General features: G+C 39.7%; 3 protein-coding genes and 1 long non-coding RNA gene across 5 annotated transcripts; 1 reads left to right on the top strand and 3 right to left on the bottom strand.

Moving 5' to 3' along the window:
• Positions 1–2,458: 2,458 nt before the first annotated feature.
• Positions 2,459–18,733, bottom strand: si:dkey-118j18.2 (uncharacterized). The gene is made up of 6 exons (XM_067378000.1): positions 18,687–18,733; positions 18,511–18,607; positions 18,037–18,106; positions 17,667–17,826; positions 13,118–13,247; positions 2,459–4,227 (listed from the first exon to the last, which is right to left on the bottom strand). Exons 3-6 carry the CDS (start codon positions 18,054–18,056, stop codon positions 4,025–4,027), a joined length of 513 nt encoding a protein of 170 aa, XP_067234101.1. The 5' UTR covers positions 18,057–18,106; positions 18,511–18,607; positions 18,687–18,733; the 3' UTR covers positions 2,459–4,024.
• A 3,137-nt stretch (positions 18,734–21,870) lies between these two features.
• Positions 21,871–25,525, bottom strand: timm21 (translocase of inner mitochondrial membrane 21). Its single transcript, XM_067378306.1, has 6 exons — positions 25,129–25,525; positions 22,993–23,055; positions 22,703–22,800; positions 22,534–22,607; positions 22,354–22,459; positions 21,871–22,259 (listed from the first exon to the last, which is right to left on the bottom strand). Exons 1-6 carry the CDS (start codon positions 25,394–25,396, stop codon positions 22,167–22,169), a joined length of 702 nt encoding a protein of 233 aa, XP_067234407.1. The 5' UTR covers positions 25,397–25,525; the 3' UTR covers positions 21,871–22,166.
• Positions 25,526–30,319: 4,794 nt separating this feature from the next.
• Positions 30,320–159,163, bottom strand: neto1l (neuropilin (NRP) and tolloid (TLL)-like 1, like). 2 transcript variants are annotated; one of them, XM_067377801.1, is made up of 10 exons: positions 159,121–159,163; positions 158,018–158,071; positions 157,797–157,931; positions 154,971–155,219; positions 59,214–59,255; positions 58,990–59,117; positions 49,421–49,649; positions 41,492–41,605; positions 39,563–40,139; positions 30,320–30,407 (listed from the first exon to the last, which is right to left on the bottom strand). In XM_067377801.1, the coding sequence occupies exons 1-10, from the start codon at positions 159,146–159,148 to the stop codon at positions 30,320–30,322; spliced, it is 1,644 nt and encodes a 547-aa protein (XP_067233902.1). In that variant the 5' UTR covers positions 159,149–159,163. The 2 variants fall into 2 exon arrangements, with proteins under 2 accessions (XP_067233902.1, XP_067233901.1); XM_067377800.1 differs by lacking the exon at positions 30,320–30,407 and adding an exon at positions 35,759–35,819 and having other exon boundaries at positions 159,121–159,148.
• A 20,140-nt stretch (positions 159,164–179,303) lies between these two features.
• Positions 179,304–180,546, top strand: LOC137014363 (uncharacterized). The gene is made up of 4 exons (XR_010893842.1): positions 179,304–179,387; positions 179,640–179,727; positions 180,227–180,291; positions 180,402–180,546. It is a non-coding gene; the product is annotated as an uncharacterized lncRNA (long non-coding RNA).
• The last annotated feature ends 92,244 nt before the right edge of the window (positions 180,547–272,790 follow it).

Below are 272,790 nucleotides of genomic sequence, written 5' to 3'. Positions count from 1 at the left end.
CAAAATGGATCTTTACAAGATGTTCATCATGCATGCTGCATGCATACATCGGATCATGTGAGTATAGTATTTATTTGGATGTTTACATTTGATTCTGAATGAGTTTGAGGCTATGCTCCGTGGCTAAAGCTAACATTACACACTGTTGGAGAGATTTATAAAGAATGAAGTTGTGTTTATGAATTATACAGACTGCAAGTGTTTAAAAATGAAAATAGCGATGGCTCGTCTCCGTGAATACAGTAATAAACAATGGTAACTTTAACCACATTTAACAGTACATTAGCAACATGCTAACGAAACATTTAGAAAGACAATTTACAAATATCACTAAAAATATCATGTAATCATGGATCATGTCAGTTATTATTGCTCCATCTGCCATTTTTCGCTGTTGTCCTTGCTTGCTTACCTAGTCTGATGATTCAGCTCTGCACAGATCCAGACGTTCTGCCCTTGTGTGATGGCTTGAACATGGGCTGGCATATGCAAATATTGGGGGCGTACATATTAATGATCCCGACTGTTATGTAACAGTCGGTGTTATGTTGAGATTCGCCTGTTCTTCGGAGGTCTTTTAAACAAATGAGATTTATATAAGGAGGAGGAAACAATGGAGTTTGAGACTCACTGTATGTCTTTTCCATGTACTGAACTCTTGTTATTCAACTATGCCAAGGTAAATTCAATATTTAATTCTAGGGCACCTTTAAATCTAATACTCAGCGTTTTGAAAAACCCGTTCTAACTTTTAAATTTTAATTTTTTGCAGTAACTTTTAGTATATGTATCCTCCTACAGTTAATGTCAAAGTAGCAATTAAACACAAGCTGCTACAGACGCTGCACTTTGGGAAAGAGTTTAAATCTGGTTCATACCCTCATAAAAACTGTGCGGATAAGAATAATTCTGACACGACATTTTCTGCTCATCCGATAATCCTAATGAATACTTGATAAGCACACACTAGCGACCAAGATGAGGAAAAGAGAGAGAATAGGTCAGCTTTCGTGCCTCTAGATAGAGAGAGAGGAAAAAAAAAATGGAGATTTGACAGAATCAGAGGAAGCACAGATGAGTCAGAGAAATGAAGAAGCTTCCTCAGCTCTAGTCTCCCTTCGCTGACTCATTTCTGATGTCTGATATGTGCGTTTCATTTGTTTTTCACACCAGATCAACATGAGGAGCACTGATGAGGGCCGCAGGTGCAACAGTTTTTCTGCAGGGTGGCCAAAAGCAAAGTCACTTATTTCCCCTTGAGCGTGACCGCCTGCGGTGCAGCTTATATGTTCCTAGTATGAGCTGTGGAAGAGAACACTGTTCATTAAACAGTGAAGCCATAGTTCAGCTTGTGTGTCAAAACATATTGCAGCGGTGAATTAAAGCAACCTGTTCGGTTTAAATGAAGTCAAGCACACTAACTACATTAACATTAGCAACAACATGAATAATTAATAACAAGGCTTACCCTGTGTTTGAAAGTGTTGATTCCATGTGATGTGGTGAGAGATCTGTTGTAGTACAATTCATTTAAAGCATTATGCAAAGCTGTATTCTTGTCATAAGTTAAAGTTGTACAACATGCCAGGAGCCGCCCACCTCACCGATTTGACTGAGATTACCACGCAAGAGAGTAGGAAGCAAAGCACAGAGGGCACTGGCTCTGCAGAATTATGAATATGGAAATACAGAATACAGAGCCAGCTGTTAAAAATAAAAACCTGAAACGGCAAGTTATCATAAAGATGGAGAGAACTTAAAAGAAAGCACACTGTGAGCAAACAGATGAGAATGAAGAATAATGTACTACTGCCCCCTTGTGGTGTAAGAAAGTATGGCTTTATACAGAATAGTTATAAAACCACACAAGTATTACTATTACTGACATATAAAGCAAGTCAAATGTGAATAACATGCAAACTTTCTGTATGCACAAAAATACCCAGGTGACATACTACATTTCCATAATGCTCAGTAGTTATTTCCTGTACTTTAAAAAAACATGGTATGCAGTGAATATTATACAGTATATAGTATTCTACTGTTATTTAAAGAAATTAATACTTTTCAGCAAGGATGCATTAAATTGATCAAAAATTACAATAAAAAGACATTTATAAATAAAAAATATTTGTATTTCAATTAAATGCTTTTCTTTTGAACTTTATATTCATAAAAAATAAAAAAAAATAATAAAAAAAATCAGTATATTAGAATGATTTCGGAAGGATCATGTGACACTGAAGACTAGAGTAATGATGCTGAAAACTCAGTTTTGCATGACAGGAATGACTTACATTTTAAAATATATTGACATAGAAAACAGTTATTTTAAATATGCAATAATATTTCACAAGATTAATGATTTTACTGTGTTTTTGAACAAATAAATGCAGCTTTGAGATCAATGCCACATATCACTGATAAAAAAAAAAGAAAAAAGTATGAAACATGTCCATTGAGTTTGTTGGAGAAATGAGCTGTTTTCAAACATGACATTTCACCGATCTTTATTTTTGAAAGAGATTCAAAGGGTTTTTCCATAAATACAAAAATAGCATATACAGTACTTCAGTTTAAATGAGATAATACATGTTGCAGGATTAGCATTTTAAATCAAATTATGATTAAATGAAATTACATAGTGAAGGACCGGGCGTTTGGGGGACGGAACTACACACACATATTCTGAAAGCACACTTAGATCACATCCTTTCATGTGGACTTTTTTTTTTTTTTTTTTTTTAAATACAAAAAAATATTGATCCCATTATGTGAACCTGATATATTGACAATTGCACAGAGATGACTTCATGCGCTCACTAAAGCACAAACTTTTCACAAGGAAGTTCTGTTTGAATTCATCACACAGTTAACATATGCCTTAACACATACACACACACACACACACACACACGCGCACACACACGCGCACACACGCGCACACACGCGCACACACACACGCGCACACACACACGCGCACACACGTGGAAGGTCTATTTCGGTTAGCAGAAATTGTTAATAAGGGCACCGTGATCTCAAATGCATCAGTGTGTTACGTTTAACCTGATAAGCGATACAACAGAGTAGGACTGCACACATTTACACGAGTCATGACCATTAGCCACATTATCCACACTGGCTCCGGTTGATTCAGGAATATTGGACACTTACTAACAGACGGAATTAAGGCAATTACAACACATTAAAAGTGCTTCAGAGGGCTTTCTTTCTTTCTTTCTTTCTTTTTTTTTTTTTGAAATTGTCATCACATATAAACTGAGGTTATAAATAAACCTGAGGCTAGACCTCTATACTTTAAAGAGATAGTTCAGGCAAAAATTTAAATTCTGTCATCATTTCACCTCATGTCATGACTTACTTTCTCCTGTGGAACATAAGATATTTTGAATTTTGTTTACCATTGACATACAGTCATACTGGTGAGCATGAGGGTGAGCAAATGACAGAATATTCATTTTTGCATGAACTACATCTTTAACCTCTCCCTTTGGGATTTAAAAAAAATAATAAAGAAATGTGTCAATGACATTGTCTAAGCAGAACGTGCTTGGCACCAATCAACCCACTAGCCTATTTACAGTTCCTCAATCAGCCACACATGATTATGGAATTAGTCTTCTACACGCCAAATAAATGATGGTGAAAGTAATTGTTTAAAATATCAAAATGGCGGTGTTTGCCGTATGGCTATGTGCGGTGGTTTTGCTGAAGGAAATGAACATAAGGCATGGGTGAACTGAAAGCACCGGTACATCAGCGTAGGCAGAGCAGTGCTCGACTCTGCCAGAAGATGGCATCAGGCCAGTCTCATTCTTTATACTGCATATTGTGCACTATTCAAATTCTCTCACAAGAGAACAAGCCAGATCCACCGCCAATGTGAAATCTTTTTTCTTTGTATAATTTGCTTGAGAAGAAAATAAGTTCTGATGGAAAAACAAGACCTAGAGGGGCTTAAGCAGTTGCTTAGGCCTTGTTGTGTTTCTATATTGAGAGAAGTTTAACTTGACCTTCCCTCCGGTTGTGATTGGATGTGGCTGTCTTCTTGCTGATTGGCTGGAGAAGTGATGCTGGGTGTGTAAGGGGGTGGAGCATCACTAATTGCACTGGAATCATTGCCATCCGGGATGGCGATGCTCAGGGATGCATCGGTATCGTCGTTTTGAGCGTACTCGCTGTACGGTGGAGGCTTCAGGTCATTTGCTGCACAAAAAAAAGACGAGAGAGTGCAATGATTTAGGTTTAAAATGGAAAAGTAAACAAAAAAACATTAATTGACAACATAAAAATGTCTTCCCATTGTAAAATATATCCTGTTAAAGCTGCAGTCCGCAACTTTTTTTGTGTTAAAAATGTACAAAAATTATATAATGAGAATATACAACATGAATCCATTTTCCAAACCGTGTTTTTGTCTTATCCTGACTCATTATGGTACACTTATAAAAAGTGTTTATATTTCAGACCGGACTGGTAGGACTCGCCGCAGAGTATCACAGTAACTGCGTGACTCGCCATAGACATACACAGAGAAAAGTAGCTCCGGCTAGAAAGTTCCTCCGCAAGACACGTGCAGTTCTGATTATTAACCGCTAGAGGGCCAAAAACGGTGTGATAATGAATAATTTCTTTCTAGCATTTGTTCCAACTGTAACAAAGGGAAATAGAAAATAACTAGCAGTACAACAGAATTATGACAAACATCAAAGCGTGAGATAGATATAGCACGTAAAGGAAATTAATTTAAAATTTCGTATTTTTTTATTTAGACTTTTATTATTTCATTATTTTAAAATTTATTTTGTTTAAACTGTATTTTTAAAATAGTTATGTTCAAAGCATTGTGTCCCACAATTTTAATGCTGCTTCAGAGAAGCATTAAACAGTCTGTGCAAATGCACATTATTGTGATTTTATGCCACTTCAGAGTTGGTTTCTGTACCGCTTTTTTCTGTGTAAAGATGCCTATAATACACGCTGAACTGCTCCGAGAGCATTTGAAAGGGTAAAATGAACTAGGTGTGAAAACACCGCAAAAGAGCTCATGTGACTACAGTGGTTCAACCTTAATGTTATGAAGCGATGACAATATTTTTGTCCGACTTTTCAACAATATCTAGTGATGGGTGATTTCAAGCTTCATGAAGCAGTGTTTTGAAATTGGCCATCACTAAATATTGTTAAAAAGTCGTTATTTTGTTATGTAATTAAGAAGAAACAAAACTACTGAAATAAATAATATTTGATGCGTCACGTAAGAACTTCTGGGAATGTCATTTTACTGTTTTTCAACCATAAAATTATTTGCCAATTATATTTTTTTCCCCCGTTAAAAAAACAAACAAACAAACAAACAAAAAAATCAGTTCAAAATTACATATAACATAGGATATTAAATCAACTTTGGTTGATTCATTAAAAATACAAATAGATTATTTAAAAAAACAGAATAATAATAGTAATAAGACTAGACAACTAAACCTTCCAATGACTCAAAGTAATATGCATGCAAAATAGCAAGGTCATGCTTTTTTTTTTTTTTAAATTACATAATTTCCTGTTTTATTCTGAACGGCAGGCCACTGCAAGCAATCAATGCCATATTTGGTCTTTAAACGGCAAACAAAAGCAAATATTGCCAAATATTCCAAGGGAACAGGTGGTACAAACTATACACAGAGCATTTGGAGAAAAGGGGGGTTTCCATCACCACTTCATTAGAATATCAAGAAACGGTGGAAATGTTGAATGATGTGGCATTGAAGGCTGATAAAAACCACATCCTGCTCTGAAGATCTTTCACTCTTCTGGGTCAAAGGAAACACAGTATACGCATGTGTCACATCTTCAACCTCGTGTCTTGTTCTTGGAGTTCGTTTAGACACTTACAGATGTACTTGCTGAAATCCACCGTTTGAGATAATGAGAGCACAAATAGAAAGGGAACAGGGGGAAATGCAATGGAATGATACAGAAGAATGGAGCTGTGAGCCAGAATCTTCTGTTTGCTGCCAATCCACACAAGCACCAAAAGATTTCCTTCTCTGCTGCTGAATGAACAATCGGTCTCAGCACAGAAACTGAACTGAAGTAAACCCAACATGCAAAGCTATGATTGCCAAATTCATTTCAACCTTTTCCATGTCTTAATGTCAATATCTGGCAGCTGGTGTTCATAAACGTCCTTCTCAGCATGTCAGTTACAAAACCTGCCAATTAAGAAGCATTGGTCTAATTTAGGATGGCTGATGTCCGCAGGCCCACTCTCCAACTGTTGTTGCCTCTTGTCATAAAATTGTCCCTGTTAACCATTTACAGAGCATACAGCAGAGTGGGTGAAAGCACGAGACTTTCCCTGGAGAGATGTAATGTGACTGAAAGTCTGTTTCTCATATTAGTGTGAAGAGACATGTTAAGTATTTAGCGTTGGTTTAACCCTTGAGACTTGACAGTCTCCTCACCATACCATATATGTATTCTTGGTGGTTTTCTTGTAAACATATCCACCATTACTGTATGAAATTTCTCACCGAGAGATGTTTTTAGGGATGAACTTAAACTGTGACACAATATAGAAAGTCAGTGCAAAAGCTCATAGTTCAACAAACATTTAATCATTTACATTCCAGCTGTGCTGTGAGTGATCGCTTGGAAAAGCATCAGAGATGATTTTAAGTGCAGCATAGTCTACATGTATGCTGCAACAATATCGGGATTTGGCATATACACAGAGAGTTAAAAATAAAGCAAAATCAATCCTCCAAACACAAATCATGTGCAACTAGAAAATGATTAGCAGACAAGTCCCTTTATGGATAACATTTTGTAACACTCCATTGACCACAAAAATTCATGATTGTATAACAGAGGAACAAAAATGCCTTCTTAATGGCACACAAACTGGTTTCATTATAGTGCCCTTATTATGCTATTTCGAATATTTCCTTTCATGCAGTGTATAATATAGACCCTGTATAGATGGAACAATAGAACAAATTTGCATAATGCCAGCCTATGATCTTCATTAGCTGCCCGCGAACGACATCTACTTTGACCCGCCCTCAAACACTGTAGTTGTAGCTGAGCCTGGAAGGCTTGCGGTTCACACTGTCAACATGTTGAGAAGACGCTGTTTTCATCGCTGCAAACCCACTTTGCATGCACTTTAAAATGATGAAGACTCGCGCTGGAATTGATACGGGGGGAAAAATATGACCAATCGGAGCAGCGTAGGCTCATGGAAAGGAGGGGTTTGGAGAGACTGAATCTTTGAACTAACTGTTTTCAGACACTTTGAGAAATGAGGTTATATGCAATGTACATTATTGGCACTTTTCCACTGTGTGGAATAACTCTGCTTGCTTTTCCACTGCAGTTTAGTACCGCTTCAAAGTTGGACGTATTATAGACCGATATAGTTGCGCCACCTTTACTGCCGTGGAACTGCTCCACTCCATGGCTGTCATTAAAAAAAAAATTACGCGAACTAATGATACTGCGGTGGCTGTTACTGACTATTTAAATCTAGCAGGTTTGGTGTCTCATGTTTCAAATCCAATGACACTGGTAGTGACTATTCTCTCTGACCAATCAGTGATCTGCAGTGTTTACACGTCACATTTATTATCGGTACGGCACGCTTGGAACCTCATCCGAGGTGGTGCCATTTAAGCAAGCCGTAACATACCGAGCCATCCCATGCAGTGGAAAAGCACTTGTTCATAAACACATTAATGACACAAGTGCCATTACACTGTATTCAACACAAACTAGGCTACCATAATATGTGAGGAACATGTATGTACATGTTTGTGTTTTCGAAGGAATAACGTTTATGCGTGGTTATTGAAAAAACAAAAAACTTAAGTCACTGAAATAAGGCCAAAAAAAGTATATTAAATCTGTGATCATAAGACTTCTGGGTATTGGAGGTTGTAGACTAGAGTTTTTACTTCAGAATTATGTAAAAATTATGCTGCCTACTCCTTCATATAAAACAATATATTGATTTAGTTTTTGTAAGTCACTTTTTGTCAAGAAACACAGTATGCATGGAGGCGTGAATGATCATGAATAATGGGCCATTTACACCTGAGAAGACAAAAGAAATCAAATAATAATTACCTGAAACGACTTGCATATTAATGAGGCTTTTGAGTCAGGTAGGATGTGAAAAAATCCTCTGTAATCATGTCTATATGATTACATATTCTATATATTCTTTAAAATATATATTCTATTATATTCTATTATATTCTTTCAAATATAATGTATTTCTGTGATGCAAAGTGTCTGAACAATTATGTTACCTCTATGGCATTTCATACAGGCTTTTAGCTTAAAGCATGCACATTTGGAGAAAAATTGATGGATTCTTATATGTTTATGTCAAATTCCTATACAGAGGAGTAATATTTATTCTATATTTTTTCTATATATCATCACTATGAGTGCTGGATACAATTCATACTTGCAGCGGGAGGGCGCTCTGTACACCTTTAGGCCACAAATCCATATAAAGAAGAAGAAGAACCAGGAACTAACTGCATGTCTTCTAGAGTTCACTAACCATTGCTTTAACATCCAGATAAATACTTTTCAAGACAATAAATACACGATTGAGACGATGTATGCATGGATTGCTTCTGAATTTGCGTTTGAATAGCGCTGGCTCCATGGGCGTGGCAGTATTAGCGGATAATGAGCTGAATCTCGGACTTCTGACATGGCTCTCTTTTCATACAGATTACATAAACACAGAATGTTTGTTTTCGATTTGACTTGCACGATTTAAAACCTGACATTTCAACGTTTCTTTAGACATAAGTTTAATTTTTTTGTCATTTGTATTCACTAAGTTACAATTCATTTTCTGAGAACTATCAGATTGGACTTCCTTCAGAGGGAGACGAGAGATCATGCATCATGTTAGTTTTCTTTATTTTACAAAAAGCACAGCATTTTGTTTTTACTCAGTGTACACAAATGAAAGAAGATATTCAACAGATTAAAATGGTGTATAACTCTTAATTGTATGTACAACATTGACGGAGTATTTTGGGTCTCTTTCACACTGGTATGAAAAAAAAACGCGGTGGTATCGCCGGCGATACCCTCAGACCTCAGAGTGTTAAAGGGTTAGTTCACCCAAAAATGAAAATTCTGTCATTCATTACTCATATTGTTCCACACCCATAACACATCTTCGAAACACAAATTAAAATATTTTTTGATGAAATCCATAAGCTTTCTAGCCTCCAATAGACTGCAATGTTATTACCACTTTTAAGGCCCAGAAAGGTAGTAAAGATATCATTAAAATAGTTAATGTGACTACAGTGGTTCAACCTTAATGTTATGAAGCGATGAGAATATTTTTTGTAAAATAATGACTTTATTCAACAATTTCTTCTCTTCCAGTGCTTCCAGGTTCTACATCAGAATGCCTGCTCAGTATTGGCCGATGCTTTACACATGAGCGCCACAATGCATGCGTGTGATGCTGATGCAGGAGCTGGCCAATAATGAGCTGGCATTCTGATGAAGTTTACTATGCGTTTACTACGTGAACAGCATAGGAGACAGACAGAAAAACAAGAAATTGTTGAATAAAGTTGTTATTTTTGTTTGCTTTTTGTGCGCAAAAAGTATTCTCGTCACTTTATAACATTAATGTTGAACCACTGCAGTCACATTGACTATTTTAACGATGTCTTTAACGATGTTCTGCGTCAGAACGTTTGTGTCTAATGTGTTTATTTTATTTATTTATTTAGTTTAGTTCAATTCTGTTTTTTTAGCGTGAACGATCCCTGATGACATGACTATTGTTTCACTTAACAATCGCACCTTTGCTTGCCTTTTGTGGTTGTGGACATTGATTGTTTGGAATACCGCACAAACACTCCAGGTGATGAGAGCCGGGCTTGCCAGCCATTAGGTACAGCCGGAATGAGCATCTTTGGCTACGGGTTTCTGCACCAAGTTTATTGGATCCTGACGCCGATAATTAGAAATCAAGCCAAAGGAAGGAAGAGAGGCAGCAGAGGTGGTGTTCGGGTCAGAAATCGGCGGCGGTGGTGTATAATTAATATAACGTGCTGGTTATCTTAAACAGGGACTGCTCTCTCTCCACCACTTTTAAACAAATGGTGACGTGTCCTATGAGGGGTGACAAAACTATTGACTTGTTTTATACTAACGTTAAGGATGGCTTTGTTGCAAAATTGCTTCCTCTGCTAGGTAAATCCGACCATAACCTAATATCCTTGATCTCCAAATATACACCGATGATACGGAAACAGTCCACTACGTCCAAGACTGCGCATCTGGTCAGAGGATGCCTGTGAATCATTAAGGGGGTGCTTTGAACGCACAGATTGGAATGCGTTTTTGATGGAGACAGTGATCTGGACAGAATCGCTGACAAAGTGACTTGTTATATTAATTAGTGTCGAGTCTTTAATTCCTAGTAAACAAATCAAAATCTTTCCCAATAACAAACCATGAGTTACCAGAGAAGTTAAAGCTGCTATTAATAAGAAGAAAGCTGCTTTTTATAGTGGTGATAAAGAAAGGATTAAAGATGCTCAAAGAGAGCTGAAAGTCATTATCAGACAGGGCAAACAAAAATATAAGGAAAGGGTTGAAGGAAATATGTCCTGTACCAACACAAGAGGGCTATGGAATGGTAAGAAGTCTATTACTGGATATGGGACCAGTAATCCCAGTTTATGTCAATTGGGTATAAAGGCTAATGATGCCAATGGTTTTTTTGCCAGGTTTGATGAATTTGATTTTTCTGCTCTACATGAGAATGTTCTTTCTAATCTTAGGCAGAGCAGCTTTGAGGATTGTAGCCCAGCTATTAATCTTAACATTGAAGAGGTTCGTCAGCAGTTAAGGCTTATTAAACCTAATAAGGCAGCAGGCCCCGATGGCGTTTATCCGCTCACCCTTAAAGTGTGTGCTGACCAGCTATGCTCCGTCCTTCATTCATTGTTTTCTTTGTCTCTGTCCTCTGCTAAGATCCCAGTTATGTAGAAAACATCTTGCCTTGTCCCTATTCCCCAAAAAGCTAAGGTGTCCAACAACCTTGCTAATCTGAGGCCTACTGCTTTAACTTCACACATTATAAAGTGTTTTGAGAGGGTTGTATTGAATCACCTGACTAGGCAGGTGTATTTTTCAGGACCCTTGCAATTTACATATAGGAAGGGTGTTGGGGTAGATGATGCTCTACTTTTTATGGTCCATAACATTTACAGTCATCTTGAAATTGCTGTCAGCTGTGATAGGATCATGTTTTTTGATTTTGAGTGCTTTTAACACTATACAGCCACATATTTTAGCCAACAAATTAATTGATTTTAAATTGCACAATACAGTCTTTTTTCAGCTGGTCTGAGTCTAACTTTTTAAAACTGAATGTAGAGAAGACTAAAGAACTTGTGATCGATTTTAGAAAGAAAAAAGAGAAGGTCCTTCCAGTCACAATTAATGGTCAGTTGATTGAAATTGTGTAATCATATAAATTCTAAGGCATCCACTTGGATGAAAAATTGAATTGGAAAGAGAATACTAATGTCCTAATGAAGAAAGTCCAGTCGAGACTTTTCTTTTTGAGGAAACTTAGATCATTCAACATCAGCACAAAGTTTAGATGTTTTTTATCAAGGGATTTTAGCTAGTGTTCTTTTTTATGCTGTACTTTGGAGGACAAAAATAGGATAAATAAGCTGATCAAGAGGGCTGGTTCGATTATTAGTCTTACTCCAGACTTGAGGTCATTGTGGAGAAAAAAAAAAAATTGTTTTGCTTTTTGAAGGCCATGTTTATCAATCAATCAATCAATCAATCAATCAATCAATCAATCAATCAATCAATCAATCAATCAATCAATCAATCAATCAATCAATCAATCAATCAATCAATCAATCAATCAATCAATCAATCAATCAATCAATCAATCAATCAGGTTAGAATTCTGTTAATGACAGAATTATCATTTTTGGGTGACCTAACCCTTTAAAACTGGCCACGTTCACACAGCAGCAGACTATGGTTGTCAGTCCTGTATTTGAGTCCTTAATACGGTTATGTTCACATGCAGTACAGTCATTTACGGGCATGACAACCACATTCTATAACAGAACTCACAAATTTTCAGGACTCGCAACCGCATTATCAGAAATTCCGAGCAGGGTGAACGGAACAGGACTGGACAACGGTCTGAAACATCATTCAGTGTGAGAGACGCTCTTATAAAAGGTGTTTTGTGTGTGGCTTCGCTTTTGGTAACTTACAGCGAGAGATGTGAGCTGTGCGTCATCTTAAGGTGTTATCCAGTCACTCACTGTTCTCCAACGGAGCGGCTCCCGTCAGTTTTGTTTTTCTTTTCGAAATTCAAATGCCGTGTCAAGGACGTGACACACGAGTGCAACGGTTAAAGGCTCTGGCTAGTGCGCGTTTACACTGATGCTGCTGTTGGTTAATGAACTATGAATGGATGAACTCGTAGTTCAATTGGTCTCGTCATGTCAAAAGTGATGAGACTTTTCAGTTTTATGGACGTTGCCATCTTTAATATTACGTTGGTCATTGTTGTTATGGTTACTAGTAAGATAATACGGGCTTGACTCTCGTTGCACATTCATACTGACAGTGTTCAAGACGCTACTGTATGTTGCTGTGTAAACGGGACATTTCGAGACTCACACCTGTAAGTAAATGCGGTTGTCAATCTTAAAAACTGAAAGTGTGAATGTGGCCTCAGTAATTGTCCTGAGATGTTAATTTAAAAGAAATGAATTTACAAGAAATAAATAATCCAGTCAAATCAAATCCAACCGATAACTGCAAAATAAATTGCCTCATTGGATACAGGTTTTGGAATTGATGTTAGCCCCTAAAACTGTAGCATGTACAGTCTCAAAGAAATTCACAACATAAAAAATAAAATAGAAAATAATTGTTGGGCCCCACTGGTCTTTAAAGTGGTCCAGTAAAAGCTTGTACATTTTCTTAACCTTAAAATGTATTATTTCTGTCCCAGTGCAGACTGGGGTGTAGTTGTAGAATGAGTCAGTCTTACCTCCAGAAACTGCCTCATACGGAGGAGGCATGTCCAGTTGAGACAACGAGGATGATGGTGGAAGAGAGGCGGAGGGTTCGCCCACCGAGCCGTCGTCCTGAACTCCGTACCAACTGGGCCAGATTGATGTCTGTGAAGCAGAGCAGCAGTGGGAGTTAAACACCCACAATCAGACGAGAATCAGACATTTTACACACAAGAAGCATCTAAAAGATGATTTTAAATACATGTGGCAGTGAAACAAAATCTAGTCGATGCTTGCTGTTAAGTGGTGGAATTGTGCAATCCCTTGTGTTTATATATGTGTTTATAACCCACAAGACCTTGGGGTCTCAGTTTGGCTGGTAAACACAGTGTTATCTCAGTTTCAGTAAGGATGTGAGACGCTTCTGTATTTTTTTAAGTCATATGCAGCTTCATAGTTCAGATGAAAATTTGCTTAAAGAGAAGGTCATCTTTTAGATTGGATCTTAATGGTCTGGTATTTCCTTTTGTGAATACACTACTACTCAACAAAGCAGTTCGTTTGGCATTAAACAAGTTACTATACAACCATTATGTCATATATCAGCATGCCGTGACATACTTCTTTATAAAACTACTGTAAGAACAACAAAGCAACTACTGGCATGTGAACGTGTAAGCAGGCCAAAAGTTTCACATATATTTAAACCGCCTGTTGTCAAATTAAGGGCATTTCCTGTGTGGAGAGCTACAGGCAGCTTTGGTTTCTAAAAATAGGTTTATATATATCATTCTCTCCACATCTGAAGAAAGAGAAAACGACTGCTGTGAAATACTGAGATAATCTAGAACATGTTTTATAGGCATATAACCTATAAAAATTCAGCTTGCAATGGTATGATGGGCTAATAAATGTCCATTTTATCCAAAATATTCAGTGAAATATTAAAGTAGCAACCTTATTTGAATGGCAAAGCTCTTTGGCTTGAAACAGTCTTCAATACTTGTGCTACAAATTGCTTCCAGATGCTTTTCTCAACATAAGACGCTTTCATTTAGAAACAAAGGGCTTGTTCTGAATTTAAAATGCAGCGTTACAGCTTCAAAACAGTTTAGAGCTACTCGATAACACATTCTACACTTCAGACACTTTTAAAGAAATCTCATTTATAATACAGTCACAGATAGCATAACTTGGACTGTACGAGTGAATACGCTTTAGTCAAACTGCCAAAAAAAACAATAACATTCCTAAAAGGTTTGTCAGCACTGTCAGGGCCCTTAGCTCTGGGTCCTGCTCTTGTTCCATCAAGTCTGCTTCTTCTGGCTTTTTCACAGGCACTGGTTAGTTTTGACAAGTGCTGAGCACCAACAAGAGAAACTATTCTTCTGAACAGAAAAGCTCACACATTTAGTGGCCTGTGTGAATAACACAGACTCGAGACCTGACACTCCTGCCCTCGGTTTGGTTTAACGGATCCTTGTTGTAGCTTTGAGTTTAGAGAGTGAAACTTTTTACATCACGAGTCAAAAAAAATAAAAATGCAGCACCAAGGTCAAAAATGGTGTCAGGCAGGAAACGGTAAAAGTGGAAGTTAATCAAAACCTTCCCTGTATAAATGACAAAGACAGAACATGCCCTCGCACTGAAAATGTGAAAATTTCCACTGAAAGCACACTCCAATTCAGTCTGAAAACCAATAAAAACTGAAACCTGTGAGCGGATTCAAATTTCCTGTATTCAGACATTTTGAAGATTCCCCTATAGATTAAGATGCCGGTTAAGATTCATTTTGGGTGATACAATTACAAGTGTACAATTACACATGTCAAAAAAGTCCAAATTATTCAACCCACATGTGAAGATGTAAGACAACATTCATAATGTAAAAGCTGATATGTCCCAGACAACAGTGAAGGGCCGCCTATTCACCTGTCAATCTCAACTAAAACAGGGGTTTTTAAACTTTGCTACTTGTGGCTGCTTTAAAAAAAAATTGAAAATTTGGAAACCCACATATATACACTACCGTTCAAATTTTAAATCTTTTTTAAATGATTGTGAAAAACATCTCTCATGCTCCCCAAGGCTGCATTTATTTGATCAAAAATCTAGTGAAAAAAGCAATATTGTGAAATATTATAACAAATAACTTTTCTATTTTAACATTTTAAAATGTAATTTATTTCTGTGATGTCATTCTAATATTTCTTATTATCAATGTTGAAAACAGTTGCTGCTTAATATTTAATGGAAACGGTTGATTTTTTTTTTCAGTTTAATGCATCTTTGTTAAAAGTATTAATTTCCTTAAAAAAAAATAAATAAATAAATATACACAGTATGTATTAGAGCTGCATGATTCTGGATAAACTGAAAATTGAAATTTTGTTTAAAACAGAGATTGTGATTCTCCCACGATTCCGAACAGACAACTAAACAAAATAACATGTAATTTACTAAAGGTTCAGATAAAATGTTAAAGGTCCCGTTCTTCGTGATCCCATGTTTCAAACTTTAGTTAGTGTGTAATGTTGTTGTTAGAGTATAAATAAAATCTGTAAAATTTTAAAGCTTGGAGTTCAATGCCAAGTGAGATATTTTATTTAACAGAAATCGCCTACATTGAACAGCCAGTTTGGACTACATCCCTCTACTTCCTCCTTTAATGATGTCACTAAAACAGTTTGACTAACCTCCGCCCACAGGAATACACAAAAAAGGGGGCGCGGTCTTGTTGCGCTCCCACAGAGAAGAGCAAGAGTTGCGTTTATAGAGTGTGGTTGTCGCCATGTCGTCGAAACGCTGTTATTTTCATCACCTTTGTTTGGCCTTCCCAGGGACGCTGTACTTAGAGATCAATGGTTACAATTTATGTTCAACTCGGTTCCAGAAAATTATAATCCACATGTAAAACTATGTGCAGCACATTTTGCTGAGGACAGCTTCCTCAATCTCAATCAGTTTAATGACGGATTCGCACAAAGATTATTCTTGAAAGATGGAGCAGTTCCCTCTTTGTCTGGAGAAGGCGTTGTTTATGGACCACAACCGGTAAGCTAAGCTGCTGTCGAATCACAACACAGGAACCGCTGGCACAATCAGAACTCGTTACGTATTTCTGAAGGAGGGACTTCATAGAACAAGGAAGTCATCAGCCCGTTTTTATGACAGATAAGTTAATTATGTGAAAAATACTGTTTTTTTACACGCGAAACATGAACACGTTATATTGCACACTATAAACACAATCAAAGCTTCAAAAAACCATGAAAAACGTGACCTTTAATTGATGCAGCGTATTTAAAAAAATATGTAATCAATATGAATTAATTATATCTTTTTTAAAAGTCGGTTAGAATGAATGATTCAATGACTCACTCATAGACTTCAATTGTTTACTGGATTCAATTACTGGACTACTCAGTGTTTTTGCATGAATCTCTTGAATGAATGATTCAATGAAAAATACATTTTTTAAACACTTGTTGCCACCTACTGTTGTAATTATGTAATTGATAAAATCTTTATCTGAAGCTTCGAAGTTACTTACAAAAGGTGATTTACTGTATTTTGATCACTATTGTAGACATCAGTGTTTATATCCAAACTATAACTTTTATCCAAACTATTAGCCGTTATATAATTGTTTAATACTTCTGTGATAATCTGAAAGATTGTAAGACAAAAATAATGATACTGTGTGGTTGAAATGAGTGTTTCAGACCTATACATGACAACTGCTCTCTCTGGGTCAGTGGCAGCGCCAATGCAGATTTGAAGGTTTATTATGGTCACACTTGTCAAAGGTTTAACAGACAGGGTAATCACTATTATTTAGGAATAAGATAACATTGGTGTTTTAATCAATATCACAATCTTTTAACTATAAATCATGCGGCTCAAATATATAAACATAGAAATATTTTCTTTTTTTCAAAACCAATCCCCTTCAACTCTGATCAAAAGGGGTCGCAGAAGAAGCATCTGAGATGCATGTTAATACCAGGTGTAAACGGCAGTGTGTCTGACCCTTTAACTTTAAACAGGAAGATTATCCATCCTGACATGATGAATACACAGCCTACCTTTATTTGATGACAGATTAATGGTTTCAAATGAAAAAGTAAATAATAAAAGGAAAATAAGACAAACTAATATTCATTTTGGTGTAATCTATGCGTGTCTACACTGACTGAATAGTGATAAAGGTTATGAAAAGAGGATTTAAATAGATTTCAGTGCTTAATCACAACATTCCTCTTCCAGCTACAAGTACTTAACCAAAGGGGAAAAGATTTGTCTGCTTATCAGTGTCTCGATCAGTGTCTCTGTCATTTACCTAGCCAAATCTTCTGTGAAATGCCATTTGAATTCAACAGAAGTAACCATAATATATTGCACTTTATCTTATTGTTTTGCTGAATGTACACTGAATGTAGACCCACACTGTACTACACAGGAAGCTGAACTATGTCATTCTTCCAAAAAGCGATTATATCAACAGTGGCTGACGCACAGCCAACTCGGCCACACCTTGAAAAAAAAAAAAAAAGGATCCAATTGAACTGAGGTTTTACTCACATTTTGTCTCTCACAGATCTGGTGCAGGTACGCACGTCCTCCCACAATGACGATCTGAGCGTTTCGGGGATTACTGAGGTACGCAGCAAGCTGTCTTTGCCTTGAGCGATACCAGCAGATGTAGAAGAAGATCTTAATCATAATAAATATTATGACAACTCTAAAACAAGATAAAGAACATGATTAAAGTCTCAAAGACATGCACATAACTGATAATTACTATTATTACAACACGTTGCATACATGCCATAAACAGAAACAAACTTGAATAAACAAAATCAAATGTGATACAATCATGTAAAAAAAAAAAAGAAAAAAAAAAAGAAGACAATACAACTGTAATCACATCAAAAGTCTCACAAAAACTTACATGTACCAATACAGCTCCATGCTTCTCACCAGTTGGTATCAATTACATAATCAGCTTCCAAGCTGTCAAACTAAAATAAGAACCAATAAGAGTTATTGGCAGGGTCAGCATAAGAAAATGTCATTTCGACATCATGGCATTGTTTACTCATGATTTTAAAAATCAAATCCAAACCACATATGAAATATCACTCAGACTGTCACCTGATCTCATGTTCAAAGCAGCTCAGATTTTTAAAGTCACGCTAAAAACAGTTAAAAGTGACTTTATTTTCAATATATTGTGTAACACACGGGGTTAGGTTACTGATATACAAACAGAAAATAAACTACCACAATTACAAGCTTAATTCGAGTATATAAACAAACAAACAAACATTGCAGAGCACATTACAGTGCATTCGTTGGGATTTATTACGGCCAATTTTAGTTATATGACTTTAATACAACTTTTCATCAAAAAAAATGAGCTCACCTTGTAAACGCCTTATAAGTAGCGTTATAATCCAGCTTTAGACAGCTAGCGAAGCATCTGCTCCTCATAGACAAGAGGAAGTCGCTTTGCTAACGGGCTAAAAAAATAAATGTACCTTTACAAAAGAGAAACAAGGACACCTAGGTAATTTTTTCAAAAAGCTCGAGTTCACTTGCCGCATGTAGGCCGAGAGTGGCTACTCTCTCTGTTAGTAAATGCTAATACTTGAGAGACTCAAAGGACTTCCGAGAAATGAGTGCCGTGTGTTTTTTCCATGAGCAAACGAAGGGGGTTTTGTTGTAGTTCTTCTGTTGTCTCGCAAGGCGTCCTTACTTCCGTGGATTAGTGGGAGAAGAACGTCAAATTAAAAGTCCGTTATCGATTATTTTATGTTTACGTTTTCGTGTTGTAATTTAATCATGTTATAATAATAATAATAATAATGTTTATTAAAAAAATTATATATATATATATATATATATATATATATATATATATATATATATATATATATATATATATATATATATATATATATACACACACACACACACATACATACAGTACATACATACAGTGCAGAGCATAAATGAGTACACCCCCTCTGAAACTTCTGAATGTCAGCGATTACTCAATTACTTAGAAGACATGTTAGGATTCTTTAGAGATATAATGTTCCAGCAAGTCTGCTTAATCAATTACCAAAGAAGCATGTCAAAATTATTCAGAAAAATTTTCTTGTCAAGGCGATAAAATGTTGTGTAGCAAAAATGAGTACACCCTCCTAAAAGTTACTAAATAAAATGAAATAAAAACACTTCTGGTGTAAGTTTAAGGCAATGTTTGATCAACAGGCAAGTATGTTGAACCAAAACATTTAAAGAGAAGTAATTTCTTGACAATTAAAAGTGTTATATAAGCTCACTGAATCATTCTCAGACTTAATGCTGACAACAATGGAAGCACTTGAGAGAGAACTGTCAGGAGACTTATTTCTTAGCACAAAAGAGGACCGTGGTACATGAAGATTAGCAAATCATTGTTTTAAGTGAGAAAATATAGCAAAAGTAACACAAAAACAATGGACTTGTGACAAGGCCCCTGAAATAATCAGGCCTTCATTTTAAGCTTTCATTTAGTGATGAGGGATTTTTTTGCTAGACAAAGAGCAGGAGAAATACCAAGCGAGTGTCTCAGAGCCAGTAAAAGCTATGAAAAGAGTGACTTTTTATCTCACAGAGCCTGCAGAAATTACATGTATGGTTGTTGTTCTCACTGGATCTACCTGCTGTAGCCAAATAAAACACAATAAAGTCAGTTAGCCATTTCCAAAGCACATATTTACAAAATATAGATTCTGGGAATCAATACTTTGGGCTCATGAGACCAAATCAATCATTTTGGTTCTAACAGCATCCAAAACGTTCTGGTGTTGCTAGAGGAGGAGTACGGTGAGAAGTGCCTGGTTCCCACAGTAAAGTTCAGTGGTAGTAAAGCTCTTATGTAGGGATGTATGAGTGCTGACGGTGTGAGGGAGTTGTGCTTTATCAATGCTGTCATGGATTCCCTCACCACTGTGTAATTTAATAACCAAACTTGAAACAGAAGGTGCTACCTTTTCCTCATTCCCTGCATTGTTGGGCATTTTTTCAACATAACAATGAGGATATGCATTCTCCCAAGGTGAAAAACCTTCTGTGGACAATGACATGTATTGCACTCAATCTTAACACTCTTGAGCACCTGTGGGGGATTCTGTAGACGAGTTGAGTAACACTCCCCATTAAAGATCAGGGCATTTAAGGAGCTCATCATCCAGGACTTAAACAGGACAGATGTGACAATTTGTCATGAACTTAAACACTCCGTGCCAAGAACAGTCAGAGCAGTATATTCAAAATTATGGAGGGCATACTAAGTGCTATATATTATACATTTGTTGAATTAAATCTAGGGTGTACTCATTTCTGCAATCCTTCATTTAAACAAAATTGCCTAATTTATTTATTTTATGGCTATTAATGACATATATTTCTCAGTTTTTATTATGTATATGTTTAATACATTGTAGTTTTGCCATCTTTCCATGAATTGTATTAGTGATCATAAAGAAAATACATCTTTTGTATTTGTTCAGAGGGGTGTACTCATTTATGCTGTGCACTACACACACACACACACATATATATATATATGTATATGTATATAACATCAAATATTTTTCTTAGTACTAAAGCGCCATCTACTGAGCACAAGAAGTTACTGAATGGCTTTCAGAAATGCACAGTTAAACTTAAAAGACTTATTTAACAGTCTCAGATCAATAAGCTGTTGTCATTGGTCCATCAGAGATCTACTGTACTATAAAAACTGGGCATACATTGCATGTAAAAAAAAAAAATGGACATAAAAAAAGAACACACATTTGAACTAACATAGTTAGTTTGTGTTATATATACTTTTGTCGCTATGTATACCTCTGTTCTGTAAAACAATCACTATAAAGGACCTTAAAGGATTAGTTCACTTTCAAATGAAAATTACTCCAAGCTTTACTCACCCTCAAGCCATCCTAGGTGTATATGACTTTCTTCTTTCTGATGAACACAATCGGAGAAATATTAAATATCCTGAGCTTTATAATGGCAGTGAATGGGACCAACATGTATGAGCTGAAGAAAGTGCATCCATCCACTTTTTTACACAAAACTATGTGTTATGAAGTCAAATCTCTAGCTTCCGCCAGACCACCTTCCGTATTCTAGTTACGAAGTGTAAACTGGTGTCGCGTCAGTTACACTTTTCCCGTAAGTTGAACAAAGAAGGTGTGGGACATAACGTAAGCTTTTTGAACTGTAAGACTTTTACACTTTCTTCTTATGCCTAATACGGAAGATGGTCCGGCAAGATATTTTGCTTCATAACTTGTTAAATATGGATTTTTTTTTATACAAAGGCATCGCTTCAGAAGGCCTTTATTACCCCCCTGAGCCGCGTGAAGTATGTTTATGACGAATGGATGGAGGCACTTTCTTCAGCTCATACTCGCTTGTATCGTTCACTGCCATTATAAAGCTCGGATGCATCAGGATATTTATTAATATAACTCTGATTGTGTTCATCAGAAAGAAGAAAGTCATATACACCTAGGATGGCTTGAGGGTGAGTAAAGCTTATTAGAAGTGAACTAATCCATTAATACATTTCACAAAAGAAAAAAGAAATCTAAACATTGAAACAGGATGAATTAATTTCTATTTTAAATGCTTCAGGCAAAGAAATAATAACAGACCATTTGCAATAAACAAATCAAATTGCTTTATTAACATGTATTCAAGTTACATTAATTAAAAACTGCTTTTCTATGTGAATTTTGTAGTTGATCTTTATTTCAAACCACATATTGTATAAAACAATCATGCAAATCATTGTACAAAATACAAGATGTTTCAGTACAAGCATATCCAAATATCTAGATCTTCCACTTCCATTAGTCTAAACCTTGTGATGATCAACACAACAAAATTCAAGCATCACAAATCCCAGTAGTGACATAAATTCAGGTTCTTCAGTTTCAATTCAGAGCTTTTTAATGAATCTTTCCAATGTCTGCCATAGAAATTCCAAATATGTGCTTAACACTGTTAAATCTCATTTTATCTGTTGTCTTCAATGACGACTGTCCTCCTGGGATACGCGTCAATGTCTACAAAAATATACCGGAATTCATACTTTCCAGTCTCAGGATTCTGTCAGACAAAAGAAGCAGTTTGTAATATATTTGTCAACACTACTTTTGCATGATACTAACACAATTGTTTTTTCCACTGAGATGTAATGTACCTCCTTTGATTCTGAATGAACAGTTCCCCGTAATCCTGGTTCAGATCCCTCAATGTAAAATTTCAGCCGCATGTACTTGATTCCATCCTTCATGTACTCTACATGACTAAAGAAAAAACCTTGAAAAGCATATGTGAGGTGTAACAAAAGGGTTTATTTATTGATATTAAAAAATTGTACCTGACTTGCTGCCTTCTGCCACGCCGACTGGTCTCCCCAAAGCCTTTGATGGGCTCTCCGAAAGCTCCGATTACCTTCACATAAAGCAAGTACCCGATTTATTCATGCATTTAACATATTTGTGTTGTTTATCTTGTAGTTCATAACAAATCAATCACCATTTGCTGACCTCAGGGTGAGATCTGCACTTCTCAAAAGCTTTTCCATAAATTTTGCTTGGACTTGAAGAGGAAAACAGCTCTTGAAAGACCACATACAGCAGTCCACCTAATAACGATGACAATCAGATCATTTATTATACTTTCGAACATATACACCTGCGTGGAAATGTCAGAGCAGGGGACCTTTAATTGATTATAATGGCATCATCAACTAGAGGCTCTGCGGCATGACGGTCCACAATCCAGCCCTGGTTTGTATCAAATCAATGTGTTATCAAATCATGTGTTGTCTCATCACCTGTTACACCGAGTCCAATGAGCACCACAATCAAATAAGTGAAATCTTTGCCAGCTTGTTTGACTGTTGAGGAAAGACAGATAGAATCAAACATGCGCTTACTAACTAGTTATAATATCCATTAAATTCCTTATAAAAATCATCATCGTTGCATATACTCTAAAAACTGCTGGGTTAAATATGGACAAAACCAGGGATTGGGTTGTTTTCACCCAGCCATTTTTTTTCAACCAATTTTGGATTTATTTTTTTAGCCAGCAATATACAGGGAGTGCAGAATTATTAGGCAAGTTGATTTTCTGATCATATTTTTTTTCCAAGCACATTTTACCAATTCCAATCCACATCAATCTTAATAACTACTATTAATATTGTTTTTAATCATTTATAAGTGATATATAATTGTTCATGAAGGCTGGAAATGAAGAATGACCTATATTCAGGTGTGCAGAATTATTAGGCAGGTTTTCTTTTACAGATAAAATGAGCCAAAAAAGAGATTTAACTCAGACTGAAAAGTCAAAAATTATTAAATACTCATGAGAAGGACGCAATACTAATGTAATACTAGAAATTGCAAAGTTAAAGCATGACCATTGGACAGTGAAATGCTCATTGGGTCAGCGGGGTCATACAAAAACAGCTGGAGAAGAAAAGACACGTTAACTGCAAAATAATTAAGAATTAAGGTGAAGAATTAAGTGTGAAACCATCAGGAACCCTTTAGTCTCCAGCGCCACCATTTCCCAGTACTGAAACCTACCTGGAGTCTTCAGAAGTGTGAGGTGTCAGGATCTCAGACACTTAGGTTAGGTGAAGAATCCTAAAAAGCGACCTGCTCTTAATAAGAATCACAAGCTGAAGTGTTATAAAATACATGAAGACTGGGTTTTTATAGGCCTTATAGACAGACAGCTTGAGAGTGACTCCTGAAGGACCAGCACCACATCCTCTTGTACCACTGTTTGAAGAATTTATCTTCCAGAATCTGGCAGTAAGTTTTGGAAGATCATTTAGTCCATCTCTGCAAGATGGACATTTCAGGATAAGAGATGGACTAAAAGTGAACTCCCACACCTTACTGCCAGATTCTGGAAGATAAATTCTTCAAACAGTGGAGGATGTGGTGCTGGTCCTTCAGGAGTCACTCTCAAGCTGCCTGTCTATAAGGCCTATAAAAACCCAGTCTTCATGTATTTTATAACACTTCAGCTTGTGATTCTTATTAAGAGCAGGTCGCTTTTTAGGATTCTTCACCTAACCTAAGTGTCTGAGATCCTGACACCTCACACTTCTGAAGACTCCAGGTAGGTTTCAGTACTGGGAAATGGTGGCGCTGGAGACTAAAGGGTTCCTGATGGTTTCACACTTAATTCTTCACCTTAATTCTTAATTATTTTGCAGTTAACGTGTCTTTTCTTCTCCAGCTGTTTATGTATGACCCTGCTGATCCAATGAGCATTTCACTGTCCAATGGTCATGCTTTAACTTTGCAATTTCTAGTATTACATTAGTATTGCGTCCTTCTCATGAGTATTTAATAATTTTTGACTTTTCAGTCTGAGTTAAATCTCTTTTTTGGCTCATTTTATCTGTAAAAGAAAACCTGCCTAATAATTCTGCACACCTGAATATAGGGCATTCTTCATTTCCAGCCTTCATGAACAATTATATATCACTTATAAATGATTAAAAACAATATTAATAGTAGTTATTAAGGTTGATGTGGATTGGAATTGGTAAAATGTGCTTGGAAAAAAAATATGATCAGAAAATCATCTTGCCTAATAATTCAGCACTCCCTGTAGTATAAGACGTGTTTTTGCTCACCCTCAAATGGGGCAAAATTGTGGGGTATTTTAAGCTGAGACTTGACCAGACCAGAGACTTATATTTTATCATGTGAAAGAGGGCATAATAAGTGCCTTTTAACCCAACCTGCTGGGTTTGTCCATATTTTACCCAGCTTGGGTTTTTTTAACCCAGCATTTTTAGTCTAACTACCATTGAAAATCTTTGCTTCATTATATCCTACTTTTTCTAGTGACAGTGGTTGGCAGTAGCAATTCATAACCATAACTATAGTATTTTGACGGAAACGATGGTTACTATAGTAACTTTCTGTAATACACGTACCTTTCTGTGCAGCAGATGGACTTGGAGGTGTGTATGAACTTCTGGAAACTGACACCTGGTCAGTGTCCTTCCGTCCATCGTTTTTACTACAGAAACGAACTCCTGTATAAAGCGAGCGAGTGTGATAAAATGTCCAGTTTGACCCAGAACATAGATTCGTGTGTGACTGTAAAGCTGGTATCTGTTGTGGCAGTCTGATATGCAGAGATTTTAATATGTACTGCACACAGTTTGTCGACTTTCCGATTCTAAAGAAAGAATACATCATGATTCCGTCAAGTATAAATGACCTGTCTAGTTAGTTAATCTAAAGGATATACCGTGTATCACTTTAACATGTTTTAATACTGACTTTCACACGTCTCCTTATCCTATATTCAAGTTGAACTGGATGCATTAGTCCTTGGCTTCACGCTTTCTGTCTTAATTTTTCAAAATAAAAGTACCAATTCGCGTGAAAAAGCGTCTCAGAATTTCATCACTGGACAATCTCATGGTAGTATAAAACACTAACAAAGCCACACCCAAAATTACAATAATTTAACCAAAATTAAACATTTTAGAAACGTTTTAAGATATCAGAATATTTTTTTAAAATACAAAAACAAGATTTATTTATGCTTTATAACGTAATCTGAACATTTGAAAGTTGCTAAAGTATATTGGAAATACTGAAATGTAGGCTACTATATCACAAACAGTTAACCACATGCCTCAAACCTCATTTTCTAGTGTTACTAAGATATAAATTCAGCTATAAATGGACCAATTCAGCCATTCATAATAAAGTTCCAAAGTTTGTCAAAAAGATCAAGTTTGTTGCACTTTATTTAAACAATCTGTCCAGCATCAATCAAATATATTAACTAAATACGTTGTCAAATTAATAGGTTTCTGTTTCTCAAATCGTAAGTAGAAGGGAAATATTCTGACATTGATTATCAGTAAGCAACTTGATACCAATTCTCTAAAAATCTTGCTTATATTTTACTGTATGCATAGACATGACCATAATTGACCTTAATGTTGATTGACATTAAGAGAACTCTTGTGTGAGTCTTGTGTTTAAACATCTGAGATGCTAGTCAGATAGGCAATAGTCACAGTAAAATCACCCCTGACCAGGAGGATTACAAACTACACCTGTTTATCAGTTGGTTCAAGTATGGTACCGTATGGTTTGACAATATTTTAAAGGTCTTGATCTATGCTTCTTGCAAAGTAAAAAGGTTATGCACCTACTCAGGACATTACAGTTTGTATTAAAAAATAATCTGAGCATTACAATCATCAAATCAGAGGAAACAAAAACATGTCTGATTCATATTCCACTGAATGAAAAATGTACATCAGTTTTTATATTCAGTTTCAGTCCAGTGTCTGAAAAACTGTTTAGTCCCCAAGAGCTTCACAGTATCGGCTACTTTTAGAACACAAGTTGGTGTCAAGATGTCTCCCATCAAATTCTTCAAATTTACAAAAAAGCAAACTTGTCACTGCACCCCTTCAAGTTCTTTGAGGCTGCTTCCACAAGATGTCAGTAAAGAGAGGTCTAGGAAATGATGTGACAGCCTGTAAAGAAATTAACATACTGTTAACCTTCAGATCATTCACATACCAGTATTTTTGAAAAATGTATCTCATGCTCACCAAGGCTGCATTTATTTGATAGGAAATACAGTAAAAACAGTAATTACAATTTAAAAGAACTCTTTTTAATATTATTTAAAGGTGCAGTGTGTACATTTTAGCGGCATCTAGCGGTGAGGTTGCGAACTGCAACCAACTGCAGCTCATCCCTTCCTTTCGAAGCAAAACAGAGAAGCTATCTGGCCGAAGTCAAAGATGTCGTCGATTTAGAAGAAGACCAACATAGTGACGAAACGCGCTCTGTAGAGTGTTTGTCCCTTTAGGGCTGCTGTAGAAACATAGCGGCAGTGCGGCACAAAATGGCGACTTTACATGGAGGGGGGACCCGCGGTGTGGAGATATAAATGGCTCATTCTAAGGTAATAAAAACAAAACGGTTCATTATGTACCACTTAAAATATAGTTATTTACATTATATTGTATTTCTGTCAATAGATCCTCCCAAATGTTACACATTGCACCCTTAAAATGTAGTTTATTCCTGTGATGGCAAGCTGAATTTCAGTCTTTAGTGTCACATGATCCCTCAGAAATCGTTCTAATATGTTGATTTCTTATTAGTGTTGCTTCTTATTTTTGTGGATTTTGTTTTGATGAATATTAAGTTCAAACAGCATTTATTTTAAGTAGAAATATTTTTTTTTAACATGAATGTCTTTACTGTCAATTTTGATTGTCAATGTATCCTTGATGAATATAAGTATTAATTTATTTTTTAAAAATACTCCAAACCTTTGAAAAAGTTAAAATAACACTATATAAATGTGAATATTAATATTTCATAAGTGTACTGCATTTATAGCGCACTGTAGTGAAGCTGCAGGCCTTTAAATTTACACAATGTACACAAATTTTTATGCCACACATAAAATGCCATTTCAAACAAATGTGACCTTGGACCACAAAACCAGTCATAAGGGTCATTTTTTTGAAATTGAGATTTATACATCATCTGAAAGCTTTGTTAGGACAATATTTGGCCGAGATACAACTATTTGAACATCTGGAATCTGAGGATGCAAAAAAATCTAAATATTGAGAAAATCACCCTTAAAGTTGTCAAAATGAAGTCCTTAGCAATGCATATCCACTCACAAAAATACATTTTTGATATATTTTTATGGTAGGAAATTTACAAAATATCTCCATGGAACATGATCTTTACCAAAGTCCCTTTAAGAAAATTTTGACCCATACAATATATTGTTGGCTATTGCTACAAATATACCTGTGTGACTTATGAATGGTTTTGTGGTCCAGGGTCACAAATAATAAACATGAAAGTATATACTGCAGCATCAAAATGTATAGAAGTAAAAAGATGAAACAAACCTTTGTGCCTTCCACTTCAGATGACATTTTGTCTACATAATAAGAAAGTGGAAATTCACTCATAATGTAAATTAATTAATTCCTCAACAGCATTTATTTCCCTTTGTTCATATAGTTTAAATTCTAAAACAAAAAAATGTAATGACAATGTGCAGACAGACAGAAACACTGACAATTTGTTTAGTGTGGTGACTATCTAGCTTGGAAAACCAGGGGCACTTTCCATACTCTCTCTCTCTCTGGATTAATAAACATACTAAATTATGTTTTTTTTTTTGTTTTTTTTTTTTTTGAAAATGTAAAAATGCCAAAGGTTTTCTGTGATGGGTAGGTTTAGGGGTAGGGTTAGGATTAGGGGATAGAACATACAGTTTGTACAGTATAACAACCATTACGTCTATGGAGAGTCCCTATACAAAGATACAAGGTGTTTGTGTGTGTAAAGATGGTATTACCAGTCATTTTTGACCTTGTGGGGACCAGTGTTGGGGAAGTTACTCTATAAAAGTAACTAATTACTAGCTACTAATTACATCTTGAACTGTGTAATTACTCTCTCTAAAAAGTGTTGGATTACTTATCACTAGTTACTTTATAAATCCCATATCAACCTCGACCAGTTGAATAATAAAAAGATATAGACATGAAACTGCACTTTTAATTCTTTAAATAAATTAATAAACAATATACAATTGCATAAATTATTCTTGAACTGAAGTGAGTAAAGGGAAAAGGTTACATTAAAAACATATATTAACATTACATTTTATTGCAATTACATCAGAAGTAACTGTAATTAAATTCCAGAAAAATTATGAGTAATCCCTTACTTTACTTTTTCAAGGGAAAAGTAATGCAATTATTGTAATTAATTACTTAGTAATTAATTACACCCAACACATGGTGGGTACATTATTTTGGTTCCCATAAGGAAAACAGCTTATAAATAAAACTATATGATGTTTTTTCAATGTAAAAATGCACATAGTTTTCTGTGATGGGTAGGTTTAGGATTAAGGGATATTATAGACAGTCTGTACTGTATAAAAATCATTATGTCTATGAAAAGTCTCCATAAAAAATGAAAACTCAACACGTGTGTGTTTGTGTCTGTGTGAAAGAGAGAAAGAAAGAAAGAGAGAAAGAAAAAAAAGAAAGAAAGAAAGAAAGAATAAAATGTTTTGATGTTTTGCATTTAGGCTTTATAATGCTCTTTTGATATCATATTCACTGCAGTTTAATGGATCACACAAACAAAAGCATGAAACATAAACTTAAGATTTATAATTACTAATGTCATTATTTATAATAATAGTTTATTGTTCTTTGACAGAGCTTGTATTGGTGATTCGGCGTCTACAAAAGTTTGAACACAGTTAACATACAAAGTTTGTGTGCTACTAAAATGTAGCAAATGTTAACTTACTGTCATCCTTCATTTGTCCTAAACATCAGCAACTGAGAGAGTTTACAGTATTTCAAAAGTGATTTATGTAAAGGAAAGATTCCATAGTTTAATGTAATCATAGATGGTATCTTATAAATTTAATGGGTTTAGCATGCAGTTAGTAAGTATAGAAGTAAACTATAGGGGAGGGGAAGGGCTTAGTGTCATTCCATTTTGTTATATATATATATATATATATATATATATATATATATATATATATATATATATATATATATATATATATATATATATATATATATATATATGTTTTTTTGTTTTTTTTGGAGTTAAACCTATCAACAATAAATTAGTCTTGGGTTTAATGCTGCACCTAAATGCACAGTCACTTACTTTCAAATGATAAATAAAATATGCATGCAAATCTTAACATTAAAGTGTCTGTGAAGATTCAGACAAATATGTGGATAAAATGTGTTTGCTGAAAGTCACAAATATCCAATGTCTTAAAAGCATTTTAACAAATATAAATACGTTTGGTGGCAAAACATGACAATAAAATGCATGCACTACAACAGTCCTGAAAGCACTGATTCACATTTATTCATGTAAATGAACAAACTTTCATGTTCTGCAATCCTAAATAAGTAACCTTGAAAAAGAAAAGGTAATGCGACTAAATTAGGAGCTACATGTTTAAGCGATTTCATCACAGTCACTTCCTTCGTTACTGAATCCACATCCTCCTTTACATCTGCAGGTTGTTTTGATAAATTTGTCTTTAAAACGTCCATGTTATTATCATGCTGGTGTATATCTCCGGTCCACATTTTCATATTTCATTGAAGCCCGTTCGTACTGATCCAGGATTGCACTATTTTCAAGAAGTCTACACGATGGAGACAATGCATGATGGAAGATGAGAAAAAACACAGCATTGCACATTACACAATATGACACACACAAAATCATTTGCAAAGCACAAACATAGCAAAATCACCATGTAGATTATCAAGACTTCATGACATGTTCAAAAGTATAAAACATCAAAGTAGATCACAGTATAGTAAAATGCATTTTTAGGCAAACTTGAAAGAGTTTTTTGAAAGAGTACACAAATTTGTGTTTCTTTCATTTAAAGCTATCATAAATTAAAAACATTTTTAAATGGATATTTCACCAACTCACCTTCATGCTGTTTCAAACTTCCTTTTTTTTCTGTGTAATACAAAAAGGTGATTTTTTTTTTTTTTTAACTTTTAAAAATTTAATTGGAATATAGCTGAAATAAAAATTAACAGTACAGTCCAAAAGTTTGGAACCACTAAGATTTTTAATGTTTTTAAAAGAAATTTCGTCTGCTCACCAAGGCTACATTTATTTAATTAAAAACACAGTAAAAAAACAGTAATATTGAGAAATATTATTACAATTTAAAATGTGTACTATTTATTTACTATTTATATTTGACAAAGTAATTTATTCCTGTGATGCAAAGCTGAATTTTCAGCATCGTTACTCCAGTCTTCAGTGTCACATGATCCTTCAGAAATCATTCTAATATGCTGATTTGCTGCTCAATAAACATTTATGATTATTTTCAATGTTGAAAACAGTTGTCCTTTTTTCAGGATTCCTTGATGAATAGAAATAACAGCATTTATCTGAAATACAAAGCTTCTGTAGCATTATACACTACCGTTCAAAAGTTTGGGGTCAGTAAGAATTTTTATTTTTATTTTTTTTTAAATGAAATTAAAGAAATTAATACTTTTATTCAGCAAGGATGCATTAAATCAAAGACATTTATAATGTTACAAAAGATTAGATTTCAGATAAACACTGTTCTTTTGAACTTTCTATTCATCAAATAATCCTGAAAAAAAAATATTGTACACAAATATTTTGTACAATTGTACACATTAAATGTTTCTTGAGCACCAAATCAGCATATTAGAATAATTTCTGAAGGATCATGTGACACTGAAGACTGGAGTAATGATGCTAAAAATTCAGCTTTGCAATCACAGGAATAAATTACTTTGTGAAATATATTCAAATAAAAAAGTTATTTTAAATTGTAGTAATATTTCTCAATATTACTGTTTTTACTGTATTTTTAATTAAATAAATGTAGCCTTGGTGAGCAGACGAAACTTCTTTTAAAAACATTAAAAATCTTAGTGGTTCCAAACTTTTGGACTGTACTGTATTTTTCTGTTGGGTAGATTTAGCGATATAGCGGGTGTACGATGTATATAATCATGTTATGATGCCTCCAGACATGCCTTTCTCCACTGACGCTCTAAGATGTTCAAAGCGTTTCTAAGGATACTGATTTTTAGAAGACAGCAGTCTGACTCGTGAACGGGAACATTGTTTAACGTTAAACATTAGCAACACATTATTAGCAGCTGTTTGATAATGTAGTCAAGCAAAACGCTAATCATATTAATTACTGTCGTACGCCTGACGTTGTAAAAAGTGATACAATTGTGCAGCATTTACCTCATTAAGTTGACAGAGTGGATCACTAAGCTTTTGCGGGTGAGTGGAGGCGGGGCTAATTAGCATATTCATAAATCCACGTATAATAAATGAAGCAAGGGTGTAGAGTTACATTCAAGCTATTTTAAGAATTTTTTTCACAGGAAAAAAAAATGTGTAAATAAGGGATAAAATTATTGACTACAGGGGGACTTTAAATTAAAAACTTGCCAACTTCTGTTTCTGGGTTTGAGTTTGATTGTTTTCTTATTTGATTTGCACTGTTCCCTGTTCAGTTTGATGGGTTAGTTCATGTTCCCTTTGTCCCTTTTTCATTAGTTACTATGGTTTTTGATTTGCCCTCATGTGTCACATCTGCGTCATATTAATCATCTTGTTTAGTCCCTTGTGTTTCACTGTGTATCTGTCAGATCTTGTCTCTAATAGGCGATTGTTCTGTTTCTCGCATTTTTGTTTCCTGATTTTCTGAAGTAATTTTGAGTGTTTTTTGATTGAAGAACTGCTTGCAGAGTGATTAAGCTTTTATTTCCATCTTTTCCTCAAACCCTGCAAGACAGAAGATCTGACTAAACTTATGGGTCTAGTAGCAGTTCAGATCCTCCTCCTCTCCCAGGGGGATCAGTCCCTCGATGTGCACATACACAGAGGTTTCTGTATAGTCCCCTTCATGCACTACGACAACATCAGCCTCTGCATGTTTTTCTAAGCAGGTCTAAATTAACAGATCATGCCCCCAATCAACAGCCACACCCCCAACGGACAACCTGACAGAGCCCACTCTTGACTCAATGCCTGAGCCCACCATGAACAAAGAGCCATAGCCCCGTGAGGAGGTGAAGCCAGAACCCACAGCAGACCCAGAGCTATGGACAGCCTAGTCTGACCAGGTGTGTGAGCCAGTCCCTGTGCCCGTTCCTGTTGATATTCTCATAGAGAATGAAGGCATGGAATAGAGCCCGACCCAAAGTACCAAGGCTGATATGAGTGAACTCTTTGTCTGTCCTGTATCGGCCAAGGAGGTTGTTTTTGAACTCTCTGCCTGCCCTGTCATGGCCAAGGAGGCCGTCTCATGACCCTCTGCCCATTCTTTCTAGTTCTTTGACCCTGTCTCCGCTGGCTCCCTTCAGCCCTTTGACTCCCCCTTCACTTGCTCCTCTTAACAGCTTGGATCTGCCTTGGACTTCCTTTTTGCCGGCTCCACCCTGGTGTGTCGACCCTCTGGCTCCACCTCAAACCTCCAAGCCAGTCACTCCATCTCGGCCCTGTCAACCAGTCGACTCTACCTTGGCTCCTCACTCCCTTTGCTCCGCCTGGGATCATCATCCTTCTGGCTCCAATGGGCTTCCTCGTTCCTCCGGCTACGCTTTGGTCAGTCTTTGCTCTGCCTTTGCCATGGACTTTTGTGCCTCTGTCTGCGGCTCACCCCTCCACCCCTTCAACCATTCAGCCCTGTCTGGCTCTGCCTCAGTCTCACTCCACATCGGCTGCTCGTCATCATGGCTCCCTTGATTTTCAAGACCTTTGGTGTTATCCAGTCTGTTTGTTTTTCCCTGGTCTACATCTCCACTGGCTCTGCCTCTGTCAGTGGTCTCACAGGTTCCATCTGGCCTCTCCACTCAGGCTCCACCATGGCTCCTCTCTCCATCCACTCCACTGTGGGCCTTCAGCCTGCTAATATTGTTTGGGGTCACTTGCTGGCTCCTCCTGCCACCATCTCCTCCATGGCTCCTCCCACCGTCATCTCCTCCTTGGCTCCCCCTTTGTCCTGGGTTGTCCCATCTTCCATCTACATCTACATCCTCCTCCAAAGCCCCCACCCGCCCTTCCTCTCTCCTCTTTTGGACTTTTGTTTTTGTTTTAAGGCACATGGACAAGCCTTTTTGATGGGGTGGTGGTGATGTTACATCTGTTTCTGTGTTTGAGTTTGGGTTGTGATCTTGTTCGATTTGCACTATTCCTTTTTCCAGGGACACAAACAGCTAAGGGGGAAAAGGGGCATGCTCCAAAACTGTATGTCCAAAACTGTAATTTTTCATGAAAAAAAATTAACATGTTGCAACATTTTATCAATGTTTATCAATGACTAAAATCAACATTATCAACATAACTAGACGGCAATGCTTAGCTAAACTGCAAACTGTTTGCCCTTTCTCTTCACCGTTCCCACATCTCAGACCTCAAATACATAAAATATTACCCTTTATAGACATAGTTTTTAAAGAGTAAAGGAAACACTGTATAGCACTTACTTCAGTTTCAGTTTTCATGTTTACTTTGTTGCTGTTCATTAGTTAACATGGTTTTTGATTTGCCCTCATGTTACACCTGTATCATGTTAATTATTTCTTCAGTCCCTAGTGTTTCCCTGTATATTTATAGCCCTGTGTTTGTTACTTTTGTCAGATTTTGTCTCTAATAGGTGGTTGTTCCGTTTCTCACGTTTTTGTTTCCTGATATCCCGAAGAAGTGTAATTTTGAGTTTGATTTGATTAAAGATCTGCTTGCAAATACAGCCTTTATTTTCTGTCTATTCAACCGCACACTGACAACAACTAACTGAATTAAATGTTTAAGTACTAAAATTAATCAAATTAAAACTGAAATAATTAAAGCTATATATAAATATTTTTAAAAAATAATAAAATAATAATAAAAATGACAAAACAACAAAATTATTAGAACTTAAACTAAAATAAAAAATAAAAAAGCTAATTCAAAATGATAAATATTATAATAGGTAACACTTTATAATAAGGTCTCATTTGTTAACACTAGTTGATGGAATAAACTAACAATGAGCAATTTATTTCTTACAGCATTAACCTTTGTCAATGTTAGTTAAAATCATATTCATGATAGTTCATAGTGCATTAACTGTTAACATACAACTTTTGATCTTAAAAATATAGTAGCACAAATTGAGATTATGATTAACGAAGATTAATAAAAGCTGTAAAGGTATTTTTCATTGTTACAGAAAAACCACATGAATTACCCAAGTTTTCCACATGTGATCACTCTTACCATGTTTCACATGTTCACATGGATTACACATAAGAACTGTTCCAAAACCAAGTTTCCCATGTGCAAAGTGTGTTTCACATGTGTTCTAACACTTATGAAATTCGTTTTTTTTTTAAGTTCAAATTAACAAATATAGTTAACTACTATAAAGTGTTACCCTATAATTTTATATAAATAATGCTAAATACTGGTAAATTATAATTTCATGGTGCTTTATTTGTTAAGGTAGCCAGGATATCCTTTAAAAAACTCACCTTTATGTGTTTCACTTGAAAAAATCAGGGTGAGTGAATAATGACAGATTTTTTTGTGTTTGTTTTTAATTTTAAGTTATTTTGTTTTCTTATGTTTGTTCACAAACCACGATTTTCTCTCAGTAGGATTGAATAATGACCCAAAGTGTATGCAAGGTGTGACCCATACTTTTTGACATCTTGTCAGGAGTACTTAAATTTGGAAAAACAAACAAACAAACAAACAAACAAACAAACAAAAAACATGACAAGCAACATAAAAAATTATCTCAAGCAAGATGGTAACGTCATAATGATTACCATCTCAATGGCAATAATGAAGGGTTTTGACACAAAACAAAATAAATAGTACAAGAAAAAAAAAAAAAACGACACTGACTCACGGACACTGACTAGACAAACATTTAAATACATGAAATTGAGTGTTTAAAGAGTCTTACCTTCAGATTGTCTGTTACACCCTAGTTGTGTTGTACTCAGATTCATGTTTGTTTAGAGACCCAATGAGGCAGAACCTGTAATATCATTGCTTGTATGTTTAATATCACGGTATTTTTTGCATAAGGAATTAAAATGCACATTTCATTTGTTTGGGGCCTAGTTTTGAAATTACTTCATAAACCATGTCATTTTCAAATTACTCATGAATACACACTACTGTTCAAAAGTTTGGGGTTGGAAATATTTTTTTGTTTTTGAAAGAAGTCTCTTATGCTCACCAAGGCTGCATTTATTTGATCAAAATACAGTAAAAACAGTAATATTGTGAAATATTATTACAATTTTAAATAGCTGTTTTCTATTTTAATATATTTTAAAATGTAATTCATTCCTGGGATGGCAAAACTGAATTTTCAACATTATAAGTAATCTTCAGTGTCACATGATCCTTCAAAAATCATTCTAATATGCTGATTTGCTGCTCAAGAAACATCTCTTTATTATTATCAATGTTGAAAACAGTTGTGCTGCTCAATAGTTTTGTGAAAACTGTGATACATTTTATTTTGATAAATATAAAGATTAAAAGAATAGAATTTATTTGAAATAAAAATAACATTATAAATATTTACGGTTGATCAATTGAATCCTTGCTGAATAAAAATATTAATTTATTTTTTCTTCCTTTTTTTTTTTTTAAAATTCTTACTGACCCCAAGCTTCTGAACAATAGTGTACATAATGGTTACAGGTTACGACTATAACCATTGTTCCCTGAAAAGTGGAACAAGACACTGGGTCATGGAGTTGACGCTATGGGAACACGGCAATTTTTACTGGCTGTCAGGTGACACCTAGCAAGAACATCATCAGCTTCGTTTGTCTGAAAGAACACTTGCAGGCATGCTGAAAGTATGGCAACACAATGCAGCATCTCATTCCCCTTCTCATGGAACCATGGTTACATTCGTAAACTGAGACATTCCTTTGCAAACTCTACACTGCATCATCGAGTTCACACTATGAGAATGAAATACCCACTAAACCATACTGCTTAATTGCCTGCTCACTATGCTGTGAAATCACCAGAGAACTAAGCTTTAGCCAAAGATTGCCATACAGTGCACATAGTGACCCAGAACTTACAGCCTGAGGCGATGTCGAACATGAGTTCTCCAGGATTATTTCACAGAGATAGACCTGAGGGATGCATACTTCCATGTCTCGATTTTGCCTCGACACCAACTGTTTCTTCGGTTTCACTTTTGAGGGTCAGGCATACCATTATAAGGTCCTCCCTTTCGGGCTGTCCCTGTCACTTTGCGTCTTCACGTTGGTCACAGAGGCTGCTCTTGCCCTGTTAAGGGAAGTGGCCATTTGCATTCTCAACTATCTTGGCGAATGGGTGATCCTAGTTCACTCTCGAGATTTGTTGTGTGCACACCGGGACCTGGTGTCCATGTGCAACATCTGGCACATCAACTGTCTTGAGTTGGTAGTGATATTGCTGGCCCTGTGTCACTGTGGGCCACTCACATCCCAGGTGAACTCAATCGCGCAACAGACATGCTCTTGTGATGAGTTATGCTTCAAGGGGAGTGGAAGCTCCATCCAGGTCCAGCTGATTAGGAGTTGATTCTGTGAAGTTTCCCAGGAATTCCCCCATTGACCATTGGTATCCCTCTGCATGGACACGCTGGCAAACAGCTGTACTGGCCCACACGGACTTGGTTCTTGGAGCTCATGCTCCTTGAGACAGCTTCTTCTTGGCACAATCTGGGACCTTCGCCCAGACCTATGGAACCTCCATGTCTGGCCCCTAGATTGGACACAGAAGACTTGTGTGGGCTATAACCAGTGGTGACATTCGGGGCCTTATTCCTTCATGGGATCTCTCTGTAGTCTTGCTAGGCCTATAGAGAGCTCCTTTTGAGCCCTTGGGGTCGGAGCTAAGTGCCCTCTCTTTGACGGGCCTTCTGACTGCACCCACTTCCATCAAGAGGGTTGGGGACCTGCAGGTGTTCTTTGCAAGCGAAACATGCCTTGAGTTTGGTCCGGCATACTCTCACGTGATCCTGAGACCCCGGGTGGGCTACGTGCCAAAAGTTCCAATTAACCTTTTTAGGGAACAAGTGGTGAGCTGGAAAGCCTCATGATGAGGTAGACCCAGCCTTGTTGTTACTGTGTCCAGTACGTGCTTTGCGTGTTTACTTGAACCGCACGCAAAGCTTCAGAAGCTCTGAGCAGCTTTTTGCCTGTTTTGGGGGACAGCAGAAGAGGAAGGCTGTCTTCAAAACAGAGGATTACCTATTGGATTGTGGATGCCATTGCCTTGGCATACCAGGCCAAAGCCGTGCTTTGCCCCTTAGGAGTGCGTGCAGTTCCCTGGACTGGCGAACCCTGGATATGAGTTTTCCCTCAGCACCCTTGGCAGTCAAATTCAGCGGAGTGTTTGTAGTATTCCTCAATTTTCAAGTAAGACTTACCAATTGGTAAGTACATGTTATGTGTTCTCCACATACTAACCTGCCTTGGGGCAGGATATGGTTTATGTAGTGTTCTTTACCTATACCAATGGTAAGTACTGTCCTCTCTGTCCCTGCATGGAACGAAGGACTACATGGCTTGCATGGGATGTTGGGTAGGTTGTGATGGTGCAATGCTTTTGTTATCCAGCATGCGGGGCTTGCCAACATCTGAACCACCAAAACCTTGCAACGGTTCCCTGGGGGATCCCTTGTGTCAGTCATCGACACCACATCAAAGTGACTGACAGATAGGGAACGTCTCGAAATGAGAGAACGAGACATGGTGTCCACAGCGTTCTCCTGCCAAAAAGTTGAGCTGCCTGCTAAAATGGTTGGGACACTGTCTCGACTCCTCAGCACAAACCTGAATGAGTGATGCATGCCGTCTCCCTTTTATACCTGTATGTCCTGGGCAGTAACATGTAAATTCCACTCGCCAAATCTCATTGGCCTTTTCTCAGAGTATAAGAGGTGTTTGGGGCTCCCAAGTGCAGCCCCTAGCATCTGTCATTAACACCACGTCTTGTTCCCTCCATCAGGGAACGGAGGTTGTAGTAGTAACCAAGAAGTTCTACACCTGCTATGCCCAATACGCCAGAGAGCATGTCCATATCATCTCCATACCGCAAGCTTTCTGAAGACGACAAGGGAGGTTAAGCCATACATGCCTCTACGTGGCAACCATGGCAGCAAGCGAGCGGCCGATGGAACAGCGCCTGCACGCCTGTGATGTCACTTGACTGCAGTAGCAAATCTTCCAAAATTGGCATGTAGCACATGTGCTTCAGACACCGGCTCACGGGGAGTGTTCCCATAGCGTCAACTTCACAACGCAGTGTAGAGTTCCACTTTGAAAAGAAACCTTGTTAAAACAAGCCCTTTTGCTAATTTAACATATATTCTCACTGAAAACGGACCTGAAAAAAAGTCTTGTTTATTTCTCAGTTCCATCTTCATGCAGCATGTCTTTAGCTAAACATTAACACTTAGAAGTGTTAGCCTTTGCTAATAGAGCTGTAACATACTGCAGGCATATTCTTAATGCATCTTCTTTATTTCTACAGTTTTTACAAACTCAACTCTGACTGTGATGGCTGTCTCAGTAACAAAAAGAGAATATCAAAGCAAAACAAAACAAACAAAAAAAAAAACAAAGAAGAAAAGATAGCTAAAAAAATCAATGAGAAGCTGAGTAGAGGAGTTAAAGAGGAATAAAAAAAGTGGGAGTAAATCCTTCCAAAGTATGCATTATGATGAATTTTTATCATCAAAAATCAATGGATACTGACCGCTGCACTGCTTTCTCGTGTCTGGACAGCCTGTGGCTAGTGGTGGGCACTTCTTCCAGGTCATCATCCAGGTCACAGGCATCTGCGGCATCTTGTGAGTAGGTGTGTCTCATTACCAGAATGTTCCTGCGGTTGGTTTGGGGAGGAAGCGGCCGCATGGGTTGTGGTGGAAGGTCCGTCAGGATGGCCGCCGCTGCCTCACGGGCACTCAGGTTAGTGCGGCTGCCCTTGTTGCTGGACAGCTGTGAGGAACCGCAGTGATGCTCGTGGACACAACGCGAGGATGCGCGCCGCAGCTTGTGGTAGCTCTCAAAGTCCTCAGCCAGCTCAGCCAGGTCCGCAGATGTGGCCGCCGCACTGCGGAGAGTGCAGAGTTCATAATGCGGCGGCTCCTGGAACACCTCTTGGAACATGGTGGGGTCAAAGTCTTCTCGCCTCAGGATGTACTTTTTCCGTGGCTGCTTGATTTGAACGATCACCGATACAACCAGTAGGATCAGTACAATGCAGCACGTTACGCCAATGATGGTGCCGTTGGTGTTATTCAGGTTGTCCAGGATGTTGGCTTTCCGCTTTTCTGCAAAACACAACAAGAAGCATAATAAATTATTACTGCAGGCATGCAATGTCATCGCGGGTTACCTTCTGTTGAAACTGTTGTATCAAAGAGATTACAAACAGCACACAGAAGTAGTAAATCATTCTAATGGGAGAGCTTTGACATTTATGTAGCACACTGAACGTATAACATCTGCGCTGGCTTTGGTTCAGAGGAGAGAAGCATTTGCATTCAGATGTGCAGACCAACCCCAAACTAAGGCTTTATGATATTTTTTTTTTTTTTTTTTTTTCAAAATTGAATAATTTGGCTTTTATAATGTCATTGTACCAATACAAATAAATAAAAAAATAAAAATCAAATATTATATGCAATTTCTCTGTATACTGTATGCTATTTTTAATTAATATTTATTGTAGTATTTTTATTTACATTTGTACTGTTCTTCTTGGTCTGAGGAAAATAATAAGTATTGTATTATAAAGTTGATTATATAATATATATATATATATATATATATATATATATATATATATATATATAATATATATATATATACATATATAAATAAATAAAATAAATAAATAGCATGTTTCAATTATATAATTAAATGAATTTGGCTTTTATAATGTCACTGTACTAGAACAAAATAAATGATTCAAATATCAGCATATTTCATTTGTATATATTAATTTTAATATTAATTAATTTAGTAATATTTACTTTATTGCTTGTTTTTAATTTTTATGTATTATTTCTTACTGTTCATTTAGGTTTGAGGAAATTATAAAGCATTGTATATGACGTATGATATGAAATTATTCAAATATTATCTATATACATTGTATTGCATGTTAAAATGCATGTTTTTTTTTTTTAAACAAATTGCTCTTTCCTAGTATTCTGGGGAAAAAAACGCCACTCCTGTATCTTCTATATTGAGGCTCCCAGCAATATTTATAACATTCAATTTAAGTTAATTCAGCTTGAACAGCTTATGTGAAACATAAGCACAGATATAGCTGAACTGCACTTATGAATGTTATGTTATTATTCAAATCCAGCCTGAGTCATTCATATATACAAATGAATTTCTAATGGCCTGCTCATTTTTCCAAAAGGCATTACAATGCAAAGTCAGTCAATGAACCCCAGCGCCGAGGTTTGAGGGCTTTATAACAAGGTCTTTTTTAACAGCTGTGGGTCTGTGAAGCCAGCAAGATATATTTTGTCGACTAGCTATAAAACATTTAAACTTTAAGATAATTCTTTTCCCAAAGTATCAGTCATCATTAGAGAAAAACGAGGGTGAGATATGCACTCACAAACCACTAAAGACTTGAGAGGATATTAAAAAAAGTACAATTTACCTTTGCAATGGTTCTCGTCCCAAGGGTAGACACAATTCTGGACTCCGTTGCACACCAGTGTGTTGTTGATACACATGTTACTGTGGCAAAAGAAAGTATCTGCCTCACAGGGAGCTGATGAGAGGGAAAAATGGATAATGCTAATGTCATATTACACTTCATTTCTTCCTGTTAATAAGATGCTGTCTATAATCTTATCCTCTGAACACAATTAATCTCACAAAGCACACTGCATGTCTATCTGACTGTGTCTGTGCATCAATATAGTTCAAATTTAGAAACCCATTACTCAAACCAACCAAATCAAATTCTGTTGCCTTCTGCTATGCATGAATTTTAATACAGCTCTTCAAATATGCATGGAAACAAGTCCATATCTGTAGAAGCTGCACAGATATTTTGTAATATATTTCTATTAATATTATTCTGGTTTTACCTCAAGAAAAGAGTCGATATATGCATATACAGTGAATAAAATTCAATTAAATTACTGAATAGATTAAAATTTATTCAATCATTTCACAAGTTTCTCCTAATTGCTAAGATGTGGTGATGTTAATTAATGCAGACACAAACTGCAAGTACTTTAATATTTCCAAAAGCACTAAAATCATTCAAGATCAAAGAAGATTAATCTAATATTTGTGTCATATGTGAAAAATATATTAGAGAGAGTGTTCAAACAGTCTTTTGAGCTGAAAAATGAATGGATGTCTCAGCTGAAATCATAAAATGATAAATGAGAAAGAACGCATTAAGACAACCTCTCATAACATTTACAACATCACTATCTGAAGGCTCAGTTAAAGCCAAGGTGACTTTCAGAAGGGGCGGAGCTTCGGTCTCAATCACCTCGCATGCATAAGTAGGCTGCCTAACACGCCCATCAATGTGTGGCCAGTTCCCACATACCTCACTTGACATTTTGCAGTCTGCAGAGGACATAATCACCTAATTTGTACAAAAATCCCTAAAATAACACAGCTTCAAGGTTGACTAAATGTACCTTGCGGATTTATTAATGACCGTATCCCCGAGCTGTTCCCAGGTGAGAAATAACAACGTAAATTAGGATGACTCATCATTCCAGAAGTGCTGTCCTCACGACTCTCGCCTTCACATTCTGATACAGTTCCACTTCCCACCACAAGGTGGCGCTGCAGCCCTGTACTTCTCCTAAATAAGGCACTGAAAGAAACTGGACTTTCTTCAACCTCCATAGAAATTATTTTATAGAGACCTTACACTAAAAGCAGTAACACTTTACAATAAGGTCTCATTTGTTAAGGTTAGTTAATGACCTAGGCTATCAATTAGCAATATATATGTTTACAGCATTTATTAATGTGTTAATGTAAGATAAAAAAAAAAAAAAACTTAATTGTTTGTTCATGTTAGTTCACAGTGCATTAACAGATACAGCTTTTGATGTTCTAAATAAAACAAAGATTAGTGAAGTTATACAAGAAAATAGTATATCAAAATCAGTCTTTCAACTTCAAAATTTCAAGTTCAATTCAATGTTACTGGCCATTTTTTAATCATCTGTGAAATTTAGCAATTTCTGACTGAAAATTGTTTCAAAGTTAATACTACATCATTTTCCATTCATGCAGTGTGATATGAGATTGAAAGGATCTCAAATTTGTTGAATTAGTCATATATGTTAGAATCTGGTTGTAAAAAAAAGAAGTTGAAACCATTTAGTCACTCATCTAAAAACATAATTTGCTTCTAGAGCAAACACACAGTTTCACTTATTTAAAGGTATGTTGGGCAAGACTCTTTTCAGTGGATGGTGGTTTCCCCCGTTCAGCTGCTGATGCTAGCAAACCAGAGGGAGAAAGCGAGTGAGATAGGGGGTGCATAAGTAAGTGTCTGAACAAGTTATGCAGGGGTGTTACCCGGGCAACGGCACATCCTGTGTTCATTCACTGGATAGGGCTGCACAAAGGACACTGGGCTCCTACACAAATCCACCTATCGCCATTCACGAAGACTGACACAGGCGCGCAGCTGCCTCTTTCTATCTCAGAAAGAGCATAATTTTTTTCTGCACCCTCAAGGGCCTAAGAACCAAAACCACGGACTCATTCCCTCAACCATTCTTTTCCTGCATGCTTCAAGATATCCACCTCTCTCTTTAAACTCACACTAATGTCCATTAAAGCCACGCAATCAATCAGAAGAAGTGGAAGCTGGGCTGCTATGCTGCAGTCTGGTACTGTGCACAAAATTGCTCGTTTACTATTCTTAGTGCCAGGGGTTTTCAAATTTTTTGATGCCAAGGGCAAGGAGCCTAATATATGATGATCCCCTTGCAAAGAACCACTTTCCTAAAATGTAAAGAAAGCTATACATTTCACATGTATTAAAAAAAGAAGTTTTATATTGTGTGAGCATATATGCATAGGTATGGGTTAATAAAGGCCTTCTGAAGCGAAGCGATGCGTTTTTGGAAGAAAAATATCCATATTTAAAACTTTATAAATGTGCAAGTCAACTTGCGCCAAATGAGCAATCCTCTGACGCGATGTATGACGCAGGATGCAGGAGTATTGTAAGCGTAGACGCCTCTTGTGGTTCAAACAAATAGTGCTGTGCAAAAAAATTAAGCTTCTCTTTTCTTATATTGAAATCCTCTGAAATTTCTCTTGAAAAATTATCGTTTTAGACTTATAATCCGTGACCGATGATTTGTTTCGCTCTATCCTCCACGTTCGTCATTACGTTGTACGTCAGGATACTCTTCCGCTGCAAATCGTCTTGCGCATTCTGCGTACGGTTTAGTTATTTGAATTTATAAAGTTTTAACTATGGATATTTTTCTTACAAAAATGCATCGCTTCACTTCAGAAGGTCTTTGTGAACCCACTGGAGTCGCAAGGATTACTTTTTTATGTATGCATGCGTTATTTTTGTCTTCAAAGCGAGGCCCCACATTCACAACCATTATAAACATTGGAGGACTAAGGATATTTTTAAATATATCTCTGATTGTGTTCATCTGAAAGAAGATAGCCATATACTTATAGGATGGCGAGTATGAGTAAATCATGGGATCATTTTCATTTTTGGGTGAACTATCCCTTTAATTCAATAGCAGTGATGTAGAACCAATCATGGTGTACTGTTGATTCAATGGCATTACCATTGATTTTTGTTGAAATCTTACCATAGTTTCAACATTAATTGTCGGAGTGATATTAAACCAACATCATTGTGAAATGTTAAAGGTGCCATAGAACGTCTTTCACAAGATGTAATATAAGTCTAAGGTGTCCCCTGAATGTGTCTGTGAAGTTTCAGCTCAAAACACCCCATAAATTTTTTTTTTTTATAAAATTTTTTTAACTGCCTATTTTGGGGCATCATTAAATATGGGCCGATTTAGGCTGCGGCCCCTTTAAATGTTCACGCTCCCCACCCACAGAGCTTGCGCTTGCCTTTAACAGCATAAACAAAGTTCACACAGCTAATATAACCCTCAAAATTGTTCTTTACAAAGTGTTCGTCATGCAGCATGTCTAATCGCGTAAGTATGGTATTTATTTGGATGTTTACATTTGATTCTGAATGAGTTTGATAGTGCTCCACGGCTAAAGCTAACATTACACACTGTTGGAGAGCTTTATAAAGAATGAAGTTGTGTTTATGAATTATACAGACTGCAAGTGTTTAATAATGAAAATAACGACGGCTCTTGTCTCTGTGAATACAGTAATAAACAATGGTAACTTTAACCACATTTAACAGTACATTAGCAACATGCTAACGAAACATTTAGAAAAACATTTACAAATATCACTAAAAATATCATGATATCATGGATCATGTCCATTATTATTGCTCCATCTGCCATTTTTTCGCTGTTGTCCTTGCTTGCTTACCTAGTCTGATGATTCAGCTGTGCACATCCAGACGTCCTGCCCTTGTCTAATGCCTTGAACATGAGCTGGCATATGCAAATATTGGAGGCGTACATATTAATGATCCCGACTGTTATGTAACAGTCGGTGTTATGTTGAGATTTGCTTGTTCATCGGAGGTCTTTTAAACAAATGAGATTTATATAAGAAGGAGGAAACAACGGTGTTTGAGACTCACTGTATATCATTTCCATGTACTGAACTCTTGTTATTTAACTATGTCAAGATAAATTCAATTTTTAATTCTAGGGCACCTTTAATTCAATGCAATTAGATTAGGATATAACACATATGTGCTATAGTACAGTATATATACACTGATTTTGCTCTGCACAATGAGGATGGTACCATTATTTCTTTTTAATCTTTTACCCATCAGCATCGGCACAGCGTGATTAGGCTGGGGTCAATATTAGGGGCCACTGGGACAAGACGAATGGCAATGGTGCGTCACAGGAACGGCGGTGAGACCATTACAAAGAAAACCGTTTGATGCCGGCAGTGTGCATTAATGATGAGTGTGCTACCAGCCAAACATTAAACCCCCATTTTATCACCCTATATCCACTTTCTCTCTCTCAGCACTTCCTCTCATAGCCAGATACTCAATCTTTATCGTTCCTCTCCTGGCCCTCTTTTCCCACAATACTTCATCTTCTTTTAGAGCACCCATCCTTCTTTTTTCTCTCTCTCCTCCCCCATTATGCTTTATAGTCTCTGATGCTGCTAGCGCTGCCACCCGGAGAGATTCGACTCCCAACTGCGCATGACCAACGAATCAAAGACGCCCGGGTGGCAGGGTACCACCGCAAAACTCATGTTTCCTAGAAAATGCTCCGTCCCTGCAGAAACAGCTTATCCCTTAAATGAATAATCCTGTAATTCTGTGCATCTGTGGTCTCCCCGGTAGCCCGTATTTGTATGAGGGCTACTTAGCAGAGGAAACAGGGGAAGTGATCTTTATATTCAGCATGGGAAGGTATGCAAGCAATTTTGCAGGGCTACAGAGTAATGTTCCTATACTAATTAAATAACAAATAGTTCATGTGCCTCATTTCAAAAGAGAATGTATTACACCGTGTGTCCTTGCTTCATTAGAAAAGACCGTCTGTGCAAGTTAAAGGGATAGTTTGCACAAAAATAAAAATTCTGTCATCATTTACTCACCATAATGTCATTCCAAAATCTGTATTACTTTCTTTCTTCTGTAGAACATAAAAGAAGATCATTTGAGAAGTATTTTTTGTGCTTACAATAGAAGTCAATGGTAATCAAAATGGCTTGGATACCAACATTCTTCTTCTGTGTTCTCCTGAAGAAAGATTTGGTTTGACATGATGGTAAGTAAATAATGGCACAGTTTTTATTTTTGGGTGAAATATCTCTTTAAACTACAATTTTTATTGATAAACAACACGGCTGTGCGTGTCCACCATGTTCTAATCTGCAAAAAGTATACCAGCATCAGTATAAACCAGTTTGCTAGTCTGTTCAGCAGGGTTAGGCAAGATTTATAGTGTGTTTGTGGCTCAAATCATTGGCAGGACAGGATCAGCTAAATAAATGTGCCCATGTTTCTTTAATGGACACATTGATGAGCTGTTTTCATTTCCCAAGTCCTGCTCGATTTAGCGTTCTGTCAGGTATGAATGTGCTGGTGAAAATGTGAGCGGGAGAGCATTTTTGCTAAGTGTGTAGCTCATAAAACAGGCAATGAGTACAGAAGTGTTAGATGTCAGTGCTTGTCAAATTTTTGTAGAAACATGTACACAAGGGTGTAAATACATCTTTGCTGTGAGATGAGTTTCATGAAAATTGTCAAGAAATGTCAAGGTCTTATTTTAACCCAAAACCAAGGGGATATATACAGCTATGGAAAAAATTAAGAGACCACTCCAAGTTCAGAAATCAATGTTAAGTTTTTTCCATAGCTATATATATATATATATATATATATATATATATATATATATATATATATATATATATATATATATATAGCTATGGAACCTGGACCTCAAAACCAGTCATATTTATATTTTATTATATTTTCATATAAAACTAATTAAATTGATATTGAGATTTATAAGCTTTCCACTGATGTATGGTTTGTTAGGATAGGACAATATTTGGCCGAGATACGACTGTTTGAAAATCTGGAATCTAAGGGTGCAAAAAAATTGCCTTCAAAGTTGTCCAAATTATGTCCTTAGCAATGCATATCCACTCACAAAAATATTTACGGTAGAAAATGTACAAAATATCTTCATGGATCATGATCTTTACTTAATTTCCTAATGATTTTTGGCATAAAAGAAAAATATTATACAATAATTTTGACCCATATAATATATTGTTGGCTATTGCTACAAATATACCGACTTATGACTGGTTTTGTGGTCCAGGGTCACATATATATATATATATATATATACATATACATATACATATATATAACAGAGGCCAGCTATAGTCGCTGTGTGAATAAACCTCACCCCCGCAGCAACCTCACTCCCATCCGGGTCACGGCACCAATGTAACCCCTCACCCAGGTCCTACTCGCCCCGCTTTACCCCTGAAACCTGGGTGGGCATGGGAGTCGGACACTCTAACAAGGAGGCTAAAGGCTGCAACCTCCAGCGTCAGTCGCTAGAACATCTCTTGAGATCAGAGGAGTGAGGTTTACTCGCACAGCGACTACTAGCTGGCCTCCGTTACATACATGATATATTGTATTGCCTTTTATATGTTCAACTGGATGATTTTCATTATGACAATTAGATTAATGCTGCATTACAGTATGGGGAAATTCTGTTACAATGCATAAAATACAAAACATAGGGTCTCATTCATGAAACACGAGCATAACGAATTTTTGTGTAAATCATGTGTAAAGTTGTTCTGGCGTAAATTTTCGGATTCATTAAAATATTAGTATTTTCCAAATGTTAGTTGGAACGAAAGAAATCTACACCTGCTCCCAGCCACGCGTAAATAGTGCGTTTAACATCCGAATGTTTTGCTCATTAATAAGGCTGCATTTTAATTCACCTGCATAAGGTACATATTTACACAGGATTTTGAAAAAATATTATATATAGTAATTAAATACGTTTTTTATTTTTACTTTTATTGTGAGAGCCAGTAATAGCGTCTGCAAACGGAGCACTTTAATCAAATAATTAAGTGATTTCAATAGGGCTGGGCAAACTAATGGCCCCTTAATTGTTATGGAAATTGTTTCCTATAAAATGGCCAAAATCCTTCGTTTGGTGTCATAATATGGCGCAAATCACTCACATATTTACTCGTATATTTACCAATGTTTCATGAATGAGACCCATACTGTTTAAAAGTTTGGGGTCAGTAAGATGTTTTTTAAAATTAATTTTATTTAGAAAAGGTGGATTAATTGGATCATTAGTGACAGTAAAGGCATTTATAAAGTTACAAAATATTTCTATTTGAAATTAACCTTCTATTCATAAAAGAATGCTGAAAACAAAAATGTTTCATGGTTTCCAAAAATATTAAGCAGCACAACTGTTATCAGCACTGACAGTGATAAGAAATGTTTCTTGAGCAGCAAATCAGCATAATAGAATGATTTCTGAAGGATCATGTGACACTGAAGACTGGAGTAATAGCTGCTAAAATTCAACTTTGCCATCACAGGAATAAAATACATTTTTAAAATATATTAAAATAGAAAAAAGTTATTTTAAGTTGTAATAATATTTAACAATCTATCAGTTTTTAATGTATTTTTGATCAAAATAAAGATTTTAAAAATCTTACAGACTCCAAACTTTTGAACAGCAGTGTCATTTCTAAATGTTTCTTGTCATTTTGATGTTAAATATGACCTATAAATTTCTTCATAAAATGAATTCAGTGTAAATAATAAAATAATAAATACAGTAAACACAAACATGACAGTTGAACAGGAAAGCTATAAGTGCATTGTGTGTGTGTTTGTATGTGTGTGTGTAAGGCTTACGCTCTTGGAAGGTTGTGAAGAGTATACGGAAGCGGCTCTTTCGGCTACCCTCGTCGGCCCACATGCGAACCACGCCCAGCGCGGTCACCAGCATGACGTCGTTGGCCACCGTGCTGCAGAACTTACTCCTCAAGTCTTCCACCGAGCTGCTGCCGTCATACACCGCCACAAAATTACGTTTACACTCATTGGAGTTCTGCATCTCGTAGTCTAGGAAACGCAAGTAGATCTAAAAGAGAGGGAAAGAGAGCGAAAACACAGACTCTTACACCCATTGGAAATCTATTACTTCTAACACACTGGGAACTCGATTTCCACTCAGGAAATGGGCACTTCTGTCAAAAGAATCTTTTTTCTTTCACCGGTTTCAATGCACCTGTTCCAGCTGTCATATCAATGACATCTAAACTGTGTTTGCTCTAATAACAGATATTTGTAGTCAGAAAAGCCTCAGATTGATAATAATTGCACAGATAGATCAATAACGAGAACACAGAGGGTTACGTTTGAATTTCAACCCAAATACAAAACTAAGAGCTTTCAAAAAGTTGCAATGATGAGCCCTCAAAGAAGGGCAATAAACTCCACATCCACTCATGCCAGCTCCTTTGGGCTCTCTAAAAACCAGCGAGGTGTTAGAACGAACCATCTGTTCTCCTCTCACCCAATCTAACCCTAATCAAGCTTACTTCACACCTCTCTTCCTATTTTCACCATTTGAAATATTAGACAATTCTGTCATCTTTTACTCACCCTCATGTCTTTCCAAAACTGCATGACTTTCCTTCTTCAGTGGAACATAAAAGGTGAGTTTTTGAAGAATATCCAATAATAATAATAATAAAAGTTTCATATGATTTATGTGTCATTTTCCAATGCTATTACTACTAAGTCAGCATGAAATAGAAATTGTTCATTTATGTTTTCTAAATGCACTAAATGTATCTTATTGTGAATGATTTACTCATAAAAAGCTTGTAATTTTTAATCAATATATCATCCAATCATCTAGTCCACTTAAACCTACATTCAGATCTGCCTTCATCCAGTCAACAGCCGATGGATACACTCCTAGATATTTTTTCTTTTTAAAAATAATCTGTTACACTTGAATCTGCATCACAGTATGGAAGAAAAAACCAGTCGCTACTTCATTGTAACATTAAGGTATGCAACGAAGGAGTGAATAACCTGCTAAATTTCGGTCTCTCAGCTATCGTATGTCTTCAAAAGATGCGAACGGATAACTTTTATGACACTTTTATGATGGTTTTGCATCCTTTTTGTAGATTTAAATCTCCAGTTTCCATTCATTGTAATTGCGTCGAAAAAAGAGAGCAACACATTCTTCGAAATGTATCTTTGTGCTCCACAAAAAGTCAGTCAAACAGTTTTGGAACAACATGAGGGAGTTAATGACAGAGCCTTTTAATTTTAGGTGTACTATTCTTATAAATACACAGCTAGAATGACCCTCACTATGATAAACACTAGTCTATTTGACAGATTCATATCTTCCAAATATTACCACAGACTGCAAGTTTGCAGTCTAAAGTGAGGTGATTTTACATTTAATGTGCACTCGGTGTTCCATTATGACAAGTAAATGAAGCAACTCAGTTCAACCAGTGGGTAAAGGCTCATGTGTTACTCGGCAGCTCACTAAATCTTCTTACTGTTATAGTATTTCATTCAACATATTTCCACTACTATAGTCGGTGTGTCATGCCAGCGACATTGGTCGGTTTGTCCTTGCCACTCACAATATACTCACACCTACGATATAAGTAATGAACTAGTGACGCCATAGTCTTTCTGGAATGCTGCGGTGTGTGCAATCTCTCACATCATCAGCAAAACATCATGGGGGCATCATTTATAGCCATACTGTACATAAGCCTCACTCACTCACATCTGAACGAATGAAACATACAGTATACGCGTTTCCAATCTCCTCAGAGAATCACATGAAGATGAAAAAAGACTCACTACCATATGTGCCAGCTTGTTAGCACTTTTTAGACATTTCTTTAGGTGGAATATGAGGAATGTTAGAGACGGTAATTATACTGAATTGATTTCAAAAGGTTGTCCAGATCAGTAAATAAAGCATAAGGGAACCTGACCGGTCATTAAGATAGACTCGTCTAATAATCTAACAACCTTAGGGGAGCTGAAAGCAAAATCCAGAAACTGATGCTGAAAGTGCATCCACTGACAACTGAATAGCCAATTACTAACAGTGCATTATAAACCCAATGGTAGAGGAATGTACAATGTGATGAAACCAAATATTTAATCTAAAGATCTGGGTTGTCCGCAGACCAGTCAGAGTAGTCTTATCACCCTAATTAGTGGTGCTTGCTCTTAATTTTTATATTTTCAACCCCAAAAGTTTGACACAAAACTCATCCAACGAATTCTGTGCTACTAACTGAATAACACTTGTATTTGTGCTCAACGAAGAAAAGTGTGCTATTACATATATATACACCGATCAGGCATAACATTATGACCACAGACAGGTGAAATAAATAACACTGATTATCTCTTCCTCACGGCACCTGTTAGTGGGTGGGATATATTGAGCAGCAAGTGAACATTTTGTTCTCCAATTTGATGTGTTAGAAGCAGGAAAATTGAGCAAGCGTAAGGATTTGAGCGAGTTTGACAAGGGCCAAATTGTGATGGCTAGACGACGGTCAGAGCATCTCCAAAACTGCAGCTCTTGTGGGGTGTTCCCGGTCTGCAGTGGACAGTATCTATCAAAAGTGGTCCAAGGAAGGAACAGTGGTGAACCGGCGACAGGATCATGGGCTGCCAAGGCTCAGTGATGCACATGGGGAGTGAAGGCTGGCCCGTGTGGTCCGATCCAATAGGCGAGCTACTGTAGCTCAAATTGCTCAAGAAGTTAATGCTGGTTCTGATAGAAAGGTGTCAGAATAGACAGTGCATCACAGTTTGTTGTGTATGAGGCTGCACAACCGCAGACCAGTCAGGGTGTCCATGCTGACCACTGTCCACCATCAAAAGCGTCAACAGTGGCCACGTGAGCATCAGAACTGGACCACAGAGCAATGGAAGAAGGTGGCCAGGCTGATGAATCACAATTTCTTTTACATCACATGGATGGCCGGGTGCTTGTGCGTCGCTTACCTTGGGAACACATGGCACCAGGATGCACTATTGGATCCTGCCATCCATGTGGATGTTACTTTGACACGTACCACCTACCTAAGCATTGCTGCAGACCATGTACACCCTTTCATGTAAACAGTTTTCCCTGGTGGCTCTGGCCTCTTTCAACAGGATAATGCATCCTGCCACAAAGCAAAAATGGTTCAGGAATGGTTTGAAGAGCACAACAACATGTTTGAGGTGTTGACTTGGCCTCCAAATTCCCCAGATTTCAATCCAATCAAGCATCTGTGGGATGTGCTGAACAAAAAAGTCTGATCCATGGAGGCTCCACCTCGCAACTTACAGTACTTAAAGGATCTGCTGCTAACATCTTGGTGCAAGATACCAAAGCACACCCTCAGGGGTCTAGAGGAGTCCATGCCTTGACGGGTCAGGGCTGTTTTGGCAGCAAAAGGGGGACCAACACAATATTAGGAAGGTGGTCATAATGTTATGCCTGGAAACACCACTGACATTTCATCAGAAAATGTAAAAATGTAGCCTGTAAAAAGTGTAATAAATCTATCTTGTCCTGCTGGAAGCAAATTCAGAACAATCCTGATTCCTTACCTTAATTATTATATGTGAATCATTCAAAAAAAGACTATATGAATATAAAACTCCTGCACCCCCTCCATCTGAAACAAGCCCCCTCTAGACTCAGAAGCAGACTTGAATGCTTGAGTACAGTCTAATTACCCAGTAGAATTATTGTATCTCAATAACTCAGCTTTGTTCTCCTACCGCTCCTCTGGAATAAATTAGCCAGGGCTGCCTGACATCGAGACATCAACCTCTGGCCAGTTGGGGACTGCTGTCTCTTCAGGGCATGTGGATGTGTTTGAGGTGCTGTTCACATTCCCCTCTGTGCTGACTTATTTGTAGCCTGCATCTGCTGACGTTCCCACCGGAGCAGAGAGAAAATCGGGACCGGTTGCAGCACAGAAATGCATGTGTGGATGAATTGCTGCAAACACATGATGATGTAATACACCCCGCCCCCTTTTCTTTTCCTATCAGTCAGTAAATCAAATAAGAAACCGAAAGATGAGATGTACATGTCTGGGGGTTATACGCTTGTGGACTTAATTGGATGAGATATATGAAAGCCTGCGAGAGAGATGTGGCGAGGACAGGCATTTGAGCAACAGTAGCTGGTGTCTAGAGGAAGACACGACGCTTTCCCCGCCATCTGTGCTCCAAACAATCATTCCTGTGAGATTTCAGGGCCAGACAAACATGACACTGATTCAGAGCTGCTACAGAAAATTATTCCAGTGAAATGGACAATATTACACTTGTATGGAGACCACATGAAGTTATATGGACATTAAGAGAGATGTTAGGAACAGGAGGACAAAAGTCCTTTTAAGGCAAATCATAGGTAAAAGGCATGCAATAGGCAGTTTTGCTGAAATATTGAATTTGACTTGCATTTTTAAACATTAAAAATGCATGTCCCATAACAGGATGTTTGCAATCACGTGGTTCTGGTGACGCGCGAAATTCCGGTGGAGGGCAAGCAGTGAAAATTAGAATGGAAGAGATGGAGAAAAGTCCTTTCTTTGCTGGTTTAGAAAGGTATAAACAGAAAATCACAACATATGTTGGACGCGATCCTTATGTTATGAAGATGAGTGACTTTTCCGCTGAATTAAAAGACTTTCCTGCCATCGAGGAGGCAGATATAGAGGATGTGAAGCTGCCGTCCCGCCGTGTTCAGTTCTAGTCTGGGTTTGTTTATATCGTGCTGCCTTTCTACTAGTGAAGTTAGAGCAGTATTTTGATTTTCTGTCGTGATTGTGAAAAATGTCGCCACTGTAGGTTATTTATGCTGAATCGAGAATTGTAATAGGAACTCACGATATCGTTTGTGGGGAAAAAATGGACGATAATACAATTTTCGCCTTAAAAAGTGAGGGAAGACGACTAGCAAATGTAATAATGTCACTAAATAAACCGACTGCCTTTCACTCAAAATAATCACATAGGCTACTTTGCTGAGTTTTGTATTTTGGTTTTGGTGTAATAATTAACATTATGTTTTAGAGTATGATCACTCGGCTTGTGAATGATTATAACTTGCACACAGCCACTTCAAAACTGTTCACGAGCTTCTATGGGTTTGATTTTGGTTGTCATTGGTTGAAATAAATACAAAAATACAGCGTGTCTGTGTCCTGAACATGACCCTCCGATTCTCCTCCGTGAATATTTACAAAACATTAAAACTAGTTACATTTACACGCTTCCAACAAATAAATGGATCGACTAAAGTCAGCTTGTTGAACACATTTATTTTATTTGGACATTTTCTACCATACGATGGCTGAAGCAGCAGCGCGTGACACTGTTCTCATGGTAACCAGATCAACATTGTGAACAGAATACTACAAAACTCAAGTGAAAATACAAAATTATAATTAAATAGGATAAAATCTTCTCCTCCCTGCAAATGATAGCATGAAGAATGTGAATATTTAACCAAGTCAAAAAGGTAAGCAAGTATCCATATTCATTTACGTATCAGCAGACGCAAAATATAAGGCGACAACTTTTAAAGTTAAAAAATGAAATAAGTTATAAAAAACGGTATGTTATGTAAACTATATAAACACCTTCTGGGTTCTTGATTTTATCGATCTGAGCAACCATAAACGATGTTTTTTATAGGATTCCTATTTAGAAATATCACTCCCTGCCCTCCAGACTCATTCGCGCTGCTGCTGTGACATCATGTGCAAACAAAAAATATCAGTATGACAAGGCCAGGTTAGGTTAGGTCAGGTTGCAAAATGTCATGTGGTGCAACCGTAATAATATAATTTATTAAATATCTTAAAACACATTTTACCTTAAAAATATTTAAAAACAAGTTTTGTAAAAATATATAAAATATTTATATATTATTAAAAGTTGGGGTTTGTCAGTTGGTTGGTAAGTTTGTGGTTGATAAGATTTTTACACTCACCAAGACTGCATTTATTTGATCAAAAAATAATTTAAAATAACTGTTTACTATTTTAATATATTACAAAATGTAATCTTTTACTGTGATGGAAAGTTGTATTTTTAGCATCATTACTCTAGTCTTCAGGGTCACATGATCCTTCAGAAATCATTCTAATATGCTGATCTGCTGCTCAAGAAACATTTATTATTCATTATTATTAATATTAACAGTTGTGCTGCTTAATATTTTTGTGGAAACTGTGATACTTTTTTCCCAACGAGTTTTTGATGAACAGAAAGTTAATAAGAACAGAATTTATTTGAAAAAAAAAAGAGAGAATGTTTTGTAACATTATTAATGTTTTTACTGTCACTTTTGATAAATGCATCCTTTTATAATTATTGATTTCATAAACAAAAGTACTGAAACCAAACTTTTGAAAGATAGTGTACATTCAAAATGTGCATCTTAAAACAAATTCAGTTTTAAATAATAAAAAAAGTTGATTGTTTTTTTTTTGTTTTTTTTTTTAACTAATAGCTGGGACTTAAATTACATTCCTTGAGCATTACAAATACTTCCAATAATTTTTCTTTGAGTGGTTCATGTCCTCCCACTTTTACTACTTCTGCTCACAGTCTGCCTTATAAATACTGGTTTATCAACACTCTCTGAAGTAACTAGAGGACAAAAGGCAAAGTCTTCATAATAAGCATTGTGTACAGATTCATACAAATGCAATCATAACGCTAGAATTTTCAGTCTCCTTTGAGCAGTGCTGGTGGATGATAAAAATGCTTGAATAGCTCTGTGAAACTAATCGCTGTGAAACGAACAAGGGCATATGCTTTTGATTTGTGCCTCTGGAAGGACATCAGATAGAACAAAAATCAATTTCTGAAGCAATAAATCACATTAAACACAAATATTATCACAGAGCCATGGCAAAATACAGATTTTTGCTCTCCAGTCAACACTATCGCTATCTAAAGATATACAGGAAATGGAGGCAATTTATTGTGTTTAGTCATATGCCCCGCATGAAAGGAGAAATTATATATATATATATATATATATATATATATATATATATATATATATATATATATATATATATATATATATATAGATATATATATATATATATATATATAGTACAGTCCAAAAGTTTGGAACCACTAAGATTTTTAATGTTTTTAAAAGAAGTTTCGTCTGCTCACCAAGGCTACATTTATTTAATTAAAAATACAGTAAAAAACAGTAATATTGTGAAATATTATTACAATTTAAAATAACTGTTTTCTATTTGAATATATTTCACATAGTAATTTATTCCTGTGATGCAAAGCTGAATTTTCAGCATCATTACTCCAGTCTTCAGTGTCACATGATCCTTCAGAAATCATTCTAATATGCTGATTTGCTGCTCAAGAAACATTTATGATTATTTTCAATGTTGAAAACAGTTGTGTACTTTTTTTTCAGGATTTCTTGATGAATAGAAAGTTCAAAAGAACAGCATTTATCTGAAATACAAAGCTTCTGTAGCATTATACACTACCGTTCAAAAATTTGGGGTCAGTAAGAATTTTTATTTTAAATTATTTGAAAAGAAATTAAAGAAATGAATACTTTTATTCAGCAAGGATGCATTAAATCAATCAAAAGTAAAGACATTTATAATGTTACAAAAGATTAGATTTCAGATAAACACTGTTCTTTTGAACTTTCTATTCATCAAATAATCCTGAAAAAAAATATTGTACACAAATATTTTGTACAATTGTACACATTAAATGTTTCTTGAGCAGCAGATCAGCATATGAATGATTTCTGAAGGATCATGTGACACTGAAGACTGGACTAATGATGCTGAAAATTCAGCTTTGCATCACAGGAATATATTACTTTTTCAAATATATTTAAATAGTACACAGTTATTTTAAATTGTAATAATATTTCACAATATTACTGTTTTTTACTGTATTTTTAATTAAATAAATGTAGCCTTGGTGAGCAGACGAAACTTCTTTTAAAAACATAAAAAAATCTTAGTGGTTCCAAACATTTGGACTGTACTGTATTATATATATATATATATATATATATATATATATATATATATATATATATATATATATATATATATATATATATATATATATAACAATTATTCAGCAAGGACACGTTAAATTGATCAAAAGTGTGACAAAAATATTAAGCAGATTAAGCAATTGTTAATAAGAAAAAAATTAGAAATACTCATTGAGCACTAAATTATTTGTGATTATTGTAATTATTGATTTTTGAAGGATCAAGTGACACTGAAGAGTGGAGTAATGATGCTGAAAATGTTTCAAATATTAAAAATTAGAATATTAAATAACAAATATTAAAAAGTATATTACAATAGAAAAGTTATTTTTAAATTGTAATAACAATCACAATATCACTGCTTTTACTGTATTTTTGATCAAATAAATTTAAAGATTTTTCAATTTAAAAAAATTGAAAACTAGGTTGCCAAGGACAATGTAATGGTCAACTGTACAGTTTAGAATATTATACAAGAATATGTGACTGCAGAATTATGCATTAACTCACCAAACAGAATTCAATGACAGCCATCTAACAAATGATCCTAATGAGGATGCATTTCTTTTTTCTCAGTTGGATCAGAAAACATAGAACATAATAAAAGGGGGAAAATGGCACTCCAATCTTTTCTTACTGTTACTGTACCATAAAAAAGGAAAAAACAAAGGCTAAACGAAAGCATTAATGCTCTCTTAAAAATAAAGGTTGCAAAAGGGGGTTCTCATAGTAATACATTTCAGAAAACAGTTCTTAAAAGAACCATTTTTTCTTAGTTTAAAGAACATTTAAAAAATCTAAAGACCATTTTTCCATTATAAAAATCATTTTGTGCAATGTTAAAGGTTTTATGAATGTTAAAGGATCTTTTTGGAACTATAGATGCCAATAAAGAAACTTTATTTTTTTTATTCTGCTGCTCCAATTATATAAACAAATCTGACCCCAAATGAACTGGACCACCTGGCATTTTCCACATGGACACTTTTTCCTTGATTCTCATCTGCCATAAAAACAACGGCAGTCCTGCAAGAGCTCATTCTGCTGCATGTCACATGCCCAAGAACTGCCACATTTGTATCCTCAACAGAATTCCACCTAACCTCATACAAATCCACCCCAAGATGTTTTCACAAAGGCCGCATAATGCAAACGACTGCAAAACAGGAAGCCAAATGCTGAAGTATGTTAGGCAGTTACTGCACAGCTTGAGGCAGATACAAGCTGTCATATGTCAGAAATGTGGCAGGCTGGGTAACACAGCGACAATCGGAAAACAACTGGGGAGTTATTAGATGTGAGCGGGGGAAGTTGGGATAGGGTCTGACTGCGGGGGACTGACCTTGGAACGAGGAGGGGCACGGATGTACCACTTGCAGTCCACTGCCTCTGTCTGCAAGGCTTTGCCGTCTTTGGTGATCTGCTGCGATTCAATGATGCCTTCAGGTCCTCCCATCTCGAATTCACAAACTGCAGCGGAGAAGACATAAGGAGACAGATTACAGAAATGAAAAGCCATTAGATATTCAAATGTAGGATGCTTATAAATGAATGAATAATACCCACAGGGAAGAGGTTTGGGGACTCCTATGTCTTTAAAGTCAGGATCTGAAAAAAAGAAGAAATAAAATAGGATATAAAATATAATTCAGATATTCGATAACCATAAATATAGTACTGTGTTATATCAACTGAACCATTCAATGTACAATCAACGTGTACACTGAGACTGATCAATAAGATATGTGAATTGTTTAATAGCCTTAATAAGTGTTTGAAATCTCACAGTTGATTTTTCAGAAATGATGCAGAGTTGCAGTTTGAACAGGAAGGCAAGTGACATGAACAGGAAGGAAGCATTCAATAAACATAGATTAGACTGCTCATTTAGCAATATCTTCCAGTATATTTCACATTTCACTGCTCTATAGAGGCTTGTGGAAAAAAATGTAGACATGTTTGGCAAGCTGTCTGTAATGGAGGGGCTTTGAAACCACCAGCAGAGAAAACTGTGTAGTTGAGGAGAAGACATGGCAGAAGACTCAGAAGGAAGCAGAAACTTTCATTTATAATTCCACAAAACTCTTTTTTATTCATCAGTATTCAATATCTATTTAATACATTTAAAGGGTCAGGTCACCCAAAAATTCTGTCATTAATTACTCACCTTCATGTCGTTCCACACCCGTAAGACCTTCGTTCATCTTCAGAACACAAATTAAGATATTTTGATTAATTCAGATGGCTCAGTGAGGCCTCTATAGACAGCAATGCCATTGAAAATCTCAAGATCCATAAAGGTATATCAAATAACAACTTTTCAACAATACAGTGATGGGCCAAATTCAAAACATTGTTTCAGAGCTTTACGAATCGAATCAGTGATTCAGAGAGCCTTTCATCAGTTTAGCCGTTTGATAGGAGATCCGAATCACTGATTTGATTCATAAAGCTCTGAAGCAGTGTTTTGAATTCGGCACAACACTATATTGTTGAAAAGTCGTTATTTTGGTTTTTTTTTGTGCACAAAAAGTATTCTCGTTGCTTTATAGGTAGATCCACTGAACTCACATGAACTGTTTTAAATTTGTTTTTAGTACCTTTATGGATCCTGAGATTTTCAATAGCATTGCTGTCTATGGAGGCCTCACTGAACCATTGGATTTAATCAAAATCTTAATTTGTGTTCTGAAGATGAATGAAGATCTTATGGGTGTGGAACGGAATGAGGGTGAGTAATAAATGACATTATTTCATTTTTGGATGAACTAACTAACTAACATAATGTTATGAAGCAATGAGAATACTTTGTGCGCCAAAAATTAACGACTTCATTTAACCATATCTAGTGATGGGCGATTTCAAAACACTGATTCATGAAGCTTCAAAGCTTTCCGAATCTTTTGTTTCGAATCAGTGGTTCGGAGCGTGTATCAAACTGTGTATCAAAATTTCAATGGTTCACCACTGGGGCGCGTGACTTCGGCAGTTTGATACATGCTCCGAACCATTGATTCAAAACAAAAGATTTGCAAAGCTTCAATATTGTTGATATTGCTGAATAAAGTCGTTATTTTGTTGGGTTTTTTTTTTTGGTGCACAAAAAGTATTCTGGTCCCTTCATAACATTAAGGTTGAACCAATGTAGTCACGTGAACTGTTTTAAGTATGTCTTAAGTAGCTTTCTGGGTATCTGAAAGTGTTAATTATCTTGCTGTCAATGGAGGCCTCACTGAGCCATCGGATTTTATTCAAAATATCGTAATTTGTGTTCTGAAGATGATCGAAGGTCTTACAGGTGTGGAACGACATGAGGGTGAGTAATTAATGACAATTTTCATTTTTGGGTGAACTAACCCTTTAACAAACTTCTTTACCATTTTACGGAGGTTCACAAACTAACAGGTTAATTATCGCCACCTACTGAGCTGGAGTGTGAAGCCTTGCAATGTGCTGCAGGAATAAAGCCCTTCGTAAACTTTGTTTTTTTACACGTACGGTAGTGTACATGCACAGTCGACTGCACGGCCTTGTCACTTGACTCATACACATCAAATGCACAGTTTTGAGCAATCTCTTGCAACGAGTTACAACCCATGTTAACATCCTTGTATTCTTTCATGCTAGAGTTATACAGATGAGGGTACTTTAACCTCTTTGCACAATCTCTCGTCTACGTAGACAATGGAGGCCATTGTCGCTGTAGCTTGCATGTGTTCTGGTCAGTTTTCCTTTGACTACCTTGTGAATCGATGCCCCCAGGGCACAGTTGCCACTGTACGCTGACCCTCGTGTATGCCTAAAAAGTGAAATATACTTTGGGCTCAGTCCTAAAACCCCATGAACCAGCATTTGTGCAATTCCACTTCAATTGTCCCAAAGTCAGTTGGTTTTTGAACAGATTTTTGGTTAAATGCCTGAAATAAAGTCAGTGGATAACAAGACCTGTCTTGAACACTACAACACTAATGTTTCACATTGCAAGCGCCAGCGGCGCGTGAGCAGCGCATATTTTTTTTCGGCATGCATGTTAACCAATGGATGCATTCACACCGGCAGCAGGAGCAGCACGTGAGCGTCAAGCAGGAGCGTCGCGTGAGCAGCAGTGAAGCCGAGTCTATTTTTGCAGCCCAAATTCACAAAAGTTGTGTTTATTTTCGAAAATGATCTTGATGAACAAAACGTGCAAGAATTTAAAACTTTTTATGGTCACATGGGATTATCTTCTGCATTAATCCAAAAGCCAATGGAAAAATCTTATTGACTTTTTGTGGAGACAACCATGGGTGATGCTAGCTTTCGGGTTGGCCTACAAAAAGACGCTATCCCTGCACTATTTCAGTCTGAACAAAAAGTAATGCAAAGCCATAATCTAAGTTGTATTGATCCAACCTGCTGTCCTTAAATAACTTTAAACGTTAAAGAACAATTTAGACTTTAACCTGCTGTGTAGCATCATTATGTAACTGTACATTCAGTGAAATCTCCCCAGTTCCCAGTGGTCTCAATTCTTCAGTTAAATTTCTTTATTTTCAAATGCACATCAGTTTTTAAAAAGTACATAACCTGCTCCACAGTCTCTGGAGAAACACGTTTATTGCAAATGCCATACTCAGTCTAACAATAGCGGTTAAGAGCAGAATGCCTAATGTGCAAGACATTATTGTTTATCCAACAATATAGTTTCATATAGCCAAACTTTAAAAAATGTGGTCTTCACAGCAACTTATTCTAATCAAGAACCACTTAGACTGTCTGACTGACTTGTAAAGCAACCAATCACTGTTAATTTTGTTTTTAAGTGCATTTTAGCATAGATTTTTTTCCATAATAATAGACTGGAGCTTAAAAAAAAAAAAAAAAAAAAAAAGAAAGAAAGAAAGAAAGAAAAAAATAATTCAAAGTGAAGAATTAGCCTTCATGAACATTGTAGAAACAATGTAAAGACAAAGTTTTGAGACTTAACCAATTTTTTGTCAATCCCAAAGTAATAAGTACTGATTATTTCACTGACATAAACTCTGAAAACAATGCAAAATACAGTGGGTACGGAAAGTATTCAGTCCCTCTTAAATTTTTTTTGTAACCTTGGCCAGATCTGTGCTTTGCTACAATTCTGTCTCTGACCTCTTCAGGCAGTTCCTTTGACCTCATGATTCTCATTTGCTCTGACATGCACTGTGAGCTGTAAGGTCTTATATAGACAGGTGTGTGGCTTTCCTAATCAAGTCCAATCAGTATAATCAAACACAGCTGGACTCAAATGAAGGTGTAGAACCATCTCAAGGATGATCAGAAGAAATGGACAGCACCTGAGTTAAATATATGAGTTTCACAGCAAAGGACTGAATACTTAGGACCATGTGATATTTTAGTTTTTCTTTTTTAATAAATCTGCAAAAATGTCAACAATTCTGTGTTTTTCTGTCAATATGGGGTGCTGTGTGTACATTAATGAGGAAAAAAAATTAACTTCAATGATTTTAGCAAATGGCTGCAATATAACAAAGAGTGAAAAATTTTAGGGGGTCTGAATACTTGTCACGATCACCATCTGTTCCTGTCATGTTCCTGTCACATCCCGGACTACATTTCCCATGATCCTCCATTACTCATCACCTGCACTCACTTCACAATCATTCCACACTAATCACCACACCCAGCTGCAGCTCATTATCAGGACTATAAAGGACTTTCACTCACACCACCTAATCGCTAAGTCTTGATTTCCTTGTGTGTCATTTCTGAGCGTTTATTCCCTGTCTGTTCTGCCTGTTACCGTTTGGACTGTTACCCTGTTTATCCCTGTCTGCCGCCTGCCTCGACCTCTTGCTTGTATACCGACCTGTGAGTGATATCTGCCTGTCCTGATCATTGCCTGTTCCTTGACCACGATTCTGCCTGTTCCTTGCTGTTCATGTTCGCTCCTGATTGACCCTGCCTGTACGACCACTCTCACTTGTAAATAAATGCTGCACTTGGATCTCTGCCTCAGTCCCGCTTCGTTACAATACTTTCCGTACCCACTGTATACAAGGGATGAAAATACATGGGAATAAAAAGTTTTCAATTCGAATCTTTTTATATTTCAGTAATATCTATTTTTTCGTACATATGAAAGAAAATTTTCTCTGCGCTAATGCAGACATTTGTTCAGTTTCAGTCTGATTCAAACCATTTCAAACCAATAACTTTGATTTTATTTTATTTAACTTTGACAGCTCACATAAGCCAGTCAATTTTTGAAAAAAAGTGCAATATGTTTTGTGCAATAAGCATCAGATGTTCTGAGGGTTGCCATATGTCAAAATGAATAGCTTCAATCTCATGCTTCAATACAGCCCTACTCTTTACCCTAACATAAATGAACACAGTCTATCAGAAGCGGCATTGTGCTATGCAGAACTAATAGGTGGGCAGTTTAATTACTTTCACCCCTCTGTGATTAGATCGGCTTATATTTAGTATGGGTGATATTTTGCTCTGTGATCCCACCGTTCACTCTGATATTCATATACATGGACAGAGACGGTGGCAACTCAATCTCACTGAAGATGACTTCTCTTCTCAAACATATACAAAAGCACACAAAACATAAGTCTGCAGAGGATTGGATTGTACCTCAGTTACCTTTACATGAGACTGATTGATCTGGTGAAAATGCCTGATTTATTTCTCTGTCATTTCACCCTCCTGTGAGCACTTATGTGGGTCACTGTGTGTGATCGCAGAGGACACCCATCACTATTATGACATATTCACTCCTATTTTAGAACATGGACATGTGGTTCCTGACAATATGAGACTGTACGATATGCAGCAAGACATTTAAGCTACACTTTCGTTGCATTACAAGTCCACTTATAATGTAAGTCAAGGTTTCATACAGCAAAAACAGTTCTAATTTAGATGCATTATCACCTTTATTGCTTCTTAATTTCTTTATTATCAATTGTGATTAGCTAATCTTTGTGTGCCAGTGCTGGCCACATTGTCTTTATTAATTTGGGGTCAAGGTATGGCTAGTTAGCATGCAAATTTATTTTGAAGGTTCTGTGCAACTCGTCTTTGTTTAACATTTCACACCTTACACATTCTGTTCAACATCTACACTGACGATTCAGATCAGGACTTTAGAAAAAGAAGGAATGAGAAAGACTATATTACAGAAATAAGATAAGTCAAAGAAAGAGTGAGTGTGTTCGAGAGAGAATCGCATATCAAAAGAGATTTAATGTCAGAAATAAGACAATATACACTTCTATAACTGAAATGACTGCGGGTATGACTTAAACAGGTAGTGCAGAATGACCCTAATGTTGCTTCTCTATATTTAATTAAAATAAAATAAACAGTTAGAAGCCACTGTTGGTAAATTCAGATTTGATGGATGAACTCTGGCCTACTATGGAGTTGGCTTATTAAATAGCATTTCGGTAACTAAGGGTCGGTTAGTGTTGGTCCGCTTCCAAACAAACTCTGGTGCGGTTCGAATTATTATGAGCGCAACACGGACCAAAGACATGTAACCAAAAACAGGAAGATGAGACCCTAAAAAGGACAGAATCCTCACGCATGCCGTTTTTTCTCGTCATAGTCGCGAGTTTGCCCATCACAGGCATCAGACGCGCTTCTCCATGCAGCAGATTGTTTGTGTGTGATGGATGGATTCCCGCCGCTGTTTTGACTACTTTACACATTTTATAAGCTCTTCACGAGTTCCCAGCTGGCCAAAATACCATCACATGCAGGCTACACACCGCTACGCACACATAACTAGCGCATTTACCTCAGAAAACAGCATTGTTTTGGATGTTCGGTAAGTTCCGTCTCAAAATAGGCAATACGTCATAAAATCAGACCAATCATGTTGTGAATGCATCCCTATGCCTTAAAGGAACACTCCACTTTTTTTGAAAATAGGCTCAATTTCCAACTCCCCTAGAGTTAAACAGTTGAGTTTTACCGTTTTCGAATCCATTCAGCCGATCTCCGGGTCTGGCGGTACCACTTTTAGCATAGCTTAGCATAGTTCATTGAATCTGATTAGACCGTTAGCATCGCGCTTAAAAATGACCAAAGAGTTTCGATATTTTTCCTATTTAAAACTTGACTCTTCTGTAGTTAAATCGTGTACTAAGACCGACGGAAAATAAAAAGTTGTGATTTTCTAGGCTGATATGGCTAGGAACTATACTCTCATTCAGGCGTAGTAATCAAGGAACTTTGCTGCCGTTCCATGGCTGCAGCAGTGCAATGATATTACGCAGCGCCTGTGAGCCCCTGCTTGCACAGGGAAAATGCCTTGCAACCATGGAGACGTTTGTGAGAGACGCTGCGTAATATCATTGCACTGCTGCAGCCATGATACGGCAGCAAAGTTCCTTGATTATTACGCCTGAATGAGAGTATAGTTCCTAGCCATATCAGCCTAGAAAATCGCAAATTTTCATTTTCTGTCGGTCTTAGTACACGATGTAACTACAGAAGAGTCAAGTTTTAAATAGGAAAAATATCAAAACTCTTTGGTAATTTTTAAGCGCGATGCTAACGGTCTAATCAGATTCAATGAACTATGCTAAGCTATGCTAAAAGTGGTACCACCAGAACCGGAGATCGGCTGAATGGATTCGAAAATGGTAAAACTCAACTGTTTAACTCTAGGGGAGTTGGAAAATGAGCCTATTTTCAAAAAAAGTGGAGTGTTCCTTTAAGGTTCGGTATCCTTTGGTTCGCTGATAAAATTGGCAATGTGAACACTAATCGGACCAGGACTAAATGTTTGTTTTTCTTATTTGGTCCGGACCAAATGAACCAAACGAACCGAACTACAAGTGTGAACGCACCCTAAGATAAGTCTTTCTGTTGTTATGGGAGATGTCATTATAATATATTCTTATAATCTGATAATACAGTTTACCTTGGTCACTGTAACTATCGTTACAGGTGTTATTTACAGCTTTAGCAAAAACTGAAAAAGAGACTGACTTGTAATTCATACAAACAGTATTCAATCCATTCCTGTAAACGATGTTAATTTTTGCTCAGTTTTTAGTCAATATCCAAATTTAGACAATATTTTGTCATGTTGTAACAATGACTGACTCGGTTGAGTATTTGAATCCATGTGCAGTGTTTTAATAAGCACAGCAGTAATGTTCAGGGCAAGAAGTGCGGTGAATAAACAAACAAAGGGTCGATAACAATAGCAGCAGTCGAGACAGCAAACTAATCCAAATCCATAATCCAGAAGTTGTGGTCATAACCAGGCAGAGAGACGTATATGTGCCAAACAAACAGGGTAATAGAAATGCTTCAACGTTTTGCACAAACAACATGGCTTATAATCAGTGTTGCCAACTGCTTTCAGTTATATGCAGCTAAAACTGGTAGCTAAATGTCACTAGATCATCATAATGGCAAACATCATAATGGCAAATTCATTGGTCTATATAAACATGAATATAGATCAATGGGCAAAATAAGAATCTAGATAAGGTTTGTCCAAGAAGTTGCTATAGATCTGTCCCTAAACTTTAAAAAAAAAGTCTCAAAATGGGTGGGGAAGTCACTAAATCTATTGACAAAATCCCTAAATTGGCAACACTGCTTATAACAGATAGGAACAGAAAGTGATGCGAGAACCAGCAGTATTCAGTTTTCAGGAGATGGCTCCCTCTGGCGGTCGGAGGAATGGATGGCGGATGCAGATTTTACACGTCATATTCATTCTATTTAATTTTACTCTAAAATGGCATCAAATTTTTGTTGACAAAAATAACTTTTTTTTTGACAGAAAAGAGAACATTTAAGCCAAATATTCAAAATGTTTTATACATTATATCAATTGTTATATATATACAGTATACAGTAGTGCTCACAATTATTCATTCCCTTGGTAAATATGACCAAAGAAGGCTGTGAAAATAAATCTGCTTCATTAATACTTTTGATCTTTTATTTTAAAAAATCTACAAAAATCCAAACTTTCATTGGAGAAAAAGAATTTTAAAAAGGGGGGAAAACTTCATTATGAAAGAAATGTTTTTCTCTAATACACATTGCTCACAATTAATCATACCCTTTTATTCAATTCTTTTTCCAACCTCTTTTTCCCAAGATAACAGCTCTGAGTCTTCTCCTATAATGCCTGATGAGTTTGGAGAACACCTGAGAAGAGATCAGAGACCATTTCTACATACAGAATCTCTCCAGATCCTTCAGATTCCAGCTCCATGCTGGTGCTTCTTTTCTGCAGTTCACTCCACTCATTTTCTTTAGGGTTCAGGTCAGGGAACTGGGACAGCATGGTAGAAGCTTTGTTTTGTGCTCAGTGACACATTTTTGTTTTGATTTTGATGTTTGTTTTGGATCATTGCCTGTTGGAAGATCCAACCACAGCCCAATATATGAATTCTAGCTGGGATAGTCAGGTTTTGATTTTCTATCTGTTGGTATTTGATAGAATCCATGATGCCATGTATCTGAACAAGATGTCCAGGATCTCCGGCAGAAAAATAGGCCCACAACATTAAAGATACAGCAGTATATTTCATTGTACACATGGGGTACTTTTTACCCCTGTGGGCACCAAACCAATCTTGAGTGTTTGCTGCTAAAAGCTCATTTATTTGTTTCATCTGACCATAGAACCCATCCCGTTTGAAGTTCCAGTAGTGTCAGTTACTTTTCAAATGTTCTATGGTCAGATGAAACAAAAAAATGAGCTTTTTAGCAGCAAACACTCAAGATTGGTTTGGTGCATATAGGGGTAAAAAGATTTTTTTGTAGATTTTTAAAATAAAAGATCAAAAGTATTAACGATGCAGATTTATTTTCACAGACTTCTTTGGTTATATTTGACATTTGAGAAATTTTGTCAAATTAAGCATCACCTGCAACATAGTATAATGAAGATCTATGTACTTCCACAACAGAGACCATTCAAAATGAACAAGTTGGACTAGAAGGCCAGTGTCTTCAAACTTAATCTAGCCACTCTATCCAAGCATTCCTAGACAAATCCTCTGAAATCCTCTGAGACCTTTTACCTGTAGCAATACAGCGATTAGCTTGGACAACGCTGAGGAAATAAACCATATTCTTGTTTTGTTGTAGAAACTGACTGTTACTTTCCTGCTCTGAGTTTAATCAAAGGTAACTGCCACCCTCTATCTCAGTTTCCACAGAAGATGTGGATTCTTTCTTTTAGTGAGGGAGGAAAAGAAAGGCTGCTTGAGTGTAGGGGTGTTATCTGATTGTGCTTGTCTGTCATCCTCCTTATTCTTTATCTGATAATCTCATGAAAGAGAAGCACAACACTGTTTACCCACCCACAGCGTTAGCGGCGTGAGCCGAAGGAAAGCTGCTCTTCCCTGCGGATGCGCTGCTGTAAAGTTAAAAAACAGCCTTCTGTCCATTCGACTCCCTTTGCCAGAGATCTGACGCCTATTCAAGGGTAGACCAGGGGCTATGGGCTGTCAATCAACATAAGAGAGAATGCTGCTGCTTCCAAACATAGCCAAGATTTATGAACACTGTAGATCAGTTTTAGATCAGTTTTTTTTTTTCACCTTACTCTCAGAATATTACCACTTCAAGAATCAATAAGGCATAAGCAATAAGGTAAATGCGTGTGTGTGTACAGTTTGTGTGTGAGCAGGTAGGACCATCGCCAAAGCAACGACTACTGTATTTGTGGGTAGATATGGATGGAAAATTCAGAGTGGCAGGAAGTTAATGAAACAATGACCTTCGGGTCAAGAGAGCTGGTTGCTGGACTGATTTATGATTTGGATGTGCCATCACTTAACCCACAAGGTCCAGCAGACCCCATGGGATCAGTCGTCAGCCATAGTCATGTGTAACACTGTATCCCTCTAAAGGTTATCTAAAGGCATCTATCATCAAGAAGAGTGAAGTAGAAGACACTCATATCTCTAAATGTGAGATAGGAGAATTTACAATGAATATATGAAAAGGATACAGGCTTTCTTTTGTGTGGCAATTTAACGTTTCCGCTTCAACATCTGCATAGTGGGTAAGTTGCATGATTGTATTTGTTATCTTAGATACAACCTTTAAAAATATGAAGACTTGGGTAACAAAAGCACCAAAAAAACAAAAAAAAAAAACAGTGCCAGTTAAAGAATCACTAAGAATGATTTCACTGCAAAGGTCTGAACAATCAAATGTCTCAATATAACTATAATAAAATACATTGACTGACTATGAAATTATATGAAATGAAAAGAAATATGAAAAAAATAAAAATAAAAAAATAAATAAAAAATAAACAGGTTGGCATCTGTATATACATGTGTGTGTGCGTGTGAGGTTCAGGCATATGTTATAATATCAAGATAAAAATACCAGAAATCATTTTTGAAAATGCAGAATGTTTTCTGTGAGGGTTGTGTTTATAGAATATACAGTTTGTACAGTATAAAAATCATTATGTCTATGGAAAGTCCCCATAAAACATGAAAACCCAACATGTGTGTGTGTGAGAGAGAATTAAAAATTATGTAAATAAATAATGAAAATATATTAAAAAAAGGGAAAAGTAACAATTATTTTATTTCCAAAATGACAGCATGACAACTGGGCTTTGTTTCCTATACAACAACGTAACTCGCTGCTTAACTACCATAACATGCATAGTCCGTGCATCGTTAAAGAAATCAACTAGCTAGTCACAAATGTTTCCCAAAACCATATTGTCACAAATTTGTCATTTAACTATGTTGGTTTATGATGCTATAAATTACAGATATGGCATGGACTAATTTTCATTTTTATTATTTATTTTGCTTTATTTCCAGATTCAATCTTTTTTTGAGATTCATTTTAACATACTAGGTTCCTTTTAACATACTAGAGCATGTATGCATGTCCTGCAAAAGTATATGCATGTCCTGAGTATAAAAGGGCACCTGAGTTAAACATCATCAACTCTGAAAGAGATACACAGGCAGGCCTGAGGTATATGGCAATGAGTCATAGTGTCTTGTTCCCCTTCTCAGGGAACCAGGATTACAGTCGTAACCTGAGACATTCCCTTTCAAAGTGGAATTTCGACACTGTGTCTGGTATTGAGACTATGGGGAACCAATACCCACTTTGCCATGCTGAGGGAATGCCTGCCTCACTATGTTGTGAAAATGCACAAACATAGTGGGCATAGCATAAATTGTGTTTTACTTTGTGATCACACGTACTCTGTGTATAGGGAGTGGCGGTGCTGAGCGCGCATTCTACAAGATTTATCAGACGCTTAGGCTCTGTTTTGCAGTGAATCCTCTGCCATGGTCTTTCAGTCATCTCACCTTACTCTCGTCACGTGATCAGTGAACTGTGATTCCTGTTGCACTGTGTGTGAATATACCTCAGGTTGGATGAGCAGAGCAGATGTTTGCAATCATTTACAATTGAAGCGACCATTATCTGACTGAATTAAATAATTTTTTTTCTATAAAAAAAGCAAAATGACAGTATAATGTAAACATAGAGGTGGCATATTCTATGCTAATTTCACCCTCACGCTCTGTCATGGTGATATTAAGAGATAGCTTTTCACCTTAACGAGTAATCTCATCACATTTTCGAGATCTCGTCACACCCCTAGTAGCTGGGGAGGGAGGTAAACAAAGTAGAGGGAATATATACGGCATTACACAACTCTGCTCAACCCTAAAGGGGATAACCTTCGGTCCTCAGGGACCCCCAGCGAGGGATATATCTTCTGATAGCCGCTGACTGAGATCCCAGCTCAGTAAACTTCTCTACAACAGCCTCATAGACAGACCAAAGAGGTCAGAGTGTGAGATCAAAACATCAAGGAGAAAGATTTTTCACTTTCTCTTCATCACAGATATAACAACCATAAAACAGCTGATGCACTGGCCATGTGCTTTATGGCACAGATGGCTAGATCAGTGGCTTGCACAGTTTTTTTTGGACTGCCTCAGGAGATAGTACCACTCAATAGGTGGGCCTGGAGTCACCGCAACACACATCACAATGAATGCATTCAGCTCCCTCGAGAGTCGACTAAGCTCTGTGCAAGATTCTAATCTTCCTAGTGAGAATCAAGGATTTATGATACCAAATGCATCAGATAATGGAATGACAGGAATGGTTTATCAAAACTTTAAATGGAAAAACAACTACTTGAATTTACTTTATAACATAAACAGAGGAAAAATATCCCCACAATGCTGCACTTCTACCAATGTGCACACATACACACAGACACACACTATTGTCATGATTTACTAGGGAATTCTCACACCCAACATAAATCCTGCAGATTTTTTCACATTTATAAAGCACTGTGAGAGGACAATATGGAAGCTGTAAATCCTCCCACACTGAAACCATGACCTCTGTAAACAACGTCCTCAGTATCCTAAGCAGGCATAATCTGGCTAAGAGGAAGCAGTATTATATAGCATTTCTTGCCTCGTCTGTCATGAATGGGAGCATGTGTGTGTATGTATCTGTAGGCATACACAGAATACTTCCAGATTCCCCCAGTGCTTGTGTGCAGGCTTGGTAAGTAAACCCTGGCTTAGACTATAATCTTTTGAAGATTACAGAATTTACCCATAACAACCTAAAGGAGATTTATATTTCTTTAGCCTTGGAAATTGTGCTTGCCAAGAGATCCGTAAACTGTGCGAGGAAGCAAGTCTCGTAAGAATACACGTACGTAACGCTCAGTCAACATAACGTCAAGACGTGCATTACGAACTTGTGTCTGAGAGTGAGTTTATAAAATGCTTTTAGTTTCAGGGTGCTCATAATGGTGGTTATAAGCCAATCCAGATGAGCCAATTGTGGAGTAGCTACTGAAAAGACTTTCCCCATTCATTTTCTTCCAGGTGACATTTAAATAAGCAACTGATTAATAACTTCCAAAGTGCTGAATTGGTAGATCAAACTAATGAATGAATCAAATCAATCAGCCAATCCCCAGATGGAGGCGGTACCACATCCTCTCAGCTCTGCCAGACTCGTGCTCCACTGTCTTATCAGTGTTTCTTGATGGCAAATGCTGCAACCTGACAGATAAATGCATGCATGCACACATAAACACATCTCTCTCTTTGTCTCTCTCTCACACACAGAGGCATTTGGAAACAAGCATACTGGAATATTATTGTCATTCTTCCTGTAGCTTATAGCATATTTATGCAATGATCATGAGGTCACCTGACAACAATGGAATAATTGCCTAACGTTACATTTACTATTTTTTAAAGAACAGTAGGAGGTATACAGTTTTTTTTTTTAATTATTACTTTTATTCAGCAAGGATTAAATTGATTATAAGTGACAGTAAAACCATTTTTAGTGTTACAAAATATTAATATTTCAAATGCTGTTCTTATCAACTTTCTATTAATCATAGAATCCTGAAAATAAATGTGTCACTGTACATAATAAGGAATGTTTCTTGAGCAAAAAAAATCAGCTTTGCCATCCTAGGAATAAATTACATTTTTAAATATATAACAACAACAACAACAACAACAACAACAAAAAGCAGTTATATTAGAGACTTCTTTAGAAAACATAAAAAAAAACAAATAAAAAAAAACAATTAAGATGTATTAAGTGTATAGAAATTAGTAAGTGAAACATAATGCAGGATGTAACAATAAACATTTCATATAGTGGCATTTATTTTGCATTTTTAATTCAATTTTGTGCAAAACTGTCTGTGCAGTTTGATCAAATAATGAGGAAATAATCAGGTTAAGTGCACATTCCACCTTGTATTAATACTACGCATTTTAGCTGGTAAGGAAAATTTGCATACTGTGCAAAGTATAATTAATGCATGCTGCAAGTCTATTGATGCAAAACAGTTCTAAACAGTTCATTAGTGATGATATTTACTTCAGAGTTCATCAGAATGTAAAAGCTGTGCCAAATTCTTCCAGAGTGTGTCTTTGGCAAAGACTCAGAGTTTGGATTGTGGTATGAGGGGGCTTTTGCACCGGAGGAACCTTTTCATAGTTTCTAGAACTATTGACTGAAGAATATTTTGCCGTGTTCGCACTTCAGGAACTAGGAACGATTCTATTTCTAGGGCATGAAAGCTTTAGTGTAGGTTCTACCAAAAAGACTCTAATGCCATGTCATTCATTCATACTCATAGGTCTGGCCAAACACTGCCTTACACCTGGAGCATATAAGCACTGAACTCTCTGTTTCACATTTGCAGTTTATGACCTTGACGTTCCCCTCCATCCTCCCCACCACCACCAGGTTGGCCCTGTCCATCTATCGCGGGAAGGCTCCACCCCTGCCTTCATCTTCAGGCAGGATCAGCCGAATCTGTATTCCCCCAGGATTTGGAATAAAGACTGGGCCTATGACAAAACACTTATACAACTAAACACTGTACCATCTGTTAATACATTATGGAATAAATACCAAGCAAACATTCACCTGCCCTCTGAGTCTTTCTGGTAGAACTTGTTTAGATAGAACTTGTTTAGGTAGAAATTATTTAAATGAGGGATATTGTGATGTTTATGTTCACAGAAAAAAAAAAAAAAAAAAACATTTCAGGGAGATCAGAAACAAAGTGCTTACTGACATAGAGAATAGCTCCCTTTGAAATGGACTTTGTAGCTTTGTAACTTTGCAGACCTTTTCATGCTCAAACAGCAACAATACACAAAGAAAGTTGAAAATGTAAAATAAAAAAAAAACATAATGGTACCCCTTTAAGACCGCAACATCTAAATTCACATAGCTACTAAATTACACCAAAACCGCACTGCTACATTTACAAGAACCATAACAAGTGTCTTTTACTGCATTAAAACCGCATGCAGCAGAAGTGGGAACGTTCTTGACTCATTTTATCCCACATCTCACTGGTGCTCAGCTTTATTGCTTTCGACAGAGTGACTCCTCATCAGAAGAGAATAGGTGTCCTCCCTGTCATTGATCAAGCTGTTAATTTAGCAGGAAAGTGCTGGAGGGGCCACAGTTTGGCATTCCTATTTCCCAGAGTGTAGCTGAGGACACATTTTGTGTCTTATACCGATCGATACAGTCCACCTTTCACACTGCTCGGAGTGAAACTCTGACGAGGCAGTTGTTCACATGCTGACGTTTTGTTTAAATAAATGCTTTCCAATAGCTGCAATAAACACTGCTCACATTGAGCTATTCATGTAATAAATCAGCAAGATACAGTGGAGCTCTTTCATTGTAGTAATAGTAGAGGTCTGGGACAAAGGCGAATCTCAAATGTGATTTTGAAAAGAGGTAATTAGAGCATCAGATTGCATTTCGAGACTTTGTACTCCACAGTTTTCATTTTCGCTGATTCAGTCAATTCAAATATGGCAACATGCTGTTGATGCATTCAAGTTGTGCATGCAGATATTTGCATTCTATTGATACAGAGCTCATCTGACTTCAACAACAAATAAATGAACACGCTTCAAAAGCAGAACAGATAGGCTTAACACCTCTAATCCTTAAAAATAATCCCAAATTCTTTGTTTGAAAAGTTGAAACTGAGTATATAGATTCTACTTCACAGGAGCTGCTGTGTTCTAGTAGGAGTTTGTTGATATACCAGAATCCCTTAGCAGCAACTTCTGTGCTAATGTCAGACTCTTTTGCGGATTGATGTGTGGAATTTAAAATGGACTTGATTAATTGAGTGTTTGTGCAAGAGGTTTTAATCTGCTCTGGAAGACTGCCGCGCTTGGCTCTGGTAAACAGAAGGCTTTCTCTCAGAGCGCGTGTTTGTCTTCAGAGAGGACACCGCATGACTTACTTAACTCCGCTGTGCTGCTGAACATTTACATCGGTTCATGGATTTTTGCATAGACAAGCTGCATGAAGCCAAACATTCTCAGAAATCATCAAAATGGTCAAAAAGATCCCTTAGATCACCTAAAGGTGACAAGCTTTGTTTTTACAGATTTTTACACTATTAGGGTAATGGCATTAAAGGTGCCCTAGAATCAAAAATTTAATTCACCTTGGCATAGTTAAATAACAAGAGTTCAGTACATGGAAATGACATACAGTGAGTCTCAATCTTCATTGTTTCCTCCTTCTTATATAAATCTCATTTGTTTAAAAGACCTCCGGAAAAAAGGCGAATTTCAACATAACACCGACTGTTACGTAACAGTCAGGATCATTAATATGTACGCCCCCAATATTTGCATATGCCAGCTCATGTTCAAGGCATTAGACAAGGGCAGGACTTCTGGATCTGTGCACAGCTGAATCATCAGACTAGGTAAGCAAGCAAGGACAACAGCGAAAAATGGCAGATGGAGTGTCATGATGATCCATGATTACATGATATTTTTAGTGATATTTGTAAATTGTCTTTCTAAATGTTTCGTTAGCATGTTGATAATGTACTGTTAAATGTGGTTAAAGTTACCATTGTTTCTTACTGTATTCACGGAGACAAGAGCCGTCACTATTTTCATTTTTAAACACTTGCAGTCTGTATAATTCATAAACAACTTCATTCTTTATAAATCTCTCCAACAGTGTGTAATGTTAGCTTTAGCCACTATCAAACTCATTCAGAATCAAATGTAAACATCCAAATAAATACTATACTCACGTGATCCGATCTATGCATGCAGCATGCATGATGAACATCTTGTAAAGATCCATTTGAGGGTTATATTAGCTGTGTGAACTTTGTTTATGCACTGTTTATAGATTTGAGAGCTCGGGGGGGCAGGGAGTGTGAGATTTAAAAGGGGTCGTGCGCTGAATCGGTGCATAGTTAATGATGCCCCAAAATAGGCAGTTAAAAAAATTTATTAAAAAAAATCTATGAGGTATTTTGAGCTGAAACTTCACAGACACATTCAGGGGACACCTTAGACTTATATTACATCTTGTGAAAGAACGTTCTAGGGCACCTTTAAGGCTCGTTCACACCAAGCGTCCACACCAGTGGACGATAGCATTCTGTTTTAGCACGCGCTGCAGTTTTATCGCCTGTTGCTTTAAATGTTCGACCTCTTTAAAGCAGGATATATTCTAATTGGCTGTCGATGTTTATATTGTTTATCAACTGGGAAAAAAAATCATTCTGAAAGTGATTCCAATGATATTGTTTCTCTGTGCTGTCATCGTTATAGTTCCGGTGTGAACGATTTTTAGAACTACAGTATTTTCAGCATCATTATTACTCCAGTCTTCAGTGTCACATGATCCTTCAGAAATTATTCTAATATGCTGATCTGCTGCTCAAGAAACATTTAATGTGTACAATTGTACAAAATATTTGTGTACAATATTTTTTTTCAGGATTATTTGATGAATAGAAAGTTCAAAAGAACAGTGTTTATCTGAAATCTAATCTTTTGTAACATTATAAATGTCTTTACTGCCACTTTTGATTGATTTAATGCATCCTTGCTGAATAAAAGTATTCATTTCTTTAATTTCTTTAAAAAAAAAAAATAAATTCTTACTGACCCCAAACTTTTGAACGGTAGTGTATAATGCTACAGAAGCTTTGTATTTCAGATAAATGCTGTTCTTTTGAACTTTCTATTCATCAAGGAATCCTGAAAAAAAAGTACACAACTGTTTTCAACATTGAAAATAATCATAAATGTTTCTTGAGCAGCAGATCAGCATATTAGAATGATTTCTGAAGGATCATGTGACACTGAAGACTGGAGTAACGTTCAAAAAAAAAATCAGCTTTGCATCACAGGAATAAATTACTTTGTCAAATATATTTAAATAGTACACAGTTATTTTAAATTGTAATAATATTTCACAATATTACTGTTTTTACTGTATTTTTAATTAAATAAATGTAGCCTTGGTGAGCAGTGAAACTTCTTTTAAAAACATAAAAAATCTTACTGGTTCCAAACTTTTGGACTGTACTGTATATCTTTATCATAATGATCCTATCATCCTTTGTTTGAATGGGCCTTAAAACAGCATTTAAACATATTGATTTAAAGGGGTCATGAATTGAGAAATCAACTTTACTTGAGCTTTGTATTATAAGAATATAAAGTTTCAGAACTGAAAACTTTCTTGTTAGTTCAGTAAAAGCTTTTATTGACAGCAGGCCCAGCGAACGAATACTTTGTAATTATTCAGAATGTACCTATCTATAGGTGAAACACCGCGTCCGCAGAAGAAATCAACACCTACTTCATCATTGCAACGCCCACTGACGTGTTAGTGAGATGACGAGGAGAGAAGAGCGATACAGGACTAAAAATAACATTACCTTTCAAAGGATCCTAATGCTATGAATATGTTTATTTATTTTTTAACAATGTTAATGTCTCAGTTGAGCGCTATTTATTTGTATTCGGTACATTTTATTCTGGATTCTCTGGCAAATCAATCGCATTTCGGCACAGACTTTTACGATATGGACTCGACAGTAATGCAACAACATTTAAGTAACTGTACTAATTCTAATGCCTAATCTGATATGTAATGATTCATGTACAGTCAGATGTTCTTTGCCTGTGTCAGTAAATCAAGCCAGTGACTAAACGGTCAACTTCACGTTGTTTCCCTTAGTAGGATGAAAATAATTTGTCATTTAAACGGTGATTAAATTATATATAGAAAGTGATCAAAGAACGCTGCCTTTACAATCGCTAGAGCTGTCAATCAAACAGCACACTGGAGCTGTCAATCAAACAATCAGTGTCTGAGGTCCTGGCTCACGCCAAAACTCCCGTTTTAATCAACGAATCTCTTAGTTACATCACGTTTGCACTGTTAGTTGATGAAAGCATTCGTTCAGTGTGCAGAAATTGAGTTGCAATGACAAGATCACTGCTTTCATGCGCTCAACAACATGACTGTGATTGGCTACAATGTTCATCACTGCAACCTTTCATGCCACGATCTAAATATAATGCCATAGATCTACATATAATGCTATAATAAACAATTTTCACGATTAGTTACCCTTGAGAGCTCTAGTACTAAAAACAAGGTAAGTTTTCGAGAGAGTGATACTTACAGTAGCTATTTCATATGCAAAGATGTTAGCCAATCACAGCATTGGGCGTTTACACTGAAGTCTCTCAGCAGACACGCCCCTTCAAACAGAGCGTTCAAACCGTAGGGGCAAAATCATGGTTGGAAAAATGCCTTTTATTTCTAAATTATGACCATTTTTGATGTAAAAAGCATTCTAGCATTATAAGCGCACCCCGGGAAACATTATAAAACAATAAAACAACGCAGTTCATGACACCTTTAAACTACATTTTATCAATAAAAGTAGAAAACGCCACAATGTAGATCATAAATAAATAAGTCAAAAAATTTTACATTACAGATAAGTTATCACACTACGGAAATTGCTCAACAGGGTAGAAAAATATAATTTATAATAAACATTCTCTGAAAACGAGCCTTAATGTTTTATGCAGTTTTGCTTTGCAATCTTCGTTTAAGAAAGCTATAGATAATTTTCTGTAAAACAAGGCAATAAGGGGCTGATTAATGAACATTTACAGTAACCAGCATCCAAAACACAACACTTGCTGGTGAGCAGCACCGCTGGCAAATTCAGTGGGGAGAGATTACGCTATTCATGGTTTCTTATGAATCATTGGGAAAACAGTGAAAAGAGCTATTTCCCACTCAAACTTCTTTTATTTACATGCCATGAAGAGGCATTATTGAAATCAGCTTCAGCTCCAACGAATTAGACAAACCAGCTTTCTGTTGTCTTTCTATAGTGGCCAAAAATGCTTATAACAGACAATTAAGTGCATCACTCCCCCTTCCTCCACTCTCCAGCTCTAATCAAAACATTTAATCTTGCCCAATTTAGCGAGTCAATGCATCAGAATTGAGTTCGCAGAATGTTGTGGGTAAATGTGCAGCAAACAGTTCCTGATAAGATCAATTCATGAATGAATTGCTGCCTTTAATTTGTTCACGGTGTGCCAGACATGCAGATACTTATTTCACTGGATGCATTAACCTATAAAAATAGGTCTGCCTCAATTAAACACAAATATTACCATCCCAGAATGATAAACTACACTGAGACACACTCATGACGTCAAAAGCTGGCAATGTTGAAACTATAAAAGCAGTAGCTGGGTAAGTTTAAGGCGTCTTTTTAGACTCTGTCAATGTGTTAAAACACAAATAGTCCAATTATGCTTCACTAAACCTACTGTCAAAATAAATAAAGTGCTTCACTATAAAAACTATTTATGGAAACAGTCTTATGTTTTCAATCCATCTGCTTCAAAACACAATTACACGCTACACTCACCCATCTCTGAACAGAATGTCAGCTTATGTTTTTCTTTTCAAACAATTTGATGAAGCTCAATAAATGGTGTAATGGACCGTGACCAGGTGGTGTCATGCTGCTCATCATTAAATAATGGAATATCACAGCGCTTTAATAAAACCTCTCATGACTCTCCTCATAAATTGTCATTGCAAAATAGACCTGCATACGAACACAAACACATGCATGAAAATAAAAGTTTTTTTTTTTTTTCTTACCTACCTTCATTTCGAACACATATGACTGTCCTCGGTGTAACACAAAAGATGACATTTTCAAGCATGCAGAAGAATGTTGCCCTTTCCGGCTCCATAAAGGATGCAAAAGTATCATAAAAGTGGTTGCATGATTCTTGGTGCTATCTTCCGAAGCCATACGATAGCTTTGTGTGACAAACAAACAAAAAAACCCTCCTTGGCACATTCATGAGAGCTCATTAGAGAAGTATCCAAAATAAAATGGTAAAAGAATCAGGTTACACCTTATTTTAAGGTGTCCATGTTACAGTGTAATTATTCAGTACATTTAAGTACTAAGTTATATTAATTAATGTTGCAGAGCTTCCATGTTTACGTCAGAACGCTGGCTCAGTATTGGCTGAAGCTGTTCACGTGAGCAGCATGACGCATTCGTGTGATGCTGACGGAGAAGCCGGCCAATACTGAGCCAGCGTTCGGACGTAGAACATGGAAACGTTGGATGTAAATAGCATAGAAGAATGGCAGGGGAGAGACAAATTTGTTGAATAAAGTCATTATTTTTGTTTTGTTTTTGTGCACAAAAAGTATTCTCGTCACTTCATAATATTAAGGTTGAACCACTGCAGTCATGCTGACTATTTTAACAATGTTTTTACATTTCTGGAACTTGAATGTGGTTATTTAATTGCTTTCTATGGAGGATAAAAAAAACCTCTTGGATTTTATCAAAATATCTTAATTTGTGTTCTGGAGATAAATGAAGGTCTTATGGATGTGGAACGACTTGATGGTGAGTAATAAGAAATAGATTATGTGGTTTTTATAATCAATTAACACTGCTTTTGTCATTTGGACAAAATTTGTCACCAAAAACATAATTCGGTTTAACCAAAATTTCGAACTTTTGCTATATCTCATTCCGAAGGCTGCGTCCTCCGGAGGTCGCTTTCAAAGGTTGCATACGTCATATTCCGAATGCGACCTTCGAATGCGCCTTTCTTTCACAGGAATTCGGAGGATGCATGAGGTGTATCCTTCGCTGCTGCAGATAGCCCACAATTCTTTGCATTGCTGTTTACAACCGTCATTTATTTAAAAAAAATAAAATAAATTGGCGGCGTCAGCAGATGTACATATAAGCAAATTAAATACATTTTCTTTTCAAATTACTGTATAAATTTTAAATAATTTTCATTCATTTACTGAGAGCGCAATGACGCTGCAATGAACACGTTGGCGTAGCAACGTAATACTTCCTGTTTCCTTTCCTGCCTGTGTGTCCTACGAAGGATGTCTTGATTAATTCTGGTTAAGGACACTCTGTGTACCGCATCCTTCACAGGATGCGTCCTCTGGAGGACGAAGCCTTCGAAATTAAATTAAATGAGACACAGCTAATGCTAACAGGCTGATATCTAGCTAGCTAGCAACATTTTTTTTTACAACATTTTACAACATTTTCCAAGTTTTATAGCGGTTGTACTGAATTACCTGATGTTTCACATTCTCTCTGGTCCCTTTATATTGGTTACACTGAATGACATCAATCAATTTATTTTTCCAGACATTCTTTCTCATAACAAAGCAACGAGTTCTACACATCATTTTAATACCATTTTGCACTATGTCATGTCAGAATAAAAAATATATAAATTTATTACATTGTAAGATATTTTAATCACAAATTAAATGGCTTAATATATATATATATATATATATATATAGTACTGTGCAAAAGTCCTAGGCACGTGAGTATTTTCACCCCCCAAAAAAGGATTTAAGCCAGTTATTTATATCTTTTGCTGTAGTGTGTCAATAGGAAATATCCGTTCACATTTCCAGACATTTATTATGCCATTAATTGTAATAATCCAGTGAGACTTTTGAGTACACAAGGAGTCTGACAACAGCCGGTTTTAAGTTTTAAGTTTTAATTTTAGTTTAAGTTGCTTTTGTTATTTTTTAAAATATTTATTTTATTTCAGTTTTAGTTTTAGCAATTTTAGTACTTTTAGTACTTAAACTTACTGTAGTTTATTTCAGCTAGTTGCCAAATGCAATTTTAATTATCATTTAAGTTTTTTTTTTTGAAGTTCACATGAAATTTTTTATGGTTTCTCATTTTTTGAGCCTCATCCATTGTAAATGCATGGAAAATAACACACGAGACATGATGACATGAGTAAATAATCCTTAAGTCTCACTTAATTCTGAACTTAACAGGCACTGCTAAAAAGTCAATATATCATTCAGACAACAGAGTATGATCTCTGGGCAGTAACTTTCTGAATAGGAACGTGATGAAAATTCACTATTTAGAGAGAGAAGAGAAACTCTGTTCTCACAGTTTTTCTAGACAGTGTTGATCAAAAGTTCAATGCACATGCCTGGTGCAGGTCTTCACTTCTGAAAAGTTTGATTCAGATCAAAAGAGCAGCTTTCACACATTCCCCCATCCAGCTGTGGACTGCAGACAGATTTATCAATAAAGTCAAATTCAACTGATGTCTAGAGCAGGATTCATGGCTCAGCACGGCAGAGACAGTGCACAGAGGGTAAGTCAATCGCAATCTGGATACACTATGAAAAAACGCTGCACTGTTTTATTCATTTACTCTATTTTATTTAGGGAAGACATTTCTGTTTCAAGAAGTTTGGACAATGATTAATTTGTTCTGTTTGGTCTGATGGTAAAGCAGCACGAACCTTGACAGATTTGTCTGACTGTAATCATTAGATTCTTCAGGTCGATGTCCATAATATTATATCCATTACGAAAATCTGTTTAAATGTCCACTGAGGAAAGCGATCTTTGTATTTGTCATTTTTACAGTTAAGGGAATTTTCCATAACAGCGCTAAAACAACGTCCTTTATTTACAAAAGTCCCTTTCTATTTAAAAGTCTCTTGCATATTAATGTAACTTTCACTCAATCGATATTACGCTCTACTCTGACTAATGGTCCCTTTCTCAATACCAAATACAACATATTATTTATATAAAATAATATTTTTTGAACAACAATATTTAAATTAACAACAATAGTGCAATTGTACAATTCAGTCCAACGTACAAAAGCAGTCTCTACAGAATGTAAGTCAAATATAGCCTTCATAATAGATTAATAAATTTAACATGGCCCAATTCAATTTGCTCTGGAACCAGTAACAGATTATTAAGACCAAAGATTGCCCGTTTTATGTACCCAAAATGAATTAAATCTCATGTTTAGCCACTAAAAGAGCTAGCGGCAAATCCCAGAAGCACTGGCCAAGATGAAGCTGTTCTCGGCGGGTACACGAGCACTGAACGGCCGCTGATGGCCCAGAGCTCGCATCTCTGAAAACGTCTAAACAAATTGTAAAAGAGGTGCCATGATTAAATATGAGTCACATATTTCATCTACATTCTCACCTAAAAAAATCTTAAAACTACAGTTTAGTATTTTTAAAAATACGATGGATTTGCTTGATCGTCATGACAGTCGCTTCAAGATAAGTGATACAAATGGAGAAAAGGTAGGAGTGTTGTTATCACTAGAATACTGCACAGCTCTCAGCTAATCAGATTCGAGAGAACCAGAAAGAACTGTTGCTGGATGCTGAGATTGGAAGTATTTTTTCTTGGTAACCTTATACATCTATAGCAATAATGTCTACAGCAGTGGCTAAATTCAATCTTTTACGCTCAACTGTGGAATTTACTACGCACCGAACAAGCAAACAGTTTCAGACACAGCATATGTGAGTGTGTAAATACAGTAATCCCTCTGACACTCGTGTTGCTGATGCACCTTACGTGTTCAGCACTGCAGGGAGATGATGCTGAACACTGTTGCACTGATGCTTCAGTCATCACTATAGCAACCTATGTAGATACTGTATACCGGATATCGACAGAAACAAACAAATCTAATTACAGCACTTATAAAATGACAGTCAGTAATAAAGTTGTGAAAAATAACTTGGATTTATGAGCAGTGGGAACAAACCAAGGGGAATGAGGTGGTGAAATCAACAAGATATCAGTCTCACTCACGTCACATTTCTCAGAGCCGTATCCTCTTATCATCTTATCATTAAAGAAGGCAGAACAATAGCTCATTTTGAGAGCCTGACACATTAGAAGCAGAAGCGAAGGAACACATTTCAATAGATTTCCTCCGGGAATGCGTAAATAATAGTTGTTAATGTCATCCTACACGTGTGTGCAAATTTTATTAGTGTACTGCACTTCCAGTAACACAATGTAATGTGACAAAAGCTTTACATTTCTGTACTTTTCAGGATGTTTTATTGCATCTGCAGCTTTACTGCAGAATGAAATGAAGTAATAATCCAATCTGATCTCATGAGAAAGTTAAACCATTTAATTAGTTAGCAATTTTAAATTCATACAAATTATGAGGGAAAAAACCTAAGCATGAATGTCCACCCCAAAACCTACAATCTGGGGTATTTGAATAAGATACAAATTTGCAACCAATGTGTCAAAACATAAAATAGTTATGAATCACTATGAGAGTGAGTTGAATACTAAGTTTTTGATTCTCATAAGTAATGCTGTGAAGTCCAATTTTAGTGAATCAACTATTTAAACAATTTACTAATCAGATCAATCATTCGCTGATCAAATGAATCCTAATGAATCTTCTTTTTTTGAAGCAAAACATCTAGGTAAATTCAGGTGTTCATCATTGTCACTTGGGACCAATCAGTTTTGATTTAGTGTGTTTTCTAGTTATATACGGCATATTGCAGAAGTAAGCTCAATTTAATGCTATTTTAGATGTTTTAACTGCAAAATTAAATAGCATGCCTGAGGTTTTTCATGCCTGCGTGACTAATTCATTGACTGACAGAAAAGAGTCACTGTTTGGCAATGTTGGGGAAACAAGTAATGTGAGTTATGTAATCAGTAAGTTTAAACATTTCATGTAAACATTTATATAAACTTTTTTCAAGTAACTAGTAAAGTAATGTGTTACTTTTAAATTTACAACTAAATATTTGAGTTACTTGATTTTAAAATAAGTAATGCAAGTTTGTTTCCCCATGTATTGACTAACACCTCTTCTGTCCCCATAATGAGAGAAATTGTGAGTAAGTTCAGAGGTGTTATGTGCGCTGTGTAAACATGATGGGTTTTGTAGTTCTAGACTAAATGTAAGCATGCATTTACTCCTCTCACTTGCACAAAAACTATTCCTCAAAATGAATAAACAGTAAAAACTAAAAAATATTATGGAAACTCCAATAAATATTGATGTGGGTGTTTTGTGGTGCAGCTTTACCTGTATTGCCCAAGACAATTTTCCCTTAACAGGGACAAATAAAGTATAAACTAAAGTAAATATGTTAACACAAATATACTGTATGTATTTAATATCAGTTTATTAAATGTTTTTGCTGCTGACATTCAGTGATCCAATTCAAAATTCCAATAAAAAAAATAAAAATAAAACATTACTTTCCATAAAAAGTAACTAAGTAATGTAATTAGTTACTTTTTAGGAAGTGACCAATACAATATTGTAACATACTACTTTTAAAACAAATTTTCCCGAACACTGCTGGTTGGTTCCTGAATAAATTAAAGTTTTTGAACAAATTGGTGAATGATTCGCTGACTCGTAAAGAATTCACCAGCATAGTGATGTAACCTGCAGAAAGAGCCACTATCCGCGTTTCCATTACCCTTTAAATTGCGTAAACTGAAATTGTGAATTAAAAATACGTTCACTGTAAAAACGTCAATTTCGCAAAAACTAAAACGTTTTTATGCTCACATGAGGTGGTTTTTCAGGCAATTCGACAATCAATATTTTGCAAAACTGCAATGGAAACAGTATTTCCCTTTCAAGGGAACTCGCGCTGCGTAATCGCTATGGGAACGCCTCTGCGTGATGTCGTCATGAAGCACGTATGAAATCTGTCCAATCAGGAGACGGAACGTCATAGGCGGGTGACGTCACTGACCAGGAACTATAAAACCCACCTGAAAACTGTCATTCAGCTTCTGTGTCTTCAGCAAGTGCTTTGTGTGATACTGTCTGTCCTATTTATTGTTGTCTGTCTATTGCAAAACTGTTTTGTGAAATGGCGAGTGAACAACTCTACAGGAAGTGTGTGCACCCTTATCCGCGTTTTATCCCGGACGGGGATTGTTTGTTTGGGAGTGCAGCATGCCCAGGCAGCTCTCGAGGGGGCTGCTTGTGTGCATTGTGTGCCTCACCTGTTGCATCCAGAAGTGTATCTATCCAGAGGCAGGAAGCATGTGTTGCGGTTTCTTCCTCTCCGGTGGATACGTTCACGTTAATGGCGTCTAGTTCTTAGGAGCTAGATGTTGTTAGCATGGCCACGGGGGAGTCTGAAGATCCGCCACTTCAGTCTCCCGCCAGCGAGGAGCTTATGGACGTGCTTTCTCATGCTGTCGCTAAGTTAAACATCAACTGGCCAGCCGAAAAGCAAGAGCAGACCGTGAAAAGTAAACTGGATGAATGCTTTCTGCCAGCTCGGTCTGCTCAGCCTCCACGTAAGGCATTACCCTTCTTTCCAGATCTCCACATTGAGGTGTCGAGATCCTGGAAGAAGCCGGTATCTACCCGTGTTTACACACCTTAGACCTCCATATATAGAAATGTGGCAGGAATGAGGAAACACGGGTATGGGGCGATGCCAAGAGCGGAAAAGATGCTTGCGAGCCATCTCTCCCCACAGGCGGCATCGTCTCTTAAATCCCCGATGTTGCCCACTAAGCTGCTCAAGACAAGAACGAAATCCTGATGCTATAAGAGCCGTCAGGATTCTGAGGGCGGTCCCCGCGTGTCACCCGAGGGTGGTGCGCGGTCTCTAAATATGAGTCATCAAGACCAGTTGTTCTCTGCCGGTCAGCCGTTACAGGGCACTGTGCTGGGTGCTCATGTTCCACCAGAGGCCAGCCTCGAGGGGCTGGTTCCCTTAGTAGATTTTTTGTCAGAGTGGAAAAATCTGTCAAAAGTATCTTAATGGGTCCTGCGAACTATAGAAAAGGGGTATGCAATTCAGTTTCGAACACGCCCACCCTGATTCAACGGGATTCTGACCACGGTGGTAGATCCCAAGCAGGCTCTGGTGTTGGCACAGGAAGTTCAGACACTCTTGCAAAAAGGAGCAATAGAAAGGGTTCCTCCTCCCAGCAAGGAGTCAGGTTTTTACAGCCGTTACTTCATTGTGCCAAAGAAAGACGGGGGATTACATCCGATTTTAGATCTACGACAACTGAATCGAACAGTAGCAAAGCTCAAGTTCAAAATGCTCACAATAAAGCATGTCGTGTCACAAATCAGATCCGAGGACTGTTTTGTGACGATGGATCTGAAGGACGCGTATTTCCATGTGTCAATCCTCCCGCATCACAGAGAATTCCTGAGGTTTGCTTTCGGGGGCGGAGCATACCAATATCGGGTTCTTCCCTTCGGCCTAGCGCTGTCACCCCGCACTTTTACCAAATGTGTAGATGCGGCTCTAACGCCCTTGCATATGCAGGGCATCCGCATTCTGAATTATATCGACGATTGGTTGATTCTCGCTCAATCAGAGCAGATGGCGGTTCAACATTGAGGTGTTGTTCTCGCTCATATGGAAAAGTTGGGGTTGAGACTAAACGCGAAGAAAAGTGTTCTTTCTCCAGTACAGAGAATCCCTTATCTGGGCGTGATAATGGACTCTTTGATAATGAGAGCCAGTTTATCTCCGGCTCGAATAACATCAATCCTCAATACAGTCTCGGACTTAAAGCTAGGCCAGTCACTCACTGTAAAACAGTTTCAAAGACTGTTGGGCCTGATGGCAGCAGCATCCAACGTTATACCTTGGGGCTTGCTGAACATGAGACCCTTACAGTGGTGGCTCAAAACCAAGGGGTTCTCACCGAGGGGGAATCCATTTCGTATGATCAGTCATGCGCCGCTGCTTACGTGCTCTGGCCATATGGAAGCAACCTTGGTTCCCATTCAGTCGGTCACGTTCGACGTACGTCGGACGGACCGACGAATAGGAATCTCGCTAGAGAGGCCAATCTACTTCGAGTGTAACTAAACGAGCCAATGCACATTGGCATGCAATCATATGCATCAGCTGCTTGCCTCGCAGCGCGGGTATATAATGAGCAGCAGGTGCGTTGCATCTTCAGCTTTTCGCTTCGGAGCCAAACCTTCTCAACACTGAAGAAGATAGCTTCTGAAACCACGAGTGTGAACGAGTCTGCTCTTCGAGACGTCTCTTGGTTGCCGTGCAGGCGGACAGCGCAGCAGCGGGGCCGATTTCTCCTTTGTTTTTCTTTGCCTTTTTTATTTGAGCAAAAGCTGTAATCAGCGTGAAGGCCGTTCTCACGGCTGGTGAAACGGTGCGCCTAGAGCGCTAAAAAGCTGTTATTACAGCTGGTAAGAGAGCGCCTTCAAGGAGAGTGCACACGACAGGCTGCACATTTCCCTGTCTGTGCTGCAGCGGCTTTTCCCCTGCGTGCTTCAGCACCTAAAAGAGTCAGTCCTTGAAAGAGCTTACACGAGTAGTTCGCGTCTTTTTAAAGATGTCGTTCTACTTGTGTGTTTCTGGATGCGGTCGTTACCTGGCGCCTCGGGATGGTCACCAGCGCTGTATCGCGTGCTTGGGCTTAAGGCACGCTGAGGCGGCGTTTGTGGACGAGTCATGTACCCATTGTGGGAAGATGACCGTCGCGGAGCTGCGGTCGAGACTCCACTTTCTGCAAAGGGGTGGAGTCCCGGTCCCGACGCCTCGTTCCAATCCTCCTCAGAGGGTTGCTTCGGGCGGCGGGGCTGGTGACTTGCGGATCACGGTGAGCGCGTTTCCTTCGGGGAACCAACCCCCTAGGAACCCTCACCCCTCTTGCGCTCCGCAGCCAGTAGAGCTGCCGGGGGAACGCGGTGGACCACCCCAGAGGTGTGTACCATCCGTATCCTTCGGAGCTCCCCAAGACGACCGGATGTCGATCGCTGCATCGGAGGGTGAGCCTGACGCTTCTGGGGATGACGATTCGGCGCAGCTGCCTCCCTCGGGAGTGACGACTGTGCCCGATTCAGACCCGGAAATGATGGCTATGCTTTCCCGGGCCGCCAACAGGGTCGGGCTCGTGTGGAACCCTCCACCGTGTCCCGAGCCCTCGAGGTTGGATGATTGGTATCTCGGGGTGGCAAGGGCTGGTTCTCAGCCCCCCACCCCAGTGCCTTTCTTCCCGGAGGTGCATGAAGAGCTCACTGGCACGTGGACGGCACCTTTTACTGCCCGAAGCCGTGTCGGTGGGTCCTCCTCCCTCACCACCCTTGATGGTGGAGCGGCTAAGGGTTATACGCGCATACCCCCTGTGGAACGGGCCGTTGCTATGCAACTGTGCCCTAACTCCACCTGGCGGGGGGAGCCGTCTCTCCCTTCCCGGGCCTGTAAGTACTCGTCGGATCTTACCGGCAAGGCTTATCAGGCCTGTGGGGAAGCCGCTTCCGCCTTACACGCTATGGCGTTGTTGCAGGTCCATCAGGCCAAGGCACTGAAGGACCTGCACGAGGGTGGTCACGATCCGCAAGTTCTACAAGAACTTCGTGCCGCGACGGACCTCGCGCTCCGAGCGACGAAGGTTACGGCGCGGTCAGTGGGTCGTGCGATGTCCACCATGGTGGTCCAGGAACGCCATCTCTGGCTGTGTCTTGCGGACATGAGGGATACCGACAAAGTCAGGTTTCTTAATTCCCTCGTGTCCCAGACCGGCCTCTTCGGCGACGCGGTCGAGAACTTTGCCCAACAGTTCTCGGCTGTACAAAAGCAGTCAGAGGCGATCAGTCACATCCTGCCGAGGCGGTCAGCTGCTGCACCTCCACCGCCGGCGGCACCTCAGACTGCCCGTCGCCGAGGGCGCCCCCCTGCAGCCGCCCCCCCTCCGACGCCCCAGCAGCAGCAGCCTCCATCCAAGCGGCGTCGTGGAGCCGGTCGCGGGTGGGGTGCCCAGCCCGTCCAGCCACCCCCTAAGAAGAAGGGTGGCAAGGCCAAGTCCAAGCGGCCCTAGGACGGGCGACCCGGAGATGGACGGGACTGCTCTTCAGGAGGTGGTGACCGCACCGCTCCTTCCCCCGGAGGAGGGCCGGGTGGAGAATCTTTTGTTTCCCCTTTTTGTTCCGCCGCTGGCTCAACGGCCAGCGGTACCCAAATTTTCAATAAAAGAGCAGTTTCCTCTATCTCCGGGTCCGAAGAGGGCTCGGAGAGCAGTGGGAGGGCTAGAACCTCACCACTCTCATCCACCTCTTCTGTCGCCAGCGGACAGCAGCGAGCAGCAGGTAGGCAAAACCTCGACTGCTCCCTCTGTCCACCCGTGGAAGCAGGTAAGTGTTGCACAGCACACTGTGACCCCGCTTCGGGCCGCCTCACACAGAGAGCCTCCCGGGCCGCGTCCCTGCGTTCCACCTCGCTGCCCCGCGGCGGGTACGCCGGTGGTCCCCTTGGTGCCGCTTGCGCGGTCTCTGGGAGCCTGGCTAGCGCTCCCCAGTCCGTCTCGCTGGCTCCTTCGGACCATCAGGCTCGGCTATGCGATTCAGTTCGCCCGGCGCCCCCCAAGTTCAGGGGCATCCTCTTCACTACAGTGAAAGATGCCGATGCCCCTGTTCTGCGTGCGGAGATCGCAGTCCTACTGGCGAAGGACGCGATAGAGCCGGTCCCTCCAGCCGATTTGAGGTCGGGGTTCTACAGCCCCTACTTCATTGTACCCAAGAAAAGCAGCGGGTTACGACCGATCTTGGACCTGCGAGTTTTGAATCGGAGCCTTCACAAGCTACCGTTCAAAATGCTCACGCAGAAACGCATTTTCGAGTGCATCCGTCCCCGAGATTGGTTTGCAGCGATCGACCTGAAGGACGCGTACTTCCATGTTTCGATTCTTCCGCGACACAGGCCATTCCTGAGATTCGCGTTCGAAGGTCGAGCATATCAGTACAGAGTCCTACCCTTCGGGCTGGCCCTGTCTCCCCGCGTCTTCACGAAAGTTGTGGAGGGAGCCCTTGTTCCCATGAGAGAACAGGGTGTTCGCATTCTCAACTATCTAGACGACTGGCTTATCCTAGCACAGTCTCGGGATCAGTTGTGCGAACACAGGGATTTGGTGCTCAGTCACCTCAGCCAGTTGGGGCTTCGGGTCAACTGGGAAAAGAGCAAACTCGCCCCAGTGCAGAGGATCTCTTTTCTCGGTATGGAGTTGGATTCGGTCGAACAGTTAGCACGCCTCACAGAGGAACGTGCTCGGTCGGTGTTGAACTGCCTGAATACGTTCAATGGCAGGACAGCGGTCCCACTGAAGTTCTTTCAGAGGCTCCTGGGGCATATGGCGGCTGCAGCGGCTGTAACACCGCTCGGTCTGCTTCATATGAGACCGCTTCAGCACTGGCTTCACGGCCGAGTCCCGAGATGGGCGTGGCAACGCGGCACGTTCCGGGTGCCAATCACTCAGGAGTGCCGCCGAACCTTCAGTCCGTGGTCGGACCCTTTGTTTCTTCGGGCAGGAGTGCCCCTAGAACAAGTGTCCCGGCATGCTGTGGTTTTCACAGATGCTTCTGCCACCGGCTGGGGTGCCACGTACAACGGGCATGCAGTCTCAGGGGTTTGGACGGGACCCCATCTGCATTGGCACATCAATTGCCTCGAGTTGCTGGCAGTACGCCTTGCTCTGAGCCGCCTCAAAGGCCTGCTTCAGGGCAAGCATGTACTGGTCCGTACGGACAACACTGCGACCGTTGCGTACATCAACCGTCAAGGTGGTCTACGCTCCCGTCGCATGTCGCAACTCACCCGCCATCTCCTCCTGTGGAGTCGGAAGCATCTGAGGTCGCTTCGCGCCATTCATGTCCCCGGTGTGCTCAACCGTGTGGCCGACGAGCTATCACGAGCTGCGCTGCCCGGAGAGTGGCGACTCCACCCCCAGGTGGTTCAGCTGATCTGGAGAGAGTTCGGAGAGGCTCAGGTAGACCTGTTTGCCTCACCAGAAACCTCCCACTGCCAGTTGTTTTACTCTCTGACCGAGGGAACACTCGGGACAGATGCACTGGCTCACAGCTGGCCCCGGGGCCTGCGCAAATATGCGTTTCCCCCAGTGAGCCTACTTGCACAGACCCTGTGCAAAGTCAGGGAGGACGAGGAGCAGGTCTTGTTAGTTGCGCCTTACTGGCCCAACCGGACCTGGTTCCCAGAACTCTCACTCCTCGCGACAGCCCCTCCCTGGCCCATCCCTCTGAGGAAGGACCTCCTCTCTCAGAGACGGGGCACTCTTTGGCACCCGCGTCCAGACCTCTGGAAACTCCATGTCTGGTCCCTGGACGGGACGCGGAGGTTCTAGGTGACTTACCCCCTGAGGTACTTAACACCATCACTTCGGCACGTGCACTGTCTACGAGACGTGCTTACGCCTCGAAGTGGAACCTGTTCGTCGAGTGGTGTTCTTCTCGTCGAGAAGACCCCCGAAGATGCTCGATCGGAGTCGTGCTTTCCTTCTTGCAGCAAGGGTTGGAGCGTAGGCTGTCCCCCTCCACCCTCAAAGTCCATACTGCTGCCATATCCGCTTACCACGACCACATAGATGGCAAATCTGTTGGTCAGCACGACCTGGTCATCAGGTTCCTTAGGGGGCGAGACGGTTAAATCCTCCTCGTCCCCCCTCCATACCCTCTTGGGACCTTACTCTGGTGCTCAGAGCACTCCAGATTGCTCCCTTTGAGCCTTTGCTGTCAGCAGACTTAAAGATTCTCTCTATGAAGACTTTGCTGCTGGTGGCATTGGCCTCCATCAAGAGGGTAGGGGACCTGCAGTCATTTTCGGTCGACGAATCGTGCCTAGAGTTCAGGCCGGGTGACAGCCACGTGGTACTGAGACCCCGGCCTGGCTACGTGCCCAAGGTTCCTACCACTCCCTTCAGGGACCAGGTAGTGAGCCTGCAAGCGCTGCCCTCGGAGGAGGCAGACCCAGCCCTGGCTTTGCTCTGTCCAGTTCGCGCCTTGCGACTGTACTTAGACAGAACTCGAAGCTTCAGGACCTCAGACCAGCTCTTTGTCTGTTACGGAGGCCAGCAGAAGGGAAAGGCTGTCTCCAAGCAGAGGATGGCCCACTGGATAGTGGATGCCATCGCCCTGGCTTACCAAGCTCAGGGCGTGCCCTGCCCGCTCAGGTTGCATGCCCACTCCACGAGAGGTGTGGCATCCTCCTGGGCGCTGGCTCGTGGCGCCTCGCTAACAGACATTTGTAGAGCTGCGGGCTGGGCGACACCTAACACGTTCGCTAGATACTATAGCCTTCGTGTCGAGTCGGTCTCCTCCCGTGTTCTCGCCTCAGGTCAGAGGCACGGAGAGGCCCCGGCTTAGTGTCGGCTTGCTGCGCTACATGCGCATTCTATTCTCCAGAGAGTCCCTACGGGCAGACCCTGTTGAGTCCTCCGGTTACCCTTCGGCAGCCGACGTGGCGGAGCGTCTGGCGCCAGGCCTATACTCCGTTGTATCCTTGAGAACCGGTTTTAGGCTGGGTTCCATATGTGTGACCCTACGGGGATCCCATATGGCTTTTTCCACGGCTGCTCCTAAACGAAGCCCGTGTCTTTCCCTCTGGGAGAACCCATCTCTCATCGAGTGGAGTCACCCCAGTTCTTCCATATGTTGTACAACCTACAAGGTTAGTCCATATGTACTTATCCATATAACTCCTTCGGGGAAGGATATGGCTTCCGCAGCGTTCCTTATCGCATGTAAGGCTACGCTTTCCCAGCGTTATCCAATTGTCGCACTGAGTGGGTTTTGGGAACAACAGTGATCGACCCTCTCTGCGTGAGCCTGGTCCCGCCGTCCTTAGGCAAGGGGGTTCAGGTGGCTCACGTCAGAGCGCTGGAAGAGGGCAGCTCCTGTGGCGCTTTGGTAGGGATTCCTATTCGTCGGTCTGTCCGACGTACGTCGAACGTGACCGACTGAATGGGAACGTCTCGGTTACATAGGTAACCCTCGTTCCCTGAAGGAGGGAACGGAGACGTACGTCCCGTCGCCACAGGCGTTGTCCTGCTGATGCTGCCGCCTGCTCGGTTCGGCTCCTCAGCGAAAACCTGAAGATGCAACGCACCTGCTGCTCATTATATACCCGCGCTGCGAGGCAAGCAGCTGATGCATATGATTGCATGCCAATGTGCATTGGCTCGTTTAGTTACACTCGAAGTAGATTGGCCTCTCTAGCGAGATTCCTATTCGTCGGTCTGTCCGACGTACGTCTCCGTTCCCTCCTTCAGGGAACGAGGGTTACCTATGTAACCGAGACGTTCCTATCCCAGGGACCTGTGCTGGGAGCTCTCAGTCGTCGCGTCACGCTGACGACGGATGCATCCCTCACGGGCTGGGGAGCGATCATGAGTGGTCGCTCAACATGGGGTCTGTGGGAGGACCATCATCTCACATGGCACATAAACTGTCTGGAAATGATGGGCGGTATTTCTAGCACTGAGATACTTCCTCCCAGATCTCAGGGACAAACATGTGTTAGTTCGATCAGACAACACATCAGTAGTCTCGTATATAAACCGACAGGGGGGTCTGAGATCACACCCGCTTTACAAGCTGGCGAATCAGATCCTCCTGTGGTGCCAGGGGAAACTGCTATCCCTCAGAGCAGTTTACATCCCTGGGTACCAAAATGTGGGAGCAGACATCCTGTCGAGGCAGGGGACGAGGCCCGGGGAATGGAGACTTCACCCGGATGTGGTGAAACTCCTTTGGGAGGACTACGGCGAAGCCAGGGTGGATCTGTTTGCATCTCGAGGGACGACTCACTGTCCACTGTGGTTCTCCATGACTCACCCAGCACCTCTTGGGCTGGACACTATGGTACAGCCGTGGCCGAGTCTACCGCTGAATGCATTTCCCCCGATTGCTCTGCTCCCAGGAGATCTGGACAGGGTTCGCCGGGACGGGGCCTGTCTATTATTAGTAGCCCCGTTCTGGCCAACTCGGATATGGTTTTCGGACCTGATAGGAAAAAAAGACGTTTTAGATGCATAACATCGGTTGACTGAAACATTGTCATTTCGCAATAGTTTTTCTAAATTGATATTTAGAAAATATCACAAAAGTTTTGCGCAAATCTGTAATGGAAACGCGGCTACTGTAAGTCCTCCCGCAGACTGAAAGTCTATCTGGTACTAGTAGCAGTTTGTTAACAATTTTTAGTGTAGTTATAAGTACTTTTTAAACGGTAGCTTGACTTTAGTTCAACTATTTTAACCGATATTAATGTATTAATAGAAGCTTCTAGCTTGTCAGGTTACAGGTTAAGTAGCTTCTTAAACATTATTTCTCACTCTCTCCTCTATTAAAGTACAACCACTTCACCATGTGATTTTTACATTGGTTTCACAGCTAATTGTACTTGAAAGGAGGGTTTGTGCTGAGTTGTGTTGCACAATAGCCAATCCAAAAGCATTTAAAATCCTGAATCACAACCATTCTGCAAATAACATAAATCCAGTACCCTCTTAGGAGATAATTCTATCTTTTAGTGTTATAAAAGACTTCCATTTAAACCCTACAGAGCCTGAAAGTCAAGTACAGGCTTTTATTAGAAAAGAAAAGACCCCTATAATCTCAAACCGACAAGAGAACAATTGGAACGGCACAAATATTCTTTAAAGCAATGAATTTTGCCTTTTTATAAGATCATAGAGTTGAGAGCGAAATGCAGTCGTTGGGGAAAGATGGGGAGTCGGACTGGGACTTGAACCTGCCTCCCTTTGGCGCACCTTAGCCCCCATATGTCAAGATCAGTGGAGTGTAAAAATGAGGAGGTTCCCCTCTGTGTTTAGGTTATTTAGTCCAATGTAAAATCATGTTCCAGTTCCTGTTGATGTTTCCAGATTAAAGTCTGGAAGTGGACCTTAACCGACTCAAAGCTGTTCTTCCTTTTTCAGTCAGAAAGCAAAGGGGTGTAAAAGAGATGGAAATGTAGTCTGGCTTGCACAAACATTTGGCACATGTAAAAGCAATCAAGCAGCCCTCCATAAAGCCACACAGCTACCGTCCAAAGTTCAAACTGTTCCTGAAGCAGATGCTCTCGTAAAAAAGCCCAAATCAGGAAGCATCAGAGAGTCAAAGACAACAATAACTCAAGCCGTCCGCTGATTCTCTTCCCTGGAGCAGAGGTGCAGCAGCTCTGACTGTATTGTGATAAAGGCCAGGCAGGCATTTGTGCTATGCTCATAATTGATTGGTGGTCTGATTGAATGCAGAGTAAGAGGCTTGAGTGGGCAGTCATCCATTATAGGCGACCTTGGGGAGCAGTGTGTTGCAATCACATCACTTCCTCCCCTCTTCTGTCCTCCTCTCCCTCTCTTCCTTTCCCTTATCACTCACTCTCACATGTGAGCCAAGTGAATTTTAATTGCAACTTTCAAAGCCCTCCAAAAATTTTAGTATTTTGATAAATACTTTGCATGATTACTAAAATAAAATAAAATAAAATCGTCGACAAATGCCAGAAACTGGAGGCAAATTGGTGCTTGTACATGTGAGAGACAATCACATTTTGAGAAAAAAAGGAAAAAGCAAGAAAAAAAAACACAATCATTTACACTGGCCTTTCTAGTCCAAGTCAAAACTAATATTGTTGAAAATAAAAAAGATAAAAACAAATAAGCATGGATTTAATTTTACTTTAATAAACAAAATACTACATGCTCTATTTTCCATAAATTATTACATTTGAATACCTTACATACATTGATATATATATATATATATATATATATATATATATATATATATATATATATATATATATTGATTATTAAATTAGGATCTTCAATACTGTGTAACGATAATTATATTTTTAACTTTTTGCTAAAGAAATTATAAAAGCCTTGGCTGGCCCATTTCCATCATAACTACACATGAAAATTCTTCAGAAAAATGCAAAAAAAAAAAAAAAGTTTGATATTTAAAAAATGGATAATGTACATCCAGCCGGTTGTAATTGCAAAATATATTATACAAAATATTCAAAATAAAAAAATAAAAAAATATAACTGAGCTTAGAATGTTGTGTGCTGACCAATCAGAATTAAGCATTTCAGAGAGCAGTGTAAATAAACAAATAAACAATTCAGAATTGGTCCCAGATTTTAACACATTTAACAAATGTATTATTTTTTAGGAAGTAAAAAATTTATGTAACAAGCGTGTCAAGCACAAATTAGGGAAAAGTAATTAAAGAAATAATAGAAAAGTTTAAAACAATTATAATCTTACATCTATAATCGTATCTTTTGTTAAAAAAAACATGGGATGTATAATGTAAATATGCATTTATTGATCCACATGCTAGGTTAAGTCCAGCTATATAGAAGACCGTCAAGGCATAGTACAGTATGTGATCACACCCATTCCATTGGCTGCAACACAAATCCTTCAGTTCCTGCCTCTGGTGTTTGCCTAATTCCAGATCACAATGGATGTAGGCTGGAGAGATTAAAGCGATCGGGGAAGTTCCTTTGCAATTATCTTTGCAGTGCTGTTACATCTTAACACGGATTAAAATATCAAACCCCATTTAGTTATAAAGAAACTTTACTCAATTTACAGTGCTGGACATCATGTAGTCTAGCAGGGTTTTTATTCGTTAACATTTAATATAAGCACTCTCCGAAGATATTTTATAATTAATGCACGTTTTACAACATAAAATTCTTCTTTAATTATAAGAAACGTGTTATTTCATCTTTAAGCTGTAACTTACAGTATGGCTTAAAAAGTGTCATTGAGTACATATTTTAAAATGTCCTGAGTTCAATAAAAATGTCTGACTAATTAATAATATAAATAATTATTAATTATTGTTTATACCATGGTTTGTCTGAATACTCTATTCTGATGTATGCGTTCAAACTGTGATGCACATAGTTCAAGTCAGTTTAACTCTCTGAGGTCTGAAAACGCGCCGGCGCGTTTTGCAGGGTTTTTTTTTCACATTGCAGCAAAACTATGTAACTATGTAAAATGCTATGAAACATTTAACCAAAAGATCTGAATGTGATGTTTATGTAAATTAACTGTATGTAATTAACATTATGATGAGTCGGGAAAGGGATGCTGGTGACGGGATTGTTAGTGAGAGACACCTGTGCACCATACTGGCCTTGATCCGCTTCCATGGCTCTCAGCCCGGCCCCACTTGTCAAAAAAATTTCAAGTTCTACCAACTTTAAAAAAATGAGTTAGTTTACTTAGATGTTTTGAGTATTCTGAACTTATTGGGTTTTACAGAGCAAAAGTAAAGCAAGCCGAGCCGAACCAAGCTGAATTGTGCTGAGTCGTGCCACGCAGTGGAAAAGCAGCATAATATTTTAAATGCTTTATTATTATTTTTTAACTTTATTTATTTCTCCTTCACTTTAAAAGAGAATCTAAATTTCTCATTTTCATTCATTGAGATAACATGGAAAACCTGCCATGCTTTAGTGAACCATTTCTGTCACCATGGTGGAAAACAAACACTTTTAAAATAAAAATGATATGAAATTTCCACTATACTCAGTAGATGGCTGCAGAGGAACACTGATTAGCTCATTTGCCATTTCCACTTCCTAATAGGCCTATAGTTATTTTCCTATATTTTGCTTTTGGATTTATTATGAAATGAAAATCATAAAATTTGAACACTTTTATTTTACTGAAGTATAAAGTATAGTGCGAGTAGGAAAAGACATGAAGTCTCATATCATTTAGATGAAGGGAACTTTAAAAGGGACACATGAAAAAGAGTGCTTTGTTTTTTTTTTATCTTAAACTGTAGAAGGTGCTAAACATATTCAGCCAAAACAAACTTATTTTTATTATTCCTGTCTATGTTGCAGCTGCAGGTCTATTAGTCTGCATTTACAATACAACACTTAATACACATCAGTGCTTAATTTGACATCGGCTTGTCAGAGGTTTTGTCCTGTCTTTGGTTATCACTGTCAATCATAGCGATTTCAGGAGGAGTGACTCGCGGAACAATTTACCGCATTGACTTGCATTATTAAAAGGCACAGAAGCATTTGAAAGCAGTCATACCCCCCAGCCAGCCCAGACCCCCACCCCCACCCAACCACCACCATTTTAAAACCTCATCGTTTGCATCCCTGTTGCATTGTAGATTATCCCTTACAAATTACATTTCAAAGGGCATTTTCCATTGTTTAGCAATAAGAAACAAACAAACGTATTTACCTAGTTAAATCCAGTGCATAATGACTTTGGGTTGACCTCAGCTGTGGAGTGGGCACGGGACATACGGGTTTGAGATGGGCACACATGTATGTGGTATAGTCACTCTGCAGGGTTTGTCCTGTCACTACTGCTGCCTCATTACCGAGTGCCAGTAGGGAGGATGCCACAGACCATGGCCTCCCCCTCTGGTTCATTTACATGCCAGCATGCTCTTTTAACTGGAATCCAATCTGCCTCAGATTGCAGCCAACTAGGGAGCACCTTGTTTATCAGCAGGGGAGCATATGTTGCCCTGTCTCTCATACTGAGGTGCCACTTGAGAGTGTCTGGGAGGGCGGTATGTGTGTATGTGGTCGTGGGATGGTGGTGTGGGTTGGTTGTGTGAAGTGTTGGAGAACTTGCTTTGAAATGGTAGCTTGCCAAGAGACGAGCTACTCATAATTTAAACATAATTTACATTATTTAAGTTACTCTTGGGGGAAACGTATTTTTATTAGTAACTTGAAGTGTAGTGTTGATCTTTCATAAAAAAAAAATCACAAATTTCTAAACTTTTATTGAAGGAAAATAGTTGAAAGTGGGGGGGAAATCACATTATGAAATAAATGTTTTTCTCCAATACACGTTGGCCACAATTATTGGCACCCCTAGAAATTCTAATGAGTAAAATATCTCCGAAGTATATTCCCATTCATATTTACATTTTTTTTTAGCAAACCAGGGTGACTAGGAGCATGAAATTGTCCAGCCATGACTTCCTGTTCCACAGGAGAATAAACATGAGGAAACACAATGGCTACATTCCCATAATCATTCATCACAATGAGTAAAACCAAAGAATATAGTTCTATAGACTCTCCTAGGATCACAGCTGGAGAATTGCAGAGATTAGTTGAGTCTTGAGTCTCAGAAAGCCTAAAAATTATCAAACAGCACCTATATCCCCACAAGTTGTTCGGGAGGGTTTCAAGAAAAATCCTCTGCTCTCATCCAGAAACAATCTCCAGCATATTCAGTTGTCAGACACGACTGGAACTTCAAATGGGACCAGCTTCTATGGTCAGACGCAACTAAAAAAAAGAGCTTTTTGGTTTGGTGCAGATGGGTTTGGTGCACACATGGATAAAAAGTACCCCATGCCCACGGTTAAATATACTGCTGGATCTTTAATGTTGTGGACCTATTTTTCTGCTGGAGGTCCTGGACATCTTGTTCAGATACATGGTATCATGGATTCTATCAAATACCAACAGATAAAAAATCAAAACCTGACCGCTTCTGCTAGAAATCCAATAATGGGCTGTGGTTAGATCTTCCATCAGGACAATGATCCAAAACAAACATCAAATCCAACACAAAAATGTGTCTCTGAGCACAAAATGAAGCTTCTGCCATGGCCATCCCAGTCCTCTGACCTGAACCCTAAAGAAAATGAGTGGAGTGAACTGAAGAGAAGAAGCACCAACATGGAAATGGGATCTGAAGGATCTGGAGAGATTCTGTATGTAGAAATGATCTCTAATCTCTTCTCAGGTGTTCTCCAAACTCATCAGGCATTATAGGTGAAGACTCAGAGCTGTTATCTTGGCAAAAGGAGGTTGCAAAAAGTTTTGAATAAAAGGGTGCCAATAATTGTGGCCAACATGTTTTGGACAAAAACATTTATTTCATAATGTGAGTTTCCCCCCACTTTCAATTATTTTCCTTAAATGAAAGGTTCGAATTTTGTGAATTTTTTTAATGAAAGATCAAAATGATAAACAATGCAGATTTATTGTCACAGCTGCTTTTGCTCATAATTACTAAGGGTGCCAATAATTGTGGAGGGCACTGTATATTTGTAAAATATTAATCACAATGCTAAAATACCTTGTTATGGGCAAAAGCAATATGCTGGCCTACTCTCATGTACTTAAAGGGTTAGTTCACCCAAAAATTTAAAATTCTGTCATCATTCACTGTTCCAAATACATAAGATGTTGGTTAATCTTAAAAACACAACATAAGATATTTTTAATGAAACCTGAGAGGTTTCTGTCCCTCCATTGAAAGTCAAGGTAACCAAAACTTAGATGATCCAAAAAAGGTCTTAAAGGGTAAGTTTACCCAAAAAATAAATATCATTAATTACTCACCCCCTAATGTTGTTTCACACCCGTAAGATCTTTGTTTATCTTCAGAACACAAATTAAGATATTTTTGATAAAATCCGATGGCTCAGTGAGGCCTCCATTGACAGCAAGTTTATTTACGCTTTCAAACGCCCAGAAAGGTCGCACCATCCAAGTCTGGTGAAGAGACAGTCGCTTTATTATGAACAGATTTAATGTAGGCTTTTATTTACATCTAAACAATGATTGACACACATAGGCTACAGCACATCACAAATAGGAGAAACAGAAGCTCAAATATGTGGGTTGTTTTACCATGTGACGCACACATGAGCTTCTGTGTTTACCATATGTGATGCGCTCTATGTATGTGTGTTTAAATGCGAATACAAGTGTAAATTAATTCTGTTCATCATATAAGCAATAGTATCTCTTCACAAGACATTTTGGTTGACTTTCAATGGAGGAAGAGAAACCTCTCAGGTTTCATTAACAATATCTTAATTTGTGTTTCGAAGATTAACCAAAGTCTTATGGGTTTGGAACGACAATAGTAAATGATGACAGAATTTTCATTTTTAGGTGAACTATCCCTTTACGTTGATAGCTACTTTTAATTAGATACAGTGTACTGTATCTGTGTGTGTGTTTGGGGATGGATGGTGTGTAAGATAGAAGAGAGTGTCTGCTATAGTGTTATTTGTCTATAAGTGCTGAATGAAGAGTGAATAGTGAGAGTTTGCATGTGGGAGTGTATGGCTCTCTCTGAATGACTAAAGGGTCATATTAATGAGTTTCCAAACACTGGCTTATGTTAGTTTAATGCACTCGTGCATTTTCCAATTGTTTTACAGTGCTTGAGTGCTGAGAACAGAAGAGTTGCTCTTCAGTGAAAGAATGACACATCACTGAGTCATACACACACTGCATTTCCATCACAAAACAAACCACAAGCACCCTGTGACAGGAAAAAATCGACCTATTTTATATATTCTGAGCAAATCTGATTCATCAATCACGCTAAATCTGATATGCGCAGTGACATTTACAGTGTGAATGAGATCTGCCTTCTCTCCCATGTTAAAACCTCAATATCTGCCTCGTAGTTTGCTGCATGTAAATGGCAATTGCAACTTCAAATGTTTAAGTTAAAGTTGTGAACACTATTTCTGTTAAACCACCTAGATCTCAAGAGCAAGACAGGTGAATCAGTTCTTTCAACTCTGCCAAAACTGCATAAAAAACCCTGTGTAACTCAAGAAACTAACTCACAGCTGGTGTTACTTGGCAACTTGTTCTTTGGGGGAAAAAATGAGTGAAAAAGTAAATGATCAGGTGCACAAGGAAGGAAGAGGTGCAAATAAGTGGAGCAAAAAAAAAAAAAACAGAAAAAAAAAAAGGCTTGTGTTTTCTAATCTAATCTAAAATCTCACCAACAAAGTCTGGGACAGCTCTGGCTAATGTCGATCATTTTTAAAAATGCCAAAAATCGGCCTATGTATCAGCCTTGGTGACCCACTAGACAGTCATCCAGAGGTAATCCAAGCTAAGCATTCAGACCGGTTTTGTGAACCAGATCAACTAATTCATTGCAAAGATCTAACTCAAGAGAAAGAACTGTTCAAAATCAGATATTGATACATCTCTCATGACCTCTCATGAAAATGCATACTTCATTTTAGGTCTGTTCCTCACACAAAGCTGTCATGTGAGCTCAGAAGACAACTGTGTGTTTATATACAGATCAGGCATAAAATTATGACAAGTGAAGTGTATAACACTGATTATCTCTTTATCACGGCACCTGTTAGTGGGTGGAATATATTAGGTAGCAAGTGAACATTTTGTCCTCAAAGTTGATGTGTTATTTGATGTGCCAAATTGTAATGGCATCTCCAAAACTGCAGCTCTTGTGGGGTGTTCCCGGTCTGCAATGGTCAGTATCTATCAAAAGTGGTCCAAGGAAGGAACAGTGGTGAAACGCTGACAGAATCATAGGCGGCCAAGGCTCATTGATGCACGTGGGGAGCAAAGGCTGGCCCGAGTGGTCCGATCTGACAGACGAGATTCTGTAGCTCAAATTGCTCAGGAAGTTAATGCTGGTTCTGATAGAAAGGTGTCAGAATACACAGTGCATCACAGTTTGTTGTGTATGGGGGTGCACAGCCGCAGACCAGTCAGGGTGCCCATGCTGACCCCTGTCCACCGCCGAAAGCACAAACAGTGGGCACGTGAGCATCAGAACTGGACTGCGGAGCAATGGAAGAAGGTGGCCTGGTCTGATGAATCATGTTTTCTTTTACATCACATGGATGGTCGGGCACCTGGGGAACACATGGCACCAGGATGCACTATGGGAAGAAGGCAAGCCGGCGAAGGCAGTGTGATGCTTTGGGCATTTCAATGTTCTGCTTTGAAACCTTGTGTCCTGCCATCCATGTGGGTGTTACTTTGACACGTACCACCTACCTAAGCATTGTTGCAGACCATGTACACCCTTTCAAAGAAACAGTATTCCCTGGTGGCTGTGGTAATGCGCCCTGCCACAAAGCAAAAATGGTTCAGGAATGGTTTGAGGAGCACAACATGAGTTTGAGGTGTTGACTTGGTCTCTAAATTCCCCAGATTTCAATCCAATCAAGCATCTGTGGGATGTGCTGAACAAACAAGTCTGATCCATGGAGGCTCCACCTCGCAACTTACAGGACTTAAAGGATCTGCTGCTAACATCTTGGTGCCAGATACCACAACATACCTTCAGGGGTCTAGAGGAGTCCATGCCTTGACGGGTCAGGGCTGTTTTGGCAGCAAAAGGGGGACCAACACAATATTAGGAAGGTGGTTTTAATGTTATGCCTGATCGGTGTATCTCACAATCCGGACTTTATAACTTGCAATTTTGGACTTTATTTTTTTTCTTTTATTCCTGGCAGAAACATGCTTCCATGGGTTTGGAATGACATAAGGATGAGGAAATGACAGGATTTTGGGTAAAGTCTCCCCTTTAATGTTTATACAAAATGCTAAACATTTGTCTGCATTCAATACCTTACTGGCATTACTACATTTCCTAAAAGCTGCTGATTTTTCTTAATAACCTCAGAGGCTTCGTGCACAGCAGGTGTGTTTGTGTGAGTGTGTGTGTGTTTGTGTGAAGTTTACGCCAACCACGCGCACACACACAGGCAGGCAGTGTTGGATATTCTCTCCGAGCCTGTCAGCTTTCCTGGCTTTGAAAAACAGTCTGTTGGAACAATTCCTAGGGAAGTCCCCCAGCTTTTGAAGTTAAGTACTGCTACACCCCATTCTGCAGCAGACAGACATGATGATGTTATTAGTACACATTCTGTAAATACCTGTCACTTTCCTGCATGTATCTTGACAGCCAGCTCCGCCTCTTTGAGCCCAGTTTTTATATGTGTGAGAGCGGCACTATTCCCAATGCTAAACAAATGGGCTACTTCCACATACTGCATACATTTGCCATTGGAGGCACCTGACATACTAAAGTATTCTTATAATATATACTTATATCATTCACATAATAAAAGAATACTGCATAATGCTGCACTTTTTCACTACTATATGAAACAGCTTACAAAATATCTGACCTGTGCAGGCAAAATGAGTCGGATTTCGCATGGGCTAATTTCGAGCTACAGGTAAAACAAGTCAAAAATGTCAATTTTGGTCAAATTTGAGGTTTTCACAAAAATGAATTCATTAAGCCCTCATCTAGCGATCCAAATACTTCCAATAGCAATTACACATCAAAAATTATCTTTATTTGTATGTTTTCTGAGAGGAGTACTTTTCCTTTGTCCATGGAAAATGCAGTTTTTATCTGCTCGCTTCACCACTTGCGTTTTGTATCATTTTAAAGTGCAGCATTCCATCTTTGTGAATATTCATAGTGAATTTTTGATGGCATGAGTCTGAACCAATGAAATGTGATTTTCAAAATTGTGCCAAATTAGGTGTTATTAACAGGGATTTTAAAGAATGGTTGCAAGGCTATTTTGTTTTGGAACCTTCAGAAAACTAACTCAATTTTTCTCAGAATTGACTTTGCTGACTATCGACTTCAAACAGGTGTAGCTAAGTTCAGTAATTTTTTGTCAAATTCCAACAAATCAAACAAGGTTTTTTAATAGAGATTGTAAAAATAACAATAACCCATTTTTGAAAATTTGCTCATTGCGACTCATTTTGCCAGCACAGGTCACATATGCATAGCAAAAACATTAACACTATTCAAATTCTAAAAAAAAATTCTAGTCACTAGTTAATTTGCTGATCTTTGCATTAACTCCCTGAGGTCTGCAGGATTTTTTTCACATTGCAGCAAAACAGAGTAATATATCAGTTGAAACTATAGAATGTCTTATTTTATTTGTGTACACTCAGAGTAAAAACACAATGTTGTGCTTTTTGTAAAATAAAGAAAACTAACATGATGCGTGATCTCTCATCTCCCTCTGAACGAAGTCCAATCTGATAATTCTCAGAAAATGAACTGTAACTTATGAATACTAATGTTTATTTGGATGTTAAAGCCATGGTTAGCGATCTCTAGAAGACATGCCGTTAGCTCCTGGTTCCTTTTCTTCTTCATATGAATTTGTGGACTAAAGGTGTACAGAGCACCCTCTGGCTGCAAGTATGAATTGAAAACATAATATCCAGCACTAATAGTGATGACAATAAATATTGAATAAATATTACTCCTCAGTATAGAAAATTGACATAAATATATAAGAATTCATCAATATTTCTCCAAATGTGCATGCTTTTAAGCTAAAAGCCTATATGAAATGCCATAGAGGTAACATAATTGTTCAGACACTTTGCATCACAGAAATTCATTATATTTTAAAGAGTATAATAGATTACCATTATTTTAAATTGTAATAATATTTCACAGTATTGCTGTTTATGATGAGCTGAGACATTATTACAGAGGGTTTTTTCACAGCCTACCTGACTGAAAGGCCTCATTAATATGCAAGTCATTTCAGGTCATTATTATGTGATTATTTTGTCTTCTAAGGTGTAAATGACCCATTATTCATGATGATTCACGCCTCCACGCATACTGTGTTTCTTGACAAAAAGTGTCTTACAAAAACTAAATCAATATATTGTTTTATATGAAGGAGTAGGCAGCATAATTTTTACATAATTCTGAAGCAAAAACTCTAGTCTACAACTTCCAATACCCAGAAGTCTTGTGAACACAGATTTAATATACTTTTTTTTGGCTTTATTTCAGTGACTTAAGTTTTTTGTTTTTTCAATAACCACGCATAAACATTATTCCTTCAAAAATACAAACATGTACATACATGTTCCTCACATATTATGGTAGCCTAGTTTCTGTTGAATACAGTGTAATGACACTTGTGTCATTAATATGTTTATGAACAACAGAAAAAAACACAAATGTCAGGGCATGTCAAAACTTCTCCAGGCCCCAAATCAGCCTCAGACTCCAGAGGGTTAAAGGGTTAGTTCACCAAAAAATGAAAATTATGTCATTAATGACTCACCCTCATGTCGTTCCAAACCCGTAAGACCTCCGTTCATCTTCGGAACACAGCTTAAGATATTTTAGATTTAGTCCGAGAGCTTTCTGTCCTTCCATTGAAAATGTATGTACAGTATACTGTTCATGTCCAGAAAGGTAATAAAAACATCATCAAAGTAGTCCATGTGGCATCAGAGGGTCAGTTAGAATTTTTAAACGCGTCAAAAATACATTTTAGTCCAAAAATAACAAAAACTACAACTTTATGCAGCATTGTCTTCTCTTCCGTGCCTGTTGTCAATCCGCGTTCACGACTCCGCAGTGACGCTGCTTGTGACAGCGGTTGCTGCTGTGTAGGAGCTTCTTCCATCCCTCTTAGTTCTTCGTCCATGTATTCAGGTTCAAATAAATATGGCTGAGCAAAAAAATTCAAGGCTTCCTCTGTGTCGAAATCCTTAGACATGTTTGCAAAGGTTGTTTTGTTTACAGCATCTCCCTCAGACAGTAAATGAAGGGTGCACCAGATAACACGTCAGCAGCGTCTTACATCAGCAGCATCACTGCGGAGTCGTGAACGTGGATTGACAACAGACCCGGAAGAGAAGACAATGCTGAATAAAGTCGTAGTTTTTGTTATTTTTGTACCAAAATATATTTTCGACGCTTCAACAAATTCTAACTAACCCACTGATGTCACATGGACTACTTTGATGATGTTTTTATTACCTTTCTGGACATGGACAGTATACCGTACATACATTTTCAATGGAGGGACAGAAAGCTCTCAGACTAAATCTAAAATATCTTAATCTGTGTTCCAAAGATGAACGGAGGTCTTACGGGTTTGGAACAACGTGAGGGTGAGTCATTAATGACATAATCTTCATTTTTGGGTGAACTAACCCTTTAAAGGGGCCATGAGAATGAGAAATCAAATTTGCCTTGATCTTTTGGCATAGCACAAATATAAGACGTACCATTAAAACATCTTGCAAGTTTCAGCTTGAAACGTCCTCCTTATAATAAACAAAGTAAGATACCACAAAGATACCACTTTGCCTATCCATGTTCGCAGATGTATGAAAGAATAGAAGAAAACTAACTGAAGCGGATAGGAAAAAGAACTTTGAAACTGTGTTCTTTTAAAACTGGGGTGTCTTGTACGAGTGTTTTCTCTCACAACCAAATTACTCAAGCAGTCACTGGTGAATGGGAACTGAACAAGCCAAAATGGCGCTTATGTTACATGTGCACTCTGTTTTGGACTTGTGTTGTACCATTTCCTGCCACTAGTTTGTTTCCATAGCTACATATCGCCTTCATTATCACCACCAGCTGTGTTCTATCACCCACCTTGTTTGTCTGTGTATGTAAGCCCTGTGTTTTCAGTTCAGTGTTGTCTGGTATTGTTTGTGTGGTTGTTTCTCCTGTGAACCTTTCTGTGGATACCCTTGCCTGTGGATTTATTAAAGACTATTATTCTTATATCTTCCTCGTTGTGCGTGCTTATGCTTACAACCAGCAATTATAACAGCTTAAGAGGAATATTAAAAATGCTTTAAACGGAGAAGGTAAAATCCTGTCGATTCGCTATAGCACACAGTTTATTCTCCATCTTTCAGTGTTTACTACAGGCTGAGGCTTTCAGTCTGAGAGCTCCTTGGCGCCAGTTGGCGGCATTCAAAGCCTGATGCTCTGGCCATAGAAAAAAATAATTAAATAACTGGTCAAATTTGGTCTTAAATGTACGTTTTGCAATATGTATTCAGCAATGCTCAATGCAACCTAAAAAGCAATTTAATTTACCTGTATAAAGTGTAGATTTGCCATTCTCGTCTGCACTTTTTCTCATTCACATACACATTTGACCTATTTCAGCTATTTCTAGGTGTTCTTACTTATCAATAAATTTTCACCTTTTGATTATTACTGCAGCCTGTGTTGGTATTGTAGTCATTCTGTGTGTTTAATTTCCAACATTTTAACCCAGCACTGGGTTGCCAAAGTGACTCAAAATGGGTTGTTTTTAACCCAGCATAGTCTGTAAAAATGTGAGTGTGAGTAAAAGGCCCTTTTAGAGTGTACTCAGCTAAAGGAAAGACATTAGATTGCAGATTATATTGAATATTGATCAATAAAAAACTAATTAAATGTAGTACATGCAAAATGTTCTACTTTAACCAGTTCAGGTTTTCGTTGGGTATCAAATAGCAAATATCTTTAATAAATAGTGATCCCTTTACACACTCTTTCTAAACAATCCATCATATAGATAGTCCAAATATTTTAAATAAATAAATAAATAAATAAATAAATCTGCACCAGAATGTTATATTCAGAGTGGCACGTTTTACACTGATTGGTCCACATCTATAAACATCTAGTTAAAATCTCATCAGCTGTTCTGGATTTTGCATTTTATCTACCCTCCATTGGAGCCACTGATAAGATTAGGTAAATCCATCCGAGCAGCTTCACTTCAGGCTTTAACAAGGTGTCCTCTGTGTAAATTATCCCTCAGCTCATTTCAGACACCACTTAACATTCCCTCAATACCAGCACGGCAGTTCCCACCAATTTTACCCCTTTTGCAGTTATCGATTCCACTACATTTGTTCATGTATCACCTCAGTGTTAACCAGTGCGACCCAGGTACCGATCTCGCATTCTGGGCCTGCCCGACTGGCTGCCTGTGTGATAATTGCTAAGGAGAGTGAGACTGAGAATCCGTGGGTGAAGTGAGACAAGTCATGAAGACAGAAAGAAGGGAATGAAATGAGAAGTAGAGAGACAGAGAGGTGATAAACAAGGACATGGACAGATTCAGCTACCACACAAAAAGACAAGCAGTGAGAAAGGATGAGTGGAAAAACACGACTACTGGGGAACGACAAATAGCTGGTGCTGAAATCAATACCTGTACCTCTAATGAAGGGAGTGACAGGAAGAGAGAGAATGAGAACATAGGTGTATGCTAGCAGTGTGCTACAATGTACGCAATAATATAATGCATGGCGAAAAAGTGGCAGGTGAATTGAGAATATTTTACCATCCATGAAACTGCACTTCAAAATAAACAAACAAACACACACACACACACACACACACACACACACACACACACACACACACACACACACACACACACACACACACACACACACACACACACACACACACACACACACACACGCACACACACACACACACACACACACACACACAATATAGGTACTGTATATGTAGTGGTACATTATTTATTGGCCAAAGCTTATTTCACCCATATTTGGTGTGTATTTGTGAGCTTATTTAAGTGCAAGCAAAATCAAGCATTGCAATGTCTAATTTGCTAATTATTCTCCACCACAGGGGTTTGCAGTAAAAAAGAATGAGATTTTTTTTATAATATATTCATTAAAAGAGTTAAATTAGGTCACTAAATATACAAGCGCATTGATAAAACAACTGCTAATTATATACTTTGTTTTAATTTGGTCAAAAAAATAGATTTCTAGATGTAAAATTAAAAAATTTCCCCCTTTAAATAACATAAATGTTGTAATTTCAAGGAACCTTGAACAGTAATTCATCTTCATGATATAAACAGAAACTTAGTAATTTTGTTGTTGTATGTGTTATTTAATGGACCTGAGTTAAAATGAACTAAAAATGAACAGTTGTATTTTTATTAACTAACATTAGCAAAGATTAATAAATACTGTAACAAATGTATTGCTCCTTATTAGTTAATGTTTGTTAATGCATTCTCTAAGATTAATTATTGGGCCTTTTTGTAAAGTGTTATAATAATAATAATAATAATAATAATAATATATTTTTAAATGTAAATTATGCTACCACACTGTAAAAAAGAATTGTTGGTTTAACTTAAGTTAAAGTAAGTTACCTGGTTGCCTTAAAAATTTGAGTTCAATAAAATAAAAAATTTGAGTTAATACAATATAATATATATACGTACGTTGCGCAAACTTTACGAATTGTTGGGCGTTAAATCGATTCGTACCAGCGTCTTTCACCCACAAACAGATGGGCTGGTCGAACGGTTTAACTGCACGCTTAAATCCATGGTTCGTAAGTTTGTTCGGGAAGACGCCAAAAGTTGGGATAAGTGGTAAGAACCCCTGTTATTTTTTTTACAGTGCATAAATTGAATGTATAACTTATAAAATATTAATAATGATGCAACATATTGAATTTAAATATCTTATAGGATATTATAAGAACCCAATAGGATATTATTATATCCTATTGGGTCACTTTTGACCACTGCATTACCCTGTGCTGGATTCTATTTAAGTCATCCTGTATAAGAGTGACAACGCAGACACCTTCTGCATACATCATTTACCTTTCAAGCACAATACTCACCAACTCTAAAGTCGGAGTCCAATTACATCAATTCTGGCTATCCCACTAATATCTGTGATGTGCGCCCAGACCAACTGACAGCACATTGACTGGCCTTTGATGTGAACATTAACTAGCCCAGACCGTTTGAGTATTCAGGGTGACTTTGATATGCTCCATTAGTCTGAGTCTCCACTCATGCTACCTCAAAGGGAAATACGGTATTGTTTGCACACTAAATTAAGCCAGCACTATTCAGATCAGAGGGACTGCGTCAAGTCATGCTAGTCATACAACACGACCTCCGTCTCCTTATGTGACTCTATCTGGCATTGGCAAACAGAGGAAAAAAGGAGAGAACTATGCTGCCCTAAAAATGCAAAATTCGGTAACTGGAATGTAGGAAAATTGCTTCAAAGTTTATGGACTGGATTTTAAATAATAAAAATGAACAAGTGAGTGAATGAATCACCTAGTGATGACCCTTTAACATATAAAGCACAACTACCCAGACTTTTGTTCCATCTAAATTAAAAACAGTATTTATAACCAACCTCAGGAGCAAAAGTTAATGGAAATTGTGATACATCAATTGAGCTACTTTAAAACATCTCTGGGAAGGAGCGATAACAACATCCCTTTTAAATCATTTTTAATGTTCTAATATTGGCTTTTTATCCTAGAGGCACGTGTTATTATAAGGAAGCAGTAATCAGTGAATTTGCTGGGATTAAAAGATATATGGAAAGAGATCAAAAAAGGTTTTCATGCCTGTAATGAAATCATAAAGAAGCTAAAGAATGGCTAATAATTACAGCTTAGAAACTCACCCAGGCATGTGCCAGGATAATCAATAGACCCCTGTCTTAAAAGATTGAAAATAGGTAATGATTCTGCACAGTGTAATTAGTTGGGTTAAATTTTTGGGTCAAACCTCACATTCTGATTTTATGACTTCCTTAGGCACAACTGCTGTTATAAAGCACATAAATCCTTAGAATTTGCATGGATTTCTGCTTAAATGTCATAAAAGTCATAATTACAAGAAATGTTTAGTGGAGGTTATTGCTGCCACAGGGTGGTCAAGCAGTTATTAAAGGGTTCACATAATTTTCCCCACACTAAACTATGAATATGCGTAAAGACGTGAACATATATTGTTTGTTAAGTATATTATGCTTATTTTAGTGACTTAGAATCAAATTTAATACTGAATGTATTTATTTATGCTACTGTTCAAAAGTTTAGGGTGAACAAGTTTTTTAATGTTTTGAATAAATCTCTTATTCTCACCAATTATGCATTTATTGGATCAAGAATATAGTAAAACAGTAATATTGTGAAATATAACAATTTAAAATTGTTTTCTGTTTTAATTAGAGCTTACGATCACAATTAATCAATTCCAAAATAATATTTATATTTATTATGTTAATATTTATATTTATATTTATTATATTTATATTTATTATGTTAATATTTATAGTTACACACACAAATGTACATTTTTATACTATATTTTATATATATATATATATTTACAGTCAAACCAAAATTTATTCAGACACCTTGAATATTTCATTCATTAATACAGTTTATTCACTATAGTTTAAAAAAAAAAGTACTTAAAAAATGACAAGATCTCAGAGCTAAACTGTCTTAACAAAAAAAAAAAAAAAAAAAAAACTTATCTTAATTATGTCAGATAACACTTAAGCAAAACATGTTCAGGTCAAAGTGTCTGAATAAGTTTTGGTTCCAAATTTTTATCAATCTTACTGGTAGTCCACTGTATGAAGAATTTTTGGGTATAATATGTCACAGTTTACTTTATTTTGCTATCCTCACTTACCTAAATGAACTATAGTGTCCTGCACCCACTAGTAAAATATATATCAAAAAATATCAAACATGTCTGAATAATTTTTGGTTTGACTGTATATATTTATTACAGAATGTATCAACTGTACATACATGTATCACAGTGTCATATGATCAGTCAGATGCTGATTCATATTATTATCAACAGTTGTGCTGCTTAATATTTTTGTGGAAACCTTGATACATTTATTTTAGGATTCTAATATCTTTACTGTCACTTCCGATCAATTTAATGCATCATTGTTGAATGAAAATATTAATTTCATTTCCTACTTTTGAACAGTGTAGCTAAATCCAGAAAATTCATATTCTTACTTCTACAACCATATACCCACAATGCACTAGGTAATATTGGTCCTACACCATATACACAACCCAAACAAGCCTCAGTAGCATTTGTGAATAAATTCAGATGGGTTCTGGGGTCATATATGGTAATGTTTCCAGAATAAACCCTGCTGCATCGAGACTGACAAGGGCGTTCCTGTTCCTTATGGCTTACAATCTTTAATTTGATCAGTATAGCCGTGGGAGACATTCAGATGGATTCTGCGTTTCTATTAGCCATGCAGTCTTCTACCTGAGTGGTTGTTTTTCATCACATTTAACTCTTTGAGATAACAAAGATGCTTAAGAGAAGAACAAAATCATCAGTAACAAGCAATCTTTATTCTATCATACATATGTTTTTAAAGCTTAGCATGAAACCATTATTTAATCACATTTTAGTAAATAAGAATATAGCATCATCCATCTGAAAGCCAGCCATGCTAGTAGAGCACAGTGTTCACATATATAAAATAATTGCAAATGTATCATAATTAGTACTAATTGTCAACTAGTGTTTCTATTTTCAGCCAAATCATAAATGATAGCCACATAATACAGCTTATATTTCTTATGCAATTAGCCTCCAAGCAGGTGGGTCATTTACACAGCAAATGTGTAAAGCTCAGCTCTTTTTAATTCCGGCAGAAAAATAAAAGAACAAAACAGTAAGCTGAAAGCTAAAGAACAAAGGGCTTAAAATCTAGTGTAAAGAATGCAAGTGCATTACAAGGTGGAAATATTTTATTTTTAAATAGAGAGGGTCATAGTGCTCAGTGTGATCTCATTTGTATTCATACCACAGGTATTTGTACTTAAAAGTGCATGTATTTTTGCATGTTTGGATAGACGTCCATAGCGTACTGACAGTATGGAAACACGTTTATGTATGAACAGCATTTAGAGATTCTGCAAATCTAGTTACAAAACGAATGGCTCTAAAAAGTCTGATCTTTTTAGTGAATCAAAAACACAGCGCAATTAATGTAGTCCAGTTCCTTGAAAGAAATGACTCCTTTGAGCCATTCTGTGGAGTGAATCAAAACCATACAGCGCCACTAGTGGAATCTGATTCCTCATAGAATGATTCTAATGAGTCAGTTCTTTTTAGAGATTCAAACACATGCAGCTTTCAACTGACTCTGAGACTTGGTTGTTTATATATGACGATGTGTTCCTAAAAATACACAAGCATTTTATCAGTAGTATTTCATAAATATGAATAAATGATATGTTTCCACATTTTTATTTTGTTACTATTATTGTTTAATATATACAGTAGTTAAACGTATACCAGGTAACTTTTTATGTTCAAATTTAACAACATTTAAAGGGTTAGTTGGCCCAAAAAATGAAAATTATGTCATTTATTACTCACCCTCTTGTCGTTTCACACCCGTAAGACCTTCATTCATCTTCAGAACACAAATGAAGATATTTTTGATAAAATCCAATGGCTCAGAAAGATCATTGCCAGAAAGATCATTTCCTTTTTCAATGCCCAGAAAGGTACTAAAGACATACAGTATTTAAAACAGTTCATGTGACTACAGTGGTTCAACCTTAATATTATAAAGCGATGAGAATACAATGTATTCTCGTCACTTTATATATAAAATGTCATTTTGTGCGCCAAAAAAAATAAAAAATAAAAAATAGAGACTTTTTCAACAATTTCTAGTGATGGTCGCTTTATAATATTAAGGTTGAACCACTGTAGTCACATGAACTGTTTTAAATACATCTTTAGTAGCTTTCTGGGCATTGAAAGTGTTAATTATCTTGCTGTCAATGGAGGCCTCTACGGAAGAGGACTAGGGCCAAGCAATAATAAAAAAATAAAACCATCTCGAGATTAAAGTTGTTAAATTTCGAGAAAAAAATTGAGATAAAATGTTGAGAATAAACTTGTTAAATTACGAGAAAAAACTCGTTAAATTTCGAGAAAAATGTTGAGATAAAATGTTAAGAATAAAGTCATTAAATTACGAGAAAAAAGTCGTTAAATTACGAGAATAAATTCATTAAATTATGAGAAAAATGTTGTTAAATTACAAGAATAAATTCGTTAAATTATGAGAAAAAATTTGTTAAATTATGAGAAAAATGTTGTTAAATTACGAGAATAAATTCGTTAAATTATGAGAAAAAGTTTGTTAAATTACGAGAATAAATTTGTTAAATTATGAGAAAAATTTCGTTAAATTTCGAGAAAAAGTCGAGATAAAATGTTGAGAATAAACTCATTAAATTATGAGAAAAAAGTCATTAAATTACGAGAAAAAAGTCGAGATAAAATGTTGAGAATAAACTCATTAAATTATGAGAATAAAGTCATTAAATTACGAGAAAAAAGTCATAATTTAATGAATTTGTTCTCGTAATTTAACAACTTTTTTCTCGTAATTTAATGACTTTATTCTCAACATTTTATCGCAACTTTTTTCTCGAAATGTAACAAGTTTTTTTCTCAAAATTTAACAACTTTAATCTCGAGATGGTTTTATTTTTTTTATTATTGCTTGGCCCTAATCCTCTTCCGTAGGCCTCACTGAGCCATCGGATTTTATCAAAAATATCTTAACTTGTGTTCTGAATATGAATGGTCTTATGAGTGTGGAACGACATGAGGGTGAGTAATAAATGACTCATTTTCATTTTTGGGTGAACTAACCCTTTAAGAAATTAGTTAATACACCATCAATTAAAAATATCTTAATTTGTGTTCCAAAGATGAACGAAGGTCTTACGGGTTTGGAATGACATGAGGGTGAGTAATTAATGACAGAATTTTCACTTTTGGGTGAACTAACCCTTTAAGCACTAAAATTACTAAAACTAAAAATATAAAAATAGAAGCTAATTCAAAATTACAATAAAAGTACTATAATTGTATATAAATAATACAAAAAAATATCTAGTACAGTCTGAGGATATGTTTTAGAAGACATCCATATGTTGACATCAGTGTATGTGTGCTAAAGCCACACTTTACATATGAATGCCTATGAAAACTAATGAGATCACGTTATAGAATTACAAATTGTGGGTTGAAGAGCTCAATCCAATCACACTCTCCCCTCCATTGTGCATAATCAATCAAAGGGGTGTGGACTCAACTCAAGAAAGATTGATGCACAAAGCAATCAACATCAGCCGAGAGAGCAAACGACATTGCTTATACGACGTAATGATGTCAGCTGGAAAATCTATGCTGGCACTAAAGGATCTTTTACCTGCACAAAACTGAGAAGACTTCATTACCATTAAATTAGTTGTCCTGCATTGTAGATCATCATGTCCATTCATGGTTCCTGACGTACAAATCAGCTGCTCCTAATGCTACAAAAAAATACAATGATATAGTGAGCCCACATGCTCACACAAACTCCTAACGTGTGCCTCATAATAATGCATATGGAATCGGCAGTCGTTTGAAGCATGCTGGAAGGTTCAGTTGGAACAGCAGGTCTATTTCTTAGTTCAGCGGTACGCTAGAGGCTGTGTATCTAAGGGCTAGCTGCGGGTTTACCAAGCCTGAACTTAAATCCACTGCACAGTCCTCTCTTTCTTTCTCAGATGACAGGGTAGGAGCTTGTTCAGTGTTTCTGGCTGCGCCCCCAGTCAAACTGTTCATGTGAACAATTCAATCCTGCTCCCTAGAGCAAGTCCACAACCAGATTGACGTTGACTGAATTTTGAAACAGCCTTTACATGCCTAGTAAAATAAAAATATGAAGAAAGTCTCTGATGTGTTGGCCTGTTTACTAAAGCATACAAAATACCATCAGTGTGATACCTACAACAAACTAAAAAAAATATGGCTGTGGTCAAAGTCAGCATGAAATTGAACCTATTTACTTTCCTAATGCAAAAGAAGAATATTGTTTGGGTTTGTAATCTTTAATCAGAAGTAATAAATTGCTCTTCCTCTGAAACAAATTTTCTTTTTCAGGTCATGTCACTTGCGTGAGCTGTTAGCCAAATAGCTACTTTGACATTGTTTTAGCAAACTCACATTCAGTCTGGCTCAATTCTGACATTTCATAGGCACTTTCAGGTACCAATCACTTCCTAATGGATAAAATAAACCATTGGATTACATTTCTTTTCTTTTTCCGTCACATTTATGAAGTAAAACTATTAAAATATACTATTTATTGACCTCCGGTTTTGGTAAAAGACGTCTAATCTGCTTATTATCAACTGTGTCTAATTATAATGATTTACAGCTGAATGAGAATCAAATATGTTATAATGTGACACTGAAGACTAGAGTAATGATTGCTGAAAACTGCAACCTAGGCTTATTAGAAAAACATACCTGCAAACATTCTGCAAAATGATATTAAGCCTGATTTATACTCGACGTGTCCGCAAGTTTGCTTTGAGCGCACGCGAACCCATCATGCACGCAAATTTTGAAACTTTCCGCGCGACTCCGCATCTGAAAGCCTTGTTTACACTGCACATGTCTGTGGCGCATCACATCTCTGGTGAGGTTTTTTTCCGTCCTCTAGGTGGTGCCAACTCACACCAGGAGCATTTTGGGAGCGAAGCGACAGGATTCGCAAGACCATGTGATTTTCCTGTCCTACGTTGTTTTTCTCACATTTTTTTTTTGTTCTAACATGGGTTAAATAAAGTTAAATGTTTGTTTTGTCCAGTTTAATTCTGTTTATTGTTGTGTTTTTGCTATCCTACATGAGTCTGCATGGGGTGTTTATTTTGAAATTGATAGGATTTTGGACTTTTATTTTTATTTACTGCGCGGCTTTGATGCGGCGTCCGTCAAAAATAGGTGAGGGACCTATCTTTAGCGAATCGGCGCGGTGACTTCCTTTTTGAATGGCAGTCAATGGATGAGAGGCTTCACTATGCTGATTAAACAGCTTTTGTGGAGAAATAGCTAATCCTTTAATTAATCGACAGCCTGTTTGCCAATCTTCAGAATGTTTTACACTAAACAATACTTTCGTTGGAACTATATATAGATTTTAGCTTGATAAAAATGTATTTTTTTTAAGAGAAGGCAGACTAGGAAATGTTGCGACTTACGTAACTGCCATTACATCGTAGGCTGAGAGGTGCCACACATGATTAAGTTAGCCGTTACACTTTCTCCAATCGTAAGAGATACAGGCCCTCTTATCTCCCCATTATATACAATCTCTGGCCGTAATGCATCGCAGACGAGTGCAGTGTAAACAAGGCTGAAGATCCATGAATGCGAATCTGACTAAGCATGGATGTCTCAGCATATAACAGCAAAAGAAACAAAACCCACAACAACACCGACCAAGCAAATAAATATAGTAAACAATAGGATGAAAATGACAAATTATTGTCATGGTTTTGCTACAAAATATGTTTTAAGTGCATACTCTCTCACATTCTCTCTCTCTTTCAAACGTACACAGCACTATACAGTACGGAAACACACACTCACACAGAACCGTTTTGTCAGCGTTGTTCAGATAATAGTTTAGCAAATTAAAGGTGCCATCGAATGTTTTTTTTACAAGATGTAATATAAGTCTAAGGTGTCCCCTGAATGTGTCTGTGAAGTTTCAGGTCAAAATACCCCATAGATTTTTTTAATTATTTTTTTTAACTGCCTATTTTGGGGCATAATTAGAAATGCGCCGATTCAGGTTGCGGGCCCTTTAAATCGCACGCTCCCTGCCCCTGGAGCTTGCGCTTGCCTTAAACAGTGCATAAACAAAGTTTACACGGCTAATATAACCCTCAAAATGGATGTTTACAAAGTGTTCATCATGCATACTGCATGCATGCGTCAGATTATGTGAGTATTGTTTACTGTTATATTGTTTACATTTGATTCTGAATGAGTTTAAAGGGGGTCGCACACCGGACGCGAAGCTTGCGCCACGTCTTTAAAATTCGAACGCATTGTTTTCTATGAGAGTACGCACACCGGCGGCGATATTCGGCGCCTGTCCGCGGCGCCCAGCAACGACTCAGGAAGCTGTTTAAAACCCTGCCACGCCACAGAGCGCCATGTACATTGTTTTACATTAAATGTATATTATATTTCTCTGAAATCGTTGTTAATGTACATACTGACTTCACCCTGTGCTGCAAGATACATCAGTTTCACATTCTAAGTTTAACAGCTTGAATAAAGTCTAAAAATGTATAATAAACGTAGCATTTTCTTTCCTTTTGCTTTGTTGTGCCATTTTTCCATGTACACTAACCTCAGTGCGAAATATTAAAGCATTGGCATGTAACGTTTCACTGTTGACGTAAAACCCTCCCATTGTGCAGCCCTTCTATCAGGAGTCGAGTCAAAATTGAGCTCGCACGTATATGATGTGCGGGGCCGGTGTGCGATACCAGTGAGTAGTCAGAGACGCGACGCTGCGCGGCGCCGAGCTTCGCGTCCGGTGTGCGACCCCCTTAAGGCTGTGCTCCGTGGCTAACGGCTATTGCTACACTGTTGGAGAGATTTATAAAGAATGAAGTTGTGTTTATGAATTATACAGACTACAAGTGTTTAATAATGAAAATAGCGACGACTCTCTTGTCTTCGTGAATATAGTAAGAAACGATGGTAACTTTAATCACATTTAACAGTACATTAGCAACATGCTAACGAAACATTTAGAAAGACAATTTACAAATATTACTAAAAATATCATGGATCATGTCAGTTATTATCGCTCCATCTGTCATTTTTCGCTATTGTCCTTGCTTGCTTACCTAGTCTGATAATTCAGCTGTGCACAGATCCAGATGTTACTGGCTGCCCTTGTGTAATGCCTTTCATAATGTTGGGAACATGGGCTGGCATCTGCAAATATTGGGGCGTACACCCCGACTGTTACATAACAGTCGGTGTTATGTTGAGATTCGCCTGTTCTTCTGAGGTTTTTTAAACAAATGAGATTTATATAAGAAGGAGGAAACAATGGAGTTTGAGACTCACTGTATGTCATTTCCATGTACTGAACTCTTGTTATTCAACTATAAATTCAATTTTTGAATCTAGGGCACCTTTAAAAGATACATGACTAACCAGTGAGATAATAACTGTGCGGCTTCGGTATTAGTTGAAACACACCCCAATATTCATAATTTTATGTGAAAAAGGATTAAAAATAGTTTCTGTTTTACAGCTGGAAACTGCAGGAATTTGCATGTATCGGTACGTTTTTTGAGTTTTGCACAAAAATAAAAAATAAAAATGTAAGTAGAGATACATAGTGATACACCCTGTATTAGAAAATTCATCTGTATCATCCCCTGAATAAATTACATTTTAAAATATATTCAAATGGAAACTGTTATTTTAAATTGTAATAATATTTCACAATATTACTGTATTTCTGATCAAATAAATTCATCCTTGGTGAGCATAAGAGACTTTTTTTTTTTTAAATACCATATTTTTGAATTGTAATGTATATTTTCAAATTTTAAAAGGTACAACAATGAAAACATTCAAAGCAAAGTAAATATTTGCAAAACATGTTGATGACTTTTGGAAATTACTGTGAAACTCTGATAACTACTGTATTAAATAAGGACATTTTTACAAACCAATTTTCTTGTTCTAGTACACAGTATTTTTCAAATGAATCTATAAAGGCACATAGGCCCATTTTACAGTCAGAGTTAAAAACTGATAGTTGTCCTTTTACAAATGGTGCAGGCTCTCTTGCCAATGCCCATGAATATTCAGAGGGAACAGGGCCTCAGGGAAGCACACTAGCACGGAACTGTTATCAGACACTTCTCTCCTCTACAGAGCCACGGTACTTTCTCTTTTTTCCCCCCTCTTTCCTCATTTTTCTCACCGAACAGCTCTGCGTTTTCAGAGACTGGATATAATAAAAGAGGAGAGGAGGATTTCCGTACGACTGGTGTGATTAATTGAGCTTGGCAAACAGAAAATAAAAAGTCAGTGGAGCCATATTGTTCAGTGGCTTGTTTAGTGTTTGTGTGCCAGAGACGATGAGCTCACATGATCTGCAGCCACGATGTTCTGCTCTAGGAAGTTAATATTCCCACTGGGAAAGCTTCGTATAATTGACTTTCTGGACGGTCAGCAGCCAAGGAGAAATCGGCAAATGGCCGCATAACTAACAATTTGTGCTTGCATAAACAAATGCTGCAAGCCTTAATCAAAAACACAAACTTCCACACAAATGGTGAAAATGTCACACTCTGAAACCCCTCCAAGAACAAAAGGTGCTGTGAGATCAATTAATAAAGTAAGCAGCAGTAAAAAGTGCTGCAGTGGATTCAATACTTGTTGGCGTACCTTGCACATAAAGTATCAAAAGATGTCAACCTTTAGCTGGAAGCCTTAGAGCTCAATAAAATGCTAAAAGCTGACTGTTCCTCATAGCTGCAGGGGAGAGCAGGTCGCATGGGATAATATTTAGCGGGGCCCTGACCTCGTCGGGCCGAGTGCCATCATGACTATGAATGAGATGCGGACGAGTCCAGACATTCATGGGGAACTTGGCCTCATGAATGCAGGAGAGAGAGAGCTTTGATATGAAAGCGAATGGCAGATTCAACCCAGTGACACTGCGCTATAAAAATATAGCAGAAAACGCTAAATCAAAATATTTTGAACATGAAGCTTGATGGAGACTTTGGGAATATCTAACACATTTCTATATCTGGATAAGGAGATATATTAGTGTATACAGTAGGTGGATCAATTACAGTAATTTGTGTACAATCTATTTATAGATAGATATACATAAAAAAAAACAAAAAACATTAAAAATGCAATATATCATGCCCCCCAAATTAATAAACTATTTATTGTCATTTCAATGAACACAAGCTTATTTTCAATCAAGAATTTTGAACGTCATTCTGTCCAAGTTTCAAACAAAATCATTCTTTTCTTTTTTTTCAATATCAACCAATTGAAAGCTCTTTGAACCAAACCACATTCACCATGCCACTGAGAAAGCCATGATGGCAGAATATGAATTATATACAGCCATTTTAGAGATTTTGATCAAACTACGTACAGGGCCAGAGGCAACACTGTAAATCTCACCTAAATCCTTCGCCTTTATGGGACATGCCAAAGCGTTCTTGCAGCGTGTACAGGGATATCCCATTAACCTCCTATACTCACAGCCCCGCAGTATAAGTTCCTCTTTATGGTTAAATGGGTGTAAGGATTAGCAAGGGAATAATAATAAAGCACACTGTAGGCAAGCCATTATGAATGGACGGGTAAAAAGATGAATGTTGTATGTGGTTAAATTGAGCATGGGCTTTCCAGCTGCTGGGCCTGAAAGTACAACACCATAAAAAAGACAGAAAAAGAGAAGGGGAGACAGTATATGGAGCAAACAGCAGAACAAAGAGAGGAAAGAAAAAGGTACTCAACAAGGGTTTAGCCAAATCCAAAGCAGCAAAAATCATTCAAGTAGAACCCTAAAGGAACAGTACACTAATACTTTCTGTCATTATTTATAGAATACAGGAAAGAAGAATTCATAGTGACCACAGGCTTTCAGGATCTAAAAAGGAAAATAAAAGTCTTCTGAAGTTAACTGATAGCTTCTTTTAAGGAACAGACAAATTGTAAAACAATTAGTTGTTGAGCGTACAAATAGGTCTCGGTCGGACTGGATGTCTCCAGTCTTTTCCACACGAACAGCAACAAGATCTCAGTGGGAGGGAGCCACTGAGATAATGCCATTTTAAAGGGATAGTTCACCCAAAAATGAAAATTCTGTCATCATTTACTCCCCCTCAAGTTGTTCCTAACCAAGAAGATCTCACCCCCCATTGACTACCATAGTGCTTTTTTTCCCTAATGGGGGGCGAGATCTGCTTGGTTACAAACATTCTTCCAAATAATATCTTTCTTTGTGTACAGCAGAACAAAGAAATGTATACAGGTTTGGAACAACTTGAGGGGGAGTAAATGATGACAGAATTTTCATTTTTGGGTGAACTATCCCTTTAACTTTCGCAGAGGTCACACCTCTCGAGTTTGGCTTGACCAATGGAAAGGGTGTAATTTCAGGCGGGAAAAGTTCTTTTCTTTGGAAACTGACTTATTTGCCTGATCAGAGTGGGCTGGCAATATTGTGTCCCTTCATACTCTGATTAATATTACAAGCATACAATGTACATTATGAGGAGGTTATATACACCTATGGGTAGAGAGTTAACCCTTAAATGCATGACTGTTTCACCAATTGTTCTTACATATTCGGGTCTTTATCGACCCGGATCTATATCTAACACGGAAGGATCTCTACCTGTCGCGATAGTATAAAACTCCTCTGATATTAGAGTAACAATTACAGAAGAATAAAATAAAGCATATTTTGTTACCTTTTGGAGCTTGAAAGGGCTCCGTTTGAGCAAATGTTTTATGCCATCACCACTGTCCTTGTCAGAGCTCATTTCCCAGTAAATTCAGCGAATAATAGGCTAGTTTTATGTTTAAGGTCACGAACAGGGCTTGACATTAACACCCGCCAACCCGCCAAATGCGGGTAGATTTCAGCTGTGGCGGGTAAGACAGCCACTCCCACTAGCCACTTTGGCGGGTTGAATATAATTTCAGCCTACAGCCAAATGAAAAATAGCCAAGCTCATCGTATCACAAAATTACAATTCAGTCACAATTCTTTATCGATTAACTTGCAGTTAGTGAAGGCGGGATAGGCGGAATCGCGCTGAATGACACAACAGAAGCGCTCGCGTGCGCTCTCTCTCTGTCGCGCGCGATCAGTTCTCCTCGCGCCTGAATACACGCACACACAGATGTCAAAATGCATCTTGTGGAGTATCATGCGTGAATACAGTCGGCTATGGCTTACAGCTAAGTGGGTAAAAAATGGATGTGTCAGTATATGACGTCCATGCATTCAGCAGCCCCCAAATAAATACCTGTCTGTCATTAATGTTAATCAAACATCAAAAAATGTTAAATAAATGCATGCATGTATGCTAAATAAACATATGTATCTGTAATATATATATATATATATATATATATATATATATATATATATATATATATATATATATATATATATATATATATATATATATTTTTTTTTTTTTTTTTTTTTTTTAATTACTATTTGAAAATTCTTTGTACTTTTTATATAGCCTAACAAAAATAAGTATACATACCTGATATATGCAATGTATAGTCTTGATTTGGGTGGTCAATCTGCATTTGTAAGTTTGAAAGGGTTTTAAATCTTGTAAATCAAGTAAAATGACTCAAAATCAAGTAATTTAGGCATGCCAGAGTCAACTTTAATCATATAAAATGTAATTTCCCCACAGCAAAATTGTGGCCAGTGAAAATGCTGAGTGGCTAGTAACTTTGGAAAACCACTAGCCACATTGGCTGGTGAGCAAAAAAGTTAATGTCAAGCCCTGGTCACGAATATGAGCCCATTCGCGATCTCAAACGTATTCTCAAAACTATATAATTTTCAACATCTTCAAAATCAATATTTCGATCGCTAACGGCTTCACTGGATCCATCCAGTAACAGTTACAGTCATATTTGATTGCGTACAGTACTTGCTCTGCAGTAAATCGCTAAGCCTTTTCATGTTTTTCTTATTATTTTGTTTTCTGTCTGAATGAGTCGTCACTTCAGCATTGTGTATCAGACATTGCCACCTTGTGAATAAAGGTGAATTGCACTTATTCCGTCATCTAAGATTCAATTATTGTTGTGAAGAAAAAATATACGTACACTCATACACAGCTCGGGTCGTTAGCGACCCTATACAATTTTTACACAAAAAATGAATACAAAAATAGGCATTCTTTTATAATTTTATGATTTTTTTTCTTGTTATATTCTTTATAATAAATTGATTGAGGAATACCAAGAAGGTTGATGTCTAACTTTCAAAAATGAATGAGGAGGAGGGTAGTGAATGATGTCCCGGGTCACTAAAGACCCGATGTATGCATTTAAGGGTTAAACAATGATAATTTTGATATGAAGCATGATACCACTAAGATTATATATTATCTAATAGTTCTATCATTTCAATCTTCCTCTTCTGAGAAGACAGACCAAAATTATCAATGATGTCATCCTACACTTGTGGGTGTAAATTTGTGGGTGTAAATTTGTCCAATTAAATGCTGCTATTACCACATTCTTTTTTTTCTTTTTTTTTTTTTAAGTCTTCATGAAATGGAAGTTGTGATGGTCTCTATTGTGATGTATATCCGAGTAAAACAGCTTTTCGGATGAGAAAGAAAATGTAGGACGGGTCTTGATTTTATCCACTGGGATTGATTGGATGGTTGGATGGTTGTGGTTTGCTACTGCTGTGATCTCATGTGAGTGACAGGTTGTTCCGTATTCACTCCAGTAAACACATCATCAGAGAAGAGATGTCATTGCAACAGGGATGGGAAGTTACTTTGATTAAAGATTATGAGGGCATATTAATTATTTATAAAAAATACAGCAATATTCCACATTTTATTGTCAATTTTGAATTTATGGGGACTTTAAAAGGGACAAGCTTTTCAAAATGCCCCGTCTCAACTTCTTGAGAAGTTGAAATATGAAATATGTCAACATAGACATAGGACGAAAACTGCACTCATCAAGTAAATTCATGGGGTCTTGAAGAGACAGTAAAATGAGGTGAGATCTCTCTCTCTCTCTCTCGCTCGCTCGCTCCTCCTGTCACTCACTCTCTCACCATCTGACTGCAAGCACAGTTAGTCCACATATTGATTTGGGGGGTAATTGGCTTTGGTGGAGAGAGAGAGAGAGAGAGAGAGAGAGAGAGAGAGAGAAAAAAACAGGTCAGGAAAGGGAGATAAAAATGTTGGCGGCTAAATAACATTGTACTATTGGATTCTTTAAGTTTTGGTTGGTGGCTGCGATAAACACAGTAGATCTCCCTTGAGTGAAAGGTAAGGTTCGATAAGCCTGTGCACATTCTGTGCTTGCAAACGAGGCCAGTGCTTCTGGAGCGACCTCTGTACTGCAGCTAGTGTGTAATGTAACACAGTCCATTGAGCTCTACTACAGAGCACAACCACATTATTTCTGCATTAGCCTATATTATTTAAAAAAGATCCACATTGAATATAAAACCTGACAAAATTGCTGCTATTCATATTACAATATATGAAGACAAGCATTTTCCAAATTACAAAAAAAGTACTGCTCTTTAAAACCAATTCAATGCTCCATTAACCAGTCTAGAATGCACCTGGCTCCCTGTTACTGAAACGATGCAAACAGCCAAATAAGTCTGGAGGAGATAAACAACACGAGCAGGAGCCCTGCGTTCTTTTCCACCTTGTCCGTGTGCGCTTGTGCCAAACAGCTCAGTCTGATAGCATTACTTTAGAAAATTAGATCTGCTCCAGGAATCTCCACACTTGACTGTGTGGCATTATCTGGATTTTTCATGACAAGGCAGAATGAGGATTTTGATAAGCACCCAAGATAAACAAGAAATACATGTTAGTGTACACCTTTTAATCACTAGGTTTTTAAATATACAGTATGTCTGTCATGACAATACCTCTCAACATCTCAGAGTGTTTGGCATATGACTTGGCGGAATGGATCTGCTACACTGGTGTTGTTATTGCTGCTACTGCAGCGCAAGTACAGGACTTGCTACTGCCAATACATGCATGACACACTGCTGTGAGCAAGTAAGACATGCTGCTGCTGTACAATATAACATACATGAATTACCTGTAGCAGATCTATACAGGTGGAGCTGGGGAAGGTGGAGGGTTTCTGAAAGTGTACTGCAACTGCTTCAGCAAATGCTGACCAAGTATGTGAAGGTTGAAGCAGCGAGCTCATTGGCTACTGATACAGCAGGAACCAATTAGCTTTGCCCTATAGAGAAGTATGTAATTGCAAGCAGATTGAGTTAAACCTGTGCCATCTAGAGTTTCATGACAGAACTTTGTATTTTCTAAAGAGGACCTTCTATGCAAAATTCACTTTTGCATGGTGTTTGGACATAAATGTTTGTTGGCAGTGTGTGTAAACAACCACCCTATAATGATAAAATTCCAACCACTCCTTTTGAAGAAAACAAAAATATATTTTAAAAAAATGCTCTTTATTAGAGTTAATCAGAGTTGATTTACAGATATAAAGTTTACCCATTTATTAAAGAGTTAGTTCACCCAAAAATGAAAATTCTGTCATTTATTACTTACCTTCATGCCGTTCCACACCCGTAAGACCTTCGTTAATCTTCCGAACACAAATTAAGATATTTTAGTTGAAATCCAATAGCTCTTCATAGGGAGCAATGACATTTCCTCTCTCAAGATCCATAAAGGTTCTAAAAACATATTTAAATCAGTTCATGTGAGTACAGTGGTTCAATATTAATATTATAAAGCGACAAGAATATTTTTGGAGCGTCAAAAAAACAAAATAACGACTTATTTAGTGATGGCCAATTTCAAAACACTGCTTCATGAAGCATCGGAGCATAAATGTATCAGTGTATCGAATCATGATTCAGATCGCGTGTTAAACTGCCAACAGCTGTTTCTGTGTATTTCACTGAGTATGTTGATGATAATGCAAGGAAGAGAGAGAGAGAGTTTATGGATAATATTTTAATGCACACTTGCACTGTGTTTTGTTAAGTTCTTACAGTGATTTTCTAGAGTGAAAACAGATGCATCACATTTTGTGTGAAGTACAATAAATGTTATAAAACTCATCGGTAAACTAGGTTGTACTAATATAGTGGATAAAAACAAGACAATATAAGTTATAACTGTAATTAAACTAAACTACCTGTTCTATCTCCATGCAGCATATATTAGCAGTTTCTGACATTATAGCACGTCCTAACTGAATCCTGACACCGGAGAATGAGCTCTTGAAGCTCCGCCCTCTTAGGCAGAGCGCAGCAGCCCATTTTCATTTAAAGGGCTCACAATGAAATGGGGCGTTTTTTGCTTACCCCCAAAAAGTGGCAATTTTAACATGCCAAAAAAAATGATCTGTGGGGTATTTTGAGCTACAACTTCACATACACACTCTGGGGTGGGGACATCAGAGACTTATTTTACATCTTATAAAAGGGGGAATAATAGGTCCTCTTTAAGCTGCAAAAGTAATATTTACAAATATTATTACATTTTTGGGGAGTCTAGCCACAAGACTTTTCAACATGAACTAACCTCACCTTGCCATAAAACGGTCAAATTATTTGATATTTATGCAGTATTTTTGGAGACTTAATTACCTTCACACAAAGTCATGAGGGACTTATTGGTGGACAAAAATGTTTTAAATATTAATAAGCAGTGAAGCATTTTTGTTAAAATATTTTTATTGCAAAGAAATAAAATATCATGCTAAACAACTTAATGCAATTGCCTTTTCAATAATTTTATTTGTATTATTTTTTTCCTCATTATGATATTAGAACAGTTGTATCACTCTAACATTGACTTTATGCCCATCCAAAATATCAAAACTAATTTTAATTCTGAATTTAAAACCACTCATCATATAAAAGCTGTATCCAAGTTCTTTAGAATACATTTATATATATATTCATACGCACACATGAGCAGGCCAAGATCATCAAAGCACAGCCAAAGTGCTTTTTTATTGTTCAGGGTGATGTTTTCAAAGATACATGATTTCATCTACAAGATTTTCTCATTCAGATTCCTCACTGTGTTTGCACTCCTCAAAAGAAATTTATGCTGTGCTGACTTTAGGTTCTTTCAAAGTGGAAAACCCATGTTTTTTTCCCCCTTATACTCAACCACCCAGAGCAGAATCCATTTTCTAAAGGGAGCAGCATTACGTGTGCCTCTCTCTGATTTTTCATCATTGTAACATCTAAAGCGAAACACAAAGCATGCAATTTTCCACCCCAAGCTTCCAAGACATCATAATGGGTAATAAATGCTGCCATATTAAAGTGCACGATTCACATGTTCTACGTCTACACAAAGCATTTGTACAAGTTTTCTGCAATTCTGGGACATTATTGAGGCATGCTATAAAAGTTGTGCAAAATTAGAACAGATACTTTGTTTACCTTCCTTCAGCTATTACCAGTAATGCAAAATCTACATTAATTTGTTACTCTGCCTTCATTTGTTTAGTTTCTCGGCTAATTACCATTCCCTACACTTAACTTTAATAGAGGGGAGGATGTGAACCATCTTGAAATAATAATGACTGATTATTGTGCCTCAAGATGAAATTTTGCTATGTCAAGGACCTCAGTAAATCTATTCAACCTTCCAGAGCCTGAAATGTCGATTCCACAGAGGACTTGTCCATTCCAACACTTTATCGGGCCTGAGAAAATAAGGTAGATGGTGGTGAAATGTGGCCACCTGAATGTCCCCAAAGTTCATTCCATGAGTTCAATTTTCAATTTTTCGGTTTGAATCCATCACGCTATATCCAATAATACAGTGCAGTCCTTGTGCACAGAGGAGCCATATATCCAGCTCCCTTTTCTAATCTCAGATGTCGTTAGAATGATTTAAATTCAATACGATCTCGAGTCCACAAATTAGAAGATTAAATATCTCCACTACATCATGGCCTTATCAGAATTATTGGACTTGGGATTAGTTATTTCTGGTTTTGCTACATCCTCTACATGTGCAAATAGAGTTGAATATTATTTGTTATGACCAAGAAGCATGCAGTTATGAGTGCTGTGAATGCTAATCATATTTGAGTGAGTATACAACAACATGCACAGCATAGCAAATGCAATTATATGAAAGATTCAAATACAGACATGAAACACTTGTACTAAAGAGGTCATGAAAAATATATATTTCTTTGATTCTTGTTAAAAGTTCAATTTAATATTTCAACAAACTGAAAGTTTCAGACCAACAGCGTGACTGTGAGTGTGTTATTGCTTTTATACACAGTTCAATAAACAAGAAGTTAATATAACTTACTTTATTTTAGACACATAATGCCAGTCTGTTTTTGCTCTGTCAATGAAAACAATTCCAAACAATCAGATTGTTGTTGCATCTCAGAGAAACACACAACAGTATTGTTTTTATTTTCCAAATGAATATGTTTTTTGAACCAACTGGCTAAGTGAATGATTCAGTGACTCACAAATAAATACACATGCTGGCTTCATTCTTGAATGAATCAGTGGATTGAACAAATCATTTAAATTAATGATTCATTTATAAAAACAGTCACTTGTCACCACCTACTTGGTGTATCGATATATATCCTGCAGAAAGAATAGCTGAAAAATCACCACCACTAAACACTGTACACGGCCAAATAAGACCAGTAATTAACGAATGTCTCTGCTGGAATACATGCATGGCATTTTTGATCAGTTTTGAATGTTTTTTATTTTATTAGTGAGCATGCTGTGATGGTTGCGAGACCTGTTAATTACTGGTCTTGTATTTGGCTGTATATCTGTCAACAGTTGCGCTTTGGAAGTTAAAATTAGCTGTTTATGACTTCAGGGCTCATGTAACGCCTCAGTGCAGTGAAAATCAAGCCACACCAGCAGCAGGGCAATCGGGTCTTGTTAGAGCAGAGGCGATAATAATGACCGGGATCTGCAGTCATAATTTGTGTCAAATCCTGGATTTTATGCACTGATAATGGTGGATATCTACAGAAGGCCAAATGTCCAATCAATCTCTTGGAAAAGGGTTGTTTACACTCAATTTGAACAAAGCTAATGTAAAACAGCTTTTTGGTATCACAGCCCCTCCATTTCAAAACAAAGGCTTTGTCCAGGTATTATAAACTAACTTGTTCCTCCCAAACCCTTCAAAATATCCCTATAAATTACCTCTTTAAAGGGATAGTTCACTCAAAAATGAATTTTTTGTAATGTATTCATCTTCATGCTGTTCCAAATATGTGACTCTGGACCACAAAACCAGTCATAAGTCACATGGGTATATTTGTAGCAATAGCCAACAATACATTGTATGGGTCAAAATTAGCGATTTTTCTTTTATGCCAAAAATTATTATGATATTAAATAAAGATCATGTTCCATGAAGATATTTAGTGAATTTCCCACCATAAATATATCAAAAATTTATTTTTGTGAGTGGAAATGCATTGCTAAGGACTTCATTTGGACAAATTTAAAAGGTGATTTTCTCAATTTTTTTTTTTTTTTTTTTTTTTTTTTGCACCCTCAGATTCCAGATTTTCAAAGAGTTGTATCTTGGTCAAATATTGTCCCTAACAAACCATACATCAATGGAAAGCTTCATTATTCAGCTTTCAGATGATATTTATAAATCTCAATTTCAAAAAATTGACCCTTATGACTGGTTTTGTGGTCCAGTGTCACATATATGTACCATTACTAATTACATTAATGTTTAAACAGAAATTTGACTAGTCTAACAAATCCTCAATCAAGAAAGTCTGTACATGCCATCCATTTGAATGAATGTCACTGAAAAATATGCATGATGTATTTATATGCAATGTACTTGCCTTGCATTATGATCATTGTACATAAAACCTAAAGGGATAGTTCACCCAAAAATGAAAATTTGATGTTTATCTGCTTACCCCCAGGGCATCCAAGATGTAGGTGACTTTGTTTCTTCAGTAGAACACAAATGATGATTTTTAACTCCAACCATTGCGATCTGTCAGTCGTATAATGCGTGTCAATATGAACTTTGTCTATAAGAGTAAAAAAAACACGCACAGACAAATCCAAATTAAACCCTGTGGCTCATGATGACACATTGATGTCCTAAGACACTAAACAACAATCGGTTTGTGTGAGAAACTGAACAGTATTTATATCATTTTCTACCTCTTAAACACCACTATGTCCAACTGCCCTGCAAATCCGGCTAGTGAGGTCTGAACGCGCTCAGACAACGGAAGTGATGTCTCGCACTCACTGAAGCAAAGCGCGAGAGATCACTTCCATCATCAGAACGTGTTTTCTGACCTCACCGACCTGATGTGGATGGCAGTAGGACATAGTGGTCATAGTGGACTTAGACATCAATGTGTCGTCACAAGCCGCAGGGTTCAATTTGGATTTGTCTGTGCATGTTTTTTTTTACTCTTATAGACGAAGTTCCCACTGACATGCATTATACGACTGACAGACCGCAACGGTTGGAGTTAAAAATCATAATTTTTGTTCTACTGATAAAACAAAGTCGCCTACATCTTGGATGCCCTGGGGGTAAGCAGATAAACATAAAATTTTCATTTTTGGGTGAACTATCCCTTTAAGCATTAACTTAACATTAACCTCTATAGACACATTTATTAAAAGTCGGTCCAATGTTGACTAGCAGCAATGTTTAGTTGACTAGTCGACTAGTCGACTTGTCTCGCACATCCCTAGCTCCAAACAGATATTTTGAAGATTTTTTCATTTAGCTTTCATTTATTTTATATATATTTTTGCCAAGGTAATGTTTCTCATTTCCATTTAAGCTTAAATTGTTCATCCAATATTTATATTTTTTTTTTATTTCACCCATATTTCAATTAACAACATTTTTATATTTCTAGTATTTGTTAACAAGAGCAACACTGTGAGTGAGTAAATGATCGAATTTCATTTTTGGGTGAACTATGCCTTTAATATCCATCAAGTCACCGTATTATGTGACAGCAAAAAAAATACAACACAAAACATCAGAAGGCACAGAGCTATGTTTCTTAATTGGTCCTGACTGTGTTTCGACATTTGGATCTAAGGGACCGCTCTCAGCTCCTGCATTCAACTTCCTCTTTCCTTTCCCTGCATTCGACAAAGCTATTGAAAATGAAAAGAGGAAAAGGCCACATGAGGCTTCCCCAAACAAGGTTATTAAATGGCCACTGGATCAAAAAAGCGGTCCCTGAAATGCTTTTTAGTCCATCTTGTTTTTCTTATTACTGCTGCGTCTGTTTACAGCTGGGACAAAGGCTTCAAACAGCTAGTGGCCTGGGGAAAGACACATGAGGGGAACAGCTCTCCCTGTTATTTAACCCAGCCAGATCTTGTCTGGTAACACAGCTTTATCTCTTGGAAAAGAGGAGGGGTAATAAGGTCAGTAAAGCCCAGAAGACAAGAAAGTGAGACTCAGGAGAATGAGCGTGTGAGTTTTCTAGATAGTGAGATGGAGAGAAGGATGGACAAAGGGAAGGAAAGAGACAAATGAAACAACCACAAAGTGTCCTGCTTTTTCTGCTTAATCCAGTTAGGTATATAGTAGGGTTATGAGAGGAAGTGACATCACAATGCACAGTCTTTCAGCAGACAGCAAGATCTGACTGCTGGAATGAACTCATACAACGTCTGCATGATAATTGCATCTGAATGCTGTGAGTGACTGCACACAATTTTTATTTTCACACGATATCAGGAAGTAATTACACACAGTGTGAACATCATTCTACTTCTTAAATCACTGAGCCATCCAGCAATGGATTATACCATGCATCTGCAATTTCAGATGAAACTAACCTTGAGTAAAAACACCTTTAATTACTTTATAACCAAATTGTGAAACTCAAGCATTAAAACCATGTGATGTTCGAATATCCTACATACAACTGGATGCTTGCTGCCCAGGTTCAAGATTTACAGCAGTCTTACAGCACCGTCTGACCAATAATTTTTCCTTATCATTTTAGAGAGACAATTAATTGCTTTCAATCTGAGTTCATTATGTAATTGACTTTTTGAAGGCATTATTAGTTTTAATTAGGGATATAAATCATGAGGAATTTAGGTTTGCAATTCTTCTTAATGAGACTGGTAACATAAACGGTTCTTTTGAGAAGGGATGGTTCACCCCATAATAAAAATGTAGCCATTATTTACTCATCCTGGTGTTGTTCTAATGGTTTCTTTTTCAAAAGGATAAAATAAAAAAAATAAAAAATGTCCTGCTCACACTCATCCATATAATGGCAGTGAATAGGGACCAGCTTCGAGCTTTGAAGAAGAAGATGCAAATGATTCAATATAACTCATCCTGTATTTTCCAAGTATTCTGAGATGTATGATAGGGGAAAAGATGCAAACGTATCACAGAATGATTCTATATGACTTGAGCTGTATTTTCCAATTATTCTGAATGCATATGACCAGGTGTATGGAAAAAAAAAAAAAAAAAAAAAAGAATTTTTAATTATTATTTAGCATAAATCTTGACCATTGGTCTGCTGTGCATGTTCATGATAGAAAAGCAAAGCGCACAAGTGTACCATTTACAGAAATTAAGCTGAATCAAAACAGTACACAAAACACAGCGCCTAGAAAAATTGAAAATATACATGTGTTTTCTTCTCTGAGGTGACTATCTCTGGACCGGAACTCCGATGACAGTTGGAATGACAGTTCACAGATGTGAATGCAAGAACTCGCTTTGTTGTTGCGTCAACTGGAACAAGATATTTACCTCAAAGAAGAGTGTGTGCAAAACGGTGCGCTTGTGTGTCAGTGATATTTTGCAACTTTTTCTTTAAAGCTTGAATTTAGTTCCTATTATATAGACAAGCGTGAGCAGGATTTTTTTTTTTTTTTTTATTTCTCCTTGAAAAATAAAGAAAAATATGGCTTTAGAACAACACCAGTGTGGGTAAATAACTGACTGAATTTTCATTTTTCGGGTGATCTATCCCTTTAGGCAAGACACCCCAGGTGAATAGGGTACAAAAAAAAAAAAAAAAACTAATAGATATCACCATACTTTTTTTTTTTTTTTAAGTTTTCAGAAATGTTATGTTTAAATATGCAAATACAGCATTATCTATTTAAAGGTGCTAAAGAGGATGTTTTGTTTTATACATTTTTGCAATATTACTTGAAACTGTCTTTACTAACTGATAAAAGACTATTTATTAGGTGCACTGAAAGGAATAATATTAATATACATCATCTGTGCACGAGGTAGGGCCTTAAAAACATCAGCCAAACGTTAACGTAATCATCGCATAAACGATCGGCCCTCTGGCTTGTCAATCACTGCCGTGACGTTCCTTATGAGAGACGTGCGCGGATTGGCCCTCTGGCTTGTCAATCACTGCCATGACGTTCCTTGTGAGAGACAAGCGCGGCTGCGCTCTCCAGTAACTTTCCACACTCCACAGGCACCACGTGCAATGTTTTTGTCTGGAGACAGGAGTAACAACTGCAGATTATGAGTTACCTGCGGTGAGTCTGACATAATGAATCCACTAACACGATACAGCGAATTCCGGTGGTAAACACTCGTGCTCCAATACTCGTGCACGAGTTTTGGGAGGCATTCCCTCAAAAGGAGGGGGGTTGTTCTTGCGCATGCGCTCATTTCAAAAACTCAGTAACAGTCTTTGGTTTCTCAGTCGACGAAAAGATCCTCTTTATCACCTTTAAGGATGCACTAATGCATTTTTTTTTTTTTTTAAGGAATAAAATGTTGTATAAAATCAGTCAAATTAAATGTGAAAAAGAAAACCCTTTGTTAAAACCTTCAGAATATAGATAGGAATAAAAATGTAAGGTATGGTGTATGTAAGTGCTTTAAACAGCCTTTATAGGCAGATATGTACTGAAATTGAAATCTACAGAGGCAAATAGATAAAGTGCTATAAAAGATAAAAGATTAAAGCTGTGTTTTGGTTGTTTTCTTTCCACTAGTCTGAAAAAAAAAAACACTTTGTGAAAAGCCAAAAAGCCCAAAATCTCAAAATTGACAGATGCATTAAAAAAACAAACAACAGATGCAAGTAGTGTCTTGCCTTATGAACAACAAACTGTATTAGCCTTTGATGTTTTGCTGTTCAGTAAGTAAGTCAGATCAGTCAGAATACATTGGTCAAGCTTTATTTTTTTGATTCACTAAAAAAAGAATTGGGTCATAAGTGTCATTCTCTTAAGAATCAGACTGTGGTAGTCACACTGTTTGTTTCTGATCCAATTTGGAACCAATTCACTATTTTGATCTACTAACCAGCCAGCTCATAAGAGTCATTAACATCATTCACATCAAAACTGGACTTCATTGGTGACGCTTTATGTTCCCTTTCGTGGGAACTATCGACGCTACGTCGAATGACGTGATGGGAACCCTCTGCATTTTGTGTTTGTGAAGCACCTCTGGAAACGTGACGTCAGAGGCGGGTGACGTCACGGACCAGGAAACTATAAAGCATACCCAGAACAAAGAACTCTAGCTTCTGTTGTCTTCAGCAAATGCTCTCTGTATCTTGTGTGTCTTATTTGGTGTTGTTTGTCTTATCACATATAAATAATCATGATTTCTTCCTCTGAGGACAAGAGTATCTCACACCAATCCATATATTTATATATAAAAAAGACACGTATTATGGCGAGAAACAGTAGTGAAGTGGGAGTGAGTATGCCCAGGCAGCTCTCGAGGGAGCCGTCTGTGTGCACTGTAAAAACTCACTCTCAGGACACTGTGCCCCAGTGTTCCCCGTGGATCGGGTCCCGCTTCTGCTGAGGCAGGGCGGAGGCTCCGTTCGTGGGGTTCACAAATGGATCTGACAGAGGGGTTAGGAGACGGGCGCCGCCCTTTCTCTGCCTTCACCTGCCAGGTTCAGTACCGTCTCCCAGGTGGAAGCACGCTCTGCGGTTTCTTCCCCCTGGTTGAGGCACCGATATATTCACATGTCCAGCTCTGAGGAGGTGGATATTATGATATCGATCTGATGATCACCACCTCAAAGTCACACACATATCGTGTTTCAAAATCACACATTTATAACAAATCAATCGTGAACAGCAGTTTGATTTTCCCCCTGTGCTACACTACAAAGCGAGTGGGGATACACACGATTTATGTGTTGTTTGCTGGGAGTGGAGCATGCACGTCAGCTCACAACTGACAGTGACAGTGTTCATTTATAAAAATGTCCAGAAGAAAAGTATGCACTAGCGGGAGTTTTGTAGCTCCACTCCTGTTGGCTCGGATCTCGCGCTTGCCGAGGCAGCACGTGGATTGGGTTTTCATTAAAGAATATATGGCAGCGCGTAGATTAAGTCTGCAAGAATGAATATACGGCTCGGGTCTTGCGTTTGCCGAGGCTGCGCATGTATCATGTGTCCGTAATTATGCATGTGTGTGTGTATGTAGCCTATGTATATATATTTATATATTAAGGGATCTGAGCAGACGGGAGTTTCCCTTTCTCTCTTTCCCTAAAATACCTTGCGAATTATTACGAGCTATAATTCTTTTTTGCATTCTAAATATATTCAGTCTGTTAAAAAATATATATATTTATATAAGAACTGGCTGCATTTAATTTGAGGATTAAATGAAATATTGAATACATTAAATTCTGAGGAATTTAAAAGAAAGTGTCGCCACCCTTTGTCCCCCGCAGAAAGCTTGGGGACAGGGACAGGCGACACAGCCGAAGTCTTTGTGGGGTAACAAATCTGCGGACTGTAATTATCACCAAGAAGGCTTCGAAGAGGTCCTGATGCCAGTGGTGCGGGACATTGGAGGGCAGCCCCCTCCAGAGAGGGTTGGGTATTAAAATACTTGGTACCCATCCCTCTTTGGCGCCCTCAGGGAGCCGTTCTGCTAACCCTGCCACCCAGTGTGCTTCAGGGCGCAGCGGTCTCCACCGATCCTCCGAAGGGGCCGGTCATCACTTGATTCGGCTGTTCCTTGCTGGTTTGCCGCCTCAGGGCGCCGAGTCAAGTGCTCAAAAAACACCAGAGGCCAGTCTCGAGAGACTGGTTCCCTTTGTAAATAAGGCGGAATGGAAACTTCTCCCAAATATTTCAAAATGGGTGCTGCTCACAATAGAAAAGGGTTGCAAATTCGGGTCTCGCCCGCCCCAGTTTAATGGGGTCCTTCCCACAGTGGTGGCCCCCGAGCAGTCTCTGGTAATGGAACAGGAGGTTATGACGCTATTGCAAAAAGGAGCTATAAAAGGGGTTCTCCTCCCAGCAAGCTGTCAGGGTTTTACAACCTATACTTCATTGTTCCAAAGAAGGATGGAGGGTTATCCCACAGATCATGTCCGAGGACTGGTTTGTTGTGATAGACCTGAAAGATGCTTACTTTCATGTATCCATCCATCCTTCTCACAGGAAGTTCCTCAGGTTTGCTTTTGGGGACAAAGCTTACCAATACAGGGTTCTTCTTTTTAGCCTATCATTTTCACCCACGCACGTTCAGGAAGTGCGTGGATGCAGCGCTGGCTCCATTGAGACTCCAGGGCATCCGCGTGCTGAACTATATCGACGATTGGTTGATATTAGCTCAAACAGAACAGTTGGCAGTTCAACATCGAGATGTTGTTCTGTCGCACATGAAAAAGCTTGGGCTGAGGCTCAATGCCAAAAAGAGTGTGCTGGTTCCGAGTCAGATTGCAAACTATCTAGGAGTAATCTGGGATTCTACCACGATGCAGGCGCGGCTGTCTCCTGCTCGTGTGAATTCCATTCTCGGAGCCGTGAATTGGGTGAAGTTAGGCCAGTCACTCACTGTAAAACAGTTTCAGAGACTGTTGGGTCTGATGGCAGCTGCGTCCAACGTAAATACTATTGGCCTTCTGCACATGAGACCCTTACAGTGGTGGCTCAGGACCAAGGGGTTTTCCCTGAGGGGAAATCCTTTTCGCATGATCAAAGTCATGCGGCGATGCCTTCATGCCCTGGTCATGTGGAAAAAGCCTTGGTTCCTGTCCCAGGGACCCGTGCTGGGAACTCCTCGTCGTCGCGTAATGCTTACGACAGATGCTTCCCTCAGGGGCTGGGGGGGCGATCATGAGTGGTCGCTCGGCTCAGGGTCTATGGGAGGACCATCAGCTCTCCTAGCACATAAATCGGCTGGAGATGATGGCGGTGTCTCTAGAACTGAAACACTTCCTCCCAGACCTGAGGGGCCACCACGTGTTGGTCCGTACGGACAACACGACGGTGGTCTCTTATGACCAGTCACTCACTGTAAAACAGTTTCAGAGACTGTTGGGTCTTATGGCAGCTGCGTCCAACATGATAACTTTTGGCCTTCTGCTCATGAGACTCTTACAGTGGTGGCTAAGGACCAAGGGGTTTTCTCCAAGGGGAAATCCTTTTCGCAAGATCAAAAGTCACGTGGCGATGCCTTCGTGCTCTGGTCATGTGGAAAAAGCCTTGGTTCCTGTCCCAGAACCCATGTTGGGGACTTCTCGTCGTTGCGTAATGCTTACGACGGATGCTTCCCTCATGGGCTGGGGGCGATCATGAGTGGTCGCTCAGCTCAGGGTCTCTGGGAGGACCATCAGTTCCTGGCACTTAAATCGGCTGGAAATGATGGCGGTATTTCTTGCAGTAAAATACTTCCTCCCAGACCTGAGGGCATTAAAATGTGGGAGCAGACACCCTGTCGAGGCAGGGGCCGAGGCCCGGGGAATGGAGTCTCCACACTGATGGTCGAGCTGAAATCGACCTATTTGCTTCAGGGGAATCAACCCAGTGTCCACTGTGGTTCTCCCTATCTCATTCAGCACCACTGGGTCTGGATGCCATGGTACAGACGTGGCCGAGGCTGCTTCTGTATGCATTTCCCCGTTCGCTCTGCTACCGGGAGTTCTGGAGAAAGTACGCCAGGAAGGGGTCAGTCTAATATTGATAGCCCTGTACTGGCCAACCAAAATATGGTTCTTAGACCTAGTGTCACTTCTAGAAGGCTCCCTGATGGAGCTTCCTCTCAGGCAGGACCTCCTGTCTCAAGCGGGCGGCATGATAATTCATCCACGCCCAGAACTATGGAGACTGTGGGCCTGGCCTCTGAGGGGGCCAGGCTCATAGATGCTGCTCCCCCAACTGGGCTTGTGGAGACCATACTCCACTCCAGTGCTCCCTCCACGAGGAAGTGTATGCGGCCATTTCGGCCATACTCCTCTGGGGGATTCCTTGGTAGGTCGAGACCCCCTTTTTTTATACGCTTCCTCCGTGGTACTCTGAGGCTGAGGCCTTCAGTACGTACAAGGACTCCAGCCTGGGACTTGGCCATGGTATTAGAAGGGTTAGCCGAGGCTCCCTTCGAACCACTAGAGGAAGTTTCAGAGAAATTCCTCACCCTTAAAGACCATATTTCTACTGGCTATTTCATCTCTTAAAAGAATAGGAGATCTTCAAGCACTTTCAGCTTCTTCTTTGTGTTTGGAATTCCCAGTGAGGGCTTTAGATGCATATGTCCACAGAGCTGCCCTGTGGAGCAAAACAGATCAATTGTTTGTGTGTTTTATGGGTCTCATTAGAAAGGAGGTCCAGCATCTAAGCAGAGAATGAGCAAGTGGGTGGTCGAGGCTATCTCACTTGCTTATGAGGGGGCCGGACAGCCATCTCCATTAGCTGTCCGTGTTCACTCGACTAGGGGTATGGCGGCCTCAAAGGCCTTAATGTCAGGAGTATCCATTAATGACATATGTGGTTCTGCTGGATGGTCATCCCAGCACACATTTATTGGTTTTACAACCTGGACGTAGGCTCCTCTCTGGGGTCCTCAGTTCTGTCTACAAGATAACAGACAGGTACTTGTTGATACGGCGTAGTTGGGATAGCGTTCCCATCACGTCATTCGACGTAGCGTCGATAGTTCCCACGAAAGGGAACGTCTCGGGTTACAGATGTAACCCCTGTTCCCCGAGTAAGGGAACGAGACGCTATGTCACGTTGCTGTACCCCCGGCATACCTGTGAGCGTCTTGCTTCAGACATATTCCAGAAGCTAGAGTTCTTTGTTCTGGGTATGCTTTATAGTGTAGCGTATGCACACGTATCAGGATAATCAATAAACTTTGGAATGTTCAGAACGCTTTTAGCATGCTGGACTGGGTTGTAAAACCCCCCCAGAGACTGACCAGATCCACATTCCAACACCCCACACACACAGGGACACACAAAAACACACACACAGACAGACACAGAAACACACAATCATACATTTTCAACTGTATTTGTAAACTACCACTATGCTGAAATATATATTTCATATATTTTTAGGGCCTATGCATGTTTCCTAGTGTTTAAATGAGTGTATTTGTGCTAGTGTGCATTTTAACGATATAATTTTGTCTGTAAACCATAACTTCTCTCCTATGCCTTTCTGACCTATCGAGTTTGATCTCGTTTCAAAGCTCCGGACTCGAGCTATTCATTGAGACATGTCACCAAACGGACAAATGTATTTTTCTATGTGTTTAATGATACTGTGAAGAACACACTCCGTTTGGAGATCTGATCTGAGAGTCATAAATCATTGGATTAAGTCGTGAGGCCAAACAATGGGAAAGCTTTCCCGCCAACTTTGCACCCATGTTATTGGCTACCCCACCTCAAGGAGGTGTGTCGGCTTATCTGTCATAAAAGCAAAGACGCACAATCTCTTGTGTGTTCTCTCCCGATTGTCTCACGAGCATCTCGTGCACGTTTTTCCCGGACCCCTCCGGTGACCACGCGCTGTCATCGCGCTCAGCTTCGGGATCGCCATCTTCCAGCGAAACTCACTCTCGTCCTCAGTTCAAACCTTCCCGCTGAACGGAAGAAGCCAACGAACTGCACCAGCGCTAACCTGAAATTCGACACACGCAACCAATGCAAGTATACTGCCGTTTCTCAATCTTAGATGATGAAACTGATTTCCGTGCTGGCTTAGGACTGGTTGTGAGTTTGCTACTTGCCTTCTCTCTCTTCCTTCTCTACTTCTATTCTTGTACATAGGTGTGTATTTTCTTGTATATATATTTAGATGTATAACCTCTGTATTCGTAGTTTGCATATATTAAAACGTTATTCATGCTCGATTGTTCTGTTTGTTCTTTCAGCGGAAAACCCAAGTCACTTTAACGTTTTTTCGATCGCTTTATGCTTTAGTTATTTTCATGGCCAGAGAATAACTCCGTTTATAATATTCTGTGAGGGACTTAGTTTGCTGGACAAACGAGCAGTTTCTCTAAATAATTATTAAACCAGAACTAATCATATATGTAATTGATTATAATTCGTTGTAATTGATTCACAATATATGTTTAATTCCCCGTTGGGTCGATATATGAATCATAATTTATTCATAACCTTATGAATTATTATATTCATATTTCATCCATAAATTGATTAATAACCGCTACACATTCGTTACATATATTATTTGGTGGAGGATTCGCGAGCAACGTTTTAAACTTGGTTTTCGGTAAAAGAGCAATGTAGAATAATTTTGTATGATTTAACTTACATGCGCGCTTTATTCAGTGAGAAGACGCACGAGTCCTCTCTACGCACCGTTAACAAGCTGCTGTTTGTGTCTAAAAACACTGCAGGCCTAGCCTTGGTTGACCGTGAAATACACTGCAGTCTATTGATATTTCAAGCTCGTATCTGTGAAGGACGACAATCTTTGCAGTAAGTTACAGTTTTGAATATTAATTTCCGCTTGAATTAACGAATTGAATCGTATTCAACGCGTTTTGAAAGGAGTATAGTGACGAATATTTCCACTAAATCTCTTTTAAAGGCCTCATTATATTTACCCGCTATTGAATCTGAATTTCTTGTGTCGTCCAAAAATTCACAATAGCCGGTTTGCTCCTGGGTTACGTCGTTTGGACTAGCTACCCAAAACCACGTGATCCCCGTTACAGATCTAATCGGAAAAGCAGTCCGTCTGGTTTATCGATTGATGTGTAATAATTTGGAGCTCGTATCAGCATTCTGATCCAATGTTGATTAGTAACAGCGGCGAAGCAATCCCGCAAAAGTTACATATTCGCGTGCATTAAAGTTTGCACCAAAGGGACTGATTCCCAGAGTTGTGTACCCGTGAGTAAAACGGTACACATATATTTATGAAAGAATCCGCTGAGGTTCTATAGTTGTAATCGTGACCGTGCAGTTAAAACAGCGTAAGGGTCAGAAACCCACAAGCGCGCTCGTTTTTGTATCACGAATTAAAGAAAGGATGCAGTAACTCTGACCAGACGCCAGAGGGCAGTCTGCTCAGGTGTGCCACCCCTCCCTACTTATTGGTTGTGTGGACTCAGTGACGCCACCGCGTGGACGTTCTGAGTTAAAGCCGCTCCATACTTTGAACTGAAATTATCTCCAAGTTATCTTTTGCTTCTCTATACTGCGGGGAGTTGTAAAAGTAATTTGCTTTTGGTGGTTATGCTTTCCAATCATTGTTGGAATGTGGTTTACTGATTTAAATTTAATTTAAACACGTTTAAATTTTTAATTTAAATTGTTTCCTTCAACAAGGGAATTCACTTTCTGAGAGTGCGCCCCCTGGTGGACACTGTCAGATAAGTCAATTCTCTTTTCCCTTGTATTCTTTTTCCTGTATTCACAGATCTACTTTATTTTATTTTATTTCAGTTTATTTATTTTATTTTTATTCCACTTTGTGTTATTTCATCCATTCCCTTTTTGTCTTTTCTCTCTCTCAAGTTATTTCTTTAGTTTACTTTGGAAATTCATTCCCTTTATTACTTAATGTTTTATTTTATTCACTCTTAGTTCTGGGTCCTGTGTGTTATTGGCTGGCAATAATATTCACGCACACCCAAGCCTCCCTTATTTCATACACTTATTTTTGAATTTAATTAAATAACATTTAATTCAATTTTAAAATTAAGTAGTGTCAATCAGTTGGCATTTTGCTATCAACAAGCAATTCTCTTTAGGAAAAATCTGCAAATAGGGAAGGCTTTCTCTTTTCTTTCTCCCATTCTGTTATTCTATGCACTCATTTAAATTTAATTGAACAAGTTTAATTCAAATTTGAATCAAGTGCCTCTGAATTATCCTCTTTTTCGCTTTTTCCCATCCTGTTATTCTATGCACTCATTTAAATTGAATTGAACAGAGTTTAATTCAAATTTGAATCAAGTGCATCTGATTTGTTTTTGTTTTCTGTTATTGTTACTTTTGTTCTGCTTCTAGCTAGTTCATTTTAGACCCCTACTCTTTTATCCTACACACTTAATTAGTTAAATTCTATTTAAACAAGACTTAAATTGAGTTTTAAATTTACAATTAAGTCGTGTTTACCTGATTGTTTGTGCACTTGCAGATAAGGCCCTTTAGCGCCCTGGGGTGAGCTGACGGTTGCTCCAGTGAGTTCCAGTGAGTGGAGCTACCTGGCCTGGCGCTTCTTACACTAACCGTGTGTGAATCGTGGACATTCTGACCTCGTATCACGGGCAACACGCAAGGACATCAGCGAGTTGTGTATCAGGTACAGGGAGGCAACGAGACCCGGGGTGACAACAAGCGGCAATTTTGTTTAATTTCCCTGCTCAGGCTTCTGCACGACAGAACCGCCCGTTTGGAGTAACTGCCCGTAAAGGGGACAGACTCTGAGTTCAGGGAAAACTCAATTTTGACTGGTCACTCGGGCCGTTGGCGCAAATACCTTACCGAAGTGCGCAATTGTACTGGTGTTCCCTGTTTGAGAGGTTGCACCGTGGTACAAAGGGGACAGGTGGCCACGGACACCGCAGTAGAGTGTTTGAACGTCGAAGAAAGGTTGCCTGCCATTGAGTTCTTATCTGAGCACCCACAATTCACCCAGGCCTAAATTAGTGACATACAGTCATTTCACCTAATTGAAAGCCACAGAATATTACATATTCTTCAATTACTCAGGTGCGGGCCAACCCTTATGCTCTCGATCCATACCATCCCTCTAGGTTTTATGACGCAACAGTGCACTCGCCGGACACCGTCATAAACCCAGCTGGAATAGGAAGTTTAAGTTTCACTTCTCCCCTCTAGCCCTTCTGTTTTAGTTTATTGCGATTCTATTTTTATTCCTTTCTATTTGTTTACTGCTATATTTCTCATTTAATTGCATCCACCCTGTTCTGTTTTGCTTCTCTACTGTGTTTGTTTCTTTCAGTTCATGTAAAAGCAGAGCCTGTGAGAGCCATCACGGAAAACTGAGTAATAGATAGACGACCGAGCAGCGAGAGTCATCAAAGGACTCTTAGGGCTACCGCCTGTCAAAATCTTTATTCAAATCCGGCACTCACCCACACAAATTGACCCGCGTGGTCCTTTTGGCTATCGACAATTAAGTGTCTAGCCTACATTCCACTAACTGTCTGCACCAGTTAACTGGAACCAAACCAAAGAATTATATAATCATGCATTATTATAAGTCGTTAGCCCTGCGCGTGCTTGCATTGGTTCTGTTTGTGCTGTCTTTCTCTCGCCAACAGCAAGCTAACGTGTTCAGAGCAGCCAGCCCCAGCACCCATGGGGACGGACTCAAGACCGGGTTGGGCTCCCTGACCAGCACAATCCTGCCCAACGACGCTGTGGATCCCCAGCACCTTAGCAACGAGCAGCTGGACGACAACCTGAATCGACTAATGGCCCACGATCCAACGCCGAGCTACAAAGAATGGGCGAGAGTCATCCGAGCCATCGCCCACAACCTCAAGCTCCAGGCGGAGGACGCCCGGAGGAATCAGGCCCAGATTCATCGTCACCACGATCAGCGACTCGTCGAGACCCAGGACCAGCGTTGGACAGCGGACGAATCCAAACCCGAGCTGCAGGAGGAGCTGCAAAGACTTCAAAAGCCCTTGCAGAGCTCCACCTGGAGGTGGAGCGTAGAAAACTGACTGGAAAACTCCAACACAGCGAAGCTCCCCTAGCCAAAGCAGAGACTACACTGAAAGACAGACACACTAAAGCCCTGACCTGTGAAAATCATCTCAAACAGGCCCAGAAAGGAGTTATGGCTCCGAAACAACAAAGAGACTATGTGAATGAACTTGACACTGGTTACAGAGTAATGAAAAGTGGCATGGGAGGGGAAACACACATCACCGAGTTTCCCCTAACCAGTCAAGAAGCCCTAATTCCAAATGGGGTTAAAAGTCCACTGCCCAAAACGTCCAACGGCCAAGAACCTTCGCCAGCAGCTGTCACATCCAACTGCCAGCACCTGCGACAGGTTCTGATCCAAAAAGCTTTCTGACCCTGCATCAGATCAAGGGCTCCCTGCTGCCATGGACCTAAAACGGGGCAGACTGAATAACCCATACACTTTCTACAGCCGAATGCAAAGAGGGTACTACGGAGCACGTAACCAGCCAGCAACGGAGGAAGATTTCATCTTCAACCCTCTGCTTCTCCGAGAGCTGCACCCTGCGGTGAGTGATCATCTGGCAGCCTTGGCCTGCTCAAGCAGCATGTCTATTCAGCAGCCGCGAGACTTGGTCGACGAAGCTCAAGCCAAGCAGAGAACTGCGTCTAAAAAGACTGTAGAAATTCCAACCAGTTACCCAGACTCCGATCACTGTCCAGAAACCTGTCCTTATCTTTTTGAAAGACTGAGAAATGAAGCTGAAAGACAAACTCAGACTCTCAAGTCACAAAGATGTGAGCTGAATGTGCAGTCGCACAGTCCAAATGAGGTCCACCTTGAACACACAGCTCCCACACACCACACCATTGGTCGAGTGAGCCTGGTACCTCCTGTGTGCGTAGCGCAAATGGACACGTTTCTCTGTTCCACTCACAAAGACCTGCTAGACTGTTTTGAGCCCTTATTGAACGCCAGACCACTGAAAATCTGGGCTCAAGTGTGTGAACTTCTGCCTTCCCAGTCACCCAGGCCACCTGAGCCAGACGGTCAGGTCACAGAGGTCGCGGGAAATCTCCCAGCTAACCGCGGGAACCCGGTCTTAGAGCACAGTTCAAGTTCGCTACCCGGCACACTTCAACCCACCATAGACTGTAGCTCCCTCTGCTCCAAGGTCATGACAGACTCACAGCTGAATGATGTAACTACGACAGACATTATTCTCACACTGTGGGCAGACAACTCAGCCTTCAGCCAAACGCTGTTAAGTGCCCTCATTGAAGGAACACCGGACCTCCCATTTGTCAACATGCAAATACGCTTCCCATTGGACTTTCGTCTGTCAACCATGATGACCGTCAAGGACATCTGCGTTGTGAACTTCAAATGGAACAACCGGCATTTAACCCATCACTTCCTGGTCCTTCCAGACATCCTGATGCACTCTAATGCTCATACGGACAGTGCAAATGAGTTGTTGTGGGCACCAATGACTGTACAGCCTCCTGTTGTTCCTGTCAACACTGCCAACTTCCTGTCAGGCCAGACTATCCAACAGGTCTGCATCCTGATCAACATACAGGAACCTGTAGTACCACCTTACACCAAAGGGGGTGCTGTTTGGATCAACATACAGGAAATTGTAGTACCACCTTACACCAAAGGGGGTGCTGTTTGGCTCAACAGGCAATGTGGTCAAACCCTAAGCCACATGCTGGGCTCCTTCACACTGTCACCTGAAGGCGTGGAACTTGGACTTGCTCTAAAAGCCACACCGCTAACTGAAGTGTCACCCTACGTAGTTCACAGCTGGCTCAACGAATGCATGGTCACAGACATCAGCATTCCCAAAGCCCACCATCTAGAATGGATAATGGACCACGGCCCCTATGACTTTGAACGCAAGTTAACAGTCATTAACTTAATACCAGCTGCCATGGTCCCAGAAGGAAGCTTAAGCAACACAAGTTTCACAGCATCCTTCAAGAGCATCTCCATCACTTCCATCAAACTGGTACCCACAGAACAGGTGCACAGAACGGAGCTGATGGAGGACAAACACCTTGCAGTACCCACAGTCGCTAACCAGCCTGCCTGGGAAACTCAGGAAAGCGCTGCACCTCTGACAGCCAACCTGACAGCTAACACCACAACAGAGGAGCCCTTCCCAAGGTTTGAGCCTAAAGGCCAACAGATCCAGAAAGATGCAAGTGCGCTAAAGAATGATGCAGACTGTCAAAAACTCAGAAACGTCTTGCACAAACTCAAAGTGACATTTGACAAAGACCTTTTATGCTGTGGTCTCACTAAACTTCACACAGTGCATAGTGCAACACACCCAAATGCTCCTCCCACCTTAATCAGGCAGTACGAAGGTCACATCGCCCCCACATGAACCAGTACAGGAGGTTGTTCATTCAACAGAAGGAAAAGGTGTTATCTGCCCATGCAACAGCACCTATTCAGCCCCTACCTGGTCCATTGTCAAACCAGACAGCAAGTGGCGACCCACCAGCGACTTCAGGAGGCTGAACCAGCAGGTGCCACTGCCACAACGTGCCAGAAAGCACAAGTCTGCACGGAGCGGAGATTCAGCTGCCTGTCAAAACTGCTATAACAGCACACCAGCGTTGACACTTCAGATACTGGTACCCCAACAACAGCGACCAGCCTGTCACAGATACCTCAAAGAGAATGCGTGCCAAGGAATGCCCACGGCCTACGTCGATGGACGTTCCTACAACCATGAGGGCATCCCACAGGCAAATGCAGGGGTACGATGGTTAAGAAACCAACCCTGCCAACCACAGAACAGCAGGTGGGGTCCCCAGTCATGTCAATATGGTGAAGCAGCAGCTACCCTCAAAACCCTTCACGTCTCCTCAGCTCATAACATCAGGGAACTCATGTGCACAGACTCACACGTTGCCAGACCTTGTTTCACATGCCATCTTCTGGGCTGGAAACAAACTGGTTTCAAGACTGAATGCAACAAGCAGGTGAAACATCAACACATGTTCCAGACACGTGATCACCTCACCCAAGCACACGACATGATCATTTACTGGGAAAAGGTGAAAAGATGCTTGAAGCAACCAGGGCGTGACAAAGGTGTGAACGACCAAACTAATGCCCTTGCCAAGACTGGCACACTGCATAACAAGCTATGGTCACACCCACCCCATTCACCCACCCTTAGTGTGGCAACAACAACCCGCAGCCAGCGGACTGTTCCTGCAACATTTCCCACCTTACTGCCACTGCCACTGACAACCAAACTTTCCAACATTTCCATTCGACATGTTTTGTACCACCACTCAGACCCCTCCCAACCTCCCGTTCCCGGCATCTGGTCCCACGGCGGCCCCTAGCAACAAACGACTGCACGAGACCGACCACATGCTGCGTGTGGGAATAAACTTTCTAAAGTATGTCCCTGATGTCCTCACAGCGCCAAAGCTTGTACTGCCACAGGGCCAAAAGGGGGTGAACTGATATACACCCACGACACACCATGTGCCAAACACCATGGCACCAGAACTACGGACGAGACATTAAAACAAGTGGCGCACTGGCCCAGCATGCAGCAAGATGTGGCAGAGCACGCCAGAGGATGTCAAGTTTACCGTCATGTCCAGACTGCAAACGCAAAGCACCGAGCTTCACTGCAAAACCGAGGAATCACATTTCCACGGTCAGTCGACCAGAAAGACTGGACGGTAAAACCTCCTCTGATGCTCATGGCCATCACAGACACCGTACAGGAGTCAACTCAGGTGTTCCCCACAGAACTACTGATGGCACGGCAGGTGCCACTGCCGTTGCATCTGTACCAACCAGGAGACTTGAGTCTCATCACAGCCTGCTCCCCTCATCAGCAGCACAACAAGCTCCGCCTACAACTGAGAAAGCAACTCGCAACACAGAGCCAAACCCTGCAAACCACCTGCAAATCCTGGAAAGGTATTGCGGTGGTTCTCCGCACTCACAGTTTCCTGCTGATCCAAACTGCGAACTCAAGGAAGCAACTGTTTACAGTCCTCCAGAATGACTTTGCCCAAAATCAGCTGGTTATAGCTCTGTTGACAGACCTGCTGCGAGAAATTAGCTTCTCTATGGACAGAGTGGCTATGAATAGGAGTCCTCAGTATCCTACACAAACTGTGCTGGACTTTGCTACTGGCAGACCCAAAGACATGGTCAATGTCAGGTGGCGGCAACGTAACACCCATGCCAAGAAACACACCTCAGTTGCGGTAGCCTACCACAACAGCAACCCACGGCTGTGCCCGGCTCCCCACTTTCGCAGGTGTAGTTTCACCAAAGACTTTCAGTACTTCTGCCCAAACCAGCTCTTCCTCAGAAACCACACTGAAGGAATGGGCCGGTTGCAGCCCATGACCAGCGACACACGCTGCCCGGCCAAGCCTCGCACCCCAGTTATCGGAACACAAGCCGAGACTGTGGGTGATCGACTGCTCATCCACACCCCCACTCATGCTGCCATCGTAATCTACAATCAGCACAACACCGCCACTCATGTCAGGCTGCCCAATCCAAGTAAGAGGATCCATTTACCCTGAGTTCCATCCTTTATCACAGCCACCTGGCAGTGCACTGTCTCTCAAGCAAAGAGGACCAGTCAGAACTGGAAATCCCATCTTCCCCCAGGGATCACAATCACACCTTAGATCCAGGAATGGAACTGAGGATTGACAAAGGGGGGTCCCAGCTAAGTGACAGTACTCCCACTGATGCAGCCCTCCAAGCACTCTCACGACTGCCTGTCCTGACCAGCTCACCTAGAGCCCGAGCTTGGACTGCTGCCAACACAATCCGTTGCCTCTCCGTGGCAATCAAGTACGCACTCGCCCTGGGCCTGGCCTTCATCCTATCCCAAGGGATCAAAGGGATGCAAGAATCCACGGACAGGTGCTTATCTGCTCTCCCTCAAGGACCAGTAGGAACCACCTGCTGCGTGACCATCCGGATCCATGTGCCATCGAACTTGGTTACCGTCCAACGAAGTCCGCACAGGAACTTCGTTGGCCGAAAGGGGGAATCTGTAGCGTATGCACACGTATCAGGATAATCAATAAACTTTGGAATGTTCAGAACGCTTTTAGCATGCTGGACTGGGTTGTAAAACCCCCCAGAGACTGACCAGATCCACAGTCCAACACCCCACACACACAGGGACACACAAAAACACACACACAGACAGACACAGAAACACACAATCATACATTTTCAACTGTATTTGTAAACTACCACTATGCTGAAATATATATTTCATATATTTTTAGGGCCTATGCATGTTTCCTAGTGTTTAAATGAGTGTATTTGTGCTAGTGTGCATTTTAACGATATAATTTTGTCTGTAAACCATAACTTCTCTCCTATGCCTTTCTGACCTATCGAGTTTGATCTCGTTTCAAAGCTCCGGACTCGAGCTATTCATTGAGACATGTCACCAAACGGACAAATGTATTTTTCTATGTGTTTAATGATACTGTGAAGAACACACTCCGTTTGGAGATCTGATCTGAGAGTCATAAATCATTGGATTAAGTCGTGAGGCCAAACAATGGGAAAGCTTTCCCGCCAACTTTGCACCCATGTTATTGGCTACCCCACCTCAAGGAGGTGTGTCGGCTTATCTGTCATAAAAGCAAAGACGCACAATCTCTTGTGTTCTCTCCCGATTGTCTCACGAGCATCTCGTGCACGTTTTTCCCCGGACCCTCCGGTGACCACGCGCTGTCATCGCGCTCAGCTTCGGGATCGCCATCTTCCAGCGAAACTCACTCTCGTCCTCAGTTCAAACCTTCCCGCTGAACGGAAGAAGCCAACGAACTGCACCAGCGCTAACCTGAAATTCGACACACGCAACCAATGCAAGTATACTGCCGTTTCTCAATCTTAGATGATGAAACTGATTTCCGTGCTGGCTAAGGACTGGTTGTGAGGTTGCTGCCTTCTCTCTCTTTCCTTCTCTACTTCTATTCTTGTACATAGGTGTGTATTTTCTTGTATATATATTTAGATGTATAACCTCTGTATTCGTAGTTTGCATATATTAAAACGTTATTCATGCTCGATTGTTCTGTTTGTTCTTTCAGCGGAAAACCCAAGTCACTTTAACGTTTTTTCGATCGCTTTATGCTTTAGTTATTTTCATGGCCAGAGAATAACTCCGTTTATAATATTCTGTGAGGGACTTAGTTTGCTGGACAAACGAGCAGTTTCTCTAAATAATTATTAAACCAGAACTAATCATATATGTAATTGATTATAATTCGTTGTAATTGATTCACAATATATGTTTAATTCCCCGTTGGGTCGATATATGAATCATAATTTATTCATAACCTTATGAATTATTATATTCATATTTCATCCATAAATTGATTAATAACCGCTACACATTCGTTACAATAGTTTCCTGCTCCATGAAATCACCCGCCTCTGACGTCATGTTTCCTCATTGGTTGGATACAGAGGTGCTTCATGAACACAAAATGCAGAGGGTTCCCATCACGTCATTTGACGTAGCGTCTCGTTCCCTTACTCAGGGAACAGGGGTTACATCTGTAACCCGAGACGTTTTTAATCGAAAAGAACCAGCTCATAAGAGGCATTAGCTCAGGACTTCACACTTAAGGTTCTGCAATGTAATATATGACGTATTTAGTTTGGTTTAGTACAGTATTTTGTCCACAAGAATGTGTGAAAACTGTTAACGGAAAGAATTGTCATGGAAACATTTATAGCAATAGCCAACAATACATCAATCGATTTTTCTTTTATGCCAAAAATCATTAGGATATTAAGTAAAGATCATGTTCCATGAAGATATTTTGTAAATTTCCTACCGTAAATCTAACTTTAAAGGTGATTTTCTCAATATTTTGATTTTTTTTTTTTGCACCCTCAGATTCCAGGTATTCCAGTAATTTTTAAACAATTTTTAAAAAGTGAAATTTAACACCCTGAGAATGAGACGTCTGATAAAAATCAACCATTTTGCAATGTGCTACATATTTTCAAAGGATTCCTTTGAGGGTATGTGAAATCAATTATATGCGGAATGATGTAGTTGTTACCACTTAGCATCTTATTGGCAATTTTTAAACAATGATTCACGGTTTCCAAACCTTATTTATACTGACTTGTCCAGGCCTCGAATCACACATTTAAACTGATCCATTTCAAGTTGATCACATAGCTCTACACTAAAAAAAAAAAAAAAAAAAAAAGTCTGAAGAACAGATTTGTAAGTCAGTTGCACTTTAACTGATTTGATATGAAGCAAGCGCAGTCTTAATGAGGTCTGATACATTTTTTTTTAGAAGTTGCGCTACCAGAGCCCATAAAAAGCATGATGAAAAAAACTCCTCCTCTCTCACACGGCAGACTGATACATATTTGATTGAGTGGTATTTTTGTGATAATAGGAAGCATCAATTTTGAGCTAAATATAGTAATGTTCCTTTCTGTAGTGATAAAATGTGAAAAATACTACGGAAGTTGAATACATGCAATTTCAATCCTTCCCCATTCCCTGCTTTTCATTCATCTGTTGTACCTTCTGCATTAGCATGTGTTACCATTGGCTGCAGCAGAGCAGATGCACTCTCCACTTTTTTTGGGGGGAACATCAAGGGAAGTGAATTCAGGGACTTTTATCTCCTTAATTATGTAAATTATATGCCACTGATATTCCTTATCAAGACTAGAGGAAGCTGTGTTTCTTCCCTGGCAAGTTGCGAAGCGAGAGCATGAATCCATTCACGCTGAACAGTTTCTCCAAACTTGGCGAAGGAATTTCCTGCTAATTCACAAAAGGATGGAAAAAAAAAATCCTCGGCTCATAACTCAGTTCTCAGATACGACTGTAAATCAGTGCTGCCTTCAATTGTGTGCTACTTTCTCTTGCACCCAGTGCCACAGCTGTGTAATTCATCTGCAAGGCCCTTAAAGCTCGACTGCTCTGTGAAATTCTTCAGCATTTACAACTTTAGTTGCAGCTTTATTCAAATATTGCTTTTAGCATTCTTCGCACAATATCTATCACTGTTCAATTTGCACACCATTTACACAAACATTTCTCACTTGAACTCAGGTACAGTATTATTTGCCGCTCACTTCAGAGATTCAATTTGAAATCAAAGCAAATGATCAGAAAGCAGTGAAATTTAACACCCTGAGAATGAGACGTCTGATAAAAATCAACCATTTTGCAATGTGCTACATATTTTCAAAGGATTTGAGGGTATGTGAAATCAATTATATGCGGAATGATGTAGTTGTTACCACTTAGCATCTTATTGGCAATTTTTAACATCTGAAGCAGGTCCTGGGAAGGACTGTCAGCATTCATTGTGGTACTAAGAACTGATCAAGGTAAACAATTTAAAAAGGTTTAGATGAATTAGAACATACAGGCTCTTCTTTATTGCAATAGAATGACTAATAAACTCAATTGCAGATTAGGATCATTGACAGAACCAACATGGACCCACTATAATTGCTATATGAATCAGCGGCTTGGATTTTGAAGAGTATAGTTACTGATTGCATCAGGAATTCAAGTCGACATGCAGGGGATCACAATAACCTGAGGTTACTGAGGATAATCCAAACCGGTTACAGAACTCTTAAAGACCATCAAGCAAAGCCAAAAACTCACTGGTGTAATAACTAATCAATCTTTCACAATCGTAAACATTACTGACACTGCATAAAGAAGTATAAAACATATGTACCTGCTGTGAAATTGTAGCTTGCAGAAAATCCCATGGCTTCCAATTCACCATCCGCAACAAATTTTATCCATAGGTAGCGGCCGCTCGATCTGATATATGGAGGGCTTTGCTGGCCGCAGTAGCGTCCAATTATTGGAGAAAAGCCAAAGGGCCCGTCCCGGACTTCAATATGGTCAAATTTACATTCCCATGAAGGCTCTATTGAATACTTTTCATCAAAGAAAAGATCAATGCATTGTCTCGGGGGAGCTGCAAAGGGGGAAAAAATTCATGAAGACTGACAGCTGTAATTTATGATAGATGATGTCATATATCCAACATACTCTCTTGGCAATACATAACTATATTACGTTTTGGCAAATTGGTGGCTAATTCTTATGAATTTGTACAATCTAATTCATCCCTTTTTGCACTGCTTATGCCACTCTAATAGTTAGGTTTAGGGTGGAACTTAAAGGGTTAGTTCAACCGAAAATTAAAATTCTGTCATTAATTACTCACCCTCATGTCATTTCACACCCGTAAGACTTTCGTTCATCTTCAGAACACAAGTTAATATATTTTTGATAAAATCAGTGAGGCCTCCATTGACAGCAAGATAATTAAAACTTTCAATGCCCAGAAAGGTACTAAAGACATTTAAAACAGCTCATGTGACTACAGTGGTTCAATTGTAATATGAAGTGACGAGAATACTTTTTGTGCACAAAAACAAACAAAAAAATGACTTTTTTCAACAATATCTAGTGATGGGACTGTATGAAGCTTTATGAAGCTTTACGAATCTTTTGTTTCGAATCATGGGTTCGGAGCATGTAACAAACTGCCAAAGTCATGTGACTTCAGTAAATGAGGCTTCGTTGCATCACAAGGGTTTCAAATTTCAATGGTTCACGTGACTTTGGCAGTTTGATACACATTCCTAACCACTGATTCGAAACAAAAGATTTGTAAAGCTTCGAAGCTTCATGAAGCAGTGTTTTGAAATCTATATATATTCTCGTAGCTTCATAACATTAAAGGAACACTCCACTTTTTTTGAAAATAGGCTCATTTTCCAACTCCCCTAGAGTTAAACAGTTGAGTTTTACCGTTTTCGAATCCATTCAGCCGATCTCCGGTTCTGGCGGTACCACTTTTAGCATAGCTTAGCATAGTTCATTGAATCTGATTAGACCGTTAGCATCGCGCTTAAAAATGACCAAAGAGTTTTGATATTTTTCCTATTTAAAACTTGACTCTTCTGTAGTTACATCGTGTACTAAGACCGGCGGAAAATGAAAAGTTGCGATTTTCTAGGCTGATATGGCTAGGAACTATACTCTCATTCAGGCGTAATAATCAAGGAACTTTGCTGCCGTATCATGGCTGCAGCAGGCGCAATGATATTACACAGCGTCTCTCACAAACGTCTCCATGGTTGCAAGGCACATTCCCTGTGCAAGCAGGGGCTCACAGGCGCTGCGTAATATCATTGCACTGCTGCAGCCATGGAACGGCAGCAAAGTTCCTTGATTATTACGCCTGAATGAGAGTATAGTTCCTAGCCATATCAGCCTAGAAAATCGCAACTTTTCATTTTCTGTCGGTCTTAGTACACGATGTAACTACAGAAGAGTCAAGTTTTAAATAGGAAAAATATCAAAACTCTTTGGTCATTTTTAAGCGCGATGCTAACGGTCTAATCAGATTCAATGAACTATGCTAAGCTATGCTAAAAGTGGTACCGCCAGAACCGGAGATCGGCTGAATGGATTCGAAAACGGTAAAACTCAACTATTTAACTCTAGGGGAGTTGGAAAATTAGCCTATTTTCAAAAAAAAAGTGGAGTGTTCCTTTACGGTTAAACCACTGTAGTCATATGAACTGTTTTAAATATATGTCTTTGGTAGCTTTCTGGGCATTGAAAGTGTTAATTATCTTGCTGTCAATGGAGGCCTCACTGAGCCATCAGATTTCATCAAAAATATCTTAATTTGTGTTCAGAAGATGAACGAAGGTCTTACTGTTGTGGAACAACATGAGGGTGAGTAATGACTGAATTCTCATTTTTGAGTGAACTAACCCTTTATTGCTTGCGTTATGTCTAAAAATGTGTATGAATCACACCATACAAATTCATAAGAAATTGCATCCTCATTAAATTGTTACATTTTCTTATGAGATTGGGTTGGGTATGTCTGCCATTATTAGTACGCAAAGCAAGTTTCTGAGATCAAAGGTGCATGGATTGCAACCACATGCATTTATTGCTACTGATAGACAAACCACAGTAACTTCACAGTCAAAAGGAATGAAGACTGGGAAAAAATATACATAATTAAGAGAAATTAGCTCCAAAAATTGAAGACCACATGGGTTTAACAGTTAGAGATAACAGATCTCATAACATTTGTAATCTTATTATGACAGTAAAAGACTATCACATATAAACCATCAGATTGCAAGACAATTGCTACTAGCTTCTTAGTGCAATTTGATTATCAGCTAGCAGCAGCACTGCAGCATACAGTCCAATGGATGTGACTGACAGACAATCCTTTTTTTTTTTTTTTTTTCAATTTATAGCGATAATGTAACTGATGTTCAGATATTGAAAGATTGTTGATCTATAGATCCTTCTGTTATGCAAATGAAACACTAGTGTTTATTAGTATCATAATGGCGCTGCATAGGATTAACAATCAACTGATTGCTCCTGCATCTTTCACTGTGAGTGCCACTGCACTACTGAACAGTTCAAAACCCCCCACCATCACAGTGTCACGTGAAAGATTTGTTTGTGAGCTGCATTTACTATTCAAACAAGGGTTTTGTTTTTGTACCTTCAATGATGTAGATGCATTCTCGCTCTGGGGGATATTTGTTTGGGTAATTGGGTGAGGTGAAAAGGCCTCCCTCTGGTTCTTTCACCCAGGTTCCACACTGCCCTGCCGGCTGTACTCCTGAATTGTTTTTCACTGAGAGAGAGCAGTCAAATGTCAGAGATTGCCAGGAAACATGGAGATGGCGAGTGGGTGGGTATTCTGTGACAAAACATCATTACCTGCTTCCTTCTTTGTTGCCCCAGACAACCCAAGCATGAGAAGACCTGCAACAACTGTGACAAAAGATTTAAGATCAAAACAGCATAGAATCATGTGGACTCATTATGAACATACAGCTGGACTGAATTATGTTGTTTTCACATATATTAATGTTGCACTAAATCACAAAACAGACAGAAATATTTTAAGGAATGTTTGAAAATCAGAGATCTGAAGCCTTATCCCTAAGGAATTTGGCATATACCTTGAAAAAGTTACTTGTACACTTATTTCTATTGGTTTTTAATAAAATACAAAAATAAATGCTAAATAAATAATTATATTCATTTATTTAGGTCTTTATTTTGCATTCATTTTTCAGACTGATTAATTTGCTATGGATGTACTGTAAGTTTGGGAAACACACACACACACACATATATATATATATATATATATATATATATATATATATATATATATATATATATATATATATATATATATATATATATATATATATATATATATATATATATATAAATATAAATTCAGCCTAAGCGGACTGTTTTGGAATATGTTAGCTGACTGGTAGACTATCTATAAACCAACCAACCTCAACCACCTTAAACTAGTATGACCAGCTGGTAGCCACTTTGTTTCTGTTCCTAGATGCTATGCTAACTTCAAGTAGCTAATAACCAGTAAGGAGCATCTTGGGCAAGCTAGCTGTAGAAACCAGCTACAAAGAACCAAGTAAAAACCAGCCTAACAACTTTGGCCGGTTTGTTGCTGGTCCAAAATGGTTTACCAGCTAATGGACCAGCAAATCACCAGCATAGACTAGCTAATAACCAATTTGCACCAGCTAGTGACCAGCTTAAGCTGAATTTCCCAGCAGGGAACAACATGTACGTGGGAAAATATGATATACTGTATGCTATAAGATACATATGCAGTTGCATCACTTACTTTAATTCTAAGCGCATTCAATTATTTTAATCAGTTTACAATCATACACAAAGTTCCTAAGGGAATAAAGGACACACCGGTAAATGCAGATAGACCTCATGCGTAAAATATAACAGAGAGAAGAGTGAAGTTAACCGGCAGCTGGACTCACCGTGAAGGAACCTGTTCCCATGTACCATGTCTATTCCTTTCACAAAGGGCTTTCTCAACTAATTCCATTTAGAGCGGAATACTTTCAGAAGAAAAGATGGATATTTGCAAAAAGAAAAAAGAAATCACAGCATATATGTCAACAGCCCTGAATTCATTTCACTATATTAATCAATGACAATGGAGATTCCAGCAGAGATCCACAACTATGCGTTAGTAGTTTCGTATAAAACCAGAAAAAGATGTAAACATTTCCATCCAAACCCCTCTGGTGCTTCTGATGGATTAATAGGTCCGTCATTAGCTTTTCCTGATCGCTCCACCTTTCCAGAGTCACCACGAAAAGATTCATAAAAGGTTGGAAAATCTTCCATCCATCTCTAAGGAACACTTGTCAGAATATCCTTTCCAATTCATTTTTCCATTGTTGAGCAAAACCAACTTCAACAAGAAAACTCACAGCGACAAGAAACGTGTTTGGAGCCTCATTCCAGTGTTTCCTCGGCAGTAAATGCAGTAGAAAATCCCGTTCCAGCTTCCCTTCACATCAAAGAGTTAATTCATATCATCGCTCCTCTCCGGCTATACATTATTTTCAGTTCTTTAGCAGAGTTGTGTCAACATGATGCGGCAGCACACGGAACTGTTCGTCATATTTCCACTAAAGATAATGCTGTAGATGATGTTCTTGAAGAGGCACCGCAAAGCCGGTCAGACTGCGGGATCCAATGAATCCAACACCTCACACGGCAGCACTAGAGCAAAATCAAGGGGGGTAAGCAGAAAAAAAACCTCTGTGTGAGGAAATAATACAAGCAAAGAGAATGATGTCTAGCCAGAACTACTATCAGCACCTCCTGCATAAACTGCACCTGCAGTGCTGGATTGGCGAAGAGCATCTGCAGCCTGCGGACAATTGGAGTGAAGTAGCGAAGCATGCAGACACTATAAATTCATTCGAGGGTTTATACCGGGCTCGTGTGAGACAGCCAATCTCTTCCAGGAAAAATCACTCAGTTTATCTGGCTTTAAAAATGTTAACTTCATTCATCAATTAACTTGAAGCGATCTAAATATGGAGGAATCACTCGAGCTGCGTTCTTTCCAGTGAATGAATGTGCGCAGCGTTAAGCTATTAGTTAACATGAGTTTGTTTTTCACGTGAGAATGGTTCGTAGAGTAATATTGTGTGTGGAATAATGAATCCTTATTAAATTATATTTGAAACGAATAATAACCTATCGCCCATATTTACCGCTGATAAAACCTTAACCACAGTCTGAAATAATTTTTCAAACTAATAAGGTCTTTTTCCTGTAAAATAGGTATCTATCTATCTATCTATCTATCTATCTATCTATCTATCTATCTATCTATCTATCTATCTATCTATCTATCTATCTATCTATCTATCTATCTATCTATCTATCTATCTATCTATCTATCTATCTATCTAAACCCAACACATAAAAAAGTCAAAATCTTGCTTAAAATATTATAAGAAAATTCTTTGAAAACAAAGCTTTGGTATAGTTTAAATTTCAATTTAACTACAAATAGAAAACTGTGAATTGTTCTACATATTTTTCTACAGATAGAATACATATATTATCCATAAATTAAAAGGCAATTACTAAAATAATGACTGAAAGAAGTTCATTTATGACAGAAAATCATAGATGAGCATACAGGTAAATCCTATTATTGCTGCACATTATAAACAAAGCTATATGCAATGAATGACAGACTCATTTTTGTTGCCTAAAATAGTTGCATTGTCATCACAATATTTTGGCAACCTCTCTCCATTTCATACCAGAAAGTACTTGAAAGTGCCATTAGACACAGAATTAGATTTTTTTCATTGCCGTATTTGATTAAATGCTTCTTCAAAGTTATAAGCATCTGAAGTGATTTTATACTGCAAATATACCTTTGCATTCATATTCCTTTCCCTGATGCAATAATTTCATCAACCATGTGTTGTTAGAACATCAGTCTCCCTTACCCCCTTCGGTTGTTATTTGGTCATCGTTGACTGGAAAATTTTACTTTATTGGAATGGTATGAAACTTGGTAAAGGTTTTGGCACTTGCTATGTGATCACACACACAAAAACATGGAGATGATTCGAAAAGGTTAAATAGTCCTGAAAAAGTCACACTTGTATTGTTTGACCGCACTGGAAATGAATGGGAGATGAATTTCCTCTAGTGGAAACCTTTGGTAATGCACCGAAATTAAATCTTACTACATAATTGATTTTTTTTTTTTTTTTTTTTTTTTTTTGAGATATCAACCTCACATTTGGAGCACAACTTGTTTAGATTTATGGCTTTGATATTCTCACAGTTTTAGAGTAAAACATGTTTTGGAAAATAAAAAATTCTAAAAATAGTTATGCTTTTTTCATAATAAGAAACAAACTTCCATAACCTTTTTTTTCCACTTTTTTTTTTCACTTCAGCAATAATCTGCCAAGTGTTCAAAACTATCTCCTTACCTTAGCCCGATTAACAATGCTTGTAATAATGTTTTATAAATAGAGTAGTTCTGGTAGGTTCCCGCAGGAAATTTGAGCATGTCACCATTCGTTTACATAAAGAAGGAGTCCCAGCAAGTAGGCTATATGGAATGTGAGGATGCTGCTGGTAGCGGATCATTTTTTTCTCACAGCAGCTGGAATAATTAAACTTATCATTTTGATGGTGGATTGTAATCCAGTAAGGTCCAAATGACAATCATCAGTGACAACTGGAGATTCACCCGTAGTCAAAAGCAAAAGACTTCAGACTGCGAAGTGGCTACAGAAATTGAAATCTACAGGTAATGCTAATACACACTAAATACACATAGTCACGCAATTCTGGTAACATTAACAATTTGAGAACTAAGTATACCAATAATAATAATTTGCACAGTTTGGCGTAATCTGAGCTAATAAATGATCGTTTGATTTAATCAGCAGCACAGTTTATTGTAATGCTTGTTTTTTTCTCAGTTGGTCAGAACAAAAGTGGCAGATATATTACTTGTACAGATGGTATTTTATGGTGAAAATTCTTATTTTGGTCATACTTCCAAGAATCTGTGATTCCGAAGTACAGTATCCACACCGGTGCAGTGACTGACAGCAAACATTAGATTCACCCCCGCTGAGGAGCCATGCCGATGCACAATCCACGTAAAAATGATAATTGCGCAAATAACTGCAGTTGCAGGTTTCAAACAGAGATGGCGACAAAGATGCAAAACTTACAGACTGCAGCTTTAAAGTGTTTCTTAAGTACTCAAAAGCATTCAAATGCTCAAACTTAACTTACAGTAAGTGCTCCAAAGTATTCAATATCTATGACATTTTAAGTCGGAAATTTCATTTTCAGGTCTATTCTCAAAAAGTGGTTAAAAGTGTAATAAATGGATCAAAACTATTAAATAAATATAATTTAGAGCCATAAAATTCCCTAAAAATATATATAGTACATTCATTTCATAAAAAAAATTTGGTCATTTTTGTGTCATCACAGCACCAGAGGGTTAAGCATGCTAATGTGAAGTACACTGAAGAGAGCTAATCTTTATTGAACATGAAAGTCAGCACAAAATCAAAGGCTTTTGTGTATACACAGACAGTCACAAATTTAGTTTTTAGAAGAAATTTCCCCTTTTCAATGATCAAAATTTTTTTAAGAACTCAGAAATTGCTGGCACAGTTTTTCAAGATTTGGATTTAGGCACATATGATGTGCTTGAAAGTGTATCTTCGACCCAAATAGGCTGTCTAACAACTACGAGGGTATTGATGTTGACATTAAAAAAGCAGTCTGCCCTGCCCTAACAGTCCCCTCACTCAGTAGTGGCTGCTTTAACAGAGCTAATGATGGGCTACTCCATTAAAACGCAGCTCTAAGAAGCAAACTCTGACACTGAATGTATTAATCTTCAGAGTGATACACTCAATGTAATGTTGAAGCTCAGAAAAAAAAAGGAGGTTGAGATTGAACATGGGGATTTCTTGTGTTTTTAATGTCAAAAGTCAGCATTAATATTAGTCACCATGAACTTAAAATTCTTCTTTTTTTTTCCCCCCATGGAATATATTGTAGTATTTATTAAAAATGAATTATCCGTACACATCTTTTTTTTTTTTTCGTTTTGTTTTTAATTCATGTGTCCTTGTAAGCTTTAATCAAAATCGGGACAACCTGTCACCCACAAGACAATCAATTCCTATTGGACAAAATCAAGCCCCGCCCTAAAAATTTTTATTGTTGGAAAACCGTTTCACTTGGATATACATCACAATATGGAAGAAAAAACTATATGGTGAATGGCATTCCATTGATGCGAATGAAGTCCGTTTACACGTTAGTTTCACATGAACCGCCGTAACGCGAGCAGTCTGCTCCAGTCCAGAGACACGAGAGCACAGAGCGGATCATATGCGCGAGTTGGCTCAGATCACAAAAGGTATCGGACCCATTGGAATTCTGCACAGAATGCTGTATATAAGTGATATAAAGGACATTATGAGGAGAAATGGTTAGAGATTAGAAGGAAACAGAGGTTTTAGAGAGTATAACGGTTCTGGCTCAGCTGTAACATAAACAAAATGCTATTGGCTATTTAAAAAAAGGGGCGAGGCCGTTTGATATATCGCCCTGTCTTCCTGTTTCAGTTGAAATTACATCAACACATTGAATAATGCTGTGCGTTCCAACACTCTTCAGTGGGCCTTCAGGAACATACCATAAATTTCAATCACAAACAGATTAAAGCTGGTGATTAGTAGAAAGCAATGGCAGAGCTCCAGCAGGTTAGCACTGTTGGAAAATTCCAGCAGTTATAAACACTCAATAAGTTCTCTCTCACAGCAATAGCAGTATAAAATTTAAAAGTGGCCTCAGGACTTGATTTATTTCCTTAGACAGATAGCAAAAGAAAACAAAAAACAAACAGATCCTTTTCATCACTATCAGCCAATAGTACCTGATAGAAAAGCACAGGAGAAGCCAGATTGTTTTTGTCGAGTGGTAGTGCTTCTCGAAATTGGAATTTCCCCAGGAAAAACTCTGCGAGAAGCTGAATATCTTGCACTGGACCTTATTTATGAAAAGATACTCCACTGTGATTTATGCAGTCCATTATCATTATCATTTAAGGCCCGTTCACACCAAGGGTAACATATATATTACATTTTGACCTGTTTTTCAAGATTAAGAAGCATCAAATATATATATTATATATATCAAATATAAATATATATATATATATATATAAATATATATATATATATATTTATTTATTTATTTATTTATTTATTTTTTGGGGGGGGGGATTAAGTTATGCATTATATAACACTTTATGCAGTTAAAATTTGTTTAAAGCTTATGCAGTTAATAGTCATTGAGTGAGCAATAGGGAAAATATATTGTATACTGCATTTTACATGTTCTACTTGACTAAACTACTTGAATGTGTGTATTTGCCTTTTAAAGAAGTATGTTAAATGCAGTATACAATATATATTTTTTTGTAAAAATGCAGTATACAAAATATATATTAATTGCTGTAAATTTTATGTATTGTAAATTTTATGTACTGTATTCTCGATTACAGTACAATTCTGTAAATTAAATTGCAGTAACACTACTGTAAATATTACAGTAACTGGCTAGCAACCCTGCTGCCAGTGTTTTACTGTTACATTTACAGTATTTTTTTAACAGTGTATAATGATAACCATAAAGATATAGTTTTAAAAATATTCAAAATATAAAAGAATACACTCAAAAAAATTATTCTAGCTGCTTGTTCAGTTTATTTAAATAGAATAAGCTGAACCAACACAAATCTTTATTTTTTTACTTAACTGGCATTTGCACTCATTTGTATTGTGTGAAATTAAATTAAATTTGCAAAATGTTAGGTTAACCTAAACCATTTGTGTTGGGACTACATTTATGTTGCATTGATTGAAACTGGGCAGTGGATTTCTAGTTCCCAGCATGCTTTGCGTAGGGAAAGATCAGGACAGTAAATGTTGAACTTAAGTGCTGTTTAATGTGTTTTTTAGTAAAGGGAAATACCTTTTAAAGTTTGATGTTCAGTTATATTTGACATTTAAAAGAGTTTATGTTATGTCGATTTTTTTGAGGTTACCATTATGCTGAAATGTAGACCTTGTAGTTAGGCTCTAGTTGGCTACATAAAATAAATTTATGTTGTTCTCAACAAGCTTTAACTGTGCTAAAGCCAGTGATGAGAAGTTCTTTACCTGATCATCACTTGCATGCTAGAAATGTTACTTTGCATATGAAAAAGTGTTATTTTAGTTTAGTTTTTATAGAAATATAAATAAATTAGTTTGAGGGCCAGCACATAATTTACACAGTCTACATATGGTCATCAGCTTTTCCCCCTCTCAACGGTCATGAAACATGTATGTCTGTGTACAGCAGCTACTCACACAACCTAAGCACAAGCGCACATCTTCACCACGATGGTAAAAAAAAAAAAAAAAAAAAAAAATATATATATATATATATATATATATATATATATATATATATATATATATATATATATATATATATATATATATATATATATATGCTACAAACTCTTTTAAATGTTCAAAATAACTAAACATTAAACACTTAAATACTAACAGGTCTTTCCATTTCCTTAAAAGCACAGAAAACTTGAGCAATACTGCACAAGGGCACCAGCCTGAATTGCAATAGCACTGGTTGGATCAACAAGAGTGAATTATGTTCAGGAAACATTCACAGAATATGTCAAATGAAACTGGTGTAATCTCATTCAATTAGGATGAATTTTACTCATCAGTACAATTAACCTAGCTTAAGTTCAAATAAATCAGTTCAACTGTGTGGAAATAGGTGTCATAATTGAATTAAGTTAGACCAACAAGTTATTTTTTTGAGTGTAATAAAGATTATAAAACGGTTAGTTCCTGTCCTTGATTCGGATTGCTCAATAGCTGTGTTTTATTCATGATAAAACCCGGCTATGACTGCATCATGCAACGGTTCTGTGTATCACTACACAACACCCTTAGCAACCACTCTTAGCAACGTAAACTGTATGTTCTCAATTGATATTGTTCATTGAAGCTTACTGTATTATGTAGAAGTGTTGTGACAAAAGATCGAGTGAGTGGGTTTATTACCTGCATTCAGATTTAGCATTTTCCATCAGGTCAGTCCTATGTTCATAATAAAACATATGTTTAAATGTCCGATGTATTATCTTGTTCTTTTAACATTTAAGGTGTTTTCCCCTGACTAACAGTGCTTGTCAAAGCGTCAGTTGTGTCTTGCTCCGTTTTCAAAACAAATCAGTCTTATAAAATGTAAAAGTCTTCACTACTGACTGTGACACACTCATAAAGACATCTAATGGCAAGAAAATGTAACTTCTGTTGCTGTTCACGGTCAGGGACTATTTTCCCGGTGGAAGGAAGGCATTTAGGAAAAGTTTACTTCATGAAAATTGCATTGATACATATTTCTGGCTTTAATATTTGTGTTGTGTGGTAACCGTTTAATATAAAAGCAATAAGGTACTCGAGGCTAGTGCTATATCGTGAATAAGTCACGGCTGAAGGGGTTGCAGGCACTCTGCTTTGCGTCATGCCTAACAACGCCCTTCAGCCGTGACCTATTCACAATACAGCACAGCCTCTTGCACCTTATTGCTTACCTATAAACTATATACAGTGTTGAAGAGTAACTAATTACATAATTAATTACAAAATAAATGTAATCTGCAAAAAAAATGTAATCCATTACAGTTACTTAAGAAAAATGTGTAATTTAATTACAGTTACATCTGAAGATTATCTGTAAAAAGCTAGGATATGTTGAATAATATTCATTTGTTTAATTTATTTCTTTCCCAAATTGCATTGACTGCTCTAAAATATGAGTCACCATTGTTTTAGGAGTTTAGGACAATTTTATTTGCTTCATTTTTTAAGATTAACATTTTTTCCCCCAAGGCATTGTTAGATGCCAGTGTTTCCTGTCATATGCAAATATTTGATTTCAAAAACAGTGTCATAGGTATGATTTTAAATCTGTATTTAACCTCACAATGATCTCAAAGTAAAAAGAGGTGCTAAAGTCTGATTTTGTGGTATCTGTGCTTTAAAATTAAAGTATTATCATATTAATTGGATTTATTATTATTTGGTTTTATTAATATTATTTTGGTTTTCAAAAAAAATTTAAGAGGAGCAGGAATTTATCATTATTATTTATTTGCAACAAGAATATTTTCATACTCATAAATCTTGTTCAGACCTTTATTTTGAAATAGCGATGAATATGAAAAAAACATGAAAGATTGATAGAAGCATGAAAACGTCTCGGTTACGTATGTAACCCTCGTTCCCTGAAGGAGGGAACGGAGACGTACGTCAGTAGTGACCGACGAATTGGAATTGGGATATTGCTTAGAGAGCCCTATCAGCTTCGTGTAAACTAAAACAAGCCAATGGAATTGGCGTGCGATATTTGCATAATGCGCACCGCCCCCGACAGGTGTCTATAAATAGGAAGCAGATGCAATTGCACTCTGTTTTTCGCTGAGGAGACAACTGGTGTCCGCGCTACAGCGAGGGTACAGAAACTGTGGCGACGGGACGTACGTCTCCGTTCCCTCCTTCAGGGAACGAGGGTTACATACGTAACCGAGACGTTCCCTTTCAGTCGGTCATGTTCGACGTACGTCAGTAGTGACCGACGAATTGGGATCCCAACTAAAGCGCCACAGTTACGAAACCCCTTCCAGTGCCCAGCGCAAGCTCAGCCGCCCATAGCACCGGCTGGCGGTGAAGGGGGCGAGCTTACACCGAGAGAGTCTACTGCTGTCTAACCAATACCCACTAAGTAAACTAGACACACTGGGGAAGCGAACCCGTAAGGGACGCTGCGGAGACCACTACCTACCCAATGGGGGAGGAGTTTACGTGGGAAATACACACATGGACTGGCCCGGGGGGCAGTACGCATATGGAGTCCCTGGGATGGCTCCACCTGGTAGGGGGAGACTCATCTGACAGGTGACAGCAGAGCTGGCTCTGCTAAGGGAAAGACACGGACTCGGCCCGTAGGGAGTTTTAAACCGTGGAAAATACACATATGGGACCGCTCACGTAGAGGGGTCACGACATATGGGCCCCAGCCAACAGACAGCATCAGCGACGGATGTAGGCCTGGCATCAGACACTCCGCAATGTCCGAGCCGAAGGGGGAAGCGGAGGAACTCAACAGGGTTCGCCAGGCGGGGAACACGACTGGAGTGAAAGTATGCACGTATCCGGCCAATGGCGGGAATGGCATTGCAAGCCGAAACTTAGAGTGGGTACAACACGTCTACCGACTAGTGGATGCGAGTACACGTGAGGATACCGGCTCTACACGTAGGCTATAAAACCTAGCGAACGTGTTAGGTGTCGCCCAGCCCGCAGCTCTACAGATATCTGTCAGCGAGGCGCCATGAGCCAGCGCCCAGGAAGAGGCCACCCCTCTGGTGGAGTGGGCTCTCAACCCGAGCGGGCAAGGCACACCCTGGGATTCGTACGCCAAGGCGATGGCATCCACTATCCAGTGGGCCATCCTCTGCTTGGAGACAGCCTTTCCCTTCTGCTGGCCTCCGTAACAGATGAAGAGCTGATCTGAGGTCCTGAAGCTTCGCGTTCTATCCACGTAAACGCGCAGAGCGCGGACGGGACAGAGCAAAGCTAGGGCTGGGTCTGCCTCCTCCGAGGGCAGCGCTTGCAGGTTCACTACCTGATCTCTGAAGGGAGTGGTAGGAACCTTGGGCACGTATCCAGGCCAGGGTCTCAGGATAACGTGAGAATCACCGGGCCCGAATTCTAGGCACGTTTCGTCGACCGAAAATGCATGCAGATCCCCTACCCTCTTCAGGGAAGCCAATGCAACCAGAAGAACCGTCTTAAGAGACATTAGTTTCAGGTCGACTGATTGCAAAGGTTCAAAGGGATGACCCCGGAGAGCTGTGAGAACCAGGGTCAGATCCCAAGAGGGTACGGAGGAAGGGCGAGGAGGATTCAGTCTCCTGGCCCCCCTCAGGAATCTGACGATCAGATCGTGTTTCCCCAGGGACTTACCCTCAACTGCGTGGTGATGTGCGGCAATAGCGGCAACATACACCTTGAGGGTGGAGGGCGCACCATTCGACGAACAGGTTCCACTTCAACGCATAGAGACTCCTAGTGGAAGGAGCTCTAGCGGAAGTGATGGTGTCAACGACCGCTTGCGGGAGATCACTCAGAACCTCCGCATCCCGTCCAGGGACCACACGTGGAGGTTCCATAGATCGGGACGCGGGTGCCACAGGGTGCCCCGTCTCTGAGTCAGGGGGTCCTTCCTCAGAGGAATCGGCCAGGGAGGGGCTGTCGCAAGGAGAATGAGGTCTGAGAACCAGGTCCGAGTGGGCCAGTACGGAGCCACTAACAGAACCTGCTCCCCGTCCTCCCTGACATTGCACAGGAGTTGTGCGAGAAGGCTCACTGGGGAAAACGCATATTTGCGCAGACCCGGGGGCCAGCTGTGTGCCAGGGCATCCGTGCCGAGCGTGCCGCCGGTCAGGGAATAAAACCACTGGCAGTGGGCAGTTTCCGGGGAGGCAAACAGGTCTACCTGGGCCTCGCCGAAATGCTGCCAAATCAGCTGGACCGCCTGGGGGTGGAGCCGCCACTCGCCCGCAAGTGGAGGCTGCCGTGACAGCTCGTCGGCTGCACGGTTGAGCACACCTGAGACACGAGTGGCCCGAAGGGACCTCAGATCCTTCTGACTCCACAACAAGAGATGGCGGGCGAGTTGCGACATGCGACGGAAGCGTAGACCACCTTAACGGTTGATGTACGCAACGGCCGCAGTGCTGTGTGAACGGACTAGAACGTGCTTGCCTGACAACAGCTTCTTGAAGCGGGCCAGCGCAAGACGAACCGCTAGCAACTCGAGGCAATTGATATGCCAATGCAGCTGAGGCCCCGTCCAAGGACCTGTCACTGCATGCCCGTTGTACGTGGCCCCCTATCCCGTGGCAGAGGCATCTGTGGAGACCACAGCGTGCCTGGACACTTGTTCGAGGGGTACTCCGGCCCGCAGGAACGAAGGGTCCGACCACCGGACAAGGGTGCGACGGCAGCACGGTGTCACGGGGACACGGAGCGTGCCGCACTGCCACGCCCATCTCGGGACCCGGCCGCGGAGCCAGTGTTGAAGCAGTCTCATATGAAGCAATCCGAGCGGCGTTACCGCGGCTGCAGATGCCATATGCCCCAGGAGCCTCTGAAAATCTTTCAGTGGAGCCGCTGTCCTGCACTTGAGCGAGCTCAGGCAGTTCAACACCGACTGGACGCGCGCCTCGGTGAGACGCGCAGTCCGTGCGTCCGAGTCTAGCTCGAGACCGAGACAAGAGATCCTCTGCCCGGGGGCGAGTTTGCTCTTGTCCCAGTTGACCTGAAGACCCAACCGGCTGGGAGCTAAAACCATGTCGGGTAGGACTTTGTACTGACATGCCCGACCCTCGAACGCAGACCGGAGGAAGGGTCTGTGTCGAGGCAGAAACGAGACATGAAAGTACGCGTCCTTCAGGTCTATTGATGCAAACCAATCCTGGGGACGGTCCAGGATTGGCCGTAGCCCACCGCCCTTTTTCGGTACAATGAAGTAGGGGCTGTAGAACCCCGACTTCATATCGGCTGGAGGGACCGGCTCGATTGTATCCTTCGCCAGGAGGACAGCAATCTCCGCCCGGAGAACAGGTGCACTGTCCAACGACACCTGAGTGAAGTGGACAGCCCTGAAGACCGGGGGACGCCGGGCGAACTGAATCGCATAGCCGAGTCTGATAGTACGAATGAGCCAACTGGACAGGCTGGGGAGCGCTATCCACGCTTCCAGACACTGAGCCAGCGGGACCAAAGGCACCACAGACGCACCGGGGGTGGGGCAGCAAGGCAGAGAGGGACCCGACTCGGACGGCTTGGGAGCGGCCCGGAGTGGGGTCGGACTCTGCGAGGCAGCAGTGTGCATGGGAGACGGCGCACGGGACACGGTCTGCGCCATCACACTGCCGCCTGCTGGCGAATGGGGAGGGAGCTGCCAGCGGCGAGGCGGGGCCTGGCACACTGGCAGACACACCTAGTTGTGACCTGGAGTTTGAGGAAACTGCTCTTTTTGTGGCAAAGTGGGTACCGCTGGACTCCGGAGAGCCAGCGGCGGTAGATGGACAGCCGCCAAAAAATCCCCCCGGCCCTCCTCCAGGGGTGGGAGAGCAGATGGAATACTCTCCCAAAGGGCAGGAACCTTCCGCTCCAGGTCGCCCGTCTCAGGGCCGAGTTTTCCCCGACCGCTTGCCACCTGGGTTGGCAGAGACGGGCTGGGCACCACGTCCGCGACCGGCACCCTGCTGTTTGGCTGGTGTAGGCTGCTGCTTTGCCGACTTAGCAGGGGCGGAGGAAGACGCAGGCGGGCGCCCTCGGCGACGAGCGGGCTGAGGCTGAGCCACGGGCGGCTGAGTGGAGGCAGCAGCGGACCGCCGTGGCATGACATGTCTGATAGCCTCAGCCTGCTTCTGTGCAGCGGAGAACTGTTGGGCACAGCTCTCCACCGCGTCGCCGAAAAGGCCGACCGGAGACACGGGGGAATCCAGGAACCGATGTTTGTCGGTCTCCCTCATGTCTGCCAAGGTCAGCCAGAGGTGGCGTTGCTGGACTACCAGAGTAGACATCGCCTGGCCAACAGAACGCGCTGTCACCTTCGTTGCCCAGAGGGCAAGGTCAGTGGCAGCGCGCAGCTCCCCAAGCAGCTGTTGGTCAGGACCTTCCTGGGGCATCTGCGACAGCGCTTTTGCCTGATAGACCTGCAAAAGGGCCATCGCGTGCAGGGCAGAGGCAGCCTGCCCACAGGCACTGTAAGCTTTCTCAGTCAGACCAGCTGAGAATTCACAGGCCTGGGACGGGAGACGCGGCTCACCGCGCCAGCCAGCGGCCGTTGGACACAACTGCATCGCAACAGACCGCTCGACTGGCGGGATCCTCGCGTATCCCCTGGCTTCCCCGCCGTCCAGGGAGGTGAAGGCGGACGAGGGACCAGGCCCTGTACGAGCCCCATACGGAGCTTGCCAAGACCTGGTCACCTCATCGTGTACTTCCGGGGAGAAAGGCATTGGGGCGGGACGCTGGATTTGACCAGCGCGACCCCCCCCCCCCCCCAAGTACCAATCGTCCAACCGAGATGGGCCGGGACAGGGTGGAGGGTTCCATTCAAGCCCGACGCACAAGGCGGCCCGGGAGAGCACAGCCGTGAGCTCGGGATCCGACTCGGGCAACGCTACCGTCCCGGGCGGCAGCGCGTCCGAATCTTCCTCCCCCGAGGACTCAGGCTCACCTTCCGATGCAGCGATCGACATCCGATCCGCCGCCGGCACACCAAAGGTAACGGCTGGACAGTCCGTAGAGGGCCCAGCGGAAACCAACGGTGGCACGATGGGTTGCGGTGCTGATGAGGCGGCAGGGGCCCGAGGAGCGTTTCCGCTCGGCGGGGAAGCCCTGACCGTAATCCTCAGGTCACCCTTCCTATACAGCGCCGTACCGTCATTCCGGTTCCCGGGGCCGGAAAAAACGGTCATACGCGGCATAGGAGAGGGGACCCCCGCTTCCTGAGACTTCAGGAAGGAGAGTCTCGACCTCAGCACCGCGATAGTCATGTTCCCGCAATGGGAACATGAACCATCCACAAAAGCTGCTTCAGCGTGCAGAATGCCCAAACACGAGATGCAATGATTGTGCCCATCAGCAGGGACCAGGGAACGACCGCACCCATTAACGCACAGACGAAATGACATACTGTCAGGGTTCGTCTGTAAAGCTCTTTTAGAAGGGGAAAACAGTCAACTCGCTCGTGCCGAAGCACACAGGGAGTGACACGATGTGCCAGGTACACCACTCCCTGGACACACCGAGGAACCGGCCCAAATCGCAACACACACACTTTCACTCTACGCGTGTGCTGTGAAAACAGCAGTTGAGAGCTATAGCTCGGATTCTCGGGAGCTCGCGACCTCGCTGTAGCACCGTTACACCGGCACACACGGCTTGCTGTGAATCCTCTTCGAGGCAGTTTAGTTCACACAAACAGTCTTCTTAAACAGGACACCACTGAATGGCTCCGAAGCGAAAGACAGAGTGCGATTGCATCTGCTTCCTATTTATATACACCTGTCGGGGGCGGTGCGCATTATGCAAATATCGCAAGCCAATTCCATTGGCTTGTTTTAGTTTACACGAAGCTGATAGGGCTCTCTAAGCGATATCCCAATTCCAATTCGCCGGTCACTACTGACGTACGTCGAACGTGACCGACTGAAAGGGAACAAACTAAGGTTAAGAGTTCAAAAGATAACATCCATTACATTTTTTTGGAGAAAAAAGGTCTGAAAATGTTTTAAATATTATGAAAAAAAAAAAACAAAAAAAAACAGATTCACCATTTGTGATGTGGCGGCGAGCTATAACACACATACGTGTTCTTTTTATGTTTATTAGAGGTTGAATTCATATCAAATTCTGCCAAACTTCCCATACTACTTATAGGATGTCTACTTCATAAACTGTATGAAAATTATGGAAATATATGGTTCAGATCACTCAAACCATATATGGAAATGGAGGCGCCCTGAAAAAGTGTGGTACTGCGCCCAAACAAAATCTCACTGAAAGCTCAGTTTTTGAGATATCAACCTAAAATTTGGAACACAATTTGTTCAAATTTTTGGCTTTGATTTTCTTGCAGTTTTAGAGTAAAACATGTTTTGTAAAATATATATTTTATATAAATCGTTACACTACTTAATACATTTTAAATAGGGTAACTTGTAATTTGTAACCTATAACATTTCCAAAGTAACCTTTCCAACACTGAATATATATAATTGCAACTTAGTAATATATGTCGATATTTGAACCGCTTTAAAGGTTTTTTTTTGTTTTTTTTTTGTTTTTTTTTACATTGTTGAAACTGTTGTTCTATACTTCATCTCACATGAAATGAAAGAAGCATGAGCCTTCGAATTAGGACAGTCTTCGTCGCACCACTGTAACGCAATCGGCCTTCGAATGCACCCTTCGAAGGATGCAGCCTCTGAATTTGGATGCAGCTATTGTTGTCTTTATAGTTATCTTTCTTGTGAATGCAGCTTTACTTACCAAAGGTTAAAAAAGCCTCTTTAGCATTCAAAACTGTGTAGCCACCAAAGTGAAGGTTTTTTTGTCTATATAGCTTTAGCACTTTCAGGGGGATTTGAATCTAAATGTATACATACTAATCCTATTAGAGATCTTATTGTTATATTTCAAAAGATGCTGCAAGACTCTGCAAAGCCAGTATTTTTGTGACCAAATCACTCAAAATTCAGCTCACCGATTGGTTATTTAAGGGATGACTAATGACAAAATGGCAATTATGTAAATAAGGGCTTATCTTGCTTACTGTATGCAACACCACAACTGCAGAGTTCAGCTGCTTCAGCTCATGTGCAAAAAAATATATGAGGAAATATGCAACCAATGAAAGCAATTTGTTCTTCTTTCCCTAAAAAGTAACTTATTGAAAGGTGAGAATCTCTATCATTTGAATTGAGATAAGCAGGGTTAAGGTTCTGCTGCTCTGAGTTTGTAATTAAAAAGCTCAGGGGAGATGGGACACCAGTCATGTATACACATAAACACTACATTCATGAGCAAATGAGAAACAAAAATGTGTGCGAATATAGCCTCTCACTGAATTTAATTATCCTTTTTCTAATGCAAGAGAGCATTTACCAATATTAAAGATAATAGAAACTTCCAGAAAATTGCTTGACAAGTGCAGTTTTCTTTCTTGTGATGATGTATTTTCTGTTTAAACCAAATATTAACAATAACAATAATAAAAGGTTTTAGCCATAAACATAGTTTGCTACTTGCAATACCTGGTATGCAGGGGGTGGGGCATTCTCATTCTAGAGTGCATTTGATTGGACAAAATAATGGATTGTAGGATGAGTCATCAAAACTTTTCCCTTTTTTGTCAAATTTTAAAAGTATAGATGACCTCAAAGCTATAGTTCTTTTCCAATATCACATTGTGAAGAATAGATAAGCATATATTTTTGTTAAAGGGTTAGTTCACCCAAAAAGGAAAATAATGGCATTTATTACTCACCTTTTTAATCTTTGGAATGCAAATTAAGATATTTTTGTTGAAATCCGATGGCTTAGTGAGGCCTGCATAGCCAGCAATGACACTTCCTCTCTCAAGATCCATTAATGTACTAAAAACATATTTAAATCAGTTCATGTGAGTACAGTGGTTCAATATTAATATTATAATTAGGGCTGTCAAATGATTAATCACGATTAATCGCATACAAAATAAAAGTTTGAGTTTGTGTAATATATGTGTGAGTAATGTGTGTAAATAATATGTATATATAAATACACAAATTAATGTATATATTTGAGAAATATGTTATTTATGTACAGTTTTTTATTTATATATATATATATATAATATAAATTATATAAAAATATAAATAAATACATATACTTGTAAATATTTCTCAAATATATACATGGATGTGTTTGTATTTATATATACATAATAATTACACACAGTACACCCATATATATTAGGCAAACTCAAACTTTTATTTTGTATGCGATTAATCGTGATTAATCGTTTGACAGCCCTAATTATAATATTTTTGGTGCGGCAAAAAAACAAAATAAAGAATTATATAGTGGTGGCCGATTTCAAAATACTGCTTCATGAAGCTTCAGAGCGTTATGAATCTTTTGTGGCGAACCATGATTCGGATCGCGTGTCAAACCGCCAAACTGCGTGACTTTGGCCCTCCGAACTGCTGATTCGACACAAAAGATTCATAACACTCCGAAGCTTCATGAAGCAGTGTTTTGAAATATTGAACCACTGTACTCACATGATTAAAATATATTTTTAGTACATTAATGGATCTTGAGAGAGGAAATGTCATTGCTGGCTATGCAGGCCTCACTGAGCCATCGGATTTCAACAAAAATATCTTAATTTGCGTTCTGAAGATTAACGAAGGTCTTACGGGTATGGAACGGCACGAGGGTGAGTAATAAATGACACTATTTTCATTTTTGGGTGAACTAACACTTTAATAAGATTAGATTGACTTGTGTAATAAACAAAACGTTAAGTCTTCAAGCAATCTGGTTGACTGAAAAACTTTCATTTTGAGGTATATTGTAAAGCACTGACTCAGAAACCTTATGTTCAAAAACCTGCCTTATCCCCACTGATGCCTGCCAATTTCAGGTTGCATTTTAAGAAAGGATCGAGGTTAAAGGAAGGTGAGTGCTGAGAGGCTGTCAGTCTTCCATGTAGTGCTTAAGGTATCACTGTGACACACATTATTCACTCTAAGGCTTGTGTTACGCTTTTTTTTCCATTAAAGGAAATATTATTTATGAACTTAAGACATATTTGAACAAAGAGTGCCTTTGTGTAAAAACATTATTGTGTCAGGAACACAATATAAACTTTAATTTCTTAAGCCAACAGGTGTCTTTTCTTACCTAAAACTCTCTAACTGATTAAAAAATAATATAGGGTGTTGGTATCGGGCCCAATATTGTGCTCGTGTACTTGTACTCATACTCATTAAAATGCTCTGATACCAACAACCGATACCACACAGCGTTTACAGTACAGTAATTGTAACAAAGAAACACAAACAACAGTGCAAACAGAGAGCAGGATTGATATATCCGAGAAGGATGTCTGAAGTATACACTCTAAAAAAAAATGGTTCTTCAGCGGTTCTTTGGGGTGGTTAAGGTGCTATATAGCACCGCTACCTTATAAAGAACCAGTAAAGCACCTGTATGGTTCTTCAGCGGTTCTTCAGTGGTTCTTCAGCGGTTCCTTGCTGTGGTTAAGGTGCTATATAGCACCACTGCCATACAAAGAACCTGTTAAGCCTCTGTATCATAGACTGTAAAAAAAGATGGACGACGCGACGTCGCTTCCTTCCATTGTAATGAACTGAAGCCAAAATGGCCGACCGAATGGGCGCTGACATGTTACGCAATACGTAAGTTTGGAGCCTGGGCATGCGCAGAAGGAACCGTCAGTGGAGCCGGAGGCGGAGTCGCGATATCAAACTTCCGCCCAGACGACTGCGTCATCATTCATGTATTTTAAATAGACTATAAAAATTATATACAATTTAAAATTCTACCTATAAAATAATAGGCTATTCTATTTCTAGAGCAATAATACTTTTAAAACAGCAAATTCAGTAGATAAAATCAATATAATATGCCACTAGAAACAACTCTAAATCGTCAGAAATGGTCCTGCCATTTTAAATCATGTTCAAAGAATGTTACAGGAGATGGAGTGCTGTTATGAGAGTAAGCTTTAATTAGTTTTGTCCTGCTAATTATTATTTTATACCCATAAAAATAATAAGTAACTGCCAGATAACGATCACCTGCTTTTTCCCGACATTGTTAACATTAGGTGTGTTATCTTAACTAATAACATTTATTAATTAGCTTATAACACCCATATTTAATGTTACAGAAAAAGGTTCAGTGATCCGTCAGATCCTGTAGGTCGGTTAGTACAGTTTACTGCTGAACAACTCATTTTGTTGGTGTTAAATAACAAAGAAATCGAAAATTAACAGTTAGTTAATACATCTTCAATCTCCCCTCGAAGCTCCGACAGTCCTCAGACAAGCTGAGCTGTCAATCAAGTTCGAATCATGACGACACGCCCCGTTTTTATAGCATCAAATTGCTAGCTAAAATCTAAATCATCACAAAAACGAACAATTGAATATATATCAGTGTGATAACAACTACCTTAAATGACCAAAACCATTTTTCATAAAGTTTTATTTGAAGCAGAATTTATTTTTAAGTTTTCACTGAAGTCTCATTCGACTGCATTGAGAGGGCGGGGTTTATGACCTGTACTGCATCCAGCCTCCAGGGGGCGATCAAAGAGCCCGTGGCTTCACTTTTCAGAACGTATGAGACACACCCGCTCTGTATAGTTCTTTAAAGGTTCTCTAACTCTCTTATTCTCTTAGTTTAGTTGGGGAAAGGATTAAAAACAACATTAAATTACAGTGTATTTTCTAAACATAACCTGGTTCTCAACCTTTTTGTCCCCAAGCCCCTCTACACTGTTAGTGAATAAGGGTGTAAGTTGGATTGCTATAACTATTTGAGTCTGATTACTTCGTCTTTCTGCGAATTGCTCTCAATATTATAGTAGGCTACACTCAACTGCTCAAATATCTCACTTTCGGCCAAAGGATAATTTCTCTTTAAGGACCCCGTGACAGACGGTTTTTTTTTCTGACGTCATGACTCAAGTGACTTTCTGGAGGTTTCTTCTCGGCCGCCATTTTCTTTCCCTGGACTCGGATGAAATAAGGTAGGTTGGAAATGTTTTAATTAATATACTCGAAAATGCAAAGGTTGAACATGTGTTTTAGCGGTTTAGAGTTAATTAGCGTTGTTTGTGAACATGAATACTAACGAAATCGTAACTAACCGAATTTTTGAATTTTCGCGGCCTGCAGTAACGTTATAAAGGTTAGCGCTAATTGAATATTTCTATTATATACAAGATGTTGCATTACTCGTTTTATTCTATAGAAATGTATTGTTGTAGTGTTTGGACCATGTAAATATGTCTCTAAATAATTTTTAAAAGAAACGTCTCCTTTACCGTGTAAGCAGCGCGTGCTATTTGAAATGATGCGGGCAGGAAGTGCGTGGGGAGCGGGAGAGACGCTCGAGTCGAGGCTGAGGGGATCCTCGCATTACAATTATTGAGTTTAGGTTTTTAAAGTAATGTTTGTCAGTTCTTTTTATTTGTCTTTTTCACGTTAGCTCTGATTTGTTCGGACCAAAATGACGAAGAAAGTGTGTGAGTAAAGACATATTTAAGGCTTAACGTTACTTCATTTGACTAGCGCGAGGTGTTTTTTTTTGTAGAATGAAATGGCTGAGTATTTACACTATTAATTAATTACTTGCACTGCAGCAAACAAGTTTTTTTTTTCCATTTATAAAGACTGATTCCCCTCCCCCTTTTAGGATCTAAAGCTCCTCAATGTTTGACGACTAAGGACACTTTGCAATAACTTTACATGGTAAGTAATTTCTATAAAAACGGCTATAATTGTTAATAGATAATATGAATTACCAATGTTGGACATGTTTGAATAAAATCCATCTAATGTGGTCTATTGACTTGAATGTCATCCTCATTAACAAACTTTAGACTAAGAATTATCCATTCCAAAACATTCATCAACTCCCTCTTATGCCATCTCAAATGCATGCGACTTTTTTTCTTGTTGTTTTGTTTTAATTTTTTTTTTTTTTTTTTTTTTTTTTGACAGTAGCCATTGACATTAAATTAATCACAGTTCCAGCTAAAAATCTTTACTGTTCTACTGAAGAAAAAAAGTCAACTTGGATGGCCTGATGGTAAGTAAATTAACAGCTAGCTTTCATTTTTCGTGAAATATCCCTTTAATCAAGAATGATTAAATATATTAGGGTGTAAAGCTAATTTATTAATTGATGCATGTCTTATTTTCAGACTTATAATTATATATTATAAATTCATAATTTTAAATGAAACCAATGACTGATTCAGATGCATTTCTTAATTACAAATCTGTAGTATTTTAGCACTGACGAAGGCCTGTGTGCTGAAACGCATTGGAAAAATAAAGAATTGATTTTTTTTTTTTTTTTAGCTCCTTTTTATTTATTTATTTATTTATTTGATCCCTCAATGCCACAAGTGTTGCTGGTATTGTCCATAAATATATTAATTGCAAATTTGGCCAGTCATTAATATGAATTATTTTCTTTTTCTTGTCCTTTGCTATTGCATATCTGCAAAAATTTGATTTCCTATTACAGATTATTGTGCTTTTTTTTTTAATTAAGAAAATTAATCACAATTGCTTTATCACAGGCTGAAAACATTCACCTGAGATAAAGTCCTGAAGACCTCATCAAGGAGTACTTTCTGAGTTGAACGTAAGAACGTATTTTGGTTTATTTTCAGAAAAATAAGTCTAAATTTGTGTATTTTGTAGTTATGCTAGCAAAAGGTGACCGAATTTGTTTTTTTTTATGTTTACTATTAGGATAACCAGACAGATGATTGAGGAGCAGCTCACCATGGCAATGTTCATTATTTGGAAGGAGGGGGAGAACTTCATGAACCATCTGCTGACATTGAGGGAGTTAAAGTTTTGAATCAACTTACTTCAGTTACATCAGCTTGTGCCCTGCTTCTAGGTATGACATACATCATCAACCTGGCTTGTCCGAAACCCTTTGATTTACTTTGTATGTATATGTTAGAGCTGCACAATTTATCGTAGAAAGGTCGCAATCTCGATTCAAACACCCACGCGATCCTACTTTATTAATGACAATGATTCGCCTGCGTCTGTTAAACCTTTGACAAAAACATTCAGTGTTCATGCTGCCACTGATCCAGAGACAGCAGTTTTGAACCACACTGTAGTTATTCAAGGATTTGGTTATTTGATTTCTTTCACAAATATTAAAATTATCACATAAGTAATAAGACAAAAGGATATAAACACTGGACATCAGATAGCGATCAAAATAGAGAAAATCGAAACTAACATGGTGCTTCAAATAACTGTTGTATATAAATTACCTTGTTAAGCCACTAGGTGGCAACCAGTGACATTGTCATTGAATCATTCATTCAATAGATTGGATAAGGTTAAACCCTGATTCATCCAGTAGTGAAACAAGTATTTATTAATGAGCCATTAATATATTCAAAACCATTTTTTAAAAATAATTCATTCAAATTAAACATTTTCCGGCAATTAGAGTCCAGCTATTAATATTTTGCTAGAACTAGTAAAATAAATGTTATTTTTAGTTGTCTATTTAGAATCGTGGGAGAATTGCGATCTCTATTTGAAACCAAAAATCATGATTCTCATTTCATCCAGAATCCTGCAGCTCTAGTGTATGTCTCGTACAAATGTGAAGTTGTATGAATATCCAGATTTGTGCAAGGGTAATCACCTTTAAAGGATTAGTTTACCCAAAAATGAAAATTCTGTCATTAATTACTCACCCTCATCATTGGAGGAACAGAAACCTCTCAGACTTCATCAAAAAGATCTTAATTTGTTTTGAGTTCAGAAAAAGCATACGCATAAAATACGAAGTATACTTTGGGCTTTACACACAGTAATGAATGTTTAAAAAGCAAAACAAAAAAGTATTGGGTAAAAGCATCCCCCATGTTATGTTAACCTGATGATGTTATTTTGTTTAAAGGCCTACAGTTGGAAGCAGCTGTTCTCCTCTGCCTGCACTGTTCAAGGTGGACCTGGGGTTGCTGTTTGACATTGAGGTGAGCCATGAACAGTTGACTACAGTGTGTGAAGCACAATCTAATCAAAGCACGACACTTATTGCACATTTTGTTATAATTTAGCTTATAAGGTTTGCCTTTCAAATAAATATGTGAAGATGGTTAATGCTATTATCCCCTCTTCTCCAGGGCCATGCTCAGACCAGCCCTCCTGTCATCCCAACACCTAAGATAGTGCCTAAAGCCTGCGGGAGGATCATCTCATGCAGTATGACCACATTTTGTTCACGTTGGATGGCCAGTTAATCACAGAGTAGAGTGAGGACGTCTTGATGGCACTGGGCCTCCTCCTATGTGTATATTTTGCGTTTGGAATCGAATCCAATCCAGTGCCCTAAAGGACTGAAAAAGACACTGATCTTTTTGAAGTATGTTGTTTTGAAATTGAAGGATGCAGTCGGACTTCCTGTCACTGTAAAATGAGTGTACAACTCAATCTGTGAGTAGACTTTTGGAGTCAATACTCTCTCTTGCTCCCTTTCTTATGGTTTAAGTTCCAGTTTCTATATTTTTTTTTGAAATCCCGAAGGACAAAAAAGAAACTGCAGGACTTCAGAGCATAACTCAGTATGTAAAAACAGGACTATTGTCTTCAAAAATGTACATATTTCAAGCTTGTTGCATTATTTTGTATGTGTATAAAAGGGGAGTATAATGTGAGTTTATTTGCTGCTGAAAGAAATAAATTAAAAGGTTTTGAAAGTGTAATGTATTTTTGTTTTTCAGTAAGCATTTAGTACATGATTTTGAATCTTTGAAGTCATGATTTGGTAAGAAATTATTAATTATCATTCATAAAAGTGTAATTTAGAAGCATATTGACTCATCTACAGTAGTACCTGGCATGATAACAGGCCCTGCTAGCTCAAAAAACAATATATGGCACCTCTAATTTGACAAATGTGCTAGAAAACTTTAAGAATAGGTGCTATATAGCACCAGAAAAGGTTCCCCTATCATAACGAGCCAAAGAACCACTGCTGGTACTATATGGCACCTCTTATGGTTCTATATAGCACCATACGACAAGGTGCCATATAGCACCTTTAAAGATAGGTGCTATATAGCACCAAAAAAGGTTCCGCTATGATTACGAGCCAAAGAACCATTTTTGGTGCTATATAGCACCATTTTTCTTTAGAGTGTATGTATCAAATGAATAGAACTTTAAACAAATATTTATGCCTATATAGCTGCTGTGAGCGAGCTGATATAGGAAATGCTGAGTGGATTGTGCAAGCTTTATTCAGTGACTAAACAGTCAACTTCATGTTGTTTCTATTAGTAGGATGAAAATAATTTGTTATTTATATGGTGATTAAACTATAAAGCAATCAAAGAACACTCCCTTTACAATCACTGGAACTGTCAATCAAACAGCGCGAGTTTATCAGTGGCTGAGTTCTGGACACGTGCAAAAACTCCCATTTTATTCAACGAATCTCATGCCACCATCTAAATATAATGCCATAGATCTAAATGTAATGCTATAAGCAGCACTTTTCACGATTAGTGAACCTTGAGAGCTGTAATAGTAAAAACATGCTAAAAGTTTTCGAGAGATCTGACTTTTTCGTTCACATCCCACAGATGCTCTATTCGACTGAGATCTGTGGAATTTGGAGGCCAAGTCAACACCTCAGACTCATTGTTGTGTTCCTCAAACCATTCCTGAACCATTTATGCTTTGTGGCAGGGTGCATTATCCTGCTGAAAGAGGACAGAGCCACCAGGGAATACTATTTCCATGAAAGGGTGTACATGGTCTGCAACAATGCTTAGGTAGGTGGTACGTGTCAAAGTATCATCCACATGCTGGCAGGACCCAAGGTTCCCCAGCAGAACATTGCCTAAAGCATCACACTGCCTCTGCTGGCAAATATTCATACCAATATCAGTCAGAAACTGAACAAACATCAGAAACCGATGCTACTATAATGTCTCTCTTATTACATTGAGAGCCATACAAATGCAACTGTGGCCAAATCTTACATCTCAGTTATTGATTGTAGTGAAAAAGCAGAAGCTTTAAAGGTGCCCTAGATTCAAAAATTGAATTTACCTCGGCATAGTTAAATAACAAGAGTTCAGTACATGGAAATGACATACAGTGAGTCTCAAACTCCATTGTTTCCTCCTCCTTATATAAATCTCATTTGTTTAAAAGACCTCCGAAGAACAGGCGAATCTCAACATAACACAGACTGTTACGTAACAGTCGGGGTGTACGCCCCCAATATTTGCATATGCCAGCCCATGTTCCCAACATTATGAAAAGCATTACACAAGGGCAGGACGTCTGGATCTGTGCAGAGCTGAATCAACAGACTAGGTAAGCAAGCAAGGACAATAGCAAATGGAGCAATAATAACTGACATGATTCATGATAACATGATATTTTTAGTAATATTTGTAAATTGTCTTTCTAAATGTTTCGTTAGCATGTTGCTAATGTACTGTTAAATGTGGTTAAAGTTACCATCGTTTCTTACTGTATTCATGGAGACAAGAGCCGTCGCTATTTTCATTTTTAAACACTTGCAGTCCGTATAATTCATAAACACAACTTCATTCTCTATAAATCTCTCCAACAGTGTAGCATTAGCCGTTAACCACGGAGCATAGCCTCAAATTCATTCAGAATCAATGTAAACATCAAAATAAACACTGTACTTACGCGATTAGACATGCTGCATGACAAACACTTTGTAAAGATCCATTTTGAGGGTTATATTAGCTGTTTGAACTTTTTTTTATGTTGTTTAAGGCAAGCACAAGCTCTTGGGGCGTGGAACACAGGATTTAAAGGGCCACACACCCTGAATTGGCTCATTTCTAATTATGCCCCAAAATAGCCAGTTAAAAAAAATGAATAAAAAAAAATCTATGGGGTATTTTGAGCTGAACCTTCACAGACACATTTAGGGGACACCCAAGACTTATATTACATCTTTAAAAAAAAAAGTTGTAGGGCACCTTTAAGATAATACACATATTTTTTTTTTTTCTTAGCAGAATTTAAGATAGTTATAAAATAATTTTAATTCAAATCAATGTTTAATGCCCATAAATGTATGTAGGTATTTGCTGGATAACTGTGTCATAATTGCAATAATGGCTGTCCGACTAAAGTCACCTGTTTTAAATTCAAGCAATGGGTCTACACTGGAAAAAATAGATTCATTAGTGATTAAATAAAATAAATAAATAAGTCATAATAAGTAATTCAACAATGCATCTCTTTCAAGAAAGTATGCTGCCCTGACCATGATTAAATATTTGCAGAGACTTACTGGTTTATTAGTTGAAGATAATTGTCAGCTCACAAACTTGGAAGAGTTTTGATCCTAAGGCATGCAGAAGCAATTTTATTACATGCTTGACAGTAAGTACACTGTGGTACCCGATGGCGCTGAAGGAATATTCAGTGATACCAGCATCATTTTTGTTGATATTTCAATAAATGCCCTTAGGATTTTTCCCTTGATGACTTAGATTTTTAAAACTAGAGAAAATAATATTTTCTCTGTGTCAATCAGCATTTATCGTTTGGAGGGTTTTCTGACAGTCTAGAGGAGAATGCAATATGTCTCAGCTTCAGCTTGCTAAATGAAAACAACGAGATTTTGATAATAAAGATCACAATGGAATTATATTTAATTGCCTCTGGGTGTCTTGCTTCACCTCATATATTTTTCCTTTTCTTATCTAATAAATATTATGTCTTCCTGTCAGTTTATCTCTCTGTATCCTTAATGTTAGCCATTTTGATATCTGTCATATCAGTTGGTGCAGAGTCAGACAAGACATTGTAAGGTCCCTGCATGGGCACACATCTTTGGGGATCCAAACCTCTATCCCTAAATAATGTGCACAAAAAAAACAAAAAAACATTGGAAGACTGAAAATAGTAACATACTTGAATCTAAAAAATAAAAATTAAAAAAAATTAGTGATAACAAAAGTATTTTGTGAAAATTGTGATTAGTATCATGTTTTAAATATGTATATCATGCTACTTAATACTACTGGCGTTGACTGACAGGACGCTTATTATTGAACACTTTCGTACATTGTACAGCACAAATTACACTAAATAAATGCAAAAAGCATCAGTGGTACAGTTGATTTCAGGACCAATCAACATATTTTTCTATTGAGTATACAAAATACATACCAACAATATAACATGGTAGATCTATGGTCAAGCCAAACCAAATCTTTTTGTGACAATTTAAAACATACAGTACGAATACCAAAACCTCAATTTCATTAAAAGTGTAGTAAACCTGTAGTTTAATTACAACATTTATGAGGTTGCCAATTTAAATGAATTACCATTAGTTTTGGGGTCAAAAAAGAACAGCTTGTCCTGGCCGCTGGCTTTTTGTTTTTTTTTTGTACTCTCTTCAATCTGGTCCTCATACATTTTGCCCCTGTAGTTTGGCTCTGCAATTCATCACTTGACCTCATTAACATGATGGTGGGGGAGGTAGAGTTGACTGCAGAGTGTCGCTCCTCGGGCCCCATCACCTCCACAGGGGAAAGGGAGAGCCACTTCCCCTCTTAACCACAGGAAGCTGGGGTTTCTGGCTCTTCTTGAAAAGGAGAGAAAAAAAGATTGAACAACCATTGCACGTGTCCCTGTTGCCCCATCCATCTTGCTTATAAAGTACATTCAGAGGAAAATATACCCCACTACCTCAGTGCCAGACCCTTCCACACCTGACCCTGCACTCCTATAGCTTTCCTGAAGCTATCTGCAAATGGCACTTTACTGGATACGGTTTAACTTATATGATTCATCTGAAGCACACACTCAAGACAGATTTCATGACAACTAAAGGCTTTAAAACTGCTTAAAGGGTAAGTTCACCCAAAAATGAAAATTATCCCATAATTTACACACCTTCAAGCCTTCAAGTGTATATAACTTTCTTCTTTCAGCCAAACACAATCTGAGTTATATTAAAAAATATCCTGGCTCTCCCAAGCTTTATAATGGGAGTGAATGGTACCCTAGATTTTGAAGCCCAAAAAGTGCATCCATCCATCATAAAAGTAATCCATACAGCTTCAGGAGGTTAATAAAGGCCTCCTGCAGCAAAGCGATGCATTTTTACAGAAAAGTATCCATATTTATAACTTTATAAACTGTAATCACTAGCTTCCTGTTATGGTTGTCCACATGTTCAGGAAAGAGTCAGTTCCGGCAGAAGGGGGACTCAACAAGAACTGTGTCGAGCCACTGATTTATTTCTTTGAGCTACCAAGGAGGTAGCTAGAGCAATTGGCCATACTATGGCAGCCCTGGTAGCTTCGGAGAGACATTTATGGCTGAATCTCTCCAACATCAAAGAGATCCTTCCTGCTGGACATCCCACTGTGTCCTCCTGGCCTATTCAGTGACACCATCAACTCAAGGGGCACAGCAGAGGCAGAACATTGCTTCTCGAGCTCCCCCACAGAAAGAATGGTGGCTGGGAAAATGCTCGAAACTTCAACCTGGCAAAGATAAGACAGATCTGAGGAATGTCATCCTTGCCAGGAAGGTTTCAGCTAAGAGGTCCTGACCCCAACATCAAACCTATGAGGGCAAGCGGGCAAGAGTGGGGGTTTGGGGGAACTTCTCTTCGGTGCCCTCAGGGGGCCGTTCTGCCAACTTCACCACGTCAGGTGCTTCAGGGTGCAGCAGTTCCTAACAAGTCATTATCACAGTGTCCACCCGGAAACATAGCCGCGCCAGGAGACTAGCAACCTCTGATTAGGTTATTAGAGTGGCCAGTTCAGTCATTCCCTGCCGAGTATCTGCTTCAGTGTACTGAGCTGACTACTTTAGGTACACCAGAGACCAGTCTCAAGAGACTGGTTCCCTTAGTATACCATCTGACAGCATGAGAACTTCTGCCAAATGGGTCCTGCTCACTCTAAAAAAAAAAAAAATGGATACAGAATTCAGATTTGTTCTCGTCCTCCTCTTTTCAATGGGACGCATCGCTCTTCTACTGGTCACACGTCTTCATGTGATGCGAATTCGCAGGTCAGAGTTCACCAAACTTAAACTTTGGAATTAGCAAAATACAAAACTTTTCACATGAGCTTGCGTTTCTGGTCTGATGCATTTTCAATGGAACGAAAAGTGCAGTGTGACCACCCTTTCAGGCCTGCAGCTCACACAAGGGTTCCGGCATGGGATTTGGCCTTAGTACTGCAGGGCTTTTTGGCTGCTCCCTTTGAGCCTATTGAGGAGGTTTCAGAAAAGTTTCTGACCTTGAAGGCCATTACATTTCTCAAAAGATTTGGAGATTTACAAGCCCTTTCAGTTTCCCTTTTGTGTTTGGAGTTTGCACCTGGCATGGTGAAGGCTTTTCTTTACCCTAGGCCAGATCTATAGTGTGTCCTCCGCTCCTTCATACATCAGACCAGGAGATATTAAATTAGCTTTGCCCAGTGAGGGCACTTGATGCTTTACATTCACAGAGCTGCCATGTGGCGCAACTCTTTATATGCTTTCGGTCACCCAGAAAGGGGTACCCAGCATCTAAGCAGAGAATGAGCAAGTAGGTATTTGAGGCTCTCTTGCTTATGAATTGCTCGGTCAGCCTTCTCTTTTGGCTGCTCAGGCCCATTCTAAGAGTATGACGGCTCAAAAACCTTGCTTTCTGGGACTTCTCTTCATGACGTACACTATATTGCCAAAAGTATTGGGACACCCCTCCAAATTATTGAATTCAGGTGTTCTAATCACTTCCACAGGTGTATAAAATCAAGCACCTAGGTATGCAGACTGCTTCTACAAACATTTGTGAAAGAATGGGTTGCTCTCAGGAGCTCAGTAAATTCAAGCGTGGTACCATGATAGGTTGGCACCTGTGCAATAAGTCCATTCATGAAATTTCCTCACTACTAAATATTCCGAGGTCAACTATTAGTGGTATCATAACAAAGTAAAAGCAATTTGGAACAACAGCAACTCAGCCACGAAGTAGTAGGCCACATAAAATCACAGAGCGGGGTCAGCGCATGTTGAGGCACACAGTGCGCAGAAGTCGCCAACTTTCTGCAGAGTCAATAGCTACAGACCTCCAAGCTTTGTGTGACCCTTCAGATTAGCTCAAGAACAGTGCGTAGAGAGCTTCATGGAATGGGTTTCCATGGTCAAGCAGCTGCATCCAAGCCTTAAATCACCAAGTGCACTGCAAAGCGTCGGATGCAGTGGTGTAAAGCACACCGCCACTAAAGCCACTAAAGCAGTGGAGACATGTTTTCTGGATTGACGAGTCTGGGTTTAGCAGTTGACAGGAGAATGGTACTTGCCTGACTGCATTGAGCCAAGTGTAAAGTTTAATGGAGGGGGGATTATGGTGTGGGGTTGTTTTTCAGGGGTTGGGCTTGGCCCCTTAGTTCCAGTGAAATGAACTCTTAATGTTTCAGCATACCAAGACATTTTGGACGATTTCATGCTCAACTTTGTGAGAACAGTTTGAGGATGGCCCCTTCCTGTTCCAACATGACTGCGCACCAGTGCACAAAGCAAAGTCCATAAAGACATGGATGAACGAGTTTGGTGTGGAGGAACTTGACTGGTCTGCACAGAGTCCTGACCTCAACCCGATAGAACACCTTTGGGATGAATTAGAGCGGAGACTGTGAGCCAGGTCTTCTCATTCAACATCAATGCCTGACCTCACAAATGCGCTTTTTGAAGAATAGTCAAAAATTCCCATAAACACACTCCTAAACCTTTTAAAAATCCTTCCCAGAAGAGTTGAAGCTGATATAGCTGCAAATGGTGGGCCAACTCCATATTAAACTCTATGGATTAAGAATGGGATATCATTAAAGTTCATGTGCACATGAAGGCAGGCGTCCCAAAACATTTGGCAATATAGTGTATGTGCTGGGGGAGGCTAGTCCCCTCCGCACACATTCGTCATGTTTTATGACCTTGATCTGGGCTTCACTCCAGGCTCCCTGGTGCTGCAGTCTTAGTTGTGCTCCAAACAGGATTCACACTATTTTTGTAGGTATTAATGTTCCCATAGTGTCGTAAACTTATGACGCAGCTCAAGTTCCCTTGCATTCCGCAGCGCAAGTTCCCTCAGTTACGACTGTAACCTCGGTTCCCTGAAGAGGGAACAAGATTCTGTGCCGCCCCGCCATACTTATGCCGCACCTGTGACCGACTTACTTTAGCCTATCAAAAGTTGCATGGTTTTGGTTCAGGGGTACTTTGTACCTTCCTGGTCATGATATCAACCGCCTATGATGTTCCATCACACCGTTGGACTGATTTCAAACATGCTTCAAGATGCAATCACACAGAGGCGTTCCCATAGTGTCGTAAACTTATGACACATCATCTAGTTCCCTCTTCGGGGAACCAAGGTTACAGTCATAACTGAGGCATTTTATGCATGTTTGCCACATTTACACTGATCTGACCAGCAGGAGTCACCAGTGATTATTCAACAGTGAATAATTTTGCAAAGCAATTGGTTCAATTGATTCGCATTTTGAAAAGCTTTGTTTCTTCCATCACTAGCCACATGATACAACCATAAAGGACAACACCAAGAACATAGGAAACACTGGGGTAATGAGTTGCTAAGGAAACTAACGAGGGTAACTATGGAAACAAACAAGGCAGCAATGCAAACAAAGAAAACAGGAATTAATCACAGGAAGTCAAACAGCAGGAACAATACAAACAAAAATACACTTCAAAATAAAAGTCCTATTGTCAGGTTTGGTGGGTGGTGGAAGGAGCGAGGACTCAATTGCAGGAAAGGAAGGGCTTTATTGATAATAAAAATAAAAACAAAAACACAACAAAAACAACCCCGAGGGGGAAAACAGACTATAACTAAAACTCGACTTGACTTGACTTGACAGGGACTAGACTTGACTAGGCTTGATGACACACAAGGAGAAATACGACAACGAACCAGCACAGGACTGCAAACACAAGGAGAATAAATAGGAGAGCAAACAAGGCAGGTAACGAGGGAGGACAGGTGGGGCAAATCAACCAATAATGAGGTAACAAGGTGGGCGGGGTCAAGACAATAGACATGAGAGCACATGGCACAAAGACACACATGACAAGCCATGTGCTCACACCAAACAAAACAAAGACACAAGCACATGGCCAATGAAGACAAATCACAAGCCATGTGCTTACACAAGACGAGACATGAACACGTGACTATGAAAACTCATAAGCCACGTGTTCACACAAAACAAGACAACATGAGAGCACGCAGCCCGTGAAACAGACTGCGTGCTACACAACACAAGACAAAAACATGAAAGCACGCGGAAGGTGGAAATAACCGAGTGCTACACAAAACATGAGACAAGAGCGCACGGCAAGTGAAAGTACACACAAACCGTGCGCTCACAATAAAGACAGGACTGGGAGCGCGAGTGTCCGAATCCCGACACGAAACCGAAACCAAACTAGACACGAGTGCCGGGATCCGAACGCCACGCTCCCAACATGAAACAAGGCACGCAGACAAGAGAGCGCACAGCCCCGAGAACACTCGAGACCGTACGCTCACACAAAAACACGACAAGAACGGGAGTGTCAGAGCTCTGTCACAAAACCAAGAAATAAACAAGACCGAAGTGACAGAACCCTGACACTACCCCCCCTCTAAAGGGACGCCACCTGGCCCTAACCTAACCAGGGCGGCTTCAGCTGGTCTGGGTTCCTGGCTGAGGACCAGGGCGGTACTGGAGGGACCATCCAGGCAGGCTCCAGCAGGGCAGACAGCTTGGCAGGCGCTGGCAGGGCAGACAGCTTGGCAGGCGGCGGCAGAGCAAGGCGCTCGAGTGGCGCCGGCAGGGCAGACAGCTGGGGTGGTGCCGGCAGGGCAGACAGCTGGGGTGGCGCCGGCAGGGCAGACAGCTTGATGATGGCCTCCATGGCCGTATCAGGGAGAGCAAGCTGCTCTGGGACAGCAGCAGGCTCAGGCTGGAGCTGCTCTGGGACAGCAGCGGGCTCAGGCTGGAGCTGCTCTGGGACAGCAGCGGGCTCAGGCTGGAGCTGCTCTGGGACAGCAGCAGGCTCAGGCTGGAGCTGCTCTGGGACTGCAGTGGGTTCAGGCTGGGGCTGCTCTGGGACGGCAGCGGCCTTGAACTGGCCGACAGATCCAGAGTCAATCACACCAGTGTGCATCCTCCAGGCACGCAAGACCACCAGGACATAAAAGGCTAAGACCACCTTCTGGGCCATAACCAGACCGACATGAAGAGCGGACTGCTCCGGGACGGCAGTGGGCTCGAACTGCTCCAGGACGGCAGCGGCCTCGGGCTGCTTCGGGACGACAGCGGGCTCGGGCTGGCAGACTGGACTATGGTCGACAGACCCTGAATACATCCTCCAGGCACGTAGGACAATCAAGGCGTAGAAGGTGAAGACAGCCTTATGGGCCATGGCAGGACTGACCGAAGGAGCGGACTCACTGGCTAGGGCGGACTCAATGGCTGGAGCGGGCTCTGGAGCAAACTCACTGGCTGGAGCGGGCTCTGGAGCGGACTCACTGGCTGGAGTGGACTCACTGGCTGGAGCGGCCTCTGGAGCGGACTCACTGGCTGGAGTGGACTCACTGGCTGGAGCGGGCTCTGGAGCGGACTCACGGGCTGGAGTGGGCTCTGGAAAGGCCTCCGGGCCTGAAGCGGGCTCTGGAAAGGCCTCCGGGCCTACAGCGGGCTCTGGAAAGGCCTCCGGGCCTTGAGGGTTGGAGGAAGGCTTCTTTCTCCTCTTCCTCCTCTTGTGAGGGTGAGGCAGTGGCACTGTGCCTACCTCCTCTGTGGGCGCTGCAGCTTCTTTGGTCAGCTCTGGGGGTGCTGCAGCATCCTTGGTCGCCTCGGGGGAGACTGCAGCGGTCACAGCCACCACTGGAGAGGCTGCAGTGGCTTCAGCCACCTCTGGGCAGGTGGCAGATGAGGCTGACCTGTTCTTCCTCCTCCTCCCTCTCCCCGAAGAGGTCATCGGAGGACTGGGGACCTGGCAGCTTGTGAGGGGAATGGGAGGTGGACCAAGAGGGGGAAGGCCACCCTCCTCTCCGCGGTTGTAAACAAACCCCACAAACTGCCAGAAGGACAAAATCCCCAGCATTCCCATCTCCCAGGCGCTGACGGGCTCATTAAGGCTGCTGTTAAAAATGTCCTTGAGCGCTGCGTCGCTGATGTTGAGCCCCTCCGCTGTAAACACAAACAGGTGAGCAAACTCCTTCACGCTGGCTTCCCCTTGCCGAAGAGAGAGGAGCTTGCTGCGATGATCCACCATCAGTTGAGCGGAGGGGCTGGGAGATGGGAAAAGGAAGATGCCCATCCTTCTGCTGAGTCCTCAATTGGCTGGTTCGTTCTGTCAGGTTTGGTGGGTGGTGGAAGGAGCGAGGACTCAATTGCAGGAAAGGAAGGGCTTTATTGATAATAAAAATAAAAACAAAAACACAACAAAAACAACCCCGAGGGGGAAAACAGACTATAACTAAAACTTGACTTGACTTGACAGGGACTAGACTTGACTAGGCTTGATGACACACAAGGAGAAATACGACAACGAACCAGCACAGGACTGCAAACACAAGGAGAATAAATAGGAGAGCAAACAAGGCAGGTAACGAGGGAGGACAGGTGGGGCAAATCAACCAATAATGAGGTAACAAGGTGGGCGGGGTCAAGACAATAGACATGAGAGCACATGGCACAAAGACACACATGACAAGCCATGTGCTCACACCAAACAAAACAAAGACACAAGCACATGGCCAATGAAGACAAATCACAAGCCATGTGCTTACACAAGACGAGACATGAACACGTGACTATGAAAACTCATAAGCCACGTGTTCACACAAAACAAGACAACATGAGAGCACGCAGCCCGTGAAACAGACTGCGTGCTACACAACACAAGACAAAAACATGAAAGCACGCGGCAGGTGGAAATAACCGCGTGCTACACAAAACATGAGACAAGAGCGCACGGCAAGTGAAAGTACACACAAACCATGCGCTCACAATAAAGACAGGACTGGGAGCGCGAGTGTCCGAATCCCGACACGAAACCGAAACCAAACTAGACACGAGTGCCGGGATCCGAACGCCACGCTCCCAACATGAAACAAGGCACGCAGACAAGAGAGCGCACAGCCCCGAGAACACTCGAGACCGTACGCTCACACAAAAACATGACAAGAACGGGAGTGTCAGAGCTCTGTCACAAAACCAAGAAATAAACAAGACCGAAGTGACAGAACCCTGACACCTATGACACAAAAAAAACACGAAATGGAAATCACAACACTTCTATTGCATCACTGTGAAAACCCCCTTTTGGAGCCTTTATTTTTAAGAGTGATGTATTTAATTAATTTTGGACAAAAGCATCTACCAAATGTACAAATGTAATATATATATTGTTTATATATATATATATATATATATATATATATATATATATATATATATATATATATTAAAATATACATTAAATTCCTATATGCACAAAAGTCAAAGCGCTCAACATCTAAATAATAGAACATAACAAACATAATTGAAACAAATTAGTGACTGAATTCTTTCTAGTTTTGTTAATAAAACTTACACTAGAACTGCCTGGCATATGGATACATGCATTTGTAATGAGCTCAGTGCACATACAGCAATATGTGGCAGCTCAATAATTTATCCCAAAATGGCCTTCACCAATCTTCCAGATTTCACATACTGTTAATATATTGCTTTTTTCACCTTTCACGAAATTTTAACCTTTCATAATAAGGTTTTTTTTTTGTGAATGAAACATCAGTAGTAATTGGAAACTGACAGAGTTGCAAATAAAATAAGCTGTAAGCCTTTCAGATTTGGAAGTATTTTGAAAATATTGAAGTGTAGAGTAATATAAGGAAATTGAAATCGAAAGACAGTTCAACATAATGGGCATTATTCATGAAACACAAGCAGAACAAAATTCTGTGTAAATCCATTCGTATGTAAATTGTAACATTTGATTCATAGGACAATTTCTGTACAAATTGTGTTACTTACAATTTACACAGAAATTCATTCTGATTGTGTTTCATGAATAAGGCCCAATTCTTCAACAAGGAAGCATGACATGAAATAATGCTGATCATTTTAACATGGAAAGCAGTGAAATGCCTCTAAAAGCATTTTAGGAAAATATGTAGTATTGAAAGAGAGGGGCTGCAGAACCCCATTATGCTGAAAGTCAGAAATTATTGATTACAGTTTTGAAAAAGATGGTCAAGGTGGTTAGTGAAACTAAAAAGATCTTCCCTGGCAGAGGACCTGGCAGACCAGATGGTGGAGGTTCATGCACTATACTGTCCTCCGGCTAAACTCAAAATGTGTGTGTGTGTGTTTGTGTGTTTGCATGAGGAGGAACTGGTAAGAAGGAAACTAAACTGAATCACTCTCTATCTAAACCATTAGACTTCTACAACTCGAAAGTTAACCCTAGCTAAAATTTACCCATATAGAGAGTATGTGATTACACAATTACATGTATTTACCTTTTTTTAAACTACTTGTTTTGTCAATAAAAATAAAAGGTAACGCTTTATTTTACAGTGTCCTTGTTACACGTGACATGTACTTACTATAGTAATAACAGTAAATTATACATAATTTCATATGCAAAGAACCCTAAACCAAACCCTAATCCTAACCCTTACCCTACAGTAAGTACAAGTTGTTAATTATTACTCAGTACTTACATGTATAATTACACTGTAACAAGGACACCTTAAAATAGAGTACAAATTGAGCCTATCATAATAAATATACTAGAAATAACATCTGTAAAATGTTTTAATAATGTTTTAATAATAAATATTATTATAATTAATTATTATAAAAAAAAAAAAAAAAATATATATATATATATATATATATATATATATATATATATATATATATATATATATATATATATATTTTTTTTTTTTTTTTAAATGTAATTTATTCCTGTGATGGCAAAGCTGAATTTTTAGCAGTCATTACTCCAGTCTTCAGTTTCACATTTCCAGTTTTACAGAATGCTTGTATATTTTAAAACTTAAAACTATTTTTCACTAAGTGAGATAATGTTAATATATCTACTTTAAATCCTAAAATCTGCCTTTTTACCATAAAAATTTACAGATAACCACCAAAATAATACAGGTGGCACAATAGAAAGCCACATGATTAATCAGAGTTCATTGTAAGCATAGACTGTGCCCAGGGTCATGCACAAAACACCATCAGGGTAACACACGACACTAAAATAATGCAATAAACATTAACTAAATAACATAAGATGTAACACAAACACACTAATTTACATTACTGATAAAATAAATAAGAAGAAACAAAATCATTTATAAAAATGTAATCATATGTGATGTGTAACGAGGGGAACACTGGGAATGTCCTTTTATATATTTTTTTTAACTAAATTAAATGGTACTTCATAGTATTTACTTGCAAAAACCATACATTTGGTAGTATTTACATAGATAGATAGTCTCACTAAATCTTTCTCCTCACCTACCTCGAAATCACTCATCCATCCTTTTGTTTAGCAGCCCAAAGTTATGTCAGTCGCCAGCATCTCACTCAGTCCAACATGCTGTAGCCCATTACTATCAGCCTCCTATAAATGATCAGAGGATACTAACAAAGTACTTAAGGATGCTAGTAATATCAATGTAAAATGCATGAGAGAAAACACATTCAGTCAGCAACTGATAAGTGGAAAGTGACGCAATTGTTATCAGCTTTAGCTACTGATGTGATAAAGTTAAATTACTGGTGTGTTTATTCAAAGAGAAAAGTCCCATTTTACATGATGAAAGTGCAGGAGAGATGGTGGAGATATGCAGTACTGGGTGTGTCTGTTGTGTTGCATGGCACCAGGTGGTTTTGTTGACAAATGGGTAATGACTTCTCAGAGCCAGGAAATTACCACGGATGCCAAAACACTGCATATAGCACCAGCCGATCTCACTGGGGAATAGGAAGGCATGAATAGCATGCTGTCTTCAGAGTGCTTGATTTGTAATTAGAATCTTTATCTGTAAACAAACAACCTGTTTATGTCTTTCCCTCCTTGAACTCCATGCTTTCTGCACTAGAGGAAAAACAAACTTATATGTCATGTTCAATCCTTGGCTCCATATTGACCTAGTTCACTTTCAACATATCCATGTAAAGAGGGGATCCTTTTCATATTTATAAACTGCTTGAACACTTATTCCATCAATACCCAACCTGATCCCACAGGAAAACATAACTATTTTACAGGGTGGCTATTTCATATTCATTAATTTAATGTGAATTGTACAAAATGTAACATTTTTATAAAAAAAACAAAAAAAAAAACATGAAGGTACACCCCTTAAACATAACCGAAACTGGGGCATAAGCAGATCATTTGAAAATGTACAAACGAGATTGTACGAATTTGTATGAACTAGCCACCCATTCACCAAAACGTAAAATAGTTACAAATTGCCATGAGATTGTGCACCAGCGACAGTCCCAGTGTCCTGGGTTGCTTGGTGTGCTTGATAAGATAAAGCAGGGAAAAATAATGCAGGAAAAGTTTGTCATCAAATTATAAAAAAAAAAGTTCAAAACATCTCTGGGTTATGTATGTAACCTGGTTGCCTGAGAAGGGAACGAGAAGCTACGTCAGTTTCTGATAGAAATGCCTTCAGCATGCACCAGTGCCCTAAGCAAGTGTGAAATCACACCAATGCAATTGGCTATGGCAGTCACATAGCGTCACTGGCATGCCAGCATGTCTATAAAAGAGTGCCTGCATAAAACATCAGCAACTTTGATTTGTCTGAAAGTAGATGTGTAATGATGCCTTAAGTATGGCAACGGGACATTGCATTTCTTTCCTTTCTCAGGGAACCAGGTTACATATGCAACCCAGAGACATCCCCTTTTGTAGGGAATGAGATGCTGTGTCAGTTGCTGACGCTATGGGAATGTTAATACCCACTACGCCATACTGAACAAATGCCTGCTCACTAGCTGTGACTTGCAAACCAAACATATTTCAACCCAAATGGACTGCCTCGGGTTGCCATACAATATGCGTACCAAGTGATCAGACACTTAGCACCTATAGAGGCACAGAACTTACCACAGCTCACAAGGGCGAAGTGTCAATTGCCTGCCAGGAAACGATCATTGAGTCTAGTTAGAGTGACTTAGTCTAGTCTAGACTAAGTCTAGTTGTGGAACGGGTCATGAGCTTAACCCACAAGTCGTGGTAGCCCAACTACCATTCCCCATGAAGAGAGCCAAGTGGGAGCGGAGCTTCTTCAATGTTATGCAATCACAGAGAGTGCAACCAGATGACCGAGCATGCTTTGTTCCCAAACAAATATATACAGAGCTTGTGTGTGTCATCTCCCATAATAAAATGGGGACATGGCGAAGCACAAGTTCTAAAAACTTTACTTTTACTGCTTGCAATCATATATTTGAATTCTAAAGGCAAACAAAAAAATTCCTATCTTTTCACACGAAAACAACAAACAAAGCGGCTTCCTGAAGACAAAGAATCTGATTATGTTTTATGCAGGCACTCTTTTATAGACATGCTGGTGTGCCAGTGATGTCATGCGACTGCTATAGCCAATTGCATTGATGTAATTTCACACATGATTCAGACACTGGCACACACCGAATGCATTCCCGTAGCGTCAGCAACTGACACAGCGTCGAGTTCCATATGAAAGGAACTAATAAGAGAATGAGAATTTCTGCCACAATGTTTATAAGATATATTTTTTTTAACATGCAAATATAATCATAAAAACTGACTAATGGTAATACTTGGCTCAAAAATGTGCCATTTTGAATAGGCATGACGCTTCCTGCCTTTTGTCCTGCCACAGTCATTCAGCCAATGCTTTTGATTTTAGTAGGAGGCATTACTATGGATGGGTTGACTGTGTCCTTCACTCAAGATGAGAAAAAAGTTTTTCTGCCAAGATACACGCCATAACCCTCGGTTCAATTTTAGACACATTCACATTCCATCAGTTTCCCTCAGGCATCTGTGCCTTATCAATGAATGTCAGAGGCTTTGTCGGTTGGCGTACTAATGTGCATTAACCATGGTGACATTGCCTTCAAGAAGACTGCTGCTTTGTCTCCGTCTCTCGCTCTCCCAGAGCTCCCATATATCTCTGCACATTAAAACACAAGTCATCCTTTCATTTGTCTCTGGTTTAGAGGCATCCATCAGCACAGATATGAAACAGGCTTCCGGGTCTTTTTCTGAGCCGCACTATATAGATTGATACCTCAAAATGGTTACAAAATGGCAGTGCTTATTCAAGTTGGCACTGATTGAACGACATTCAAGTCTCACTCAAAGAATTTACAGAATATGAAAGTATTAAAAAAAAAATATCTGACAATCCACTAGCTGGCCAATAAAAAAAAAAAAAAAAAAAAAACACTGGCAGAAGTAGTTCACTACCACTTTATAATAAGATTACTTACATTAGTTAATTGGATAACATAAACTAACAATGAGCAATATTAGTGGTCCTCTCCTGGCTCTGGGATAGACTGGGCAGCATGGGTATACTCTGGGACTGTTATCATGGCTCCAGGATGGATTCGGTGGCAGCCTCTGGCTCACAGACTGTGAGTGGGGAAGTGCTGTGCTGGAGCACTCAACCCAATACTCCACCAAAGTCCTTTGTTCGAGGAGGAGACGCACAGCTGGTTGGTCTATGTTTCTTCTATTTACTTGTTTTAATCGTCGGTTATCCTGTAACGTGTTGTGTTATCGCAATCCAAGACAATTGATGCAGATACAACATTCAAGGAGTCTTTAATTAAGAAGTAGAATACACAGGGGAAATCACACTAAATTACGATGATAACCGACATAACCACACAGGGAGAATAAAAACACTGAAAACTAGAGCTGGGGATAATCAGTAACTACAGTACAGAAACAAACAAGGACATAATCAGAAACCCAGGAATCTGAAACTAAACAGAGCAGGGAAACAGGAACTAAAAGGAAACAAAACAGAATATCAAAATTAGAGTCCATAACCATGACAATATAAACATACCTGCAAGCCAAGTATAGCACTTCCACTCTGGAGAAGAGTCTCACACAGCTGACAAAGTCGTTGCAAAAAAGTTACACACACACCCATATACACGCACAATATAATACATAAAATAATAAAAAAAATACTTTCCTAAACATAGCCCTTCCATCTGAAGGACAGTCAGCCGACTGTAAGAAGTAACATAAAAGTAATTTACTTTTCATAAAATTATTATAAAAACATTATAAATAACATTTTAAAAATATATTATTCAACACTTACATTCAAAATGTTATATGCTTTTGACCTAGTCGACTCTTGTCTTTGTTCTACGTGTATCACTGCACACAAGCACTTCTCCTGAATAGCAACTTGAGATAAGTGCAAGGCCAGCAGAGTCCTTGACTGTGTCTGAGGCACTATCAGCTCCACTATAGCGTTCACCTGGAGATGAGAACAGCTCGATGGGAGCCTGCCTGCTGCAGGATGGATGACCAGCCCCCTCTGCATCTGTTTTACCTGGAAGAGCAAGGTGGAATAGTTCCTGAGAGAACACAACTGGGGCAAAGAGACCAGGCAATGTCACCTAGACATATTTTAAAATGTAAAAATGCACTTTTCAGCCAAGTTCTTCTTATCATCAGCACTTTATCAAAAGGGCTTTGTAAAAAGCTTCATTAGAGTTAGCATTTGGACTTTCAAAAATAATATCTCAGCTCATATGAACTGGAACTCCAATTACAGTGCTAGACATTTCTCTCTCTCTCTCTCTCTCTCTCTCTCTCTCTCTCTCTCTCTCTCTCTGTGCGGTTATTCAAAAGAACACAACAGCGGCCACTAAGAATTTTGCAGAATATGATTCTGCTTAATTAATGACTCATCCCTTTACAGTAGGTCCATACATGTGGAGATCAATTAGCTCTGATCTCATATGCTTTTGTATGCTGGCAAGTGCACATCATTTTCCAATCACACATCCAACAGTTAGTTCCTGTCCCCAAATTTGCAGCATTCTGAGAGCATTGATATAGCAGTCCAACAGCACTGAGACTTTTCACTTTTTGTACCACTCCACTTGTCCGGGTTTCAGAAAGTCCCAGAAAGACTGCATAATTGACCAGTATGCTTTCATATACTACTATATAGTAGTCAAAAAACAGTTTTTGAAAAAAGTAGTATGTCTGAATTGACATTATTCATAAAACAGTACGTACCCGGATTATCTACTATTTCCAATGAGATTCTAAAGTGTGAATCCATTTGATATTTTACTATCCTATGAGGCCATGGGAGAGGATTTGTATATGGCAGTGAAGGTAGGTTAACATGACAAATGTAGTGCATGTGGATTCCAATCATACCACATGAATTCTATAACATGCTTTTTTAATGCTCACAAAGTAATTACTTTATTGTTCAAAAGAAGTACTATTTAGAGGTTATGCAATTTCACACGCAAACTCTATGAGCGAGTCATTGAATTCTTCACTTAACCAATTTGTTCAAAAACACTGATTCATTCAGGAACAAAACAAGTGTTTTTATGAGCAAGAATGAATCCTTCACTCAACCAAATTCGTTTGAAAATGCTGATTAATTCAGGTACAAAAGAAGTGTCTCGATAAGTGAGTCAATAAATCAACCGATTCATTCCAAAACGTTGCATTCAGGAATGACACAATTTGAATTATTCACTCAATCGAATCATTCAACTGCTCATTGAGTAATGCCTCTACTGTGTGATGCTCAAATTCAGAAATGGCCAGTTGATTCTACTGTGGTTTTGTTTGGAATTATTTCATTGGTGAAGCAAAAAATACACAAAGTAAGCCATGATATTCAGATGAATAGCAAGATTAAAACTGCGACATCACTTTTATACAATAGTTCAATAACCAATACGTTAATACTGTGTAACAAAAATCCAACATGAATTCTAGGCTGGTTTATGCTGGTTAGAGCTAGTATAGTGCTATTCTTTTGGAGACCAGCAAACCAGGCTGGTCCTAGCATGCAAAACACCTTATGCATTTATCCAAGCAGAAATGCTGGATTTTCCAGCAGGGAACTTAACACACAATATTGGCATTTCCGGTTCATATATAAGAATATATATTCAGAACTTATGATGTAAAAGTGATTATGCTATAATGAAAAATTAGTATGAAAAAAATGAAATGAAAAATTCTTCCTCTTGATTATAAATCACATGATGCTCAATGAGGCAAAAATACTACAATAAAACTTTAATAATTAGATCATGCCTTTAGTTATTGACACAACTGTAGAGTGGAAGGTTTGCAGAATGCACCTTCCTCTAAGCTGACAGAGTCCTCTCATTGCCACATCGTTAGAATTCGATGGGCTTAATTAGCAAGTCTATGCATATTAAAGAGCACAATGTAACAAACCAAACAGTCTTGAAGCATAGCATGTGACTGGTGTTCCCAAATCAACCAGCAAGTGTTTATCTAAAATTGCAGACATTACAAACAAGATATTTTAATAGAATTACACAAAATCAAGCATAGTGTTAGTTCTGGCAGGTCAGGTCAATCATGCTTGCAGCAGCTGATCCACATCTACCAATAGGAATACTACACCTATCAGTGAATCCCTATATAAAGTCCATTCAGTATTATCAGCAGCTTTATCACATTGCTCAGGAGCTAATTACGCTCCTCCATCTCCAGAGAACAGTCAGGACTTCTGATATTTCTTTTCAAATCAGACTGTCATTTACCTTGATTTATGTTGTCACACAAATTATTGTCATTAAGAACATTAATGATATCTGCAATACATTTATGTTGTTTCTGTTCTGTTCTGTCCCCTAAAGGGGTTATCGCTGCGCTCCCTGCTCTTATCCATTTATTATCCACATCTTATCCATTTATTCACAATAGAATACAGATAACACATCAAATGTTGAAAGTGAGAAATTTTGAAATGTCATGCCAAATATTGGCTCATTTTGTTGGGAAAGTTGGGACAAGTGTCCGGAAAAGTTGTACATATAATGTACATATAAGGAACGCAAGTGATAACAAGCATCACCTGGGAGGCGCACCGGCCTTGAGTCTCTCACAGAGGAGCTCCGGGAGCATAAAAGGAGGAGCGACGACCGTGGAGGACGACAGAGGACCAGGCCTGGACTTTATTGTATGGTTTATTATGTTTGTGTGGCCGGCAGACGTCCGCGAGGGTCTGCCGGCATTACTTTTGTTTTGTTTGTTTATTTTGAGATTAAAGTTTTGTTGAACGTTCGCCGGTTCCCGCCTCCTTCTTCCCGTATCTACTGACCTTGTTACATTGGTGCCGAAACCTGGGAGGAAGGAGGGACATGCTGTCGGAGAGCCCCCGCTGCTGAGGGGAATCGCGGTGCTGCGGAGTTCGGGCAGCGCGGGAGTGTGTGTAGACCGCGAGAGGCTGCCTGAGGCGGTGGTGCTGGAGCCTTGTGAAAGGTGGGACGGAGACCCGGATGCCGTGCTCCTGGGAAGAGGTGGGGTGGCTGCCATCCTGGACCTGGAGGGAGCGGAGGAGTCGCCGCCGTCTGCCGTGGGCCAGAGCCTGCTGCGTCCGCCATGAAGGGGAGGAGCAGGGGACGGGGGACTCGCTTGCGGCTGCCCTCAGTCGGAGGAGCCATCGCCGGCCGCCAGGAGGTGGTCGAAGATCGGGCCGTCCACCGAGCGTCCAGGGCCACCGCATGGCACCGCGAGAAAGAGCCTCTTGGCAGGCTGAGGACCGAGCGGCAGTGTGTCGGGGAACCGGACCAAGAATTTTTTTTTTTTTTTCTCTTTTTCCTCTCTCCCCTCTCTCGTCCTGTCGCTCCCCTTGCTTCCGTCTCCTTTCTCTCGTCTCGTCTGTCCTTACCCCCAGGTGCTGCGGCCGCCGAGACAGGCCCCGGGGGGGAGTAGAGCGCAGTCTCGGAGGTACCCCCCGGCCTGCGAGGGGCGATGGGGGTATGTGGTAACCAGGGCGGGCGAGAGCCGTGAGGGAACGGCGCGAGGGCGGTGACGCAAGTGATAACAAGCATCACCTGGGAGGCGCACCGGCCTTGAGTCTCTCACGGAGGAGCTCCGGGAGCATAAAAGGAGGAGCGACGACCGTGGAGGACGAGAGAGGACCAGGCCTGGACTTTATTTTATGGTTTATTATGTTTGTGTGGCCGGCAGACGTCCGCAAGGGTCTATCGGCATTACTTTCGTTTTGTTTGTTTATTTTGAGATTAAAGTTTTGTTGAACGTTCGCCGGTTCCCGCCTCCTTCTTCCCGTATCTACTGACCTTGTTACACTGAAGTTATCATCATCTACAGTGCATAATATCGTCCAAAGATTCAGAGAATCTGGAACAGTCTCTGAGCGTAAGGGTCAAGGCCGGAAAACTATACTGGATGCCCGTGATCTTCTGGCCCTTAGACGGCACTGCATCACATACAGGAATGCTACTGTAATGGAAATCACAACATGGGCTCAGGAATACTTCCAGAAAACATTGTCGGTGAACACAATGATCCACTATGCCATTCGCCGTTGCCGGCTAAAACTCTATAGGTCAAAAAAGAAGCCATATCTAAACATGATCCAGAAGCGCAGGTGTTTTCTCTGGGCCAAGGCTCATTTAAAATGGACTGTGGCAAAGTGGAAAACTGTTCTGTTGTCAGACGAATCAAAATTTTAAGTTCTTTTTGGAAAACTGGGATGTCATGTCATCCGGACTAAAGAGGACAAGGACAACCCAAGTTGTTCTCAGCGCTCAGTTCAGAAGCCTGCATCTCTGATGGCATGGGGTTGCATGAGTGTGTGCACGGCATGGGCAGCTTACACATCTGGAAAGGCACCACCAATGCTGAAAGGTATATCCAAGTTCTAGAACAACATATGCTTCCATCCAGACGTCGTCTCTTTCAGGGAAGACCTTGCATTTTCCAACATGACAATGCCAGACCACATACTGCATCAATTACAACATCATGGCTGCGTAGAAGAAGGATCCGGGTACTGAAATGGCCAGCCTGCAGTCCAGATCTTTCACCCATAGAAAACATATAAAGAGGAAGATTTATTTTTAAAAAAAATAAATAACGCAGATTAATCCATTCCGTATTGACCTTTGAACCTGGAGCCATTCTAGCCACCATTCGACTGTAAAATGAAGGAGGGAGACGACTGCTGCGCTGACGGACAGAACGAGCAGAGCTCCTTCCTCGTGCGCATGAACGCTCTCTGTCTTCAAAATAAGCACCGTCTTTGCACTCTCTCTACCTCACACATAATAATCTAAATCAACTGACACAATGCTAAAAGTTCGTAATACTGAATCCATGTTTCACGAGGCGCATTTGGAGAATGTTTTTCCTGAATAACCGTTGGGTGTGAATATTGCTCAAAAGAACGCCACCTCATCTTCTCTGACAGGCGCCCTGCACGTGCAGCTGACATAAACCACACTTTCAGTAAACAAAAAGAAAATCCTATCCAGTGGTGAAGTGTTTTCTGTGTTGACAAATCTTTTGCGATATCCTAATAACAGTCGCGATTCGCACGCAACGCATCAACATCCGCTAATGTCCAATTCGCGACCGATTCATTCATTCATTTGAACAGATTCATTAGAATGTATCATGACAACAACTGATCTGTCCACACGCTCTATAATGAATCATTTACTCAAACAACTCTGAAGTGAGAACATTAGTGTGCTTACCCCATTTAACAAAAGAGTGGTTAGTAAAATTAGCCTTAATAATCCACAATATTTTCAGGTTATTTAAATGACAATGTGTAGTAAATTAGGCCTACCTATAAAATCAGTTAATTTAGACTGGAGTGAGGTGAAACCAGAACAAAGCAAGTTGTTGTTAGCTAGGTGCATTCAATTGTATATGGTAGAAAATTATATTATTAGTTAATAAAACTTCTAAATGCTTCTTTTTAATACTTTTCAGGTTTAGCAAAAAAGCATCTTCTCTTACAAAGCTATAAAATCACTTTTTTTTTTTTTTTTTTTTTTGCAAAGAGGGCAAGAAAGAATTACAGTGATAGTGACGGGTACTTTATTGTCAGTATTGAGCTTGCAGATCACGTGGGTAGGGCACTTTTTACTGTTTGTGTGGATGACCATGTCTGTCACCACCGAAGACTATTTTTAAGCCAGGAAAAACCCTGCATTGATGTCATCTATGTTGTATTCTGAATAAAATATTGAAATTTGAAACTTCCACATCATTGCATTCTGTTTTCACAATTTGTAGTGTCCCAACTTTTTTGGAATCGGGTTTGTAGAAGTATGCTAAGTATACTACAAATACATTTACATATTTATGTACTTAATATAAATTTCCTGCAAGAGTACATTTGGCATGCTAAATTGATATACTTAAAGTCTGCTAAATTGGTGTTTGCCTCTATTTTGATGTTCCAGTTGTGGAGAAACAGACTTTCGGGGTGGGGCCATCTGTTTGATTGACCAATAGCAGAAGGAGGAGTGTTTGGAAACACCAGAATTGTTTTCTGCTAAGTGATGGCATGATGCAGAAAAAAATAAAAATACATTGCAATATTACAATTTTGGGATTATGCATGAGACATTTGGCAGAGTTTTGGCAGATGTAAACCATTCGTGTGCATTGAAGAGTGACAGATATCTGCTCCGGCAATGGCATTTTCATTTGTTGCTTTAAACTGTGAGATGCCTTTCCATGTTATCAGTTTTTATCCGAGCAAGGATTCTGCCTTGTGTCAGACAACCAGACTGAAGGAAATTGGAGGCCAGAGACATCGGGGGAGACTCCTGAACTCATCTTAGCCTTCTTGAAATTCACAGCGGAACAGCACACTCCCAACGTAAACTCATACGGCTGAACTGTGTCTGAATCTCATGAAAAGGACAAAAAGACATTTGTCACAAACATACTTTAGCAGGGGATATTTTCTTGTATAATTTGTTTGGACGCTTGAAGTAGAAAGTACTTTAGTATTCCCATATACTGTTTAATGTATTGTAAATAATGTAATATGTAAATCTATCTATCTATCTATCTATCTATCTATCTATCTATCTATCTATCTATCTATCTATCTATCTATCTATCTATCTATCTATCTATCTATCTATCTATCTATCTATCTATCTATCTATCTATCTATCTATCTATCTATCTATCTATCTAGCACCCTTTGGCTGGTCCTCACATTCTGACACCCCTTTAAAGGCCCGCTGAAGTGTCTTGGAACACGCAGCATTATTCAATGTGTTGACGTAATTTCAACTTAAACAGAAAGACAGGGTGATATATCGAACAGCCCTGGCCCTTTTTTAAAAATAGCCAATAGCGTTTCGTTTATATCACAGCTCAGCCAGAGCCATTAAACTCATTTTCATTTTAATATCTAACCATTTATCCTCTTAATCTCCTCTATATCACTTTAAAATATAGCATTCTGTGCAGAATTTTAATGGGTCCGATACCTTTTGTGGTCTGAGACGACTCGCGGATGAGATCCGCTCTGTGCTCTCGTGTCCCTGGGCTCTGCGTTGGTTCACGTTATACTAACGCGAAAACGGAATTCATTCGCGTCAATTGAAAGCATATTTACACTGTCTGAATCGTTCCCTATCCCCTAAATAGTGCACTATGTGTTCTTTACCATGTAGAAACTAGTAAATGTGTGAACAAATGACCGATTTCACCCGCAACTTCAGTGTCTGTTGATAGCGTAGGAGGGGGCGGGACTTCAGTGCGATGTGATGTCATGATGTCATGAAAATCTGTGATCCATTTTAGTGGAAGTGAGAGACTGCTTAAAGTTTTGAATGCTTATATCTCCTAAATGCAAATTTTGTCATTGTTTTGGAACATGCAAGAGGTTGTTTATTCAAAACAATAACAAAGACATAGCTGTCACGTGTCATAATACATGCATGAGTCTGAGAAATGACAGACTTTTTAATGAAAAAGGAGAACACATAGGAGAAATAGAGTCAAAACTACACATTAACACAAATAATACCAGACAGGGAACTAACTCAAGCTAAGGTCTTAAATACCCGTGCAAACAAAAGAGCTAACAAAATAATTAATGAGAACACAGGTGAACGGGATGATTAATGAAATAAACTGAGAAACTGGGTCAAATGACAGGCACAGGGAAAACAGAACCAAAACACATACATGCAACAGTACGCCTCTTCCTGAAAGGCGCATTATGGAGACTCAAATAGTCCAACACATAAGTCCATGGGGGAGTGGAGGGTTTCTGGTGATGGTTTCTGGTGGAGCCGATGGAGGGAGGAGCCAAGGTAGAGCCGATAGGTCAACAGGCGGTGGTGGAGTGATGGGTTCAAAGGCTGGAGACGGATCCAGGGGATCCTCTGGACTAGGTGGAGCTGGTGGCCTGAAGAACCGTTGCAGATCCTCATATGTAGATGAAGAGGGGCTAAAAGAAACCAGCAGAGGAGTGGCTGAGGAACTGCTGTCAGAGGAGGCTGGGAGGGAATACTAGTGACATGGGGCTGAGCGGAACCTGTAGGGAAACATGAAAGCCTGAAGAGGGCAGAATTCATTTTAAAATATAATGCATGGTGGAGGAAACGGTGTATTACTATTATTAAAAATAAAGCTCTTTCTGATTATGCTGCTAGCTACTTGTGAAAAAAGTGTTGTCTCTGAGGAATGGTATAAACACGTTACTAGTGGCAAATCAAGAAAACGAGTATAAAACATAAGACTAACCATGTTGAGTTATATATCAATTATTAGTTTTCTCTCGATAAAGGTATCCAAACAGTTTCTCACCTGTCTAATAAAACACATAATGTATCAAAGCATGTTGTTTCTATGGTTTCTACCGAAGTAAAACTGGAAATCAAGGGTAATGCAGATATGACGTCATTGACAGGTGACGCAATGACACGGGCCATTAGACTGCTTTTATTGCTTTTTTTCTCTGGATTTAAACATTGTTGGATATATTTGGGATAATGTAAGTAAACAAGTCTACAAAATATAAAACACTGTTCTAGTGGTTTTTGGATAGTTTAAATCCAAAAATCTTACATAGTGTGCCTTTAAGACTTGATTATGGGGTTAAGATTAGAATTAGGTTGAGGTTAGGGTTAGGCCTGGTTCTAGAGGGTGCTAAGTACCCTCAAACGCAAAGGAAGAGCACCCTCAGTTGATACTGTAATAATATATTGCCGAAACAGATTTGGCAAAAGCTCCAGTGCATATTTGTGTTTGCACTTTGGAGAATGTGAAATGTATCTATTTACAACGTGTTTTGCAGCGGTGAGCAATGTAGCCAACCACAGGCATAGTTGTTGATCTCGAACGCAATGGTCAATCAGAGGTGTTTAAGTTAGTCAGAATCCACTCACCACTCAAAACACCAGAGTTTTCATTCAGTGCTGAGTTATGCAGGCTCATGAAACCTCTCATTAACAAACAAAATGTAGAAATGATGTAAGTAAGAGATTTATTATGCATTGTTGGCAGCTTCATTGATTAGAACGGAACTTTGTGATATTGTGATGAACCGACAAAGCAACATCGTTTTAGTAATTGTAAGCGAGAGGTCTTGGCTCGCCTATATTAGTGCTCAGCGTAAATGAGTACACCCCCTTGGAAAAACAACATTTTAAATAATATCTCAATGAACACAAAATTTTTTTTCCAAAATGTTGACAAGACTAAGTTTTATATAACATCAGTTTAACTTGTAACATGAAAGTAAGGTTAATAATATAACTTAGAGAACAAAATTTTCAGTTTTACTCAAATTAGGGTAATGCAAAAATGAGTACAACCTACTGTAAGTCTCATTAACAAGAATTCAACCAGTCTAATTATTCAATACACAGGTGTCCAGCAGTCAGTTGACTATAAAAGGGTGTTAAAACCCCATTCCATTTCATGCTGTCAGCAATTGCACAACATGGAAGAGAAATGTCACAAGACCTGAGAAAGAAAATAATTTCTTTACACCAGAAAGGTGAAGGCTACAAGAAGATCAGAAAAGCTTTACTTATCAGTCAGAATACTGTAGCAAAAGTGGTACAAAAATTTTAAAAAGATGGAACTGCAACCATCTCACAGAGACATCCAGTTTGTCCACAGAAGTTAACACCTTGACAGGAGTATCTTCTGATGAGAAGGGTTGGAGAAAATAGGCATGAAAGTTCACTGCAGTTATTTAAAGAAGTAGAAAGCCAAACTGGGGTATTTCCCGTGACACAATACGGCGTACACTGCAGAGGAATGGCATGCATGGGTGCCATCCAAGAAAGAAGCCTCTCCTAAAGCTCAGGCACAAAAAAAGCCCACCTAGAGTTTGCAAGGGCCCATGCTGACAAAGATGAAGACTACTGGGACTCTATACTCTGGAGTGATGAGACCAAGATAAATGTTTTTGGAACTAATGGCTTCAAAACTGTATGGTGTCACAAAGATGAGGAATACAAAGAAAAATGCATGGTGCCTACAGTGAAACATGCTGGTGGCAGTGTTCTTATATGGGGCTGTATGAGTGCTGCTGGTGTCGGTAAGCTGCATTTCATTGATGGCATCATGAATCTAGTACTGCTCAATACTGAAAGAGAAGATCCTACCATCACTCCGTGCCCTTGGTCGTCGTGCACTTTTCCAGCATGACAATGATCCTAAACACACATCTAAGGCCACTGTTGGATTTCTGAAGAAGAACAGGGTGAAAGAGATTCAGTGGCTCCTGATCTGAACCCAAGAGACAAATTGAGCATCACTCTCCATCCAGCACCCAGTCTCTAAAAGATGTCATTCTTGAAGAATGGAAAAAGATAGACGTTGCAAAATGTCGCCAACTTGTTCATTCCATGCCTAGAAGACTTGGTGCTGTCATTAAAAATCATGGATGCCATACAAATTACTAAATGTTGTAGTTTTTGTTGTGGGGTGTACTCATTTTTGCATCACCCTAATTTGAGTAAAACTGAAAATGTGTGTAATCTAAAGGTGATGATACACAGGGCAACTTTTTGAGCAATGTTGCTGGGCAATGTTGCCGTCAACGGGCAAACTGATGAGACACAGGGCAACTAATTAGGGCAACAGACAGTTGGCAGCAACTAATCAGAGAGGAGCAAATCTATTGCCAACTCAATACATATTTTATTATAAACACTTGTTAGGCACTTTATTTCAACTTTTCAAATATTTTCTGATTTGTGACAGGAAAAGGGAGAAGAGCGAGTTCCGCAAAAGGCAATCGCATCAGAAGCTATTCATGTGTCAAACACTGTACAGACTACGCTACTATAGCTGTTAAACAGACCCCGTCTTTTTAGTATTTAACTGAACTCATTCAATGGCTTCATTACAGCATACACACATTACTTCGGACAGTTGTTGGTATTTTAAGCTATATATGAGGTAAATTCCATGTTTTGGGTTGACGCATGACAACTTACTAGCGTAAAAAGATAAAAGTTCACACTCCTTTTCTCCGCTCCACTGCCGCTGAGGGGCCGCCATCTTGTTTGTTTGAATTTTTCTGAAATCTCCAAACAGGTCACGTGATCGGCTGCTAACATTCTGATTGGAGGATCTCAAAAAATTGCCCACGACCGATCTACCGTATCCAGATATAGATTTGTTGCTCATTCTCAGTGGGAGACATTGCTCAAAAAGTTGCCCCGTGTATCATCACCATAAGTTGTATTATTAACCTTACTTTCATGTTATAAGTTAAATTAAATAAGTGTTTTTTAAATAAGTTCTAAATTAAACTTATTGTTAAAAATGTTACTTTTCAAAGGGGGTGTACTCATTTACGCTGAGCACTGTATATACACATGTGTAGATCTTATTCATATATCTTCATTCTTTATTTTTTATTTTACTGTCTGTATACTGTTGTTGTCTCTGTGTACTGAAAAAAAAAAAAAAAAACATTGTGTGAGCAAACATACTTTGCAGTAAAGCTTCTGTTTCTGATTGTGATTCAGACCGTTGACTTGTCACCGTCTAAACAAGCCTGACAGAGGTTTCTCATCATAGAAAAGCACCTCTTCAGGGGACAGCATCACAAGCTGATATTGACCTTGTGAGGCGCCATCAAATGAGCTCACTGCAGCCACTGCTTAAATATAGGCTATCCAATGCATCACTGAAATATTTAAATTTTTTGTTTAGGGTATATAAATTAAACAGTGTTATACTTTTCAATGATCCAACAACATCCATGTGCTCACAAAGACAGACTTACAAATGTGTGTATGAAATTATTTGTTGCAATAGCCATTAGTTTTGAGATGCATTTGATATCTTATATTACAGTTCTGTATCTCACATTCAAACCTACCATGCTAAGTTGATCTCCAGATTTTATTACATTAAATAATAATAATTGGGAGCTCCCTCTCTCAACATATTTTGCAACAGCCAATATTTAATGAGAATTTGCAGTTCTGTATATCTCAAATTTAAGCCCACCATGCCAAGTTGATCTCTAGACCTCTATATTTAAGTCTTATTGCAAAGGACAGCAGATATGTTTTATGCATATCGTATATGTATCCCCCAGCAATTACACCCTAGAGACTCTGCAAGAGTTTACAAAGCTCTTCTTCACACAGACTCCACACAGGGATGTCAGCAAGATGGACTGTATGTGGGCACTGGTTTGACTGATAATTAGACAACATCAGTATTCATTCCAAGCTGACAAATAGATTGCAGCTGTCCCTCTAGTGCTGATATCAAATCCTGCTCACATGTTACAGATGAGTTTCTTTTCTCTTTTAATATATTTTTCTCCTTTAATATATCAAGGGATAAATAGCCATAATTTATCAAAATTATGTTGTTTTTTCGGGCTAATACAAATTTCCTTCTTGTCATTCCAAATTAGAATCCTGACAGTTTAGTTTAGGTTCACACTCATGAATTACAAGCAAACCCATTCTTAATTCCAAATGTGTGTTTAAATGGCACTGGGTTATTACTGAGTTTTTCTCAGAACAAAAGCTGAACAGAACTGTGGGCAGTGACTCAGATGAAGTATTGCTGAGATGAGTCATCTGAGCCAGAGTTGAAGCTGCTCATTATGATGGTACACAGCAAAACCCTGAGGCGTTATACTCACTGCCAGACTGGCCTTTATGTAGAAGCCTAAATGTTTTTAGCTAAACACATAGCCTTTATACCTGGTATCTAATGAGGGACAAACTCACTTCAGTAGCTCTCTTACAGAGTTCTCAAAAAGGAGGTACTCTTAACCTGTCTGCTGTTTGTATACCCAGGGCAATCTGACCTTTAAAGGGAAATGAATACTGGTTTACAAGAGTGTGTGCCCAAGGGATAAAAACACATCATATTTAATGGCTATGATCCAATTCCTGGGGTGCTGTCTGATACTTATAAGGTTCCATATCAATTATGATAATGCTAAAGTTCTTTCCCTACTCAATACCAACATGACAATAAAAGCAAACACATTATCATATAATCTGAAAGGAGGAGTAACTTTGTTTGAAGAACAAATACCTAGTTCGGTCATGATGGCGCAGGATCCTTTACATAAATAATGCAAGCAATCACACCATTTCTGCATGGCACAAGCAGATTGGCTGGTGAATCAGCAGACGCCAATGAGATTTCTTTTAAATGGTCATTTAAAAAGCATTTAAATAGTCTGGTTCGGTGTTTGCTGTAGTCCTGCAGGGCACAAACAGAGTTACTCTGAAACCCTCCACCTCCCCCTGTTCCACCTGCCTAGATCTGCTACAGGATTGTATCTATTAGTACTAGCAAGTCCATACTTGCAAAAACTACTTTGAGAGTTATGATTAAAATATAATTGTAACTCTTCACAAGACCCAGAAGAGATTTTCTTCTACAAATATTACAGAAACTAAACAGATTGACCCACAATGTCTGTTTAACTAAGATGCACTAAATGCAAATAGCGTCTCTTGTTGGCAAAAGCTATTTACACTAGCTCCACCCACCAATGTCTGGTTGGGCCACTCAAGTTTTAAGAAAGATGCACAGAATTCAACATCTTCAGTGGTGCAGCAGTAGAGAGTAACGCTCGCAGATCAGGGGCCATATTCACAAAACATCTTAAGGCTAAAAGTAGCTCCTAACTTGCCGATTTAGGAGAAACTCTTATATATATATATAAATAATAGTCCTAATTTTAGGAGTTCTAAATTTTTGCTCTAAGAGTATTTCACAAAGCATTTTAGCGCTAAAACTAGCTCCTAAGCCTGTAAAATGTTAGGAGTAGTCAAGAGGACTCCTAAGTCACTAAGACCAAATCACAAACAGTCCTAATCCACCCAAAGACACTGTAGCCTACACCATTGAGACAATAGCGATAGAGCCTTGGGTGCTGAACCTTTTCTTCATAAATGCAATACATTTTGATTTATAGATTTGAATCTACAATGAAACGCAAAAAAAAATAAAAAATAAATAAATAAATATTGTCTGATTACCTGTGGCAAAGGTTTCACACTTACAAATGATTGAATAGATAATATATATATATATATATATATATATATATATATATATATATATATATATATATATATATTTATATATAATAAGTGTATTTGGTGTGCTGTTCAAGGGGATCAAGGGCTCTGAGCTTGGAATTTAGCCCAAACCCAGAGTTCTCCCCATATCCCCAGCCGAGAGTGAGGAGCGGGGTGGCGGAGGGATACGGAAAACTGTCGAGGTAACTATAGGCGAGTCGGCTCTCATCTGTGTATATATTCCTCCTCTCGAGCTGATTAGAAAGACCGTTTGAATGTGTTCCTCCCAAACTTTGTTTATAAAATGTAATTTGTCGCTTGAATTCTGCATTCTCTTGAGATAAGGACATCCGAGAGGTGGACAATTAACCGTATATACTATGAATAGGGCGGCTTGAATCCACCTTTTGCCGAGCTCACATTTATTTTCAATAAAAATTAAAATAATGTTCTAAAAGTGTAAATAAACTGCGAACAAGTGTTTAATAATATTAAAAGTGTTTACTGGGTTAGGGGAAAGTGTAGGGAGAGTTTTTATTCTCCCAGTAAGGCAGCATCCATATAATAATTTTAATAAATATTAGGTCCAGTATTTTGTCACATGTAGTAATATATGCATGAGTCGGAGAAATAACAAGGAGGGTTTTTTTTTAATGAAAAAGAAGAACATGTAGGAGAAAGACAGTGAAAACTACACATAAACACAAACAATACTCTTTTGTATTGTGTAATACACTCTTATTGCATCCTGTTAATGTAAAAAATACTGAGGTGCAAATAGTATCTGCCAATATAAAGTATAGATAGCATCTAATTACGATTTATTCTTATTGCAAAGAACTGATACTTTTTTATGGTGTAAATAGAATCTATCATTATTTTCACCTAGTGTAAATAGCATATCGCTAAGAAAATGCTGATATTGTCACTATAGTGTAAATAGAATATATTGATATTTTCACTTAGTGTAAATAGCATCTAATTGATATTTACACTTAGTGTAAATAGCATCTATAACTATCTGCACTTAGTGTAAATAGCATATATCGCTAAGAAAATATGCTATTTTCACTTAGTGCATATTGCCGCTGCCTAATTTTATACATCTAAAGCCTCATTCACACCAACAGTAATTGTATTAGTGGAGATCACCAGGTTGCTGTACTGCTGGTCAGCAGTAGCTTCTTAAAAATCTGATCACAAATGAGATTTTGATTACAAATTAGATTTGCTGGTAAAGATGTCAAGAAATCAGTTTTCTAGTGGCTAAAAAAGATGAGACAAGCAAGGACAAGCATTTGTATATAAATTGCAGCAGTGCATTATCAAATTATAACAATATGAACGATTATCATTCATTGATTATAATTCGTTTTTATGCATGTTAGTTAAAAACGGGGGTTTAGGCCTCTGAAGATGTGTGCCTGAGGTCTTTGTTAACAATTGCTTCTCATGCAGAATTGACTGTGATGCTAATACTGACATTTAGAAATTATTAAATGTCATTATATATTACAAGAAAATGGACACAGATGCCCTAACCATGTAATCTTAAATAAAATGTATTTGATTGATTAGCATCATTATTAGTTCAAACAGAGTGGTCTTACTCTATCTATAGATATATGGGCTCCTTCAACTGTGTGTCATCCATTAGCATTTCCATTAATTGGACAAATAACAGGTATAATCACTCAGGAAATACCTCATCCTGATGAATGGTCTTTGGCTTGAACCTGAATTAGGCAGCATTTGGCTGTACATGGACTGAGCAACGAGTAGCTGAAAGGCAATCAATGAGGTGGAGGTTCTATATTTACTAGTAATACCCTTCCTGAAATCCCTAGATCACACAAATTGATGCCCTTGAGTTATTATGCCTTCTGGCGAACATAATTGCCAATAATGCTTGATGTGAAATCCGAAAATCTGGGATGAAGCTCAGACAAGATTGATTCCTTTTTTTAAAATGTATTTTGAATGCAGCCTATAGTGTCTTGTAAGAGAGAGATCAGAAGTGATCATGCCGTTGAAAAGGATATTCCATCCATCCATCCATCCATCCATCCATCCATCCATCCATCCATCCATCCATCCATCCATCCATCCATCCATCCATCCATCCATCCATCCATCCATCCATCCATCCATCCCTACATACATACATACATACATACATATCTATATCTAAATCTATATCTATCAGTCATTCTAGATTGATTTTTTGAAGGAAAAAAAGGCACTGAATAAAATGCACTGCGAATGGACATTCAGTCAGAGTTAGTCCTTGCAAATCCCCTGAGGTATCGAGTGACTGCTTGTCCGGCTGTCCCTTCACCTCCCAAGCACCCCTGGGGCTTTAGACATGCTTTGTAAGCATCTTTGACTGACCTGATGTTCTCTACTGTTCTTCTGTCAGTAAGATAGTCTCACCCAAAATGTTTTCCAACTATGAGCAAATAATCCTGAGCTCTGCAGTGATGCAAGGATAAAGGATGCATGCCTCAGAAAAACAATCTAACACACCTGCTCACAGAGCAAGAGGTCTGAGCCTGGCATTCAGTTGATGGGAGAACACATGCTGATTTAAGAATGAGTAAAGGTTACAGGTGTGTTGCACACTGTGAATGTTGTTCTCAGCAATTTTTGTCACAGTGGATGATTCAGATCTTGATTTATTTATTTATTTTACCTTAATATAAAGTAAAAGCATGTCCAATACTGAATAGCTCAATACAACCTAATATTATAAATGTAAAAACTTGTGGTAGCGGGGGATGGGTAGAGTTTAAAGACATTTAAGTGAATGTGTATAGTGCCAAAGACTTTTTTTAGTGTATTTTGCTGACAGGCGTTTCTTCAGGCTTAGTCCTTGACTTTCACATTTGTACTTTCAAGATACACAATTACTTAAGCCGTATTTCCACCGCAGAACCACTGATTTGAAACAAAAGATTCGTAAAGCTTCGAAGCTTCATGAAGCAGTGTTTCGAAATCGTCCATCACTAAATACTGTCTAATAAAGTCGTTATTTTGTTTTTTTGGCGCAAAAAAAGTATTCCTGTCACTTCATAACATTAAGGTTGAACCACTGTAGTCACATGAACTGTTTAAATATGTCATTTTTGGGTGAACTAACTCTTTAAGGCAATTCCTTAGATGTTTTGTTTTTCACCATGGCAGTCAACCCACATGTTTTTATATATACATTTTCGTTATACATTTTTGACGCTGACTGTCAATTTTGTCTAGCTTAACAGTAAGTAAAGGTTTACTGGGAAAAGTCAATACTCTGTAGCACACAGAAAAAGAATATTCACATTTGCATGTATACAGTACATTTATCTTTGTAGCAATATGCTACATGCAAACAGAAAACAGAAAATCACATAGATATCTATGGAATATTCATGGACAAGTTATAATAATTAAATGGATCATTTTGCATGTAATGGCTCATATGATGAAAGAATGTTTATAAGTTGTGAAGAGTATGACAATTTCACTGAGAATCAACTCATCTGTTTTGATCAGTAAGCCATGTGCATTTAGTTATTGTGCAAATTGCAGACAATACTTAGTTTTTTGCATACAGGTGCAAAAAACAAAAGAAATTTGCTTAAATTAATTCAAATTTGGAGTGAACAAGAAACAAACTGTCCAGAGATCTGATCTTTCGAGAAAAAAATTCATTCTGGAACTGTGCCAAAGCAATTGAGAAAAATTGTAATACTACAAAGCAGGAAATAACAGGCTCTACAGTACATTCTGTGAAAAAGCAGATTAAATTAAGGTTTAACCTCTGACATTGTTCAAACTCCTTCCTCTCTGCATGTAACACTTTGGTTTTAAGTCCTGGATTTATGGATTTAATTGGTTCATTTCTGGTTAAAGCAAGCAAACATTTGAAACCATATAGCGTCAATGCTGTTTTACACCACCAGCCAATGAGAAAAGAGTAACATGTGACCATAATCACTACCTCAGGGCTGTTTCTTCCTCTGGAGGCGGATCCTTCAAACTGCCCTTGGATCCAGTTAAGTGCAGTCATGCCGATGTACAGTACAACCGAGCTCCTAAGTGAACAAATAATAAAAGGGTCCTGCTTATGGAGCTCTAGCACTGATCTCATATTGCAGATATGTTTTAATTATTGGAAACATCACTGTGCATCTTTTACAAGCCCTTTTCAGTTTTATTAAATTATAGCATTAGAAGAGAAAAAGTTTTTTGGGGGGTTGTGCTATGTGAATATGCTGTAATAGGCTATTCAAAAGCTTCAATCCACTTTAAGTGTGCTTTGAAGAAAATAATACGGTACCCATAAAAAGTATTCATTCCCAGTGTACTTTTTCTCATTTTCACTAATCAACACAAAACACTCTATGTTTCTTAAGTACTTATAATGGAAGAAATCCAGGCATCTTCACTAATTGTTAAGCTCTGAGAACCTTGTCACAAATCCAAATGTTTCCTGGTCTACGCGAGAGCTGTGTTTCCATGGAAATGCACTAAGCAATGATGTTTCAAGATTCAGATATGTATGTTTTAATTAATACATGATATTATGTGAAACATGTGACAGCTGGTTAATTATGAAGTGATTTAAATGGGCAAAGCAATGGCATGAATACTTATGCATCCATTATTATTATTTGTGTTAAATGACTTTACATTTATTTTACTCATGTCATTAATCAATACTGTTGTTGATGAGTGACAAAAACTATTAACAAAAAATGAAAAAAAATAAAAATAAAAAAAATAAAAACATGTAATAAAGCTATATATTTATTTTGAATGCACCTATACTCTAATAAGTCTTGAAATGATTGTGAATACTTTGACCTGTCCTGAAGGAGAAAAAAAGTGGCAAGCATTTACCCATTTATATTCAATAATTTAACAATATAACACTTTTTTAACATTTAACATTAATGATAACAACATTACTTAGAATCTTTATATTGAAGTGCAAAATACTTTAAAGGGATAGTTCACCCAAAAATGAAAATTCTGTCATCATTTACTCACCCTCAAGTTGTTCCAAACCTGCATGAGTTTCTTTGTTCTGCTGAACACAAAAGAAGATATTTGGAAGAATGTCAGTAACCAAACTGTTCCCCCATTTACTACAACAGTAGGGACAATAAATAATATGGTAGTCAAAGGGGGGCGAGATCCGTTTGGTTACTGATATTCTTCCAAATATCTTCTTTTGTTTTTATTGACTTGCAGACTGTGAAAAGACTCATTCAGGTTTTATTATGATCATTTCTCTGTTTGTTTCTCAGAATCACAAAGTAATAAGCTGTTCCTATTTTTGTGTTTGTTTGTTCGCTACTCTGTGAAATAGGCATTTTCACTTTGGAAATGGAAAACATCAGGCAAAAATGGGGAGGAAAATTGAGCAAATGCAGAATACACCACAATTATTGAGTTTCCTTTGAGGAAAAAGAAAGAAGGGAAAGCCTTTTACACATCTTCTTTGCCTCACTGTACTTTCCAACTCATCCACTGGCATTTCAAATGTCAAGACGTCTGGATCTTCACCAATCACACACTGGGGTGCCAGACCAGGCTGTCTTTGAGACACTGATGAATAATCAATAAGAATAAGGGCCATCTAGGGCTGTGCTCTGTGCTCCAGTAGAGGCTGAAGTCTTGATGAACCTCTATACTGAATGTTAGATAGTAATACAATGACTTTTTGATGCTGCCTTCCTATGGATGACACCATTAACCTACCATAAGTGCATTCTAATGGTAATGCCAAATGGATACAATGGCTCAAAATCACTTAAAGATGGTTTTATGTGTAAAATGTGGGTTGATGTCACTAGCACAATGAGAAGGAGATTTCTTTTTTTCTTTTGTTACACAGTTTTTTGACCTTCAGCTAGAAAGCCATCTGCTGAGATTTTTCAAAGAACAGTGCCATTTGTGCCTCAGATTATGCACTTGTATTGAACAGCAGGCAAACGGGATGGCTTTTAAACCCCCTTTCCACACCCTTCAGATTGGTCAGTTGACAAACTCCCTCCAATTTATATAAATTTATTCAACTATCTTCATCTGTTGTACTTTACTGTCAAGGTGGAAGTCCTTGGATGGTGCCCAGTAAACAAATTAGCCATCTGACAATCTCATACTCACTGACATGTGACCAAAACTCACAATATTAATTTGGTCCCACCTGTGAGACCCACTAAATTCTGGTGCTCACTGTGAGAAACTGCCAAATTAGTGTGAGCCCAAATATTGCACACTAATGACACAGAAGCAATCGAATGATATTATATATAAGTAAGTAATAAGGTACGAGAGGCTGTGCTGCTCCGCTTCGCGTCGTGCCTAACAACACCCTTCAGCCGTGACTTATTCACGATACAGCACTAGCCTCAAGTACCTTATTGCTTTTATAAAATGGCTACCACACAATACAAATATTAAAGCCAGAAATATGTATTAATGCAACTTTCATGGAATAAACTTTTTCTAAAAGCCTTTATTCCTACCGTGAACAGCAACAGAAGTTACATTATTATGACATTAGTTGGCGGCAAAGACTGTCTTTATGAGTGTGTCTTTATTCAATGTAAAAGTCTTTATGAATTTTTGTGAACACAGAACAAGACGCAACTGACAAATGCTTTGACTAGCGCTGTCAGTCATGGGAAAACCCCTTAAATGTTAAAAGGACAAGATTATACATCGGACATTTAAACAGATTTTTTATCATGAACATAGGACTGACCTGAAGGACAATGCTAAATCTTAATGCATCTTTTTCTCACAATACTCTTCTAGTTCTACATAATACAGTAAGCTTCAATTAACAATATCAACTGAGAATATACATTTTATGTTGCCAAGAGTGGTTGCTAAGGGTATTGTGTAGTGATACTGTTGGGTGAAGCGGTCATAGTCTTGTTTTATCTTGAAAATATATTATATAACAGTTAAAATATAAAACAGTTAGTTCCTGTCCTTGATTCTGATTGGTCAATAGCTGTATTTTATTCAAGATATAAAATATACAAACCCGATTACAAAAAAGTTGGGACACTGTGTTTTTATTCACAATTTGTACAATGCAATGATGTGGAAGTTTCAAATTTCAATATTTTATTCAGAATACAACATAGATGACATATCAAATGTTTAAACTGAGAAAATGTATCATTTTAAGGGAAAAATAAGTTGATTTTGAATTTCATGGCATCAACACATCTCAAAAACGTTGGGACAAGGCCATGTTTACCACTGTGTGGCATCCCCTCTTCTTTTTATAACATTCTGCAAATGTCTGGGGACTGAGGAGACAAGCTGAGTAGTTTAGGAATAGGAATGTTGTCCCGTTCTTGTCTATTACAGGCTTTTGGTTGCTCAGCTGTCTTAGGTCTTCTTTGTCGCATCTTCCTCTTTATGATGCGCCAAATGTTTTCTATGGGTGAAAGATCTGGACTGCAGGCTGGCCATTTCAGTACCCGGATCCTTCTCCTATGCAACCATGATGTTGTAATTGATGCAGTATGTGGTCTGGCATTGTCATGTTGGAAAATGCAAGGTCTTCCCTGAAAGAGACGACGTCTGGATGGGAGCATATGTTGTTCTAGAACTTGGATATACCTTTCAGCATTGGTGGTGCCTTTCCAGATGTGTAAGCTGCCTGTGCCACACGCACTCATGCAAACCCATACCATCAGAGATGCAGGCTTCTGAACTGAGCGCTGATAACAACTTAGGTTGTCCTTGTCCTCTTTAGTCCGGATGACATGGCGTCCCAGTTTTCCAAAAACAACTTCAAATTTTGATTTGTCTGACCACAGAACAGTTTTCCACTTTGCCACAGTCCATTTTAAATGAGCCTTGGCCCAGAGAAAACGCCTGTGCTTCTGGATCATGTTTAGATATGGCTTCTTTTTTGACCTATAGAGTTTTAGCCGGCCGCGGCGAATGGCACGGTGGATTGTGTTCACCGACAATGTTTTCTGGAAGTATTCCTGAGCCCATGTTGTGATTTCCATTACAGTAGCATTCCTGTATATGATGCAGTGCCGTCTAAGGGCCCGAAGATCACGGGCATCCAGTATGGTTTTCCGGCCTTGACCCTCACGCACAGAGATTGTACCAGATTCTCTGAATCTTTGGATGGTATTATGCACTGTAGATGATGATAACTTCAAACTCTTTGCAATTTTTCTCTGAGAAACTCCTTTCTGATATTGCTCCACTATTTTTCGCTGCAGCACTGGGGGAATTGTTGATCCTCTGCCCATCTTGACTTCTGAGAGACACTGCCACTCCGAGAGGCTCTTTTTATACCCAATCATGTTGCCAACTGATCTAATAAGTTGCAAATTGGTCCTCCATATGTACATTTAACTTTTCCGGCCTCTTATTGGTACCTGTCCCAACTTTTTTTGGAATGTGTAGGTCTCATGAAATCCAAAATGAGCCAATATTTGGCATGACATTTCAAAATTTCTCACTTTCAACATTTGATATGTTATCTGTATTCTATTGTGAATAAAATATAAGTTTATGAGATTTGTAAATTCTTGCATTCCTTGTTTATTCACAATTTGTACAGTGTCCCAACTTTTTTGGAATCAGGTTCGTATATATGAAGAGTTCAGATGCAAAAGCCGCTAAACTCCATCTCTGTCAAAAATGAGATAATGACATTGAACGATTGCTTACGTCACGTAGTACACGTTCAACAAATCGCGTGCTTTAAATCCTCTAAATCGCAGTGTCAGCCCATTCAGAAATATCGGTTTGTTGGCAAAAGCCTCTAGACGCCACTTCCCTTTGTCAGCAAAAGCCGCTATATTCCGAGAACCAATCAGAAGGTGCGAATCGAATCATATGATTCCGAGCGGTTTCAATATAGCGGCGCGCTGAGGAGATTTTTTTAGATTCAGATTCAGATTGAGTTTTTTAAAATAAAAGATGGAGTACGATGAAATGGATCAGCCTGTCCTACTAATATTGAATGGCAGAAGAAAACATTATTTACCTCAAAACTCTGCCTGTCATAAGGCAAAATAGCCTACAGTGAAATGGCTTGGTCGCAATTGTATCATGCACTCATAACAGTTCTTCGTGCAGTGCGTTACTTTGAAGGAATCGGATTTATTATACATCAAACAACAGCTCTATTTCGCCAAAAACAAAGTCAAACAAGATGCTATTCTTCTGTCTCATATGGAAGCTGTGCCATGTAAACGGAGGAGGCAAAAAGTGGAGGCTGAATAGAAGAGACGTGTTCCCTGTGTAAATAGGTTTGTCTACTGTTTAGTTTTGAAATGGTTGTGCTATCATCTTTTTCAGGGTTTCTAGTTGCATCTTTAGTGATTTTTCAACTATTTACTATGTCTTTCCACAAATAGGTGGATTTCTAGGTTTTTGCAAAATAAGCACAAGTGGATTTAGCTGGTTTTGACGCAAAAGAAAATCTAACTCGTTAAAAACCAATAAATTGTCTAGAGTGACTGTGACGAGCAGGGCGGGCGAGAGCCGTGAGGGAACGGCGCGAGGCCGGTGACGCGAGTGATAATGAGCGTCACCTGCGAGGCGTGCCGGCCTCGAGTCTCTCACGGAGGAGCTCCGGAGGCATAAAAGGAGGAGCGACTACAATGAAGGACGAGAGAGGACCAGGCCTGGACTTTATTTTATGTTTTGTTATGTTTGTGTGGCCGGCAGACGTCCGCGAGGGTCTGCCGGCATTACTTTCGTTTTGTTTGTTTATTTTATATTAAAGTTTGGTTGAATGTTCGCCGGTTCCCGCCTCCTTCTTCCCATATCTACTAACCTTCTTACATTGGTGCCGAAACCCGGGAGGAAGGAGGGACATGCTGTCGGAGAGCCCTCGCTGCTGAGGGGGATCGCGGTGCTGCGGAGTTCGGGCAGCGCGGGAGTGAAGACCGCGAGAGGCTGCCCGAGGCGGTGGTACTGGAGCCTAGTGAAAGGTGGGACGGAGAGCTCGAGGCCGTGCCCCTGGGACGAGGTGGGGTGGCTGCCGTCCAAGAGGGGGCGGAGGAGTCGCCGCCGTTCGCCGTGGGCCGGAGCCTGCTGCCGTCCGCCATAAAGGGGAGGAGCAGGGAACGGGGGACTCGCTGCCGGCTGCCCTCAGTCGGAGGAGCCATCGCCGGCCGCCAGGAGGCGGTCGAGGATCGGGCCGTCCACCGAGCGTCCAGTGCCACCGCAGGGCACCGCGAAGAAGAGCCTCTCGGCGGGCTGAGGACCAAGCGGCAGTGTGTCGGGGAACCGGACCAAGAATTTTTTTTTTCTTTTTCCTCTCTCCCCTCTCTCGTCCTGTCGCTCCCCTTGCTTCCGTCTCCTTTCTCTCGTCTCGTCTGTCCTTACCCCCAGGTGCTGCGGCCGCCGAGACAGGCCCCGGGGGGGGAGTAGAGCGCAGTCTCGGAGGTACCCCCCGGCCTGCGAGGGGCGTTGGGGGTGTGTGACGAGCAGGGCGGGCGAGAGCCGTGAGGGAACGGCGCGAGGCCGGTGACGCGAGTGATAATGAGCGTCACCTGCGAGGCGTGCCGGCCTCGAGTCTCTCACGGAGGAGCTCCGGAGGCATAAAAGGAGGAGCGACTACAATGAAGGACGAGAGAGGACCAGGCCTGGACTTTATTTTATGTTTTGTTATGTTTGTGTGGCCGGCAGACGTCCGCGAGGGTCTGCCGGCATTACTTTCGTTTTGTTTGTTTATTTTATATTAAAGTTTGGTTGAATGTTCGCCGGTTCCCGCCTCCTTCTTCCCATATCTACTAACCTTGTTACAGTGACATTTTTGAAAAAAAGTTATTTTATTCACTAGCTAATAACCTTATCATTACCTTTAAAATGAAACTCCTGAACTTGATTGTAAAAGCCTGGTAAAAAATGCTCATTTAAAAGAAAAGATGTCTGATGGATTTAGAGGGTTTTGCATCTGAACTCTTCACATATTATATATATATATATATATATATATATATATATATATATATATATATATATATATATATATATATATATATATATATATATATATATATATATATTATATATTATATATAAATTCATAAATTATCTCTAGGTTCGTTCTTTTCAAGCTAATTGTCGACTTTTAAAAATGCCCCCCTATGTTTTACATGCCACAGAGGAATTAACTTTGTTATGATAATGCTTGTTCCATTTTGCACAATATAACTTAACAATGTGTAAAGACAAACCTCAACCTATGTCAGTCGAGTCTGGTAGCTAAGCAACAAGATATGCAACAGCATAAAGACTTGTGCGTACAGTAAAGGTCATCCTTTTTGAACTGAAAATAGCCCTATCATATCAAATAAAACGTCCTTTTACTTTACTATCTCGACAAGCATTTGTCCATTTGTTTCATTCTTCTGATGATGATTTCTTTGTGTGATGTAATGTGCAATATATATAAGATAAGGCTCAATTTATTACATTACTGAACTCAACCGTGCAAATGTGGTGGAAATGTTTCTGAAGCAAAGGTGTAATGGTCTATGGGCAATCACACAGAAAGATGAGGCCACAGTGAATTGGACATTATACATGCTACATTAAATACATTCTTCTATGAATACATTGATGGTGTCCATTCAAAATGATTTACTCCTTCATTATAAAGAACAGGTAATACTAAAGTTCCACTACACCTAAACCTTTTTCTTTGTATGTTGCTTATCCTATAAAATATGATGCATGTCAGACAATTTAATCATGCATAATCAGTGATCAGCACTAATAGGTTGACATAAAACAAATGTGATATTTTGGTTCATCTGATATTGTAGGGTTTTCTTTATACATTTTTCTTATATAACTGAATACTTAAAGCCAGCAAAATAAAGTAAGCAATTCTTAACACTGGCCAAACAAAAAATAAGGATGCTACAAATAGCTCGACCTTATAAGAGCAAGAAAACACCGCAGAAAGCCGGCAACATAAGGAGAAAGAGCTGACAAGACAGACAGAGCTCTTTAAGTTCTCTGCATCTCCTGCGCTGTATAAAACCACCTGCTGAGAAGCAAAGGCCAAAACAGACTGTCTGCTCAGAAGAATTGTACAACTAATGTAATTCTCCAATAAACGGGTAAAACTAAAGCTGTTACGTGACTTGCATAGCTGTTTTTATCTAAAGTGCTTGTGTTTTTGTGCCAAATGTAAAAGTCAGTACAATATTTCAGCAATCTTAAAGGGATAGTCTTTTTTGAAAGAAGATATTTTAAGAAATCTGTTTTTTGTTCATACAATGGAATTCAGTGATAACCAAAACATTCTATAAAATATCTTTTTTTTTTTTTTTTTTTCCAGAAGAAGAAAAAAAGTTATACAGGTTTGGAATGACACAAGGGTGAGAAATGATGACAGAATGATTCCTTTAAACCATAACCCCACTTGTTTTTGGCCCCAGTTTGATGTGATGTTTAAAATCTGACTATTATAGTGGGGTGAATGTGATTTCACCAAGTACAACATGTTCCTGGATCAACATTTTTGTTGACCCTGGAACAAAATTCCAATCAACCAATAAGATTTGAGGGACAAGTTTACAGTTATTGTCAAGTTTAGGTTAGGTGCTTCTATATCGGTGTCATTCACCTATCATTTTCCTCTGATTTTAGGGATGTCATGGATTTAGAGGTAGGGGTAGGGTTAGGACTAAATTTTCAGACAGGAATGTTGTTCCAGGATCAACAAAATATGTTGATTCAGGAACATGTCTTACTTGGTAAAATCATGATGACCAGTATAATGGCATATCTAAGATGTCAAACATGAGATATCACAACAAAAGAACGCACTTTAACTTATGCTATCCTCATGTCTCCTGTCTTCTTGTCATTTACAGCCATCAAATGCATCTCTTGGATTAAGAGCCAGTGGAACGGCTCTTTTAGAGTCATTTTCAGCAAAATGCAAATGAGTTCTGTCACATGAAATTGGCTATTTGTCATCTTCATTCCACCACAATGGCTCAGTTATTGTAGTCATAAATGCTCCGTGCATTAAGAAGGGGAAATATCAATTTCATTTAAATATCTGTAAATTAATTTATTCTTTTTCAATCAGAAAAGCGCACCTTCGAATATTAAATGTAATGAAATGACTGTAAAATTATCCTACAAACATTGGCAAAGAAAATATTCATTCCATCTTTTTATTCTCAAGAGATTTCACTCAAATCGCACTATATTTACAAATAAATGCAAAGCATACACAACCAAATAAAACTTCCTTTTTCTATAGAGGTCGGCATCATGAATCATGCTATATTTCTAAACAGAAGGTGCAGTGAGACTTCAGTGAGACTGCAGTGAGAGGTATTCAGTATACATACATCAGCCACTTTCCCATTATGCTTACAGTGTAGATATGCCACTGTCCTTAACTGACATTGAATGGACTAAATATAGACATCACTGGCATCCAAATTATACTGGGCTGTGAGAGTGGAGGTTCATGATAGATACAACACGTCAGGAAGGGTGTCAGTATCTTTTGTAATAAGTCATAAGGGTGGCTGAGCAGGGGGAATAGATGACAGAAACTCCTTATCACACATCTACCTCTCTCTCCTTGTCCCAGTCCTCACAAACTGAGGTGCTCAGAGGTTATCTGTGTGACACTCTGGGAAAATTAATCCACTTTCAAAACTAAATAGACAACAAACTTTTCCATCCCAAACAAACCACAAAGCAAATTTACACTACTATACATAGTGCATCAGTCAGGACTGGATTTTACACTGGAGGGCCCAGGAGCTCAAACTTTCAGCAAGGATAGGCTTGGGACTGCCAAAGAAAACTGAACACTAGGGCCCTCAGCACAGAGTGAGCCCCATGTGTGTGTGACGGAGAGTATAATGTATGTACAAGTGTAACCGTACTTATTTCATGACAAAATTTAGTTGCACTTTAATACACTTCATAGACAGAAAGATATTTTACAAACACTGTCATTCAAACGCTTGGGGTCAGTAAGATTAAAAAGAATAAATTATGATAACTCTAGGAATAAATTATGATAACTCTAGGAATAATTTTAGCATGTTACTGAATAGAGCATTAGTGTAAATTAGTGCCCTCGAATGTAAAATTGAATTTATCTTGCCATAGTTAAATAACAAGAGTTCAGTACATAGAAATGACAGTGAGTCTCAAACTCCATTGTTTCCTCCTTCTTGTATAAATCTCATTTGTTTAAAAGACCTCCGAAGAACAGGCGAATCTCAACATAACACCGACTGTTACATAACAGTCGGGGTGTACGCCCCCAATATTTGCATATGCCAGCCCACGGTCCCAACATTATCATTATGAAAGGCATTAGACAAGGGCAAAACGTCTGGATGTGCACAGCTGAATCATCAGACTAGGTAAGCAAGCAAGAACAATAGCAAAAAATGGCAGATGGAGCAATAATAACGTCTCGGTTACGTATGTAACCCTCATTCCCTGAAGGAGGGAACGGAGACGTACGTCAGTAGTGACCGACGAATTGGGATATCGCTAGAGAGCCCCTATCAGCTTCGAGAGAACTAAAACAAGCCAATGGAATTGGCGTGCGATATTTGCATAATGCGCACCTCCCCTAACAGGTGGATATAAAAAGGGGGCAGATGCAATCGCACTCTGTTTTTCGCTGAGGAGACAACCGGTGTCCGCACTGCAGCGAGGGTACAGAAACTGTGGCGACGGGACGTACGTCTCCGTTCCCTCCTTCAGGGAACGAGGGTTACATACGTAACCGAGACGTTCCCTTTCAGTCGGTCACGTTCGACGTACGTCAGTAGTGACCGACGAATTGGGATCCCAACTAAAACGCCACAGTTACGAAACCCCTTCCAGTGCCCAGCGCAGGCTCTAGCCGCCCGTCGCACCAAGGGGACGGAGAAGGGGGCGAGCTTACGCCGGGAAGTCTACTGCTGTTCCGATATACCCACTAAGTAAACTAGACTACACTGGGGAAGCGAACCCGTAAGGAACGCTGCGGAACCACTACCTACCCAGAGGGGAAGGAATTTACATGGAAAACATATGGACTGGCCCGCAGGGCAGAACGCATATGAGTCCCTGGGATGGCTCCACCTGAGTAGGGGGAGACTCATCTGACAGGAGAAAGCAGAAGCTCTGCTAAGGGAAAGACACGGGCTCACCGTAGGGAGTAACCGTGGACAATACACATATGGAATCACTCACGTAGAGGGATTGCAACATATGGAACCCAACCAACAGACAACATCGAAGATGGATGTTGGTCTGGCATCAGACACTCCGCAATGCCCGAGCCGAAGGTGGAGGTGGAGGAACTCGACAGGGTTCACCGAATGGGGAACACGACTGGAGTCAACAGATGCACATATCCTGCCCAGGGGGCGGGAGTGGCATTGCAAGCCGACACGAGCACAGGTTCAACGCGTCTACCGGCTGGTGGAAGCGAGTACACGGGAAGAACCAGCTTACACGTAAGCTAAAAACCCTAGCAAACGTGTTGGGTGTCGCCCAGCCCACAGCTCTACAATCTGTCAGCGAGGCGCCATGAGCCAGCGCCCAGGAAGAGGCCACTCAGGTGGAGTGGGCTCTCAACCCGAACGGGCAAGGCACGCCCTGGGAACATAAGCCAGGGCGATGGCATCCACTAACCAGTGGGCCATCCTCTGCTTGGAGACAGCCTTTCCCTTCTGCTGGTCTCCGTAACAGACAAAGAGCTGATCTGAGGTCCTAAGCTTCAAGTTCTATCCACGTAAACACGCAGGGCGCGAACTGGAAAGAGCGAAGCTAGGGCTGGGTCTGCCTCCTCCGAAGGCAGCGCTTGCAGGTTCACTACCTGATCTCTGAAGGGAGTGGTAGGAACCTTGGGCACATATCCAGGCCGGGGTCTCAGGAAGACGTGAGAATCCCCAGGCCCAAATTCCAGGCACGATTCGTCGACCGAAAATGCGTGCAGGTCCCCTACCCTCTTAACATGAGGCCAATGCAACCAGGAGGACGGTCTAAGAGACAGTACTTTTAACTCGATTAATTGCAAAGGCTCAAGGGATGACGCCAAAGTTAGCTAAGAACTAAGGTGAGATCCCTAGAGGGTAAGGAGGGTGGGCAAGGAGGAATCAGTCCCCTTGCCCCCCTCAGGAACCTGATGGTCAGACCGTGTTTCCCCAGGGCTTGCCATCAACTGCATGGAGATGTGCAGCGAAGCGGCAACATACACCTTGAGGGTGGAGGGAGACAGCCTTCGCTCCAAGCCCTCTTGCAGGAAGGAAAGCACAGATCTGACCGAGCATGATCGGGGGTCCTCTCGTCTTGCGAGAGGAGCACCATTCAACGAATAGGTTCGACTTCAACGCATAGAGGCTCCTCGTGAAGGAGCTCTAGCGGAAGTGATGGTGTCTACGACCGCCTGCGGGAGATCACCCAGAACCTCCGCATCCCGTCCAGGGACCACACGTGGAGGTTCCACAGGTCAGGACGCGGGTGCCATAGGAAGCCCCATCTCTGAGTCAGGAGGTCCTTCCTCAGAGGAATCGGCCAAGGAGGGGCTGTCGTGAGGAGCATTAGGTCCAGAACCCGGGTCCGAGTGACCAATATGGAGCCACTAACAAGACCTGCTCCTCATCCTCCCTGACCTAGCACAGGAGCTGTGCGAGAAGGCTCACTGGGGGAAAACGCATATTGCGTAGGCCCCGGGGCCAGCTGAGTGCCAGGGTATCCGTGCCGAGCGACTCGCCGGTCAGGGAAAACCACTGGCCGAGGGCAGTTCCTGGGGAGCCAAAACAGGACTACCTGGGCCTCGCCGAAGTAGTGCCAGATCAGCTGGACCGCCTGGGGATGGAGCCGCCACTTGCCCGCAAGTGGAGGCTGCCGTAAGAGCTCGTAGGCTGCACGGTTAAGCACACCTGGGACATGAGTGGCCTGAAGCGACCTCAGATGCTTCTGACTCCATAGCAAGAGATGGCAGGCGAGTTGCGATATGCGACGGGAGCGTAGACCAGCCTGATGGTTGATGTACGCAACGGCCGCCGTGCTTGTCCGAGCGGACCAGTACATGCTTGTCTGACAGCAGCTCCTTGAAGCGGCCCAGTGCAAGACATACTGCTAGCAACTCGAGGCAATTGATATGCCAATGCAGTCGAGGCCCCGTCCAAGACCCGAACCGCATGCCCGTTGTACATGGCCCCCCATCCGGTGGTAGAGGCATCTGTGTGGACCACAGCGTCCAAGGGGTACTCCCGCCCGCAGGAACAAAGGGTCCGACCACCGGATGAGGGTAGGGCGGCAGCTCCGTGTCACGAGGACACTGAGCGTGCTGCACTGCCATGGCCATCTCGGGACCCAGTCGCGGAGCCGGTGTTGAAGCGGCCTCATATGGAGCAACCTGAGCGGCGAAACGCGGCTGCAGATGCCACATGCCCCAGGAGCCTCTGAAGTCTTTCAGTGGGGCCGCCATCCTGCGCTTGAGCGAACTCAGGCAGTTCAACACCGACTGGACGCGCTCCTCAGAGAGGCGCACAATCCAGGCGACCGAGTCTAGCTCGAGACTGAGAAAAGAGATCCTCTGCCCTGTGGCGAGTTTGCTCTTGTCCCAGCTGACCCAAAGACCCAACAGGCTGAGGTGAGCTAAACCATCTCCCTGTGTACGCACAACTGCTTCGCGAGCTGGCCAGGAACAACCAGTCGTCGAGGCAGTCGAGAATGCGAACGCCCTGTTCCTTGAGGGGAACAATGGCCACCTCCGCAACCGTGTAAGGCGTGGAGCGACAGGGCCAGCCCGAAGGGTAGGAGTTTGTACTGACATGCTCGACCCGAGCGCAGAATCGAGACATGAAAGTATGCATCCTTCAGGTCGAATGCTGCAAACCAAACCCCGGGACGGACGCACTCGAAAATGCGCTTCTGCATGAGCACCTTAAACGGCAGCCTGAAGGTACCGGTTCAAGACGCGCAGATCCAGGATTGGCCATAGCCCACCGCCCTTTAGGGTACAATGAAGTAGGGCTGAACCTGACTTCAAATCGGCTGGAGGGACCGGCTCGATTGTATCCCTCGCCAGGAGGACAGCAATCTCCACTCGGAGAACAGGTGCAATGTCCAACGACACCTAAGTGAAGTGGACACCCCTGGACGCCGGAGGACACCGGGCGAAATGAATCGCATAGCCGAGTTTGATAGTACGCATGAGCCAGCGGAACGGGCTGGGGGCACTAACCAGGCCTCCAGACATCGAGCCAGCAGAACCAAACACACCACAGACGTACCGGGGGTGGGGCAGCGAACCAGAGTACGGGGACCCGACTCGGGCGGCGTGGTAGCGGCCCAGAGTGTGATCAGACTCTGCGAGGTAGCAGTGCGTACGGGAGACGGCACACGGGGCGCGGCCTGCACCAACACACTGACACCTGCTGGCGAGGTGAGAGGGGGCTGGGAGTAGCAACGTGGGGCGCTGCACATCGCCAGCCACACTCTTGGGACGTAGAGGATCGGAAAACAGTTCTTAGTGGGTACCGCTGGACTCCGGAGAGCCAGCGGCGGAACAGACCAATTCTCCACCCGGCCCTCCTCCGGGGAGAAAGAACCGTTTACGTCAGCTCCAGGTCGCCATATCTCCAGGACCGTCTCCCGCTAGTCAGGTGACTGCGGGTTGAGCGGGCTGGGTTCAAGGCCAGTTTGTGAGATGAGCGCATCGAGAAAGCACACTTTGACGACGGCACATCCCAGCAAGACTCGCCAGGGGTGTTTCTGGACCACCATGGTAGACATTGTCTGGCCAGGGGCCTGCGCTTTGATTTGCATCCTGCGTAGCTCAACCCCGACTCAGAACTACCCACATGCAATGAGTGCTTTGACCTACTGCAGACTTGCCAGGGGCCAAGACTCATGCAGGGCAGAGGTGGTGTGCCCGTAGCACTGCCACCCCACCCTAGGGGGTAGTGAGAGAAAAAACTTGTAGTGCAGATTATGACCCTCTTGGCGTTCCATATTAACGCCAAAAAAGGCCACAAACTGCCAAGTTTTTCATGCACATCCGGGCTAAGCCAGGGGGCGCGGCAAGGCGAGTACGCGTCGCACGACACCCCCAGGGGCCCGGGAAAGCATGGTTGCCAAGTCTGAATCCGATTCGGCATGAGCACGCCACAACCGTGGGACGCTCAGCCTCATCTTCATGTTCAGAGCCCAACAATACTCTCTCCAATGTAGCAGTCGACATCTGATCCTCTGCTGGAGCCCTGACTAAGATGTTAGGTCCTCCATATTTATTTTAAGGAGGACCAGCAACACATGCAGAAGCTACCAGCCATGTTGGACAGTGAACGTGGCCGCCCAACTGGACGACACACGGCACCCTGGGCACCGACGTGGCCATGTATCTAAACATGATCCACCCACGAACATAGTCACAACATGTTTGCGATGCACTAGAGGAGTGGGGGGCCCACGGAGAATGAGTCGGCGGGTATTGCCCCACTGTGATCCTCTGGTCACCCAGGCTTACTAACCAAAGTAGCACTTTTCTGATTCAGAAAAATAACTAGATCGGGGAATAAGTGAGGGGACTCCACCTCATTAAAGGCAGCCGAGTCTCGACCGTGCATCTAGAGCGCCAGACAGCGCGCAGGGTTGCCGTGGCACGCATAGCCTCAAACTCATTCAGAATCAGTGTAAACAATATAACAGTACACAATACTCACATAATCCGACGCATGCATGCCGCATGCATGACGAACACTTTGTAAAGATCCATTTTGAGGGTTATATTAGCTGTGTAAACTTTGTTAAGGCACTTTTTAAGGCAAGCGCGATCTCTGTGGCCGTGGACCACGGGATTTAAAGGGGCCACAGCATAAATCGGCGCGTTTATAATGATGCCTCAAAATAGGCAGTTAAAAAAATTAATTTAAAAAAAATCTATGGGGTATTTTGAGCTGAAACTTCACAGACACATTCAGGGGACACCTTAGACTTATATTACATCTTTTAAAAACATAATCTAGGGCACCTTCAATGTATTTGGTCCTGGCAAACTAGATGGTGCAGCTGGGAGAGGTGGATGGTTTCAGAGGAACTCTGAACTCTGATGCTCTGTAGGACTACCTTATAGCAAACAATGAACAAGACAATTTAAATGTTGAGCAAGTGGGAAGAGGCCAATCAGCAGTGCCATATGGTAATAATGTGATTACTTAGTAAAGGACTTATCAGTCTGCGCCCTTTAGAGTTTCATGAAACTATCATGGTTTCCACAAAAATATTAAACAGCACAATTGTTTTAAACATTGATGACAACAACAATGACAACAACAACAATAATAAATATTTCTTGTGAACTAAATCAGCATATTAAAATGATTTCTGAAGGATCATGTGACACTGAAGACTGGAGTTTTGCCATTACAGGAATAAATTACATTTTAAAATGCATAACAGTTATTTTAAATTGTAATAATATTTCACAATGTTACTGTTTTTACTGTATGTTTGATCAAGTAAATGTAGTCTTTGTGTGCATAAGAAACTTCATTTTGATGAAAAAAATCATACTGACCCTAAACTTTTAAATGATAGCATATATCGTAGTTTATGATTCAGCATGTCACGAAATGTATTTTGCTCATTGAAGTGCAATTGACCCTTCGCAAAGACCCCCCCCCCCCGTAAATAAGTAAATACACACCATTTTTCAAGTTCAAGTCCACTGAGATTAATCTTCTAACTCCTGACTGCTTTGTCAGACAAAATGGCAGATTCAGCGTCATGACCGGTTAGATCGCTTGTCAATCAAACTCCCGGTGAAGGGTCAGTTCCAATTTTACTGTAAGTGCCATAGACTGCATTTCCCATCACCCCCCATGGCATCTAACCATGCACACCTAGACCTCACCTAGCCCACCAGCACTAGAGCACACACACTCACTCAGCTATTGTCTGACCTCGTCTGATGCTACAGAATATTTACCTGCATTATGTTCCTGACTACCTTGCTAGCTACAGCCGTTACCTCATCCAAGTCATCTTCCAGTCATCCCTCATCTCAGCGTGGTTCCCTTGTGTGTGTGTGCACCAATACTTTCCCTAAAACAAAGACTAAGGGTCTGTTTACACAACGTTTTCAACTAAAACAGAAATCTTTCTATGCATTTTGGCCATTAATTTACACGAAAACGGTGTTTTGGAGGCCTAAAAATGCAAACTTTTGAAAATGGAGTTCAAAGTGCAAGTTTTTGAAAATGATACAGTTTTTGTCTCTGTGTAAACTACAAAAACGTGAATTTGTGTCAACAGTGACGTCATGCGCATGCGCATTACATGTTCTGTCTATAGGTATGTAGTTTTTCTTTACAAAGTGACATCGCCAACTACTGGCCTGGCAGCAGAATACAGTGTTTTTAATCGTTTTCACGGATCCGTGTGAACCTGGATTGTTTTGACAATGTTGTCATCTGTATGCATAAAATGCAAATGAAAAACTTTTCAGTTTTTAGTACTGTACATCATTTTTCATTTAAACATACCCTCAAAGTTATCAATACAAGTATGTTTCATCTGCTAACAATCTCAAGTATCATCCGTTACCCGTTTATGCATTGTGTTCCTGCCATAGTTTTTCCTCAGTTATGGTCATTGAGTGTGACAGTAAGGAAGTAGAATTAAAATCAATGGGAATTCAAATAAATTTATAATAACTATAATTTAAAGTCCAAGACATTCTTTGAGTGCTGCTTTGACAAAACCTTGTTGGGAAGTTTTGGCAAAAAGCCTGACTAGACGCCAAGCCTTGAAGCTAGACAGACAGACAGCCTGTCTGCTGTTGTGCAGATTTGCACAACCCTGCACTTATAATGCATAACCTTATATGAATACAATGCATGTCTCAATTCCCATCAAATCACCCAAGCCTGGCAGTGTATATAAGGAGGAGAAAAGGAATCAATGTCTTGGCAGAACATATAAGGACGAGATTAATAAGACTAATTCCTTAGCTGATTCTTGATAGCAGATCACAGACAACATGCTGTAGCAACAAATCACTTATTTCATCCACATGGACACCATGCTGTGAGTAAAAAAAACAAGAAAAAAAAAGTTTCTAACTCAACCTACCACTTTTCACCATAGTCGTTTTTTATCTCCACCACTTTATAAAATGGCTCGCAGCAGGCATGTACTGTATCTCCAGCTTTCAGACAGGTGTTTTCATTTCGGTTGTTTCATTATGAGTGCCACTACAATTTGTTATTTTGAATGTTTCATTTGTCAACTGCACTCAAACACTATCTCTCAATCTATTGCTTTTCTGCCATTCCAGTGTTATAACAAAACAAAATGCACATGGATGTTTCCCACTCCTAATACACAGCATCTTTTTTTTTTTTTTAAATATAAGTTATTTTATGGCATTTCCAATCAAAGCAACAATATTCTCACTAGACCAATAATTAACAGAAGCTTTATAATGATTCAAACATTCACCCACTGACTACAAATACATCCCAGGACCAAGAGTAGCAGATGTAGGAACTAAAGTCACAAGTTCATTTGAGTATTAGAGTACTTCTAACTCACAACAAAATGTTGCAGTTGATTTCTGTTGTCGTCCAAAACAAATCCATCTCCCGAACCCCTTTACAAAGGAAATTGCCAGCACTCAGTGACAACAGCTGGTGCGTGACAGAGATTGATTGGAGTGCTGTGTATCTGTCGACGTCAGCATGTTTTCTCTCTCTATCTAGACTTTTTTTCAATCACATTGTGATTTTACATTTGCACACCAAGGACATTCTGAAAATAGACCATCAGGTCTGTGCTGACCCATTTGTGGAAAACTACGGTATTACACTTTACACTTTCAAAGCAGAGGGACCTTTAAGGTTTGAAGCAGTTAAATATTTCAAAAGCTCATTTGGTCATGCGGGCATGGGTTAGGCGAACAGATCATTTCTTATCCTCTTTGCGACACTCCTAACAAAAGGATGAAAGCTCTGTGGTCCTCTGCAAATTAGACTAGACAAGCCACATGGGAGCACCATCATTTTTAATGGTATCAGGCTCATTCTCAGGTTACTTCTAGACCTATAATATAATATAATATAATATAATATAATATAATATAATATAATATAATATAATATAATTATATATATATAGGAATAATGAGGCAAAATGGAAACGTTTACCCAATGAAACTCTGTGTTGACCAACAAGTTCAAACTTCTATGTCATTTCAGGAATCCAATCTGACGAATTACTGTAATAAAATGCAAAGCAGACAGTTCTACCTCTGTAATGCATTTATGATGGAGATAAAGCTGCTTCACATTGCAGTGTGCTGTATTCCTAGCATTATTTGAGGCAGTTTTTGAAAAGTATCAGCTGACTTCAGGGACATGATGAGTCAATTCTGCTAATGAGCACTTGCTCTTGCAGCATGAAATGAATTCCTATGGTTCAATATAGAAATAGACTGATGACTGATATAATTTAGTAGCATGATTTAAAGCTTTAGAAATTATCATAACTTCAACTATGTCATGCAAAACAAGTGGCACTGGCAAGCTTTCTCTCTGTCTACAGCACTTGCATTTCTTGCAAGAGGAGTCAGTTTAGTTGGTTTGTACTAGAGCTGCACAATTCTGAATAAACTGAGAATCATTTTTATTTTTATTTTTTTTTCAAATAGAGATCACAATTCTCACATGATTCGGATTGACAACTAAACAAATTAGAATATCATTTACTAGAGGTTCTAACTAAATGTTAACTGCTGCAGTCTATTTAAATAGTTTAATTAATTTGAATGACTCACTTATTTCATTACTGGATGAATCAGCATTTCTGAACGAATCTCTTGAATGAATGATTCAATGACAAATACATTTTTTAACAGTCATTTGTTGCCACCTAATTGATACAAACTTTATTTGAAGTGCCAAGGTACTTTCAAAAGGTGATTTACTCTGTCTTTGATCGTTTCTGTAGATATCAGTGTTTATATCCAAGCTATAAACTTTTATCCCAGTACTTCTGTGATAATTTTAATATTTGTAACACGGAAATAACGATACTGTGTGGTTGAAAGTTGTTTTTGAAGCCATTTTATAGCCTACCTAGTTAGCCTAACTGCTTTCTCTGGGTCAGCAGCAACATAAACGCAAATTTGAATGTTCCAGAGTGATTTTTTTCAAAGGTTTAATAGACATGGCGGAATCATTGCATTTAGGAATGAGATTGTGTGGGTGTTTGAATCGAGATCTCAATCTTTTAACAATTAATTGTGCAGCTCTAGTTTTTACTGTACAATTTTGCACAAAAGACTTATTTGCAGTTGGGTTGAATAAAGCATTTGCTTGCTGATAACTGACGCCAATATGTACCTTTCGACTAAAGCAATTCATGGAGCGATCCTTAGTCAAATTTAATGTTTATTTAAATTAAATATTTAAAAGACACATAATGGAATGGACAAAACAACTGTCAGTAATTTTGTCACTGAAATGAAAAAAGTAAAAAGAAAAAATTAACAACAAAAAATGAAAGAAAAGTTAATATATTTACAGATAGATTTTTCAAATATATTTCACAGATTTTTAAGTGAGCTAACTGCTGACTTAATCACAGATTTTCAGGGGGGCGAGATAAAAGACTAGGTCTGAAACCACCAGATCTAGAATCGCCTGTGCGAGTTGGGAGAGGGATTGACAGGAAGAGTGGGAGAAAATATACAAAGCAAAAGACTGAAAGAGTGAACAGCCACATGTCTCTGTGGCTAGCCAACCTGACAGCGGCCAGGCAGTTGAGCAGTACAGATAAGCTTTGCAGCAAATGCTGGCTTTCCTTTCAGCTGAGTCACCAATATGATTGACAGCTCAGGAAACAGGCTGATGTAAGAATGGGCCTTGTGTTGGGCTGGATTTTACATAATTGAGCACAGACCCTTTCCCTAACCTTTTACCATAGGAGATGAGGTATCAATCATGCACAGCCCCTCAGCATCCTCAGGGGAGAAATGAATGTGATGAATGTATTGTCTAAGGGTGACTTACATTATGTGTGGCTCTCCAAAACAACCAGAGAGTGGAGATTGAATACTCCAAAACAGGATGGTGTCATGACCTGTGGGTGAAATGGCATTTTTAGAGTGCAGAATGCACATCATAACACATGATCTTGCATTGAGGCGTTACCGTGGCTGAATGATCATCAGAATCAGAGTTTTTATTGTGAGGCTTGTTTTACACCATATATGAAAGCGGCACATATGCAGACTGGGTAAACTCTGCCTGATCTGCCGGCGATTTGATTTCGCCCGGCAACTCAGTCTGGAAACCCATACATTCATTTCTACTGCTTCTGGTTACACTTTTGCGGGAACCAATCACAGACTGGCTTATCCACCTTGTTCGCTATTGGCGAGTATAAATAAACATGCTGATGATAGAGAAGCGACAGCAAGCACGACCGTCAATCCAATTCCTTTTAACCTCTCGGCGATGCTGAATGACTTCTTTAGTTTAGCAAACAAATCGCTCGAGTGGGTGTAAATACCACTCAGTTTCATGTTTTTCTTTGCACAACCTGCAAAAATCGCTCAATGCCATTGCTGCTTCTGCAAACCGCTGATCAATGCTACAAACCAATACAAACTAAACCTGTCTGGAGTTTTCGCGTCGCTCTGCAAAGTACGTCACCTGGATTGCGGATCTGATTGGTTGAAGGACTATCCAATTGCGTGAATAATGCTCGTTGATCACGCCTCTTGTGCAGTAGAAAATACATAGCAGACTCTCCAGACCAATGTTCAATTTTAAATTGAGCTTGGTCTGGTGATAGCCAGACAAGCACATATGTATTTCAGTCACTGAAATTAATAAGTACTGTAACAGCTTTCATACTGCTAATGCTGTATGAAAAAACCCCTTGATATTGCACTATAAACTTAATTATCAACACAATATTTCACAATATAGGCTTTTATGAAGGAACAAAATAAAGAGTGAACTACAAATTTTAAGGTTTACAAACAGCACTATACTATTAAGCAAATCTGACTGAATCCAAATGATCCAAATCCAAATGATTATGCTTTGGGCGGTATTGGAAAGATTTTACAACCCTTTTTAGCAAGCCAATGAGATTAGCCGATGCAGACAGTAAGTATGTATTGATTTGCAAGTTAGCAAAATAAAAAGTTAAACAAAGCATATACGTTAGTACTGTGGTGATGTCTGGAGGGGATATTAGTTTTTAATGACCCTACAAATTCGATTAAACCATTAAACCTCATAAAATAAATATGAGGGAAGAACAAAATGCTAAACTTGGTAAACGTATTTTTCTGAGAAATTTATTTGGCGAAAAAGGCAAACTACAGCTACAGGTTTTATTTTACTATGCAAGAAAATGCTCAGAGAAAAAAGCATACATTGACTATAACACACACACACACACACACACACACACACACACACACACACACACACACACACACACACACACACACACACACACACACACAGCATGCTGGACACCACTACTATACTTGCACGCTTTAAACCAAGTGAACATTCAAATGGGATTAATGATTGAAGATCACTAAATCTACCTTCAATGTGTCTTTGCTTTCTTCTTTCCAAACGCTCAATGTTTCTTGTTCACAACTTTGAGTTTCTTCATGTTGCTGATGACCTCAAGTTTCTGTTCATCCTTGGTGTCTGCAATTACAAAATCAAGACACAGGTTGAACAACAGAACAGAATGAATTACATGTACTATGTGCATATGTATATTCATTCACAAACAAAATTCATTCAGACTCCAAATACAGATTCATTTAGTAGATTCACAACCAAAGAAATGCTTCTTCGCAGGCCACACTCCATTGCTATCGGCTTGTGTCTTGATACTGTATCTTGATACTGGTGCAAGAATGCTTTGTGCAAGACAGATTCATTCATGAACCACTGATAACACACTTCTTAAAGGTGGAGTAAGTAAATTTTCGAAAACACTGTTTGGAAGTTAGTCAGGCGACACCAACAACAAACGTGCAACCAATCAGCAGCAGGCGTGTGACGGTCGAGGAGAGAGAATGAGCAAGAGAGAGATTTGAAGAAAAAAAAGAAAAAAAAAAACCTGCAGAAGGAGAGATGGGACACAATACAAAGGAGCTCAAAAGAATATCACTGGAATGAAGAATTATGACTGGGCAAGCATTTTAGGACCCGTGTTAATATTAGAAAAGCTTTCCAGCGCTGGAGAGAGCCAAGTGGGAAGGCCTGAAAACTGACATGGAGGCTGCTTTGATTCCGCTTCACATGTGAGTAACACTGGGTTTTGATTGTGTGGCGCTGCTGTGCTGTTGGAGACTAACAATGAAAACTTTGTATTTACTCTTGTGTACTGTGCGTTCATCTTTGTGCTTCCTTTTTGTTTGTTCATCATTATTTTTTTGTGAAGCATTTTGTTGTGCGTCAGCTGTGATAAACAGACATCCATTCTCGCACTGCGTGTGTAACAGAGGCCAGCTAGTAAGAATTGTGCAGGTAAACCACTGCGCACTGACGCCCACTAGACAATGCAGTGTTTAGCGTCATTGTTAGTGCACTTGCCTTGCCTGCCAGAACCGATCAGGCTAGGGTTCGAGAACGACTCGGAGAAGGGTGGTAAGGATTGGAGTGTGAGTTTTGGAGGCAGAGCAATGACGAGAGGGGTGGGTTTGTTTGAGTTGGTTTCAAATATCAACAATGTCCAACAGCGTTTTTCAAAATCTACTTATCCCAGCTTTAACAATGATGCTGGCCTTCAGACACTAACACATACACACATAGATATATATACTGTATACAGATGTAGCATATGCACACGTATCAGGATAATCAATAAACTTTGGAATGTTCAGAACGCTTTTAGCATGCTGGACTGGGTTGTAAAGACCGGCTCCGACCGGTCTGCCAAAGATGAGCCCACTTGACACCTTTGTTACCCTTTGAGGTAAAACAGGAGGCCCAATTTCCTTGCTCTTAGGACATCAAAGGGGCCCCTCATGTGGACTACGGGCCAGATCCACATTCCAACACCCACACACACAGGCACACACAAAAACACACACACAGACACATACAGAAACACACAAACATACATTTTTGACTGTATATGTAAAATACAACTATGCCAAAATATACCCATCCTGTATTTTGAAGCGTATGCATGTTTTCTAGTATTTAGATTTAGTTTAAATGAGTGTCTTGGTGCTAGTGTTAGTTGTAATAAGGGAATTTTGTCTGTAAACCATAACTTTCTTTATATGCCTGTCTGATCTATCGAGTTTGATCTCGTTTTAAAGCTCTGGCTACTGATCATTCACTGAGATATGTCACATAGCTGACAAATGCTTTTTTTATGTGTTTAATGATATTGTGAAGAAAGCATTCCATCTCGAAATCTGATCTGATAGTCGTAAAGTATGCAAATTCAGCTAGGAGACCAAACAAAGAAACTTTGCGCACCAATTAGTGCTGCGCATCTATTGGCCGCTACAATTCAGGAGGTGTGTTAGCTTGGGTTTCCATAAAAAAAACGACACACACCTTTTCCTTTGTCTCCCGATTGTCTCACGAGCACCTCGTGCACGTTTCTCCCGGACGTCTCCGGTGACCACACGCTGTCATCGTGCTCATCTTCGGGACCGCCATCTTCCAGCGAAACTCACTCTCAAGTCCTCAGTTCAAACCTTCCCGCGGAATGGAAGAAGCTCGATTGTTCTGTTTGTTCTTTCAACTGAAGACCAAGTCACTTTTTTTTTTTTTTTTTTTTTTTTTTTTTACTTTCTTTTTATTGGGAAAAGCAAAACAATACAATATTTCCATTCACAGATACAATTTATCCTTTTTTTTTTTTTTTTTTTCCCCTTTTTTTTCTCCCTCTTTAAACATACATAAATATGTAAATGGACACATATACACATACGCATAAAAATATGCATAATCAAAAACAAACCAAAAAACACTTTGATCAAAATGAAGGAGAAAATAATTACAATGGATCACAAAGTACTATAGTAAACAATGAACAACCCCCCCACACCCTTGGCACACCACGACCAACACACATATTACTGGTTATTTATGCAATGCAACCAGTACAATAAAAAATAAATTAATTAATTAATTAATTTAAAAAAAAAAAAAAAAAGGCACACATTCAATTGGGTAATACCACTAAATCAGTGAAATAGGAAATAAAAGGTTGCCATTTAAGGAAAAATTTGTCTGTACATCCTCTCAACGTGTATTTAATTTTCTCAAGTTTTAAAAAATACATGACGTCTCTGAGCCATCGGGAGACAGAAGGATATTTAGCTGACTTCCAGTGTAACAATAAAGAACGCCTTGCTAGTAAAGATGTAAAAGCTATGATGTCCTTTTGTGTAGGGTTAAGTGCAAGTGAGGGGTCAGGAATTCCAAATATAGCAATCAGAGGACAAGGTTGGAGATTTACCCCAAGAACAGAGGACATAATATTAAAATAACCCAGCCAAAAATCTTTCAAATCAGGACAAAAAAAAAACATGTGGCTAAGATGACAAGGTGAGCCATGACATTTATCGCATTTGTCTTCCACGTCTGGATATATTTCAGATAGTCTAAGTTTAGAAAAATGTACCCTATGTAAGACCTTAAACTGAATAAGTCCAAGACGAGCACAAGTCGTGGTAGAACGTATCCTCTCTGTGGCCTGTTCCCAGGACTCCTCCTGAATTTGTATTCCCAGTTCCCTTTCCCATGTACGCTTAAGTTTGTCATTTGAATCATCGCTAAAAGCTAAAATAATGTCATACAGCCTAGAAATGATTCCTCTGTTATGAGAGACAAATGAAAGCATGGTTTCCCAGCAATGCTCTGGAGGTAAAGAGGGGAAATTAGGGAAACACTTAGCGACAAAATTACGAGTTTGAAAATAGCGAAACAAATGACTAGCAGGGAGTTCATAGCGAGATGACAAATTGGTAAAACTGTCGAAGACACCGTCTACATATAAATCTCTAAATTGTGTAATACCCTTGTCATACCACAGTGAAAATGTCGAATCCGAAAGCGATGGGGGAAATAAGTGGTTGTCATTGATAGGACCCAAGGAAGAACCATTTACAAATTTAAAGTGTCGTCTAAATTGATACCAGATTTTGAGCGTGTTAAGAACCACTTGATTATCGGTATATAGAGAAGGTGTTGTGGGTAAAGAGGTATAAAGTAAAGCAGGTACAGAAGATCCCTTACAGGATGATAGTTCCAATTTACACCAAGAGGATCCGGGGGAATTTAACCAGTAGCAAAGTTTATGAATGTGAGCCGCCCAATAGTAATTTAAAAAATTAGGTAATGCTAGTCCCCCACTAAGTCTGCATCTCTGCAGTAGAGTTTTACGAATCCTAGGTGGTTTTCCACCCCAAATAAAAGAACAAATTAACTTATCAAGTGCGTCAAAAAAATCCTTTGGCAGAAAAAGAGGAATTGACTGGAATAAGAATATAAATTTTGGTAAAATATTCATTTTAACAACATTGATCTTGCCGATTAAAGAAAGGGGAAGGTTACCCCATCTTTGAATATTGGTTGTAATCTTAGAGATAAGAGGAGTGAAATTCGCAGAAGCAAGGCTAGACAAAGAACGAGTCACGTTGACACCGAGGTATTTGAACCCTGATGGACTAAATCGAAAAGGCAAATCTGACTGTTGCATATGACATGCTGCAGTATTAATGGGAAAACACTCACTTTTCTCCAAATTTAATTTATAACCTGAAAAAGAGCTGAAGTTCTCCAGAATACTTAAAACAGCAGGGATAGAGAGTGAAGGATCAGATATATACAATAGCAAATCATCCGCATACAATGATAGTTTATATTCAGTTCTATTACGGATGATTCCTTTGAATAAAGGGGAAGATCTTAATGTAATTGACAGAGGTTCGATAGCAATAGCAAAGAGCAAAGGTGATAAGGGACACCCTTGGCGAGTTCCCCGTTCAAGGGTAAAATAATCAGAATAAACATCATTAGTATGAACACTGGCCTTAGGAGATGAATAGAGGAGGCGAATCCAAGAAATAAAATTTTCACCAAATCCAAATTTTTTTAAAACTGCAAACAAGTACTCCCACTCTACCCTATCAAATGCCTTCTCGGCGTCCAAAGAAATCACAAGCTCAGGAAGTTCAGCAGAGTGTTTAGAGTAAATTATATTGAAAAGTGTACGGGTATTAAAAAACAATTGACGTCCCTTTATAAAACCATTTTGCTCTTCGGATATAATATGAGGAAGCACTTTCTCTAAGCGGGATGCAATTACCTTAGCCAATACCTTGACATCAGCATTAAGCAAAGACAATGGTCTGTAAGACCCACAGGAGGTTGAATCTTTGTCCTTTTTGAGAAGGAGAGCAATAGTGGCTTGTGTCATGGTTGGTGGTAAAGAACCACTTTCCAGGGATTCAGTGAATACGGATAAAAGTAATGGTGCCAATTTGCCAGTAAATTTTTTAAAAAATTCAATCGGAAACCCGTCGGGGCCTGGGGCTTTATTAGATTGCATGACATTAATTGCATTTAATACTTCTTCAAGAGAGAGTGGAGAGTCCATTTGCATGGCAGTAATAGAATCAATGACAGGGTTCGAAAGATTCTGTAGAAATGTATTCATTTTGGTGTTATCAGTAGGAAATTCAGATTTATATAATAAAGAGTAAAATGATTTAAAAGTAGCATTAATTTCTAAGGGGTCTGCAGTAATAGTGTCACAAGTGTTTTTAATAGTAGGTATCAAGCGGGAAGTGGCCTGTCGTCGTATCTGATGTGCCAGTAAACGACTTGCCTTTTCACCATGTTCGTAGTATGAGCCACGGCTACGTAGTAGCAAGCGCTCTGCCTCTTTAGTTGAAATAAGATCAAATTCTGCTTGCAAATCGAGACGCTGCTTGAGTAGTTCTGGAGAAGGGTTCAATGCATATTTCTGATCAAGGTTACTAATCACAGATGTAAGTGCATTAAGCTTACCATTAATCTTTTTATTAGAAAGAGCAGAGTAAGAAATAATTTGACCTCTCAGGTAACATTTAAGTGTTTCCCACAGCAATGAATACGAAGAGGAGTCATTGTGATTAAAAGACAAGAACTCATCAATAGAGTTTGAAATGAGTTCACAGAATTCTTTGTCTGCCAAAAGAAGAGAGTTAAATCTCCAAAGTGGTGGGCTAGGTTTATAATCAGAGAGTTGAATATCTAATAATAAAGGTGAATGGTCAGATATTACAATACCTAAATAGTCAGAAGAATTAACACATGAATTAAGTGTACTATCAATAAAAAAGTAATCAATTCTAGAGTATGAATGGTGCACCTGGGAAAAGAAAGAGAATTTTTTAATAGATGGGTTACGGGATCTCCATGGATCAATAAGACTATTCTGTTCCATAAAATCAGAAAATGCTTTAGACATAACAGATCGAGTCAGATTTCGAGGATTAGACCGATCCAAGATTGGGTCAAAAACACAATTTAGATCCCCACCAAGGATCAGCAAGTGTGTGTTCAAGAAGGGGATGTTACTCAGAAATCTGTTAGCGAATTCAACATCATCGAAGTTCGGGGCGTATACGTTTACCAACAAAACCTTTTTTTGCATCAGGGTCCCAGCAACTATGAGATATCTGCCATTCCTATCAGCAATAACATCAGTGGATGAGAACTGAACTTTTTTGTTAATTAAAATGGCGACCCCCCTTGCTTTTGAATTAAAATTTGAGTGGAAGACTTGGCCTACCCAGGGGCAATGTAACCTACACTGATCTTTAACACGAAGGTGAGTCTCCTGCAAAAATACTAAATCAGAGTTTAAACGTTTCAAATGCGCAAAAACCTTAGATCTCTTAACAGGATTACCCATACCACGTATATTCCAACTGATAAATCTGAGAGGTGTGCCTGACCCAGCAGTGCTGGGATATATATTGTCATTAACCATCTGAATAAAAAAAAATTAAAATGGTCATACAGAGCCGAGGTGAAACACCCTCCCCACCCCCCCACCCCAACAATCCCTTAAACACAAATACACCCAAAGTCCCCATGTAACCCCAGAACAAAGGAGACAGCAGTGTTTCCCACAATAACCACAAGTTGTCCACAATAGTGTTGAACAACCCGGAGATCATGCCGAACCAGCAAAAGCGAGAGAGAAAAGAAAAAACTCCCGCCGATCTCAACATTAACAAATGCGCATGAATACTGTAACGCACGTGAAAATACAAATAAACAAATAACAGTAAGTCCTCAGTCTTGCGCAAATAGATGCAAAAGCCATAAAATGAGAAAATACAAAATATGGTATAGTCTTGTTAACAATGTCCAGTAAGGTTGAGGAAAATAAATATAAATAAAATAAAAATGTACCTGCTACAAACAGACCAAAATTACACTAATTTAGTAAGTGTAGCAAGCCAGAAAAACATCTAATACTGAACAAATAGAGATTTAAGACTGGAGTAGAACAGATCTGAAAAGCTATTGAAGCTCACCCAGGAACCAAAGTTTTGACAAAGTCGCTGGCTTCCTCCGCAGAAACGAAATCCTTCTCAACACCGTTGTACGTGATGCGAAGTCGCGCTGGATGAAACAGACCATAACGCGCACCATCAATGCCACGAAGTTGGCGTCTGACCTCATTGAATGCAGCCCGAGCCCGAGCTATCTTGGCGGTGTGGTCAGGGAAGACTGAGACGGTCACGCCTCTGACTTTAATCTGTCGGAGCTCTCTAGCGCGGCGCAGAATGTCCATACAGTCACTGTGATAATGAAACCTGCATACAATGGCTCGCGGACGGTCACCAGGCTTGGGTTTGGGTTGGAGGGTCCGGTGGGACCGGTCCAAAAGCGGCTCCTTTTCCAGATTGAACGCTTCCTTCAGCAAGGCGGCCACAGCTGCAGTGGTACAGGTGTCAGGGCCCTCCGGTACTCCCACTATCCTAACGTTGTTGCGCCGTGATCTGGACTCCAAGTCTTCACATTTATTTTCCAGCTTGGCTACGCTAGCTGTGAGGCACTCGATAGTAGTTTTCATCTCGGCGATGTCATCGGAGCACTCAGTGAGTGCATGCTCCATTTCTCCAACCGTACCTTTAAGCTTGGACATGGTAGCCTCGGTAGCAGCTTTATCATTCGCCAGCTGTGACTTTACCGCTTGCAGGTCGAGCCTAATAGTAGGCAGAGCATCCCCGAGTGTATCCTGGAGTTCCTTTTTAAAAATATCAGCAATCTCTTTCCTCACCGAGGCCAACAACTCAAGCTTAAGTGCATCGATGTCAAGGTTAGCATGCGCCGAGGCGCCCTCGACCTCTGAAGCAACAGATGACCCACTTGAGGGTGTGGTCGCGAATTGAGGACTAGGCCGCAGTTGTGTCTGAATGGTTTTGCGAGTTTTAGAGTTCTTTCCAGCCATCTTACGCAATCCAGAGTTAGACTTCCTAACAAAAAAAAAATCAGCGGAGCAAGACTATGCTGAATATGTGTCGAAAAAGCGCAAAAGAATTACAATATTAATCAAAATCGGCAGGAGCTTCCAAACTCACGTCTTACTCCATTAGAGCTCAGCAGCGCCCCTAAGAAGACCAAGTCACTTTAACGTTTTTCGATCGTTTTATGCTTTGATGCTATAATAGCAAGTTATTCTCATGGCCAGAGAATAACTCCGTTCATAATATTCTATGAGAAGCAGCGGTTTGCTGGACGAGCTGGTAGTTTCTCTAAATAATTATTGAACCTGAACTAATCACATATGTAATCAATTATAATTCGTTGTAATTGATTCACAATATATGTTTAATTCCCCCTTGGGTCGGTATGTGCATAATAATTCATAAAACCTTATGAATTATTATATTCATATTCCGCCCATAAATTGATTAATAACCGCTACATCGTTACACAGAGATGCAATAGAGAAGCATAGTACATGTAATAGAGCTCATGATGCTCTAATTGACTAAGGCCCCATTTACACAAGTGTGTTTTCATTTTTATTTTTAAAGTGAAAACGATCCTCGTCTACACTGGCGTTTCCACAGCATTTCAGAAACGATCTCTGAGTAAACGGACTAGTGTAAACGGAGCCTAAAGGGGGTCGCACACCGGACGCGTAGCTCGGCGCCGCGCAGCGCCGCGCCACGTCTTTAAAATTCGAACGCATTGTTTTCTATGAGAGTACGCACACCGGCAGCGACATTCGGCGCCTGTCCGTGGCGCCCAGCAACGACTCAGGAAGTTGTTTAAAATCCTGCCGCGCCACAGAGCGCCATGTACATTGTTTTGCATTAAATGTATATTATATTTCTCTCAAATTGTCGTTAATGTACTGACTTCACCCTGTGCTGCAAGATACATCAGTTTCACATTCTAAGTTTAACAGCTTGAATAAAGTCTAAAAATGTATAATATAGGTAGCATTTTCTTTCCTTTTGCTTTGTTGTGCCATTTTTCCATATACACTAACCTCAGTGCGAAATATTAAAGCATAGGCATGTAACGTTTGCTTGTTGACGTAAAACACTCCCATTGTGCAGCTCTTCTATCAGGAGTCGAGTCAAAATTGAGCTCACGCTTATATAATGTGCGCGGCCGGTGTGCGATACCTGTGAGTTGTCAGAGACGCGACGCTGCACGGCGCCGAGCTTCGCTTCCAGTGTGCGACCCCCTTTACTGCGGATATCAAGTGTTGCTTACATTTAAATGACCATCAACATTCTACGTCTATGTGTTGATATTTGAAATTAACACAACTCTCCCTAAAGCCTTGAAGCCTGAACACACATGCTACAAGCTCATTACAATTCAACAATTTGATGAGTTTCATCAATTTTCTCATTTGGAAAGAGTGTCTCCAGCCATTATCATGCAGCAGCGTCACCCGAGAGGAACCAGGGCTCTTCCCACACACCTGAGGGGATTCTTGGTGGAGGGCGTATCTTCCATTCCAGACTCCTGAGAGCTTTCACAGCTGGCAGCTGTAAATTAATCAGTTTGGATCACACTTACAGTTGCATCTCTAAAGCTCAAAGACCCAATGGTTTGGAAAAGTGCTACCTGAAGAACGCTGCTGTCCTTCCCCACATCTGTCCAGCAGCCTCAGTGTCGTTAGTGAATGTGCGTCTGGCTCCTCTGTGTCAGCAGGAAGAGCCTGTCTTCATCCATGGCTACAGTGTGTAGAATGGGTTCAAATTAGTAAAGGTATACAACAAGGCTGCATTCTTTCATCAGCCACCAAATTTGAAGACCAGTAATTATATATATATTATATTATGTGTGTAATATGAGATAAATCGCTTCTTGTTCTAAACCCAGGCAATATCAGAAGTTCAGAGAAGTGTGTTATGGGTTAGATTACGTATAGGAGAAAATAATAATAATATACATTATATTCAAGTTTTTATTTTTATTTTCATTTGTAATGTCTGATTATGTATTAAAATAAACTGCAATATATAAAGGGATCGTTCATCCAACACAAATTAAGTTTTTTTGTTTTCCTGTCCATATTAAGTCAATGTGGTCTCATGTTATTTTGAACCCCACTCAGGATTAGTAAAAGGACAGAATTAAAATTTTTGACTGAATGCCTGTGACCTTGACACACAATGTTGATTCAGCTCTCAGTTTTGAACAGGATATCGACCTCAACTTTCCAGAATTGTGATCAACCAGTCATGAATAGAATGTTCAATGAATAGGTTGTCAATGAGTTTAGAAGAGGAAACTTGTTGCTGTGTGTAGAAATCATCAACCTCCATTCAGTGAAGAAAACATTTAACAGAGTATAGAGCATCACTTACCTGTCCTTAAAGGCAGGGTAGGTAAAAAATGTATAAAAAAACTTTTTTTCAAAATTTGTTTAAACTTTATTTATATATCAATACATAATTAAAATGTAAGTACTCTGAAAAAGAAAGTATAAAAATCGAGTGTCTGTAGACCTCTCACGACTGTTTTAAAGACAGCTCATTATTTCCATTCACTCCACCCCCTCCCTTCTGGGCTCCTTCCAAAGCCACGCCCCCAAAACGCATGAACGCGCGACTCCGACCACTGAGCTGGAAGACGCATTATTTACCTGAGACGAGCGGAGAGGAAGGAGCACAGTGCATGTAGTGACATCTTGTCAGAATCACATGTAATAAAAATAACTTTATAATTATGAAGATAAACAAACAAGATGTATTTTAGTACTCACTATCAAGCTAGCATATTGATATTGGTAAAGTTTAAAATATGTATTTTTTGATTCGCTAACGAGCTAGTTATCTATAAGGCAAAGCTAAAAACAGGTTGCATGATACACGTTTTTCCATTACCATCATTTACACTGTGATGAAGATGAATTTCGTCTAAGATTCATAACATATACGTTGTTCTACAGATAAACAGAGTAACATACACTCAAATATCAACTCACAACTGCATTGCAGACAAAATAATAACACACACATACAACAAAGTGTGTACGACACACACAGATACAAGATAAAGACATCAGTAAACATAGGTAGAGAATATAAAAACAAAACAAAGGCGAAAAAAACGTGCAGGTAAACTTACAGGTGAACATGGTAAAAGAGTTAGACAGAGGGTAAATATAGTTCTAAGAAAAGTTCCTAGATGCGGAGTAACGTTAGGCCTACTATCTGTTAAACATGTATTTAGTTATCTAAAGCAAAATTATGCACAATTCAACACTATAGCTATCATCTTGAGCTAGGCCTATAGATTATTTATCGTCTCTACTACGGCTCGCTAAGTAATGTTATGTTAGCTATATTACGCAGCTACGTGTGCTAATGACACATGCTTCATGAACAAATAAACAAAAAAATATGTATGATCAAAATACAAAAAGAAAGATTTACCTGTCCAGCAGAAATAAAGCCATCAAGGAGTCACTTTTCAGCCCCTTGAGTTCCCTCAGTTGAGAGGGAGTAAAATCTTTGCGTGGCAGGGGAGCTGCCACTGGAGCTGCCGCGGTTATGCGCGCCTGCCTCGGGACCTGCCACTGTTATATGATGCATATATGATAAATGCCGATTGATGCATGCGTGCAAACTGTGCACAATCCTGCTCTCAGTTCTCGCCATCGCTGGAAAGCCACGCCGATATTAACTCGTGTTTTATTTCTTTGTTTATCCAAAGGCTTTTTGTTCATTGCCTTTTCTTGTACTGTTACTGTCTTCCTTTTTTTGCCTGGTTTGCCTTCACTAACTGCATAGGCCGGTACTGTGAATTTTGCTTGCTGTTTCTCTGCCATTGTTTTGGTATTCCTAGGATCGCGTGCCTCTTGAATTCCCCAAATCAAACGTGCGCGCGCAAGTGGGCAGGTCATGTGTGTCAAAAGGGTGGTTGCCATGGTTGCGAGAGAGTGACAGTCGCCTAAGCCAATCCTACGTTTCGTCCCGGATGGAAATAATGAGCTGTGTTAAATACAGATTAAACGGTCTAGAGTCACTCGATTTTTATACTCTTTTTATCAGAGTTCTTACATTTTAATTATGCATGGATATATATAGAAAGTTTAAACAAATTTGGAACAAAATTTTTTGCCTACCCTGCCTTTAATGTGACATTACAATTACTAATGCTACTGAATGACCAAAGAAAACTAGAAGGACAGAGAAAGACACTTCAGACATGATGAGATTGTTTATAATATATTTACTTTTACATTTATACTGTATGTTGTGTAAACATTTATATGTAACCCAGTAGAACTACATTCTACAGGTAATGAGTTTACTGATTTATATATTGATATATAAAATAAGTGGATGTATGCCTTTAAGAACATATATCAAGTTAGAGTGTTAAGGTGCGTTCATGCACGTAATTCCTGTTGTTACGAGATTCCTGCTTGTAAAAAGCATTCACGTCCTCGTAGAGCTCGTAATTACAGCTTGTAAGCTGGGAGTTTTCTGAAAGCTCCCACATGTACCACGTGGCCGCTATACCACCTGACCGCTGTAAATTGATTTATTAGGCATTGATAGTGGTGCCATGGAAACGCATAATTCCCAGTCCAAGGACCAAAAGGACGTGAACAGCTCCGAATATAACGTCACATGTTGTCATTTCAAGATTCCGGTAAATACAAGAGGTGTGTTCGACAACGGCTCCGGCTGGATGCAACCGATCAGTGAGAGTATCCGCTTGCAGTCAGGGAGGAGCTGAAAATGGAGACATGAAGTCGGACACTTTCTGCTTCCCGTAGTGATGCTCGCACTTTGTTTGTATCAGTTTGCATACTTTATCACAGCTGAAGTGAAATAAATGCAATATTTGACTAATACACTGATGTTTCAGAGAATTTTTCATTCAAAACTTTATGTCCTGCTTACAGTGTCTGTTTTTACAAGAATAAAGTTCAACATAAGCATATGTTATTTAAATAACAATGTAGTGGGGTCTACGTTTTTTTTCCGTTTTATTTTGAAAAACATGACACACTACAACATTGCGACTAACGTTACATGAAAAGAGCTTTAACTGTTATTTCACAAGATCACACTTACAAATAATCAGATAGAAAATAGTATGCGTAGTAGTATGCGTATTTGGCGTGCTGTCCGAGGAGAGGGCTCCGAGCTCGGTATTTTGGCCCGAACCCAGATTACTCCCCCCATTCTGGTTAGAATTCTGGAAAGTAACCAGTGCAGGTGTGAGGAGACGGGGTGGTGGAGGGATGCTGTCAAACTGTCGAGGAATATGGGTGAGTCGACCGTGTAATATATATGCTTTCACTCATGCTGATTGGGTAGATATGTTGATTACTGATTGCTGACAGCTGGCCGAGATGACGTGATTAGTCAGATTATTTGAACGTTGCTCCTCCCGAATTTTGTTAATAAAACATCATTTCACGAGTTCACACTTACAAATAATCAGATAGAAAATAGTATGCGTAGTAGTATGCGTATTTGGCGTGCTGTCCGAGGAGAGGGCTCCGAGCTCGGTATTTTGGCCCGAACCCAGATTACTCCCCCCAAAAATTGCAAACCAATGCAGGACAGCAGCCGGAACATTACTGATGACTCCCAAAATTGCCTTGCTTAGGCTGAATGTGCTGCTAGGAGGGTTAGTAAAGGACCGGTAGTGTTATCGTCATATGGATGAAGACATTGAACAGCGTTGAGCTCCTGCGGGAGCCGAGGCGACATCACTGTGGAGGAAATAGCCAGAAGAACTGAGCTCCTGCGGGAGCTGAGGTGACGACACTGCTGCGGCAGTGGAGAAATTGCCTTGAAGAACTGAGCTCCTGCGGGAGCCGAGGCGACATCACTGCTGCGGCAGTGGAGGAATTAGCCAGAACTGAGCTCCTGCGGGAGCCGAGGTGACATCACTACTACGGCAGTGGGGGAAATAGCCAGAAGAACTGAGCGCCTGCGGGAGCTGAGGCGACATCACTGCTGCGGCAGTGGAGAAATTGCCAGAAGACCCTGAGCTCCCGCGGGAGCCGAGGTGACAACACTGCTGCGGCAGTGGAGGAATTAGCCAGAACTGAGCTCCTGCGGGAGCCGAGGCGACAACACTGCTGCGGCAGTGGAGGAATTAGCCAGAACTGAACTCCTGCGGGAGCCGAGACGACATCACTGCTGCGGCAGTGGAGGAAATAGCCAGAAGAACTGAGCTCCTGCGGGAGCCGAGGTGACAACACTGCTGTGGCAGTGGAGGAATTAGCCAGAAATGAGCTCCTGCGGGAGCCGAGGCGACAACACTGCTGCGGCAGTGGAGGAATTAGCCAGAACTGAACTCCTGCGGGAGCCGAGACGACATCACTGCTGCGGCAGTGGAGGAAATAGCCAGAAGAACTGAGCTCCTGCGGGAGCCGAGGTGACAACACTGCTGCGGCAGTGGAGGAATTAGCCAGAAATGAGCTCCTGCGGGAGCCGAGGCGACATCACTGCTGCGGCAGTGGAGGAAATAGCCAGAAGAACTGAGCTCCTGCGGGAGCCGAGGTGACATCACTGCTGCGGCAGTGGAGAAATAGCCAGAAGACCTGAGCTCCTGCGGGAGCCGAGGCGACATTACTGCTGCGGCAGTGGAGGAATTGGCTTGAAGAACTGAGCTCCCGCGGGAGCCGAGGTGACATCACTGCTGCGGCAGTGGGGGAAATAGCCAGAAGAACTGAGCTCCTGCGGGAGCCGAGGCGACATCACTGCTGCGGCAGTGGAGAAATTGGCCTGAAGAACTGAGCTCCTGCGGGAGCCGAGGTGACGACACTGCTGCGGCAGTGGAGAAACTGGCTTGAAGAACTGAGCTCCTGCGGGAGCCGAGGCGACATCACTGCTGCGGCAGTGGAGAGAACAGCCAGAGGAACTGAGCTCCTGCGGGAGCCGAGGCGACATCACTGCAGCGGCAGTGGAGAGAAAAGCCAGAATAACTGAGCTCCTGTGGGAGCCGAGGCGACATCACTGCAGCGGCAGTGGAGAGAACAGCCAGAGGCACTGAGCTCCTGCGGGAGCTGAGGTGACATCACTGCTGCTGCAGTGGAGAGAAAAGCCAGAATAACTGAGCTCCTGCGGGAGCCAAGGTGACATCACTGCTGCGGCAATGATAGAAAATCTTCGTTATATTGGAATGATGGTATTGGTTTAGTTGGATATGGTGGCTTGCAGGTATGTGTGAGAGAACGAGCTGGAGCTGAAACTAACCGATAGGTGTTCGTTGGGCTTCTTTAATATGGAAGTGATTAGATCGGATGTAGTTCTTAAGCTTCCAGTGACCAAATGTTTGAATCTGATGCTGGGAGTTGCCTTTTTGGGTGGCTGTAGTTACTGCTCCTATGCAGAATGGATTGTAGGGTTCTAGGGGAGGCAGCTTGAAGAATGAAGTTGAGAGTGGTGTCAATGAGAGTTTTTTGCGGGTGGTTTATGGAAATATCAGCTCAGAATAAGGTACCGGGGTTGAGAATGGGTCCACCTCTGGTGACAACAGCTTGAATTTCTAAGAGGATCTGATGTTGTTGGCAACATGGTTTGGTTCCAGGGTTGTAGCATTTGGTGGGATGGGCATCAGTGTAGTAGACAGGGTGAACTGCATCTGGGCCTACACCGTTAACGGAGGCAGCCTCACGCTCGGTCGGCCCCTGGAGCCAGGGGAGGGATGAGGAGGTTAGAAAAGAGGGAAACTGAGAAAGGGAAATTGGGGTGTCCAGGCCTGCACCGTTAGCAGAGGCAGCCTCTTGCTCGGGTTGGCCGCTGGAGCCTGGGAAGGAACAGGGTGGTTAGAAAAAGAGGAAGCTGGGGAAAATAGGACGTCTAGGCCTGCGGCGATAGCGAAGGCAGCCTCACGCCAAGGTCCGTAGCTGACACTGTAGACCAAAGACAAAAGAGAGGTAGGGTGAGAGATGGTGGGATGAAATTGCTGAGACGGCTGAGCTTGCTCCGCTAGTAGAGGCATCCTCACGTTAGGAGGGAAGGCATTCACCAAGAGGGGCAGACATTGGAAAGTGGGGAATCTGGGGCATGACCCAGGCTTGCTGCTGCTGTGGCCTGACGCTTGTTTCTAGCACATGAATTGAAAATACAAGAGTGAGGATGTAAGATGAAAGACTGGCCTTGTGGAATTACTCGCATCATGAAGTTTAAGTAGCTGAGCGAAGATAGTAATTCCTGTTTAGAACAGTTTGGACTGTTTAGGAAGGTGGAAGCGAACATAAATGTCCTATTGATTCCTTATGCCTGGAAATTAACTGTATTCGAGTTAAATCCCAGAAATTCAATGGACGTGGCTGGACCCATCGTTTATCCGGGGCGATTGGAAACCTGAGCTCAGCGAAAGAGATAGATTATTAAACTTTTTACATATTATCTTCTCAGAAGCAGCCTGAAATCCTTTAAACCTGCATATATTCACCTCTGACAAAATGGTTTGATACTGTAAATGACAATACTGTTTATACTATCATTGCTGTTTGATGATCATTCAACATCAAACGATGTACAGTATGATTTGGATGATCCTTGTTCTGTAACTGTACTGGTTTGAGTCACAAGCGCCTTCATTTAGTGAAGCTCAAAAGAGACTCATTTGTAAAAATAAAAATGTGCACCTTGAATTTATTTAATTGTTTCAAAAATCACTAACATTTAACCATGGACATGCTGCTTGTTTAATATTGTTTATTTATATTTATTATATTTTCCATCCAGACCTGGAAATTACTCAATTCCATACTTCCAAACTGTAATGTAATTAGTTTATTCATTGGTTATCTGTCTATGGTTTGTTAAGTTACTTACAGATTTCTGCTCGTTATAAAACAGATACAGACGATACGATACTGGAACGGTAAGATTTATTTAAATGCATCAAAATAACGATTTGAAAAGAATTTGTCCTACCAGTCTCTGCGTCTCCAATAGTGAAGCTGTGGTTATACTTCAAAACAGAAATACATATTATGACTAAGTTTCTAAGCGATTTGCTGATTAATCGCAGGACAGCGATGACAATATGTTCTGAGTTTCAATGAATCTATACGACTGTGCGTGCAATCTTAACGTCATAGGCTACGAGCATATACAGCTGATTGAGTGTTTAAACCACAAGCGGCACGTTAATTAGAACGGCAAACTTTACAGAAACAGTTTAAAACATAAATTCCCCCGATCAGCATTGATACAGATGTCATAACGTGGAAATTAATTCAGGGACGGAAAACGAGAAGGATTTTAACTGTGCTTTTACGGGGTTGAGCCAATGGGGAGGAAAGTCCGAGCTGGCAAGAATTGAATCTGCGCTGCGGCGCGGCTCTGGCTCGCTGAAGGCCTGCTGCGGCGGCCTGATGCTGGAACAAGGCCCGTTCCTTCGTGGGAAGAGGCAGCATTGCCCAAGACTCGAGCTTGGTGCTCGACTGCCTTGTTGTCCATTTCTTTATGGCAGGAATGATAGAATGGGCAGGACTAGGAAATACACAGAAGGAGATCGCGGATGTTTCGACCGCAGTGACGAGAGTCGGCCTCGGCGTCTTGGCATGTGGGGACCCGTTTGTTTGGGCTGACGCCCCCAAACCGAGATAAATCGGCGGCGGTGTAATTGCTCCTAGTAAGGCCAGAGGATTGTGGCAAAGATTCCTAGAGGACGAAAGAGTCTTCATCGGACACAAAGAGATTAATTTCGGACATGGTGGGAACTTAGGGCGGGTCAGATGCTGTCAAACTGTCGAGGAATATGGGTGAGTCGACCGTGTAATATATATACTTTCACTCATGCTGATTGGGTAGATATGTTGTTTACTGATTGCTGACAGCTGGCCGAGATGACGTGATTAGTCAGATTATTTGAACGTTGCTCCTCCCGAATTTTGTTAAAAAAACATCATTAAAACACAGATTTTTGAGCATTAGTGGAGCTGAAGGCGTGACAATAAACACGAAACACACGTGATCGTTGTCATGCGGTGAATCCGGCCAATCATGAAACAGCTGTGTCGTCATCAGCGCTCGTGCAGCTCCTCTGGAGAAACTGTGCTGGCTGCCTCAGGCGGCTGATCTCGAATCGCTCTCGCGGTACTTTGAAGCCATACGTCACAGTCACTTGACATCAGCGCTGTCTCAAGTCGGACAACATTTCTTACCGACATGCACTGCTTCAAGTCAGCCGCTGATCGGTCTTTGTGGCGCTGCATCAAGTCGAACAAGCCTAAGGTGACGTCAATGCAGCTTTATGTACATTTGAAAAATGTGGTTTTAACCTACAAGTTAGGTCTTTCATTATTTTATTGGCTCAAGAGAGTTAAGTCCCGCCCGCGCCTATGCATTATGTATTTTGAGTGGCTGTTTGTGGGGGTTGATTGACAAGGTGGGAATGCGATATGTAAGCTATGAGAGAGAAGCGCTGTATGCGGTTATAGAGTGGTGAATGATTTACAAGTTTACAAGTTTAAAAATCTTAAACTGTAATATTGATCGCGTGAGTCCTGTTTATTTGTGTTTATTGTGAGTTTGCTGTGAGTGTTTATACAACATTCTGGTGTCGTCAGCGTACGGACTGTTTCCTTAATATCCCGTATGGTTTATGTTATTCATCTGAACTGGACTATTAAATCAGAGGAACATTTGAACAAAACAGATTGGCGATTGTAAGCATTGTTGTTTTCGGGACGACGAGGGAGACATTGAGGACCAGATAGCGCCCCAAATACCCACGATATTTGGGGTTCCTCTGGCTGCGTGGGAGGAGCGTTTCATCGGCTGGCGAGGGAGAGTGAGACCGAGGAGCTGCGGGAGGCCTGATACAGGATTCCAAGATCGCTGTTTGATTCGCACCTGAAAATGGAGGTACCCTTGTTGATTTGTTTGTGCTCAGGAGAGTGAAGCGGCCATTTTTCAGTTTCCCGGCCACCACGAACCCGAGCTACGATCCAGACCTGCAACGGTGTGTGTATGTGTGTATGTGGGCCCCTTAACAACTTTATATTCAAAGTGATGGTTTGAAACTCGGTGTGAGTCTGTGTACATTTAATTCCAAATTATTTAATTGGTTCAATTGATTGTCTTTTGATACAGTTTCGATACAGAGACCACTTTCATAAGTCTGTTACCTGAGATATTGCCTTTTTTGGTGTTAATTTGGTCAGATTTAAAGTCTATGTGATCGTGTGAAAACATCACATCACTCAGATTTTATCTTTGACTTTCTATTTCTGTTCTAATTAAATTCTTTATATTTTGCTACTTACCTAAGAGTTTGTGCTTGACTATTTATTATCGTATACATATAATACATTATACATATTACATTTGAGTATAGTTTCATTATAAATAACTTTCTAAAGGAGGAGTACTTCATTGTGACATCGGAGGGGCCTAACTTCAACATCTGTAGGCATATAGTTTATGAATCTGGTGCGCTGCCCTACTTAATTAACAAAGACAGGTAGGGGGCTCTACATAAAGTGGGGGCTCGTCCGGGATCTCCCTCTGGCAAGTCACAACTGAGTTCCGTAAAGAAGAAAGAGAAAAGTTAAGCTCAAGCATACCCTGTTGTTGCATTATAAGAGACTGAGAACTGCATACAGTGCTGTCATGGCTCTAACAAAAGACCCCTTCCTCCAAGCAGAGTTGGCCAACTGGTGTAAAGATGCTGGCATTGATGAGACTTATGCTTTAATGCATTTAAATGTACCTGTTCACACAGAAGTGGCCAAAATTGAAGAGGTGATGGAAGCAGTAAAAGTGCTAGGAAGAGTTTGTGTAAGAGACACGAGAGAAGGACCTACCTCACATTCTCTGCTGGTGTTGTGTGAGTGCAAAAAAGCGACTGACCCCCAAGCGCAAACCAACTGAAGTATCTTGGGGGGGAAAAGAGCGAGCCATGGTCAGTCATAGTAATTCAGACACAGGAATCTGCATCTAACACAGCTACTGTAGGATTCACTGAAAAGCTTGCAAAGTTCTTGATGGAAAAAGGAAAGTCTCTCAGTGATATACAAGCTTTGATTTCTCCGCCCAGTGCCCCAGACAGTTCCCCTGAGTCGATTATACGCGCCATGGGTGAGGTCTTTGCAAAAACCGTAAAGCTCCCAAGTGACAGCAACACATATCGTCGCCTGTGCACCTTTTCAGCCGCAGTTCCAACCCCTGTGGGAGAGGAGAATATGGAAACTTGGATGGACCAAGCCAGGCTGATGATAACTGAGTGTGACTGCTCTGAAAAAGAAAAAAGATGTAGAATTGTGGAAAGCCTCAAGGGACCTGCATTGGATATCATAGGAGCTGTTCGATTTTCAGATCCTGAAGCGAGTGTTTTGCAGTACTTGGAAGCGTTGGAGAGCACTTTTGGATCATCTGAGTCTAGTGAGGATTTATACTTCAAGTTTCATCTTATGCGCCAGGGCACAGGGGAGGCTCTGTCTGAATTCCTGAGAAGGATGGAGAAGACCCTCAGCAAAGTAGTGGAAAGAGAGGGACTGTCCCTCAGACTGGTGGGCAAAGTATGAGTGGAACAACTGATTAGAGGGGCTGTTAATTCTGACATGATGTTGCTCCAATTGAGGCTGAGAGAGGAAAAATAACCCACCTTCTTTTCTGAGTCTGTTAAAGGAAATACGTGAGGCAGAAGAGAGTGAAGCTGCTCGCCACAGAATGTCTGCAAAAGCCAAAGCTATACAATTCCATGAAGACGAAAGAGCCAGCACCTCTGTCATCCAGGAACTTAAGGCCGAGATTGAAGAATTGAGACGCCAAATAAGTGGAGGTGAGCCCAAACCTTGTCTACTTCATCATTAGTGATTAAAATGAAAGAAAAAACAACCAAGACTGAAAAAAATGATGATTCAGAAGTCCAAGAGTTAAAGAAACAGGTCCAACACTTACAGCAGCAGTTGGCAGTTCTGAGTGTCAGTTCTACTCCATACTCACCTCATGTTCCAGAGCAGTGGCCAAAACCATCTCAGTCCCAGTCTGTACCCACGTCCTTAAGATAAAAGTCAGCCAGAACGAGAGATGACTACTTCTGCTACAGGTGTGGAGAAGATGGTCATATTGCAACAAAGTGTCAAGCTCCACCAAATTCTGATCAAGTGATTCAAAAACTGATTTGTTCCTTACGGCAGGCAAAGAGTGGGAAGAACGAGATGGGTGAAGATACAACTGCGTCAAACCAGGCCTGTTTCTCCAAAAAGAGCCAGACACACATCTACAACTCTTGCTGCCTTCCCAAAGGTCTAGTAGGGCCAGCATCCACTGTAGAAGTGAAGCTTAATGGCTGTGGGTGTCAAGCACTATTAGACAGCGGATCACAAGTGACGATTGTGTTTTGACAGCTGGTACTCAAAGAACCTGCCTGATTTGCCCATTCACCCTTTGACTGGATTGTCCATATGGGGTCTCAGTTCTTCCAGTTACCCATACAAGGGGTATATTGTAGTGGATGTCACCTTCCCTGCCTCTATCACTGGTGTGGAGGAGCCATTGTCCATCTTGGCGCTAGTATGTCCTGAGCCCCAGGGTCCCTCCCAAGTGCCAGTCATTATTGGTACGAACGCAAGTTTCTTCAAACGCCTTGCTGCTCTTAGCCATGATGCTGAACCATCCAGTGTTGCACATGCTTTGAGAATCCAGACTCAACACCCGACAGACCTGATGGAAAAGTCAGATGTATAGGACCTGGTGATTGCGTAGTTCCACCAAGGGGAGAAGTATGTGCTGTATGTAAAGTGGAGACTGACAAGCCTTTGAGAAAGGAAATCTTTGTGGTAGACACCCCTGAAGAGAATAGTCTTCCAGCTGAAACGTTCATAACTCCAGTGGTACTCCCCTCTTCAGCAATGGAAGGACGAAATATCCAAGTCCTGGTCCATAATGAAACGTCCAAAGAAATCTCCATTCCTGCTGGAACAGTAATGGTCAACGTGTATCCCACCGTCACGTTCACTGTAAGTTCGGGAGAACAGAGCTCCCAAGCAGTAGACCGAAGCTTGTTTAATTTTGGTGAGTCATCCATTCCTGAGGCCTGGGAACGGAGATTGCGTCCAAAGTTGTCTACCAGAGGTGATGTCTTTTCTACCAGTGAGAGGGATGTGGGATTAGCTGAAGGAGTTGAGCATCAAATCAGACTGAAAGACTCCAAACCATTCAGAGAGCACTCCAAACGCATCGCGCCAGCAGACATCGAGGATGTACGACGTCACATCAAAGACCTGTTAGTGGCTGTAATCATCAAAGTGTCAAGGAGTCCATACACATCGCCCATAGTAAAAGCATGGAAAAAGAGTGGGGCAATAAGGATGTGCATCGACTACCGAACTCTAAATGCTCATACCATCCCAGATCAGTACACCACTCCGAGGATCGATGATGCCCTGGACTGTTTGGCTGGTAGTAAATGGTTTTCCGTACTGGACCTCCGTAATGGATATTATCAAATAGCCATGGCGGAGGAAGATAAAGAGAAGACAGCGTTTATCTGTCCCCTTGGATTCTTCCAGTTTGAACGGATGCCTCAAGGATTTACTGGAGCTCCAGCCACATTCCAAAGGCTAATGGTGAAAGCCGTGGGACACATGCACCTCCTCCAAGTAATAGTCTACCTCGATGACATCATCGTGTTCGGACGCACACTTGAAGAACACAAACAGAGACTATTAAAGTCCTAGACCGTCTGCGTGAGTGTGGCTTGAAAGTCTCGATTGACAAGTGTCAGTTTTGCCAGTCACAAGTCCGTTATGTGGGTCACATTGTGTCAGCTGCTGGCGTATCACCAGACCCAGCCAAGATTGAAGCCGTAACATGCTGGAAAATGCCCACCGACCTAAAGTCATTGAGGTCGTTCCTGTGATTTTGTGGATTTTACCGGCGTTTCATAAAAGGATTACTCTGCCATTGTTGAGGAGTTTGCAGAGATGTTGTGATGCGTTGAATGAAATTAATTTAGCAAAACATATTTTATTGTGCCAAAGACCGGATTAGATATACCAAGACTTGGTTTAACAGTTCCACAAGTCAAAAGATATGGCACAGCGAGTTTCTGTGAATGAAGCTGCTGGATCCAGACGGACTTCCAGAGTTTGTTTCGCTGTTCGGCTGAGACCCTACATGGACAAGCAGGATGATAAGGGAGAGGGGCCCTGTGTCAGGGACCTGGGGCCACAAAAGCTGGAGATCATCAACTGGAGGAATGCCACTGAGAGCCTTCAGTACCAGTTTGATGTGTTTTATGGTGAAGAGACGACACAGCAGGTGGTTTTTCTGACCTCCGTCAAGCCCATCCTCCCCCACATCCTTAATGGTCAGAACGCCAGTGTCTTTGCCTATGGACCCACTGGAGCAGGAAAGACTCACACCATGCTTGCCGGTCAAGAGCAGCCAGGGATCATTCCCAGAGCTGTGAGGGAGGTCTTTAATCTGGTTGGAGCTCAAGAAAAGGGACAGGATGGTTGGGAATACTCGACTGGGATGTCTTACTTGGAGATCTATGATGAAAAGAAAATATAAAGAATTGAATTAGAACAGAAATAGAAAGTCAAAGATAGAATTTGAGTGATGTGATGTTTTCACACAATCACATAGACTTTAAATCTGACCAAATTAACACCAAAAAAGGCAATATCTCAGGTAACAGACTTATGAAAGTGGTCTTTGTATCAAAAGACAATCAACTGAACCAATTAACTAATTTGGAATTAAATGTACACAGACTCATACCGAGTTTCAAACCATCACTTTGAATATACAGTTGTTAAGCGCGCTGGATAACAACGTAAATGACGATTAAACACTGTGGGCCCACATAAGATTTTAAGATTTTAAAATTGTAAACTTGTAAACTTGTAAACTTGTAAATCATTCACCACTCCATTACCGCATACAGCACGTCTCTCTCATAGCTTGCATATCGCATTCTCGCCTTGTCAATCAACCCCCACAAACAGCCACTCAAAATACATAACGCATAGGTGCGGGCGGGACTTAACTCTCTTGAGCCAATAAAATAATGAAAGGCCTAACTTGTAGGTTAAAATCACATTTTTCACATGTGCATAACACTCTAACTTGATATATGTTCTTAAAGGCTGCATCCACTTATTTTATATATCAATATATAAAGCAGTAAACTCATTACCTGTAGAATATAGTTCTACTGGGTTACATATATGTTAATAATATTTCATAAAATTACTGTTTTTACAGTATTTTGATCATCAAATAAATGCAGCCTTTTGAGAAAAAAAAAAAACATTAAAATACATCACATTTTTCTACATTTTTTTTCAGCAATATGTTCCACTATAGTTATTTTTTCAGCTCACCAATGTGCTTTGTAATGTTAGTGATCTAGTACCTCATTTTTTGTTTGACTTTTGTCATAAAAACTGAACAAATTGGAAAGTTGAGACTGTGAGGATTTTGTAATTACTTTAGATGAATTATTGACTAAAATTATATTATTAACTGTATAACTAAATGCACAATACATAGACTGGTTCATCAATCATAATCTTTTAATCTTTTCCGCAGTCATATAGTCTGTATAAATGAGACATCAATATAAGATCCAAGGATGTTACTGTTAAAAATCAGTCTGTAGACTCCATAAACAATAAACAAAGGCAAAACAACCAAGAAATAAAGATTCTGTGATAAATCAGGCAAAGATGCAACTTGTTTCTACCAAACAAAATCCAATATTTCAGGGATGTTTATTTCTACTATCTGATAGTTTTGTGATTTCATCATGAATGCAATTTTTCTTCACTGCTATCAAATGATGACACTTCCAGTCATGCTTCAGTGCATGTACTAGTTTATTTTGCAGTATTGAGGAGGCGGTTACCCAGGGTGACACTTTCCATTAAACTGCCATGTGAAGGGTTGGGGCAATCTTCAGTGAGCCACGTAGCATGGAAGACAAATTCAGCTTTAACATTGCTTTTTCACATTCCTTTAAAGAGCTGTCCTTTGCTTGTATGTGAATTTCTTCAATACAATATTATGTTTTGCATGCAGTGAGAGAAAAGTATTTGAAAAAAAAAAATGTGGGAAAAAAAAGAAAGTGTTACGCATGGTTTGATATGGTGGAATACCGCATTAAAATGAGCTGCAAGAGGTGATACAATTTCTGAGCAGATTTCACAGCTACAACAAAGCAATTATAAGAAGGGATCTCACCATCAGGAGGAACCTCAGGGGGTGAGCCTGCCTTATTAACAATGTGAAAATGGAAACACAGACTCACAGTTTTTACCACCTGTTTACCAAACAAAACTGCAGCTGAATCTGTCCACTGTTTATTTATTATTTTTTAAATATCCTTGTTTATTGATTTTTCAATTAATTTAATAGTATTTATTCCTATAATATAAAACGGTTAGTTCCTGTCCTTGATTCTGATTGGTCAATAGCTGTGTTTTATTCACGATAAAACATGGCTATGACTGCTTCACCCAACGGTTCTGTGTATCACTACACAACAACCGTAGCAACGTAAACTGTATGTTCTCAATTGATATTGTTCATTAAAACTTACTGTTATGTAGAAGAGTGTTGTGACAAAAGATCGAGTAAGTGAGTTTATTACCTGCATTCAGATTTAGCATTTTCCTTCAGGTCAGTCCTAAAATATCTGTTTATGTCCAATGTATTATTTTGTCCTTTTAACATTTCAGGGGTTTTCACTTTACTGACAGCACAAGCATTGGTCAGTTGCGTCTTGTTCCGTTTTCAAAACAATTCAGTCTTTTCAATGTAAAAGTCTTTGCTACTGACCGACACACTCATAAAGACAGTCTTTGTCCCATCTAGCCGTTAGGGACTATTTTTCTGGCTGAAGGAAGGCTTTTAGAAAAAGTTTACTTCATGAAAGTTGCACTGATACATATTTCTGGCTTTCGTTTTGTCGTACCTTATTGCTTACTTAAAGTATTTTCTCCTATTGTAGCTTAATATATATGTCCAAAAAACAAAGAAAGATCCATAAAGAAAGATTCACTGATTCTGGTGAAGAAGAGTTTGACTGGCCTGCACAATGCATCATAAGTGTTTACCTGTAATTCTGAGCAGAAACATTTCTGCTAGTAGCATGCTTCAGGCAATCTTCTATGGCGATCCTAAAGTGACTGTTATTACTGTAGGAGCTTTGTAAAATGTTTTGACCTGAAAATCTCAATGCATGAGGAGAACTTGCATATTTTATTCAAATACCACATTGTATTTTATAAGCCATTTAATTTCCTAAAGTGATTGTCAGTATTTCCTTTATCTTAAAAGAAAATATAATTTACAGAGAGAAATATATATGAAAACAATTCATGTTTTTAGAAGCTTTTTCCCTCGCAATTACAATATGAGCATCAACACAGACAACTAATTCTTAAAGGGATAGTTCACCCAAAAATGAAAATTACCCCATAATTTACTCACCCTCAAGCCATCCTAGGTGTATATGACTTTCTTCTTTCAGCAAAACACAATCAGAGTTATATTAAAAATATCCTGGTTCTTCCAAGCTTTATAAAGGGAGTGATCGGAGGAGGAGATTTTGAAACCCAGAAAAGTGCATCCATTGATCATAAAATGTACTCCATGAGGTTCCGGGGGGTTAATAAAGGCCTTCTGAAGAGATTCAATGTGTTTGTGTAAAGGCCAGAACACACCAAGCCGACACCGACGAACTAGTGGAGACGAAAACAAACTGCAGGGTTGGCTCACGTCGGCAGCATCTGTGTCCAAAGTTGCCCTGACACACCAAACCGACACTAAACAGCCGACGGCCAAGTAGCACGTCAGTTCTGCGCCTGCGTGAGATGAAATGCCTTTCTGAACAGCAGACGGCAGTAGCTGAACAGCCAATCAGAATGATCAGATGGCCCGACGGAACGACAAGCTCCAACGCCGATTCAACATGTCGAATCGGCCGGAAAAAAGCCAACGAGGACCAACTTCAGCCGACCGTTGGCTGGGTGTGTTCCTGCCTTAAGACAAATATCCTTATTCAAAACTTAAAGTTTAACTTAAACGTGAAACATAAAAAGTAAAATAACAAGCTTCTGGCGTGACAGCCATACGCATTTGACATACATCCAAAAAGTGTTAACTTCCACAACAAAGTACACAATTACATGTCGTACTACGTGTTATAACATAGGACATAACATAGTAAGTCATTGCAAAGTATAGTGTAGAATATCATGCCATTGTGTACTATGTCGAGGAAGTTAATGCTTTTTAGACGCAAGTCGAATGCATTTGCCTGTCATGCCGAAACCTCGTTATTTTACTTTATAAAATTTTAAATAAGGATATTTGTCTTGCACAAATGCATTGATTCGCTTCAGAAGGCCTTTATTAACACCCTGGAGCCATGTGGAGTACATTTTATGATCGATGGATGCACTTTTTTGGGTATTTGTTTTGCACAAATGCATTGATTCACTTCAGAAGGCCTTTATTAACCCCCTGAAGCCACGTGGAGTACATTTTATGATCAATGGATACACTTTTTTGGGTTTCAAAATCTCATCCTCCAGTCACTCCTATTATAAAGCTTGGATAAACCAGGATATTTCTAATATAACTCTGATTGTGTTTGGCTGAAAGTAGAAAGTCATATTTGGGTGACCTATCCCTTTAATACTGTTGGAAAGATTTTGACCTACACTGGATTAAGTGATATGTGTAATAAGTGTAATAATATGATAACTATATTTCAAGCTCATATACCAATTTGAGAACATCAAACAAACAAAAAAACAAATAATAAATAAATAAATAGGTAATGATAAAATATCTACTATAATATAGTGAAATATTTGTATTTAATATCTTGTCTGAATTAATGAATTAATGAATGAATAAGCAAGCAAGAGTCAAATATTCACTATATTATAATGAACTGTGTTTTATATATTGCCTTGCTACTTTTACTAATCATGCTACTTTTAATTCAATGCATAAAAAATGTTTTTGGTAGCAGAATGCTGTAGTTATGGTTTCTACCAAACTTGACCCTCTGGTGTGCCCATGTGTTCACCTTTGTTTGCGTTTTTCGAGGAGAGCTTAATGGCATCTGAGTGTTTGCATCATTCAAAGATCTCAGCAAAAGCAGTGGGGCATTCTGGGAATGGAGAAATAGTGATGTAAACACACAGCATAGCAGAAGAGGACAATTGAATAGAATGGATGACAGCAGGCACAGTGATTGAACACATTGACAGGTAATGAAGAAACGGTCCCTGTGGAACAGTTCAAACTGACTGTGTAATCTGAGGAGCAGAAGGTTTAAGGGACCATACTGGTTTCAACAGTGAGTGAGGGTTCAGATTAATGGATGTATGGTTGTAGTTGCATTAGAGTTCACTTTAACTTCAAATTAGCAGTATAGGTTAATACTCTGTTCACAAACCAACATCTTAACAACTACGGAGATATGAGCAGATACACTCGAGGGACTGATAATCAGTTTTGCCATTGCTGATGAGGCAAATGCAAACAAGACGATGAATGTAGTGTGAAAGAGTTTATTGATTTTGCTCATCTTGAGACCTTTCTTCAGAGAAATATTGAGCAGGTCTGTGAGACAGGGAAGGAGGAGGTCTTCTATAAGAGATCCACTCTGATGCTTTAAAGGGATAGTTCACTCAAAGATGAAAATTTGTCAGAGCCACGTGAACTCCCGTGTTAGGTGGTAGAGCGGTGACGCTGTTTTTTATTTTAATTTTTTGTTTTAGTTTGTTGTTTTTGGTACGTTGGACGCGGGTAGATGGATTAGCCGTTGAGCTGCATGTGGGCGTACTGAAGACTAGGGTTGAGTTTATTTAGTTGATACGGGACGGCCCTTAATTTCTTCTGACATTGTGGTCCTATCTGTCTTGCGCTGGTCTTTGTGCAATGTTTTTGTCTGGGTTGTGATCTCAGGAAATTGGGTAGAGAGAACGGCACTTAATTTGGACTTTTGAGGGGAAAATATATGATTATATGTGAAGTTTAGATAAAATGGATCAACTACAGGATTTTTTGGCTGCTCCTACGGTGGAGAAGTTGAATGGTCTTTAAAAAGATCAATTGTGTAAGGTAGTTGAACATTTTAATTTTGAGGTAGTGGTAACAAAAGGTATAAAGGTTAAACATTTTCGGGATTTGGTAAAAGAGAAATTAGTAGAGAGGATGATTTTAACTGTAGATGCACAATCAGAGGAAGTGGTTTCACCAGACGGTACGTCAACGCCGCTTGTTATGACGGGAGTACAGGGCGGGTTTACGTTTGAGCAGCAGTTTGAAATTTTGAACCTGCAGAGTAAGGAACGCGATCTAGACACAGTTAGAACTGGAAAAAATGACAATTCCAGAATGAGAGCAGAGTAAGGAACGTGATCTAGACAGACAGCTGGAATTAGAAAAAATGAGAATTCAAGAACAAAAATGAGAGCGTGAAAGGGACTTTAAGAAATTTAAGAGTGAGCAAAGGGTTCAGGTGGTTAAGTTAGCTTAGGAAGCCGAACGCTTAAAGTTGATTGCTGAGGGGAAAATAGGGAGTATTAGTGTTGACTCCTCGGGTGGTCAACTGGTTTCAAAAAGAGCATTAAATGTTGCAAATATGACTAAGTTGCTGCCTAGGTTTAACGAAAAAAATCTAGACTTTTTTTCTCTCTGTTCGAAAGTGTTGCAGATGATAGAGCTTGGAATGATGCCGAACGAACTCTTTTACTTCAAAGCGTTCTTGAAGGCAAAGCTCAAGAAGCATTTATTTCACTCTCAGCAGCAGATCAAAAAGATTATAAGATCGTAAAAGACACAGTTTTAAAAGCTTACGAACTTGTCCCTGAAGCTTACTGTCGGCAGTTTAGGGGATGGAGAAAGGGAGAAAGGCAAACTCATGTTGAGGTGGTGCGAGAGCTCATGACCCACTTTAATCGTTGGTGTGCTTTGTTAGGAATAGATTCTTTTGAGAGTCTTTGTGACTTGATAATTTTGGAGCAGTTAAAAAATATTATTCCTGAGCGGATAGTGACGTACATAAATGAACAGAAGGTGAAAACCGCGGCTGAAGCTGCAGTTTTAGTTTGACGAGTTAGTGTTGATTCACAAAAAATCTGGTTTTTATCAAAAAGATCATCACTTTGATAGTCACTTTGAGAAACAACCGACGTTGTTAAAGGCAGAGTATAGACCTAATAGAAAAATAGATCCAAATTTCACTTGCAGGTATTGCCTGGAAAAGGGCCACTGGAAGAAGGAATGTCCAGTGTTGAAACGCAAGTATAAGGCCAGTACTAAAGCTGTTGGGCTTTTGCGTCAGCTCTTATTCCTAACAAAACATCATGGGTTGGGGGAATCTCTGATGGAGGGAAAAATCAAAATGCAGACAAGTATGGAGGGTCCCAGGCAGATTATAGTCCTTTTATTACCACAGGGTATGTTTCTTTGGTTAACTGTTCAGTTAAAGTACCCGTAAGGATTCTGCGCGACACAGGGTCTTCTGAATCCTTTATTTTAGATTCGAAGTTGAATTTTTCTCCTCGATCTAGTACAGGGAATAGTGTTCTGATCCAAGGAATTGGGTTAGACATATTCTCTGCTCCTTTGCATAGGATTCAGTTGGATTCTGAACTGGCGCGAGGGGAATTTGAAATTGCGTTGCGACCTTCATTACCCATGGAAGGTGTAGATGTGATTTTAGGAAATAATTTGGCGTGTGTGGGGTGTGGGGTGATACCTCCAGTTGTGAAAGCAAATCCCACTTTGTCTGCAGAGGCAGATAAGTGTCCAAGATTTTCCTGATGTTTTTGTTTCCTGTGCGTTAACTCGAGCCATGAGTACTGGAGAAAATGTGTCCCAGCATAATGGTGAAATAGGAAAACCTTCCTTTGATCCAGTCAACTTGTCTGTGTTGCCTTCATCGATTTCCCGTGATGAGCTAATTTTGGCTCAGGGAAAAGACGCCGGGTTGACAACATTGTTTGCGTCTGTTAAGTCCCATCAAGAAATTGAAAGCATGGCTTCTGGTTATCTCCTGAGTAATGGAGTCTTAGTCCGCAAGTGGATGCCTTGTAATTATCGTGATATATTTCAGATTGTTATTCCGGATGGGTTGCGTGAGTTGGTGTTAAACTGCTCATGGGGATATAGCTAGGCATTTAGGGGTCAAGAAAACATACCATAGTGTAATGCGCTATTTTTTCTGGCTTCGATTATAAAGGAGATGTGGCGAGTGTTATTAAGATGTGCCACAATTGTCAAATGGTTGGTAAACCAAATGAGGTCTTGGCTCCAGCACCGTTGTTCCCCATTCCTGCTGTGAGCAATCCTTTTGAGTATCTTACCATTGACTGTTTTGGGCCGTTAAATCCGTCGAAGGCATTTAATAATTATTCTATTAACTGTCATGTGTCAGACGACTCGCTATCCTGCTGCTTATCCCCTGCGAACAATTTCCACCAAATCTGTGGTAAAAGCTCTGTCTCTGTTTATTTCCGTTTTTGGTATTCCAAAAGTTCTTCAAACTGACAGAGGAACCAACTTTACTTCTCGTATGTTTGATCAGGTTTTGCAGCAACTGCGTGTGAAACATCATAAAAGTAGTGCGTGTCATCCCGAAAGCCAGGGAGCTCTCGAACGTTTTCATCAAACGTTAAAACAACTTTTGAGAGTTTACTGTAATGAACTGAATAAAGACGGGGAAGAGTCAAGTCACCTTTATTTATATAGCGCTTTTTACAATGCAGATTGTGTCAAAGCAGCTTTACAGTGATGACTGGTATATAATTTGGCTGCACAGCAGCTCTTAAAGAATAGTGTCAATGCAGGCAGATCAAAGCACTGATGAATAAATGTCAAGAATACTGTTGAATATCAAATGTCAAGTCAAATGTCAAGTGTCCCCAACTAAGAAAGCCAATGGCGACAGCGGCAAGGAACC

This window comes from Chanodichthys erythropterus, chromosome 23 (assembly GCF_024489055.1).
Source record: "Chanodichthys erythropterus isolate Z2021 chromosome 23, ASM2448905v1, whole genome shotgun sequence".
NCBI classification, from domain to species: domain Eukaryota; kingdom Metazoa; phylum Chordata; class Actinopteri; order Cypriniformes; family Xenocyprididae; genus Chanodichthys; species Chanodichthys erythropterus.
Note: the sequence above shows the minus strand (reverse complement) of the source record. Positions and strands in the feature narration are given on the sequence as shown.

Excerpts from the sequence above, each read along its gene's own strand:
- si:dkey-118j18.2 (XM_067378000.1), bottom strand. The coding sequence starts at position 18,056 with ATGGAGCTGTATTGGTACAT. Across the intron at positions 17,827-18,036 it reads ATGGAGCTGTATTGGTACAT|AGTTGTCATAATATTTATTA; the intron begins GTAAGTTTTTGT and ends ATCTTGTTTTAG. Across the intron at positions 13,248-17,666 it reads AGATCTGTGAGAGACAAAAT|ACATCAATCTGGCCCAGTTG; the intron begins GTGAGTAAAACC and ends TCTGCTTCACAG.
- timm21 (XM_067378306.1), bottom strand. The coding sequence starts at position 25,396 with ATGATGTATTCTTTCTTTAGAATCGGAAAGTCGACAAACTGTGTGCAG. Across the intron at positions 22,608-22,702 it reads AGTGCAGATCTCACCCTGAG|GTAATCGGAGCTTTCGGAGA; the intron begins GTCAGCAAATGG and ends CTTTATGTGAAG. Across the intron at positions 22,260-22,353 it reads TTCATTCAGAATCAAAGGAG|AATCCTGAGACTGGAAAGTA; the intron begins GTACATTACATC and ends TTTGTCTGACAG.
- neto1l (XM_067377801.1), bottom strand. The coding sequence starts at position 159,148 with ATGGTACATGGGAACAGGTTCCTTCACG. Across the intron at positions 158,072-159,120 it reads TGGGAACAGGTTCCTTCACG|TTGTTGCAGGTCTTCTCATG; the intron begins GTGAGTCCAGCT and ends CTTTTGTCACAG. Across the intron at positions 59,118-59,213 it reads AGTCCCCAAACCTCTTCCCT|TTTGTGAATTCGAGATGGGA; the intron begins GTGGGTATTATT and ends TCTCCGCTGCAG.